The sequence below is a fragment of the Mustela lutreola genome, chromosome 1, assembly GCF_030435805.1.
Source record: "Mustela lutreola isolate mMusLut2 chromosome 1, mMusLut2.pri, whole genome shotgun sequence".
Taxonomy (NCBI): domain Eukaryota; kingdom Metazoa; phylum Chordata; class Mammalia; order Carnivora; family Mustelidae; genus Mustela; species Mustela lutreola.
The window spans coordinates 180,672,273-180,960,630 of NC_081290.1; the positions used below are offsets into that span (position 1 = coordinate 180,672,273).

Sequence of the window (288,358 nt, forward strand, 5' to 3'; positions counted from 1 at the left end):
AGAAAATTCGTCTCTAAGGAGAACCACCAAGATTTAGGGGAAAAATATATGTAATTCAGAAAAAAGCTCCACGCTTGACAGGACCAATCAGCCTAGAAGAAATTTTGAGGAAAAAAACACCTAAACTACTGCAGAAAAAGCCTGCCAGCTTCAATGATTTCGTTTCAGGAATAGTCAGTTACCATTCTAAATAATCTCCTGCAGAATATGGAAATTAAAAAACCAGCACAGGGATCTAGTTGTGAAAATGCATATGTTCCAGACATTGACCTAAATGCTCCGCATGCCTTGTCTTAACCATCAAGTGAATCCTCAAACAAGCACTATTTACTATTCCAATATTTAGATAAACTAGAAAGAGATGGTAAGTTCCAAATTCAATAGGGAAAAAAAAAACCCAACAAACCTGGCATAAGCTTGAAACCAATCTCATTAGAAGTAAACATTTAAATAAAATGTTGACAAACCAAATTTATACTCAGACATCAGTAAGACTGCAAAGCACACAATATTAGAATCATTAATATAAAAACAAAATTCATGGATTTAATAAAAATACTTTAACTGATGTCAGAAGAGCACCTAATTAACAGATATTCCTCATGTAAATTCTTCAAACACTACAAAGAGGGCGCCTGGGTGGCTCAGTGGGTTAAGCCGCTGCCTTCGGCTCAGGTCATGATCTCAGGGTCCTGGGATCGAGTCCCGCATCGGGCTCTCTGCTCAGCGGGGAGCCTGCTTCCGTCTCTCTCTCTCTGCCTGCCTCTCCGACTACTTGTGATTTCTCTCTGTCAAATAAATAAATAAAATCTTTAAAAAAAAAAAAAAAAAAAAAAAAAAAAAAAAACACTACAAAGAAAATGCAACATTGTACTTAACATTCTCATTAAAATGAGGACTAAGACATGGAAGCCCACTTTGATCATTATTTGTTGTATTTGAAGTTCTCATCACCACAGTAAGAAGAAATGAAATTAGAAAATTATTCAGAGAGGATACATACTTAGTAAATAAAAACTAAGCATCAGGGAAACCATTAGCTCTAAAAGAGCTCATTCAGTAAGTGGCTCAAATAAAAAATAAAACCTAAAACAGATTTCCTAGTCATTAACATGGTGTGTTACTGGCACATCTTTAAAATGAGGATCAATGGTACAAACTTCCAGTTATAAAATAAGCAGGTCATGGAGATGAGGAATACAGCAGAGGCAATATGGTTGATGATCCTTTAAGAATGTTTGCTGACCGATGGTGACTACCCTAACCGTGCTGAGCACCAAGTCCCGTGTAGAACTGTTGAACCAGGGGGTTGCACACCTGATACTAACATAACATTGTATGTTAATTATACTTCAATTAAAAAAAAAAGTCGACCACTGGAACAGAGCTGTGTCCAGAAGCAAATTCACACAGACATAGTTTTTCAGTTCATGACAATGGTAACAGTGCAGTGTATTTGGGAAAGTCTTTCTCAAGAATGATGCTGGGTTAATTGGATGATCAATCAAAATACAGAAGGTTGAACAATAAAACTGCTAGAAGAAAAACATGATAAAACATTCAGATATCAGATATCCATCTAAAATAGGACTTGTATCTAGGAGACAGAAAGAAGAGATACACATCAGTAAGAAAAAAGGCAGACAACTCCATACAAAAATTGGCCAAAAGACAGGAACAGATACTCCACAAAAGGAGACCTGTCCTCTAAATGGCCAAATGCATATGAAATGGTGTTCAGTTCTATCAGGAAGAACTAAAGTAAAACTGCATTATGATGCCAACAGACACGGCCAAAATGGCTAAAATGAAAATACCAAGTACTGACAATGATGTAGAACAGACGGAACGCTCCCTACACTGCTGACAGTGGTAGGGTTTGATAAAACCACACTGGACAGTGGAAAAATCTGAATAGGGTTGGAGATCTACAACCCTAAGAGCCAGCAACCCTCCTGAATACATACTCAACTGAGAAGTGTAACACATTCACCCCCAAAAATGTACAAATATATTCACCGTTCTATTTCTATAGCCCCAAACTGAAAATATATGTGCATCAGTTATAAAATGGATTAGCTGTGGTATGATACAACGCGGATAAACACAACAGAAAAATGCACAGCCTGGAAGAGGACAGCCAAACGACATACAAGGGTGGATCTTGCAATGGGGAGCAAAACAAGTCACAGAAGACTGTTCTGCATGAGTACAGTCATACTGTTAAAGAAAAGAAACAAAAAAGCTAAAACTGTGGTAGAAGTCAGGATCATTACTACCCCAGGAGTTAGCGGTTACTAGAGGAAGTAGGAGAGGATTCTACGGTCCTGATAATGTGCTAGTCTCAATCTGGGTCGTGAAGTGGATGTGTATATATGCCAATATAAAGTAATTCAAACTTTTGCAGTTAATGAAAATATTTATTCAAACCTAACTGTAGTACAGTATCAAGTTGAGTTAAATAAACATTACGTGTATGATATGTAGTTCCTTAGGAATAGACCACCGCCAGATCACAGAAATTTTTAACAAGACATATTTCTGCAGTAAGGTTTAGCAATTACCACGTGATTTCCACACTGAGAAATAAAAGTAGGATGGATTTAAGTTTTTTAAAGGCCCAGTATTAAAAAAAGGCTGAGGGAAATGACCCTTTAACATATACACCTGTAGAAAAACTCCTTGATATACTGATATTTAATCAAACAGAAAGCACTTAAGAGAATATACTTTAATCTAGGCACAATCGGTCAGATATTAATGGTAATTTCTGTTCTCATTTAAAGGTTTAAACCAGTTTTTCAACTTGACTGATGTGTGTGAGTCTGATACAGAGAAGGCACCTCTTTCATTCTCCTTAAGGACTTTTTGAGTAACTCTTTACAACCTCTTAGGGGGCACAGAGACAGTACACTATATCTAAGTACAGATATAGTTACTTAACACAGCCCATTTTAGGAGAAACTAAATTAAAATATAAAACTATGATTTCTCTTTTTACATCTTTTGATGGACATGGCTTTCTAAAAGGATACCAGAAGATAAACCTCCACACAAGCTTTAACATAGAATACAAGATTTAAATTAAATGTGCACTGGTCACTCTTACGTACTAAGTTCTATGAATTAGTGCAATTCTTCAAATCCCCAGTATATGGGAAAAAGTATACACATACCAAGATATCTCTACTACATGAACTTTGTATGGCTCAACAGTCTAAACATTTAAAGTTCTGTAAAAGATCTTAAAAGTTATAAACAAATAGAACACTCAAAAATGGTTTACAAAATTCTCTTTAAAACAAAGAGACCAGAATGACCAGGAGAAACACTTTCAAGTGTAAAATTTCAGGAATATAATCTTTACTGCAATTATAAGAAAGGGTAATATTCACTCTGGGAAAAACCTAAATTGTTCATTTATGATCACTCCACCAACTGAGGTTGTTATCTCCTTTGTACTACTCTGTGGCTGTCTTTAAATGTCTTGTACGACAGTTACTGAAGGCAATTTTATAAAGAAAAGCATCATTTTTCCCCCACACACAAAATGAGAAACTACTCCAGATGAAAGCGCCTCAGGGATCACAAGAAGTAAAAAAACACAATGTAAGAACACTAGATTGATTTAACCTCTATTTCAACAAGATTTATACAATATTTACAATACGTAATTGTCAGAGCTATACAGTTTTGCAGATTGGCTTTACTTACATTTCTGCAAATTTTTTTTCCAAAATAAAAAATATCCCAGGTAAATCTATTTACAAACTAGGAAGCTGCTTCAGAAACAGCATGATTCAGATATAAAGTGAAATTTCAGTACAAGGAAAGTGCAGGTCATGCTTTTAGGTTCTGTCAGTATCTCATTCCCTACACTCATAGTTTAAGGGATACGAGTTTTAAACAGCTAATGTTCTTTTATGTTCAGAATATTTACTCATCATAATGCAATGATAACAAAAATTTGTCCACATCCATTCCAGCTGGAAATGAACTGGGTAGCTTCTTTTTCTGTCAAAAAAAAGGGGGGGGGGAGAAAAAGGAAAAGAAATAAAAAAAGAAAAGAAAGAAAAGAAAAAAAAAAGAAAAAATAAACCTAAGTTAACATATTGAACTCAAACAAGGCCAAAAAACTTTTACTTAGAACCTCGTATCAGGTTCTACCTATACTACTAAAATTTCGCTAAAATTTTTAGTTCGTTGGAATTTTAATTATACAGAGAAGTAGCAACACATTTTATAAATCCAGAGTTAATAAATTCTACTTCAGTGGTACTTTAACATTAGTTTAAGCAAAACACTTTAAACAAATTCAGAGTTTGTGAATGCTGAGACAAGACAGGCCATGCTTTCTATGAGGGTGTCAGTCTCACCAAACCACAGTGAGTCTCAGAAGCTCTCCTCACTACAAGTAACAGGTACTGTTCCGGCCCCAGGCGTCTTAGGAACGCTATGTTTACTCCGTCCAGCCTCATGTAAGATGCATGTGGTAGCCTCAGGTCAAGCGATGCAGCTGAGCCCCAGAGGCTCCGGGCTTAACCATGATCACAGAACCAGTAAGCAGGAGATGCGGGGTTCAAACCCAGGTTTGGGTGGCATCAAAGCCACAGATCTTTCCCGGGTACTGGACGTGCCATAAGACATGTTAAACACCTTTCTTTTATTCAGTTTACTTACTAAGTGGCTAAATAGGTTTAGGAAAAATGAGTTTTGGTTTTCAAAGCTATCCCTGCACTGCCTTCCTACAGATAACCATGCCCAAAGGAAAAAAACAGGTAACTTTAGCTTTTACACTGCTCCAACATATTAATGTCTCTACGAGCCAACGGAAGAGATGGCAGGACACTGAAAAACCCCCAAGAGGTAGGAGTTGCAAAACTGTTTTTTACTTTAATTCCACACACAGCAGTGGCTTCCCAATCTTTCATGGCTTCTGTCATTCTCCCAAAACACTTGGGTCCTACCATGACAGAAACAAAAACCTCCTTTCCCCAAGGCAATGCCTTAGCACAGCCAAGGTGATTATTTTGCAAATGCTTCATTTCCCCTAGACAAATTCTGCGTCCCACACTGGCTGAGACACTCTGCTACGGAATAATTCTGTCAGTCAAGACTCAAAGCCGTCTTGACCGGAGGGTCCGGTCAGGTAGCTGCGGCAAAAATGCTGAGATCTCTAACGTGAGCACTGAAGGAAGGGCAAAGGTGTGGTTTTGAAATTAAGACTTTCAAACTTGCCTTTATTTTCTTCTTTTTCATTGGGAGTGATGAATTCGCAAGACTTTTACTGGAAGCCCGAGAGGTTCGTTCATGCTCGTCCAATTCCTCCATTTTCCGCTTTTTTGCGGTGCTCCTGGAGGAGGCTCGGAACTGCTGGGTGTTGTCTTTGAGGGGCGTTGTGGAGGCGGTCCTGGCGACGGCCGCTCGGGAGAGAATCATGAGCGTGTGCGCGGCCATGCTAACGCTGTTCTCGCTCCCGGTCTCACTGGCGGGGCTGCAGGCAGGCAGGTCTGGGGTGACAGGGGGGACCATCACCTTGGCTGTGCTACTAGAGGGGACCTTGATACCATCTCTCGGTTCTTCTTTAGGTCTGTCCCCCGCCCCCGCGCCAGGCGTCCGGGGCCCAGGCCCATCAGAGCTCTCGGGGAGCTTCGTGACGGGGCTGGGCCACTGGCCATCCGGCAGCACGTCTGTGGTAGGTTTGCTCGGGGCGTTCATCACAGAACTGGCACATTTAGTCTGTTCTTGTTTTGGATCCTTCACAGGTGCCCCTACTGAAAAGGCATTTTTACTATTTGAGGATGTGCCTTGTTTTTTGGTTAGTTCTTGCAGTGAAGCTATGGTTTTCTCATTCCGTAAACCCCCATTTTGCTGTCCATTTGACAGTTTTGAAGTTTCTGGATTTTTCTGCCTTTCGACATCACTGCATAATTCATTCTCCTTATTAGCTGTCGCTTTATGGAAAGATTCAAGTACAATTTCTGTCGGTGAAGCTTTCTTTTCTAACTGGGTTTCTTTTATGGCGGTATGTCGGCTATTGGCAGTTTCTGATTTGGATAAAATCTTAGGCAAAGGAGGCCTCTCTCTCTCTCTTTTGAGAGCATTATTAGAAGGGGGTTTTAAGGTGGAGGACACAAGGGGTGACTCAAGATTAGGAAATGAAATGTCATTCCTTTCTTTGTTTTGGGACGCCACCTTATGGTTCGTGCCCTGTGTATTTGCCACAGGAGAAGTGATGCCGTCAAAACACAGCACACGTCTGTGGCTCTCAAACGGTTTGCTAGTTGGAACTATGCTCTCTAATGAAAAGGGAACTGTGATTTCTTCCAATTTTTTCCCAAGATCTGTGGCCATATTCTTGTCAGACACTTCAGTTCTGCAAAGTGAAGAAATACATTTTAAGCAATATAAAGAAATCCTTGTCAGACACTTTAGTTCTGCAGATATATAAATATTTTTGGCAACATAAAGACATCCTGTTTGTTTTTAAACTAAGCATTCAAAGAGTCCATGATGGAAACTACTTTTATGCTTACCTTTGCGCATGACATCCAATTAAATGACTAGATGAATCCACCAAATTATTTACCTGCTTTCCTGGAATTATAAATGAAATAATTAGAAAAGAAAAACACTCCCAAGAGAAAGGGTACATTACTCTGAATGAAAATGGAACAAGCCAAGTATCACACGCATCATGAGAAAAATTTTAAACGACAACTAATGTACAAATGAAGTACTCTCACCTGCTGGGCTTAAAAAGCAACTTCTAATTATTACTTTTTTTTTTTTTAAGATTTTATTGATTTATTTGACAGACAGAGATCACAGAGAAGCAGGCAGAGAGAGAGGAGGAAGCAGGCTCCCCGCTGAGCAGAGAGACTGATGCGGGGCTGGATCCCAGGACCCTGGGATCATGACCTGAGCTGAAGGCAGAGGCTTTAACCCACTGAGCCACCCAGCCACCCCTCTAATTATTACTTTTTAAGATTTTATTTATTTGAGAGAGAGAGAGATAGCACAAGCAGGGGGAGCAGGAGAGGGAGAAGCAGGCTCCCCACTTCTTAGGTCCAGAAAGCTAAAGAAAGTAATATATTATGCCTATTTTGAAATCGTGCCCATTTGATCATCATGTCTGCATGCCTAAGTCAGGAAAAGCACCAGCTCTGGAGTTTTAATAGCCGTATTTTAATTTCTAGGGACTTAAGAATTTCTTTGGGAGAGCAGCAAGATAACCAAGCTGGCACAGGTAAGATTGTGAAGGACCTTGTGCATCATGCAAAAAGTTTCAGAGAGCGCCCTTAAGACTTTTAAATAGGGAAGAGACAAAACAGACTTGTGCTTTAGAAAGTCACTCTGGCAGTAGTATAGAAGACGGACGGACGAGAGAAGAAAGAAAACTGCCACCTGAAATCCTCCTCAGGCAGCTGCAAATACTCCAGGTAAGAGACAAAGGCCTTGGAGACAGCCATGGGCACTCACACAGATAGGAAGGGTTAAACAGGACTGAATGAGAACATTAACCGAGGGGGAGAAAAGCAGGCTGAGGAGGTCTTTGAGGAAGAAGTGGGACTGAGATGTGTAGAATTTGAAGGTCCGGAGTAGGGTGGAGTCACGAAGGCAGGCGTGCAGTAACTCAGTGGTGGGTCCAGAAACCACCACTATGTCGACTGCCAGAGGGAGGTAAGGTCAGAGCAGAAAACCTCCAGAGCCACTGGGGATCTCAGCTTAAACAGTTTTAGTGGAAACATGAGAGAAGACAATAACGTGGATGAAGAAAGAATGGCAGACAGGAGAAGGCAGGGATGGAGGGCTGGCAGGTGAGACAAACCCCCGGAACCGCACAGAGACAGAAGGATCCAAACAAGACAGATGCCGGCTCCAGAGAAGACAGAAGACGCAGGCAGACCGGAGAAGACGCAGGCGCTGACCGGAGAAAGGAGAGCACCGGTCCTGTGAGAGAGACAGGAACGGGAGGAAGCTGAACAAGGACACACCCGGTGGGAGCGATGTGAGAAAACGGAGCTCACTACTTACTGCTCCGGTGGGAGAGAAGATCACTGGCCCAGAGTGAGGAGCGGGGGGACTGCGTAGGTAGGAGAAGAGCTGCGGGAGTTCGGAAGAGTTCGAAGGGGAAAGGGAAAGATAGACAGGAAGACGCCGGAAATGACTGCTAAGCAGCAGTGAGAGTGAGGCAGTTTTAAGTGGTAGTGAAGAGCCTTGCTTCCAAAGCAATCTGAGAGGCCAAGGTACAAAGGCAGAGGGTGATGTTTGGACAGATCCGGGGCTGGAAGGCACCTTCTACTGAAGAATGTGCAGCTGAAGGTGTTTCAGAGTCCTGGGAAGGGCGGGTGAGGTGGCGGGCTGTGGGTCTAGCCTGGTCGGGGAAGGAAGGGAACCCAGGACAGAGGTTCAGGGCAAAGAGGAGCCTTCACTTGCTGAAGAGTCACTGTACGGGAATCCAGAGTGTTCAGAGATAGGTTACCCGCCTTTACAACCACACAGGGCTAGTAAGAAGGGAAGTATTTAAAGGTGAAGCTATAGGAGAGGTTAGGTGACATGAAGATCAAGATTCAGAAATGGAAAGTGTCCAAGAGTGCTGAGGGCTGGGGGAGTGGGTAGGTTGACGACGTGGGCATTTTGTCACCCACGAAGATGGAGAAGTCGGAGGCAGAGTCTGATGCAACCTCTCAATGAAGATCTGCTATTTCATACGTAGTGTCTTTTGTTGAACAGAAACCTTTAATTCTGGAGCAGTCATGCCTTTTTTTTATTTTTATTTTTTTTTTAAGATTTTATTTATTTATCTGACAGAAAAGATCACAAGTAGGCAGAGAGGCAGAGAGAGAGAGGGGGAAGCAGGATCCCTACCAAGCAGAGAGCCTGATGCAGGGCTCGATCCCAGGATTCTGGGATCATGACCTGAGCCGAAGGCAGAGGCTTTAACCCACTGAGCCACCCAGGCACCCCTGGAGCAGTCATGCTCTTAACTTTTTCCACATGTAATTATGTATCTTTTTCTTTTTTTTTTTTTTAAAAGGAATCCTTTTATCCTTGTGTCCCCAAGACATTATCTTACATTTCTTTTACTGTTTAACTGTATTGCTTTATATTTTTAGGTCTTTAATTATCTTGGAGTTCACCTTTGTGTATGGTATGAGGAAGGTATCTGATTTTTTCCTTATAAATATATAATAGCTAATAAATTTATTAAACTATCCTTCCCGTCCTTTGTGACTTCTGATGCTATATCCACCACATTCAAGTTCTCATAAGTACATGGTCTCTGAATTCTTTTTTGTTCCATTTGCCTTTTAGCTTAGATTACTTAAAAAAAAAAAAAAAGGAAAAAACAAAGCAAAAAAAAAAAAAGCTTGAAGCAAAGGTTAGAAATCACCTGTTAGGAACAAAACAGGCATTCAGAAAAATACTGTGGTGCTGCCGGAAACAAATGAGTATACGGACATTAATGAACTTAAAAATGTACCTGTACAAGGCTTGTTCTTTAGTCCCTGAGTCTTCTGTGATTTTGGAGGGATGGAGATTTGAGGGATACTTCTACTGCATACAGGTGCTGCCAAAGGCATATGAAGGAGCTAGAAGAGAAGCAGCCATGAGTGATAGATCCTATGTTTGAAAAGCATCACTGCACCATTTTCAGTTCAGAGATCCTACCTGCTGGGGAGGAGCAGAAAAGGTATTTCCATTCTGTCCAACCACCGATACAGGGATCATTCCCACCATTCCTTGGAGTACCGGTTGGACAGGAGAAGCAATTATGATGGCAGATCCTTAAAAAAAAATTCTCAATAAGATTCTCTCTCAAACAAAAGACTCCAAAGTACCTACTAATTTATTTAAATAAATTCCTAAAATTATAATCCCCTCACCTTAGGATCTACTGTCCTTAAAAAACTTTAGGAACAAGAGCAAGGGTAACAAATTAAGAAAAAGTTAATCTGAGTATTAAAGTAATCTTACTATATTTGGTCAAGGTAAACAGTCTAAGCATTAGACGTCACAGTCAGGGGCCCACCGTTATATGTTGATTCTTCTAGATACAATAGTGAAAGTGATTAGAAATGTGATGGTGACAGTTTCAAGTTTGAATCGTACCACAAAATTAGGGTCTCAACTGAATGTTAACGGCCCAAGACCTGCTCAGAAGGCGAATCTGTCACCTCAGTGGTACTGGTCAAAAAGGGTCCAGAGAAATTTACCAAGAATCAAAACCAAGAGGGGAAATGACAATGCTTATCTGGTCCTTAGAAGTCAACACTACAGTCCGTGGCTCTCCTAGTTCATCCTTGTCCCCTAAATCAAACTCTTCATTATATTCATTACTTGCTCCCGTCGGGTGCTCACTTTCAGGAACACGCACGTAAGTCTCTCAACCACACCTACACTTGACAACTTCCACTCTTCACCCCAACCCCGACTTCTTTTCTCTGAGCTTCGCTGAAGTCCCAGTCTCTACTCATTCTGACCTCTCTTTTATGTCATTTTAAGCAGCACTCCAAACAGATCCATCAGGCTTCCTAATTGTGTGCATTTATTCAAGTTTTATTATATGCCTACAATATTAAAAAGAGGGGGAAAGGAGCTTGGGAACCAATATGGAAGGAAAGGCAGAGGAATGTGTCATCAGCTCCATCTTCCAGGACCACTGAAACCAAGGATTCCCTAACTTACTGTAGATACAAAAGAAGGCATGACTGAACTAATTAGGGAGAGAAAAGAGGGGGCATAATCACAAATTCCAGTCTTTTCTCACACTACCCATCCATGATTTAACTCCTCCTAGTCAATAAATGCACATCCAAGAGAAATTACACCCCATTCCAGAGAAATGAACTTCAATGTGTTCTTAAAGTTACCTTGTGAAAAGCTGGGTGACACAGTCTGGTTGACAGCGAACACACTGTTGGACCTCGGGGGCGTCTGTAACTGGGGCAGGGGAAGCGGAGTAGTCACAGGGGCAGAATTCCCAGGCAACACCACTACATTAGACTGACTTACAGTTGTTCCTAAGGCTGTTGGATCAGTGACACAGGTAGCTATGAGAATGTTATTTGAATTGCCAAACGTCGTGCTCGTAGCCGGCATCAACTGTATGTACCCGCTGTCCTTGGACACACACGGTGTGATGTTGGACGAAAAGGCAACGCTGCTTTCATTCTGAGCGCCGTTTCCGGCAGAGTCCTCAGGCTTGAGAGCCAAAAGGCTCTGCTCCACTGGCACGGAATCCGCTAGTCTTTCAGCAGACGGGACAGCGCCTGCAGTTTCTTCTGAAGACAAGCATTTAACTAGCTCTGCGTTTTTGGCAGGAGACTTGGCAGGAGAGGACAGGATGATCGTCGGCAAGTTCTCCCCGCTGATACTAGAAACAGCACTGTTCAGTTCCGTATCTGAGGAAACAAATGGGTCGTCACTAATGATAATTTTGAGAGAGACGATATTTGATGCATCTATGTCTGCTGAATTGTCCCCAGCAGATTTGTCACTAGTATTCTGGGACTCAGGGTGAGAAACTCCCACTGAAGAACACAGAGGTTCTGAGGGCAGAGACTGCTTCCCTTCCACAGCATTACCTTCTGGAGCAATGAGTGCAACCTCCCCACAGTTCCCACCGTCGCCTAAAGTGAGAAAAATACTATCTCCATCTTCTTTTAAAGATGAACGCTCCTGGGACTGGACAGTGACTTTCTCAGACTTGGAGGGCTGAGTTTCACGTTTTTCTGTATGATTTAACTCAGGGGCCGATGACTCCTCAGATGGCTGTTTAACTGAAGACACTGAATCTTCAAGACGAATGTCTAACTGCTCGGATACCTTTAAACCGGAACTTTCAGCGGACACAGGTAGGATTTTACTCTGAAGTGAAGAGCTGTCTTGGCAGTCTGCACGTTGTGCCATACCAGGCAAGCCGCCGTGGATCTCGGTTTTATTCTGGTGCATTTCTCTAGGGTCTGGTGACTTAGAACCAGGGAGATGAGTTTTAAGTCTTGCTGTGTTGTTAGAGTTTTCACAAAACTGACTTGTTTTACATGTCTTTACAGTTAATGGGATATTTTGGGATAAAAGCTGAGAACTCTTCCCAGAGAGCATTAAGTTTTCAGAGTGAGTCTCAGCGCCGAGGGAAACGAACGACGTCACTGGCAGAGTGGACGCATCAGGCTGCGAGGGAGGCTCACGCGGGGCATCCGACAGCAGGACATTCTTCCCGACCTCCATCGCCACGGCGGCGTCAGTGGGCAGCGGATGGGCGTAGAATTCGGCACAGCGCTGATTACATTCAGCATCCGCATTTACTCTTTGGTTAAAGTCATTCAAATGAGGCACAGACTCAAAGGTAATATCAAGGTTACACTTGTGTCCATTAGGTCCGACCGATTTAAATGCCTTCTTCTGGACACTGGAGCCCGCCTGTGGGAAGTGCTCCTGGGCTTCCGGGCGAAGCTCCGCGTGGCCACTGCTCTTCAGAGAGGCAGAGGGGTCTTCGCTTTGGTAGGATGCGCAAAATGGGGGCGGTCCAGACTGATCACCTGCAAAACAGAAGGATGGCAGAAATGGTGAGCATGTCCCGTTTACTCCTGTTTTGACAAGAAAGTAATTCATCTTTGATAGCTTGGTAAGCAGAAGTCGGAAAAGCCGCATCTCACAATTTCCGAGTATCAAAAAACTTACAGGTACTTTCATTTTTTAATTTTTTTAAACTTACTGATGTCTTCTTAAACAAGGGCCAAACTGTTTTTCAAACCTCTTAGAAAACAAATGATGCAAAGAAGGAAAAAGTATATAGGTTTAAGAACATGTAATGCTTATTAGTAGGTAAAAAACTGGCCCCACATGTAGGTTTTTTTTTTTTAAATAGCTGACTTTTCAACTTGTACCATGTCTATTGACCTTACTTTATCTGATATATTCAAGGTGAAATGGGCCAAGCACATTTTGTATGATCAACATTTGATATTATCGCGTCCTATTTGCAATCTTCAACACCCACTTACTAAAAATCATCAACCACATGATTAGTGGTGGGATATAAAGATGAATGACCTAGTCTCTGCCTTTGGGGAGATCAGTCTAGTAAGGGAAGCAGACACAGAAAGAGATGATAAAACATGTAAAAACCGTAATAGTACAGGAGCGAAAGGTACCTCTTTGTGCCTAACCGATGTGACTGTTATAAAGGCGCTATTATAAGAGGAGATTTGAAAAAGAAAAGAGCTGTGATCATTGGAATAAGAAAGGACGTTTAAGGAAGTAACATAGCACTGACATGCTGTGTCATAGAGCATCACAGTGTAGGACAGAGAAATTAACAATAACTATGAAAAACAGAGGAAAAAAGTCTGGAAAAATGTCTGTCACCTATGATTCTGTCAATGTGACACTCGTAATCCTACTGTGGAGAGATGGGGAGAAATTACATCCAGGCCACGTCAGTTTCAGTGAAGTGGTAAGACTTCAAGAGAATGAGATTTTGAGTTTCACTCTGTGCGCAGTAAAGCGCTTAAGTGCAGCACGATCTTCCACGCAAAGTAACGCTGTCATCCAGTTTAAGAATTAGAGGACTGGGCTGCAGTGTAGGCAGAGAATTCAAAATGGGAATGTAATCTGAGATATTATGTGAAACTTGGAAGCCATCAGGTTTTCTTGGTAGTTGGAGGCATTTAAGAAGACAGAGCAGAAAAGATTATTTTGACACAACTTGTTAACAGAACTGATGAAGGTGATACTAAAAAGGCACAGAGTTCGGCACGTGTGAGATACAAGGACAATGGTATCTTTTAGAAAAAGAGATGGAGGGTTTAGTGTTGGGAAGGGAGATGAAGCGAGGTTTTCATCCTGCTGGCAGTGTTCTGTTTTTTGATTTGGGAGATGATTATACAGGGTATTTGTTTGGCTATAATTCAGTGAGATACACATATCTTTATTGTGCACTTCTCTATAAGTGTTATGTTTTACAAAATTAAAATAATTGTAATGGAGGTAAGATGGTCCCATTCACTGCCTTCCCTCAGTCAATAAGTAGTTACTGTGGGTCATTTATGTGCCCCATTGGTATTCCACTGCTACCTCACTGGTCCTGGAGGCAGAAATGTAAAAAACTGACTCCATAGACACGTCGGAATAAGACTGAAAATCTGATCAAATCCATACTGCAAGACGATCCCTACAGTGTTTCCTTGACATGAGTGACAGGGATACTGAGCAGTCAGCTGAACTTGCTCACCAGCTGAGTACTAACACTGCACACTAACTGTACAAAGAAGGGATTTGAATTTATGCCACCAAAAAATGTTTAGGGGCTCCTGGGTGGCTCAGTGGGTTAAGCCGCTGCCTTCGGCTCAGGTCATGATCTCAGGGTCCTGGGATTGAGCCCCGCATCGGATTCTCTGCTCAGCAGGGAGCCTGCTTCCCCCCACTCTCTCTGCCTGCCTCTCTGCCTACTTGTGATCTCTGTCTGTCAAATAAATAAATAAAATCTTAAAAAAAAAATTGTTTAATGTTTTAGATTTCTGTCAAACTGGACCACACTATTAATACTAAATTGTGGATATCAAGAACCTATCGCATCACTGAAGAATGAGTACTAAAATTCACCCTTATTCAAATTGCTCAAAGGCTTGGAATTTTTTCTTTAATGAAAAGAAAAAACTTAAAACAACACAAAACAAAAAACAGGGGTACTTGGGTGGCTCAGTTGGTTAAGTGTCTGCCTTCAGCTCAGGCCATGATTCCGGAGTCCCAGGATGGAGCGCCACATTGGGCTCCCTGCTCAGCGGGGAGTCTGCTCCTCCCTCTCCCTCTCCCCCTGCTCATGCTCTCATTCTCTTTCATGCTCTCAAATAAATAAAATCTTAAAAAAAAACAAAACAAAACAAAAAAACAAACAAACAAAAAAAACACAAACTTTATGTGGCAATTTGAACAACTTCCAAAATAAACAGTATTTTCTGCCTTTGAAATTTTGAGACTGATATTAGGATTTAGATAGAAGATATTAACAAAACCACATTCTTACCAGATTGTTCTGTATCAAAAGAACCTTTAACTGCTAGATTAGTTTCATCTGCTAAGACTACACTTGGATTGGTTTCCAGATGCTGACTGGAAATGCCTTGTGATATATTTTTATTATTCTTTGATTTACCTGTTAAAAAGGGAACAGGGAAAAAAAATTAGTTAAATGATCAGAATAAAAATAAGCATCGGTTAATGCAGCCTGAGGGTGATTAAGCAAATGTTAAACTTTTATGTTAAAATTATGGTCTTCTGGATGTTTTTAACATGTTGGCTTGTATATCATTGGCAAAAACAAAGATTTTTCCAACTGACCAGAGGTTCTTAAACTTCAGCCTATAGGAGAATCATCTGGAGAATCCATGAACTTGCCCTTTTAACATGTTCTCAGATGATGTTATATGCTGGTTTGGAGACTACACTTAGAGAACCACTGCACAAGATCATAAAATTGAGGGCAATGCCAATCTCTTGTATCCCTTTAGTATTATCCAATTGTGTTTAGTGTAATGTATGTGTAGTAGTTGACCTCAACCTATTTCTGTTGACTGGCAATAATGCCAACAAAAAATACAAAATGTTCTCCATTTTTTACAGCTAAAGTTTATGGAAAAAATAACTCCCACCCCACTTTCATAGCCGTGTGTTTGCTTTGATGAAAATAGGACTTTTTTTCAGATACTCTGGGAACGTTGCTTTAGTCTGGTTAAGGGACCAAAGAAATTGGAACTTTTTTCTTCTAACTGCCCTGGGATGGTCTCCTTACCATAGTCAAAGAGGTCGAAGAGTGCTTGAAATGCTGGATCGGACTCTGTTTGTTCCAGGATATCCTGTATTGCTTCCTCAGACATATGGATTTCACTCTGACAAAAAAAAAAGAGTGGTCCTGACTGAATTAGTATGTAGTGTAACACCGGCAAAATACCTAGAGGGCATATGACAGCTTTCATTTTTTATGAATTACTTCCTGCCACGAAAATTTCTTCGGATTTTAAAACTAGGGTCCTTTGAAACAAATAAAAACAACACTAAAAAGTAGAAAGTGAATGTTCCCTAATTCTACTTCCTAGAGTTAACTGCTTTGGTGGATATATTCCCCCAAATTAAAAGAAAATGAACATAGGAACTATAATTATGTGTGTATGTATAACTTCAGTACAGTCACACTATAAATTGTTTTTAAACAATTTAAATTTTAAATTTTAAATATGTATATCCTTAGTGCTGGATGTCAAGACATCCAGCACTAAGTTTACGGTGTGCAGTGTGATACCGTGACCTACATATGCTAAGAAATGATGACCACAATCAGTTTAGTTAACACCTATCATCTCATGCAGCTACAAAAACAAGAAATTTTTTTTATTTCCTTGTGAGAACTCTTAGGACCTACTCTCTTAACAATTTTCAAATATACCATACAGTGGTGTTAACTAGTCATCATGCTGTACATTACAGCCCAATACTTACTTAACTTTTAGCTAGAAGTCTCTGTTTTTGACCACCTTCATCCAATATCCCCATCCTTCAATGTTCTATCTCTGGTAACTACAAACCTGGCTTATTTTCCTATCAGCTTGGGTGACCTCTACATAAAGCTCGCCCCTGTTATCTATCTGCTTTGGTCTTTTAATCTTTAAATATTTTGCTCATTTACTTATCAGAGAGAGAGAGCAAGAGAGCGGCGAGCGCGCGCTCAAGGGGGCACAAGCAGGGGGAGTGACAGGCAAGGGGAGAAGCCAGACACAAGGCTCAATCCTAGGACCCTGGGAATGACCTGAGCCGAAGGCAGATGCTTCACCAACTGAGGCATCTGGGTGCCCCTAGTCTGTTCACATTTAAAAATGGCACATCAAAAGCTACCTGCAAACTCTTTGCCAATGGAGGGGGTTTGTCAATTACCATCTACACAGCAGAATTATCTTGCGGGACCATCTGTATTTTTAGTTTTTTTTCTTTTGATCAAGTGACATTTTGCTGGGCGAGTGTTTGTGGAGACAGTGTAAAACGCGGACAAGATTTAGAGGTTAACTACGACTTCCTCAATTTTGCACCCCATTTCCTGCTTGCAGCTGTCTCTACATTTGCTTTCAGAGCTACTGGTACTGAGCCTTATTCTTGTGGGCTTTTAAAATTGCCCTATACTGTCTCTTCTAATAGCAGGGTACAACACTAAATGTCTAATCCACTATCTATTTAAAAGAAATGAACCCCTTTGTAACAGGCTTTTTGTTTGCTAACTATGCCACTTTTAATCAGTTCCCAATGTTGGACATTACATAATACCACAGTGAAAATCTTTATCCAGGGATGTTATTTTTTTCTGTGGTAAATTCTTACTCATGCCAATTACTGAATCCACTGATAAATAGTCAAAGGATATACATATTTAAAATTTTGAGAACTGTTACCGAGTAGTCTTCCACAGACATTGCTAAGAATTCCTGTTCTGTGTAACAATGTGCAAGCTCTTACCAATAATGGGTAATACCAATTTTTAAGCATCATCATGCTATTAAATAAAAGTAATCTGTTCTCTCTTTTTTTAAAAATTTTTTTATTTTTTTAAAGATTTTTTTTTTTTTTATTTATTTACTTGAGAGAGAGACAGTGAGAGAGAGCATGAACGAGGAGAAGGTCAGAGAGAGAAGCAGACTCCCCATGGAGCTGGGAGTCCGATGCGGGACTCGATCCCGGGACTCCAGGATCATGACCTGAGCCGAAGGCAGTCGTCCAACCAACTGAGCCACCCAGGCGTCCCAGTAATCTGTTCTCTTAATTCGTATTTATTACTGAGCTGAATATATTTCCATATTTACTGGACATTTCAACTTTTTTGGGAAGTCAATATGATTCAAACAGAATGAAAGTGAACATGTTCTAAAACCACCAGTCAGGGACACCTGGGTGGCTCAGCTGATTGAGTATTTGACTCCTGATCTTGAGGTTGTGGGATTAAGCCCTCCCAGGCTCTGCACTGAGCATGGAGCCAGCTTGGGATTCTCTCTTTCCTTCTGCTCCCTGCTCCCCCACCCTGACTGGCTTACACACACTCTCTCTCTCTCTCACTCAAAAACAAACAAAACAGGGGCACCTGGGTGACTCAGTTGTTAAGCATCTGACTTCAGCTCATGTCATGATTCCAGGGTCCTGGCATCGAGCCCTGTGTCTGGCTCCCTGCTCAGCAGGAAGCCTGCTTTTCCCTCTCCCACTCCCCCTGCCTGTATTCCCTTTCTTGCTGTCAAATAAATAAAATTTTAAAAACAACTGAACAAAACCAAAACCAGCCCCCCTGCCAAAACCAACAAAAAACTTCCCAAAACAAACAAAAAACCCTAATGTGCAACCAAGGGGTAAAGGGTGCGCCCTACCCAAGGGCAGTCCGTAAAAATGTGCTGAAATTTCTCAACTTTACCAGCTATCAGGGTAAAACACAACCACCACCTGTGTTTCCTGTAAAAGTTGGGGTAAACAGATTTATGGATACTTCACACAAGAATGACATAGATTCTGAGCGAAAGCCTGGAGTAGTATGCCAGTAATGTAGCTCAGTAAAAATGTTTAATCCATTTCCATCAATTTTACATGAAGATAAAGTTTAAAAAAAATACAAAAAAGAAAGATGGAATAAAAAGCAGAAGTAGTAAATCTTTTCAGCTAAAACATTAGATTTCACAGAAGTTACAGTACTTTCTAGCTAGGGTCTTCATTTACTCTTATTCTAATAGTTGCGAGATTCAAAATTCTCAGTTTTCGTTATTTGTAAAACATCCCACAATGCTGTATTCTTCAAGACTGGCAAGGCATACATTTGAATCCCATGAGACAGAAAACTCATAGAAGCAAAGAGTTAAAGTGGAACTTTCATGACGTGATAAAAACTTGGGAGTTTTTATAAAAATGCCCATAAAATGAGAAGAAAAAGTTGTTTGAAGTTAAAGAGCCAGTTTATTTTGATTATAGGAGCCGTCTAGGAGCCTAAACAACTATTTCTATATCCAGGAAGCTGAAAATTTACAGTAATGTAAATAATTTTGGGAACACAATATTACCAAATTATGAAATGGTGGACACAGTCTTATAAAAGTTAATGTTGGGCGCCTGAGTGGCTCAGTCATTAGGCGTCTGCCTCCGGCTCAGGTCCTGATCCCAGGGTCCTGGATGGAGTCCTGCATCGGGCCCCCTGCTCAGTGGGAAGCCTGTCTCTTCCTCTCTCACTTCCCCTGCTTGTGTTCCCTTTCTCACTGTCTGTCAAATAAATAAAATCTTAAAAAAAAAAAGTTAATGTTGACAAAATGTAGCTTTCTATTAAGTCACTTTATTCTCAACTTTAAAGATTAGGATCAAAAGAACCCTGAAATGAATGTTCCAAAGCTAAATGCACATCAATCTTCTAAATATTTTTAAAACTCAAGGTATAACTTACATAAATAAAATGCACACATCTTAAGTCCACAGCAATTGTTTTTTAAAAGATTTTATTTATTTGACAGACAGAGATCACAATTAGGCGGGGCAGGATTGGGGGAAGCAGGCTCCCCACTGAGCAGAGAGCCCAATGCAGGCCTTGATCCCAAGACCCTGGCATCATGACCTGAGCCCAAGGCAGAGGCTTAACCCACTGAGCCCCCCAGGCGCCCCAAGTCCATAGCAATTTTAAGGACCGTGTAACCACAGTGTGAAGTGGGGCAACTGGCTGTCTCAGTTGGTGGAAATGTGCTACTCTTGATTTTGGGGTTGAGTTCGAGCCCTTTGATAGCTGTAGAGATTACTTAAAAATAAAATCTTAAAAAAAAAAAAAAAAAAAAAAGTAAAACATGTTTATCGCCCAAGAAAATCACACATCCAACAAAAGAAGAAAAAAAAAATCACACATCTACACACACCATCCCTCCCCCCCTTTTTAGAGAATTAATCCTTCGGCAAATTACTACCCTCACCTCACTCAGTCAACAATTTCTGATTTCTATCAGCATAAATTTGTGTTGCCTGTTTTATAATGTTATACAAACAGAGGCACACTATATAAACACATTCTTTTTTAGTCTATCTTTGATCAACATATGTTCGAGGTTCAACCGCATTGTTATGTGTATTAGTTGCTTGGTTCTTTGCATTGTTCACCAGTACTCTGCGACTGCCAAAATCTGTTTATTCCTTTTTTGTTGATGGATATCCGGATTTGGTGTTTGTCTATTAGGAACAATGCTGTTACAAATATTCTTGTAGCTGTCTTTCTTATAAACATATGTGAACATATTTATTTCTTTTGGGTAAAATCCCAATAATTGCCAGATCGTAGGGAAAGTGTACAGGTGTACACATAACTTTGTTAACTATCAGTTTTCAGAACAGGTGTACCATTTCAGAAGTTCCTATCAGCAATTTTTCAGGGTTCCAGTTGTTTCATATCCTTGTCAACATCTGGTATTGTCAGATCGTTAACTTTCAGCCACTGTAGTGAATGTGAAACAGTATCTCACTGTATTCTTAGCTTTCAATTCCCAAATGACAAATAACATTTTTTCATGGGCTTGGTGGTCATTCCTCTATCTTCTTTTGTCTGGTCCAGTCTTTTACCCTTTTATTAGAATGGGTGGCTTAGCTTTTTACTATTGATTCGTGGGAGCTCCTTCTGTACTTTGGGTAAAAATTTTTGTATTATGAGTATTTTCTCCAAGTTGTTGGTGGTTTGACTTTTAATTTTTTGTTAATGATGATTTTAACAAGCAAGTATTTTAAGTTTTAAGAAAGCTTTTTTTTTTTTTTTTTTAAACAGTGATTTGTGTAACTTAAGAACTCTTACCTACTCCAAGGTCACAAAGACTTGTAAATACTTTTAAAATTCCACCTTACCTATTTATACAACTGGCTTACTACTTCTCAATGAATCTGATGTTTTTACTCCTCAGTGGGGCAATTTCTTTTGCTGTTCTTTTAAAAAGTTATTTAAATCTGAATTTTTAACTTTTCCCAAATGTGAAATACTAGAAAGCAAAAGCAGAGGGTTGTGTCTTCTCTTTTCTATAATTTCTCATAGTATTTAACACAGTGCTTTGATTATGGAAGTATCTGATGTTTGTGGAGAAAATATAAACAAGCAATTAAAGACTGTAAAAATTCAGAATAGGGTGTATTCATCTGTTAAACATTAAGACAGGAGAAGTTTTTAAAAAGAAGTACTGGTAGATATTTTAAAGTCGCTTTAAAAAGTTTGTCATATTTTGTTAAATTTACTGAACTGAAATTCACTATGGGAAAAAATTTTTTTTAAGTATTCTGAAGGAATAGACCAAAAACCAAAAAATTAAAATAATAATAATAAAAAAATTCAGTGGTTTTACCTAGAATTCACCTGAAAGCAAATCTGCTACAGTGAATTCACCTGGTGGGCATGGCAACAAGAATGGGTCACACCGTCCAAGAGTCCGAGTCAAAGGATGTGTCGCCATCACAAACTCGGCTGTTCTTGAGGAAGGTTGTGTGCACACAAACAAATCTTTTTTTTTTTTTAAACACATGAACAAATATTAAAGATAAATTGTGAAATTCTTCCTTTACCAGCTGATGCTCTTCCATCTTCACTATCCCTGAGTAGCAACAGTGACTGTGGTCCCATCTTCCTTCTCTTGGCAGTAAACGTCACACAATTTATTCATTTAGTTAGTAACCTTTCTTTTTTAAAGTGTCTTGTTCATTTTACTTGGATTCATTATATATCTTTAACATTTAATTTCATCGTTTCCTCACATTATTATACAGTCTGTAGCAATGTAAAAGAAATGCAATTTATACTTATGTTGTACCGTATTGTTGCTAGCTGCCCACAAACATATCCCCCGCTCATGTTGTATGGCTAAAGTGTTTTACTGGTATATGGAAGAATTAGTGATAGTAGATGGGTTAGAGATGTCTTATAATTTTTACCATTTAAATATATAATTTATACTGATTATTGGAGAATAATACATTTTCAAGAACAGATTACATTTATATTTGGATAATGAAGGAAATCTCTATCTAAAATTATTATCTTAAATAATCTCATACATCTGTTGGCAATTTCTTTTTTTTTGGTTAAGATTTTATTATTACTTTTTTAAAGTAATCTCTATACCCAACATGGAGCTCGAACTTATAGCCCCAAGATCAAGAGGCGCATGCTATACTGACTGAGCCAGGCATGCGCTTCTTGGCAATGGTTTTGAAATAAAACCAAAATACCATCAGTTTTAACTACGAGTATATGCACTACACACACACCCCCTAACCTATACCTGGAGTCCCAGGAGTTCGTCAATTGAAGTCTCTGGTTCCGCAGGGTTGCTCTCTGTTTGCTTGGGCATTTGTGCAATATTGTTGTCGCTGTAATACAGAAAGGAAAATTTTAACCAGTCTCTCAAAATTAGGTGAAAACGATTAGGCATCATCAACACACACACAGCTTACCTTGTCAAAAATTTATTAATGTTTTCTGCAAGCTTTTCTTGAAGAGATTTGTTACTTAGTATTTTTTCTCGTGCATTTTCAATAACCATTTGCTGGAAAAGAAAATCAATATTAGTAAAAGAATAGGGGAGAGCTTCTAGTGAACAGACGCTAGTTTTAACAAATCTAGGTGGAAATTCAGAAGTTACAGTGGGTGGCTACCATTGTATTCATGCTCGAATACTACACTTCACAAGTGTTTTCACAGATCCTTCACCAACTCTTCCTTCACGGATTACAAAACACAGCTCCAAACCCAAACTTTTCATACAAGGTTTTTAAAAAGCTGATGCTAGTAAAATGCCCTATTATGTTGCATAATCCAGCATCCACAATGTATTTACAGGTCCCTAAACTGCTTCTTACTTGGTACATCTGCACACGCTACCTATTCTAAATGGACGGTCTCCTCCTCATACATTTTACTACTCTCTATCCCAAGGCAATTACCCTGCAGTTTTACAGAAATACTGTAACACACAAATGCTACACACACACACACACACACACACACACACATAAATACCAATATTTTAAAACTTAGGAATATCTCAGACTGCAAAGCTTGGTAAGGTCACTTACTTTTTCTACTGCAAATGCATTTGGATCCTGGAAATTCCTTATCGTTGAATGAGGCCCAGATAAAGTGTTACTTTTCCTCTGAGATTCACTGAAACACATTTCAGAGCTTGTCTTTTAAATAGTATAAAAAACAGATTCAATGATAATTATATATATAGATATAAATCTTAAGATCATGGAAGAACAGGTATTTTCCCTCTTTGTGGTAACAACAAAGCTTTGGCTAGAGTAGAAAACCATTCTACGCTTGTATTAACAAGAAATAAATCTCAAGTCCAGCTTCACCACTTACTATGTGGTCTGTAGCAAGGTAAGTGTTTTTTTGGTTTTTTAAAAGATTTTATGTATTTATTTGACAGAGAGAGAGACCACAAGCATGGGGAGCAGCAGGTAGAAGGAAAGGGAGAAGCAGGTTCCCTGAAGAGCAGGAAGCCCAGTTCTGACTATTTGACCTACTTTACAACAGGGTAAGATCAACTGCATTATTGGGTTTATTAAAGAATTGAATAAAACGAAGTATATGTAAAAACTATTAAAAAAATATTTTTTTGAAATAGAGAGGAGAGAGAATCTTTTTTTTTTGGCAGTTTACTATAATTGTTAATATCTTTCTTGGCAATTTTTAAAAATTTAAATTCAATTAATTAACATATTATATATTATTAGTTTCAGATGAAGAATTTGGTGACTCAGTCTTAAATAACACCCAGAGCTCATTACATCATGTGCTCTCCTTAAGGCCTGTCACCCAGATACTCCATCTCCCCACCCACATCCCTTCCAACAACCCTCAGTTTGTTTCCTAGGATTAAGAGTCTCTTATGGTTGGGGCGCCTGGGTGGCTCAGTGGGTTGAGCCTCTGCCTTCGGCTTGGGTCATGATCTCAGGGTCTGGATCGAAACCCGCATCGGGCTATCTGCTTGGCGAGGAGCCTGTTTCCTCCTCTCTCAATCTCTGCCTGCCTCTCTGCCTACTTGTGGTCTCTCTCTCTCTCTCTCTCTCTCTCTCTGTCAAATAAATAAATAAATAATCTTAAAAAAAAAAAAAAAGTCTCTTATGGTTTGTCTCAGTCTCTGATTTCATCTTGTTTTATTATTCCCTCCCTTCCCCTATGATTCTGTTTTGTTTCTTAAATCCAACATAAGACTGAGATCATATGAAAATTATCTTTCTGATTGATTTACTTCCCTTAGCAGAGAGAATCATAAGCAGGCTCCAAACCCAGCACAGGGCCCGACATGGGTCTCGATCTCATGACCCTGCAATCACTACCTGAGCTGAAATCAAGAGTCCGACACTTAATCAACTAAGCTACCCAGGTGCCCCTGTGTACAGACTTTATAAAAAAGCCAAGGTTTTTATAAAGGTTAGATACTGTCATAGTTGTTTGATTATTAAAACAATAAAGGCTGAGGCAGCCTTGAATGAGAGACAACCAATTTTAAAAACTCTAACAAAAATATCCATGGCATGGCAGTTTTAAGAAATCAGAAAAAGCATTTAAAAACTATTATCTCTCTTTTCTGAAATACCCTTCAAACAAAGACACATAGATTAAACCAGAAAGAACTCTGCTCTCTAAGACTCCCTGAAAAAATTTCTGACTTTAAGACTTGAAATATGTGTTTGTGGAAATGCTAGTATTATTCCTATTTATTTAAAAAATAACAATCATTTAAAAAAATCTGAGATACTACCAATTTTAAGACATATTTTTATCTACTATTACAAAAAACCACTTCCAATGAAAGAGTAATAAGCCACTGATTAGAAGATACAACCTGATTTTAGGGAAGTTAAAATATGAAAAAAAAAAAATGCATTTAAGAATGGATATAATATAAACAGCCTGAGGAGCTGAATCCATTCCTGTTCCTTTATTCATAACGTAAATATGGTGGTGTAATTCTTTAATTTTAGTGGTTATCAGAAACTCATCCTTTCAAAATGCATTTACCTTTTGCGTCTAGCCGGAGACATGACTGTGGTCTGCGTTTTCTTTTCCTGAGGAGTAGGAATGATATTTAAAGCCTCTCCAGCTGTATTTCAAGAAAACAAAGCATTAAGTCAAGGACACAGAACAGTTTTCTAAGTGTGAATTAATGGAATAAGAAGCATTACAAAATGACTATTATTTTTTATTAAACTAAGCATATACTGAATGCTTTACTATGTGCTAGGCACTGTAAAATAAGATGAGTAAAATACACTATGACTTCAAGTTTCATACAGTACGGGTACAGGACAGTCTCAATAAAAAATAACGTGGAAGGACAGAGGAACTGCTTCGTGTACACTACAGTGTGTGTATACTAAGTGCTTTGACCCAGAGGTGTAAACAAGGTTGGAGGAAAGATGCAATTGAGGAAGGACGTAACTGATGGTGAAAAATTTTAGCTGCACAGAAGAGAAAGAAGACTGGTCTAAGAATTCTGTAAGAGAGCTGGCTCCTGAATTTTTATCCCAACGCTGTTATTAACTAGCTTTTGCTCCTTCCTATCATGCGTTTTCAATAGTTTCAAGTATACAACAATCAAGACACACTGCTTGGTGTCTAAGTTCATGCCTAGCTCTCAGCTTCACAGAAATCGGAGGGATTTGCAATATGCAGAGATGGGGGCGTACTGGAGGAACATTCCTCACTACAGAACAGACTGGCATGAACAAAGTTATGGAGGTCAGATGTACTGTGTGTTCCTTTAAAATCAAACAGAACAAGAGTCTTTTCTATCCTGCGATTAGAAGAGAAATAAGAATCCTAGATTAAAATGTCTCATTAAGTATAGCAATATGCTTACTTGAAGGCAAACCTACCCAAAGTGTGTTCTACTTTCAGGCTTGTCTTTTTTTTTCCTATAATTTTATAAAATGAGTATAGAAGTGCAGCATATCATCGATTCATATGATCGGATTAAAAACAAAATTTCAGAGAAGAAAATTTAAACTTACTGGCAGCTGTGTCTTGTGACTGTGAATGGTTGACCACTAGAAAATTGGACCTCAAAGGCGCTGCAATCTGGCCAGCTGGCCGGATAACCTGCACAGCTGCTGGAGGAGGAGGAGGAGGAGGAGGAGGAGGAGGAGGAGGCGGGGGAGGAGCAGTAGCGCACTGTCCTGAAAGATACGCTAAAGTCAGCAACTCTGAATTCATGGGAGCTGCTTGAGCCGCAAGCCTTCTCTGTCGTTTGATTTCTGCAATTCCACTTCTTGTTCGGACTGAAACACATGAGTATTTAATATGTTAACTGTCAGAGTACTCTGGGCAATTTTAACAAGTCTATGTAATACTCCTATTATTTAACATGTGAAATCTACAGATTAGGGAAAAAAAAAAAAAACCCTTAAAAGTATCAACTAAGTTTATGATAAAATTACATAATTTCCTGTGAAACAAACTGAAGTGAGTACAGCTGCCCCGTGTACAGCACAGGGGTTAAGAGCACCGACTCTGTACTTTTGAGAATGCAACTTAGGACTCCCCCGAAACCTAAGAGCCTACTGTTGAACAGAAGCCGTGCCAATAACCAACAGCTGACTAACACATATTTGGCACATTATATTGTGTTCTTATAATAAAGCAATGTAGAGAAAACAAAATGTTAATAAAATCATAGGAAGGGAAAATACATTACACTCCTGTATTTACAAAAAAAAGTATGAATAACTAGACCCACGCCGTTCAAAGCACTGTGGTTTGAGAGTCATCTGTACACACAAACTTTATAAATCTATGAGTGTATTTCTTCTGCAATAATTCATACTGATAATACTTCTACAAATTAAGAAACAAACCTATGAAGTGAGAATTAAGAAGATGTGAATAAATAAGAACCAATGAGAAAAAATAGAGAGTATTTCAAATGCTTATTTCTGCAATAAATGAAAACACTTCCTTTTATGATAGTAACTGTACTTAGAAGAGCAATAGTTTAAACAAAATAGATACTTAGCACAAATGTACTGTTTATTTTTTTTTAAAAATTTGACAGAGAGATCACCAGTAGGCAGAGAGGAAGGTAGAGAGAGAGGGGGAAGCAGGTTCCCCTCTGACAGAGAGCCCCATGCAGGGCTTCATCCCAGGACCTGAGTTCATGACCTGAGCCGAAGGCAGAGGCTTAACCCACTAAGCCACCCAGGTGCCCCCCCACAACCAAAATGTACCGTTAATGAAAATGTCCATTTGACAGTTTAAGTTTGAATAATTCTGAACGTTATTTATAGTTCAAAATTGAATACCAACCTCTCTGATTAGCAACAAACCCTGGGGAACTTTGCATGCTCCTAACAAATAAAACAAAATAGTTAGACATTAAAAAATTTCTGCTGCCAAGACATACTCTAATTTAGTAACAGTCAGACCTGAATAAACAGAATGAAAAGGTAATAGATCTCTCTCAGACAAAAAAGACAAGCTTATTTTTTTGAGGGGTGACCAAATCTTACTTGCTTTAGAAGTGGCATGTAAGTACTCACGCACATCTGACTTTAGCCATCAAGCTTCTATTCAGTGCAGTATGCATTGGAGAGCTTTAACATCCCATTAAGGATTTGACTTGACTTTAGGAAGTAAATGTATTTAAGAAAGCTATGTATAAAATTTTATAGTTATTACTTTTACCACTAGAGATATCTTCCCAGAGAAATTGATTTCACATAGGACTCTATAAATACTTCAAAATCCCTAAGTTAATTTATTAAATTTATCAAATTTATTACTATAAAACTATTCTATCCAGCCTCTAATAAGAGAGAAAAGCAAACATACAGCTCACAATATAAGGTGATTCTCCCTTTATAATGGTTACCCAATCACAGACACTACTATCTTCCTGGGAAATCTGATGAGTCTCTACCAATAGGAACAACAAAACTTACCAAACTGATTAAGCATTTTTTTTACAGAAAAGATTTCTTATTTGAGAGACAGAAAGAAAGAAAAGCAGACTCCTAGCTGAGCAGAGAGAGCTTGATGTGCGCTTGATCCCAGGACCCTGAGATCATGACCTTGAGCCAAAGGCAGATGCTTAACCGACTAAGCCACCCAGCTGTCCCTGAATAAGCATTTTTAAGAAGCACCAATCAACCTGGAGAATAACTCGCTAAGAGCCTTTTATTTTTATGTAGTATCTTGTCAATAAGATATCTCAGTAACTTATAAATATTTACAGGTATTAATTAAATTTTGAATGTCTTTTTTTAGAAACTTTTTAAAAAAAATATTTATTTACTTGACAGGGAGAGAGATCACAAGTAGGAAGAGCGGCAGGCAGAGAGAGGTGGGGGGAAGCAGTTTCTCTGATGCGGGGCTCAATCCCAGGACCCTGGGATCATGACCTGAGCCGAAGGCAGAGGCTTTAACCCACTGAGCCATCCAGGTACCTCTGAATGTCTTTTTAAAAATTTTTCTAAAAATTTTTATTTATTTATTCAGAGAGAGAGACTGAGCAGGGGGAGAGGCAGAACGGAGAGAATCTCAAAATCTCCCTGTTGAGGCGGGAGGCCAAACCCCTGCCCTTGAGATCATAATCTGAGCAGCAATCAAAAGCTGGATGCTTAACTGACGGAACCAACCAGGTGCCCCAGATTATCAATGTTTTTGAAGATTATTTGAAAGAGAAGAAATGAGTTGAAAAGGGGGGAAAAAGGTAAGACTATCAAATAAGATGTAGTACAAAGCTGAACAGAAAGCATTTGGAGTCATTTTAGCAGTTTAAACTGAGAAAGGAAATTGAGGAGGGTGTGTGTGTGTGTGTTAAAGATTTATTTTACAGAGAGAAAGGGAGCAAGAGCAGGAGGCACAGAGGGACAGTTCCAAGCAGATTCCCTGCTGAGTGCAGAGCCCTGAGTGGGGCTTGATCTCACAACCTGAGCTGAAACCAAGGGCTGGATGCTCAACCGACGAAGCCATCCAGGTGCCCAGAGAACCTGCTGAATTTATGTCCGGTATTCACTGGTAGCTCTGGGAGAAAGGGTAGAAAGTTCCAGTTTTTATACTAGATTCTAAAGTTAAATAAGAGATGTTATAACTGATACCAGTAAGGACTGGCATCCAAGGACGCCAAAACTGGAATTCCAAGGCCATGACCTAGGTAAACGGTGGGCACTGCTACCATGAGGAAATTCTCAATTAAAGATTCAAAAAGTAGAATTATTATTCAAGCTTGTTTCTTTATAGGGCATGAACCAATGAGGCATGAATTCAACACATCAATTCTTTGCATGAGTAATGAAGATAAAACTATGTGAGGGAATTCACACAAGACTGGCATTAGATTTGTATTCTAGCCAGAGATCTGCCTCTAACTTGCTATGGGAACCTGGAAATGTCATTAAACATCTGTAAATCTCAATTTCTTTCTCTCTCTTTTTTTTTTTTTAAGATTATTTATTTATTTATTTGACAGAGATCAGAAGTAGGCAGAGAGGCAGGCAGAGAGAGAGAGGGGGGAAGCGGGGTCCCTGCTAAGCAGAGAGCCCCATATGGGGCTCAATCTCAGGACCCTGAAATCACGACCTGAACTGAAAGGCAGAGGCTTAACCCACTGAACCACCCAGGTGCCCACCTCCCCCCACTTTTTAAAGACTTATTTATTTGCTAGAGAACGAGCAAGTGGGAGTACAAACAGGGGTAGCAGCAAGCAGAGGGAGAAGCAGAGTAAGCAGCCTGATTCGGGACTTGATCCCAGGACCCCGGCATCATGACCTGAGCTGATGGCAGCCACTTAACCAAATGAGCCACCCAGATGTACCTCAATGTCCTGATTTCTAAAGATTTTATTCAAGTAGGCATTTTATGGCAAATTATTCCAATAAAAACCAAATGAATATCAATAATCTCTAGGGTAAATTTTAAAATTAGATCAGTATCACAGAAATGCACTGTGTGGGTCATAAGAAGATTTAAACCTGAATAGCTTCCTACATGTGTTTGTGTTCCAAAATCATGCATGTTCTGATAAGCTTACTATACAGGCTTTTTATTACCTGATCTGAGAAAGTGTATGGTCTAACTTCTTCCATAGAGATGACATAATTGCTGGGACATCATTTGATGTTTCTAGATCATAAGAAGAAAAGTTTCTTAATTTCACCCCTTGATTTAGACACAAAATGAACAAAGAAAACAAACTTTTCTTTCAGCTGTTGACATGTTGGAAACTAAGAAATAAGCCTCTTTTGTAATATAACCTGCAAAGCTATAAATGAGATTGCCTTCTTTTCTTAAGCCATTGAGTATCAGATGCAATAGGAGTGGAAATGGAAATTTCTAAAGCCTCTGAAGTTTTTATAGATTAACTTTATACCGTCTTTGTATTAAAAAAAAAAAGAATTTTTTTTAATGATTTTTAAGTAATCTCTGCTTTCAACATGGGGTTCAATCTCACATCCCTGAGATCGAGTACAGCATGCTCTACCAACTGTGCCAGTCAGGTGCCACCCCAAAAAGACAAACTACCTTAAATACATTATATTTGACCTCATGTTTTATTTTAAAGTTAATAATCTGATTTATAATAAATACCATAAAGTTTATGCAAACTCCTTGGACTATGGAAATTATTTTGTTACAACCTATGTTTTTATGTCCATATCACTGTGACTGCTCAGCAACCACTTAATGAAAGCCCCACCAGTTACTATTTTTAGGAGTTACAGGTAAAATTCCTGGGAATGGATTCATTTTTTTAGGATAGGCTCTAAAAGCCCACAGTGATAGGAAACTTCTAGAATATTTAAAATCCTTACCATATACCTTTGAAAAAACTCAAACCAGAGAAAGCTACCCAACAAAAAAATGGGACTAAACCTTTGTATTCCAGTAGCATATTCTTTTTATTGTTGTGATCTTGGAAAAGTTATATGGCTTCTCCAATTCTCAGTTTTCTGACACTTAAAAATGATCTTAATAATCAACCTGTAACTGGGTTATTTTAAGGACTAAAGTAAAACTAAGGAAAGCATATAGCACAAAACTGTCTAGAGACAAAAACTCAATAAATAAATAGATAAGCATCTTTCCTTTTTTTCAGTGTTATTATTTTATGGTTAATTCTTTTTTTTAAAGTTGTCAATTATAAAATTTATCAGTATTAGAGAATAAAATAATTTTAACTTTTTCCCTAAAACATTAACTTTGGCAAGTATTATTTTACATTTTGGTAACTATAAACCAGAATTTTATGACTGGTTCCTGTGTTGAGATTTAGACTACCAAGACCTTAAAATTAAAAATTTGACTTGAAATTCTGTAATACACAGCAATGCCTGTTCACCAGTTTAGATATCTAGACTTATGAGTTTTATTTTTTAAGAAAATTACTTTGTTATATTTGTTAGCATTCAGATTTTTGCCACACATTTATCAATCAATATCAACTCAAACTAATTAAATATTTCCCAGCAAAACTTATCTCATCACAACTAAGACAAGCTTTCTTTTGGCTATTATAAGAAGCATTAATAGCCTTTAAAATTTATTTCTAATTAAAACAATTAGAGAAATACTGTATAAAATAGAAAAGAATCCCTGACCCTCAGTTCTTACCTTTTGCTTTCATAGCTACATATTCATTCAGAATTGTTGTCAAGTTTTTTCCAAACAAGGACTGAAAAGAAAAAGATCAAGCATTACAAAAATTGTGCAATACTACTCATAATTTCTTACCATGAAACATTCACTGTATAAAGTTATAAAAGATCTGGATTTTTTGATGAAGAAAAGATTAAGGTAAGAACAGGTTATCAAGGGGCGCCTGGGTGGCTCAGTGGGTTAAGCCGCTGCCTTCGGCTCAGGTCATGATCTCAGGGTCCTGGGATTGAGCCCCACATCGGGCTCTCTGCTCAGCAAGGAGCCTGCTTCCTCCTCTCTCTCTGCCTGCCTCTCTGCCTGCTTGTCATCTCTCTCTGTCAAATAAATAAATAAAATTAAAAAAAAAAAAAAAAAAAAAAAAAAAAAAAGAACAGGTTATCAAAAATGAAGAGTCACTTAACTTAGGGGTTGCATGAAATCCACAAGTCAAGAATCTTGCCTGTGTGAATAGGACACTATGACTATGTTTCATTAGCTAAAATAATCCAAAGGCAGAAAAGCAGTTTTCAGCTGCAGGGTAGGGATCCAGTCTTATAGCTCTTAATTTATCTTTAAAAAAAAAAAAGTATTTATTTGACAGAGAGACAGCAAGAGAGGGATCACAAGCAGAGGGAGTGGGAGAGGGAGAAGTAGGCTTCCCGCCAAGCAGGGAGCTCGATTCATGGCTCCATCCCAGGACCCTGGGATCATGACCTAAGCCGAAGGCAGATGTTTAACAACTGAGCCATCCAGGTGCCCCCATATAACTCTTTAAAAATGGTAAGGACCCACCCCTAATTTGCCCTCCCTACCCTGAAAGCCATGTGAACCTGCCAAAAAACAAAGTGAAAAAAATCGCTGAGCCTAAGAGTTCTCAAGGATCGGCACCTTCCTATTTTCACCTCCATTGTCTCTGAAACTCATTTCCTGTTTCTCCTACTACTGAAGCGCAGGTTTTTATTAACTTAAATCTAAGGCCATAAGAATCTGGAAGGCTTACTTTCACACATAAAAGTGGAGAGGTTAATTCTTAATTCGCAGAGTCATTTGTTGTGAAGAATAAGGATAGATGAAACATGTCTAAGACAATGTCTACCATAGGACAGGGAACCAGTTTCCTTTTCTTTCCTGAAGATTTCTACTTTGTTGTTTCTTAACTAAAGCCTGAAACATCTGGCGATTTGCTTAATGCTAACTTGGTCATTATGCCTTAATTGTAGTAGCTAATAATTTGTGAACAACTGGTATTGTGTCTCTCAAAATTCAGGTAAGGACACAGTGGAGAAAGTGACCATCTACTAAGCCGGGAAGACAGTCATCACCAGGAACTGAATTGGGGCATTTTGATCTCAGACTTCCCAGCCTCCAGAACTGGGAGAAGATACAGGGGCCAGGTGTGCATGTAGCTACTGGGGGGCCACCACAGCTGGGCCCTCACAGCAGGAAGAGCTACACAACCCCATAGACATGTTCATCCATGTAAACAAACACACCTATGTCTCTGTATAGATTTGTACAAATACATAGATCGTATTTCTTACTTATTATATTTATATATAGATTTGTACAGATACCAAATATGGCATCACAGTGATATCTCTATGATTAACTACAATATGACTATGATTCAATACCACAGGTTTTGTTCTTAGGCTTATCTTTATCTTCTTCCTCCCAGAGAGTCCTGGCTCCAGTTATATACAATAAGTTTCACTTATTTGCTGAAAATGGCTAATTTAGAGGAACTCAGAGGAATTTATTTAAGATTCATTCATGCTGTTGTGTCAATCAACAGTGTGTTGTTTTCTATTGCTTAGTAGTATTTGCTTCTATGGCTGTACCATAGTTTATCCCCTTATTGGCTGAAGGACAGTGTGGTTTTCTTTTTGGTTTTTGACCATCACAGATGAACATTAGTGTGCAGATTTTTATGTGAACGTATTTTTCAATTCACCTGGGTGTACGAGTGCTGGGTAACATGGGGAATGTATGTTTACCTTTATAAACAATTATCAATCTGTTTTCCAAAGTGGTGGTAATGGTTTTATGTTCTCATCAGCCACGAATGTGAGTTCCTGCTGCTTTGCATCCTTACTGCCAAGTATCTGACAGTTTTTAAAATTGTGTTTTATTTATTTTTTTAAAGATTTTATTGTTTGACAGAGATCTCAAGTAGGCAGAAAGGCAAGCAGAGAGAGAGAGAGAGAGAGAGAGAGAGGAGGAAGCAGGCTCCCTGCCAAGCAGAGAGCCTGATGCGGGACTCGATCCCAGGACACTGACCTGAGATAATGATGTGAGCCGAAGGCAGAGGCTTATCCAACTGAGCCACCCAGGCACCCTAAAATTGTGTTTTAAATTAGCCATTCTAATAGATATACATTGGTATCTCCTTAGAGTATTCATTTGTATTTATTCCAGTAACAAATGATTTGGAGCATTTTTTCCTTTTGTGGAAGTTTTTTCCCATAAGCTTATGGCCATCTTCAGATTTCTTGTCCATTAATTTCATTAAAAAAAAAATGTAGCAGTTTTTGAAGATATTCTGGATATAAATCCTTTATCACATGTATGATAATGTAAATATTTTCTTCTAGCCTGTGGCTTGTCATTCTTGGAACAGTCTATTGTAGGGCAAAATTTTTAAATTTCTACGAAGTCTAATTTACCAATTTATCCTTCTATTGTCAGTGCTTTTGGTGTCACATCTAAAACTCATCACCAAACCCAAGTTCACACAAATTTTTTCCTGTGTTTTCTCCAAAAAATCTTATAGTTCTACATTGTACCTCTGGTCTATCTTTATTTTGGTTAATCTTTGTATGCGGTATGTGTAGAGGACCTTTTTTTGAATCTAGATGTCTACTTGTTCTATTTCCACTTGCTGATAAAATTAGTCTTTCTCCAGTGAATTGCCTTTGCACTTTTGTCAAAATCAGTTTTGTTTGTATCTACATTGGGATCTATTCTGTTCCACTGATCTAAGTGCCTGCCTCACCTTCCTCTAATGCCACTCAATCTTGATTACCAGAGGTTTGTTTTTTTAAAGATTATTTATTTGACAGGGAGAGAGAGAGAAAGAGAGACTGTGAGAGAGGGAACACAAGCGGGAGAAGGAACACAAGAAGCAGGCATCCCACTAAGAAGGGGGCCTGATGCAGGGCTTGATCCCAGGACCCTGGGATCATGACCTAAGCCAAAGGCAGACGCTTAACGACTGAGACACCCAGGCGCCCCATGATCACCAGAGATTTTAAGTCTTACAATTAAGTAATGGGGGTCTTCCAACCCATCCTTTTTAAAAATTATCTGGGCTCTTTTAGTTCCTTTGCTTTTCCATATAAAATTTAGAATCACAGCTTGTTGCTATCTATAAAAATGCTTGTGGAGATTTTGATTGTAATGGATATATAGATCAAAATGGGGAGAACTGACACCTTAAATGAACACAGTATGTTTGATATTCTTCATCAGTTTTGTTCAGGTTTCCTCCATGGATAAGCAGGTTGTCTGTGACAACGGAAATGAATCTAAGGAGACATGTTCAAAGTAAGTTAACAAAACACTATGTCAAATAATGTAGCTCCAAAATATGTCCATTATATTCCAAATGATGCTCTGTTGGTCTAGTGATATTCTAAAAAGGGGACAATAAGATAACAAAACAGTTGTTTTTTATTTGTCTAAGTAAACAACCAGACATAGGAAAAAGTTGGGTTGCTACAAGATACCATAGAGCAGGTGGCTTAAATAACAGGCATTTCTTATTCTGGAGACTGGTGAGTTTCAAATCAAGGTGCTGGTCAATCTGGTTCCTGGTGAGGGCCAACTTCCTGGCTTCTAGACATCTCCCTTCTTGCTGTGTGCTCACACGGGATCCCCTCTGTCTCTTCAAGGAGAAAGATCCCTTTCTTCCAATTCTTGTAAAGGCAATAATAACTTCATAAGGGGCCTAACCTCATGACCTAATCTAAACCTAATTAATTTTCAAAGGCCCCACCTCTCAATACCACCACAGTGGTATAACAACATCAGTGGTTAGGGTTTCAACATGAATTTTGGAGGGACACAACTGTATAATCAACAGCACACAAAAAACAAATGAGCCCCAAGACAAGCAGTAGTGGAACTAATTAGAACTGAGAGTGCTGGGGTTCCTGGGTGGCTCAATTGGTTAGGCATCTGCCTTTGGCTCAGGTCATGAACCTGGCGTCCTGGGATCAAGCCCCATATTGGGCTCTCCCCTGCTTATGCTGCCTCTCTTTGTCAAATAAATAACATCTTAAAAAAAAAAAAAGAAAGAAAAAGAAAAAGAAAAAAGAAATGAGAGTATTATTTTTAAAAAAGGTTTTATTTATTCTCTTGACAGACAGCATGCGTGCACCAGAGAACACAAGTGGGGGAAATGGCAGAGGGAGAAGCAGGCTCCTCACCGAGCAGGGAGCCTGACGTGGGGCTCTATCCCAGAACCCTGAAATCGCAACTTGAGCCAAAAGGAGACGTTTAACTGACTGAGCCACGCAGGTGCCCTGAGAGGGTCATTTTGAAACTGATTCGGAGAAGCCAAGTTTTGGCATAAATGTGTGAAAAGAAGAGCTGCCGCCTTTAGATCTCTCTAGCCACGCATGAATACTATCAAATCTCTACCAATTTTGATACTACCAATGAGCTGATGTTAAGACTGGTGTTTAAAGTGTCTCATTTTGGTCAATGAGGAAATATTTCCCTTCAGGAACAAAGCACTCACCAGTAAGCAGGCTGGGATAAAACCTTCATCTGTACAATGTTCCGCATATTCTTTTAAATTTGAACTTTCCAAAATAAAAGTCTGGCAGGTAGAAGTGAGGTTTTCCTGTTGTAAGTAACCTAAATGAGAAACAGAAGGTCAGGTAATTCCAGTAATTTCTGTACTTTCACCAAAAGGCCACAGAAATGCAGTTTCATATCAGAAATGGAACCTTGGGTGGAACGTGCTGGGTTTCTGCAGCCTTGCCCAGTGCCACTAGTTTGTGCTGCAGGACAAAGTAGTCTTTTTTTTTTTTTTTTAAGATTTTATTTATTTATTTGACACAGAGAAACTAAAAATATGCAGTATTTGATCAAGTAAATTAATGCACAGTAATGCTTGCAAGCGAATCTATAAGTAATGATAAGTAACAGGAAAACTAATAAAGAAATCATCAACGTTCTTCTACCCCATAACCTCTATACTGACCAGGCTGGCAAACACTTATAAAAGTAAGTTTCTGGATAATCACAAAACTATATTCTCCCAACGTTGCTATTTACTTGTTCATTTCACTTAACTGCCTAATGGTTTAAGAGAAAAATGAACAAAAGATCTGCTTTGAAGGAAAGGAAAGAAAGGCACTCCTTTGATTTTTTAATTTATGCGTTTAGGAATCAAAACACTATTTCAATAAAACTTGAGCATTTACATCTAACTGACATTTACAGAACAATCAGCACGCGGTACCTGCACATCATGAATGCTTCATCTGACTTGACTAGCAGCCTATCCTTGGTTCTTTTGTTTCTTAGCATTATTGGTGTTTACCTAAATCCACAACTCAAAACAGTAGCATAGTACAGCAAGAACATTTGACCTGGTATCGGAAGGCCAGGTTCTTATTCTATTTGATTAAAATAAAAACTGTAATTTGGGGCAAAAAAAAAAAAAATTGCACATATCTTCCAGGATTAAGGTGCTTCATGTGTAAAGCATCACACTTGCCTCGACTTGTGGATCAAATCTGGTGAAATTACTCCCTTGTGTAAAGCCCTGCAACCATTTCCCATAGCACTCAGTTTTAATTTCTAAATTCTGAGCAGCTTCAGCTGGAATGACAACAAAAGGACTTCTAAAAATCCTCTCCTCCATAAAAGCAATGAGAACACTGGCACAAATTATTTAAAAAAGGAAAACTTTTACAGAACTCGGAAAATAACCAAAGTCTTAGAAGCATTTGAGAAAAACAGAAGATCAGACAGGGCTGGAATTTTTCCAAAGACCCATTCCCATTCCCAGACACTGTCATAATTTGATCTGTGGGAAAATTATCGGAAAACCTCCACTTGCATGGCTGGTCTTTGAACTGAATCAGAATTTACCCTGTACAAAGAAACTTCTTTAAGATGTTTTCTTAAAACTATCAGCAGGAATTTGCTTACTACTACAGCTGCCTGTGACGAAGAGCGGGACAAACAAGCTACACACACACAGAGCTGGGGTAGGAGCAGTCCACAGCAGACTCTCAAGAGCCAGGATATACTCACGGGCTATTAGAAGGGCGTGCGCAAGCCGTGTACGTACTCAGAAGAGATCTGACAAGACCCTAAGCCCTCACCTCTGGCTGACCAATACAGCTGAGTGAGCAGGAAGTAAGGCTAAAACAGAGTTGTCAACTGCTCAGCTGAATGGTGAAGCATGCCTAAACATACACACCAGCCCTTGAGGAAACAGTGGGAGACTCAGGGACTCCAAGCAATTAAAGAAAATAACTGGGAGCTGCTGGGGGCTCAGTCAGTTAAGCATCTGCCTTTGGCTCAAGTCATGATCCAGGTTCCTGGGATCCAGCCCCGAATGTGGCTTCCTGCTCAGTGGAGAGCCTGCTTCTCCCTCTCTCTTTGTTGGTCCCCATGCTTGTGCTTTCTCTCTGTCAAATAAATAAAATCTTAAAAAAAAAAAAAAAAAAAAAAAACCAAAACAAAACAAAAAAACAAAGTCCAATCATAGAATATAAACTCAAAAGACTATCGATTCTACATACTTAGTTCAGGCAGCAGTTCACAGCAACTGCTAAAACAACAGTAAAGAGCCCTAACAAACATGGGAGAGGCAGGAGAATCTTATTACAAGAGTGTCACATTGTATTACTTAAAATGTCTAATTTCCAGCAAAAAAATTCAGAGATATGCAGAGAAACAAGAAAGTATGTTTCATATACAGGGCAAAAATAAAAGCAGTCAATAAAAATCATCCCTAAGGAAGCCAAGAGTTAAAATTTTAAATCAGCTATTTCATATTTTAAATATTTATTTAAAAGAAAAGAAAGAGGAAGAGAAAGAGAGAGGAAGAGAAAGAAAAAGAGGAAAAAAAAAAGAGAGAGAGAGAAAGAGAAAGGAAGGAAGGAAGGAAGGGAGGGAGAGAAACATTAGTGCACACCGCACTGAGTGCAGAGCCTGAAGCTGGGCTCAACCTCTGAGATCGCCACCTGAGGGGAAACCAAGAGTCAGATGCTTAACCCTGCCTCACCTGGGTGTCCCCCAGATCAGCTTTTTTTTCTTTTTAAAAATTTTATTTATTTATTTGTCAGAGAGAGAGAGAAAGAGCGAGTGAGCACAAACAGGGAGAGCAGCAGGCAGGGGGAGAAGCAGGCTCCCTGCTTAAACTGACTGAGCCACCCAGGCATCCCCAAAATCAGCTGTTTTACGTAAGCTCAGAGGACTAAAGAAAACTATTTCTAAATATCTAAAGAAAGCTGTGAGAGCAATGTTTCATCAAAAAGAAGAAAAACACAAATTTTACAAAAAAACAAATAGAAATTCTAGAGTTGAAAAGTAAAACAACTGGGGTGCCTGGGTGGCTCAGTGGGTTAAAGCCTTTGCCTTCAGCTCAGGTCTGATCTCAGGGTCCTGGGATTGGGCCCCATGTCGGGCTCTCTGCTCCACGGGGAGCCTGCTTCCTCCCCTCTCTCCCTACTTGTGATTTCTCTCTCTCTGTCAAATAAATAAAATCTAAAAAAAAAAAAAAAAAAAGAAAAGAAAAGAAAAGAAAAGCAAAACAACTAAAATGACAAATTCCCTAGAGGTGGACTCAAAAGCAGATGTGAAGAGGCAGATGAAAGAATTAGTGAACCTGAACACAGATCAAATGAGAGTATCTAGCATAAGGAATAAAAACAAAAAAGTATCAGAAAAAATTAACACACTTTGAGATGTGTGGAACACCATCAGTTATGCTGACATAAGCATAATCAAAGTCCAAGAAAAGAGACAGAAAAAGGCAGAAGGAATATTTGAAGAAATAATATCCAAATAAGGAACATCCAAAATTTTAGAAAACACATTAATTTATTTATCCAGGAAGTTCAATAAATTCCAAGTAGGATACACTGAAAGAGATCCATACCTAGACACCTCATAATGAAACTGCTAAAAGACAAAGAGAATTTGCACAGCAGAGAGAAACAGCTCATGGCATCACAAGTGATCTTCAGTAAGTTTAACAGCTTTTTTCTCATTAGACACCACGGAGGCCATAGGCAGGGAGATGAGGCAAAGTGCTAACAACAACAAAAACTCAACCAAGACCAACAAAACCCCTTCAAAATGGAGACATTATACTATTCTTACATTAAAAATACAAAATGAAACAAAACCCAGAGACATTGTTGCTAGCCAACTTGCCCTTTAAGAAATACTAAAGGGAGTTCTTTAACTTAAAATCAAAGGACACTAGACATTGAAACAAATCCATGTTAAAAAAAAAAACACTAATAAAGGTAACTGTATAGGTAAATATAAAACAGTGTAAGTTACTTTTTGTTTGTAACTCCCCTCTGCTTTAAATGACAACTGTATAGAATAGTTAAATATAAATGTGGATTGGTAATCATAATGATGAAGATATAATTTATATGTCCTTAAAAGCAAAAAGAAGAGAGAAGAGAAAGGAGTTACACAGGAGTGAAGTTTTTATATACTATTTAAATTAAGTTGGTATTAATCCAAACAAGACTATTTTAAGTTACTTGTAACCTCCGAGCAATCACTAAAAAAATAACTCAAAAATAAAAAATATAAAGGAAACAACAATTGTGGGGGCACCTGGATAGCTCAGTTGGTTAAATGTTGGTTAAATGTTCAACTTTTGTTTTTGGCTAAGATCATGATCTTGGGAGCCTGGAACAGAGCTCCACACAGGACTCTGGGCTCAGTGGGGAGTCTGCTTTAGGGTTCTCTCTCTCTCCCTCTGCCCCCTCCCTGCTCACATGCATGTGCTCTCTAAAATAAAAATTAAGGGAAAAAAAAAAAGGAAAAATAACAACAGAATTAAAATGGTAAATTGGATTTAACACACAATAAAGGCCGTAATAGAAGAGTAACAGAACAAGTAAACATAAAATATAAATAGACTACAAGCAACAGAATGGCAGGCAAAATCCTTACCTTAACAGTAATTACATTAAATGATAATGGTTTAAATAATAAAAAATTACAGACTTATAGAATGAATAAAAAATATGATTCAAGTACATGCTCTTGACAATACAATTTACATTCAAACACACAAATAGTTTGAAAATAAAAGGATGGAAAAAGATGTACCATTCATATAGTAACTAATTAGGAGCTGGAGAGGCTATACCAGTATCAGAAAAATTAAGATAAATATTGTTAGTAGAGACAAAAAATAATGATAAAACATTCAATCAATCAAAAAGGTAACAATTACAAGCACTATGCATGTAAAACCAAGGTTCCAAAAAACATGAAGCTGATTAACAGAAGTGGAATAGGAACTAGAAAATTCACCAATAAAAGTTACAGACTTACTTTCAGTAATAGACTAGAGAGCTCAATAAGTAAACAGAAGGTTTGAACACTATAAACCAACCAGACCTAACAGACATGTATAGTGTACTCCACCCAACAACAGCAAAATATACATTCTTCTTAAGTGCACATGGACATCCTCCAGGATGAACCACACATTAGGACATAAAGTCTCAATAAACTTAAAAAGAAATTATATAGAGTATGCTCTCTGACCACTAAAGACTAAAATTAGAAATCAGTAATAAGGGGGTGCCTGGGTGGCTCAGTCGTTAAGCATCAGCCTCCGGCGCGGGTTATGATCCCAGATCCTGGGATGGGTCCCTTGTCTGGCTCCCTGCTCATTGGGAAGCTTGCTTCTCCCTCTCCCACTCCCCCTCATTGTGTCCCCCCCAGTCGTCTCTTTCTGTCAAATAACAAAACAAAAACAAAACCAGTAATAAGAAATTCACAAATATGCGGAAATTAAACACTCTCCTAAAAAAATCAAAGGATCAAAGAAGAAAACAAAAGGAAGGTAGAAAATATTTTGAGATAAACAAAAACACATATTAAAACATACAGGATGCAGCTATAGAAGTGCTTAGTGGTATATTTATATTGTAAATACATTTATTTCAAAGATGAAAGATCTCAAACCAATAACGCACCCTTCCATTTTCTAAACTAGAAGGGCAAATTAAACCCAAAAGAAAGAAGAAAAAAGTTATCAGAGAAGAAAAATGAGAGAATTTAAATATAGAGAAAAGTCTATGAAACAAAAAGTTGATTCTCTGAAAAGAACAACAGAAATCGACAAATCTTTAGAGAGTCTGACAAAGGAAAAAAAAAAAAAAGACTCAAATTCCGAAGTTCAGGAATGAAAGAGGGGACATTACTATCAACCTTACAGAAGTAAATTACATTATAAATGGATACTATAAACAGTTGTGTGCCAACAATTCAGAAAGCTCAGGTGAAACAAATATTTGTTAGACAAGACATGAACTAAATCAACTCAAGAATATACAGAAAATCTGAATAGACTTAGAACAAGTACAGATTGGGCTGTAATAAATACTCTTTTCATAAAGAAAGGCCTAGGATCAAATGGCCTTAGTGGTGAATTCTATCAAATGTTGAAAGAAGTTCACCAATTCTTAAAAAAAAAAAAAAAAGAGAGAAAGAAGCCACCTCATTTCAATCGCTGATACTATTAATAATTTGATACTAAAACCAAAGACATCGCAAGAAAACCACAAACCAGTATCCCTTATGAAAAAGCAAATGTAGTAATTTTTAACAAAATACTAATGAACTAAATCTATTAACATTTGAAAATGATAATACACCATGACCAAGTGCAACTGTGTCAAAAATGCAAGGCTGGTTCACTAAAACAAAAAGAAATCAATGATTACATTGATTTATTACAGTGAACTGAGTAAAGTTGCCCGAATACATTGTATTAGCAGAATAAAAGACAAAACTATGTTATTATCTCAACACACATAGAAAAAAATCATGTCACAAAATCCAACACCTTTTCATGATAAAAAATGAGACTATAAGGAAATTTCTTCAACCTGATAAAGGCATTTATGAAAATCTCACAGCTTACTTAATATTCCAAGGTTTAAGAGTCAAAGCTTTGCCCACAGGATCAGGGACAAGACCATGTCTGCTCTTACAATTTCTATGCAACACTCTACTAGAAGTTCTAGTTTAGCAATTAGGAAATAAACTAAAGTAAAAAGCATCCACCCTGGAAAGGGAAAAAAACCCCAACGTCCTCATTTGCAGATAACATGAAATCCTAAATAGAAAATTCTAAGGAATCCATGTACACACAGAAAAACTATTAAAGTCAATAAATGACATCAATAAGGCTTCAGGATATGAGATGACTTTGCAAAAATCGGCTGCATCTCTATATACTTACAACGAACAATCCAAAAATGAAATTTAAAAAAACCAATTTCATTGACAACAGAATCAAAAAGAATATTTAGGATTAAGTTTAACAAAAGGAGTGTATGATCCTACTAAAACCTAGAAATATTACTAAAAGATATTAAAGAAGACTAAATAAATGGATAAACCTCTCTTGATTATGTATTAGAAGAGTTAATGTTATTCAGTTGTCAATATTAGATTCGACACAATTCCTATCAAAATCTTAGATGCCTTTTGAGCAGAGATTAACTGATCCTAACTATCATAGGGAATAACAAGGGACCCAGAGTAGTTAAAACAATCTTGAAAATGAAATCTTACACCTACCCACTTCAAAACATACTACAAAGCAATGGCAACCAATGGCGGTACTAGCATAAAGGATAGACATATGGATCAATGGGACAAAATTAACATTCCAGACATTTACAGTCAATTGATTTTCAAAAACAGTGCCAAATCAGCTCAATGGGGGAAATACTAGTCTTTTCAACAACTGGTGCTGGGAGAACTGGATACTCACATGCAAAACAATGACATTGGACCAAAATAATTAAATTATACCTCATACCAAATATAAAAATTAACTAAAAATAGATTAAATGTACAAAGGTAGGAGCAAAAACTCTTAAAGTCTTAGAACAAAACATGGGTGTAAATCTGATTATGTAGGATTAGGTAATGGTTTCTTAGGACATCTAAAGAACAAGCAACCAAAGAAAAATTAGATAAATTGAAGTTCATCAAAAGTAAAAACATTTGTGCTTTCAAGGATACTACGTAGGAAGTGAAAAGACTGATGGAAAGGTGCCTGGGTGGTTCAGTCAGTTAGGCATCTGCCTTCAGTTCAGGTCCTGGGATCATGCCCTGTATCAGGCTCCCTCTCAGTGGGGAGCTTGCTTCTCCTGCTTCTCCCTCTCCTCCCTTCTCATACTCACTGCCCATCTCTGTCGTTGTCTCAGTCTCTCTCTCTCAAATAAACAAAATCTTAAAAAAAAAAAAAAAAAGACAAGACGATGGACAAAATGGAAGAAAATATTCCCAAGTCATCTATCTGATAGGAGCCAGAATCCAGAATACATAAAGAACAAATCAATAAGCATTTAAGAAGAGGCTCAACTTCTTTGGTAAATAGGAAGATGTAACATCAAAACCACAATGAAATGGATCAATTCGTACCCACTAGGACAACCAGAATTAAGAAAGTACTGGCAAAGATCTGATGAAACTAGAAATCTCATACGTTGCTGATAGGAATATAAAATGATGCAAAATCATTCAAAAAATCACCTGGGAAGTTCTCCAAAATATTAAATACAGAATTACCACATGACCAAGTGATGCTACTCTTAGGTACATATCTAAGCGAACTGAAACAGTATGTCTACACAAGACTTGTACATGAAATGTTCATAGCATTTTTCTTAATAGCCAAAAAGTGGAAACCACCACGCAAAAAAAAAAAAAAAAAAAAAAAAAAAAAGGGCAAAAAGTGGAAACAACCCAAATGTCCATCAATGAATGGACAAAATGTGGACTGTCCATATAGTGGAACATTATTAAGCCATGAAAAGGAAGTAACTACTTCAACTTGGTACAACACAGATGAATCTTGCAAACAAATTTTTATAAGTCAGATCAGAAGGTCACAAATTGTAGAATTCCATTTACATGAAATGTCCAGAATAGGGGAATCCACAGAAACAAAAAGTAAATTAGCAGTTGCCAGAATTTGGGCAAAGGGGGCAAATGGGAAACAGGTCTGGGGTTTCTTTTGAGGATGATGGAAATGTTCTGGAATTAACACTGTGGTGATGGTTGCAAAACACTGTGAATACACTGCCTATTGTGTAAATATAGTGAAAATCAGTGAATTTTACAACTTGTGAGATGTGAATTGCATCTCAATGAAAAAATGTAATCCTAAATTCTTCACGTTATACGAAGCTCTACCTGTTTTGCATCCTAATTTCTTCTCTAGCCTTTTCTCATACCATTCCGTCTCTCCCAGACTAACTGGTCTTTACATTCTGCAAATTCACGTATGCTCTGGTATCAAGACCTTCGTATACTCCATTCCCATTGCTTCAGCTGCTTATTATCTTAACCTAGCTAATTCCAACTCATTCCTCAGGTCTAGGGTTAACTACCACTCCTTCAGAGATTTTTTTTTTTGCATCCTCTCAGTATGTGTCATATGCCTCTTACCAGATACTAGATTCCCTTAGACCTACCATTGTAGTAGACTTAGCTTAAGGCTGATACAATACTCCAGTATTTAACTACTAAAGCAATCATTTAGGTCTCTTGTCTTTAAAATTATATGGTTCTACTCTTTTTCACATGGAACTGTATCTTTAACCAGGTCCTCCACATCAAAAAACTACTTAGAGTGCCCATGGAGTCATTATATACGGAGATTATCAAATGAAAGGGCAAGAAAATTGTCATTCCATTTTAGGAAATACCCTAGCTGAGATCCGGGAACCAACTCACCACTTTCTACTTATAGTTGATGAATCAGTTTTCCAATAGCTTGCTCACTAATGCTACAGAGAGAAATATACAAACAAAAAACCAAAGATACTGTCCTTTGGAATAGGGGAAGACATTTAGAAACCATAATATACCTTTTATCTCATATACTATTACTCCAGTATCCCCATCACTGATGAGGTGACATCATCTCAAATATGAAATTAGATCAAAGATAGATTGCTATTTTCCCTCTTTTTATTTTTCACAAATAACCCAATATAAACAATTATAATTCTACAGCCGGCTGAGAATAAATCATTTTTATGATGGTTTACTTTCTAACAGTTACATTATTTGGAATAAGTCAGCTGCTACTAAGATTTCACCAATACAGAAATTTATAATGTATATGAACCACTGGAGTCACTTTGGAAACAGGGCAGCTGGAGTTTTTTTTTTCTACAGGTTTCAAAATTTAAAATGAAGATAAACAATTTCTTTTCATGGGAGAGTTTCAAAAGGACTAAGCACCCCAGAAGTATTCATAATCACTTGAGACTTCTAACAGGTGGTGGTATGAAATCAAATTCCTAATGTGGATTTTTCTGTAGACTAAACATTCTCAAAAATAAGACAGAACTAAAGGGATGCATTTGGTACAGAATAGGGAAGGAAACAAAGAGAAGATCACCCTTTTAATGCATAAATCACAGATGTGTATGCAATATATGAACAGTGTATTTGTGATATTAAAGTATCATATGGGGGATCAGGGGGAAAATCCTAAAATACTCCTTAAGGGTGTAACAATAAAATAAGGTTGAGAAACTGCTCTAGGCAGAACGTAGACAGAATGAGCCTTTCTCAGAAAAAATATAGTCATTAGTGCTAGCTACCCTGGCCTAGGATTATCACATACCAAGCAGTTTATGACTTATCGTAAGACATTATACTTGAGTACACACTTGAGAAAAGGTTTTGTTAAGAAACTGGATTACTTCTATAAAGTGTTTAAAAATTATAATGCATCTTAAAACAGTAATATCTAAGTATTTATCTTCTGCTCTTAAAAAACATGCCCAACTGTGGGCAATCTAGAGATCCCATTTTAGATTAGACTTGATGTGTTTTGCTTTACTTTTAGAAAAATAAAACAAAGAGCTAAAGTTAATAAACCAACAGTGGAGACAAAATGAAATACTAAAAATAATCCAGAAGAATGCAGGAAAAAAAAGAGCAAGAAACAAAAGGGACAAATAGAAAACATGGCAAGATAATAAATTCATTTTTTTAAAAAATTAAGCCTATGCCCAACGAGGGGCCTGAACTCATGAACCCAAGATCACGAGTCCCATACTTTACCAATTGAACCAGACAGGCACCCCGAGATAGTAGATTTAAACCTAATTTAGCAACCCTACTTTAGTATTTACTCAAATGAAACATGTCCACACAAAAACTTATAAGCAAGGTTGTAAACATTTTATAAGTTTATATAAAACCCAAACCAAACCAAATATCCATCAAGTGGTGAATACATGAATAAAATATATACATACAATAAAATAGAGCAAAAAGAAAAAAAAAAAAAAGAGAAGTGGGTAAGATGGATTTAATAAGAAGCTTTCCTTGAGTGGGGTATGTTAAAAACAGAACAAGTTCCTGAATAAATGGACAAAAGAATAAATGAATGGAAAAATGAAATGAATAAAAATCAATGATCAACGACAGTCTTCCTTCAGTATTCCTCAGCATTTGAAGGAAAAGCAGTTTACAGCACATACGTAACTTCTTGGACCTTGGTTTCCACCATTTTATCAGAGCAAGCAACTGCTACTTTTCTGAGTAGATTAAGAGAAGATTAAGAAGTGAAAAAAAGATTTAATATCTTTGGTCTATAATCATAGAAAGAGCAGTTTGTAAAGCTATGATGCACGTATGCGGGGGTATGGGTAGCTAAATCCTGGAAATTCAGGCAGAATGGCTTATTTTATTCTGCAGCATCAGGTTATGAGAGGAAAAAGAGACTTCAGCATTCTCCACATGATCCATTTTCCAAGGGCAGAGCTGATGATGTGCTTGTATAGTCAACTTACGCATTTCCCCCAACTCTTCTATTAGACGTGACCATAGGATTAAGTTTATATTCAAAGTGTTCCTAGGGACTTTGCTAGTTCCTTTTGGCTTCTACTCACACTTAACAGAGATTATTAGAATTAGTATTTGTGATTTCACAGTTTTAAATATTTATAGATGCTTAATTCTTAGATACTTCTGACTCTGCAACAGATTAAACCCCAAGTATAAACATTACTTTCAGGGCTTTTATTTTGTTCTGATAGTAAAAAGTATCAGAGGAACATGCCTTAAACCTGATTTCTAAATGAGATACCCTCTAGCAATCGAAATTGCTCATATGATTGTTATATATAAAGTACGCTTTACCCCCGGGACTGTGTTCTAGGAGAAAATTAAAACCTAGCTGTCCACATCAAAGCCCATTAAGTTATTAGGTGGCCCTTCAGTAGGTGAGCTTCATTCTCTTGCTGGGCTGCAGGGCACTGCAGGGCACTGCAGGGCACTGGCACTAAGAGACATTAACAAGCACCTCTGCAAGCAGATTTATTTAAGAATCACAAAATTTAGATCTGAAATGGACCTTGGGCTTTCTCAATTTGCAGAAGAGGAAACAGAAGACACTAAATGGTTTTTCAAGGATCTACAGGTGGTTACATGAAAAGGAGAAAACCCCAAATCCCCAGAGCATTCTGAAATTACACAGCCCAAGTGGTCCTGAAGGTGGGGTGAATTATTCTAGACTAACTGATTTGGATGGTGAATTAGAATACCATCCAGGATGATGATCGCTTTAAATTTAAAAAAAAAAAATTCTTCAGGGGCACCTGGCTGGCTCAGTCGGTAGAGTATGAAACTCTTGATCGGAGGGTTTTAAGATGGAGTCCCACATTGGGCATACAAATTACTTAAAGATAAATTCTTTAACACACACAAATATACACACAAATTTTTTAAAAAACAAAACAAAAAACATGCGTAATTTTGGGCAATCTAGAGTTCCCATTTTATTATTTCTTAAATATTTATTTATCTGAGAGCGCAAGAGCAGAGTTGGGGGGGGTGCAGAGGGAGAGGGGTATATAATCTCCAGAAAAGTCCATGTAGAGCTCCACATGGGGCTCGATCTCTTGACCCAGAAATCATGACCTGGGCCAAAACCAAGAGTCAGATGTGTAAATGACTGTCCCGACCAGGGACAACCTCTTTTTTATAATTTATTTCTTAAGTACACTCTGTGCCCAACACGGAGCCCAATGCGCAGCTCAAACTCACAACTCCGAGATCAAGACCTGAGCTGAGATCAAAAGTCAGATGCTTAGCTGACTGAACCACCCAAATACCCCTAGAGTTCCTATTTTGGATTAGACTTGATGTAATCTGTTTTACTTTTGTCTTACAAGCTCCAAAACAACGCTGTAAATTATTGAGTACTTCAATATTAACTATATATATAGCCACTTATTTACTTGTAAAAATCTTACTTATCATTGTTAAATACTTGATTGTAATCAATTCTCTATCATAATAACAGGGGAAAGTTTTAGGTCTAAATTATTCCAAACCTCAAATGTTACTATGAAAATACAAAAGAGGGAGCAATGATCTCTTACTAGAATACAAATAATTACTCTTCAATTAACGTCAATGATCTTTTTTTTCTCCTAAAAACACCTTTAGAATAAAATAACTATCCTTTGTGTAAACTTAGTGAGATGTACAAATAGGTAAGAAAGCATTCCTGAGTTTCCTTTTTTCTTAATATTGTCCTCTGCCTGCTTTTCAGTGGAGGTAGAAATGAGTAGCAAGTTAAACAGACTGAAGGGGAAATATAACTGGAAAAGAGAAGGAAAGATAAAACTACATCTAGAGTATTCAAATTTTAGAAACTGAGATGCCAAGAGTGTGCCTTCTCTTCTTCCTATTTACGGATAGGGAAACCTAAAGAGAGGTGACTGATGAAGAAAGCAAGAGATATCAAATTCCCCTACCTGAAATACCTCCTTTACATGTTATAGTTTCCCAGAAGATTTTGATTACTTAAAAATGTAAGCAATTCTTGGGAAGACTAAACCTGCAGCGCCTTATATTACTAGATCCACAAATAACAAAGTTTCTGTCTATAAAGAAGTTACCTAAATGGACCCAGAAGATACATATGCAAGTAACTGTAATAAAAGCAAAGGTGGTAAGACAATAGGACTTATTTTATGGGAGGAGAGGGGCTTGAGAAAATATTACCAATTTGGGGGAAATTGTGAATGTTATAAAGAAGAGGTGAGTCTTAAAGGATGGTTGGGGAATCCCCAAAAAGCCAATGAAAAGTATACATGGAGAACATGTTTGGGGAATGTGCACTGTTTGGAGAAAGCATAATATATGTGATGGAGAACAGCTGGAGATACCACTGATAAGACAGAATGGGTAAGGATCCAAAAAAGCTGTAAATGTCATCAATGATATATTTTTATGAGTAAATAATAAAGATAATCTGGATAAGAGAAAACAGTAACAATCTAATGACATATTCAGTAGGTAAAAAAGAAATGCTATGATCACAGCTGCAATTCTGTAGATACTTACTAAATGTTTATAACATCTTAGATACATAGAGGTGAATAGGATCAGTGGCTCTTGACCTTTCAGGTGTGTCAGTTCTGATTCTGTTTGTCTTCAAATCTCTTCCCGCTCTCTCCTGCTCTGAGCTATGTGATAGGAAACCTGACCCCACTCAGGCAATGTTTCCTAGGCTCCACATCAGCTGGCTTCTGGCTGTGTTCAAACAATGGGAAACACTGGTGGAAGACTGGAGGGCAGCTGAAAGAAGCCATGTAGTTTCCCCCCCATTCCCTCTTGGCCTTAGTAGATTCTCCTCTGTGACTACTGTTCCCTCACCAGAAAAGCTTACCTTTCATCTTCCAGAGGAAGAACCCAGCCTCTGGACTGCTTCATTTCTCTTAGGCCTCCTGATTATCAAAGTGGCTTCCTGCTGTTGTTACTCTCTGAGCAGGCGCACATAAGCTGCTCGTCTTCTTAGTTTTTCTATCACCATTCCCTCATTAAATCCCTCCATGTTAAATACTCAGATTGGTTTCAGTTTTCCTGAATGGGTTCTGACTCACACAGAAAAAAACAAACCTATTTAGAAATCCAAGAAATGTTCTGGCCCCTTCACTCATCAAAATGCCCCAACTGACATAAACCTTTACTGTTTTGGGGGCTTCCAAGAATTTTCAAAGCCTGCCTTATTAATCCCAGATCAAGAAAACTGAGGTCAAAAGTTAAGTTTAAGTTTGGGAAGATGAAATTCTACAGGGAGATGATGATGATGATGGTTACAGAAAGATGTGAATGTACTTAAGACCATGGGACTGTACACTTAAAAATGGCTAAAATGTTGCATATATTTATGTCATGTTTATTTCACAAAAATAAGTAAACAAGCAATGATAGCACAGGATGAGGGTTTCACAGAAGTGAAGTACAATGCTGCTGAAGCACTTAAGGAGACACTAATAGCTACACCTGCTAGAGAAGGTTCCAGAGACTGGATTTTATCTGGAGAAACTCCAAGCAGTTAGTATGCCTGGAGCACGGGGCAGACACTGAAAGGTTGAGATCAAGCAGGAGAAGCAGGCAGGATCAATTCCTCGGAGCACGAAGCACGTTGTACAACATACAGAGAAAACCGAAGTGGAGTCCCAAGTGTAATAAGCAACACTTTTATTTTGGCCTGTACAGTATTTACAGAAGAGAGACAATGGCTGGATATAGCTGAGAAGCAGAGGCTGGTTACATGTAGTGAAGTTCAAACCAGCATGGGATGTTGCAGAATCTGATTTGTAAAAGGGTGACTTGGGAGCATTAGGTAGAATGTGTGGTGAGGTCTAGGTAAAGCATTCTGGGGTTTGTGGGTGTGGGAGGAGAACATGCCTGAGGGTAAAGAAACCTAATTATGTGAACTCTAAGAGGAACTATTTCTCTATTCTTACCATTTAGCAGTGTCCATACTAAGCACCCAGAGATTTCTTTAAAGAACATTATAAGGAGTCAACACAAAGAGGTGAAGACAGACAGGGGTACTTAAAGAAGAATCATGACAAAATAATGAAATTGTTACAATTTTAAACCTCTTAGTTTTGGAATTCTAGATCTGTGTGCTGATATGAGCTTCCGCACATAATACTGAGGAAGAATGAGTGTGGGGAGATTCTTTTTTTGGATCAGACATTCTTTTGCACAACTTGAAATTTTGATAACTACACAGTATTTTCCTTTAGAATACATCTAGTATGAATGCTTTAGGCAGATTTTTTTTTAACAGCAAAGTCAATAGCAAAACTATATCAGAAGCCATGACAGAACCCAAAGAAGGGACAAGGGGGGGCTATATTAAGTAGGATTGGTGGCAATTAAAATGGAATGTGAATGACAAAGAATTTTTAGGGTAAGAAAATGAATTTGGAATTTCTATACATTAAAAAAAGCAGGAGTCAAGCAGAGCAGCTGGTTTGTGGAGAATACAATTTGGCGTGAATTATTCCACGTAGAAAACCATATTGCTTTAAGATCAGTTGTTCTTAACTGGGGATGATTTTCCCTCCAGAAAACATAGGGGCAATATCTGGAGACAGTTCTTATACTGTCCTAAGTGGGCAGGGGTGAGGGGGGGGGGGTCTTACTGGCATTTAGTCCATAGATATCAGGGATGCTGCTAAATATCTCATAATGCCCAGGACAGCTCCCCACAATAAATACTTACCCAGACCCAAATGTCAATAGGGCTAGGGTGAGAAAACCTGTTAAAGACTATCCTTACTGACGGGGCGCCTATGTGGCTCAGTTGGTTGAGCAACTGCCTTCGGCTCAGGTCATGATCCTGGACTTCCAGGATCGAATCCCATATTGAACTCCCAGCTCCTTGGGGAGTCTGCTTCTCCTTCTGACCTCCTCCTTACTCATGCTCTCTCTCACTCATACTCCCTCAAATAAATAAATAAATAAATAAGTCTTTAAAAAAAAAAAAAAAAAAAGACTATCCTTACTGAAACTGGAGTGGATTACCAAATTGCTAAAACTCAAAAATCCTTAAACTGTATGCCTGGAGGAAACGCCAATGTTACCTTGAACAGTGTGAAAATCTACTTTAAATTGGTTTCCATATAATCCTAGTAAATGTAACAATTACAAAACAGCCAGCTTTTTCTCACAGAGACAGATGGAAGTTAACTATTGATAATTGAGTTCTGATAAAGCGTGCAGATGATTAACCACACATTAATAAACTTAATTAAAACTAAGTCATTAGTTTCTCCCAAAACGGGGCCGTACAACCGTTACCCGCTCCTGTTTCCTGCAAAATGTGCTCACCAAAAGCCAGTTTTCCGGACAGCTCTGAGTATTTAAAAAATTAAGACAAACGGGATTTTTCTAACAATAGGGTAACGACAGTAATTACTGCGGACACCACGGGGAAGTTTCATCAGACAGGTTTACCATTTACTTTCAGGGCTGTGGCGTACGAGGACTGCAAACCATTGCTGGCTCAGGCTCTGAGCTTCCTAGGGCTCTTGCTCCCAGCAGCGCGACCCTCTGGATTTTTCCCGGGGACACACAACCCGTTTCCCCACACAGACAATAAGCCCCGACAACAGGCCATTGACACCAACCGTCCTCAAATGGAGGAAAAACGAACCAGGAGCACTAGCCCACTTTCAACTGGAAGGCATTTTCCTCCGTGAAATTTCTGACCGGAGGAAGACGAGGAATTGCTGTTTTACAACATGCCGCTGGCATTTCAGACGCCCTACGCTGGACCACTCAATGCGGGGAGGGAGAGCGAGGAGTGGCCGGGGAAGATCACCCCCGCTCGCCCCCAAATTCGCGGTTGGAGGGGCGAGAAGGACATCGCGAAGATCTCTCGACGAGACCGGCTGGCTTGGGGACATCCTCGTGTTCCCTAATCGGGTCCCAGCTCTGACAAGTCTCCTTCCGGGGGTCCCAACGAGGCGTGCAGGCCTGGCTCCCCCTCCGAACTCCGGGCCTCAGGTGTTCCGCCCCGCGCTTCTCCCCGGCCCTCCCCTCGCCACGCAGCCTCCGGGGAGCACAGCAGCCGCACACAAAGAGGCTTACGCTACCCGAGCGCCCGGCTCAAGGGGAACCGCCGCAGATCTCGAGCTGCAGGCGGGGAGGCAGAGCCCCAGAGCTTCCCCACCCTAGGGAGAACCTTTGGCCCCAGAGGTCGCTCCGTCCCGCTCAGCCGGGTCCACTACCCGTCCCTCCCGCGACCGCGCTTACCCAGTACCAGCCGCGCTATGTCCGAGGGTAACAACATGACCGAAGCCGCAGCAGGAACCGCCACAGGAGACAAGATTCAGGTAAAAGCCAACACAGCGACAGCCCCTGCGCCGCATCTCCCGGTTCCAGTGGCGGCACTGAACCCGCGGCAATTTGTCCCGCCTCTTTCGCCTCGCGTCCGCCAATCGCTTCCGCCGGAGAAAGAAAGGCGCCGAAATAAAACCCGCCTCGGTTCCCGTCGGATCTGTCGTCACTTCCGTCCTCCTATTCGGAGGGGTGGGGCTGAAGGCGGCGGGGAGGTAGGATGCAGGTGCCGCTGCTGGAGCCAGGGGGCGGGCGGCGAACGCAAGGTCGCACACCATTGGCGGGCAACGCGCACGCGCGTTTGTTCGGACGAGCGAAGTGTTTTGAGGCAAGCCAGCGCTGGAAGCGCAAAACGGGTGGGGGTCGGCGCGCATGAGCAGATGGTACCCGCTCCCGGTTGACCCCGACTATTTCCTCGGGAGACCCGGGCTGCGTGTCCACGCTGCGTTTGAACCGGAAGTGGGAATCGTGGGTGTCCACCTGGCTGGAACCGCAGGGGCTGCTGTGGGGAGGCGAGTGGAGCCGGGACCGAGGCTGCAGCTGCCGCTGCTGTCGGAAATTCCACTTTGGCGGTGCGAGTGCACCGTTAGGGGGAGCGTGAAGAGCGGGCAGCGGCTTCTGCGTCGGGGACTGCTGGGGTGTCCGAGCCCCTCTGTGCCAGGCCCCCGACGGCCGGTCTCACCCGCTGCTCTGGGGCGGACTTTCCCTGCTCGCAGCACTCTCTCCCGCCCTCTCTCCGAGGCCCTCGCGGATTTAGCCTCGAGCCTTCCTCCAGGTGCTGGTCGCACGCTCCTGCCCGTCCCCTTTCCTCCGCCGCCGTACGGCCCAGGTGTAGCTAGAGGTCTTGACTAACAATGTCCCCCCCCCTTTTCTTGATTAGTTTTAAACCACAAGCATCTGCTGAGGCTTAAACTAGAGTGACGTGGTGGAGAGCACGGACTCAAGAATTTCGTTGCTGGACCTGGAATTTTGGCAGATATGTGGGTGACCGCACTGTCCTGTCTCCCATGTGATAATCCTTGCCGGTGGTGAGCCCTCAAGAGCGTTCGCTGCTGTTTTTATCAGGTACCTAGAAGTAAAGGGGCTCTTAGAGCTCAGGGCGATCATTGAGGGAGAACCGTGATCATAGAGGAGCTAACGAGGTGGGAGCCTTCCAGACAGACCGGGAAATGTATGTAAAAACACAAAGCGTGAGAGGTGTCAGAAGCTCAGGAGTGAGGTCTGGCGTTGAATGAAATAGATGCGGGCATTTTCAGCATGTTGAGGTCTTAGGGATGGATGAGATCACACTGGGAGAACCTCGGGTGGGAAGTGGGGAGATAGAGATAGTCTTGCAGGTGTGAATGGAAGAGGAACCATCTGAAGAGAGACTTAGGAAACAGGGGAAGGGAAGAATCTGTGATATTTATTGAGCATTTGTTGTGTTCCAGGCACTGTGTTAAATCCGTACGTGAATCTTTAACAGTAACTTTGAGGGAGGTAGTATTGCTTTTCATTTTATCGGTGACAGATTGAGCTTTAGAGAGATTAGCTACTGTGTCCAAGGTTATACAGTCTGTAAGGGGCAGGGGCAGGATTTGAACCAGCACAGTCTAATAAGAGAGTCCACACTGTTACACCAGAAGAAAATGGCATGCCACAGGCAGAATTCCATACAGGAAGATGTGATGTAGGCATCGTTGTCAGATTCTGCAAAGGAATCTGCTTGATTGAGATCTAAAAAGGAAGGTCGGACTTCCCACTTCAGAGACTGTTGTTCAGGAAGTATGTATGGTTTGAGGAGCATGTTGGTAGAGGGGCTTAATTCTAGGTTAATGTATTGAGTTCAACCGTGTCTGTTGACTCTCTTACTCTAGCTGACTATTCGTCAATTCCTTTGGTTTTCTTTCAATTCCTCCAACACACCATGCACTTTTTCATCTTAGGACCTTTTGGAGGTACTAGTCTCCTTCCCTGAAATATTGGTCCTCTTCCCTTTTTCTGTGATTGGCACCAGTTCAGGTCCTGGCTTTGTTGTGACCTCTGCTGAGATGTTCCCTGGAAGCTTATCAGAAGTGATCCTCTCCATTGTTGGTGTATATTTTCCTCTTTTGAGTTTTATATCATATTTTGGAATTAGGCATTGATTTTTCACTGTACTTGTTTATTGTCACTCTCCCCCACTAGTTATGACTCCACAAGGGAAGGATTTGTGTCTGTTTAATTCATTGTGTCTGGCTACCCCTAACATAGTACCTCAAACAGGTAGTGGCCCTGTAAATATTGTTGCATGGATCCGTGAAAGAACGTTTCCTGACTGAGCTGTTTTGTTTTCTTCAAAGTAATCAATCTTTGAGAAACAGAAGAGAGGAACACAGAAGGAGAAGAATAAAAAACCACAGCTTAAAAAAAAAAAAAAAATTGAGGGCAGCATCTTCCTGGAAGTGTCACATGGTCAGTAAGCTTGCATTTTTTATTATATTATAAATAACATCTTCAGTATATTTAGGAATAAACATGCCTACATTTATGGTTTTTTGGGTATGGATCTTGTTAAGGTGTTTTTGGTTATGATCCCAGTTTTATTTTCCTTACTGACTCAATCAAGAGGGTTTTAAACCACGATTGAGTATGAAGGGGAGAGAGTCCTAATAAGAAGGAATGGAAAATAAAAATCATAATCCTTTTTCTCAAGACGTTTACAATCACATGGCAAACTCTTGGGTAAATAACAACCTTTAATCTACAGAGTTAGGGAGGTTGTAACGGGATAAAAGAGTCACAACAGCCAATGAGTAAAAATGAAGAAGCGAATTAGAGCTACCTACCAACGAAATTGGTTGGCTTCTTAGGTAGTGTGCTCTCAGAGTATTTAAGGAGAGTGTTTAAATATTTTTATAGGAGGGATTTCTTCCTTTGTAAGAAGATTGGACATGGTCTTTCAGTTCCAATTTTAAGACTGAATTAAATAACAGCAAAGAAACATACTTGGTCTTTAAAGAATGAGTGGCGTTTATATGAATGGATGGGGGAAGGACTCCCCTTCTTTTTCCTCTTGAGATATGTCAAGGACAAAAAAAGTTTTTTGTTTGTTTGTAAATACTTGTAGTTCAACAAAAACGAAGCTTTCTTGTAAGAAGAGTCAGAAATAATGACACAAAATGCTTTTCTTAGGTCTTTTTTTGAAAGGTTATCAAAGGAAGGTTTGATTATGTCAGAAACCTAAAAGGAGGTAGGCTACAGCAATGGCATTAAGGTATAGTAAAGTGTAGTTGATTTTTGGCACTATAGTATTTAATTCCCTTTTGAAACAGCAGCATAATTGCACTTGAATTTTTATGTTTTAAACGAGAACCGTAAAGCCAGCTGAGACTTAGTGCTAGGGAAGGCTTACTAGCTCTGGTAACCTCCTGCATAGCAATTCAAAAGCATAAGCAATTCAGCTTTTGGCTTAGTAAATGATGTATTTTGTTACTCCATGTAAGAGTTAAATAGTTAAGAGTTAAATAGTGCAGCTGGTCAATCCTTAAATCAGCTGGTCATCCTTAAGAACAGGTCAGTCAGCTGTTAAATCCTTAAATCCCCTTTTCCTTTTTTTTCTTTTTAAATTTTTGAATTTATTTTATTTTATTTTTTTAAAGATTTATTTATTTATTTGACAGACAGAGATCACAAGTAGGCAGAGAGGCAGGCGGAGAGAGAGATTGGAGGAAGCAGGCTCCCCGCTGAGCAGAGAGCCGGCATGGGGCTCAATCCCCACCACCCTGGGATCATGACCTAAGCCTAAGGCAGAGGCTTTAACCTACTGAGCCACTGAGGCGCCCCAGATTTTTGAATTTATTTTAGAGAGAGTGTGCATGCATTCTGAGTGGGGAGTGGGGAGAAGGAAGGAGATAGATAGAATCAGAAATAGACTCCACGCTGAGCCCTGAGCCAGTCATCGCAGAGGCTTTGGTCTCACCACCTCTAGTTCATGCCTGAGCTGAAAACAAGAGTCAGACGTACTTAGCTGACAGACCCCCAGGCATCCCTTTCTTTTCCTTACACCTTTTTTTTTAAAGTTTTTACTTATTTACTTGACAGAGTGAGAGTGAGAGAGACAGAGAGGGAACACAAGCAGTGGGAGCAGCAGAGGGAGAGCGAGAAGCAGGCTTCTGGTTGAGTAGGGAGCCCAATGTGGGGCTTGATCTTAGGACCCTGGGACCATGACCTGAGCGGAAGGCAGAGGCTTAATGACTGAACCACCCAGGTGCCCCTCTTTTCCTTATTCTTGACCAGGCTGTCTTCTGTTGGTCTTCTACATTTTAATTGAATTATCATGTTTCTTAGAAAAGATCTCAGAAAAGTAAATTTATGTGTTTCCCGTTTTTATCCTGCTATTGCAAACTAGTACCCATTTGCATGTTGAAGCTTTGGTTTGATATATTCTAAGAAAATCTCATTTGAATGTGGAAACATTAAGAAAAATAATTTTATGGTTACAGTATGCATGTAATTGTACAGTGATCTGACTGTTAATACCACAATCTGAAATAATTTTGCATTTACGTGTTGTTTTTTTTTTTTACAGTGATGTGCTTTCTGAAATTCTGAACCATGAGTTTAGCACTTAATGATCTGCTTATTTGCTGCCGTCAATTAGAACATGATAGAGCTACAGAACGAAGGGTAGTAAATTACTGAAACTTAATCTTTTCTTGAAGTTAGTGTGTGATTGGCAACCCATTACTGTGTTCTTTTTCATTTTCAGAAAGAAGTTGAGAAATTTAAGCGCCTGATTCGGGATCCTGAAACTGTTCAACATTTAGATCGACATTCAGATTCCAAACAAAGCAAATACTTGAATTGGGATGCTGTTTTTCGGTACTCCATTTTTTTTACTGTCTTTATTTTCCTCTTTCATTTTTTTTTTTTTTTCCTTTTAAGATTTTATTTATTTGACAGAGATCACAAGTAGGCAGCGGGGCAGGCAGAGAGAGAAGGGGAAGCAGGCTCCCTGGTGAGCAGAGAGCCGGATGTGGGGCTTGATCCCAGGACCCCAGGATCATGACCTGAGCTGAAGGCAGAGGCTTTAACCCACTGAGCTACCTAGGCGCCCCTCTTTCATTCTTATTTGTTGTGATATTTTTGTGTATGTAGATCTTACTTATCTTTGCTTTCTGTATACTGTTGTGCCTTGCATGTAAAGTTGGTGCTTAATATTTGTCTGAAACATGATTTTTAAAGGATGTTCCTATAGAAAAAGTTACAGTTTTTAAGACATTTGTTCAATGAAACTTCTTAGATCTCACTCAAGATTAAAGAGGATTCCTTTCATATTAGTTCATTCAAGACTTTATTTTAGAAGAAGACTTTATTTCAAATTGGAGAATAAATTAAGTTATAAGTGCCTTATTATTACTTTTACACCTTTAAATATTCCTCTGAATAATTGCTACATATTAAATTGTAATTAAGAAAACAATTACAGAATAATTTCTGTAGGAATGCAGTTAAAAACATCTGGCTTTGGAAAGACAATTGATTGCTGGACTGGAGTGCCAAATAGAATTGATGCCTTTTTTACACTGAGACATAATTTTCAACTCTGAAGTCCGTTTGTAACTAGGAATAGGTTGTAGAACTTGGGAAAAATGAATAAAATATTTTAAACTAATGTAGAATAGTGGGAAGCTCGAAATAACATTTTCAGCCAAGGGGAAAGTATATTTATTTGTTCTCAAGTGTTTAGAACTTTTGTTTTTACCACTTACTTGGTATTGGATGGACTTACAGATTTCAGTGCAGATAACATAAAATAATGCATGTTTCTTTTCTCTGGTTACTTAGTTCATTTCAAATACCACAAAAATGGTTCCTACCTAAAGATGAGTATTATTTTGCATAAGAAAATCAGGTAGGTCCAGTAGGCACCTGGCACTTCCAACAAATCAGGAATATCTTCTAGGCAGACTTCATTCAAAAGGTAGAAACATTGCCACCTACCTGGGAAAGGTTTGGGTTGTGTACAAAATAACAAGTAAGAGAGAAAGGAGAGCTCAGTAGCATTGTAAGCTTTTAATAATAAAATGAAAAAACAAGTAGTAAAGTAACAGAAAATCATGGAGGTTGCAGTTTAGAACTTTGTGGAACACACTTTAAATTGGTATTGAGCATTGAAAGAGAAAATGATTTTTTTAGCCGGTACACTGATGGCCGTGTGGTGGCTTCAGAGATTCTCTTTGTGATGGCGTAAAGGGTTTTTCCACACTGCTGTAATAATTCAAGCATTTAATAATTCTGAATTCTGAATTTAATAATTCTGAAATTTCACTTTGTTTTCCTGGAGATTTTTACAGAAATATGTTCAGAAAGAAACAGAATGTCTGAGAACAGCGAAACCAAGTGTGTCAGCCTCAACACAAGCCACTAGGCAGAAAAAGATGCAAGAAATCAGTAGTTTGGTCAAGTACTTCATCAAATGTGCAAATAAAAGTAAGTGCTGTTATTTATTATCAATAGCTGGTTTCAAAGGTCACTCTTGCATCATTTTGGTCGGAATATGGAGCGGTAAACGTTTAGTGCTAACTCTAATTTGGGGTACATGTAATGGTTTTTAATATATGATCAGTTCAAATATTTGGAGGAATTTATGCAAGCATAGAGTGATAGTCTCCACGTTGGAAGGATTAAAAATTAGTATTCCAACTGCCCATTCTTCTTGGATCCCCTCTATTTGTTCCTAGCACTTAGGTAGCCCTAGTGATGGGACATACCTTTTAAGCTTTTTTTCCCTATCTTTGAATAGCCTTAATTAGTGGTGAAACCTGTCTCCCTTTTTTATTGCTTCTCCCTTTTGAGATAATATAGAAAAATCCTGATTAATTTTTTCAGAATGATATCTTTTGAGATGCCCGAAGTTAGCTTTGACATTTCCTTTCAGTCGTTGTCTCTAACCTAAACAGAGTACTTTATTCAGCTTATTTGACCCTAGTTTTTGTGTCACTCGCTTCTGAATTTTCTTCAGTTTAATTATATCTCAAAGTGTAGGACTTAATAATAGCCATATTCTGATTGGTACAGAGTGGAGCAGGACTTGTATATCTTTTATTTTGTACTTTTACTAATTCATTTTGAGATTACATTAGCTTTTTTTTTTAAGATTTTTATTTATTTATTTGACAGAGACTGATCACAAGTAGGCAGAGAGGCAGGCAGAGAGAGAGAGAAAGGGAAGCAGGCTCCCTGCTGAGCAGAGAGCCCGATGTGGGACCCGATCCCAGGACCCTGAGATCATGACCTGAGCCAAAGGCAGCGATTTAACTCACTGAGCCACCCAGGTGCACTTACATTAGCTTTCTTGGCAATCAGAACCCACTATGCCCAGTATTGATTAAATAAAAAAATGACCAGTGGTTTTTTGCTCCTCATGAGCCATGTATTTCCCACTTTGAATGGGGGCCATGGTTGTCTTTTCAAGAGTTGATATTTTTGACCCAAAGTGCCAGATAGCAATAGGCCTATGTAAGGAAAGGGGCCTCTTACAATGTTGAAACCTAGAAGTAGAAATGTTTGCTTAGGGACTCTTGGGCTCAGACTTTGTTACTGTTCACACACAAAGATGTGGCTTTTTGATTCCAGGTTTAGTTTGGGAATCAGAAAAGCCATTGAATCACTATTTTGGGCACCCGGAAGTACTGTAACACCGTATGGTAACTATACTGGCATTGAAGTGAAAGACTTAATAAGATAAAAAGAATGAGAAAAGCCCAATGTCGGTAAACATTATTAAGTAGAAGGATATAGATGGCTCGTGAATACTGTCTCGGAATGGTGGTATGAGATTTAAGTCTAAAAAGCAGTGGTTTAGCAGAAGTTTGGTTTTCCAGCTCTGAGGTGGCAGTTTGTGTGGATCGTGGCAAGCCTGTGACAAGGACTCCAGCACATGCAGAGGAAAGCTACACAGAAATATTGTGCACCGGCTTTTGCCCTGAATGATAGCCCTGCATTTATTAAAATTTGTTCCCTTGGCTGCTAACATTGGGTTAACCTATTTTAATTTGTACTTATAGAGTTACTGAGAGAAAGATATCTGGGCCCATTTTTGCCCACTAGAAAAGTTTGCAGGGTATAATTTCGCTTTACAATGAAAAAACCTTCAGTCACAAAATTAACAGTATTGGAAAATACACTTGGAAAATGTGTGAAAGTATCACTTGTTGGGTTACAGGAATAAGTAGATGAAATTATCAGAAAGATTATTTAAATGGTTGAAAGTCTGTGTTTTTATTTGAGGCTTCCTTTTCTTTCTAGTTTGACTTTATTTAAGTTAAGCATCTTTATTCTCTGAACAAAACCAGAGCATTACTGTTATGTCTTCTCACTTTGTGTTTTTCAAAGAGTTGGGGAGTTGATGGGAATTGAAACACATGTCCAGACTTAGCATTGGTATTCAAGGTCTTATGAATGAGGCAGAGATTCGAAAAGGAGAGTGGGGAAGGGAGCAATAAGCACCTGTCATTCATTCATTCTTTTATGTAGTTGATTGTCTGCTCTGCACGTCATGTGGGCGGGGCGTGGAGGATAGATTTTACCCAGCTTGGTAAAATGCGAAGTTTTATGAGGGTCCTTAAATTCTCCTTAGTCAACTTAGTTGTCCTTTGGAGGTGGGTTTCCTCAGAAAAAGAACTTCAGTGTAATTCTTGAAACCTTTCTCAAATTTGGTGGAGGAAGGAAATTTGTTGAGATTAAGGCCCCAGGGAAATATGATTTCATCATGACATGAATTTATGTAGTTAATAAATGTTTATCAAGCAAATATTATTTAGGACAGTTACCGGGCTGTGTTGCCATATAGAGATGAAGTAATTCCTTAGGGATGTTATCATATAGTAGATGTTACAGTTAAGAGATGGTTACAGGACTGTAAGAGGGAGGGGCCGCAGGGTGTCACAGTAGAGGAACTTGTGATCGTGCAATTCATCACTGGTGCAGTGCCTGAGAGTGTGGTATAAACCAAGTAAAAATGATAAACAGTTGTGTCAGTATTTATTTACTGTAGTTTGATAAGAAAATGCTAAACTCCTCATAAGAAAGTGCTAAATTAGAATATAATCAGATATATATATATATGACTTGTGGTCTGTTCATAGCTTATAACAAAAAGTTATATGCCATTTTGAGATTGTTAATATTGAGGGCACCTGGGTGGCTCAGTGGATTAAGCCGCTGCCTTCGGCTCAGGTCATGATCTCAGGGTCTTGGGATCAAGTCCCACATTGGGCTCTCTGCTCAGCAGAGAGTCTGCTTCCCTCTCTCTCTCTTTCTCTTTCTGCCTGCTTCTCTGCCTACTTGTGATTTCTCTCTGTCAAATAAATAAATAAAAATCTTTTTTTTTTTTTAAAGATTTTATTTATTTATCAGAGAGAGGGGGTAGAGAGCGAGCACAGGCAGACAGAATGGCAGGCAGAGGCAGAGAGAGAAGCAGGCTCCCTGCTGAGCAAGGAGCCCGATGCGGGACTCGATCCCAGGACACTGGGATCATGACCTGAGCCGAAGGCAGCTGCTTAACCAACTGAGCCACCCAGGCATCCCTAAATAAATAAAAATCTTAAAAAAAAAAAAAAAAAGATTGTTAATATTGAAATATAGTAAAATATTAGCTGTGACATCAATGTGATTTACTGAAAATAAGAAGCAAACAGTTTTTAAATGTCATTTTGTTGCATTCAAAAATATGCCCATTAATACTGAAATTTTGGGAGGCCAGGGGGCTTGGGTGGCTCAGTGGGTTAAGCCTCTGCCTTGGGCTCAGGTCATGATCTCAGGGTCCTGGGATCAAGCCCCGCATTGGGCTCTCTGCTCACCTGGGAGCCTGCTTCCCCCTCCCTCTCTGCCTACTTGTGATCTCTCTCTGTCTGTCAAAAAAATAAATAAAATTAACTTTAGGATCTCTAATAGTTAGGACTCTTAATTTTAGGACCTCTAATAAATAAAACTGAAAACAATAGAGCCTTACATATTTATATGCCACAAATGCTTTTGTACAATATGAAAGTAACTTGGTTTTCAAAGCCCAATATTCTCCTTACAATCTTTTTTTTTTTTTTTTTAAAGATTATTTATTTATTTGAGAGAAAGAGTGCATAGGTTGGGGGCAAAGGGAGAGGGTCAAGCAGACTCCCTGCTGAGCAGGACCCCAGGATCATAACCTGAGCTGAAAGCAGGTGCTTAAGTGACAGCCACCCAGGCGCCCCATCCTTCTTACAATCTTTGGTTATTCTAATGAGTTAATTCTTCGTAAAAGGTACCAAGAAACTGGATCATTTTAGGTCTAGTGCCAGAAACTGTGAATTATTAAGGATGGGGCAGATGATTGTTTTTGCTATATATTCCTATAGGGATCAGCAGACTTCTTTTGTAAAGTGACCAGTCGATGTTTTTGACTTTATAGGCTATACAGTTTCTGTGTCAGTTAGTCAGCTCTGCTGTTGTAGCATGAAAGTAGTATGTAAATGAATGGTCATGGCTGTGACCCAGGAAAATTTTAGTTCTCAAAACAGGCAGCTAGGAGCATTTTGCTCACAGGCCCCAGTTTGCTAATTCCTGCTCTGTGACAAAGAGATTAGTTCATAGTAATATCCCATATGGAATCATTCATATAGCTGCAATTCCAAGTGTTCCTGTGTTTCTTAAGATTTATATGTTTTTATTTGTTTATTTTTCAATAGGAGCACCCAGACTGAAATGTCAAGAACTCTTGAATTATATCATGGATACAGTGAAAGATTCATCTAATGGTTCCGTTTATGGAGCAGATTGTAGCAACATTCTGCTCAAGGACATTCTCTCAGTGAGGAAATACTGGTGTGAAATATCTCAGCAACAGTGGCTAGGTATGTTTTGAAGTTTATTTGTAAATTTTTTTCTGTGAAATGAAATGTCACCAAAAGATCGGTCAGAATCTTGATCCCCCAGGTGACCTTGCAGTTTAACAGTATCTTAGTAAAATTAAATACTTACAGAATCCAGCCCTTAGTTTTCTTTATTATGAACTTCCTAAGTGATTGTCTCTATGAGAACTGGAACATCACAGTTGAAAGAAGCCATCCCTGTCCTCGAGTCCTTCATAGGCCAGTGGCAGAAAAATCAAGTGAACCAAAAATTACAGTGCACCATAACATAGATATGTTTGGGCGCAGTGAGTTCCCAGATAAGTGACACCTAAACCTCACCATGATTAAAAGAAAAAGAAGAAAATCTAGAAAGAGCGGTGTCATGAAAGCGAAAGCAGCAGAGTTTCAGGCTGGAAGGGATATGACGTTTTAAGTGTGGTAGAAATGCTAAAACACAAAAGCATGCATTGGATTAGGCAGTTAGCAGGTCATTTGTAAGGTAAAAAATAGTAAAAAGGATCTATAGGGCCCAGGGACTGCAACATAAGTAGAGTGGGTGTTGGAGGAATCTAGTGTTTTCGATTTCTAGGTGAAAAGTTCTGAGAGACCAAAAAGGAAGGAAGTTGTGATCAGAGACAAACATTTGAGTTTATGAATTTCAGAGGTGGAGCCTTTCTCTGAGTGGGTTCAGTGGGTTTGGCTTTAATGAAGTGACTCGAAGCCATATGTCCAAGTCTTTTAATACAACCACCACTGAAAATCTAGAAACTCTGTGTTTTTCGTGGAAAGTATTTAAGATAAATTTTGCCAATTAAATGAAAAGACATTTGTCTGTATTGTTTATTGTGAATTTCTCATATCAAAAAAGACACGTGTGGATGGTAAAACTGTGACCTTATCAGTGCCCTGCACTATATTCTAATGTTCCCATATGAATGAAAGCCTTTTTAGCTTTGAGTGTTCATTTCTGAGGTGTCATCTCAGGCCTTTGTTCTTGTTCCGAGCATGAGGGAGGCTGCGTCCCAAACTTGATCCTCAAAACAAGTTTAAGAGAATAGGTTAGTGATATCCAGGATGCTCGGACACGTTTCTCACCACTGTGGTCCATCCTAAGTATTCAGGAGGTTTGCGTAGTTTAGATTAGTACTTCTAACCACGGGTCTCACTGAAACAAAGAGAATCCTTGCTGTAGTCTCCTTACTGTGTCTGACCTGTTTTCTGAAATCCTCTCTATTTTTGAGCATATTACTGTCATCTCTCATAATTTGGCCTTTTGGTTGAATTATTTTTCTAGTTAGCTCCCTTCTCTCAAACTTCACTCCCCACAGAGGACTATACTCAAGAAGTGGAGTTTATGTTCACAATATATCTTTGGTAGAGGTGTTAATGGAACCCACAGTTAGAGATAAGGTAGTCTAGAGGGAGAGTTTGGAGTGAGATGAGAAGATGCCCTGAGGCCAAGCCAGCATTTTCAGATCAATTTGGGATTAGCTTATTGATTCCTACAAAAAGCTCTGCTGAAATTTTTGTGGGGCTGGATCCCAGGACCCTGGGATCAGGACCTGAGCTGAAGGCAGAGGCTTTAACCTACTGAGTCACCCAGGCACCCCGAATTTTGGTGGGGATTGCACTGAATGTATTGAACAATTAAGAAAGTGTCCTGAAGCAAAGACTCACAGCAGCCATACTCTCTAGTTTTGAAGGGGAAAAACACTTCATTGATATTATAAAAATCTAATAGAAACAGAAGAAAAGGAAAATCTACACATAGATGAGGGCTATAGTAAGCAGTAAGGATGAATAAGACATTTACGTCAGATTGGGTACATACAGCATCCAGCCCCGTCAGCTGGGAAAGCCCCGGCTGGAGTCTTGATTGCGAGGCCTGGACGGACCATCCTCCCCGTTGGGGGAGACTATACCCCATAAAGGCGGTATAGGGCGGTAGGGCAGAGACAAGGTTTGGAGTTAGACGTTTGTTTGTGTGCAGTTTGGAGCTAGTCAAATTCCTGAATCATCATGTCTTTACACATCAAGGAGCCTGGTCTAGGTGAGTTTGCCTCCCCTCCGGGATTCTACTGGGGGGGGGGTGTGGGGGGGGGGTGGAACAGCCCAGTCTGGAGCTGGAGGGCATGGAAGGCAAAGTTTATAGCTCTTGGTGTCCAGACCAGAAAGGCCACTTCTGACCTGGAGGCCAGCTCCCACGTTACTTATGCAGCACAAATCTCACCAGCGACATTCTTCAGCTGCCTGCATGCATGGAGGTAGGGGTGGTTGGTCACGCAGGACCCATCGCAGGAACCTCCATCCATACAAGATAGGAAGAACAGCCCTCGTGACCACATGGAGTCTGCCAGTCTGTGAACATGATACCTCTCTTTATTTGTTTAGTTTTTTTGTTTTTTGTTTTTTACTTAAAGAAATCAGTGTTTTATGATTCTTAGCATACAGAATTTATGTATTTTTATTAGACTTATATTGCAGTAGTTTGTAAGTTGTGTAGTTTAAAAGATTTCAATTTCCATATTCATTGCTATCATACAGGTGGTTTTTGTGTCATTAATGTTGTGTCCTGGGACCTTGCTAAAATCACTTATTAAATCTAGGAGCACCATGGGATTTTCTCTTTAGATAGCCATATATTTGCATTTTTTCCCCCTCATGTGACTTTCACCTATTTTTTTTCTACTCTATTATATTGGCAGGGATCTTCAGAATGATTCATTTAAATGGTGAAATGTACATCCCATAAAATTTACCATTTTAACCCTTTCTAAGTATAGAGTTCAGTGGCATTAAGTGTGTCCACATCGTTGTGCAACCATCACCTTCCATTTGCAGTCCTCGGTCATCTTCCCAAACTGAAACACTGTCCTCAATAAACAACACCCCCTCCCCCCTCCACCCCCTTCCCACAGCCCTTGACAAGCATTCTGCTTTCTGTATCTGTGAGTTTGACTCTTCCGGCTAACTCCAGTGACGGAAGTCGTAAAGGTCTTTGTCCTGTGAATGCGTTACTGTGCTCATTTCCCCTTTGTCTTCAGTGTTCATCCACGGGGTGGCACGCCTCAGGGTCTACTTCCTTTCTAAGACTGAGTTGCGCTTATGTACTGCATTTGGACATTCCTCTGTCACTGGACACTTGAGTGGTTTCTGCCTTTTGGGTATTATGAGTAATGAGTGCTGTTATGAACCGGTGTGTTCAGATAGCTCTTTGTGTCCTTTCAGTTCTTTTGGGTATTTATCCAGAGGTGGAATCGCTGCATCATGGGCTAATTCTGTTTAATGTGTTGAGGACCAACAAACTATTTTCCACAAGGTCTGCATCCCTTTACCCGTTCTACAGACGGAGCAGCAGTCACAGGTGTTCGGTTTCTCCAGGTCCTTACCAACGCTTACTCTTTTTCTTGTGTTGGTATCAGCCATCCTGATGTGAGTGTGTGTGAAGTGGTATCTCATTGGGGTTTTGATTTGCATTTCCGTTAATGACTAGGGATGTTGGGTTTTTCGTATGCTAATTGGCCATTTGTATATCATCTTTTAAAAGGTATTGACATCTTTTGCCCAGGTGTGTGGTTTTTTTTTTTAAGATTTTATTTATTTATCTGACACACAGAGATCACAAGTAGGCAGAGAGGCAGGCGGGGGGGGGGGGGGTGCGGGGAGGCTCCCTGCTGAGCAGAGAGCCTGATGCAGGGCTGGATCCCAGGACTCTGAGATCATGATGCGAGCCGAAGGCAGAGGCTTTAACCCACTGAGCCACCCAGGCGCCCCTTTGCCCAGTTTTTAATTGGGTTATTTTGTTGTGGTTGAAATGTAGGAGTTCCTTATAATTTCTGTATATTAACCCCTTATCAGATAAATGGTTTGCATTTTCTTGCATTTCATGGGTAGCCTTTAATTCTGATGTTTGTGTCCTTTGATATATAAAAGTTTTATTTTTTTAAATTTTTTTTTTTTTTAAAGATTTTATTTATTTGAGAGAGAGAGCACAAGGAGGGCAGAGGGAGAAACAAACTCCTTGCTGAGCAGGGAGCCCAATGCAGGGCTGGATCCCAGGACCCAGGATCATGAGCTGAGCTGAAGGCAGACACTTAACTGACTGAGCCACTCAGGCGTGCAAAAGTTTTATTTTGATGAGTATAAGTAATCTATATATTTTTTGGTTGCCTTTGCCTTTGGTGTCATTTCCAGGAGATCATTGACAAATCTAACATCATAAAACTTTTCCTCCATGTTTTCTTCTAGGAATTTTGTAGTTTTTCCTCCAGTATAATTTTGAATAGGAGTAGTGAGAACACACCTTGTTCTGTTCTTGGTTTTAGGGGGAAGCATTCATTGTTTAGCCATTAAGCATGATATTAGCTCTCAGTATGGGTTGACAACTTTCCGTTCAATTTCTAGTTGCTCATTGTTTTTATCTTGCGTGGATATTGAATTTTGTTAAATTTCTTTCTTCATCTGTTGAGATAATCCTATGAGTTTTTCTTTAGTTTCTTGATAGGATGAATTACACTGATGAATTTTTTTTTAAAAGTTTTTTAAAAAGATTTATTCATTTGAGAGAGAGACAGAGCACGAGCAGCCGTGAGAGGCAGAAGCAGACTCCCCGCTGACCTGGGAGCCTGAGATGGGGCTTGATCCCAGGACCCCAGGATCATGCCCTGAGCCAAAGGCAGACGCTTAAACTGAGGCATTCAGGGGCCCCTACACTGATGAATTTTTCATAGGTTAAGTCAACCTTGTGTTCCTGGGATATACTCCACTAGGGCATGATGTATATCCTTTTTTCATATTACTGGATGGATTTGTTTTAGTTGTTGAAAGTTTTTAGCTATGAATTCAGTTTCTTTTTTTTTTTTTTTAAAGATTTTATTTATTTATTTGACAGATAGAGATCACAAGTAGGCAGAGAGGCAGGTAGAGAGAGGGGGGGGGGATGCAGGCTCCCTGCTGAGCAGAGAGCCCAATGCGGGGCTTGATCCCAAGACCCTGAGATCATGACCTGAGCCGAAGGCAGAGGCTTTAACCCACTGAGCCACCCAGGTGCCCCTGAATTCAGTTTCTATAATAGATACAGGAATATTTACTTTATTCCTTTTTCAGTTAGCTTTGGTAATTTGGTTAAGAATTTGTACATTTTAAGGCACCTGGGTGGCTTAGTGGGCTAGGCCTCTGCCTTCAGTTTAGGTCGTGATCTCAGGGTCCTGGGATCAAGCCCCACATCGGGCTCCCTGGTCAGTGGGGAACCTGCTCCCCCACCCCCTCCCCTGCCTCTCTGCCTACTTGTGATCTCTGTCAAATAAATAAATAAAATCTTAAAAAAAAGAAAGAATTTGTACATTTTAGCTAAGCTGTTGATGTAGGAGCATAAAGTTCTCAGATGTTGTTGCCTTTTTATCCTTTTAATGTATGTATCCTCTAGTATTACCTCTTTCATTGTTCATTTCTCATTATTCTTTTCTTCTGTTTACTTTGAGTTTAATTTGTTCTCTCATTTCTTAAGATAGAAGCTTAGGTCATATGTGCATTTAATACCATGAATTTTTCTCTAAACTGCTTTGTTGTATCTCTCACACATTTTGACAAAGTTGTATTTTCATTTTTCTTCAGTTTAACATATGTCCCAGTTTTTCTTGACTGTTCTTTAACTTCTGGATTATTCGGAAGTGTGTAATTTAATTTCCAGTTGTTTGGGTAATTTCCTATTTTGTTTTCCCTTTTTATAGTTTTCAGTCTAAATATATTAGGGTCAGAGAACATACTTTTTATCATCTAAGTTATTTACAATTGTTATAATTTCTTCTGTGACCCAGGATAAGGTCTGACTTGGTGAGTATTCTGCATCCATTTGAAGAGAGTGTATATTTGCTCTTGGGTGAATTATTCTGGACATGGCAGTAGAGCCTGTTGGTTGATGATGTTCAGTTCTGTAAGACTAATGTGAAACCCGAGTGGCAGGTGAAGAAAAGTATTAGCAAATACAGCACTTTCAAAAGCTTTGGTTGTACAGGGAAGGGAAAAAGGGATCCTGTTAAAGATGGGAGTGATTGGAGTATATGTAAACGAAATGGGAAGGAGTCCATGGAGAAACAGTGGTTGGATACACAAGAAAATGGACTGTGTTTTTAAAAAATTAATTAATTATTATTATTTATTTTTAGAGAGAGCAGTTGTGCACAGGAATGGGGTGGGGGATTGGGGAGCAAAGGGATAAGGAGAGAGAATCCCAGACAGGCTCCACACCCAGTGTGGAACCCAACACAGGGCTCGATCCCACCATCCTGAGGTTGTGACCTGAGCTGAAATCAAGAGTCAGATGCTTAATTAGCTGAGCCACCCAGGTGCCCCTCTGTGTTTTCTGAGAATAAGTGTTTCCAAAGTAAGCCCTAGGATTGTCCCAAGGAGGAAGATAGTTTTCCTAATAAGGTAGGAAGGAAGAAATACTGAAAACCTTTAGTGTCTTTCCTGTACAACTAGGATAAAATAAGGACTCCTTTTCGAGGCCTTGGAAGCACTGGGTAATTCTTCTGCTTATCTGTCAGGCCATAACTACAAGCCACCCCCATCCTGCATATGTTTGTGTTCTAGCTACAGTGGCTTTTATTCAGATTCTCTAACCTGGTGGTTTCCAGACATTTTCTTAAAAACAGGCTTTATCTTTTTAGAGCAGTTTCAGATTCATAGCAGAATTGAGCAGAAGTAGGGAGTTACCATAAACCGCCCGTCACACATGCATAGCTGCTTCTGCTGTCAACATCCTGCACCAAAGTGGCACATTTGTTTCAGGCAGTGACCCTGCGCCAACAGCTCATCCCACCCAAAGCTCAGAGTTGACATTAGGATCAGTCTTGGTGTTGTACGTTCTGTAGATTTTGACAAACGTACAACAACATGTATTTACCATTATAGCATCAACTGGAAAAGCGCCATTGCCCTGGAAGTCCTCTGTGTGCTGCCTGTTCTTCCTTCCCCTCCTACAGATCCCTAGCAACCAGTGATCTTTTTGCCGTCTCTAATTCTGCCTTTTGCAGAATGTCGTTTAGTTGGCATCACACAGTATGTAGTCTTCCCACTTGGGCCTCTTTTGCTTGGTAATATGTGTTTATGGTTCCTCCATGTTTTTCTGTGGCCTGATAGCTGATTTCTTTTTAGCACCAAATAATATTTCATTGCATGCACCACAGTTTGATTATCTACTCACTTACTGAAGGATGTCTTGATTGCTTCCAAATTTTGGCAATTATGAATAAAGCTGCTGTACACATCCATGTGCAGATAAAGTTTTTAGCTCATTTGGGTAAATAAAAAGAAGTGTGATTGCTGAATCAATCATATGGTAACAGTATGTTTAGTTTGGTAAGAAGCTGCCAAAGCTATCTTCCAAACTGGCCATTGTTGATTTATATATTAAATTATCAGTAAAGCTTGATTTTTTTAAAAAAAGATTTTACTTATTTATTTGACAGAGATCACAAGTAGGCAAGAGAGAGAGAGGGGGAAGCAGGCTCCCTGCTGAGCAGAGAGCCCGATGTGGGGCTCGATCCCAGGTCCCTGGCATCATGACCTGAGCTGAAGGCAGAGGCTTTAACCCACTGAGCCACCCATATGCGCCAGCTTGATTATTTAAGAAAGATTTATTTATGAGAGAGAGAGAGAAGGAGAGCGCAAGCATGCTTACGTGCTCATGTTCACAAGACGGGGAGAGGCAGAGGGGAAGGGAAAAACAGATCCTGGGCTGAGCACGGAGCCCAGTGCAGGGTTTGATCCCAAGAACCGAAGATCATGACCTGAAATGAACCAAGGCAGAGGCTAAACTGACAAAGCCACCCAGGGCAACCCCTAAAGGTTGATATTTATTTGTAATTAATTTTTTTTTTTTATAATTTTTTTATTTTTTATAAACATATATTTTTATCCCCAGGGGTACAGGTCTGTGAATCACCAGGTTTACACACTTCACAGCACTCACCAAATTGTAATTAATTTTAATTTTAAAAAATAAGGGTTCTAGTATTTCCTTCTGACACTGCTGTGGATCATCTCATGCTCTCTTTATTTTGGGAGTGCAAGGCCTTTCTCCCCTTGTGGCATTTGTCCTTTTCTTGGCAGAGGCTCCCCTTTGTATGGCTGCTTTCTTCTCCCCCTGCAGGTCTTGGCTTAAATGTCACTGCCGTTTTCTGATTGCCCTTCCTAAATTTGTTCTCTTTATTTGTACCATAGTGCCCTTTGTCCTTCGTAGTACTTTTGTGAAAATCAGTACTTTTGTGAAAGTCTCAGTTCATGGGTCAAAGAAAAAGTCTCAAAGGAAATCAAAGTAAGCTTGGAATTGGATGAAAATAAAAAAATACAACATGTCAAAAATTGTAGAATGCAGCTAAAGTTATGTTCAGAGGGTAATTTATGGCACTAACTGCCTATATTACAAAAGAGGGAAAAATATCAAATCAGTAATCTTAGTTTCCATCTCAAGAAACTGGAGAAACAAAACCAAAAACTTGGAAGCAAGCAGAAGAGCAGGAATCACTGAAATTGAAAACAGAAAAACAGAAGAGAACGTTTAATGAAACAAAGCTGATTCTTTGAAAATATCAGTGAAATCCAAAACTGCTAGTAAAAGTGACTAAGAACACAAATTGCTGAGAGTAGGGAGGAAATGGATATAATTGCCATCCTACAGGTATTAGAGGAGTATTAAGAGCACACCTCGAACAACCCTGTGCACGTCGACTTGACTGCTGAATTTACACGGGCCAGCTGCTTAGAACCACTCCTTGTCAGGACTCCCCCGATATGAAATGGGTACTTGAATAGTTCTGTAGCTATTAAAGAAATTGAATCCACGATTTAAAACCTTTCATAAAAGAAGTTGGGAACAGGACAAGGATGTCTGCTCTCGCTACTCCTGTTCAGCACTGTACTGCAATCTCTAGCCAGGGCAGCTCAGCCAGGAGCAGAGCATCCAGGTTGGAAAGAAGAAAGGAAACTGTTCCTATTTGTAGGTAGCATGATTGTCTATCTATAAAGTCCTAAGGAAGCTATAGTTAATTGAGTGTTATTAACTCCAGAAGCTCTTTTTATTATCATGTTCCTTCACTGTCCTTTGAGCTTTTTTGTTGTTGAGCTCATGGAGGAAATGAATTCACCTGCAAGCATGTCCTACAGCCTCTTTTTATTTTTTAATTAGTTGAACCTCTACGCTTCTGCAACTTTCACTGACTGTCTTATGCCAGTTCTTTTAACCACTTACTAGGATAGTATGTGGGATTCTGTGAGACTTGGGATCACTTCCCCCAACTAACAAAAGGCCTAAAGCTTGAGCTTTAGTTGAAGATAGTTGACATTCTCATTTTCCCTCTCTGCTCCTATCAGGTAATAAGAGGAAAATGCTCGGGGGCGCCTGGGTGGCTCAGTCAGTTAAAGCCTCTGCCTTCGGCTCAGGTAATGATCCCAGGGTTCGGGGATCAAGCCCTGCGGCAGGCTCTCTGCTCGACAGGGAGCCTGCTCCCCCGCCTGCCTCTTTGCCTACTTCTGATCTCTGTCAAATAAATAAATAAAATCTTAAAAAAAATTTTTTAAAAAGGGAAATGATCAAGATAACCATTCCTTTTTTTTTTTTTTTAAGGTTTTATTTACTAGAGAGTGTGCCCGTGCATGTGCACACACTAGTTGGGGGGTTGGGGAGCCAGAGGACAGGGAGGGGGCAAGCAGATGTCCCACACACAGCAGAGCCTGACACAGGACTTGATCCCAGGACCCTGAGATCGTAACCTGAGCTGAAGTCAGATGCCTCACCGACTGAGCCATCCAGGTCGTCCTCCTCCAGTTCCCATTTTCTTGTTTCCACATTTCTGTGTGTTAACTCAGTTTTTAACCATTTAGGTATTGTAATGACAGAAATTTGGGAAGCACTGATGCAGAGTTGTATAAATTAATGTCAGCTACGATAGGAATCGTTTGAATAATCATTTTCTTTACAATAATATTTGAGGTATTTATATTATTCTTTTGTGTTTGAATCTGATTTTAAATTATCTCTGCAGAATTATGTGATACATACAATTAAAAAGGAAGATACCATAGGTGTTACTCTCACTCATTTTTACCAGCCATGGACTCTATTTATATGGGGAGCAAATCCTGCATTAGCAGCTTTGGTTTTAGCTCCTGGTTCTGGGAGACGATTCTCAGTGCATCTCACCTTTTCTGCATACTTATGAGTGACTCTGACTGCTTTATTCCTGACTTTTTTAAAGTACATGTGTATAGTGAACCTTGGAAGGTGGAGATGGTGACAGAGATGATGGCTTCCTCAGAGCCAAGGACAGGTTTGCTCGCTGCCTGTGTGTCGCAGAAAGCTCGAGGGTTCTCTCACTGTTTGCACGTGTGTCACCTGTCTTTTCATGTCACCTTGGGGATTGAGGAATTTATGCAGAAAGGAAGGTACTCAGTCAGGAATAGTTTGTCTTCTGACAGCATCCGTGAAACTGGCATTCTGATCCCTTAGCTTACAAGTAGAGTAAAATCTCAGCCCCTTGACAGCATTCTTGATACATTTTACACTCGTTATTAATCAGACCGCCTCAAGACAAAGCAGTGGCCTGTGTGCTGTCCCATGCTCTGTTAGACCTAAAGGAAGGGACACAGATAGAAGTCAAGCAGCTTGTCTGAGGGCTGGCTGCACATAGTCTCTGGCCAAAAGTTGTTCCTCTCTTGAAGGCATTTTATGTAAAATAAAGTTCAATATGGATGTGATACTTTTACCATATTAAATGTAAATTAAGGGACGCCTGGGTGGCCCAGTCGGTTAAGCGGCTGCCTTCAGCTCAGGTCATGACCCCAGGGTCCTGGAATCGAGTCCCCCATCGGGCTCCTTGCTCAGTGGGGAGCCTGCTTCTCTGCCTCTGCTTGCCTCTCAGCCTGCTTGTGCTCTCTCTCTTTCCCTCTCTGACAAATAAAGTCTTAAAAAATAAAAATAGAAAATAAATGTAAATTAGTATGATTTTAAATCTTTTTCTCTAGATGGGATTACTGAAATTTATTTATTTAAAAAGATTTATTTACTTAGCGAGCAGGTGGGGCAGAGGAGGCAGGAGGAGGGAGAGAACCTCAAGCAGACTCCCCGCTGTGTGCGAACCCAGGACCCCAAGATCATGACCTCAGCTGAAGCCAAGAGTTGGATGCTTAACTGACTGAGCCACCCAGCTGGCCTGGAATATTGAAATTTAAATTAAATAAAGACTTTTAAGATAAACGCTTTGATAGTTCCTTTTTAATAATTTTTTTTTTTTTTTAAGAATTGTTCTCTGTGTACTTCAGTCTGTACCTTAAACCTGCACAAGACATTAATAGAGTTTTAGTGGCTAGAATAATTCATGCTGTGACCAGAGGATGCTGTTCGCAAACTGATGGATTAAATTCCAAATTTTTGGATTTCTTTTCCAAAGCTATTCAACATGCAAGGTAATCTAATCTCTTTTTGTTTTGCTTTGTATTGAAAACCCGTTTGATTTTCCTGTAAGACCATGTGTTCGCTCCAGTAACTAAAAATGTTACCAACTGAAAAAACAAAACAAAGCTGGCTCATTATAGTAGAATTAGTGGATTCCCAAAGAAAGTGTCAGCTGTACGCTTCCTGAATATCCAAAGGCAGACGGAACATGAAAACCACGTTCGTAAGTGGAAGACCAGTATTGCTTATCTAGGGACAGGAAAAGCCAAATGTCCTTTTTTTTTTTTTTTTTTTTTTAAAGATTTATTTATTTATTTATTTATTTGACAGACAGAGACCACAAGTAGACAGAGAGGCAGTCAGAGAGAGGAGGAAGCAGGCTCCCTGCTGAGCAGAGAGCCCGATGCGGGACTCGATCCCAGGACCCTGAGATCATGACCTGAGCCGAAGGCAGCGGCTTAACCCACTGAGCCACCCAGGCGCCCCCAAATGTCCTTTTAAGTAGTTTCATTTCCTCCATTTTTGAAAATAGATGTACTAAGAAAAAATAAAATGGGAACAGACTTTGGGAGTGTCAGTATCTGACATTTGTGTGACATTATCCAGTCCGTCCTGTGAAGCGTTGTATAAATGGTGGTGTTAGAAATCCGTTTCCTCTCATTTTGCAGTGTTTCAGCAGCAGGGAGCGAGTAGGGAGGATGCCTCAGCACCAGAGAAGAGCTGTTTTGTTTGTTCTGTTGCTCAGATTTTTTTTGTTTCTGAGTCATTCTGGAACTAAGGCTACTGTTACTTGAAGATGAGATTTTTTTTTTTTTCCAGCATGCAACTTCATAACTGCCTTCAGTTTTCATTTTTCTGCCCTGTTACACCAAGCTGAGTCTGTTTATTTTCTGTGACAGACAGGAAAAGAGCTCTGCAGGTCTGAATCACATCTTAGCAGCATTTGTTATCTTCCTCAAGACACTGGCTGCTAACTTTCGAATACGAGTGTGTCAATTAGGAGATGAAATTCTTCCTACCTTGCTTTATATTTGGACTCAACATAGACTTAATGATTCCTTAAAAGAAGTAATTATTGAATTATTTCAACTGCAAATATATGTGCATCATCCAAAGGGAGCGAAAACTCAAGAAAAAGGTATAAAAGTTTTTGCTGTTTTGAATTTGCTTCTTCATTAAAACACAGAGGCTTAAGTATTAAATTTTCTATTTCGTAGGAGGTTATGACCTTCCTCTGGATTGTTGTACTTGGTTAATGTTATTAGTCTTGAAGGTGCTTCTCACACTTTTTTTTTTAAGAATTTGAAGCTGTGGTAACAAATCCTGCCCTGCCTTACCATGTGTTTAGTACCTTTGTAAGTATTGTGAGGAACACAGACAAATGGGAGATGCTGATCCTTTGGCAGCTGTTGACGTGGCAATAATTAGGTGCCGGAAGGGATGACCCAGACTGGAGTATGAGTGAGTTTGGAGAAGACAGGGTCTTGTGTCTGCATACTGCTCTTATTAGAAGGTAAAAGAGATAAATGTGGACTGCGAACAGCGAGACTAATCAATTCCTCAGGAAGATGTGTCCATACTGCCTTAAACCTCACACTCAATCCAGGCCGCCATTTTTTCTGGAAAACCAGAAATGGTTTTTTTCTGGGAAACCAGAAATGAGTGACTTCTCCTCCTTTGATACCATTCCATCTGTCTCTCACCAAGAGAGTGTTGCTTGATAACAGATAGTGCATATTTGAAAGTGGTTGAGAGAGTAGATCTTAAAAGTACTCATCACAAAGAAAAAACTTTTTTTGTAACTACGTACGGTATATTAACTATGTAAGGCATTGTGGTCATTTCGCAGTGTGTACAGATACCAAATAATTATGTTGTACCTCCAAAATTAATGTTGTATGTCAGTTATACCTCAATTAAAAATAATCTTTAAAAAATCTTAGATGGTGTAGCTTCACTTAGTGACAGGAATTTTATTGGGTGGAACTGGAACTGCGTGGGTTCCCTCAGGCTCTTACTCTGTTTACCTTTGTGCCTGCACTAGCCTTTGGACAGATTGATCATGGCCAGTGTAAGGCCCTTGTTAGGAAATCAAACTCCATTGAGAAATAGCTAAAATGGTGGAAAACTGTGAGAGCCAATTTTTTTTTTCCCCCAAAGTCACTGTCTATGTTTAATGGGCTCTTTACCAATGTGAAGTTAGATGTATTTGTAGCCCATGAAACCACTGTTAAGTCAAAGAATGGTGGATTTTCTTAGGGTTTCCTCTTTCACACAGGATAAAGATGAGACTTATCCAGGAGATGACACTGTGTTTAGGGTTTTGGTTCACTGTGTATTTAGGATGAATTGGAAGTTGGTAGGATGATGAAGTCTGCCAGAAACACTCATGTGGTTTTAGGCTATACTAATAGATGTTATGGTTTGTGTGGGAAGTAATAGCTCCTTTGTTACCTACACTGGTCCGATCACAGTGGGCGTATCCTGTCCACCAGATTTCGTAGAGTCGCCATTTCAAGAGGGACAGGGTACTGGAGTGTGTTTAGGTACAGACAACTAGAATGAGGAGAAGTCTGGGCAACATGTCATTTGTACACTAAAGAAGCTAAGAATGTTTTTCTCTTAATGATAAACAGAGAACTTCCTCCTCATACAAATGATGGGACATATTGTATTTGTCTCAGGGGAGAAAAGAAATTAGGTTTTGATTGGGATTTTGATGGAGCTGAATAGAGAAAGTTAGATCAGAGTATAGAAGAATTTTACAACAAATAGCTGAGTGTGAGCCAGACAGTGGTACAAAGTCGGGCCTGCCAGGATATTGTCTGAAGAGGCCCGAGTACAGAATGGATGGCTGGACCGGTTTCCACCTTAACAGCTGAATGGTTCTGTGGGAGTTGGCAGTGCAAATGGAGTGTAGACGTAAACTGTATTTTTAATTTTTTGAATTCCAGGTGCTTATGAATCAAGTAAATGGAGAAGTATCCTATATAACTTATATGATCTGCTAATTAACGAGATAAATCATATAGGAAGCAGAGGGAAGTATTCTTCAGGCTCTCGTAATGCTGCTGTCAAGGAAAACTTGATTGAGTTAATGGCAGATATTTGTCACCAGGTACAGTAGGTCTTGTCACATTTTGAAATTTTCTATTAGTTTCCCTTTTACTGGGTTTTTAAAATGTGTGTTCTGATAAAAAGCCTTGTAAAATTACTTTGTATATGTAACTATTCCTTTCAAAACTCCGAATTTGGAATTGCTGTTCTGATTGAATAATTATTTTGCACATAAGAACGTAATGAAAACTAGTGATGAACTTTTTTTTCATGCTTTTTTAAATTTAAGATTTTACTTATTTGTCCGAGAGAGAGAAAGCAGGTGCGCACATAGCAGGGGGAGCAGGGGGCAGAGGGAGAAGCAGACTCCTCACTGAGCAAAGATCCTGATGCAGGACTCCGTCCCAGGACCCTGGGATCATGACCTTACCCGAAGGCAGATGCTTAATGGACTGAGCCACCCAGGCATCCCCAAATCCCTTTTTTTTTTTAAAAAATCAAAAGAAATTTTAAATTTAATCCCATTGAAAACAGATTTTTGCTTTACTTTTAGATGTCTTGGTACAAATGTTTCTGGGCAATAGAACTAATAACTTACTTGGTAATATCTGTTTTCGAGAGAGCTACTACAATCACGCAAAATATGTGTTACTGTGTTACGTGTATGTATTTCTTTAACTTATTACTCTTGCTCTGTGACTTCCCTGTGACTTCATTTGAGGAGGAATTTTTTTCCTTCAAAGTATTAGAAAACAGAATCTGTATATAAAGAAAAAAGATTTTCTTTTTGTTATCTTACAGATTTTTAATGAAGATACTAGATCTCTGGAGATTTCTCAGTCTTATACTACCACCCAAAGAGAATGTAATGATTACAGTGCGCCTTGCAAAAAGAAGAAAATAGAATTAGGCTGGGAAGTAATAAAAGATCATCTTCAGAAGTCACAGAGTGATTTTGATCTTGTGCCTTGGTAAAATGTTACTGTTTTCTCTTCCAGTGTCATTTTAGTCTCATTTAGCTTTTCTCATAAGCCCTGCAGTAGAACGGCCTGGCCATAACTAGGTCCATTGTCCAGTTGAAACCAGTCCCTGGTGAAGGGGAAGGTGCTTGCCAGGACCTCTGTTGATCAACCACAGAGGCTCGTGCTGGAGCCTGGGCCTGAGGGCCGCCTCACCGAAGCAGCTCGCCTTCGCAGGGAAGACGGGAGGACGGCTGCCCAGCAGGCGTGGAATGCGCTGAGCTGTGTGTCTCCACACAGAGATTTTAGCATGAAGAAATTGAAGATGGCATTCAGAGGTCACAGAATAATTTGGACCTTGTGCCATAGTAAAAGGTTGCCTTTTTAAAGAATTTACTGTGTATAGCATACACAGTTATTCAAATGATTAAATGAATTGTGGAGTTCTATGATATCACACAATATTAGGTCTGGTAGGAATCTTTAGAAAATGTCCAGCTCAGCCTGTTTGGTTTACCAAAAGGAAAAACAGGGAAAGGCTAAGCAGCTTGTCCAGGGACAGTCCGAAGTTTGTAGATGACAGTCAAACTCGTGTGATCTATGCCTTGATTTTTACCGTGGTGATGTCATATTTAAATAAACTGAGTCGTGAGGGGGAAGCATCTTGATTTAGATACTTGTTGCGTAAGTTCATGTTTCTTTTTTTTTTTTTTTAAGGTTTTATTTATTTATTTGACAGAGATCACAGTAGGCAGAGAGGCAGGCAGAGAGAGAGAGAGAGAGGAGGAAGCAGGCTCCCTGCTGAGCAGAGAGCCCGATGTGGGGCTCAATCCCAGGACCCTGAGATCATGACCTGAGCCGAAGGCAGCGGCTTAACCCACTGAGCCACCCCGGTGCCCTAAGTTCGTGTTTCTTTTACGTGGTGGAGGGATCCCTGTTTCAGAGTCTTCCAATTTTTCCACTTAGTCCGGGGTTAGTTACTGAATACGTGCTGTGTGCCAAGCATTAGGTAGGCATTCACGGATGAATAAGGGAAAGCTCCTCTTCGGGAGTAGTTCACATTCTAGAAAACTCATAGCAGATATTTACTGAATTAACTGAATGTCTAGGAAAAGCAGTTGTTTGGTTTTTTGTCTGTTTTCTTGATTTGGAGCAATCTTACTGGTGGCTGAAGAGCAAGGATGGAAATGACAACTACAAGTAGAAAAATCTAATTTACTTTAGTCTTGTTTTTAAGTAGGCTCCATGCCCAGTATGGGGCTTGAACTCATGATTCTGAGATCAGGAGTCACATGCTCTACCAACCTAGCCAGCCACGTGCCCCTAAGTTCGTTATTCCTCAAAGTTTTTATATAAGGGACGTAAGACAACTCACCTGCTTAGCCAGAGAATTATCATTCTTCCTGACACTCTAGGAAGCAGGGACGAAGAAATGTTCAAAGCCAGTGTATTTTGAGAGCAGTATGGAAAATAATGATGGCGATACTCTAGGATATTATTAAGAGTGCTGTGTCCATATGTTTGTTTTCGTTTAGTTTGTTCATGGAATTGAATAATTTTAATTTCAATTATCCTCTTATTTTATCTAGGTTACAGATTACAACCCAGTTAATATCAAAATATCCTTCAAGTTTACCTAACTATGAGCTGTCACCATTACTGATGATACTGTACCAGCTTCTACCTCAACATCGACACGGGGAGCGCACACCATATGTGTTACGATGCCTTACGGAAGTTGCATTGTGTCAAGGCAAGAAATCAAACCTGGAAGGCTCGCAGAAGTCAGATTTGTTGAAATTCTGGATTAAAATTTGGTCTCTTACCTTTCGTGGTATAAGTTCTGAGCAGATACAAGCTGAAAACTTTGGTTTACTTGGAGCTATAATTCAAGGCAGTTTAATTGAGGTTGATAGAGAATTCTGGAAGTTATTTACTGGGTCAGCCTGCAGACCGTCACAGTAAGTTGACTATGTATTTGTAAGAGATGTATGTATAGACATAAATACTTTTCTCGTTCCAGTTTTAAAGTTTGTAACTTGAGTTAGCAATATGATATATTTGATTTTAGATGTTTTTGTTGTTTGTCCAAGGAGTTTTTAATAAGTAAATAAATGTAAATGTAGTTTCAAGTGTAGAGAGTTCATTAAGACCAATTTTAAAGAATTAGGTGTTTAAATTTCTTTTATCTTTAATTGCATATTAAGTACATACTATTCAATATCCATAATTTTTTTTTTAGTAGTGCAACAGACAGTTATAATAAGAGATAGTTCTTCTCAAATGTAATCAGACTTCTCACAATTTTTTGTGTTCATTCAGTCAGTAGACATTCCCTCTGTACTTAGATGTGTTGGGCATCATCTTAAGCGTTAGTAGCAGCTCGATGGTAAATACGGTAGACAAGGTCTTTCTACCTAAAAGAGCTTATTTTTTAGCAAAGAGGATGGTTAACAAATTTGGAATGAGTTCAGAGCTTGGAGTTAGGACCTGCAGTGACACAGGGACACTGAATCCAGAAACTCAATCTGCTATAGAACAAGATGTTCGAATCCTTCTAAGGGACTCGTAGGAAGTCAGGAAGCATATCTTGAAAACTCATGCAAAAGAGCGGAAGCCTCAGGCTGAAAGTTTTACTCACGGAGAGACTTTGGATGCCCTGGAGATTCAAGTTGTCCTTGAGGAAGCTGGTAACACTTAAAGTTGGAAGTGAACTGGTAACGCTTAAAATGGATGCATTGCTGGTTTTCCTGCTGGAATAACATGGACGAGTCTCCTCCTGCAGTGATTCTCTCCCCTTCTTGACTCTCCCGCTCTGTCCCTCAAGGGTGTCAAACACGTTGTTAGTCTTCTTCACACTCAGTCTACTTTTGGTTATTCTCATGATGCCACCTATGGCAAATCGTCGACTCACAGCAGCTGTGTTAGAGAATATAAAGACCTTCTAGGATTGGGAAAAGAAAAGAGCTGATTTTTAACAGTAGCCGTCCTTTGCTTTGTTGTAGTCCTGCAGTCTGCTGCCTGACTCTGGCGATGGCCATCTGTGGGGTTCCAGAAACTGTAAAAACGGGAGTGGAGCAGAGTATATGTGAAGTAAATAGAAGTTGTTCTTTAAAGGAACTGATAATGAGATGGCTCTTACTCTGTCAGTTAGAGGATGACTTGGAAGACAGGACAGAGCTGCCACCGGTTCTTCACAGGTAACGAGCTCATTAGCGTACGGCCGCTCTTTGTGTCCTACGTACTCGCCATTTTCTGAATGGAGGTGGCTTGTTCTTTCTCAGAGCTCACCCCAGATGCTAACAGGACCTTTGTTTTCACGCCGTTCTGCGTCTCTGCTCGGATCTCGTTTCTGTTCTTTTACTTTGTTCTTATCTCCGCTGAGACGGTGAGAGTAAGGGGGATGTGCCTGGATAATAGGAATTCCAATTCTTTGAGCACTTCTGTGTTCCTTGTGATTTTCTGTGACTGGTTTTGTTTGAACATATCTCTGATGCAGACATATCCTGGAATCATGATGAGAGTATATTCTCGGTGACAGGTGTTCAGTTAATGGGGGGAGGACTCTGGAGACAAACAGAATGAGGCTTAAACACCAGGAGGGGGGAGCAGCTGGTCTTTGTAACCTTTCCACAGCTGGTAGGCGGGACTGAAGGACATAGGACAGACCTTTGGATCCTAGTGCTTTTCTTTTCTTTCTTTCTTTCTTTTTTTTTTTTTTTAAAGATTATTTATTTATTTATTTATTTATTCGGCAGTGTGACAGTGAGAGAGGGAATACAAGAGGGGGAGTAAGAGAGTGAGAAGCAGGCTTCCCTCTGAGCAGGGGGCCCGATGCAGAGCTTGATCTCAGGACCCTGGGGTCACGACCCGAGCCGAAGGCAGATGCTCAACCACTGAGCCAGCCAGGCGCCCCGGATCCTAGTGCTTTTGCTTTAATTTCTAACTTACTTATTTTAGAAATGATTTTTAAAAATTGGACAAGCCTGCTGCCAGAAAGTATTGAAAGTAGTAGTGACATAAAGTGTCTGCTTCTTAATTCTTGTTTTAGATGTTAAATAATTCAGTACAGATGAAAGAAATTTTAATTTTGGATCCAGGTTTTAGAGGTCAGGATTACAGCCAGACATGATGTGTAGGTTTGAAGAATGCTTTACATGGCTTTTGGTCTTCTAAGTGAAGATTTTTTTTTTTCTTTGTAGTAATTTTCCTCATCTTGCAGTAGAGAAAATTCTTGTGAGTCTCACTGTGAAAAACTGTAAAGCTGCAATGAATTTTCTCCAAAGAGTGCCAGAATGGTATGTTACCTAATAGAGTTCTGTGTTGTTTTAAGTTACGGCTTTAATTACAAAGGTAATAATTTCAGCAGAGCAGTAGCTACATCTCAAAAATTGGGGAAATAAGTTGATCAATTTATTTTTTATTTTCTTAAAGGTTTTATTTATTTATTTGACAGAGAGAATGAGAGAGGGAACACAAGCAGGGGGAGTGGGAGAGGGAGAAGTAGGCTTCCTGCTGAGCAGGGAGCCTGATGTAGGGCTTGAGCCCAGGACCCTGGGATCATGACCTGAGCTGAAAGCAGACACTTAACTGAGCCACCCAGGCGCCCCTAAGTTGATCAGTTTTAAAAAACATCATAACTATTAGCCTATTAGGGAAAAGCTTTTTTTAATTCAGTGACAATAACCTGTAGCTGTGATTTTTGATCCAGTTGACGGTCTTTTCATTCTCTGTAGCAGAGCTTGTGACATTTGCCATTGGAAGGTATGATGGTGATGGAAGTTTAGCAATGAATTCTTTAAAGATGTGATCCATTTTTGTATGTCCAGTAAAATCTGTTAACTCTAAAACTAATGGTTAATGGAGGATAGGAAAAGTAAAAATAAATCTAAAGATCTCATTTTAGTTGATTGATTCAAGAGGCTTGTGTTTATCGTTGTGGTTGAAAATGACTCACTGGCATGAAGATTCCTAATCTCCCTGGAGAGGGGAGAGGATGAAAAACTCCTTCATTTCGGAGAAATCAACAGGCAAAAAGGAAAATATTTTCAGATAATGTTTATCTTAGTGTTTATGCTTGGTATTATTAATGTTTTCTTTCTTAATACTTTCTGAATTTGCCTGGAGATTGTGACCTGTATATTTTCATCCATCTATTAATAAAATTTGCTACCGCATAATGAAATTTGGTGCAGGTAGGTATCAATTCCAGGAAGAGAAGCATTTAAAAGGATAATCCATGAACTCTGTATAAGCAGTGTGTGAATAACAGAGGCACAAAATTAACATGTTCGTTTGTAACATATTGGTGCTGTATGGAGGTGAAGCAGTTGGTCATTCAGTAATAAATTTAAGATCTTACTTTTTTGAAGTGAACAACACCAAAAAGTTCAAGAAGAGCCTTCATTCTCAGAAGTTGAAGAATTGTTTCTCCAAACAACTTTTGACAAGATGGATTTTTTAACCATTGTGAAAGAATGTGCTCTAGAAAAGCACCAGGCCACCGTAGGCTTTTCTGTCCACCAAAACCTCAAGGAGTCACTGGATCACTATCTCCTGGGATTATCAGAACAGCTTTTAAATAACTACTCGCCTGAGGTGAGACCTTCCGAAGAACTAAGGCCTGTCTTTGGCTCAACTTTGGTGGACGGTTAGGAAGGAGAAATGGGCGGGAAGGGCCCTAAGGATGACGAGAGGTTTGATTAAAAAAACAAAGTGACAATGTATACAAATGTGTACGAATAGGGAAAACTGAGCGTGAAAGAAGGAAAACCCAAGAAGAATAATTTGTATTTCTTTGGTACCGGGAATTCTAGTAGACATTGAATGAATAGGATTCCTTGTGTACGTTAGTGGAGAGTAATAATGGTTTTGAGCATAGGGAGGCGATGATGAGAAAGAACATCTACATACAGAGGAGGGAGGTGTTAGAATGACAGGAAAGGACATCATTTAAACTGCTCTGATAGATTTGGGTAACACTTGAAGAAGTGGGTAATAAAATGTAATAGAGGAACTGGCAGGTTCCTCTAGAGGAACTAGTAATTTCTCATAAATCATTTCCTTTGCCTTCTTAAGATCACAAATTCTCTTTGTGTGTGCTGTTCTCTTGCCAAAACTCTCTTTTGACATGAAGTTAATGTCTTTCTGCTTATTTCTTCTTTTTTTTAAAATCTGCTTATTTCTGTCTGTTCAATTCATCCATGTGTCAAAATCCTGCTAAAACCATTCTTAGATAATCTAAGCCATGGTAATTGATCTTTTAATTTTCATAGTACTTAATTTCATAGTACTTATTTCTTTTTAAAGTGAGACTTAACAGCTTCCTTGTACTGTGGTTATTTGTATGTTTTACACACAAATGTCTCAAATGTCTCAAACTCGTTGAGGGGCATATATATTTTTATTAATCTTTGTGTCTTTCACAAAGCCTTATAATATGGTAAATGATTAAATATTTGTTGACTAAAATAAAATCTGCAAGTTACTCAGTGGAGTGAATTCAGTAGTCAAAGATGATGACCCAGAGAACCGGAGAAGAGACAGAATGCCTTATCCTTAGTTACCGGCATTCTCCCACATCACAGTTGTAACCATTTTGTAACACAGTCTTCTGTGTTTTCCCCTAAAATGCCATTTCCTACTGGATAGGAACAAAGCAGTCTGAACATCTTTTCTGTATAGCTGTTAGAAATTTGTAAATAATTTTATAAAATTGGCTATGTGGTATCTACTTGGAAAAATTTGTGCTGGTTTCTGGAGTCTAAAAAGCTGAATAAGTCAAGGTTCTTATCCTGCAGAAGAGTTCAGAATGTCATTTGAATATATCTTTATGTAAATCTGATTTCTGCCCATGTTCTAAGAGTTACTGACTTTTATCTGTCTACCATTTTTTTCTTCTTTCCTTTCTTAACAAATGTTAAGGGTCTATGTGTGTGGTCCTCTGTGCCACTTTAGGAGGAGACAGATACTTAACCTGGCCATTAAGAAGTACTTCTCTTTTTCCTGAGAATCCTAGTTACCACTCTGCAGGGGTCTCTTTGTTCGTAGAGATAATCAGAATCATGCCACTATTCACTCCAATAGCTAAACTTGTTTCTTAATAGGTACATAAATTTTTTCTTACAAATGATAACCGTGCACTACTCAATTATTTATGAAATGAGTATTTTTTTATTTTTTGTTTTACTATAAGACTGCAAATGCAGAAACGCTTATCAGGTGTTCGAGTCTTCTGGTGGGTGTTCTTGGATGCTACTGTTACGTGGGAGTAGTAGCTGAAGAGGAAGCGTATAGATCAGAACTGTTCCAGAAAGCCAAGGTATGAAAATTTATTCTAGTCAAGTTTTGGATAAATTTGAAGGAATATATTCCTGGGAGAACTGGTATACTTGCTTGGAAAAAGAAAATTTTTATATAGGTTAACTCTTTTTTATTTATGCCACCTGAGAGAAACGGTACTGTCCTTAACACTTGCAGTTACTATAAGCCAACTATGAATAGAATAATTGAAATCATACACATTAAATTTAATCTTATTAACAAAAATACTGATTTTTATGGGTACTTTTAAAAAAGTTTTTCCTGTGGGATGCCTGGGTGGCTCAGTCGGTTGGGCATCTGCCTTTGGCTTAGGTCTTGATCTCCAGGTTTTGGAATCAACTCGCAAGTTGGGCTCCTTGCTCAGCAGGGAGTCTGCTTTTCTCCCTCTTCCTCTATCCCTCTCCCTGCTTATGCTCTCTCTCTCACTCTCAAATAAATAAATAAATAAAATGTCAAAAAAAAATTTTTCCCCCGTGATCGTTTTAAACAATCCTTGTTGAGTTTCATATAGGTAGGTTCTAAGTGTGAAACTTTCATCTTTGTGTACTCTTCAGTCAGTGGTATGATTGGTAAGGATAACTGGGTGTAAGATAATTTAAAAAAATTGCTACCATGATTTTTAATTACATTATATAACCAAATATAACCCCTTTTTTTTTTTTAAGATTTTATTTATTTGTCAGAGAGACAGAAAGAAAGAATGGGGGAAGGGGAGGAGCAGAGGGGGAAGCAGGCTGAGGAGTAAGCCTGCTTAGTCCTAAGCAAGGAGCCTGATGCAGGACTCAATCTCAGGACCTCGATCATGAACTGAGCTGAAGGCAGACAATTAGCAGGCTCAGGTGCCTAGGCGTCCCAACCAAATACAACTTCTAGAAACACTTAATTTTACTTCTTAAGTAAAACTTTGAAAAGCAGTCACAAAACTGTAATTTTAACTGGAGTTTGGGTTTTTCCTTCTTTTCTTAATAGTCTCTAATGCAGTGTGCAGGAGAAAGTATCACTCTGTTAAAAAATAAGACCTACGAGGAAGCTAGGGTTGCTTCCCTGAGGAATGTGATGACTCTCTGTACTGGTTGCTTGTGCAACTGTACCAAGGTACGATGTGCTTATGTGACTGGTCAGTCTGGGAGGTAGTACCTGGTGGGTTGGTTGGTGGTGTAACTGGGATTTGGGTTTATACACTGATTGAAAGTTAGAGTGAGTGCTAAATAGAAGTAGCAACTGAAGGAAAAAAGAAGCACAGGTCATCTGAGTTTCTCATGGAATAAGTTCAGCATTTCAGAAGGTTTCGGAGGTTATTTTACCGCTTTTAGGCACAACTACATGGGCGATTCTTTTATTGCCCACATTATTATTCATTTCATAAAAACTTGTTGACTGCTGGCTGTGTGATGTGCATACCACTATGACTGGGCTAGCAAGCACCATGAAGCCATTCCTCTCTTCTGCCCGGACAGTCTTCTGTAACACTCAGTAGAAAGTGCTACTCTGTGGAATCTTCATTTTGATTGAGAACAAGCCTCAGGTGTAGCTGAACCAGCCCAGAATGTTGGTAAATCGTTGGAAAAAACATTTTTGGAAGCTGATGATAACTGCATGGCTGTATAATGGTATTACCAGCATATACTTTTGATTTTGTAATGTGTTTTTCTTTTTTTTTCTTAAACTAAAAAAAAAAAAAAGGTATTTTTCTGTGTGTGTATTTTTTTGTTTTTGTTTTTGTTTTATGAATGGGAAAGGAGAGACATGGAAGAATGAACTCTAACTTACATTATTACTTAATGTTTAAGGTCAGTAGTTGGTATTTTACTTTAATGCTTATACACAATTTAATGGACTATAGTTATTACTTTAAAAAAAGAGGTTAGTGTTGTTAATGCAGTTTATGTGTTGACCCTAATAGTAACCTGTTTATTTATGCTTCTTAAAGATAGAGAATTTCCAGTGTAAAAAAAAAAAATCTATATTTCATTTAAGTTAGAGAAAATATTATCTGTCAAGGATAACTTTCTATTGTTTTGTTTGCTTTGTTTTTTTTGTCTTAATTACAGCCCAGTCCAAATAAAATTGCATCTAGATTTTTCCTACGATTGTTGACATCAAAGCTCATGAATGATATTGCAGATATCTGTAGAAGTTTGGTGAGTATGTTTGTTTTACCACCCTATTTCCTTGATTCTGAGATTTTTTTCATAGGTACCTCTCTTCAGTAGGGATACATCTCACAAAATGTGGCATCTTGTATATTTTTTAAAATATGGAAATTAAAGTTAACTTGGCTTTAGGGAGGAACATACTGTTTGCTTCTTAAGGTCGGTGCATTGCATACCGCTCAGCTTTTAATTTCTCAGTAATGAAAATAGGTTGAACGATTAGAAACTAATCATCCAGGCTCATACTTACTTCTGTCTAACACGGTAGCAAAATTCAAAATAATCATCTGTCCTTAAAAATAAAAACAAAAGAGACCCCTGGGTGGCTTAATCATTGAGCATCTGACTCTTGGTTCCAGCTCAGTTCATGATGTCAGCATTGTGAGATGGAACCTAGTGTCGGGCTCTGTTCTCCGTGTGGCACCTGCTTAAGATTGTCTCTCTCTCTCTGCTCCTCCCCAGCACCCCCTGCACCCCAGCTTGTACACTCTCTTGTGCTCTTCTGATAAAAATAAAAATAAAAATAAAAACAATATTACCAGATAAGCAACATAATTTCATCATGGTATTTTTTTTTTCCTATACAAATAGATTTAAGCTACACGTACTTTTTTGTATGGAACAGTGCCTGGCACATGCAGTAGATACTTAAATATATGTTAAATTAAAAAAATATTCTGTAACTTGGTTCTTTTCACTTAATAATAAATCTTGGTCATTTTTCCATGTTGCTGTATGCTACCATTGTCTTTACCTTTTTTTAATAGTAGCTTTGTATTTCATTATTGGGAATAGTATATTTGTATTTTTAGCCTATCTGACCTTAAGATTGGAAGTGGTTTCTATTTTTCTGTTATTGTTAGAGTTTTTGTAGTAAAGATTCTAGTACTTTTGTCGATTTGTATTTGTGCATATGAGGGGTATAGAATAAATTCTAGCAGTGGAATTTTTTGTTCAAAAGGAATGTGAATTTTACTTTTTTTTTTTTTTAAAGATTTTATTTATTTATTTGACAGAGAGAGATCACAAGTAGGCAGAGAGGCAGGCAGAGAGAGAGAGAGGAGGAAACAGGCTCCCTGCTGAGCAGAGAGCCCGATGCGGGACTCGATCCCAGGACCCTGAGATCATGACCTGAGCCGAAGGCAGCGGCTTAACTCACTGAGCCACCCAGGCGCCCTGAATTTTACTTTTTGATGGATATTGTCACTTTCCTCCAAAATAGTCATACCAATTTATTCTTCTCCCCATATGCTCATTAATTTGGGGAATTAAAATCCTTAATATAGGAAATTATTTGGGAGCTCCTAGGTGGCTCAGTTGGTTAAGCAGCCAACTCTTGGTTTTGACTCAGGTTGTGATTGCACGTTCCTGGCACGCCCGGCAGGGAGTCTGCTGGGGCATCCTCTCCCTGCCTCTCCCCTGCTCGAGCGTACTCTGTCCTTCTCCCTTTCTCTCTCTTACATAAAACTTTAAAAAATTATCTTAAAAGTTTGTATAGTATTATTATAGACATATTACAGTTTATCCGTTTTTCATTGTTGGGCACTTAATAGAAATGCTGCAGTGTTCATACACCTGAATCTGAATTGTTTGAATAGATGAATTTTAACTACGTCATACTTTTGAAAGAAGCCAATTGAACATCTTTCTTTTCCTTCTTTGAAGGCGTCCTTGATCAGAAAGCCCCTAGACTTGGGAGAAGTAGAATCCATGGAGGACGATCCTGATGAGAATCTGATGGAGGTGGAGGACCAGTCGTCCATGAATCTGTTCACTGACGCCCCTGCCGGCGGCACTAGTGATGCGGCTGTGTCTGGAGACAGCCAGAGCGCCTTCGGTAAATACGCGTTTACTGCTTGGGGCTTTCACTTCTCTGCGTGGATTGGGCATTGTAGAAGGCCTTGTACATACCAACTTTATGCTCATTTTATTTTCCGTGATGTAGTCTGTTAGGTGTGTTCCCTTCTGTGTAGTTTAGATTGCTCTAATTATTAATTGAATTTTACTGTTTTCTTCTTCATGGGAGGAATTTAAACTATTTACAAAAGAAACAGATCTATGTGGTGGATTATTTGGAAAACAGAAAGCAGGAGAGTGAGAAGACCCATACAGCCATCACTCTTAACCTTTTCCCATTATAATCAGCGTCAGTGTTCAAATACTTTCTTATACCTCATTCAGCAGTTATAAGCATTTTTTATTAAGCTATTTGTATTGATAATTGTCCTTCTTGATGGCTTCATAATATTCCACTTAAACATATATATCATAATTCAGTTGACCATTTTTTCTTGTCAGAAATTTAGATTCCTTTTTTTTAATTTATTTTTTATTTATTTTCAGCGTAACGGTATTCATTATTTTTGCACCACACCCAGTGCTCCATGCAATCCATGCCCTCTGTAATACCCACCACCTGGTACCTGATCTCCCACCCCCCGCCCCTTCAAAACCCTCAGATTGTTTTTCAGAGTCCATAGTCTCTCATGGTTCACCTCCCCTTCCAATTTACCCCAACTCCCTTCTCCTCTCCATCTCCCCTTGTCCTCCATGATATTTGTTATGCTCCATAAATGAGTGAAACCATATGATAATTGACTCTCTCTGCTTGACTTATTTCACTCAGCATAATCTCTTCCAGTCCCATCCATGTTGCTACAAAAGTTGGGTATTCATCCTTTCTGATGGAGGCATAATACTCCATAGTGTATATGGACCACATCTTCCTTATCCATTCGTCCGTTGAAGGGCATTTAGATTCCTTTTTCTCTAATTACCAATATTGCAATGAATTTGTCTGTGTAGATTTTCTCATAGATTATTTCTGGATGACAGAATCCTAGGGTAACTTTCCATGAAGAATTTTGAAGCTGTTAGTATGTAATCTATTTCACCATAATCTTGCTTTCCATATACTTTTCTTTTTCCCCCCCATAGGCAGGAAGATATTTTTTTTTTTTTTAAGATTTTTTTATTTATTTATTTGACAGAGAGAGATCACAAGCAGACAGAGAGGCAGGCAGAGAGAGAGAGAGAGGAGGAAGCAGGCTCCTGCTGAGCAGAGAGCCCGATGCGGGACTCGATCCCAGGACCCTGAGATCATGACCTGAGCTGAAGGCAGCGGCTTAACCCACTGAGCCACCCAGGCGCCCGGCAGGAAGATATTTGAGCTAATGTTCAATATATGTGTTTGCTGTATCCCTCTCTTAGTTTTAATAAGTGCTTTTTATTTTCAGGTGCCATGAATCCTTTAGCTGAAGAACATCTGTCAAAGCAAGATCTACTTTTTTTAGACATGCTCAAGTTCTTGTGTGTGTGTACAACTACTGCTCAGACCGGAACTGTGTCATTTAGAGCAGCCGACATTCGGAGGAAATTGTTGATGTTAGTGGATACTAGCATGCTAGACCCTGCTAAATCTCTCCACCTACGCATGGTGAGTTAAGGGAAAGAGACACATCTTCAGTTATCTCTTTTGTTGCTGGATACATGTAACAGACTGACATGTTATAATCATGTAGTACCTTTGATGGCTTGAAATTACTTCCTCGAAGCATGAGTCTGATGCTAGTTATGAAATACACTTTTTGTGTAATGTACTGTGAAAAAATTTTAAGTGGATCCTTAAATGTTAAAACTTCATGGACTCTGGATAGATTTACTATCTTTGGGCATAAATAATTATTATAAGTTATTTAGAATTAGGCTAAGAACCACAGACTCTAATGTAAAAATAATATATAACCTTGTAGTTGAACTCTGAATCTTGGCCTTGACCTTAGTTTATTTGCTTTAAAGTTTGTTTTTGCTGTAAGTATTTTGTTTCTTCACAAATTTTTTTAAAATTCCAGTTTGCTAATATACACTTTAAATATTTTTTGATATAATTTCAAAGTGACAGTAAAGTTTCAGTACAATAGGAATTCTCCTGTTCCCTTCATACACTTGCACAGTTAACATTTTGCCAAATTTGCCTTTTCATTTTCTCTTTCTGAGTGTGTGCATGCTCTCTCTCTCTCTCTCTGTCTCAGGCACACACACAAACACACAGACACACACATACGTCTTCTGAACCATTTTGAGATTAATTTGCTGATGTGATGCCCCTTATTCTTCAGTGTATGTGCTAAAAACAGTGTCCTCTCCTACATAAGTACAGTCTAATTGGGAAACTAACATTGTAGCATTGCGATTAGCTGTGAAGTCTGTTCAGTCTCTTTGAACCTGGAGCACTTCCTTAGTTTCTCCTCTTTTCTGACCTTCATATTTTTAAATAGTACAACCAACTCGCCCTCTAGGAGCCCTCACTTCAGGTTTGTCTATTTCCGGTAATTAGATTTAGATTTAGGTTTTGGTGAGAATGTCAGAAAAGGAATCCCTCTCCTGCCCTACTCCCAACAGTCTGTCTGTCTTTCAACTGATAGATGAAACTTCCAGCTCCAGTCCAACATTGTAGAATTTGTTTTCTTCTCTTTCCATATTTGTAGCTCCGTTTTCCAGCAGTAAGAAAGCTGGCTTCCCACTTAACTTCAATACAGTTACTTTTTTACTCAGAATTCTTTTATGTAACTTTTACCCCCTGACTGTGTAGGCCATCGTCCCCTTCGCCCCAGCACCAGTGAACTCTGAGGGAGAGCCTCTGGCTCAGTGGGTGTGCAGGGCGAGTCCACGGGCACGTCCCCAGGCCCGGCAACTTGGCAAATGTGCCTGTGTTTCCTCAGCCCTGGGAAACACGCCAGGGCTTGATTAGAACTTCTTCAGTCAGGTGGGTTAAGTCCCTGGTGGAATCCCTTGTCATGTTCCTGTGGAGGTGAACAGACTGGTTGATCTCCACACCCAGCAAAGATGCTTGGTTGAGCCCTATTTGTTTCCCTGGTTTTGACCCTGGCAAACTAGTCAAGTCTCCAGCCCTGGCCAGTGAGGAGGGCTATGTGCTTTTCTTGAAGCTTTGGTGCTTAAAATCAGTTGAAGACACTCAGAAACATCACATGTTGACTCTCAAGGCAAGTATTTAAAATGGTCCAGGTTAGTCTTCTTTTATAATATCTAAGGAATAAGAAACCTTTTTCTACATACAGATGGTGGGAAACAATGTCTTCTCTTTTCTTACTATAGCTAGAAAGGGATTTGGCAGCTCTCAGAAACCTTCTGCCTGCTTGCACTTACCGTGATTTTTACCTGATGGTTGCTGCGTGCTTCTTGGTGTCCACAGTAGTATGGGGAACCCTACACAGTTGCTTGATAAGAGGGTAACTCAGGGTATTTATGACTTTTTCACCACCCACCATTATCTCTGCTGTCCAAAATTCATTCCTGTAACTGTTTTTACCATTGAAATCTCATCCCCAGGCATAACAATAGTTTCAGATTCTTGCTCAGGATCTTAACCCCAACCCCAACAGTGAAAACAACTACCTACCTAAGGAATTCCGCAATAAATGCTAGACAGTTACATTCATTTTCTTTAGTCCTCACAGGAAGCTGGCCGGGTACATGCTGTATCCACATTTTATAGGTGAGAGTCCAAAGGCTCAGGTGACAAGGCCAGTTTTTTAACCACACAAGTAACAGGCTGGAGTGCCAGCATTTGAATCCAGCTCTGTTTAACTTCAGACTTTTTTTTTTTTTACCATCTTGCCTCCTTTAGAAATTCGGTGGTCTTTTTTTGTATGCAGGTGTGTATGTGTGCCTGTGTTGATGAATTTATGGTTTTATATATATACTTAAGCGAATGATTTATGAAAAAAATAATTTTTTCACCTTCTAATTATCTTAGTATCTAGTGCTTTTAAAGGAGCTTCCTGGAGAAGAATATCCTTTGCCAATGGAAGAGGTTGTTGAACTTCTAAAACCACTCTCGTAAGAAATTAAAACCATGTATTATGTTCACTTTAAATTTATAAATGAACTGCTATGTTCTGTTATACTCACAAAGGTAAACTTTCTCTGCTGCAGCAACGTGTGTTCTTTCTATCGCCGTGACCAAGATGTTTGTAGAACAGTTTTAAACCACTTAGTTCCTGTAGTGAGGAACCTGTGTCAAGGCGATATGGACGCTGAAAACACAAGGGATGCTCAAGGGCAGTTGCTAACAGTGATTGGAGCATTCTGGTAGGTGCGGAGCAGTGTGCGGAGTTCTTAATTCTCTTTTGCTACTCTGGATACAATTGCCAACTTTGCGTTTCTACCTTAGTGATGTAGGCTAATGTTAAATGTAACTATATGCAACCTTTGACAATAGTAGAATGTAGCTTCTGTCTCCCTCAGCTGCTTGAAGAACTAGCGAACACATTGGTTGTGTCTCTCTCTGGGTGTTTTTTGTGTGTAGTCACAGTGTGACGTATCCTGATGATACTGACAGAGGGGCACATATGTATAATTTAGAACCCTCAGACCCAACAGATCGATAAGGCCTTCTGAACTGATATAGAATATGGTTTTAAAATCTTTGTTATAAGGACAGAACTTTGCAGGGGCTCCTGGGTGGCTCAGTGGGTTAAGCCTCTGCCTTCCGCTCAGGTCATGATCTTAGGGTCCTGGGATCAAGCCCTCCCACCGGGTCCCCTGCTCAGTGGGGAGCCTGCTTCCCCTCTCTGTCTGCCTGCTTTTCTGCCCATTTGTGATCTCTCTCTTTCTCTGTCAAATAAGTAACTAAAAAAAAACTTTAAAAAAACCACAGAACTTTACAAATGTTTTCCTTTTAAAACAAGTTCATAACATGGTTTGCTGAAGTATGATAGCCCCTAGAGGAGGCATAATCATATAAAACAAATAATACACATTAAAATGAACTTTTTTTTAAGATTTTATTTATTTGTTTGCCAGAATGAGCAAAAGAGAGCATGGGCTGGAGGAGAGGGAGAAATAGACGCCCTGTTGAGCAGGGAGTGCAACACAGGTGCCATCCCAGGATGACCTGAGCTGGAGGCAGATGCTTAACTGACTGAGCCACCAGGCGCCCCTGAGATGAACTCATTTTCAACCTAACTTCTTTTATGAAAGTTAAGAATATTGACTGGTATATGCCACATGATGAGAATTAAATTTAGTATGGAAAGAGATTTTGGAAGAATAAGAATAATTAGAAGTTAGAAAAAGTGTAATACTCAATGATTTATTTGTTTTTTACACTGTGCTTTTACTGGAATAATTATTTGACCTTGAAACACTTAACTTTATTTCAGGCACCTGGCAAAGGAGGGGAAATGCACATTCTCTGTAAGAATGGCACTAGTAAAGTGCCTTAAAACTTTGCTTGAGGTGAGTTAGTCTATGTTAATTATTAGTAAGGTCTCCACTGAAATTTCTAAAGTAGCCTTTGTTTCTTTTTGTCAGCCAGTGATTTTTCTCTTATTATTTTATTTGACACCATTTGTTTGACACCATTTGTTCTTTTCCCATAGACCGATCCTTACTCAAAATGGGCTGTTCTTAATGTAATGGGAAAAGACTTTCCTGTAAACGAAGTATTTCCACATTTTCTCTCTGATCGTCATCATCACGTTAGCATGTTGGCTGCTGAGTCCGTCAACAGGTAATGGGGCCTGTCTTCCCGCAGTTCTGGGACGCTGCAGGTGGTAGGGTTGTGTAGCCAGGAAGAGGCCTGCGTTCGCTGAGAATACACTGTCCGCCTGGCAGTGATGCTTTCCCTTAGTTCTGACAGTCCCATCCCCTGGACAACCCTACTGCCTAGAGTTTGTAAATGAAAAGAGGCTTTGAGAGAGTAGGTAACTTGCTCGGTGCCGTCCAGCCAGTAAGTGGTGGAGCCGAATAAGGTGTGTCGGCTCTCACTTACGGGGCGGATGGACTGTTTGGATAGGGCTGTGATTTTACAGGAGTTTGTAAAATGAAAATGAGCACTTTTCCCCATGTGCTAATTACAATCAGATTCATGTGAGTGAATGTATAGTTAGGCGTTGGAGTAAGCCTGTCATAGAGACCTGTTTAAATGTTCGAGTCCTTGCAGAAGCAGTGTTAATTTCCCAGGACTGCATGTTTCTCAGGTGGTCTGGGTGATTTATAAGATCTAAATTCTGCGCTATCTCTGCCTTTCCCAGCTTATGCTCCTTATACGTAAAGTACCTCTCGCCTTTTTCTCAGTAGCATGTATGACCACTTGAAGGTGTTATATTTTAGGGGCGCCTGGGTGGCTCAGTGGGTTAAGCCTCTGCCTTCTGCTCGGGTCTTGATCTCAGGGTCCTGGAATCGAACCCCACATCGGGTTTTCTGCTCAGCGGGGAGCCTGCTTCCTCCTCTCTCTCTCTGCTGCCTCTCTGCCTACTTGTGATCTCTGTCAAATAAGTAAATAAAATCTTAAAAAAAAAAAAAGAATGAAATGTTATATTTTAAATATAACACATCTGGCTTAAATAGAAGCTGCTAGAAGGCATTGGTTTTTTTATCTGTTTCGTTCATTGCTGTATACTCAGCACCAAAAACAGTAATGACGTGGTTGGTGTTCAGTAATTTATAAAATAAATGAATGTTTGAAAAAGGAATTTATGCTTCAGAAAACACCAAAACTGAAAATCATTTGGGTAACTACTATTTGGTTGTAAGTAATCCATAATTAATGCTTGCTAAAAAGAAGTTCCCCAGCAGGCACGTAAATGTATATGTTAGTTATGTGTGCACAGTGTGTGTGTGCACAGTAGTCAGATGTGTGCACAGTCTGAGTATGCTGATGGTAGTGTTTTCCCAAATTAATCATGTCTAATCCCTCTGGTATGGGATGCTTTTCAGGACTTGCTTTTTAAGTGCAAGTAGCTCATGAATGTGAGCTTTTCTTCAGTCCTTACAAGATGGAAGATAAACACAGAAGCTAAAGATCTGGGGGTGTGGAGAACCATAAGTTAAATGTAAGAAAACAGTGCAGTGTGGCTTTGGAAAACCTCTTGGAAGATTTAAAAAATGTATACATTCAAGAATGGCATAATATAACATCCGTTGGGACTTTTTTGGGTTTTTTTTGTTTGTTTGTTTGGTTGGTTATTGCTGATATTTAATATTGGGCTATTTTAAGAGATGTTAGAGAAACTGGAGCAATCAGAGGAGCAGCAAAAAGTGTAAAAACGGACGCCTGGGTGGCTCAGTTGGTTAAGCGGCTGCCTTCGGTTCAGCTCGTGATCCCAGAGTCCTTGGATCAAGTCCTGCATTGGGCTCCTTGCTTGGCGGGGAGCCTGCCTCTCCCTCTGCTTGTGATCTCTCTCTTTCTGTCAAATAGATTAATAAGATCTTTAAAAAAAAGTGTAAAGGCTTTGGTTACTAAAAAAGCAGAAGGGATAAAATTGAGCAGAGTTGTTCTTAAATATGATAGGATATTATGCAGAGAGCACTGATCAGCTTTTTTCCATCACATGAAGAAATTAAATAGATCATCAAGGCATAAAGCTATCCACTTTGCAGGATAAAAATCACTTTTTTTTTTTTTTTTAAGTGGACTGCATGCTGGGCATGGACCCCAGCACAGGACTTGTAAGATCTGAGATCTAGATCTGAGCTGAGATCAAGAGTTGGACATTTAATCAACGGAGCCACCCAGGTGCCCCAGGATAAGATCACTTTTTAAAAATTAGAGCATGGGGACAGGAGCCGAAGGCTTGGTGTTTGATCAGAGGATAATTTTTCTTTATAGGCTAGTTTGAATTTAGGACTGTTCAAGTTTGGGCAATATGCTAAAAGATTTTTTTTTTTTTTAAGATTTTATCTATTTATTTGACAGGGAGAGAAATCACAAGCAGGCAGAGAGGCAGGCAAAGAGAGGGGGAAAGCAGGCTCCTTGCTGAGCAGAGAGCCTGATGATGCGGGGCTCGATCCCAGGACCCTGAGATGATGACCTGAGCTGAAGGCAGAGGCTTAACCCACTGAGCCACCCAGGTGCCTCAAGCTAATAGATTTTTTTGAGATCCTTCCAGTTCTAGGAGAAAATGGAGTATATTTTAAAGACCTGACATTAACCAGTGGATATAAACCTGTTTAAATGGGATTAGATTTCAAAGGTTTTTAAAAAGAAGGCCCAGTATACTATTATATCTTACAATGTGATTTATTTGTGTCCCATGACATGCTTTAGAAAATAATGTTTAAGGTAAAAAATTATTTCACTTTTTGCTTTTTTTTTTTTTAAGGTTATTCCAGGATATGAAACACAGAGGCTCGTCCACATTATTGAAAGCACTTCCTTTGAAGCTTCAGCAAACAGCTTTTGAAAATGCGTATTTGAAAGCTCTGGAAGGAATGCGAGAAGTGGTAATTTTAGCAATGCATAAGTGCTCTTATCATATACTTCTTATGTCATCTGTTACTTTACCAGTGTGGCCTAGGGCAGTGTGCATCCACCAGTTTACTAAAACAACTGTGCAACTTAATTGAAATTGGTTGGAATTGATCCAATAATGGCAATATCTTTGGTTCAACTTATATGTACTATTTTTTTGTGGGAAAAAAAAGATTTACTGGATTTTTATGGGAGTACAAATGGCTTTCTTATTTTATTAAAAAATTTTTTTTAAATTGAAGTAGGGCTAACCTACAATGTTGTATTCATTTTGAGTGTGTAACATAGTAATTCTGTAAATTACTAGTGTCCGTCTTAAGTATAGTCACCATATAGCATTATCACAGTATTATTGTGTATATTCTCTGTGCTGTGTTTTTCATTTCTGTGACTTATTTTATAGATGGAAGTTTGTACCTATTCATCTCCAGTCACTGTTTCACCCATCCCCCCACCCACCAGCCCTCTGACAACCACCAGTTCTCTGTATTTAAGAGTCTGATTTTTTGTTTTATTTTGTAGATTCCACATTAAGTGAAATCATATGGTGTTTGTCTTCTTTTTAACTTACTTCACTTAGCATTATACCCTCTAGATCCATCCGTGTTGTTGCAGATGTCAGGATCTCCCCCGCCCCATGGCTGAGTAATCCCCGTCTCTCACACACACCTGCACACACACCCACCCACCCGCCACATCTTTATCCGTTCATTTGTCAGTGGACACTTGGGTTTACGTCCATCACTGGGATATTGTAAATACTGCATAGGCGTGCATTTATCTTTCAAATTAGTGGTTTTTTTCTTCAGTAAGGTTCCAGTAGTGAAATTTTGGGGTCATAAGGGATTCCCATTTTCAATTTTTGGAGGAACCACTACACTGTGTTCCCCAGTAACTGCCCCGGTCTGCGTGCCCACCAGCTGTGCCTGAGGCTTGCCTTGCTCCCACGACCTCCCCACACCTGTTCTTTCTCGTCTTCCTCGTACCGGCCATTCTGACAGCTGTCAGGTGATGATCGCTCACTCTGGTTTGGGTCTGCGTTTCACTGATGCTGATGTGTCTGTTGGCCATCTGTATGTTTTTGGGAAAATGTCTGTTTAGGTCCTCTGCCTATTCTTTAATTGAATTGTTTCTGTGTGGAGTTGTAGAAGTTTTTTTACAGTAAATATTTTGGTTGTTAACTCCTTATCAGATGTATCATTTGCCAGTATCTTCTTTCATTCAGTAGGTTGCCTCTGAGTTTTGTTAATGGTTTCCTTTGGTGTGCAAAAGCTTTTCATTTTGGTGGAGTCCCAGTGCTTTACTTTTGCTTTAGTTTTCTTTGCCTTAATAGACACATTCAGAAAAATGTTGCTAAGGTCATTGTCCAAGAAGTAACTGCCTGTGTTTTCTTTTAGGAATTTTATGATTTCAGGTCTCACATTTAGATCTTTTTTTTTTTTTAAGATTTTATTTATTTATTAGAGAGAGAAAACACAAGCGAGGGAAGCGGCAGAGGGAAAAGGAGAAGCAGACTCCCCGATGATTAGGGTGCCAACGTAGACTCCCTTCCAGGACCCCGGGATCATGACCTGGGCTGAAGGCAGATGGTTAACAGACTGAGCCACCCAGGCGCCCCTCTCCTTTAGTTCTAACATCCATTTTGAGTTTTTTTGTGTATGGTATAAGAAAGTGGTCCAGCTTTATTTTTTGGCAGGTTGCTGTCCAGTTTTCCCAGCACCATTTATCGAAGATACTATTTGTTTTCCATTGTATATTCTTGCTTGCTTTGTGGTAGGCTAATTGACCATGTAAGTGTGGGTGTATTTTTGGCCTCTTTTTTCTGTTCCATTGATCTCTGTGTCTTTCTTGTATGCCAGTTCATGCTGTTTCGGTTACTGTCGCTGTGTAGTGTATCTTGAAATCTGGGATTGTGATACCTCTAGTTTTGTTCTTTTTCAAGACTGCTTTGGCTACTTGGGCTCTTTTCTGGCCCCATACAAATTTTATAAGGTCTTTTATTCTATTTCTGTGAAAAACGCTATTGGTATTTTCATAGGAATTGCATTAAATCTGTAGATTGCTTTGAATAGAATGGCCACTTTAACAATACTCTTCTGATCTGAGGCACAATACATATTTCCATTGTTCTGTGCCGTCTTCAGTTTCTTTCATCAGAGTGTAGGACTTTCTCCTCGTTGGTTAAACTTGCTCCTAAGTTTTTCATTCTTTATGGTACAATAGTGAATGGCATTGTTTTCTTAATTTCTCTTGCTGCTCCTTCGTTATTAGTGTATGAAAGTGTAACAGAGGGCCGCTGGGTGGCTCAGTTGGTTAGGGCTGCTTTTGGTTCAGGTTGTGATCTTGATGTCCTGGGATCGTTGCCCCACATTGGGCTCCCTGCTCAGCGGAGAGTTTGCTTCTATTTCTGCCTTCGACTCCCTCTGCTTGTGCTGTCTGTGTGTCAAATAAATAAAATCTTTAAGAAAGAGTGCAACAGATTTCTGTGTATAAATTTTGTATCCTGCAACAGTATGCTGAATTCATTTATGAGTTCTAATAGTTTGAGTTCTAATAGTTTTTAGATGGAATTGTTAGGATTTTCTATGTGTAGTATCATGTCATTTGTAACTAGTGACAGTTTCATTTTCTCCATAGCAATTTGGATGCCTTTTACTTCTTGTCTGTTGGCTGAAGCTAGGACTTCCAGTACTGTGTTGAATAAAAATGTCAAGAATAGACATCCTTTACTTGTTCCTGATCTTAGAGGAAATGTTCTTTTTTATTCACCATTGAATATAATCTCAGCAGGGGGTTTTTCGTAGATGGCCTTCATTATGTGGAGGTTTGTTCCTTCAAAGTTTTCTTTGTTTAGAGTGTTTATCATGAAAGATGTTGTATTTTGTCAAATTTTTTTTGCATCTATTGAGGAGACCATAGATTCTTGTTCTCCCTCTTGTTAATGTGACATATTATGTTGATTGATTTGTGAATATTGAATCATCCATGTATCCCTGGGATAAATCCCCTTAATTTCAGTGAATGGTCTTTTTTGATGTTTTATTGAATTCATTTTGGTATTATTTTGTTGAGGATTTTTGCATCTGTGTTCTTCTGGGATATTGGCCGGTTTTTTTGTTTTTGTTCTTTTTTTAAAAAAAAAGTTTTATTTATTTGTCAGAGAGAGCACAAGCAGGTAAAGTGGCAAGCAGAGGCAGAGAGAAGCAGGCTCCTCGCTGAGCAATGTGCCCGATGTGGTACTCGATCCCAGTACCCTGGGATCATGATCTGAGCCAAAGGCAGACACTTAACCAACTGAGCCACCCAGGTGTCCTATTGGCAGTTTTTTGATTACTGATTCAGTTTCCTTACTAGAAACCTGTCCAAAAATTATGTTTCTTCCTGAATCATTTTTGGGATTGCCTGTTTCTAGAAATTTATCCATTTGTTCTAGGTTGTCCAATTTATTCTCATATAATTTTTCATAGTATCCTCCTATAATCCTTTGTCTTTCTGTGGTGTTGGTTGTTACTTTTCCTCTTTCATTTCTGATTTTATTTGAGTGTTCTTTTTTTTTTTTCCCTTGATGAGTCTGACTAAATAAAGATTTATCAATTTTGTTGATATTTTCAAAGAACCAGTCCTTGGTTTCATAGGTCTTTTCTGTTTTGGGGGGGTTTTTTTTAGTCTTTTATTCATTTCCTCTCTAGTCTTTATTTCCTTCCTTCTACCAATTTGGCCCTTTGTTCTTTTTCCAGTTCCATTTGGTGTAAAGTTAGGTTGCCTATTTGAAACTTTGGTTGTTTTCTTGAGGTATGCTATACACTTCCCTCTTAGAACTGCTTTTGCTATGTCCCAAAGATTTTGAACTATCTGTGTTTCCATTTTTGTTTCCATATATTAATTTTCCTCTTTGATTTCTTCACTTACCCATTGGTAGTTCAGTGGCATGTTGTTTAGCTTCTGTGTGTTTGTGTTATTGTCTTTTTTTTTTTTTTAATTTATACTTCCGTGGTTGGAAAAGTTTGATATGACTTCAGTCTTCTTAAAATAGCTTTTTAAAAAATAAGATCTGATTAGAGGCTAATTTGGAGAATAGGGAGTGGTAGGACGAAGTGGATTTTAAAAAGTGTTCTAATAGGGAAGATTAAATTATGTTGGTCTTTTTTAGTGAACCTTATGATTTCAATATTTCTTAGAATATTTTTTTAAAAGATTTTTATTTATTTGAGAGAGACTGTGTGCCCACATGCACAAGTGGGAGTGGGTGCGTGGGGGCAGAGGGAGAGGGAGAATCCCAAGAAGACACCCCACTGAGCACAAGTTGAGTTGGAGCTTGATCTCACATCTGTGAAGTCATGACCTGAGCCTAAACTATGAGTGGGATGCTCAACCGACTGAGCCACCCAGATACCCTTAGAATGATAATTCTCTTTAGTAGCGTAATTACCTACAGTTTGTTAACCCATCTTCACTCCTCCCCTCTGATAACCATCAGGTTGCCCTTCTTGTAGGTTCTTTCTTGTTTTTCTTTATTGCTTTATACTTTACTGTGATGCTTGTGAATTCTTTGCATAAGATCTTATCAAAAACAGCTATTCCTCTACAACAACTTTGATATTTTCTCAGATCTCTGGCTGGCCTTGACTCCATCGCTGTGAGATTTAACAGTGGTCAGTGGCTGCTTATTAAATGTTATAATGGGTGAATAGATTTTAGACTGATAGTCTTCTTTGCAATGTTTGTATATTTACATTATATTATTATTTTTGAAATTCTTTTCAAGTCCCACAGAGCTGAGAACCCTGAACTTTTGGATGAGATCTGTAACAGAAAATCTGTTTTACTGATGACGATAGCTGTGATTTTATGCTGTAGCCCAGTCTGTGAAAAACAGGCTTTGTTTGCACTGTGTAAGTCTGTGAAAGAAAACGGATTAGAACCTCACCTCGTTAAAAAGGTACATGTAGATGAATATTTTTTATTATCCTCCTTGTGTGACTTTTAAATAATTTAAAAAGTTAAAGCTTACTTTAAAGTGGCACTTGTTAAAGACTTGGAGACGATTTTATTTTTTAGATTGGGAATATTGGAAAGTAGTTAACTCTTTAAATAGTGTTTGTTTATTTGGATGCATTATCATTTTTTCTGTTAAGCATTTCACAAAGTATTCATTGAACTAGCAGGGATGAACGACATCTCTTCCCAGACCATGCCCTCTGGAGTTGCGTTTATTGAGGAAAACACATGGAGAAAACGAGCAGTAGCAGGTGTTTTGCCTGATAGATTCTGGGTTACAACCTTGGGATCTAGCATGGCCAGAATTCAGAGCAGGGAGCGGGGAAACCCCTAAGGTGTGCGACTGGGGAAGGAGCACTTGGGTCCAGTCATGTAGTTAGCACCAGTACGGTATTTTGGAATGCCCGCCTCTGCCCTAGTCTAGCACCTCAGAGTTCATGGTTTGGAAAGTTCCAGACCTTTCCATTGTAGGTGTTTGTGTGATGAACCCAATGATAGATCAGTGGCCTGATTTCCATGGAACTGGCTGGTAGGCCAACCTGTAGGTCCTTAGTCTCACGCAAGCTAATCTATCACCTCTCAGCATTAAAACAAAAAGTTTTTTTTTTTTTTAAGTATACCGCTACACTACCTAATTATTATTATTTTTTTAAGATTTACTTATCTTAGAGAGGGAGCAGGGGAGGAGTAGAAGGAGAGGGAGAAGAGAATCCCAAGGAAAACCCCCCCCTCCCGCCCTTCCACCCTGAATGCAGAGCCTGACACGGGCTCCATCTCAGAACTCTGATCATGACCTGAGCCAAAATCAAGAGTCGGACACTTAACCGACTGAGCCACCCAGGCGCCCCTCCACTACCTGATATTATAAGTGGATTATAGTGGTTGGATTTTTCTCCTTTAGATCTAGGACTGAGAAGAACTATTATTTTCCTTTAGGCCTTCCTTTGAAAGATAATCAAAGGTTGAACATAGCAATATATTTTTTCCATTTTTATTCATTTAACATGTACTAAGTGGTTGCCGTGTGCTATGCTCAGTGCTAATTATATTAAATACGTGTTTCTCATTTAGTCTCTCTGAAGCCCAGGTACTGTTATTATCCCCATCTCCTAGATGAGGAAATCAGGCTATAGAATGCTTGAATGATTGCTTCAAAGTTAAACTGTAAATAGAAGATTTAAGTGATTTATTTTTCATTGTTTTCTTAAAGCATTGACTTTTCTGATCTGTGCAGGTTTTAGAGAAAGTTTCTGAAACATTTGGATATAGACGTTTGGAAGACTTCATGGCTTCTCATTTGGATTATCTGGTTTTGGAATGGCTGAATCTTCAAGATACTGAACATAGTTTATATTCTTTTCCTTTTATTTTACTAAATTATACAAATGTTGAGGATTTCTATAGGTAGGTCTACCTATGGCACACATGAAATATGTTCATTTTTAAATGTGATGGAAATGTTTGGCAGCCCCTCTCCCCCACCTTACACACACGCACGTTCATACACCCACACACCCCTTCATGTGCACATACACACACATGGAGTTGGAAGGCTTGTAGTATGAGAAGCAGGGCTGCTTGTTTGAATCGACATGTGTAGAAGGGAATCACTAGACTTAGGGTCTGGTCCGAGCTGTGTGAGTTCGGGCAAGCCATGCAAGTACCCCCTCGGCCTTCGTTTTTCCATCTGCACAAGGGAATTACAAGGTCTTGAAGGGTTCTTTCAGCTTCAGTGTTTGATAATCTTCCCTATGACAAATCAAAGATAAATTGTTTCTCCTTGCTACTGCTTGGCTATGGACCATTTTGTCATTATTTTTATTAGATTTAAAGTTTAATGTAAAAGTACTTATTTTGCTAATTCTTAACTCTTGAGAAGAAAATTTTGAAAATGAAGAGGATTGGAACAACTAAAGAATAGTGTTTGGGTATCAGGAAAATAGTTCGTAATTATTCAGTGGCCGTTCTTTCATTTTAGCAATAACAGAATTTACATTAATAGTTTGAATTTGTAAATTTCTTTACATTTCATTTTACATAAACGAAGTAATTTTGCATCAGTCAGTTATGCAAAAGAAATAAATATAGTTCACAGATTTTTTTGCTCATAGAATTAGGGTGGTATAGTCTCAGATCTGTTTCTTATATTTGATTATTTAGAATTTATTTAACTTCATTTCTCCATTTATAGAATTAGAGTAAGAATGCTTAGTGATCTAGATAAGGGGGCATGCTCATGGTTACTAAGTAAAGGATTTTTTTTATTTTAAGAGCTATGTTACAAAATTTGACAAAAGCTATGTATAACATATACTTTAAAATTTTATATTTTCAGATCATGTTACAAGGTTTTGATCCCACATCTGGTGATTAGAAGTCGTTTTGATGAGGTTAAGTCCATTGCTAACCAAATTGAGGAGGATTGGAAAAGCCTTCTAGCACATTGCTTTCCAAAGATTCTTGTAAATATTCTTCCTTACTTTGCCTACGAGGGTCTAGGAGACAGTGGGATGGCACAGCAGAGAGAGACCGCTGCCAAAGTGTATGATACCCTTAAAGATGAAAACGTCCTAGGAAAACAGGTATGACTTCGCTTTTACCTACTAATCCTCTAATTTTTCCCTCCTTCCTTCCTTCCTTCCTTTCGTAGGCTCCAGGTCCAACCTGGGGCCTGAACTCCTGATCCCTAGATCACATGCTCTGTGATGTGGGTCACATGCTCTGCCAACTGAGTCATGCAGGCTCCCTGTCCTTATCATAACCTAACTCATTGGAGATATAACTTCACAGTTTTAACACTTTTCATCATTTATGCAGTAAAATTTAAAGTGTAGTAATTCCTATCTAGGATAGGCAATCTGTGAATTTTTTTATTTGCTCTTTAAAAATATTATTTATTTGGGGCGCCTGGGTGGCTCAGCGGGTTAAAGCCTCTGCCTTCAGCCCAGGTCATGATCCCAGGATCCTGGGATCGAGCCCCCCCATCGGGCTATCTGCTCAGTGCAGAGCCTGCTTCTCTCTCTCTCTCTCTCTCTGCCTGCCTCTCTGCCTACTTGTGTTCTCTGTCAAATAAATAAATAAAATCTTAAAAATATATATATATATTTATTTATTGCTTCTTTTGATTGGCTTTTTTTTTTTTTAAAGATTTTATTTATTTACTTGACAGAGATCACAAGTAGGCAAATAGGCAGGCAGAAAGAGAAAGAGGAGGAAGCAGGCTCCCAGCTGAGTGGAGAGCCCTCGGGACTTGATCCCAGGACCCTGAGATCATGACCTGAGTGAAGACAGAGGCTTAACCCACTGAGCCACCCAGGCGCCCTTGATTGGCTTTTTAAATGAAGTATTTTTAATCAGAAATTTTAAAACTTTGGATTATTTTTATTGATTTTTTCCTTTTAAAAAATGTCTTGGGCACCTGGGTGGCTCAGTGGGTTAAGCCGCTGCCTTCGGCTCAGGTCATGATCTCAGAGTACTGGGATCGAGTCCCGCATTGGGCTCTCTGCTCAGCAGAGAGCCTGCTTCCCTCTCTCTCTCTCTGCCTGCCTCTCCATCTACTTGTGATTTCTCTCTGTCAAATAAATAAATAAAATCTTAAAAAAAAAAAATGTCTTAATTACTTACGGGGGTGAGAAGAGCTGCTGGCCTGGGATTGTGAGGAGCAAGTGACTTATATATTTTGGAGTTGGGGGAAGTAAAGACAAAGTGAAATTCCAAAAGGATTTTCATATACTAAAGAAGAGTGACAGGAATGGGGGAGGCCTGGCTATTGTCAAGCTAAGGTTGTTTTTCCTTTTAGCAAGGCACTCATGATAAGACAGTTGGGAGTTTCTTGGAGGAATTTTAAACTGTGTATCTCAAGTATTTGTCATTGGGCTACAGGACATTTAGTTTTATCTGTATTTCCTTCTGCCTTTGTTTCCCACATCATTTCCCCCTGAACAGTTTTGACCTTTAAAATCTTTAGGATAGCTGAGGGTGGAAGGTCTTATCTTTTATAACTTATTCCTGCTGCTGAATCAGGGTGTAGAGATGTCCCTACCTGTGGGTCAACATTGGTCAGGTGGGGATTTTTTTTTTTTAAAGATTTTATTTATTTATTTGGAAGAGAGTACATGATCAGGGGAGGGACAGAGGGAGAAAGAGAATCTTAAGTAGACACCCTGCTGAGTAAAGAGTCCGATGTGGGGCTCGATCTCACGGCCCTGAGATCATGACTCTCTTGAGCTGATGTCAAGAGCCCAATGCATAACTAACTCAGCCACCCAGATGCCCCAAGTGGGGAATTTATATGTCGGAGTTACAAAAGGCAGAGGCAGCTAATCCAAGCTAGACAACATATAGCTGAACCTCCTTGAGTAGAAAGGATTGTCTTGTCAGCTGGAAGTTATGGCAGGGAAGGAACCTTGGCACCAGCAATGGCAACAAAATAAGGTTAATATTATTATGAGAAAGAGAAGCCTGAACAAAAAAGACCTTTGATAGCTGGCCGTAATTGTCTTGCAGTCCTGGAGCTTTAACCAATCACTAAAGGAAAGAGAGAGATCATTTAAAGCATTAATTTCACTCAGTCCTCTTAGATTTTGGGGAAATCTGGAATACATACACCACATTCTGTTTTTATGTTAGTACTTGTTTCACCTTCTGCAGCAGTGAAAAGATCTTAATGCTGTTTTGGAGGTTATTTAAAGCCTTAATGGCTTAGCAAGCAATTTCATTTTGTAAGCAATTACGTAATTAATAAGAGGCACCTTTATAGAAGCAAAAAAAATACAGTTTAATGGGTAGAGCAAATTATAAACCCTGTGTTGAGTCTTGTGTGTTTAAAATCTAATATTTACAAAGCTCTTGTTGAAACACTTTTTCCTCTATAACAACCTTCATTTTTAATCAGAGATAGCCAAATGAAGACTAATTCGATTGTTAAGTTCCATTTTAACAAAATTGTCCTAATAATTTACATAAGCAAGAATAGGGATAGATCATATAGATCTTTTAGAATCTGCTTTCCTGGAACTTTTTATAAGGAGTCTTGACTGAACTTTTAGTAGCCTCTGTAGGCCAGAAGCCGGGCAAAGTGCTTGCCATCAGACATTCCTGCGATACCTGTAGTTTTGGGCAAATTCCTCTTCTCGAGTTTCCCGAGGCTTCCTGAGGTTCTTGCTTATGCCAGGGAGTGACATTCTCTACTCCGCTGGTAAGGCTGCTGGGAACTCTGTAAACAAGGGATCAGGCCAACCCTTCCAGCGGGCTTTGTTAACTTCATGCTTCATAAAGCCGACCTTGGTTCCCTTAAAGCTTTATGGTCATATCTGAGTCTGTGCATGTCTCTCAAATATGGCATTCCAGTCCAAGCTGTGGTAAAATAACCAGTATTTCCAGGGGTGTTTTGTTGCGAGGAGAATAGATTCTTCTTGAACTTGTGTAAATGACTGTGATTGCTCTGTAAGAAGGAAAGCTCACTGAGAGTTTCAGAATTTCAGAGGGTTCAGGTGGAAAGAAAAGTTAAATGCTTCAGTTTCTTCACAAACAAATATCACATTTCTATAAGTCGTAGGTATCTTAAGGGAAAGATTCTTCCGTCTGGTAGAGTAAACATTAGAGAACCAGCAATGTTTCTTTGTTGTTTTTTTAAAGGTTTTATGTATTTGAGAGAGAGAAGAGTGAACGCGCCCCGATGGGGTGGGAGAGAGGGAGAAGCAGACTCCTGCTGACTGGGACCTGAGCCAAGGGCAGCTGCTTACCCACTGAGGCGCCCAGGCGTCCAGGAACCAGCAGTGTTTCACACAAGAATTACAGAAACCATCCACATTACTAAGTCTTGTTTAGTTTGAATTCAGCTTTTTAGTTAGTTTGGAAATTCTACCCATTTTAGTTCTAAGATCTTAAAGGTATCAAAAAATCTGTTTTGGCAAAAGCCCTTTTTATGAATCTCTTTAAAGATGAGACGTGTCACAATAGAATAAGAAGGACTATGAATGAGAAAAGACTCCAAAATAAACATGGTTAAAGATCTGATGAGAGGTTACAGTGCAGCTGGCAAGGACATCTGGTTATTTGTGTGAAACATAACACTAACATATTAAAACTTATTAAAACGTATTAAATGTACGTTTAACATATTGAAACTTCAGGAATTACATACGTTCTCTAGAATAGTTTTAGCATTTACCCAGACATAACCAAAGGCTTGTCATGGTGTGTTTGGCAGTGCTTCCGGAGAAACTTACCATACCAAATACAAAGGCCTAATGAGTCAGAGACTTCATTTACAATTTAAATCCCGAGAAGTTTGTTAAAAAACCTTAGAAAGTTATAAAATATATGCTTGAATAGTGGATTACAAATCATTACAAAGCTTAAAACATAATTATTTATTTAACCAAGATGACAAATATGTAGGGTTATATAGTTATTAGCAAAACTTAGCTCCTTTAATATTTAGAAGCTTTAAGGAAGTGACCAAAGACTTGATAAAGAGAAAACGTAGAAACCAGTTCTCTGGGCAGACAAAAGAAAAAAACCTTTCTTTACATTTTCTTCTCAGGTGCAAACCAGCAATTGAAAACTGTCTCTGAACAGAGAGAAAAGCAAAATTTCAATGTTACATCAATATACTTTTAATGTCCATTCATTTCAACTTTAGTCCTGACCACATATAAAATTCTTTTCCAAAAATTTCCCCTCATAAACCTTTTACAGCTTTTTCTCTCTTTAAAAAAAAAAAAATTATTTATTTATTTGACAGAGATCACAAGTAGGCAGAGAGAGAGAGAAGGAACCAGGCTCCCTGCGGAGCAGAGACCCAGATGTGGGGCTCCATCCGAGGACCCTGGGATCATGACCTGAGATGAAGGTGGAGGATTTAATCCACTGAGCCACCAGGGCACCCCCCACCTTTTTCATTCAAAGTTTTTTCCCTTATTTCCATTAGTCTTAATCACACTTAGAAGAATTTTAACTTTTCAAAAACTTGGTCCCAGTGAAAACTACATTAGAATCCAGTTGTGAATGTCATGCCGGAATTCTTTAGGTGGCAGACTTATGAATCTGTTAAACACCAGAGCATGTTTTCAAACACTCAAATGTTCTTTGCTTCTCTGCAATAAGAAGCCAAAAACACAAACCTACCTTCAGTAGTCAGTGCTTTCCCATCTTACTTCATTTGAGAAAGACCTAAATGGCCAATGAATTCAGTGCCGTTTAAAGGCTTAGTTTATCAAAAACTGTCTTAACGATATCCCACAAAAACAGAGACAGAAAATTAATCATCATTTCAAGTCATTCTTTTGCTAAAAAATTACAGCAGAGTTAAAAATGAGCTTATTTGACCTTTTACAAACCTAGATTTTTTAAAATGTTCATATTTAATGCTGATAACTCTAAAAACATGTCTATTTTAATGAAACCAACGAACTTAAATTATCCTAAATACCGGATATATTCCACCTGTGTCCACTTGAAAGTCACTCAGTTTGTTCTCCGTAAAATTTATTTTAATTGGCAGTAATAAATAAGTGCAAACCGGATGTTAAATTTCAGCCAGTACTGAACAGCGTGTAGGAAGTGTTCCTCTTTACTTTTCAAGAAGTATGATCTCGAGGTCCCATACCCCACTCTTGCTTTTTCCCATGAGACTGAGTATATGTAATATACTTACAAATCATGTTCATTGTTTGTCTACTCTGCTATATGTACTCTGAAGGTAGGATTTTTTACTTTTTTCTGTTTTGCTGGTATATCCTGGCTACTTAGTATGTAGTGGATACTCATTTGATAAAAGATGGAGTCAAGTAAAAAAGGTTCTATGACAACTTCTGTTTGTTTTGTAGTAATTTAGATACATCCAAAATTATTTGAGGGAACTTAAAACACAAACTTTTCTTTTTAAAGTAAAAGAAGATTGGTTATTCTCAAGGTGGTTTTTTTTTTTCTTTTAATGTAAATAAGGATGACTAACCAGGGTTGGCTAATGTTAAAATTACAATTGGCTAAACTTCAGGAGACTTTTTTTTGTTTGCCCAGTTACTGTATTGAACCAAGAAATGGAACATGGAGTTTCTCACTTGCCTCGGTTGGACCACTGCCAGTCGGAGCTAGATCTAAGTCCGTATGGAGGCAAATGAGCTCCTTCTCAAAAGAGGGTTGAAACAGAACGTTGGTGCTTCAAAGGTTATGGAATTTATGAAAGACCCTGCTTTTATCCCTCCCAGCCATCTCCCTGTTTCTAAGCAGGCATAATCTTACTACTTTTCTAAAATGTACTCAAACTAGGGGCCCCTGGGTGGCTCAGTTGGTTGAGTGCCTGCCTTCGGCTCAGGTCATAATCCCCACGTCCTGGGAATGAGTCCTACGTTAGGCTCCCTGGTCAATGGGGAGCCTGCTTCTCCCTTTGCCTGCTGCTCCCCCTGCTTGTGCGTGCTCTTTCTCTGTCTGGCAAATAAATAAATAAAATCTTTAAAAATAAAATGTTTAAAACAATAAATGTATTCAAAGTAAAAGATAGCAATTTGCAGAATCTGAGTAAGTCAAGGAGGGGAAAATAATTACACTGAGGCCTGATTGAAACATCAGTGTTAAGAATGGAGAGAGGTAAACTTGAAACTTGTTAAAGACCTAAATTACTGTTACTCAGTTCCAGTTGGCATTAAGTTGTTAAGTTTGCTTTTTCTTTGGTTCTCTAATATACACTTTGTCCAAATCAATCTTCTAGATTCTTTCTTCCGTGCATAAGTGTTGGTACAACTATTATTAGTCTCTGAGCCTCTAAAATTTGTCAGTTGTCAAAAGCCTGAGATATTAACAGTTACCAACATTGGTGGGCTGTACCTAGACACCTGCGTAATTTATATGTCCCCTAGCTAAACATTACAGGTCTTGCTTATTGTAGAATGGTACAAAACTCATGAAGCCACTTTCCGTTCTGTGTGTAAGGAAATTCGTTAATGTTTCCTCCAATATGAAACACAGGCAGCCAGTTTGTCCTTCCTTATCCCAGATATGCTTTGAAGCGAGGCTGCATTCTTAAAAGGGCTGCAGCCTTGGAAAGGCTGGCCTGAGTGATGCATGGGCCTGAGGGAAGGGCTAGGATCTTTACATTCCATTCTTTCTTGTCCCGTTTTAAACCATTTCTGTTGTGAGGCAGCATGTATGCACATCTCCTCATCTACTTGTGCACCCAGTGAATCAGACATTTACTGCGATTCCTTACTTGGAGAGCTAACAAATCCACCTGTAAGTCTCCACGATCGTTGTTCATTTGGGTGAGCTATAGTGCAGCGGACCCATTCCTTACACTGAATGTCTGTCGTCTGTGAGGCCCGGGGTAACAGGAGCTGGATCCATGACGGGCCTGCTCCTGTCTGGGAGGGTTTCTGTCTACTCTTCTTGACGGGGGGTGTGGGGAGCAGCCAGCCTCAGAATTGGGGATATCAGCCAAGTAGAAATCTGGGGAAAAGTCATGCAGGGAAGGCACTAGGAATTCTTACTAGTCAATCATTCCAAAGCAAGATGGATTTTCTGAGTAAATCAAGGGTAAAATGCAGTTTGAGAAGCAGTGTAGGTCAGTGGGGAATTTGGTTGGCAGGAAAATCACTAGGTTGAGGAATTCAGTGCTACACCTGAAGCCTTAATCAGTTAAAATGATTCTTTAAAATTATTTCTTACTTTATTTGAGAGAAAAAGTGAGAGAATGAGTGAGAGAGAGCACAAGCAGGGGGAGCAGCAGAGGGAGAGAGAAGTAGGCTCCCTGTTGAGCAGGGAGCCCAGTGTGGGTCTTGATCCCAGGACCCTGAGTTCATGACCTGAGCTGAAGGCAGAGGCTTAACCCACTGAGCCACCCCAGCGCCCCTGATTCTTAAAATTAAACAAGAGTCAGATTAAGGGAGTCTTGTTGGATATGATTTCCTTACCTTCCTCTCAGGCTGCAGGCCGGTTGCACACAGAAGGAGTTAGCTCTTGCACATCTTACATCTTTGGTTATTTATTTCCTTTTTTAGTCCTGGATTAATTTTGGAAGTGATGCAATAACGTTAGTCCCTCAAACTGTCTTAAAAGGTCACAGACGTGAAAACTTAAATGTTATTTTAATTTTGTATCCTTACAGATTGATCATTTATTTCTTAGTAATTTACCAGAGATTGTGGTGGAGTTACTGATGACGTTACACGAACCGGCAACTTCTGGTGCCAGCCAGAGCACGGACCTCTGTGACTTTTCAGGGTATGGGTATTTTAAACTTAGAGAGTTGGCTGCAGTTTCAGAATTTCTTTGGGAAGTTGATTGGTTGACGCCTTCAGATGTCTCTTTCAGTTTTTAGGCGTGTACTGTGTTTCCTGTGTAAGCTACTTGAGAGCACCCTGTATTCAGTACGTGCTTTACTGTGCTAGCTGTACAAAAGAGTAGTAGTATCTACTAAAGTGATTTCACTTGATAATTTCACTTCATATAAAGAGTGTCTGATCGCCAGTCTCACAATATTAATATGGTTATAGCAGTATCTTAGAGCTTTAATTCAGAGCTAAAGTGATACCAAGGCACAGGTGTAGAACTGCCATTAACTTCACTGAAGATTTCTTAAATCATTTAAGATTAAGTCATGGAGGGTAAAAGTATTAGGATATTCTGACTGATAATGTATAGAATGTGATAAGTCATTTGTGATTTTAGTAAAAGCCTAGTGTTTCAGTAGGAAAATAATTTTAGAACCTGGGGTTATTATAATCTCAGTTTTCTTTCTGAAACTTCACTGGTTTCTGAAACTTCAACAGAATCTTTTTTTTTTTTTAAACAACTTTGTTCTGAATATGATGACTGCTTTTTTTCCTATAACTTGTAGGGATTTGGATCCTGCCCCTAATCCACCTCATTTTCCATCACATGTGATTAAAGCAACATTTGCCTATATCAGCAACTGCCATAAAACCAAGCTGAAAAGCATTTTAGAAATTCTTTCCAAAAGCCCTGTAAGTATACATTAATATTATAATAACTGATGAGAGAGTTTTTTCTTTTTCAGCTAGAAAATCTGTGTAAATACACCTTAAAAGAAAAAAAAAATAGAAAACTTGTCTGAATAAATCAAGAACACTCATTTATAAGTTTATATCTTGGTATTTTACTTGTCAGTATTTTTATTTTTTTATTTTTTAAAGATTTTATTTGTTTATTTGACAGACAGAGGTCACAAGTAGACAGAGAGGCAGGCAGAGAGAGAGAGAGGGAAGCAGACTCCCCGCTGAGCAGAGAGCCCGATGCGGGACTTGATCCCAGGACCCTGAGATCATGACCTGAGCCGAAGGCAGCGGCTTAACCCACTGAGCCACCCAGGCGCCCCTTACTTGTCAGTATTAATTGAAATATGTTGCATATGAAGCGTGAATCTCAGGATACTTTAGTCATACATTGACTTAGGGAGTATATATTTTTGAAAAGTACTGTTTGCTCTCTGAAAACTAGGCAAATTGACAACAGTTTAAGGTACTATTTCTTAATGTGGTATTTGCCTTCAATATCAAACCAAAACAGAATTTTGTAATATATTTTGAATAGAAAATATATTTATTATAGTTGAGTATACATGATTAGATAAGTTTTTTTATCAATTGTGTCTTTATTTTCTAGGATTCCTATCAGAAAATTCTTCTAGCCATTTGTGAGCAAGCTGCTGAGACAAATAATGTTTATAAAAAGCACAGAATTCTTAAAATATATCACCTGTTTGTTACTTTATTACTGAAAGATATTAAAAGTGCCTTAGGAGGAGCTTGGGCCTTTGTTCTTCGAGATGTTATCTATACTTTGATTCATTATATCAACAAAAGGTACTTAATATATTTAGACCAATATATAAGTTGTTTTCTCTACCTTATCTTAATTGAAATATTATAGTTTCAAGAGGTAGAAGCGGGAGTATTGCTTGCTTAATTTTGGTTTGTAATATAGATATACACCCAATATTTTTTAAAAATTACATTACCTGTCCCTAGAAATATTCAGTACTAAGGGTCTTCAACATTTTAAAATAAACGAATTTTGAGTGGCTTGATATATATTTGTCACTGCAGCAGTTCTGGTCCCCAATTCCTATATGTGGGGAAGATGGTGTTTCTCACACACAACATGCAAGGAACCCTCCAGACACCAGCTGGGTGTCCTACATTTCAGCTCCTAATAGTTGCTTAGTGTCAGAGCCCACAACTGACGGCTCAGTCCTGAGAGACTGCCGGCCCCTCCTTTCAGATACCAGCTGTGCTTCTGACCAGCCAGCTCTCTGCTGCAGGTTCCAGGGACCCTCCTCCTTGAGTCCGGTTCATTTGCTAAACTCAGAAAATTCTCAGAACTCAGGAAACCTGTTTACTGACCGAATTACCAGTTTATTATAAAAGGGTGTGGCTCAGGCACAGCTGGATGAAGAGATGTATCACGGAAGGGGGTGGAGCTTCCCTGCGCTCTCCAGGGGGCACCGCTGTCCCCACATCTGCATGTGTTCACCGATCTGGAAGCTCCCAAAGCTGGTCCTTGTGGGTTTTTATGGAGGCCTTGTGGCAGAGACACGATGGATTGCAGCGCTGGCTAGTGGGTATTGACACAGCCTTCATCCCCACTCCCCTCCGCAGAGATCAGGGGAGTGGGACCAAGAATTCCAATCCTCTGATCACAAGGTGGATCGAGGCAACCAGCCCCCGTCCTCAGGTGACCTAGATGCTTTCAGAAGTTAGAGACGCTCTTCTTGCCCTCATCCCTGGTGTTCCTGGAGTTTTAGGAGCTTTGTGCTGGAAGCAGGGATGAAGAGCAAATATGTATTTCTTACTATATATCACAATATCACAGTTAATGTAGAGTTGGGGTATATGTTCAGTTTAAGCATCTTTATTCTTTTAAATTAATTTTGATGATATTTCTATTATTTATTTTCTGATTAGTACATAACATTGCCTTCAAATGTGAATTCTTCAGAGCAGACAAAGATTATCCTTTTCCATTTTGTTTTGTCATACTTTTCTTAATATCCTTATCTAGCTCTTACTATATGATTTGCAAATATAGTCTGGATAGTGAATCAGCATATGTGATTTGCAAGTAGTTTATTTCATTCTGTATATTGTCTTTTCACTTCCCTGATAATTTTCTTTTGTTGCAAAATTTTTTTTAATTTTTTTTTAAAAGATTTATTTATTTGACAGAGAGGAAGGACACAAGGAGACAGAGAGGCAGGCAGAGAGAGAGGGGGAAGCAGGTTCCCTGCTGAGCAGAGAGCCCGATGTGGGGCTCCATCCCAGGACCCTGAGACCATGACCTGAGCTGAAGGCAGAGGCTTAACCCACTGAGCAACCCACATGCCCCCCAAATTTTTAATTTTGATGGACTCTGATTTATGTTTTTTTTTTGTTTGTTTTTCAAGCTTTTGATGTCTTAAGAATCCATTGTCAAATCCAAGTTCATAAAGATCTACCACTATGCTTTATTCTAAGAGTTTTCTAGTTTTAGCTTTTATATTTGCATTGTTGATCCGTTTTAATTTTTACATATGGTATGCAGTAGGGGTTCAGCTTCATTCTTAAGATCTAGTTGTTCTAGTACCATTTGTTGAAGAGATTGTTCTTTTCCTGTTGAATGAACTTGTCGTGTTTTCTTTTCCCTGTTGAATGAACATGTCAAAATTCATTTGGCCATTGATGTGTGGATTTATCTATGGATTCTCAAATTTGTACCCTTGGTTTGCCCTTATGCCCCTAACACACTGTTTTGATTACTGTGGCTTCATATTAAGTTTTGAAATCTGGAAGTGGGTATCCTCCAATTTTGTTCTTCTTTTTCAAGATTGTTTTGGCTATTTCGGGTGCTTTGCAAATGCCCTATGAATTTAATGACCAGCTTTTCCATTTATGCAAAAAAGACTATTGCAATTTTGAATGAAATTGCATCGAGTGTGTGATCATTTGGATAGTATTGATATCTCAACAATTTGTCTTCTAATCCATGAAGATGGGACGTCTTTCCATTTATTTGGACTTGTTTAATTTCTTCTATCCTTGCTTTTACAGTTTTCAGTGTACAAGAGTTTTGTATTTTTGGTTAAATTTCTTCCCAGGTATTTAATTCTTTCAAGTGCTATTGTAAATGGAATTACTTTCTTAGTTTCCATTTTAGATTGTTATTGCTGATGTACAGAACTAAAACTTATTTTTGTGTGCTATTCTCATGACTTGCGATTTGGCTGATTTATTTGTTACTAGTAGATTTCTTGTGGATTCTTTGGGAATTTGTATGTGTATAGTATCGTGTCATCTATGAATATACTTTTAATTCTTTTTTTCTGATTTTGATGCCTTTTAATTCTTGTCTAATTACTTTGGCTGGAAGTTCAATAGTGTTGAGTAGCAGGGATGAAAGTGGGGATCTTTATCTTGTTCCTGATTTTAGTGGGAAAGCTTCCATTCTCTCAACATTGATTATGTTGGCCTGTGGGTTTTTCATAAATTATCTTTATTGTGTTGGATAAATTCCTATCCATGTCTTTCTGCCTGTTTTTATTGGGAAAGGAGATTGAGTTTTGTCAAGTGCCTTTGCTGTGTTTATTGAAATGATCATGTATTTTTCTTCATTTTATTAATGTGGTGTTATTACATGGATTGATTTTCTTCTCTTGACTCACTCTTGTGTTCCTGGGTAAATCCTACTTGCTCATGGTATATAATACTTTTAATAAGCTCTTACATTCAGCTTGCTTGTACTTTTTTTAAGAGTTTTAAATCTGTATTCCTTTTTTTAAAAGATGCTATTTATTTATTTGGCAGAAAGAGAGTGCACACACAAGTACAGGGAGCTGCAGAAAGGGAGAGGAGGTAGGCTCCCCACTGCATAGGGAGCCCAGATGTGGGGCTGGATCTTAGAAGTCTGGGATCATGACCTGAGCTGAAGGCAGATGCTTAACCAATTGAGTCATCCAGGCGTCCCTTAATCTATATGCCTAGGGGACATTGAGAATTAAGATTTTCCCGTGGTATATTTATTTTCCTTGGTATTAGAGAATTTCTGGCCTCCTGGAGTGAGTTAGGAAGTGTTCCCTACTATTCTGTTTCATGGAAAAGTTTGAGACACTGCTCTTAATTTTTAAGCATGTGTTTTGGTAGGGTTTTTCTAGTCTCCACACCACCCTGCCAGTCTTCTTTTATAATGTAGGTGGTTACTGCTCCATATTTTCCTCTCAGAGGTGCCTTGGCTGTGTTCCATAAATTTGGGTATGCTGTGCTTCTGTTTTCATTTGTCTTTAAGCTCTTTTAGCATATTTAAAACAGGTTTTTGAAGTCTTCGTCTAGTAATTCCGCTCTCTGAGCTTCCTCGGGACTGTTCTGGCCCGTGTATCTTATTTTTTAAAATGGGCCATCCTTTCCTACTTTCCTGTTTCTTCGTATGCAGTGTGATTTGTGTTGAAATAGTGGATTTTTTTACCTTAAAAATATCCTTAATTAAAAATTTGTTACATTGGTTTCACGTGTATAATGTAATAATTCAACAGCTTTATACATAACTCATGTAAGCATCCTCTTAATCCTTTATCTGTTTCCCCCGTCCCCCCCACCCACTTCCCCTTTGGCAGACACCAGTTCTCTGTGGTTCAGAGTTTGTCTTTTCATTTGTTCTGTTTCTCAGATTGCACATACCAGTGAAATCATGTGGTATTTGTCTTTCACTTATTTCATTTAGCAGAATACCTTCTAGGTTCATCCGTGCTTTTGCAAATAGCATGATCTCATTGTTTTTTTATGGCTGAATAGTAGTCTACTGTGTGTGTGTGTGTGAGTGTGTATGTATGTGTGTGTGTTTATCTTGTTTACATATTCATCCATCGCTGGACACGTGGGCTGCTTCTGTACCGTGGCCACTCTAAAAAATGCTGCTGTAAACATAGGGATTTACATGTCCGTTTGAATTGTTTTCATCATCTTTGGGTAAATACCCAGTAATGGAATTATTGGATCATATGATTATTCTATTTTTAACTTTCTTTGAGGACCCTCCAGACCATTCTTCATAGTGGCTGCACCAGCTGGCATTCCCACCAACAGTGCCCGAGGGTTCCCCTTTCTCCACATCCTGGCCAACACCTGTTGTTGCTTGTCTTTGTGATACTCGTCATTTTGATGGAGTGAGGTGATATCTCACTGTGCTTTTGATTTGCATTTCCCTGATGATGAGTGATGTTGGGCATCTTTTCATCTTTTCATGTGTTTTGGGGGCATTTGTTTGGGGAAAATGTCTATTCAAGTACTCTGCCCATTTCTTAGATTATTTTTTTAATTGTTGAGTTGTATAAATTCTTTATATATTTTGGATATTAACCCTTGTCACAGGTGTCATTTGAAGATATCTTGTATCTTGCCTAGTTGTTTTGTTGATGGTTTCCTTTGCTGTGCAAAAGCTTTTTACTTTGATATAGTCCCAATGATTGTGTGTGTGTGTGTGTGTGTGTGTGTGTGTTGTTTGTTTGTTTTGTCTTTTGGGAGTTTTATGCTTTTCCCTTGCCTGAGGAGGCATATCTAGAAAAATGTTTCTTTGGTTGATATCAAAGGAATTACTGTCTGTGTTTTCTTCTAGGAATTCTGTGGTTTCAGGTTTCACATTAAGGTTTAATGCATTTTTTTTTTCTCAAAGATTTTATTTATTTATTTGACAGACAGAGATCACAAGTAGGCAGAGAGGCAGGCAGAGAGAGAGAGGAGGAAGCAGGCTCCCCGCCGAGCAGAGAGCCCGTCGTGGGGCTCGATCCCAGGATCCTGGAACCATGACCTGAGCCGAAGGTAGAGGCCCCAGTCCACTGAGCCATCCAGGCATCCCAAGGTTTAATGCATTTTGAGTTTATTTTTGTATATGTTGTAAGGCAGTGGTTTAGTTTCGTTGTTGCCGTGTAGCCGTCCACATCTCCCAGCACCGTTAGTTGACTTTCTTTTCTTTGTTGTATGGTCTTGTCTCCTTTGTCATAGATTATTGGACCATATAAGTGTGGATTTATTTCTGGGCTCTCTGTTTTGTCCTAAAAACTGCATATTTTACTTTTATTATGTAGCTGGGGAAATCAGATTTTCCCCTTCCTCACGGTTTGACTTTTTTTTTAATCGTTAAAGGCTGTGGTGGTCCATTGGTTGGGTGAGTGTGCTCCTGTTTGTGCAGAGTCCGTGTTCCTTGCCACGTGTGGCTGCTGAAGACTGTCCTTAACTATTCAGGGAGTATTTTGATGGGGATTTCCTTGAATGCCAGGAGTGAATGAGTGAAAGAGAGAATGAGAATCTTTCCTATTTTTGCAGACTGGCTCTGTGTTAGGACTCTCCTTCAACACTTAGGCAGGTTTGCACTGAACATAGGGGTTAGCCTAGAGTGGAAGTTTATGGTCTTCTCAGGGGATATTTGGGCAAGTATCTTACCCTGAGCATTTGTGTGTGGCTTTCTAAATTTCCCAGATATATGTGTGATTTTGTTGTATGTCTCAGCAGTAACTTTTTGCTTCTCACAGCTGTGGGTAGTTGGCAAGTTTTGTGGTGTTTTCAAGCAATGCTCATGGCTTTTCCAGCCTGGAGAGATCCAAGTTAGACAAATCAGAGCTTAGCCCCTTATGTTAGTTGGTAGCTCCCAGATTGGTTTAGAACAGATGTCAATAATTTGCAAATGTGGTCTGCTATGCTCCCTCCAGAACAAAGAGCCAGGACCCCATATTGGGAATGGGGACCATGGGTTTCATGGCAACTGCCAAGCTTTGGAGGGAGTAATGGGGCAAAGACAAGTAAAACCACAGTTTTCTTACAGTTTTTAAGTTGCCCCCCACCCCCCCCTGCTTTTTAATTCAGCATTTGCTTGATTGCTGTAAGCCTTAGAATGTTCTACAGAGTTCTGACTGTTTTTCAGTACCTCTTAGGAGGGGAGCTGGGAGCTATCTACCCCATCATGTTGCTGATGTCACTTTTCTTTTTGGCTTATAAACTTTATTAAGAATTAGATACAGGGGCACCTGGGTGGCTCAGTGGGTTAAGCCTCTGCCTCCGGTCCTGATCTCAGGGTCCTGGGATCGAGCCCTGCGTCCGGCTCTCTGCTCAGCGGGGAGCCCATTTCCCCTCTCTGCCTGCTTCTCTGCCTGCTTATGATCTCTGTCTGTCGAATAAATAAAATAAAATCTTAAAAAAAAAAAGAATTAGATACAAAAGTGACTTTTATGTCTGGCCACTTCAGAATTCAAGCTGCTGAAGAAAAATGACTTCTTCATGAGGTTCTGTTCAAGTAGTTTCCTAGAACTCACTACTTTCCTCCCTGTGCCAGGCCTTCTCGTTTCATGGATGTGTCGTTACGGAGCTTCTCCCTGTGCTGTGACCTGCTAAGCCGGGTTTGCCACACGGCAGTAACTTCCTGTAAGGACGCTCTAGAGAATCATCTTCACGTGATTGTTGGTACACTCATCCCCCTTGTGGATGGTCACATGGAGGTGCAGGAACAGGTACTGCCCCCGATCCTCTTCTCGAGATACGGGAAATAACCTTGGTACAGACTGTTCTTGAAAGGAGCTGAATGTTTTATGTTTACTCGGTGTAATTAGTCATTTCAGTGAAAATATTCTTGGAAAAATGGTTAGAAAAACATTTTCAGTGAATTAATATTCATAATCCTTTAATTACAGAGCACTTAGTAATTTTGATCTCACAAATAGCCTAGGAGTGTCTGTTTTCTGTTGAAGTGTAGAGGTGACACCAACCAGGGACAGCAGTCGACATCACTGTGATGGTGCAGGAGGTATTATGTCTACAGAATGTTCCAGTGGTACTGGCACTTTTCTGTCCCACTGCCCATTCTGTAGCAGCACCTTACACACTTGCTCAGTCATTTGAAAGCCCAGGGACAGTCACATGTGGTACTGTAGAAGTAATTAGAACATTATCTGAGCTGGGTCAGTAGAGTTTTTATTATTTAATACAGTAGGTTTGGTTGTTTGACTTTAAAATACAATTAAATCATTTTTCCATTTTGATTTTTTTTTCTTCTTTAAATTATGTTTAGGTATTGGACTTGTTGAAATACTTAGTGATAGATAACAAGGATAATGAAAACCTCTATATGACAATTAAACTTCTAGATCCTTTCCCTGACCACGATGTCTTTAAGGATTTGCGCATTACTCAGCAGAAAATTAAATACAGTAAAGGACCCTTTTCACTTTTGGAGGTAATAATTATTCCGCCATCTTACTATTTTGTGTTAGGGTAGAGAGCAGTACTTTTTGAAAACTTCCAATTCTCTAAAAGTAAAAAACTGAATCTTTTTAAAAAATTGTGTTTAAAAAAATAAGATTTGCCCCCCTTTCAACAAATAAAAAGCTGAATCTTAATATATCCTCCTGTATAGCAGTAAAATTATAACTATCAAGGTTTCTTGGTTAAGATCTGAAATTAAATAATGAAGGAATCTGTTCTAAAATATGCTTGATTTTCATATACATCTGATCTATTAGTATCTTAAAATTACCGTCTGATCTTTTGAGGGACAACTTAATGTTTGAATTAGAGATGATATTTGACTTTTCAAGGGGTTTTTCCAGTTTTAATCTTACTTTAATCTTTATAAACTTGAAAATTTATGTTTGCGTGTAATTTTTGGTATAAAAGTTATAATTTTAATACCGTATGCTATATTTGATTATATATCAATATGACAATATAGTTAAATGTACTAAGATATAAAACTAGAGTTATAGTACTAAATGAGTAGAAATACAAGCTTTTCCTTTGGAGGATGCTATTACAATCTTAAAATCTTAAGTATGTTATCATGAGAGAGCCCATTAAAATTTAAGTGATTATAACATTGGCAGATTTGCAGTGGAAGAAGGCATTTATTTCTACCCTTGTGGCATTAATAGTGATATGAATCAGTGTCTGTAAAAGACATGTACTAATGTTTTTCTCTGAGTTTTATTTGATAGACGTCATCCATGTCCAAAAAGCACATTACATTTTTAACTAATTTTCTGTTTTAGGAAATAAATCATTTTCTCTCTGTGAGTGTTTACGATGCACTTCCTTTGACAAGGCTGGAAGGACTCAAGGATCTCCGCAGACAGCTAGCTCAGCACAAGGACCAGATGGTGGACCTCATGAGAGCATCTCAGGGTACAGATGTTAATGACGCGGGTTATTTGTGCATCTTTCTTTTGGAGAGAGTCTTTTATAAATTCTTACTCTTTGTTTAATTGGCATGGGCTGACCTTAGACTCTCATCATGTAGTTCATCATGATGAGACAAAAAGAGATTGTGAGTGATCTCCTCACCTTGAATTAACCCTATTTTATCCATCCGCTACACCTCTGCCAGAATGGTTTCTCTAAACCCATACACAATCATATTACTCTACTGCTTGAAACATTTTTAACCACTTCCCTAGTGCCTGAAAGAAACATTTGAATTCCTTAGGGCCAGGCATATGGGGAATCTGTGGGTATTGCTCCAATGTGTCCCACTCTAAGTCTCCTGTGTGTGTGCATACATATAACATGGATGTGTGTGTGTGTGTGTGTGCGCGCTTTTCTACAGACACACATTTGTATATGTTATTAGTTTTTTTTTTCTTAAAACATTTTTATGTTACTTTGATTTGAGTTTATGTTATTTTAGTATTATACTTAGGGGAAACTTTTTCTATTATGTTTTGATTTTCAATTTTTACCCATTAATTTCCTATTTCCATGGTGGTTTTTTTCTCCCAGTAGTTTTATTTATTTTTTTTTATTTATTTTTTTTTTTCTCCCAGTAGTTTTAAAAACTGATTTTGGTCTGGATCATAGGAGCTCAGAGTTTATAGTGCTTTTGTTCTGAGATGCATGTGTGTGTAAAAGATGATCACCTCTTTCTTTTGTTCTTATGTGTTTGGGTAATTCATTGGTCCAGACCTGTCTTGTCCAAAATAGCCATTAGCTGTTTTTAGATATTTAAATTTCAGTGAATTAAAGTTCAGTAAAATTTAAAATTGAGTTTCATTATTGTACTAGCACATGTCAGGTTCTCAGGAGTAATGACGCTCGTGGCTGTTGTTGGACAGAGCACATTATAGAACGTTTCTATCGTTGTGGAAAGTTCTGTTGGACATTGCTGGTCTAGACTGAATCTAGGGTTTAAAGACCAGAGTGTGCTTCCAAGTTTCTTGCCGGTCAATGTTGAATGATTTTCGTATTTCTAACTCTTAGTGATTTTGCTAAGGTATTGGCTGATTGGCGCAGCTTCTCTTTCTCTGTCTGCCAGATACTGCTTTGCTGTCACTGCCAAGGTTCTGTTTTACAAGGAAGTTCAGATATAGTCACATTGTGTTTTTTGACCAGCTCATGTTTTAAAACCATGTTTTTTAAAAATTTTTATGAAAGTTTTCATGTCAGATAATTTAATCTATAAATGTAAGGAAACATGTTTTCTCCATTGTAGTTGAAACCATTTTTTTCTAAACTGCTCCTAGGTAACCCGCAGGAGGGCATCATGGTGAAGCTCATTGTCAGCTTGTTGCAGTTATGCCGGATGGCTGTGAACCACACTGGGGAGCGGGAGGTTTTAGGTAAATCATTTGGCTAATTGAGTTTTTATGTTGGAGTTGTCATCTCTGTTTTCAAATTCAGTAAAAGCTTGTCAATTTGGGATAATAGGGCACCGTGAGGAGCTAGCTGAGTTTTATTTCTGTTTAGTTGAAGTGTTCCTAAGCAGTTCTTCTTTCCTGTTTTCCTTCCTTAAACATTTGCATAAAGTGAAAATTAGTGATTTACACATGTGCATCCCTGTTCACTTAAAAACATCTTATAAATTTAGAAGAAGTCACAAATAAGTATTTGTAGTATTAGGTTGCAAATAAATTGACTTCTGATATATTTTATAAATATAACTGACCAGTACTAACGGATCTTTTTTATAGGGCAGAGTAAGAACAAGCATTTGGAGGGCTAGGTGAATTAAACGCAGATAGGAAAACCACATCTGGGCCCTTTCCTACCACGATTTGGGGGGTGTCCTAGTGTCAGGTAAATAGTCACCGCACATCCCACCTAGAAGAGGTGTTTAGACTTGGTGAGCACTGGATGAAGGCACCCAGACGTTGTCATCACGACGGTGCTTCAAATAAGAGAAACGGAGGAGTAAAAGGTCCTTCACAGATTCTCCTTTCTTCCAGTGGAGTCTTTCTTGTCTTCTCGGTGGGAGCCTAATAACTGGAGGACTTCTTTATTTTTTAAGTTTTTTTACTGAAATACACTTTGCATGCAGAAAAGTATGCAGATAGCAGTATGTACCTTGGAAGTTTTCACAGGCAGAAAGTATCTGTGCATGTAGCACCCAGATCGAAAAGCTCGAAACAAGAGCCTTACCAGCACCCTGGAAGTTTCCTCTGAACAAGGAATTCACATGTCTGTCTGTAGTTTAACTGTTTCTAGGGACAGACCTGATTTGCTCCATGAGCCCGGAGAGGCTTTCCTGTGTAGTTGGTCATTCTTAGCAGTGAGAGACCAAAAGTTTTCACCCCCAGGTCAGGAAGCAGACAGGTTGCCTGCTTTCAGCAGTGCTGGTCCACGTCGTCCTGGAGGTTCTAGCCAGAGCAGTGGAACGAGAAGAAAGAAAAAGCATCCAGAATGGAAAAAAAGAAATAAAACTGTCTGTAGTCACAGATGACATGATGCTATATCTAGAAAATCCCAGAGAATCTACAAGAAACCTACTGTAATAAAGCTAATAAATGAATTTGACACAATGGCAGGATATAGGATCCACACACAAAATTTAGTTGTGTTTCTATACACCCTCAGTGAACAATCTAGAAAGAAAATTTCATTCTGTTTATAATTCTGTTTATAATAATATCTAGGAGAATCCACTTCTTGGGGATAAGTTCAATCAGGGAAGTGAAAGCCTAGTACTCTGTTTGTCAGAAGTGAGTCACCAAGTACACCCCACACTCGGGGTGAGGAACTAGGGCTCCGCCTTTTGAAAGGAGAGCTATCAAAAAATTGGGGTATTTTAATTAAATTCCCTCACAGCTGGGAACGAGCATTAGGGTGTTCTCTGTCTTCATCTGGGTAGTGACAACACAGGTGGAAAAAAATGTGTATGTGAATTTTCACTGAACTGAGTATTTAAGATTTCTGTACTTTAAATACCTCAAAAATGTTTTAACAGCTTTAAAGTCTGTTGATGAGTTCACACAGTAGCTGTCTTTAGACTTTCATCCTTTACTATCTGTATTCTGTTACTAATTTTATAGGGGAAAATATCTTTTGCCTGTATGGATATATAAAGAAAATGCTACAATATATAGTAGCTTCTTTAATCTATACAGAGTCTTTGAGAAACCACTTAAATCTTGAAGGATGATGAAACATGGTATTTTTGAAATTAGAAAACTTGTTTTTATGGGAGATCTTTAGTAACAACTGTACTGAAAAGGAATTTCTAAATCTAGAGGCTGTTGGGAGCTGCCTGGGAGAAGTGGGTCCTGTTGATTTCTCCACGATAGCTATACAGCATAGTAGAGATACATCTTCTACCAAGGCCTCCGAGTTATTTGTAGATAAAGAACTTCAGTGGACCTTCATAACGCTGACCTACCTGAACAACACGCTCATAGAAGATTGGTGAGTATGGGATGACCCCGTATATCTGCTCGCATCTACTTCATCTGATACTCAGGGAGATTGATACTTTACCAAAATTAACATCTCTTGAAACCAAAACATTCTCCTTCAAGTTGCCATAATCCCTGAAGCCCTGCTGTGTACCAGGCACTGGCTTCACGGACGAGCATACCAGACAAGGTCCATGTTGAATTCTAGTGACAGTAGACTGGACAAACAATAAGAAAATGCCAGGTGGTTCGATACAGCACATCAAAAATAGGAGAATTGCAAAAGCAGATGTTTTGGGCACTTGTCAAAGGCACTGTGCTCATTGAGAATATTTTGATCCTTTAAAAATAAGTCCTAGAGAGGAAGCATAACTCCAGAAATCTTAAGGTAATCAGACAGGGTTTTCTTTTGCCCATTTTAATTGTTTATGCAAATAAAATTGCTGCAGATTCTATCCTCATTTCTGTTTGGTGCTGTGAGATTGCTTCTGTTTGTATTCCTTTGCGGCCCTCCCCTCCTGCAGTGATAAATAACTCAGGTTTACTGAAAGAATATTAAAAATTTTTGATAATTTTGGCATTGTTGCTGTAGAATTTTAACTACCAAGTTTTTTTTTTTTTCTTTTTTAAGATTTTATTTGGGAGGGAGAGAAGGAGAGGACACAAGCAGGGAGGGGCAGAGGGAGAGGGAGAAGCAGACTCCACATTGAGCAGGGAGCCTGATACGGGGCTCGATCCCAGGACCTTGAGATCATAACCTGAGCTGAAGACAGAAGATAACCCACTGAGCTACCCAGTTGCCCCTTAACTTTTTATTTAGAGATGTAAGATTTCCTAAGTAAAAACTGCCTGACACAGTTGACCTTTACACTTTCTAGTTGAATGCCACAGGTTTCAACTGCCTGGGTCCATTTATATGTGGACTTTTTTCACTAAATACAGTATAGTATATAAATGTATCTTCTCTCTTATATTCTCAAAATATTCTCTTTTATATTCTTCAAAACATTTTCTTTTCTCTAGATTATTTTGTTGTAAAAGTACAGTATGTAACACATTTATAAATCTATGTTAATTGACTGTGTTACCTATATGTCTTCCTGTCAACAGCAGGCTATTAGTGGTTAAGTTTTGGGGGAGTTAGGATTTAAATACAGATTTTGACTGTGTGGAGATCAGTGCTCCTAACTCTTTCAAGGGTCAACCTGTAAAATAAATTTAAAATTTTAGATTTAAAATTTTTTGAAGGTTGTTTCACATTTATCAGTAGTTGATATACTTAGTAAGCATCTGAATTATGTTTTCCAGTGTCAAAGTACGATCAGCTGCTGTTACCTGTTTGAAAAGCATTTTAGCTACAAAGACTGGACATAGTTTCTGGGAGATTTACAAGATGACACCTGATCCGATGCTGATCTATCTACAGCCTTTTAGAACATCCAAAAAAAAGGTCTCTCAAATAATAAATATTTATTGAATACCCAAACAGTTCTCTTTGCTGTGGGATATGAATATCAAGTTGCCTAAATAGTATTATACTAACATTTAACTTTTCTTAGAAGTAATTCCAGCTGTATTTGAATCCAGCGGATTTGTGTTTTTAATTATAGCAGTGTGGAAAAGTTGGGATAGAAAGGTCAGCTTATGACTGACTTGGGATATAGGAGGCGTTCTTAACGATAGGCCTTTCGTCTTAGGAGTAGAAAACCCTTACACTGATGCCAAGAAATCCACTGATGCTGGTGTGGTTTGTAGGTATTGTGCAACAAGCAAGTGTATATTTCTGTAGGAAGTTAAAGTATCACAGCTGCCTAGTGAAATACAAGGTGACCTGTAGATTCTCCCTTTTTCCACTTTAATATCATAACCACGTTTGACTGAAAGGACTCTGAATGATATATAAGAACTCTTGCTTCTCTTTCAGTCTAAGTGTTTGTCTTTAATAGTTTCTTTTCCTAAAGCTGTTGGGAGATAAACAGTAGAATTTTCACCAAATTAACTTTGGGACATATACCCACTGTAGTAATAGTCTTTTTAATATATCATAAGTATAATTTTGGTCTTAGTGAAATTTGTGGTAATATAAACTATTAATAAAACCAGTAACATAATCTGTAAAACACTGTAGTTTTAACATTTTGAAGTCAGTTCTCTGTGGTAGACTTGAAGCAGTTTTGTCCATGAGACCAGTGAGGCAGAGAGTTTGTGATGTATGTCTTATACTACTAGTGAGCTGCGATTAGATCTCAAGTATCCTACTGCATAGACCAGTAATTCTTTATCATACCACTTGGCCTTCCATATGAACATAAATGTATTTTAATTTTGAGTTATCCGGTGCCTCCAGAATTATTTTTAACTATATTTAGTTTGGTTTAGAAACAGATTTATGCCTAGATACTTGTTCTGCATGGAAAAGAGAAAACATATTTCTAATTACTCTACTTACATGTTTTGACTGTTTTCTTTCTAGTTTTTGGAAGTGCCCAGACTAGACAAAGAAAATCCTTTAGAAGGCCTGGATGATATGAGCCTGTGGATTCCTCAAAGTGAAAACCATGACATTTGGATAAAGAGGCTGACTTGTGCTTTTTTGGATAGTGGAGGCACAAAAAGTGAAATCCTTCAATTATTAAAGCCAATGTGTGAAGTAAGGAAATTAATGAGTCTGCCTTAATCGCTTTCTACCTGTGCTTTTTGTATTTGAGCCTTTTCATAGTTTCCTTTGGTTGTGCCATTCCATTGGGCTTCCGAGTCCGTATTTATGGCCTCTCTTTCTAAAAAGAGTATGTGTGGGGGGCGGTCATGCAAGTCATCTCCAGGAAGCATCTGTGCTCAGCTGTTGGGAGTCCATCAAACAGAGCATCTTCATGTCGTTGGAGCTCTGTGTGGTCAGGTTCAGCTGTGGCAGAGCTACGTACCAGATGAGCTCTAAAGGGTGCATCGTTTGTTACTAACAATAGTTACAATACTGATGATTGTAAATTACTTATAGTAACCAAAAGTCTGCTTTTTTAAAATTTTTTTTTAAGGTTGTTGTCATTTACTTTCCCTAGTATACTTTCTTGAGTAAAGAAAAGAGATAGGGTAGCAGTTAACATTGCTTTTTAATTTTTATTTATTTATTTATTTATTTATTTGAAAGATTTATTTATTTATTAGAGAGAGAGAGTGAGCAGGCACTCTCTTTCTCACCTTTCCCACTCTAGAGAAGGAGAGAATTCTAGGCAGATGCCGTGCTAAATGTGGAACCTGATGCGGGGTTCTATCTCGTGACCCCGAGCTCACGACCTGAGCCAAAACCAAGGGTTGGATGCTTACCTTACTGAACCACCCAGGCGCTCCTGCTTTTTTATTTTTGAAGGTCTAATACAGTTTGTTTCAGTAGAGTAAAGGCTTATGCCAAATCAAACACAAAATTTACACGCTTTTATCAAGTATGCCATCTAAAGCAGTCTGGTATCATGATGCTCTAAGATTTTAATGCTAATATAATTTATATGGTCCCATTAAGCATGATTCGGTGATAGTTTGAAAACAAAATATCTGACTAGTTCAAACATCTACCAGTTAAAAGTAACAAACTGATAGACAGTGGTGTGGATGGAACTGGAGGGTATTAATGCTGAGCGATATAAGCCAGTCAGAGAAAGATAAATAGCATATGATTTCACTCATTTGTGGAATTTAAGAAACAAAACAGATGAATGTAGGGGAAGGGAGGAAAAGAGAGGGAAACAAACCGTAAGAGACTGTTCGCGGCAATGAACAGACAGAAGGCTGACAGAAGGAGGTGAGTGGGGGATGGGCATTAAGGAGGACTTGAGGGCACTTGTGATGAGCCCTGGGTGTTGTATGTAAGCGATGAATCACTGAATTCCACTCCTGAAACCAATTTTACCATGTATGTTAACTAATTAGAATTCAAGTAAAAACTTGAAATAAGAAACCAAAACGGATAGTGGAGAGTATTTTGTTTGATAAAGTGCCTTCATTGAAAGCAGTTTAAAAAGCAATCTTTGCTTCTACAGAAGAAGTGCTGGCAGTGAATAAATTATCACACCCCGCATTACTACACTGCACTTGTACTGAGTCCGCTCAGTGATAGCCTTGACACACACACACAGAGCATTTCCCTTTAGTGAACATGGCCAAGGGTTTTTTATAAAGTTCTGACTTTGCGCCACAAGATAAAATGTTCCAGATACACATATACACAACACCCCAATTCCAAATTCCTTCAGTTCTTTATTTCTAAAACTGCCGTTTTTATTTGTCTTTATTTTAAAAAGAAAGTGTGCATTTGGTAGTCTGTCGTCTGTCCTGTGAGTGTGGTATGTGATGAATACATGAAGAGAGTACCGTGACGAAGATAAGGTTGCAGAGTATTTTAGTGTACCACAAGGATTAAAGTGCTTTTCTACACTTGGGAGTGTGTCACAGATAAGTACCCAAATTGTATACTCAAATAGGAGCTTATTAAAATAATAAACACTTGAGTAGAAGAAGAGTCAGGAGGACTTTTCACTGAGTGTAGAAAATGTACAAAAATCAGATTTTCAGCTTTTCTCTTAAACTTTGATTCTCCATTTTCCTTTATATCAAATTAGAAAACTGTTATTAGTAACACTTTCCAACTCTGAAATTTTATTTGCAGTCATGATGTAATAATTTCATTTGTAAACATCATCCTGTTTCTTTATGTGCGTGTGACCCAGACTGGCAACGGACAGTTGTGTAATGAACACCTTCGTTTCACGTCGACACTGTAGGTTACTTTGATTTTTCTTGAGCCCTGCCTGGTACATGCATTTTGTATGTGTTTTAGAGATACATTGAGTTCATGACAGATTTGTCTATCGTTTTTCTTTTAAGTCTGAGATGCCAGGAACGGAATGAAAATGTTAAGCGAAATAGATTATTTTCATGCGGACTGTTGATGCCACATGTTTGTATGTTCCAGGTGAAAACCGACTTTTGTCAGACTGTGCTTCCATACTTGATTCATGATATTTTACTCCAAGATACAGATGAATCATGGAGAAACCTGCTTTCTGCACACATTCAGGGATTTTTCACGAACTGTTTCAGATACTCCTCACCAACGAGCCGGTCCACGACCCCTGCAAATTTGGATTCAGGTATTCGGTTAAATTTCTAGCATTTATATGGTTAACTTCTCAGTTCTAGAGAAAGATTTTGTCTGAATCCCTTCAGGATGCTGTATTGGCTTAATTTTGTAACCTCTGAGTATTTATTTTCTTATCATCTGGAGCACGGAGATGAAAGTTGTGATCCATTTTCCATGAGACAATGTGTGTAAAGCACCTGGGTTAGCACTCGATGTAGAATACGTCACCAGGGAATTTTGGCTTCTGATAGCGGAGCTGCTCACTGAGCGTTCCATGTGTGTCAGGCCCTGTGCTCGGCACTGGCACCCCAGATATGGAGAAGACCGCCTGCATCCTCGCAGTGGGAAAAGCATACAAATAAATGCAAGCAAATATTCTGGATCCTGTACTGGAAGAGAGGTTGAAATTTTTTGGTAAAGATCTGGCCAACTCATCTTTTTAAAATAACCCTTTGTATTACAGAATATTTGTTGTGGAAAATAATAGAGAAATTAGCATAAATTTAAAAATTAAGTTGCCTGTAAATCCTATGATCTAGGATCACTGTGGTTAATATTTGGTATACTTCCTTGGATTTTTTTTTTAACAATAGCAACAACAGAAAAACCCCAAAACAAAACAACCCTCCCCCAGAAAAAAACAAAATAGATTATACTTTGTTGACTTACATAACTGAATTTCTTTTTATGTTTCATACTATTTCCCACAGTAGGAACGTATAGCAGGAGAACTGCCATGAGGAGAGGAATAGTGTGTCGTGTGTATACAGAATACATCTACGCGTACTGGAGGCTCGCTGGGGGTCCGTTTTTCAAACCTAAAATTAAAGGGAAAAAATTCACAAATCTAGAATGTGAACTTATAGTCTTTAATATGTGTTAGTAACATATTTTATGTGCACACATGAAACCAGGTACAGATTCACTTAGTGTACGTGAGACCAGGACACTTCTCGGACAATTGTTGATTTGTGTGTTTCACGGCAGCCAACTTGCTCTTCCCCAGTCTCGGCTGTGGTTCCTGTCACTTCGGCATAGGTTGTGACCATGTGATTCTCCAGTCTTCCTTTCTGTACTGCTGAAACCTCTGCTTGACATGACCGCAATGTCTGGTCGACCTCAGTTTGCTCTGTTCTGTGTTTTACGAGTTCTTCTCCATTAACAGCACTTACCCGTCTCTCAGGTGAAATAATAAAATTTTTAAACATAGACATGGAAGCTCCTTCTGTGTTCTGGTAGATTACAAGTTGGTCTTGTAAATGATCCACAATATGCTTATGGGAATTTTCTTTAGATTATCAAAATGAAATTCATGAAATGAAAATTCTCATACAGACTTTTGCAAACTAAACTGTATCTCCTGTCCTTAATTTCGGAAATATGGTGTACGTAGTTCAATTACTGGTAAACATTTAAACTTTAAATATTAAGATAATATTAAAGTCATATTAAAAACACTTTTTATTACTAAAGTAATATGATCAGTCACCGCCTACGATGACCTGACAGCTCGTTATGAACATGGCCAAGACTTTTTTCATGCTTACCATATATACATACATATTTATGCTGTCACCATTCATAGGTAAAAATAGCCTGTTTTATTTTACTTCTACGTAAAGTGCCGTATCTATATGGCTGTAAAAGGAAATTTAAATTTCATGTGTGAAATTCTGTGGTTTAAAAGGAAGATAGATCCCGATTGCTGTTAGATTAAATGGTTTATCTTTTGTGATGTCTGTCCCTTTCCTGCCTTCCCTTGAATGTCTCCTGTGCATCCCAGACTCGCTTCTCAAAGTAAACTTACCCTCTTCATCCCCTTCCCTTGGCCTGCTTCTCTCATGTCTTCAGTGAGTGGCACTCCATTGCCCAAGCCCGAGAACCTCTCTCCCATGTCCATGTGGTGGCCAGATCCTGCATGTTCTCTGTGGTAAAGAATGTGAGTGTCTGTTCCTCACTTGGCCCAGTGTCCCTACTGCCTTCCAGCTCTGGGGTTCGGCACAGGTGGTACTGTTCCAGTAAATTCTTGTTGGCCGTCTCAGGAGTGTAACTGGTGCCTGGAACACTGTCACTCTTCTGTCACTGTCCCCATGAAACTTTTATTCAGATCAGGTTCTTTTCGATAGGCCTCTCTATGCCGTCCCCCTGTTTGGTGCTAGCCCTTGGCACACTGTGGTCTCGGGTTTGGTGTGCACAGCAGTAGGCTGTCGTGTTCGGGATTGTATCCTGAGCACCCAGTACAAATATAATTAAATTCTCAGTTTTACTAAGCACAGTAGGTTTTTTTTGTTGTTGTTTTTTTAGAGATTTTATTTATTAGGGAGAGAAAGATAGAGCATGAGCAGGGGAGGGGCAAAGGGAGAGGGAGAAGCGGGTTTCCCACGGACCAGGTTGCTGAACACGGGGCTCGATCCCAGGACCCTGGGATCATGACCTGAGCCGAAGGAAGGCACTTCAGCAACTGAGCCACCTGGGTGTCCCTAAGCACAGTAGTTTGTTTCAAAAATAAGAAATGCCATTAAATTCTGCTTCTCCATTCATATTTATTAAGAACCAGTTTTGTGCCAGGTTCTGCACGTCCTACCAGACGCACGAGGGAGGAGTGTGCGTAAGCAGGTCTGTCCGGGACTAAAGGGAGCGCTCGTTCCTTTTCAGAGCCCGAGCACCTGTTCCGATGCTGTGTGGATAAAAAGTCACAGAGGACAATGCTTGCTGTTGTGGACTACATGAGGAGACAGAAGAGGTAACAAAGTCAATATTGCTGCTTGAGTTTGGGGATTTAGCAGTGTTAATTTTAATTTTAAAATTAAATTTTAAATTTTGCTGGTTGAATTTTACCATGATTATTTTAGGTGCTGCTGCTGTAAGGTGCCGTATTTAATTTGTGTGATGCTTGGATCTTCCTGAAATAATCCATATTCAGGGTGACACTTTGGTTAAGACAATATCAGGAACTGGATAAGATAAAGTTTCTTTACTGTGAGTCACGGGTCTCAAAATGCGTGGTTCTGTATTCTGTGCTGTGGCGGTATTGATTTTCTTGATGGTGATAAATGGTTCTATCGTACAGTATCTTGTTCCTCTTAGTCCTCATGAGAGTTTTAACAGTGAGTGTAGGGGTTGCCAGAGGTCACGGTCAGATTGACCCCTACTGCTCCTGCGTTGACCAGAGTTGCGAGGAAACAGTGTAGGAGACTGGTAACTGGGGAGGTAGAATTGGTGGCTTGTGGTGCGCAGGCCGACTGGTGGCAGTGGTTGACAAAGCGTGGGAAGGAGAGGCAGAAGGAAACTGAAAAATCCCCGCACGCCTTTATGTCTTGTCCCCCTCTTCCATCCTGCTCCGTTCCTGGAAGCGCTGGGTCTTTCGGCGTCTTGGCTGCCAGTTAGAAGGTTACTGATTCACTTTCTTGTCCTGTACCAGACCCTCTTCTGGGAAAGCCCGAAAAGAGCTTTAACTGCAGCTGGAGCCTCTGTTTCCTCGGTGTGGGGAAGCCTCTCACCTTGGAATCGTCCGGTGTGGAATTCTCTTAGAGGTGGAGTGGTCTTGCCCTGGGCAGGCCCCGGAGAGCGTAGAGGTTCTTCTACTTCAGTTCTCGTTCTGAAGAGGCCTCGAGGAAGAGCTGGAGAGAAAGTGAATAGAACAAAGCATGTAAAGACCCGAGTTCAAGTCCGAGTCCCGGACTTAGGAGCTGTGTGATCTCTGAAATGCAGGTTCCGCGGTCGCTGTAGTTAAGTGTCAGCTCCTGACCCGTCAGCCCGTGAGCATTTTCGAATCTCTGCGGCGACTGCTGGTGACGTGTGCTGTCTCCAGGCTTTACCACTGAGGAAACTGAGGCTCAGGAAGTGAGGTTGCTACAGATGCTACAGCTTGCGGTGGGGGGCCCGGCTGGATTTTAACCAGTCTGTGCCCCCTCCACAACCAGCGCCCTTAGCCACTCTCTGTCGCGTCTCATGTGTCATGATGGTTTTGGAAGAGGTGTTATCTCTGGTCCTTTCCAGTCCTGACCTACTGTTAGCATAGCAGATGGTGGTTTGGTAACTTGGGACATGAACTGCACTAGGAGAAACACATAATCGTGTCTTAGCAGAAACAGTCCTTGCATCCAGTCGCGCACTAGAAAAGCTGTGTGTAGGTGCTGCTCGCCATGCTGGGCGGCCCGTGCTTAGCCTGTGGTCTGTGGTTGCCTTGATGGAGCGCAAACGTGAACCCCACATCTGTACGATCTGATGACCCATCGCCTTCATGGCGGGTGCTCTTCGAAGGGTCAGAGTTCGGGCTCTTCATGCTGAGAGTGGGCCGGCTGTATGTTGGGGGGCGGCACGCGAGCATCATTTTTTTTTTTTTTAAGATTTTATTTATTTATTTGACAGAGAGAGATCACAAGTAGGCAGAGAGGCAGGCAGAAAGAAGAGGAAGCAGGCTCCCCACTGAGCAGAGAGCCCGATGTGGGACTCGATCCCAGGACCCTGAGATCATGACCTGAGCCGAAGGCAGCAGCCTAACCCACTGAGCCACCCAGGCGCCCCGCGAGCATCATTTTCTTTTTCACCAGAGATCGATTGCACTGTATTCTAGACGAGCATGCTTTTCTCTTGATTTTGAAGGTGAAGAAAGGGACCTAACTGCATGTTACGTTTTTCTTTAGACCCTCCTTGGGAACAGTTTTCGATGATGCCTTCTGGCTGGAGTTGAATTATCTAGAGGTTGCCAAGGTCGCTCAGTCTTGTGCTGCTCACTTTACAGCATTGCTCTACGCAGAAATCTACGCAGATAAGAAAAGCATGGAAGACCAAGACAGAAGGTAATGGGATTCAGACCTTTGGCTTTTTAAATTTGTGTTGACATGGTTTCGGGCCACTGTAAGTATAGTTTGTTTTACTCCTGCTTCTCCATTTAAATGACATCTTAGAAGTTGTCTGTCTTTTAAAGTGAAATGATAACATTTTAAAAGAAAGAAAAGGGGTGGGGCGCCTGGGTGGCTCAGTGGGTTAAGCCTCTGCCTTCAGCTCGGGTCATGATCCCAGAGTCCTGGGATGGAGCCCCACATCAGGCTCTCTGCTTGGTGGGGATCCTGCTTCCTCCTCTTTCTCTGCCTGCCTCTCTGTCTACTTGTGATCTCCCTGTCACATAAATAAATAAAATCTTTAAAAAAAAAAAAAAGAAGAAGTAAAAGGGGTGTTTATTAGATAAGACTTGTAGAAATTTTCCAGATAGCAAGCTCCTGGGGGACAAAGACCACAGTTACGTCTCTGTATATTCCCCACAGCAGGTAGCATCGGGAACTTAATACAAGTGATCACAGACAGTTTTCACATGATTGAGTGATTCCCCAATTTCAGTGAAATTAATTTTACCCCTAATACCTCAGCTTATTCAAAATCCGTTTTACTTGCTGATTATAAAGTAATGTAACGGATTTCTTTCTGTTTCTAAATCACTTTAATTACTTTGCTATCCACCTGGATTTCTACTGATTTAATTAGCTTTTCCTCTGAGTTCAAACTCTTCTAAGAGTCGAACAGGTGTTTCCTAGATCATAGTGGAAAAGGAAAAACAGCAAGGGTAAAGAGTGGAAAACGTGCACTGTATCATCCCAGCAACCCTCGGATTTATTCATCTGACGTGGCCTAGTGTTTATTTTTGTTGTCAGCCTCGATTTCCAACCACAGAACCATTCATATTACAGAATCGAAGAAGCCTAGGTGTACAACGTTGCTGCGTTTCTCATGCTTGCGACTTAGAGTTTCTGCTTTGGGTTGTCCTTAGGCTGGAAGTACTGTGGGTCTTAGACTGTGGAAAACCAGGAGCCAGAATTCAGATCCTACTCCAAACATCAGTCAGTGTGCCTGGACTGATTTCTTAACTCTATGGCTTGGTCTTTAGTTTCTATTTTTCAACTGAAAACAAAAATCGATATGTAGATACTGTGCATAACATGGGATTGATGTGTTCACCATCATTGTAGACTGTGTATAAAGACAATTCTGTCTTCAGAATTGAAGATGAGTATGTGAAATGGGTTATTGCTTATTCTTAGAGACTTAAAATCTGAGTCAGGGTCTGCTAGGAATTCTGATCTGAACATGTTTCAGTATCCTGGTTTCACAGAGTATTTCTTACTAATCAGGAGGGAATAACTGAACTCTTTGATGGGTATAAATAAAATCACCTGAATTGGTAGGCAGGTGATTGTATAGAATTTGACACATTTTTGAAAAATTGCTTATTTAATAAGCAGGAAGGCCTGGAGTTTTATTTTGGTTAACTTTAAAGATTTTATTTATTTATTTATTTGACAGAGAGATCAAGTAGGCAGAGAGGCAGACAGAGAGAGACAGGGAAGCAGGCTCCCTGCAAGACTCGATCCAAGGCCCTGAGATCATGACCTGAGCTGAAGGCAGAGGCTTTAACCCATTGAGCCACCCAGGCCGCCCCTATTTTGGTTAACTTTAGGAACGAGTCCTTGACCATAAGGCTTGCTGTCTGCTTTACCAGTTTGGTTTTGACTTTTTCCCTCCAGGTGCCTGATGGCAAAGGGAGAGCAGACAGAGAGATGAGCTTGATGGAGGGCAGGGAATGCTAGTTTTCTTCAGTGACTCGGAGAGGTGCCCTGCAGTTGGATTTGTTAACTTGCTCTTGAGCACAAATGAAATTTCCAAGTTAGTGTCCGTAGTTATTTCAGAGAGAAATCCAAAACTCCCTCATTCTGATCTAGAGCAGAGGCCTTAGCTCCTGGCCTCAGTGGTTTCAGTGTTTCTGGTCCAGTGGGGCATTGACTGCCAGGGAGGGTTACAGCCTTGGGCTGACCAAGTCATCACCTGCAGGACTGTCTCCCCAGTTTCCAGATTTCTCCTCTGAAACCTGACTCTCTCTCCATGACTTGCTAGTGAAGAAACTCCGTAGTGTCTGGATAGAAAGGTCGGGGGTTATCAGTGTGCTTCCATCCCTCGGTGCTCTGTGCCCCTCCAGGGGCTCTGTGTTCCTCGTTTTTACAGATGTTGTTTTTATCAGATGAGTATGAACCCATAAATATACTTTAGTTTTCCTCATTTTTGAGCTTTATGATGAATTATATGTGGACTTTTCTACAACTTGTTTTTCTGCTCAGTATTTTTGTGAGCTTTATGCGTGTGTGGCTGTGGTTCATTCATCACTGCCGCTTCGTGTTCCTCGCAAGGACACAGCACGGTTCGTTGGCCTGTTCCCCGGTTAATGATCTGTGTCTCAGTGTGAAATTATTGCGTTGCCGGGTATGCAGAATTTCAGCCTTAAAAGCATAATGCCAAATTATTTTTAATGTCATTATACCAATTTAAATCCTTCTTGGAAATGTAGTTCAGGGGGGAGGAGGTGAGTAGAAAGCCTTACATTTAAGGAAGGGGCCGAACAGGAGTACTAGAGGTACTACAGGTACTGCCACTTTTAAGATTTATTTTATACTCTGGATTATTCTTGTCATAAACAGTTCAGGGGTGACATGATTTCTGAGTTGAAATCACTTATGGGACTGAGTGTCTTATATATAAATGCATGGTTTACAGCTCAGGCCTTGGACTCCACAAATTCAGGTTTTCATCCTGTGCTTAGTTTTATAATCTTAGGGGTAGAGGGATCCCACTGATGCCCTGCTTTCTCAACACCTGATATCATCAGACTTCCTAATTTTTGCCAGTTTATTAGGTGGTAAGTAGTGTCTCATTGTGGTCTTAATTTGTGTGCCCATGATTATTAAGGAGGTTGAACTTCAGGTAAAACCACTGATAGAACATTTAGGAAGTGGGGAGCATCTGTTTTGAAACAGGCCAGGCTCTGTAAATAAGTGTATTTTGGTATCTGGCCTCCCCATATATCAGACTGTCATTAAAATTTGATTCTCCTTCAAAATATTAATGCTCACAATTGTGTAAGTTATATTGAATTTTAAAGTGTAAATGTTTCACTATGTTTTATCTATGACCTTGGTTAATTTTTCCCATCCAAGTCTATACTGTCTTTATTAACAAGCTTCAAAGTAGTATATTCTCATTTAAAAAAATGCTCTTGTTACAAACAGAAGTCTTACGTTTGAAGAAGCAAGCCAGAGTACAGCTATTTCTAGTTTGAGTGAAAAAAGTAAAGAAGAAACTGGAATACGTTTACAGGTAAATATTATAGAGACCTTATTTGCGATACTATTTATTTTATAGTTTGGATAATTATTTTGTTGCGGAGATTATAGAGATGTCATTTGATTTTCAAACAGATGTTACTTTTTGGACCGAGTGTCATGTGCATAAGTTCCTGGTCTGAAGGTTGGGCCTTGGAGTAGCAGAGAGACTTGAGTTCTCATTCTGACTCAGCCACTTTGTTGTAAAATCTTGCACAAAATTACTTACCTCTCCAACCTTGAGTTCCTTTCTCTGAAAGTTGAGATAAAAACCACCTGTCTCGCAGGGTGAATTTATACCATGTATTTTCTGCCACAGTAGCCTGTTCATTTTCTTTGTAGCGTTTAACATTTATAGTCATATATTCATTTGTTTCCTTCTTTAGTGTATGTCACACCTCAGGGCAGATGGCTTCTTCTATAAATCTCTTAATGTCTGAATTTCTTTAGTGTGCTCATTCCTCTGAAGTGACAGTTTGGTCTTTCGACTTTGCTTAAAGCCCTGGTTGTCTCTCCTACTTCTGCTTATAGCTTGCCTCCTGCTTCTGGAAGAAAACGGGACAGGGAGATGACGTCCCACCATCAGACGTAGAAATCTCCCTGCGTCTGCTTCATCGTTAATGTTTTCTCTTGTTAGAGATACGCCTTCCCCTTCTGGTCAAGACGGTCCTTCCTGTGCTTCATTTTCTATGAACTCTTTCTCAGAGGATTTATTCTTTACTGTGCTGTGCTCCCTCTGAATGTGCCTAAACATCTTCACAGTCCTATTAACTATTAAAATCACTTCCCTTCAGGGGCGCCTGGCTGGCTCAGTCGCTAGAGCAGGAGCCTTTTGATCTCGGGTCATGGGTTCATGTCCCATGTTGGGTGTGGAGCCTGTTTAAGAAAAAATAAAATAATTTCCCTCTATTTCATCCTTTCTGGCCTCCCTTCCATAACAGCTGGCTGGACATTGTGGAGGACCTGTATGTCGTTGCTGTCTCTCGTTTTTCCCTTTCTAGGCTCCTGCCTGAAGCAGCACTTGCTAATCCCACACCCCCCAGAACCTCACGTGACTAGACCGGGATGGGGGGTCACCGCCACCCCCGCCATGTCCTGGGAACACTTAGAACCCTCAGGCACGGCTTGTGTGACGTGTGCGCCCTCTGCTGGCGGATCCCATTCTCCCTTCTCTTTTCCCTTGGTCTTTTTTTTATAGTCTTATCCTCTTTTACTGAGTTTTTAAAGTATTTTCTATGTGTTCAGGCCCTGTGCAGGGCTTGGGTACTGAATGAACAACAGCAAGGGCTCAATTTCATGTTCATGATTATCAACAGTTTAATTAGAATTATAAGTGTAGAGTTAGGCCAGTGTCAGTGAATTTGTATGTAGTAAATTACTTCCCAGAGCAAGCATGAGGCACTTGAAGTGCTTGACTGGTTTTCTATGCAAAAGTTTCTGACTCTTTCATTTTTCTCCTTTTTCTTAAGCAGGTTCCACGCCCAGCATGGAGCCCAGTGCCGGGCTTGAACTCATGCTACTGAGATCAAGACCTGAGCTGAGACCGAGAGTTGCATGCTTAACCCACCGAGCCACCCAGGCAACCCCAGTTTTTTATTGTTTTCTGTTCTCATTTTTATTTTACTGAGATGGTTTTAAACCATCAATTTTGTGCAAACTTAACAACAGAGATTTGAGTCAGTAAGCCATTTCTTTATCCATACCACATTTTACCAATTTTAACATAATGCAAATTTGAGGTTTTTGTTTTTCAGAGAAAAATTCATGACATTTATTTTTACTACATTCAAGTTTTCAAGAGTCAGACTTCGCAGACATCATTATCCCTAGCACAGTTTTAGCAGTTGATAGGATTATTTGGTTTTGTTTTCTTTTTTTTTTTTTTTAAATTCAGGGTCTTTTGTCAATCCTTACAAATTTTAGGGTTGTTCTACTGTGTGAAAAATGCTGTAGTATTTTGACAAGTATTGCATATAACAGTTTTGTTTTAAGATTTTATTTTTAAGTAATTTCTATACCCATTGTAGGGCTCAAACTCACTACCCTGAGATCAAGAGTCACATGCTCCTCTGACTAAATCAACCAGGCACCCCATTTGTTTTTGTTCTATGATTATTTTTGTATGCGTTAAAAACCTGGTATTGGGATTGATTTCTTTTTTAATTCATGAAATTGTGAGCGGTTTTCTTCAGCTAGTCAGTCATTCTGTTATTTGGAGTCAGTTTGTTGTGTTGCTGGTTCAAAACTTTATATTTCAGGGGCACCTGTGTGGCTCCATGGGCTAAAGCCTCTGCCTTCGGCTCAGGTCGTGATCCCAGGGTCCTGGAATCAAGCCCCACATCGGGCTCTCTGCTGGGCAGGGAAACTGCTTCTCCCTTTCTCTCTGCCTGCCTCTCTGCCTGCTTGTGATCTCTGTCTGTCAAATAAATGCAATCTTAAAAAAAAAAATAGCTTTATATTTCAGGGGTGCCTGGGTGACTCAGTTGGTTAAGCGGCTGCCTTTGGCTCAGGTCATGATCCCGGAGTCCCAGGATCGAGTTCCGCATCGGGCTCCCAACTCCATGAGGAGTCTGCTTCTCCCTCTGACCTTCCCTCTCATGCTCTCTCTCACTCTCACTCTTTCTCTCTCAAATTAATAAATAAAATCTTTAAAAAAAAAACTTTATATTTCAGTATCCCTGCCTTTTGTAACATAACATTTACTACTTTTATAACATAACATTTAGAGTTGGGAGATACATGTTGGTACTGGTAAAAGTTACACTTTGCTAAATTTATAAAGTGACGTTTTTCCTTCTCTGATGTTTGTTGCTGCCTTGTTTTTAGGATCTGCTCTTAGAAATCTACAGAAGTATAGGAGAGCCCGATAGCCTGTATGGCTGTGGCGGAGGGAAGGTCTTGCAGCCCCTCACTAGGTAACCGCATGTTTCTAGATGATGCTGTTGTCATTCTGTCTGTGAAGGACTTCAGTGCACGTGGAACTCAAAGGGATTTTGCAAATCTCATTGCAGACTACGCACATACGAGCATGAAGCAATGTGGGGGAAGGCCCTGGTGACCTATGACCTCGAGACGGCCATCTCATCCTCAACCCGCCAGGCGGGGATAATTCAGGTGAGCTGCTGCCTGCCCCGGAGCAGCACTGCCGGCCTTGTGCTGAGCTGCTTTCAGTCCGAGCAGACGCACAAGAGCCGGGAATGTCCTTGCTCACAGTGGGCTGAAAACCCCGCGGGACACGCGGCTGAATCGGTCAGGTCACTGACCTCAGGGAGAGTGTGGATTTGGTGATGGTGGTCTTGCCAGCTGCCAGCAGAAGACATTTCCTCATGGGGTCCAGTGCGCCACACGGGGCCGTGTCTCCCAGAAGCCGTTCCTTGGGGTCTGGGTCACCTGTGCTACTGGCTGACGTCCTGTAGCTGTTCTTGCATCACAAAGCCGAGGCTTGGGAGCGCCCTCTGCGCCTCGGGGGGAACTTACTAAGCAGGATTGCGGGATTTTCACTGATGTGTTGTGAAAGCTACTTTTTGTGTTTGCTATTTTTTATTTTTCTAGTTCTGTTGAGTACTGAGCTTTTTTTTTTTTTTTTTTTTTTAAATACTCTCCTGCTCAGGCCTTGCAAAATCTGGGACTCTGCCATATTCTTTCCATCTATTTGAAAGGACTAGATCGTGAGAACAAGGAGTGGTGCGCGGAGCTCCAGGAACTCCACTACCAGGCAGCGTGGAGGAACATGCAGTGGGACCACGGCCTCGCCGTCAGGTGAGGGGAGCTCGGGTGCTGTGTGCTGCGCTTTCTTGAGCCCCGCCCAGCACGCCGCTGCTCGTGTCACTCAGTATCACGGGGGTTGTGTGCTTTCCCAGCCGTGGACATGCCTGCATGGCTCCGGGAGGACAGCAGGAAGCAGAGACTGTGCGGGGAGTGGATTTCAGCCTCTTAGGGCAGCTCCACTCCCCGCCAGAGATAGATGCTTGGAAATAGAAATCTATAACGTATTTCTCGCGAGAGTTTCTGTCTGTCCATCCAAAGAAAACTACTGTCCTTTCCCTTCCCACACCCTGGTGCAGACTCTTGGGTTAGCCAGCACTTCCGCGGGATGGTTCCCAGAAGTCTGCTTACCTGTACTGACAGAATGTTTCCTTCTATAAAAACTGCTAACCCAGGAGCACGGGAAGATGCTGTTTATAACCTGCATCGTGATAGCACTGGTTTTTCCGACTGGAAAGCCAAACACCTAATTCAATAAAAGATTTCGCTTTTATCTAAAAAGTTTTCTGGTGACATAAATGCCGAAAAAAATGAGATCATATGAATTATATGTTGAATTGCCTTCATTGAAAAAAATTTTATTAACTGAGGTGTTTTTCCAATTTCAAACTATTAGATTGCTGTAACATTAGAGAAACGCTTTCATATTTTTACAGCCTTTTACCGGCGGAGCGTATTCTCGCTTCCCTCGGTAAACCACCACAGACTGTTCTTCCCATGGCCGGCGCATTCCGGGCATGTCAGCTTTCTCTGGGTGCTTCCTGTTGGCCAAGCTGTTCCTGCTCGGGGCCTTACGTGCATCTTGTTTTTCTCCCTGTCCCACGTGTATGGTGTCTTGTCATTCAGATTCTCGTTTAACAAGGCCACATCTCACACTTGTGCTGACCACCTGTCCAGAGTAGCCACCCGGATGTCCCAGTAACCAGTTTTAATTCGCCACATGTCCCTCGTCACTGTCCAATATTTTTTCATTTATTGTCCATCTTCTCCAGACCACAGCATGAACTCCATGAGAATGACGGCCCTATGTGACTTGTCTACTCATGGATCCCTTGACTCTGGAATGTGGTGCCAAGTGCCTGGCACACAGTTGGTGTTCACAGAGTCAGTGCATGAGAATGTAGCATAGTTAGAACCAGCCAAAATAGCTGAGAAATTACTCTTTTCTGCTTGAATAATTTAAATGATCTACAAAATTCTTTGTATTTCTTGCCAAAATTCCTAGAAATGCATTTTTTTAAGTGGAGAAGTCTTAATCTTAGTTGTCAGATTTTTTTAAGTGAACTATTTATACATGTATATTTTAGGATTCTTTGTTTATAATTACATTTTTTCCTTTTATGTTTTAATTATCTCACAGCAAAGGACTAGAAGGACCCAGTTACCACGAATCTCTGTACAATGCTCTGCAGTCTCTGAGAGATAGAGAATTCTCCACATTTTACGAAAGTCTCAGATATGCCAGGTATTACAAAATGAGTTACTGTATTTTAACGTTTAGTGTCATGGCTCTTTTTTGAAAACTTGATGAATAATTTCAGTGTGAGGACTTGCACTGGTGAAGGGATAAAGGACTTGGTGGGTTTGGTCTGATTGTTTGTCATTCTCGTACTCCTCTTGGAAACCACATTCCCTATGTAATAAATTGTGCCAGTCAGCACTGACCCTCGAGCAGTGCGGACAGGGGAGGCGAAATCCTGTGACTAAGAACTTCTTAGCTCCTGTAAGTCTGAGAAATAAGTACTCAGATCTGTTCTCTCTTCTGCAGGAAGGTTTTCGTAGGAACTCTGGGTGTGCCTATCCTAATAGTTGTCTTCCGTATGTTACAAAGGTGTTCTCTGTGTTTCAGATGTTTTATATTAGAGATTTCTTTTATGCTTATTTGTCAAATAGATATATAGTACTAATTGACCTTTTTTTTGGTTTTAGATGTAGCAGCATGCTTATAGGTTAGGTACTTAAATCAGTTGTTACATTATTTTTTTATATATATATATAAAATACCTTTTTATTTTTTCATATGGTTCAGATCTGTTCTTTTCTTTAAAAAATTTAAATTCTCTTTGGGACCAGGTCAGCTCTTTATGCAGACCCCTCAAGAACGTCTTGTTGATTCCCACCTCTCTCTCTGCTTCCTGGACCTCTGTGTCCTGATAGTTTTAATCTTGTCTCCTCTAGTAGCTGTGTGGCATTTACCTCTTAGCATAGTGTTCTTGCTGTAAAGTAGTAACTCATGGTCAGGACTTACGGATACTTGGGCTTGTTATGAGGCACAGATGAGATCATGCCCAAGAAGGTACTTAAGTGTAACAGACTAAACACATGTAATACACTGGTTTTTATTTAACAGTAGTTAGTGACCTATTAAATCCTGTATTTTACTACAGAAATATTTGCTACCATTTCAGTGCATATTATGTGCTAGCCATTTTGTTAGGCTCTTTCTGTACATGTTCTCTAAGCTTCAAAGTAATTCTGAAAGTGGAAAAAACATAGGAACCCTGTAACAGGGCCTGGGTTAGCGGCCAGAAGTGGGAGATCCAGGGTGAACTCTTGGTCCGAGCGATGACTCTGTGCCCACCGCATTGTGCCAGTGGCACTTGTGAATGTCAGGAGCATCTGGTCACCAGCAAAGCCAGTGAGAACTTTTAACGAGCAGATATGAGCTTCCATCTTTCTGAAAATCTCTTAGTGTCCTGTGTGTCTTGTGTTTTCCCCCTCCAGGGTGAAAGAAGTAGAAGAGCTGTGCAAGGGGGGCCTTGAGTCTGTGTACTCCCTCTACCCCACACTCAGCAGGCTGCAGGCCATTGGCGAGCTCGAGAACATTGGGGAGCTGTTCTCCAGGTAATGTGGTTTGGACGACTTCAAAACAAACCCTCCAGTGCAGTTCTGCTGTTTTCTCTCTGCAGTGACTTACAAAATAAGAAAAGAGGCTATCAGTAGGTTCGTTTCTTTTATCACGATATAAGTTGATGAGCCTCGTGAGCTGTGTTATTAAAAGAAGTGTTTTGAAAAATATTTACTGTAAAAATACAAGTTTTTGAAATTTAGCCTCATTGTGCTTTCTTCTTCACAGCTCTTGCCCTCTTGTACCCCACATAAAGTTGTTTTTTTCCTCATTTTTTTTTTGCCAGAGAGCATGGTACGCCATTCTGCTGTAATCCTATGTTGGATGAGTGTCGTTCTAGCTCTCCTCTGCCATGCTGTCCTAGAAGCTTCCGAAAGCCGCTTTCATTTCCTAGTCCTTCCCTTGTCGTCTTCTTCCTGTCCCTGCTTCCTCTCGATTCCTGTCAGTGCAGGGGTTCTGCAGGATTGGACAGTACTGCTTCATGTGGACTTTTCATGTAAACTAGTCTTGGAGTATGCATTTTTTCTTCTTTAATAAACCATATTTGCCAGGTGCCAGCATTTCTCTCTCTGAATTGTGATTTAACAACTATAATCATGCATAGAGTCATCCCCTGTGCCTAGTTGGACACAGTAGAAATTAATGAGTTCACTTCGTTTCCTTGCTGACGTGTCTGCATTTGCCACAGGGAGTGCTGGAGCAGGACTGGGGGTGTAGGCATTCTGTGTGACAGGCCTGATGAATGTCTTCTCTTTTCAGAAGAATATATACTTAGAAGTGCTGCCTTTTCTGAGGTATTTTTAAGAAAATCACTAGAAATGTTCATCATCTATAGCCCCCATGCTGACCATCAGAGAGCTGATGCGTATGGAGCCTTCTAAACTTCAGTCCTTTTGAACCATTTTGAATTTCTAATGTACTTAACAGTAGGGATTTTGTTTTCTTCCTTTCTCTTGCTTACATGAATTCTGTGACTGTGCTCACAGGTCAGGCACGGATAGGCAACCTTCTGAAGTGTACACTAAGTGGCGGAAACACTCCCAGCTCCTCAAAGACAGTGACTTCAGTTTTCAGGAGCCCATCATGGCTCTCCGCACGGTCATTTTGGAGATCCTCATGGAAAAGGAAATGGAGAATTCCCAGAGAGACTGTTTCAGGGATATTCTCACCAAGCACCTTGTAGAATTCTCCGTACTAGCCCGAACTGTCAAGAACACTCAGGTAATAGGATTTCAAAACCATGTCATCTCACCCCATGGCCTTTCCTTTTGCGACAGAATATAGAAAGTACAAGTAAAACAGAAATGTCATTGAGAAACAGATTGCTATAAAAATACTGTTTAGCATAATTTCCCATTTCGGTATCAAACCTTCTCTGGGTCTGTTTCCTGGTTCTAAGATGACAAGATGTAGCTTACTACATTGATAACAGTTCACTGATTGTATATAGTGTGTGTATACACACATATATGTACGTACATATGCTTGTATGCTTCTATGTACTAAAGAGAAAAAACAGGCCCATATGGGGCTGGAGGAGGCAGGTGAAGATGTGCTTGAGCTGGTCCTGACAGATGTCGTCAGTGGGTGGTGGTTACGGCTCTCCTGATTATTACTCGTGCTCATAGTAGTAACAGTAAAAGTAGTAATTCTTGTCTGTTCTTTTCATTTCAGCTCCCTGAAAGGGCAATATTTCAAATTAAACAATATAATCCAGCTCGTTGTGGAGTCTCTGAGTGGCAGCTGGAGGAAGCCCAAGTATTTTGGGCAAAAAAGGAGCAGAGTCTCGCCCTGAGTATTCTCAAGCAGATGATCAAGAAGCTGGATGCCAGCTGTGCAGAGGTTCACTTTTTTTTTAATTGGCTGAATGAATTCCTGTTACAAAAGAGTGACTGCTTTAAAATATTTTTAAGAAGTCCACTGTGAAGTTACTCGTCCATGAACAAGAAACTGTAAAAAGGAGCCTGGAAAATTAGTGTTTGTTAAAGCAGTCTAGAAAATACTCGTTTTTTTTCTATTTGCAGGAATTCTGCCAGTCCATCTTGTGGTAGATTCATTTGATTTATCCCAATGTTAAACTGTTTTTATTTATTTATTTTTAACTTCATGTGAAATTGGAGAAGGATGCGTAGGAAACAAACATGAAAGAGCTACTATAAGTTAGAAACAAATAGGAGAGGAAATGCATGAGAACAGAAGTTAAAAGAGGAGCAAGTTGGAATGATTGTCAGTCTGCCTGCTGGGGAAGTACAATGGTTGATAATTTCTGTAACTTGTCAGTCCACCTGCTTAGGAAATACAATGGCTGATAGTGTCCTACTACTGGCTACTGAAAACTCGTTAGCTTCTGGAGCTTTCCCTCACCGGTGGTGTTGCACTCAGTGGATTAGGACAATGACAGGACTCTTTTCACAGGGTTCCTGAGCCTTGAACCTCTGGAAATGAAACATAGCCTTTGTAGAGTGCCTGGTGTATACAAGTGTTCAGTAATCGTGAGTTGCTTCAGAAGTAGCAATAATAATAAATAGTAGGAGAAGATTATTTCATAAAACTGACCTATTTGTCATTATTAAAATTATTATATGGTGAAAGCAGATGAGGAAAAATATCTTTATCCTGCTTTTTCACCTACATGGAAGATATTTTCGTATATTGTGCTGGTGAATTGCATTTTAAGATTTTGCTTTCTGTATACAGAATGATCCCGACCTAAGACTTATATATGCAGAATGTCTGAGGGTGTGCGGCACCTGGTTAGCGGAAACTTGCCTGGAGAACCCTGCGGTCATCATGCAGACCTACCTGGAGAAGGTCAGCCCTCCTAGAGGCCCTGGAGAGCTGTTCAGTATGAATACACTTGATCTTTTCATCACGGCCTTCATTTTTTGGCTATATGGCTGTTGTAGCTCTGTGTAATTTTTTTTTTTTTTTTAAGATTTTATTTATTTATTTGACAGACAGAGATCACAAGTAGGCAGAGAGGCAGGCAGAGAGAGAGAGGAGGAAGCAGGCTCCCTGCGGAGAAGAGAGCCCGATGCGGGACTCGATCCCAGGACCCTGAGATCATGACCTGAGCTGAAGGCAGCGGCTTAACCCACTGAGCCACCCAGGCGCCCAACTCTGTGTAATTTTTAAAGCAGAATGAAGTGCAGTGCTCTGAAAAAGAAGGACACTGTCTGTCTTCCCTCTGCCCCCACCTCCCGCTACTCTCAGCCAGCTGTTTCTGGTCATTTCTCATTTATCTACAAAAAGAGCTGATTAAGGAATATCCACGGCAGTCTTTAATTCCTTTGTCATCTCAGCTGCCTCCAAGTAGGACTTGTACTTCTGTAGTCCATCCCCTTTCAGCCTTCCTGTTGCTCCTTAATTGCTTCCGTTTAATTAATTTTGGAAATAACTAGTGTAGCATGGAAATCATTATATGACTGTCTTTAAATTTTATGGAGCCCTGTGTTTTTATTCAGTTCTTTAAAATATTAGCTGTTTGGGTTATTTCTGCACCATCAAGGCTATTTGAAAATTTAAAATAGTGTACTTCATATATTTTAGCTTATCCATTTATATATATATATGTGTGTGTGTGTATATATATATATATATATATAAATGGATAAGCTAAAATATCCATTTTAATGGATATTTTGAAAATATATATTCAATTTATATATATATATATAAATTGAATTTAGTGCAGTATTTCTTTGAGTCTTTGGATGCATTTAGTATCTCTGTAATATAAATGGATTGTGTTTTCTTCAAGGCAGTGGAAGTTGCTAGAAATTACGACGGAGAAAGCAGTGATGAGCTTAGAAATGGAAAGATGAAAGCATTTCTCTCATTGGCACGGTTCTCGGACACTCAGTACCAGAGAATTGAAAACTACATGAAATCATCAGAGTTTGAAAACAAGCAGGCTCTTCTGAAAAGGGCCAAAGAGGAAGTGGGCCTTCTCAGGGAACATAAAATCCAGACCAACAGGTAATGAGATGTCCACCAGTGGAAGTGATGAGATAGATGTACAGAACCAGAGCGTGAATCATAGTCTTTGATTCTAGACATCGTAGAGTATAGGGCTTTTTGTTTTGTTGGTATCATAGTTACAAAGAGATAGGTGTTCAATTTAAATACCGAAGAGTTGTCTCTTCCAATGTAGTCAAACCCTTCTTCAGACCTGCCTTTAAAGGTCTGGTATACGATAGGGAAAGTAGAGAAGGGGGTTAAGCAGGCAGCTCAGGTAGGGTCCCTTTGTCCCCAGTTGCCTAGAGTGGCTTTTGAATTGCACAGACTTACTTCCGGATATTAAAAGTAGTTTTAGAATTTTGATTTTTCTCCAGGGATGGATACCTGACTGTTCATTTGTGTTGTATTTCATGTATGACTTTGTAGTTCTGTACCATTTGACGGGTTTTGCGTTTTCTTTTAATTATCCAATGCAAGATACACAGTAAAGGTCCAGCGGGAGCTGGAGCTGGATGAGTGCGCGCTCCGTGCCCTGAAAGAGGACCGTAAGCGCTTCTTATGTAAAGCGGTTGAAAATTACATCAGTTGCTTACTGAGTGGAGAAGGACATGATATGTGGATATTCCGTCTTTGTTCTCTCTGGCTTGAAAATTCCGGAGTTTCTGACGTCAACGGCATGATGAAGGCACGTGTTCTCTTTTAAACCCAGTATTCTAGCCTGTGTTGCATAAGCTTAGACATAAGCCCAGCAGTGTCAGAGATTTCGTATAATCTTTGTATCCCTGGAATTTGGTTTGATGCTCTACTCATAGGTACTCGTTGAGCTCCAGTGATGCAGGTTTCTGCAGAGATGAGAGCATCTAGTTCATTCTTTGCCTATTCTTTCTCAGTTACTGCTGGGAAGTGCCAGGATGCCAGACCGGGAGAGCTGGAAGGAAGTTAAAGATGAGGTGGCCACAGGCAGGTTTTTCCTCCTGCTTTATCGTTTCTGAGATTTTTTAAGTAAATTACTTTTATAAATGAAAAATAAAGTTTAAGGAAAACGTTAAGGCAGTAGTATTTCAAAAGTTTTCATGTAAAAACTTTAGATTTTATTGAGGATACCTAATATTAAAGTTGTGCTTACCAGATCTCATTGGCAACCAACTTGAAGCTTACAAATAAAATGTTTCTCCTGGATGAAAAGAATGCTAAGACTCTTAATAGATACAAGCGGTCTCTGCTGCTGGTGCTCATTAAATCCTGTTAGTTTTAGTGTACAAGGCACAAGTTCCTTCAGTGTATCACACACCTCCTTCTCTGTCGTCAAGATCACAATAGCCATCAGATCCACATTTCTCTTCCTTAGATTCACTGGAATGAAATCCCTGCAAGTGTTCTAGTTCTGAATACAATTTAATTTAGGATCAAATGTTGTGTCTTACCAGTGAATCAATCTAGAATACCCATCAGGAAGACTAAGATGAATGTCAAGGGAAAAAATGTAATTAGTGAAGTTCTTTGAACAACAAGAAGATCATGGTGCTAGTAGCATTATTTTAGAAAAATTTACTTGCTTAGATGCAAGACTTTTTAAAATGCATGTTTCTTAAGGCTTTTTTTTTTTTAATGATAGACTGATGGAATGAAGATTCCGTCATACAAATTTTTGCCTCTTATGTACCAGTTGGCTGCTAGAATGGGGACCAAAATGATGGGAGGCCTTGGATTTCACGAAGTCCTCAATAATGTAAGTAAACTTGAAAATCAAAACACAGCTGCTTTTCTTTCATTTTTTATATATTACTGTTCCACTCTAGGATATGAAAACACAAAAAAGATTCTAGTCATTCATATTTATTTTGTTGTAAAAGGGCAGGAATAAAAATTCCCTTTTGTCTTATCTCACTCCACGTAAGTTACTCCATTTCTTTGTCATTTCTCCCCATTTCTCTGTCTCACATACACGCACTCAGCCCACGGTGGCATCTGGTGGAAAAGCACATATCCGTAATGCCGAACAAAAGGAAAAATGTTACGGGTTTTCTGATTTTGTTTGATTGGTTGGTTGCATCAATCTAACAGTCCTTTGTTCTTTGACAGCTTATCTCTCGAATTTCAATGGATCACCCCCATCACACTTTGTTTATTATATTGGCCTTAGCAAATGCAAACAAGGATGAATTTTTGACCAAACCAGAGGCAGCAAGAAGGAACAGAATAATAAAAAATGCACCTAAACAAAGCTCTCCACTCGATGAGGTATTTGGGTCAATCATATATACCTTTTGGAATTGCGGCGTCCAGACCTTCCCACAGCAATCCTTTCTTAAGTCTCAGGGATTCTCTGGCCGTATTCGGTTTGTTATTGTGCCGCCTAACACTGGCTCAGAATTCCTGAATATTCTCCTGGTATAGTACATACCAGTATTTTTTTTCCTCACAGCATTGAGCAAAGAGAAAATAATTTCAAAATACACCCAAGTCCTTTACTGTTGATATTATTCCACCTTTGATGTATTTCATTCACAAGGTGACTCTTCTGTTTCTGAGTGACTATAGTCTTTCCAGTGTTTAGTGCATGAATTCTGCTTCTCCTTTTGTTGTAATGGAAAAATATAAGTGTTGGGTATTTCTTTCTGTAATGTTGTTTTGTTTTTTCTTTTCTGAATAGGATCGAACCGAGGCTGCAAACAGAATAATACACACTATCCGAAGTAGGAGACCTCAGATGGTCAGAAGTGTTGAGGCACTCTGTGATGCTTACATCATATTAGCAAACTTAGATGCCGCTCAGTGGAAGACTCAGAGAAGTAGGTGTTTGAAAGAATTACAGCTGTTTTCATGCTATGGTTTTCTCTGGACGGGTATACTAAGAACGGAGCCTAATATGTAATCTCTCTAAATTTACCTACATAACGTTCATTACAGACATGAAGGTCCTTAATGATTACAGTTCCCACATGGTCCAGAGCTGAATTTTTCTCCAGTAGCTTCAGCAACCCCTAGTCCCTTACCATTTAATATCTTCTGTTACCTGATAATATGTGACTGTACTGAATTAATCATTTGATCTCTCCAGGTCATCTCCTGGTACAAATACTTGTCACAGATAATTACTTGCATAGAGGCAAATCCATTAAAATAACTGAATAACTGACAGTTTTCAGGGTCAGAGGTTTCTTAAAATATTGTTTCTCACAGTGCCCTAGGTCTTACAAATGAGAAGCCTTTACCATTTCCTCTGTGAGCGTTAGAATGCCATGCGTGTAATCTGTCACTCTTTTGTCTCTGTTCAAATAATTATAAACTGCTGTGATATTTGGTTATGTGTATACATTCAAGTTTCTCTCCCCATTTTTTAACAGTTGTATTCCCTTTTCTGTTCAGAATCAGGTCTTTGCGTTTAAGTTCTTCACACTTGAAAATAAGGCTGAGAATTCTCATAGTATTCCTCTAAGCAAACAAAGCATATTAATCATCACATCCTTTGCTTACATTTAATAGTAATATGGTGGGAGTACATTATCTGTGTGCCATGAAGGCTGTTGTGTAATTGCCTTAAGGCACTCAGCCAGGACGGTCAGCTGGGTTCTGGCCTAATGACTAATGCCGGGTACCTGCAGAGTCATGGGTAAGCCATGTCAGCTGTGGTCCTGCTCTGGCCCTGCCCTACATCATGTCCCAAGCCCTAGGTCTTCATTTCTGGATCAGGGCCAGAACCGCAGATTAGCCACAGGTCGGGGTCTGTGGCTTCGGCGGGATTCTTCTGCTTTACCTTCAGAGCTGTTCCTCAGTGCCTTTTGTCACCAAAACCTCTTTATTTTAAATACAGAAGGCATAAATATCCCAGCAGACCAGCCAATTACTAAACTGAAGAATTTAGAAGACGTTGTTGTTCCAACTATGGAAATTAAGGTAATTTACTATTAACTGTCTTGATTTTTTTAATTGAACTAAATTCTTCTCCATTAGGTTAACTACTTGACATCAAAGTGGTTAAGACTGGGACTTTCATGTTTCGTCCTATAGTTTCTTTACAGACTCCCTTTATCTAAGCCTGAAAATACTCAACGGGTTCTTCTGCTTTCTTTTCTTTTGCCTTCAGTTTTACACCTTCCAGCTTCCTTGTGAAGAAGGTTTGTAGACTGTTACCTTCAGTGGCCAAAAGAAGAAAATGTTCTATGTGCTTTTGCCAAGATTAATTTTTAACTGGTCAAGAAAGTCCCTAAATGCTTTATATTTTGAAGTCTCTGTTAGAATGTATTGACGATCATGTATTATGCTATTAAGTAGTACAGTACACGTTACAGTATTAAATTAACTGTAATATGCATGATACTTTAGCTACCTTGTGCCGATCTTTTATTGCTAGAAATACCAAGTTGGCAGTGATGTATGTAACAGAGGTGATAGTTTAGTAACGGACTGTTAACTACAGAGAACACATGGTGACCAGAGGGGAGGTGGGCGGGGGATGGGGATGAAGAAGGGCACTTGTCTCATGCGCACCGGTGACGTATGCAAGTGCTGAATCCGTATCTTGTGCACCTGAAACTAACAATAACTCTAACTGGAATTAAAATAAAAACAAAAATTTTTTAAAAGGATCATTTGACTACATTCTTAGTATATGTGTTATTTGATTGGAAAGGTAGGTAGCTGAGTATTTCCTGAAAATGCCACAGTTAGCAGCATTTCAGCCTAGAGTAGCACTCTCCACACTTCCCTAAAAATTTACCTTACTATGTTATTATGAGACATTTACTGTTTCTCAGAGGACTTAACCTTGACAAAGTCCGCCGTGAGACCCGAGAACAGGTTGAATCTTCAGTAGCTTTTTGGCAACACTCTTGTAACACTGTGCACCCCAGGGTTAGTGAGAGATGCCTTGAAAGGTGACTTGTGTAACTTCCCAGCCTTTCCGGTGTTGAATTGTGTTTCTTTCATTTGAACAGGAAGCAGATTACCACTTGAGCTCTTAACCCACAGCATGTTGTCGTTCATTCCTCTGTTTTCATATTTAAATTGTCATTTATAATTCATTTTCCTTTAAAAGCACATAGTGTACCTGACCTGTTCTTTCATTTATATGCTTCATTAGGTGGACCCCACCGGAGAATACAGAAATCTGGTGACTATAGAGTCATTTAAAGCAGAATTTCGTTTAGCAGGAGGTTTAAATTTACCTAAAATAATAGACTGTCTGGGCTCTGACGGCAAGGAAAGGAGACAGCTCGTCAAGGTGAGACTCCCCTCCGGTCGGGCAGTCCATAGTAGCGTAGTGACAGAAGTCAGAACTGCAGTTGACATTTACTTCCTGCTTTGCATCCTTATTTTTCTTCTCAAAATCTGCAAGTGAGTAAAACTTACACAATATAAATAAGCATTATTTTCTAGAAGCAGATTGCTTTTCCTAAATTTTGTGTGTCTCTGAAAGGTCAGCATTGTAACAGCTGACTGCAGCAAATGAACACTTTGGACATGTACAGATATGATGAGGTTATCAGTCCGCTTGCTTGTTATGGAAAAACCGTTTAGGTGACTTGCTTCTTTTCTTGAAGAGTTCAAGTTGAAGGGATCTTGAGTGTGGCACTGTGCCAGCGGCTAGTAAATCTGTCCGGGAGGGGCCGGCATTCCTCCCTCACTCAGCTCCCAAATTCTCCTGGCTTGCTGGGAGGTCGTGGAGGGGGACAGTAGTACCTCATGCCTTCCAGTGGAGGAGTCCCAGGTAGCCTAATTCCAGAAGCAGCAAGGGGGGGCATTTTTCTAAACTGGTCTGCCTCCCTAGTGTTACAGCTTACTCTAAATGAAAGACCAGCATTAGGTCTTAGTCATGTAAGAGACTGTGAAGAGGAGGACGGGTGCTCACGTAGATTTCTGAGCGCCCTCTTGTCCTCGTGTGGCTCTCTGTGTGATTTGATCATAAAATGGACTGTGCCCAGTTGTTCGTGCTCTGATTACTCTGAAGGGCCGTGACGACCTGAGACAGGATGCGGTCATGCAGCAGGTTTTCCAGATGTGTAACACGTTATTGCAGAGGAACACGGAGACCCGGAAGAGGAAACTGACCATCTGCACATACAAGGTGACGGCTTCACGCTGCTGCCCCTTCAGCAAGAGCCTAGAAAAGATGCCATTAGCCAGACAAGGGCTCAGCCAGTGTTTTCTGAGAGAGCAAACATTTTAGACTTTTTGGGCTACGCAAGGTCTCTGTGGCATGGTCACTAGAAAAATACACATTGTGGTTGGTGGCTTGGGAGTCTTGGTCCTTTTGCCTTTTGGCCGTCTGCCGTGATAGTCACGAAACCCTGCTTTTTCCTTAAGTTAGTTGAAGTCTTTTGTCAGGTCACATACAGCATTTGGAAGGGCTGGTTCCTGACAAGACGAGTGGGTTCTGTAGAGGTCTAAGAGCTGTCTCAGGCTCAGCAAGTTTAAAGTAGAACTTTCGGTGAGTAGCTGCACCTCCAGAATGACCGCTCTTCACAGACCAGCGAACGGCACTGCCTTCACCCAGTTGCTCGGTCCAAAGTCAGGAGGCGGTCTGTCTTCTCCTTTTTATTACTATTGGAAATTTCAAACATACATAATATAAAAGTACATAGAATAATGAAATGAACTGCCTTGTACTGGCACCCGGTTTCAGTCGTGATCAGCTCAGGATAATTTGTTTCATTCTACTTCCACCTACTTCCTTCCCTTCAATATTATGTTGAAACACAATGTCCTGTCATTTCATCTGTAAACATTTATTTCAGTGTGTAGTTATAGAACATTTTTTTAAAAAAAAACTAAACAGAACCACAATACTGTCATCACTCCTAAAAGAGTAGTAATTCCTAAATATCATGTAGAAATATCAGCATCATTTTAAACTCCTCTCTCCCTTTCTCTCCTTCCTTTCTCTCTCTCTCTCCCCTGCTCAGATCTCACACCTGTCCCACTAGCCAGTCCTTACCAGCCTGCTTTCCCTCGAGTCCCTGGTACTGCCTCTGCCCTTCCCGCCCTGCAGTCCCGTCTCTTCTGTCGAGTCTCGCCATCCCCTTCTTCCCTGGCCCCGCCAAAGGTCCTTTACTCACGGAAGCTGGGATGGTCCATTTAAAAGAGTCTGAGACAGAATCAATCTGTCCATTTCCTGTTCTGGACTCCAGATGAGTTCACTTAGCCCTGAGTGAAGGGATTGGCCTTTGCTCGTCTCTTCGCAGCTCCATCCGCTGCTCCCCGCCCCCTCCTGTCCGCCTGCGCAGGCTCTGTCTTCTCACCTCGGCGCAGCTGCTCTGCCTGCTGTGGCTGACATCTGCCGGTTTGGGGTCACATCAGGGCTTCTCTTCTCCTCTCGTCCTGGAATGCTCGTCCCCCAGACCCTGTACAGAGGTTTCTCTCCATGTCACCTACTCAGCGAGGCCTTCTCTGACCCTGCCTCTCTTAGTCACTTTTTAAAATGCCTCTGTTGTTCTGTTAAACACATAATAGACTCTCCGCAAACACAGTTAATAAATTAGTGAAAGGCGTTAATACACCAGACAGGTCAGCACATATGAGTATGTTAAAATAAAAAATTGATGGAATGAAAGATTCTATAAAGACAAGTGTCCAACTAAGAAAAATGACTTTAATAATAATAACAAAGGATTGCTACAATATTAATAATAGTAAGGGATGTATAAATAGCTGTCACCAGCCAGTTGTAGAGAGGCTAACATGGCCGTAGGAAAATGGGTGTAGAATACAGATAGCTCAGGAAGAAAATATTAAATTTGACTCCGCCTTACTGGGCATCTGAAAATAGAAATCAAAGCCACAGTGAGATACTGTTGCCCGCCTCTCAGATCAGCACAGTACTGGGTGTAGAGACAGGCACAACCACTTTGGGTAGTTCTTTGGCGATACCTGGTTAACGAAACAGGAGACGCACATGCCGTGGCCCAGGGGTTCAGTTCCTGGTCTGCATCTGTGCCCACGCGGTGGTGTTCTTACACGGTCTGCGGTTGCTGAAGCAAATGATCTAGGGTTACAGGTACTGATGCAGCTGAGGGTAAAGTAGTGTTGGGCAAAAAACAAATTGCAGAAGCCTTCATGGAGTATAATAGTCTTTTATTTAAAGCTTAGAACTATCTCTGTATATACTGCTTTGAAATAAAAATATACCAAAAAATACATGAACATGAACGATAAGCAAGTTAGCAGTCCTCTTGCTGGTGGGAAAGGGCAGGAGGCCGGGGAGGGGCACGCAGGGGAGCTTCATCTCCTTGCGGCAAATGTGAGAAAATCTTAAATTTCATAAAGCTGTTTAGTGGGTAACGGGGTATTTGTTTATATCATTTTCTGTACTTTGTGTATGTTTATATATGTCATAAGTTTTTATATTTCCAGTAAAATTGCTAATTTTATGTTCAGGAATATATTTCCTCTTCGTGTAGCTAATAAGACTCTAAAGCAAGAATACGTATACTTTTAATTATCAAAGTATATATATATTTTTTTAAGATTTATTTATTTGACAGAGCGCAAGTAGGCAGAGAGGCAGACAGAGAGAGGGGGGGAAGCAGGCTCCCCACTGAGCAGAGAGCCTGATGTGGGGCTCGATCCCAGGACCCTGAGAGCATGACCTGAGCCGAAGGCAGAGGCTTAACCTACTGAACCACCTAGGCGCCCTCAAAGTATATTAGTATTAAGGTTATATTCAGTATTTTCCAAAGTGAAATCTTCAGATTGTTTGATATTAAAAGTATGAGGGGTGCCCAGGTGGCTCAGTTAGTTAAGAATCTGCCTTCAGCTAGGGTGCCGATTGATCCCAGGGTCCTGGGATCGAGCCCCGCATCGGGCTCCCTGTTCAGTGGGGAGCCTGCTTCTTCCTCTCCCTCTCCCCTGGCTTGTGCTCAGTCTCTGACAAGTAAATAAAATCTTAAAAAGAGAGAGAATGAGGAAAGCAGGTAATTCCTGTGCTAAATGGCGTGAACTGTGGCTCAGTCACAGATGCTGCTGAAAGACCTAGTCAGCAGGAGTCACAGGGACTGAGAGCAGGTCCTAGGAGTGTCAGCCGCAGGCTAGAACATCTGATTTTTGGAGCTTGAGTGTATTTTCCATTGCTTACCTCCAAGGAGTTCTGTCTCCTCTGGACAGAATCAGGGATACACCCGAAAGAACTCTTTTCCATGGACTGGCAGTTGAGTGGCGGTTACCTGCTCTTCAGGACCCTTCCCATACTCAGAAGGCATCTCCTCTGTGATGCAGGTGGTTCCGCTGTCCCAGCGAAGCGGCGTTCTCGAGTGGTGCACGGGGACTGTCCCCATCGGCGAGTTCCTTGTCAACAACGAGAACGGTGCTCATAAGAGATACAGGCCGAAGGACTTAAGCGCCGTTCACTGCCAGAAGAAGATGATGGTGAGTGACCCTCGCGAGGAGCGAGGTTGTGGGCCGGTGCGCCGCAGCTGACCCTCTCCCGCGTCAGAGCACACGGTGTCTCCCTGGCGTCCGGCGCTGATCCTAAGGGAGAAGGCCGGCCGCCAGCACGAAGTGTGTGTGAGCGACACAGGGAGGTCTGTAAGCTCTGTAAAGTGCCAGCCCTTGTCTGATGAGTGATTGGGCATCCGGTGGAATGCTAGTTTGCCTCCAGTGTGGGGTAAGTGGATTCTTAACAAAACACTAACTAAAACCAAAAAACAGATAATAATTTTTATATAAAACTGATGGACCTTTTAAGACATTGGCCACATCACACTAGCCTCGTGGCCTGACGTTCACCCGGCCTGTCACGGTATGGATGGTATGGACAGGACGTGTCCTTTCTCTGGACACTGCATGCTCATTACCCCATTTTAAAATGAGAGGCAGTTCAGAAATTGGACTTGCCCAGGTCAAGGAGCTAATGGTGGAGCAAGGATTTGAATCTTGTCTGTCCAACCCTAAAATGCGTTACTTTTCCTTTTACTGTGTTTTGTGATATGCAATTTTTAAACTGGGCGGCAGAGTGCCATCATGTAATGGACGGCGGTCCCGCGTACCATGCAGGCCCGGGGAGGAAGTGCTTCGTTCCCCTTGTGACGGGCAGGAGCGGAGTCAGATTCGGAAAGCTTCGGAGGGGAGTGGCCTTTGAGCCGAGATGACTGAGTTGGTTTTCTAAGCAGAAGGCACGCGCAGGCAAAGGGAAGGAGGCCTGCACAGGCAGATAGCTGAGGCCTCGGTTTTGAGAAGGAGATCAGTGAGACTAAAGCAGTAGTTGTTACTCAAAAAACGGAGGGTTGCTTCATGAAATGCTAAGAACTTGGTACTTTATCTTGGAAGCAGTAGAGAACCCTCGAGAAGGACAGCTATACCAGAGTTGCATTTTAGAGAAAGAACTCTTGAGCCCTGTGGGCTACATTTTTGAGAAGCTGACTAGAGGCACGACACGGGGGCCGTGAATGCAGACGAGCAGCAGTAGGAACGGGGAGTAGGGGTGCCTACAGAAATAGTGGGGAGGCAGGACTGATGGGGTTCGGTTACTGATTAGAAGTGGGGTTGGGGGAAAAGTCATCCGTGGTGCCCAGTGTTTGGGTGATGGGGGCTGGATGGAGGGCGTCTACGGTGTAGAAGACAGAAGTGGCTGAGGTTCCCTGAGGAGGAGAAGGGAAGAAGTCATTGGGGTTTGGCAGTGACCTGGGTGATGATGCTGAGGGGGCGGTGGGAGACGCAGGGCAGGCCGCAGTGTCAGGAAGGCAGCTTGGCCGGAGATGCAGCTGGGGGCGGCGGGCACAGGGAGACGCTGGAGGACAGATCTGAGGCGCGTCATCCATTCTGGCTTCCCTGTCTCCTCTTGCGCCCCTGGGGCTCTGTGACCTCAGACCATCAGGAGGTCTAGAGCCGGTTCTCCCTGTTCTGTGTTTGCTTCCGCATGGATAACAGAATCACTCCAGTGCGAAATGCATGAAAACAAACAACAGTCCCCACTGGTGTGTCTCCTTCCAGGAAGATTCACACTTGAGCCCTGAAGGGCTTACACCTTGTCACTGTCCCTGACCAGACCGCTGGCTGCTGGGTAGACACCACCTTGTTCATCTCTTTGTTGCCTCCGCATCCGTGGAGCTGTTTTCAATCCAAAAACTCTCATGGACATTAAAAGTAGTTAAACACAATATTGAGAACATTTTGTATTTGATCTTTTTAAAGGATGTGCAAAAGAAGTCTTTTGAAGAGAAATATAAAACGTTCATGGATGTCTGCCAAAAATTTCAGCCGGTTTTCCGTTACTTCTGCATGGAAAAATTCCTCGACCCAGCCGTTTGGTTCGAGAAGCGACTGGCCTACACTCGCAGCGTGGCCACTTCCTCTATCGGTAAATGCTCCGTTCCGCCATGTCGCTGGCCGCTTTCTCAGTCACGGGGGGACGGTACCCAGGGAGCCCGTCAGCCAGGCCGCCCTCATCTTTCCACTGTCCTGCTTCTCCTCCGTCCCGGTTCTCAGCTTGTAACTCACCCTCCCGAGCTTCTGCAGGAAAGATTTCTCCTAATCCGGAGAGAGAAGACTGGCTCTTCTTTGTTCAGTAGTGAATATGGCGTATTTCCAATCTTCCCTCAATAGATTATTTTCTGAGATCACCTTTGGGAAATAATAAAACCCATGATAACTATATTTAACTTACCTCCTTTAACACTTGTTCTTTTGCACAGAATTCTGTTATCACTAAGTGACTGAATCTATTTTTTTAATTACTTTTCAGTGTTCCAGAAATCATTGTTTATGCACCACACCCAGTGCTCCATGCAATCCGTGCCCTCGATAATACCCACCACCAGGCCCCCCCAACCTTCCAACTCCCTCCCCTCCAAAACCCTCAGATCCTCAGAGTCCACAGTCTCTCATGCTTCGTCTCCCCTTCTAATGTTCCACAATTCACTTTTCCTTTCCTTCTCCCAGTGTCCTCCATGTTATTCCTTATGCTCCACAAATAAGCGAAATCATATTTAATCTATTTAATAGAATTTTATGTTTGGATTAGAAATCATGATATATATTCAAATACACAGTGCACACTACCTATTTTGGCCTTTTTTTAATTAGTAAGAGAATGGCACAGCTAGACGGGGCAGTTAACAAAAGCCTAGAGTATGAAAACTAATGTTGAATACCAGATATCTTCTAATCTATTAAATTTTAACTAATAACTAAGAAAGACCATCCCTCTATCATTTAGGCAGGGCCCAGGAAGACAGGGCCGTAGTCAGTCTCTGTACTGACCAAGTTCTAGGTCATTACAGAACCCTCTGCTGGGCCACAGTGAGAATCACTGATCTGATTCAGCTGATTCAGTTTGTAAAAAAGAAAGGAGACCCAGTTCAGGACCGCGCCAGCCGGGCGCATGGGCGTCCTCATGCTGTTTTTCATTAGGTCACAAGCGTTCGGGCATGCCATCATCTATCTTCAAAACAGAAATGCAGTTTTCCCTGGACATAAGCCTGTTGAAATGAATTAATGATTAATTTGTGTTAAATTTAAAAGTATAGTCAAAATATTTGAGGGGATATAATGCCTTGCTAAATAATGGGTCTCAACTTGAACCACACTAATTTTCAAGGGATGACTATTTTTAAATGTATGCTTTTTTAGCACATCACCTAGAATTTGTAAAATGCAGTGTTAATGAAAACAGCTAACAAGATGCGATTAAGTCAAAGTGGTAGGTTATGTGCATATTCTGCTTGAAGCAGGCCAGAAGCCGACACTACTTAAGAGTCATGTTGTCAGTGGTAGCAGTAGAAATTATGGATGGATGTGTTCTAGAAATAGATGATCCCAGTGATTTCAGGTTGGTTTCTTTTTTTTTTTTCCCAGTTGGTTACATACTTGGACTTGGTGATCGACATGTACAGAATATCTTGATCAATGAGCAGTCTGCAGAGCTTGTACATATAGATTTGGGTGAGTAACAGAAGATCAGAAATGCATCTTTATTCTGTTTATTAAATATTTAGTCATAGAAATGATATCTGCCCCCAGGATGCTACAAGTGTGAGGGAGACAGACCAAAGTAATAAGTGTTTAAAAACAAAAACACACAAACACATGCTGGAGGGAATAGCTAACTCTGTTGAGATAATGAGTGGAACTTATTACAACAGGCGATATTTAAGCCAGGTCTTAGAAGAAAGGAAAGAAATCCAGACAGGAGAGAGCAAATCCAAAACGGGGACTCGTGGGGACGTAACCTGTAGGAGCGGTGAGGCGTCAGAGATGGCCAGAATTGAGTAGCTGGAGGGGTAGCTTGGTATTAGACTGTAAAAAACCAGGCTCAGGGTTTCAACTTTAACCTGTGAGACAAGGGGAAGTAAAAGAAGATTTACTGAAGGAGGACATGATCCTCCTTCAGTAAATTTAATTTATTCCTGGAGAAATAACTTGGGGAGCAATACTGGGAGTGCTGAGACATGTTCGGGGCTCGTATCCTAGTTAAGACAATAGAGGACTCAGACGAAAGCTATGGAGGTCAGGAGTCCGGCTGGGGCGCGTTTTTGCTGTAACCTGCAGCGGGGACGTTAGATGTTGGCTACGGTGGGAGAAGGGAAGCCGGGATAACCGACGTTTCTAGTGAAGGAACGTGGCAGGTTTTGTGGAGGAGGAGAAAGCGGGGAGTTCACTTTTGCATCTTGTTTTTAGGTTTTTTTTTACAGAATTTATTTATTTATTTATTTATTTATTTATTTTAAAGATTTTATTTATTTGACAGACAGAGATCACAAGTAGGCAGAGAGGCAGGCAGAGAGAGAGGAGGAAGCGGGCTCCCTGCTGAGCAGAGAGCCTGATGAGGGACTCAATCCCAGGACCCTGAGACCATGACCTGAGCCGAAGGCAGAGGCTTAACCCACTGAGCCACCTGGCACTGTTTTTAGGTATTAATAGGACTTCCAGGTATAATGGGCGTTTAATACTTAGAGAAAGCAAAGGGCTTGAGCATAATGATAGAGCTGAGAACCTTCTGCTAGTAGATGTCATTTGAGGTCACTGGTCTTGAGGAGGTTCTGATCTTCTGTATCATCCTCGATAAAGAAGACTGAGGACAGAAACCTAAGGAATGCCAGCTTTGAAAAGCCTGAGTCAAAAAAAATTCCTGACTTGAGGAATAACAAACAAGTCATGGGAAAGAGAAGGCAGGGGTATCTTGGAAGGCGACGAGGAGCGGGGGTCGGCAGGGGGACGGGAAGTTTCCATGAAGGAAGAAGTGCTCAGACTACAGGTTAGGTAAGGTGAGCACTGAAAACAGGCCTTTGAATTGAACAGTTAACCAGTGCTCACGGCTTAGGAAGTAATTTGGATAGAATGGAAGAGTGAGGGGCGCCTCAGTGGCTCAATAGATTAAGGCCTCTGCCTTCGGCTCAGGTCATGATCCCGGGATCGAGCCCTGCATCAGGCTCTCTGCCCTGCAGGGAGCCTGCTTCCCTCTCTCTCTCTGCCTGCCTCTGCCTATTTGTGATCTCTGTCAAATAAATAAAAAAAAATACTTTAAAAAAATGGGAGAGTGAGATTGCAGGAAGGTAAGGACTGAACAGGAGTTAGGAGGTGCAGCTGTCCACAGGAGGTCTAGAAGGACGGTAGAGGCATTCGCTGCAGAGATGAGAGACATGCTTCAGCCTTTTTTTTGTTTTTTTAGGTGTCTTTGTTGTTGTTGTTCATTTGCTTTTCTAAGAGGAGAGCGGAGTGAACATGTTCTATATTGATATGTTCTGTACTGAAAAGCTAGAGGAGAGAGACGGAGATCCTGAAATAGCGAGGAGTTCTGCGGCATATGGGGGTGCAGTCGGCTTTACACGGGAGGCACATGAGCTTTTCTCCTGAGAGGAGGAAAGGCTTGAGCTAGAGGGGAGAGAATGGGAGGGAAACAACATTTCCTCCTCTGTTTTCACTGAGCAAATGAAAGCATGCTTGCTGGCTGGGCGTCGGAGGGAGGGTAATTGGCCTTGTAAAAACAGTACGGGGCAAACGGGGCTCTATGGAGGGGAGACCCGAGCTGAGTGGAGATGGGGAACAGACGGCGCGCTGGCGCTCGCCTACCGCGAGGAGCCTGGTTTGCTGCGGAGCAAGTTGAGTCTTCACGTGCGTCCTTCTAGCCTCCCTGGTGTGTCCGTGGTAGCTGCAGATGTGAGGCAGCAGTGAATGGACTAGGAAAGGAAGGGATCTCGCTGAGTTTAAAGTCTCTCTTAAAGATTTTTTTTCTTATTTATTTGACAGAGACACAGTGAGACAGGGGGAGTGGGAGAGGGAGAAGCAGGCTTCCTGCAGAGCAGGGAGCCCAGTGCAGGCCTTGATCCCAGGACCCTGGGATCATGACCTGAGCCGAAGGCAGACACTTAACGACTGAACCACCCAGGCACCCCGACAGACTCTTTAATAAGGGGGTAGAAGAGATTTCAGTTAGAATGTGGAATTTAAGATTTCAAAGAAGGTGTGGTATTAGGAAGTTAAAGAGTTCTGTTTTGTAGCACATGGAAGTCGCTGCTGAGAGAGTAAGATAGCGTTCCGTTAGAATAGAGGAGATGACATATATTACATGGTTTTTCCCTAGAATGAATTCAGTTATACGAAGTCACAAGAGTAATGACCGCTGGAGGCACAGAGTGGGTGGGAGGGACGTAGGCGAGTGTGACAGATCTTGGTGGTGATGGGAATATTCTGGACTTTGCCTGGATCAGTGTCCCTGTCCTGCCTGTGATACTGTAATGCATGGTTTTGCAAGATTGGGGAAAAATGAATAAAAGGTATAAAGGGAATTTTCTATTTTGTATATAGTATCTTATGAATGCATATCAATCTATAGTTATCTCAGAATAAAAAGTTTCATTTAATAAAAAATTTTAATATATAACTATATGCATGTATACTTAAATACATAGAAATTAGGATTATAGGCATATTTTGCACTTCAAATCCTCATCACATTTCATTTTAAGAAATCACCCTTTAATCTAGAATTTCCCTATGTCTAGAAGTAGTTATGCTTTTTAAATTTGAGGTGCCTAACAGTGCCCCAGCAGAAGGAGAAAAACCACCATGAGTTCGGGTCCTATGCAGTCTCGGGCAGGTGATCTGGGGCCTTTGCGCAGCTCGCAGGCCCCAAGGGAGGGCAGTCGGTTTGCTCCGGAACCTGACCGTGCTCTACTGTTTACTTTAGGAGTTGCTTTTGAGCAGGGGAAGATCCTCCCGACTCCTGAAACGGTTCCTTTCAGACTCACCAGAGATATTGTGGACGGGATGGGCATTACTGGTGTTGAAGGAGTCTTTAGAAGGTAAGTGTCTAAAACAGATGGTATTTCATGTCAGCATTATTCAGATTATCGATTTCCATAGATTCTAGGGTTCACTGCTAAGTCACCTTCCTTCCTCAGGCCATCTGGGACTTCACCCCGCATCCCATACAGAGCTGTCCTTCCTTGCCCGCTCTGGAAGCAGCTTGCCTCCACCATTCATGCCTCTGTCAGCTGCTCAGAGCTCCTCAGGCGCCCACTGCTGGGCAGATAAGCTCTGCTCCAGGAGCATATGCTGGCTCAGTTCCTGCTGAAAGCACTTCGTAGGTCCCTGTCTTTTCCCAGGATTGGTCCATGTGCTCAGCTTTTACTAGAGTAGATTCTAGTCATGTGAACTAACAGTGGTCAGTGACCGAAAGCCATGTTTCATAGTAGTACTGTGTGTAATTTTAAAGCTTAGCTTACATTCACATAAATCATTACATTCCTTTCAAAAACATTTACTGAAAACCCAGTCTGCCTAATGTCGTGCTCTTTGATATTAATTTGGGAATCATTAACAAGAACAGTGTCGGCCCAGTATACACGAATAACAAGGATGAAGAGATGTTGGAAACACTGGTGTGTAACAAAATCCATTTTTGTAATGTGTTTGTAGATGCTGCGAGAAAACCATGGAGGTCATGAGAAGCTCTCAGGAAACCCTGCTGACCATAGTGGAGGTAAAGTAAAAGGAAATCTTGAATATTTTAAATCTTTTAAAAATTTTTAACTTACTGGGGCACCTGGGTGGCTCAGTGGGTTGAGCCTCTGCCTTTGGCTTAGGTCATGATCTCGGGGTCCTGGGATCGAGCCCCGCATCGGGCTCTCTGCTCAGCAGGGAGCCTGCTTCCCCCTCACTAGGCCTACTTGTGATCTCTCTTTCCATCATATAAAAAAAAATTTTTTTAAAGATTTTATTTATTTAACTTATTTATTTGAGAAAGAGAGAGCAAGCACAAGCAGGGAGGAGGGCCAGAGGGAGATGGAGAAGCAGGCTCCCCACTGAGCAGGGAGCCTAATGCGAGGCTCCTTCCCAGGACCCCAGGATCACAGCCCGAGCTGAAGGGGGCTGCCTTACTGACTGAACTACCCAGCCACCCTGAAATCTTTATTTCTCTGCTGTTAGACTGTGTATCTTGTTAGGATGTCACTGATTTGAGGATCGGTGCTTTATGTTAATGTGGTGGGATGACGCCAGGAAGCAGGAGGGAGTGGGGTGTGCATATCAGGAAATAGTGGTTCAGAAATGCCTCCAGTCCTTCCAGGTTTTGGGGCATGTTACAGCATCGTAACTCATCTCTAGTATTTAATTCATAAACCGGGCAGGGACAGTTGTGTCTTCACTCTGTCCTGTGGCATAACTTGCTTTCAGAATGGTTTCCGTTGGGTTTTGGAGAGAAATCATTAAATTATATCGCCTTTACCCCAGCCCAGGTTCAGAATGTGTAATCACTGCCTCGTGTTGATCAGGAAGAAAGAAAAGGAAGTGATGCAGATTTCTAGTGCTTAATGGCATTAGCTCTACCCCAGAGAGAATTCTGTCCCTTAAAGCAATGACTCACCATGCTGGTGTGTGGGGCAAGAGATCAGGTGTTTCCTGCACAGGGAAACGTGGGCGGCGGAACACAGGGCTGACCTCACTTACAGTATCAGTGCTTATCCTCTAACCCCTGGTGCTCGGCGGGCTGTACTTGAGTATTACCTGCACAGCTCTTAAAAAATACTCACAAAAATACTCATTCAAAAAATACTCATTCAAACCATACTTCCAGGGGTAGGGCAGGGACATTTGTGTTTTTTGTTTTGTTTTGTTTTTGTTTTTGTTTTTGTTTTTTTTAAAGATTTTATTTATTTGACAGATCACAAGCAGGCAGAGAGGCAGACAGAGAGAGAATGAGAAGCAGGCTCCCCGCCGAGCAGAGAGCCCGATGCGGGGCTCGATCCCAGGACCCTGAGATCATGACCCGAGCCGAAGGCAGCGGCTCAACCCACTGAGCCACCCAGGCGCCCCACATTTGTGTTTTTTTAAAAGCTTTTGCTATCCACTGGGTGGAGGCCAGGGATGCTGCTAACCATCCTATCACACACAGGACAGCCCCCTGTAGTAGAAATAGTAGCCAAAAATGTTAGTAGTGCTGGCACTAAGAAACCCTGCTCTAGCTTAATCAGTCTGTAGTCCTTTATTGTTTTCATTCAGCTTCTGTTTTGATAGTAAGATTCAAATCATTTTTTGAAGTACTCTGGTTCTTACTTGAATTTAAAATTCACAAATATGACTCCTAACAGAGCCCCTAGTGTTTGAAATAATTTGTGTTGTTTCTCTACTGAAACCCAAGATGGCCATATAGGCTCCTTGTAGTACTAGAAGCCTCCATCCTTTTCATTATTTGATTAATAAAATGTACCTCCCTGTGGGTTCAAACCTAAGCCATCATCACCTTCATATAGACTGCTGCTATAAGCAGAAGACATCACACACAAACCTAACGGTAACCACAAATCAAAAACCGGTAATAGACATGCAAAAAGAAAGAAATCCAAGCATATCATTAAACTAACAACCATGAAAGAGAGACAGAAAAGGATCAGAGAAAAACTACAAAACCACCACAAAACAAGTAACAAAATGGCAATAAATATCTATTAGTAATTACTTTGAATGTGAATGGACTAAAAGCTTCAATCAAAAGTCACAGGATGACAGAATGGATAAAAAAAAAAAACAAGACCCATCTATATGCTACCTACAAGAGACTAACTGCAGACCTAAAGGCACCTGCAGATTCAAAGTGAGGGGATGAAGAACCATCTTCATGCTAATGAATGTCAAAAGAAAGGGGAAGTAGCAATATTTATATTGGACAAAATAGACTTTAAAACAATGACTGTAAAAACAGACAAAGAAGAACACGGTATAATAATAAAGGGGACAGAGGGCGCCTGGGTGGCTCAGTCAATTAAGCGTCTGCCTTCAGCTCAGGTTATGATCTCCATGTCCCAGGATTGAGCCCCATATCAGGCTCCCCGCTCCATGGGGAGTCTGCTTCTCCCTCTCCCTCTGGTTCTCCTCCTCCTCTGTGTCTCAAATAAATAAAATCTAAAAAAAATAATGATAATAATAAAGGGGACAATCCAGGATGAAGGTATACAAAATTGTAAATATTTATGCACCCAGCATGGGAGTAACCAAATACATAAGACAGTTAATAAGAAACGTAAAGGAACTAATGAATAGTAATACAATAGCAGGGGATTTTAACACCCCTCTTACATTTATGGACCAACCTTTGAAACAAGATCAACAAGGAAACAGTGGCTTTGAATGACCAGCTAGATCAGATGGACTTAACAGATATATTCAGAACATTCCACCCTAAAATAGCAGAATCCACATTATTTTCAAGTCACATGGAACATTCTCCAGAACAGATCACATATTAGGCCATAAAACAAGTCTCAACAAATTAAAAAAGAATGAGGTTATACCATGCATCTTTTCTGACCACAATGCTAAGAAACTGTAAGTCAACCACAAGAAAAAAATCTGGAAAGGCCATAAATACATGGAGATTATGTAACATGCTACTTAAACAATGAATGGGTCAACCAAAGAAATCAAAAAGTACATGAAAACACAATGGTAAAAAATCTTGTGATCAGCAAAAGCATTTCTCAGCGGAAGCTTATAGCAATACAGGCCTACCTCAAGAAGCAAGAAAAATCCCAAACAACCTAACCTGAACACCTAAAAGAGTTAGAAAACGTACAAACAAAACCCATACCAGTAGAAGGAAAGAAATAATAAAAAGTAGAGCAGAAATACATGAAATAGAAGCTTAAAAAAATAAAGATAAGTGAAACCAGGAGTCGGTTCCTTGAAAAGATCAACAAAATGGATAAACCTCTAGCAAGACTCATCAAAAGAAAAAAGAGAAAGGACTCAAAATCACAAATAAAGGAGAAATAACCCAGAAACACAATTATAAGAATATTACGAAAAACTATGCCAACAAATTAGACAACCTGGAAGAAATGGGTAAATTCCTAGAAGCACCTACCAAAACTGAAGCAGGAAGAAGTAAAAAATTTGGACTGATTACCAGCAAGAAATTGTTGGGAGTTTTTGATGACTGATTCAAATAAAACTCCAGGACCAGATGGCTTCTCAAGGGAATTCTCCCAAACATGTAAAAAAGAATTAATACCTGTTCTCGAACTATTTCAAAAAATAGGAAAGAAAGGAAAACTTCCAGAGTCCTTGTATGAGGCCAGTATCACCCTGACACCAAAACCTGATGAACATAAAAAAAAAAAAAAAAAAAAAGAGAGAGAACTACAGGCCAATATCCCAGATGAACATAGAGGCAGAAACCTTCAACAGAATATTAGCAAACTGAATCCATCCAGCATTACATTAAAAAAATCACTCACCATGTGGTCAAGTGGGATTGATTCCTGGTATGCAAGAGTAGTTCAGTATTGCAAATCAATCAAAGTGAGACGTTGATAAGAGAAAGGGTAAAAATCTTATTATAATTTCAGTAGACACAGAAAAAAGCATTTCACAGAGTATAATATCCATTCATGATGAAATCCCTCAGCAAAGTAGTTTAGAGGGAACAGACCCAACATCATAAAGGCCTGATATGAAAACCCACAGCAAACATCATCCTCAATAGGGAGAAACAGAGCTTTCCCTCTACAGTCGAACTAGACGAGGATGCCCACTCTCACCACTTGTATTCAACATAGTCCTGGAAGTCCTAGCCACAGCAGTCAGACAACAGAACGAAAAGCATCCAACTTTGTAAGGAAGAAGTAAACTTTCACTGTTTGCAGATGACAGGATACCAAAAACAGAAAACCCAAAAGATTCTACCAAAAACTAGTAGAGCTGATAAATGAATTCAGTGAAGTTGCAGAACAGAGTCAGTGTGCAGAAATCTGCAGGTGAGCAGACGTTCCACTTTGTGCTTCCACCGTTTTTGTGTTTTTTCGGTACTTCCGTAGGCTGGGGCCATGTTTCATTCTAGGCCATGTCCTGCACCAGCAGTACCAAAATCTGCCTGCTGTTTCAGCTGTTCCGGGCAACCGCCAGGGACACGAAAAACTGGGGGCAGTGACTTAAAATATATGCACTTTGTGCCAAGTTCCAGTGTTACCATGTGACGTGGCTTTAGAGTTGAGAGATCCAGACCAGATTCACCCACAAAAGGGACCTTGGGTTGGGAGGAGCCTTCAATAGAGTATACCCTTTGTTTTCGCCAGTGGAATTTAGAACTCATTGAGAGAAGAAGAAAAAGCCTTAAGAATAGAAATCCAAATGTTAGCTTTATTGCTGGTAAAATGATGGGTGAAATGGCCTAGGCCTAGGCTCGCTGCCGCCGGCCATGTGGTCAGTGGTCAGCTCCCACAGCTGACCTCTCAGTTGGCATAGCCTACCCTTGTGCAGGACCCTAGTGGTGAAAAGGGGGAGAGAAGGAAAGGACTATTTCAACTCAAAAGAGTTGAAAAGAGCTCAGGAATTCCTAGTCAGGAAACTGAAGGTCAAGGGATGTCCCCAGCCCCACTCAAGGAGGGGAATGGATTCGGAAAGGGAGAAGCATCCCAGAGCATTATGCTAGCCCAGTGTCCTCCACAAGCAAACAAAGTACCTCGTTGGGTTAAACCCCCAGTCACCTACCATTCGACCAGCCCGTGCTATTTTATCACCCTGGTTCCTCTGTCATCGGAAAGCATAGCGGTCTTCTGATACATTCTGTCCAGGTTCTCCTCTACGACCCCCTGTTTGACTGGACCATGAACCCGCTGAAGGCTCTGTATTTACAGCAGAGGCCGGAGGACGACACTGAGCTGCAGTCCACTCCCGCCGGAGAGGACCAGGAATGCAAACGCAATCTCAGGTGAGCCGTCTGTTACCAGCGAGGGCCTGCTGGCCTTCCTGTCCCCAAGGCCCGTGACCTGTCTCACCTCACCACAACCTGTATGTTTGTCCTTAGTGACACTGACCAGAGTTTCAACAAAGTAGCGGAACGCGTCCTGATGAGACTGCAAGAGAAACTGAAAGGAGTGGAGGAAGGAACGGTGCTCAGTGTCGGGGGCCAGGTGAACCTGCTCATACAGCAAGCCATGGACCCCAAAAATCTCAGCCGGCTCTTCCCAGGATGGAAAGCTTGGGTGTGAGCTAGCATATGAATTTCCTTTCCGCTCAATCTTTCCAAATTATACTGTGGCTTTCATTTTTAACCCAACCAACAGACTCTGAATAGGTCTTAATATTTAACCAAGCGAACTATTTACTGTGTTTTTAAAAAAATGTTTAATACTTGACTCAGTCACATAAAGAGGAGTTGAAAGTCTCAAGGAAAATCTCCTCTCTCAAATTTTAGAAATAAGTGGCATTCCTGCTCTACTTCTAGGCTAAGCATTTGTTTTTTCTTCTCAAGTACATGCCTGTATTGTTCAGTAAAATCCCTGATAGAGGCTTTAGCCAAAAATGGAAGCAGCTGGAGGGCGGAGCATCACTGACAGTGTTTGCTCAAATACAGAAACTGCTGGACTGAGGTAGCTTTTAATTAACACTTTTTTCAGATATTGTATATGAATGATAAATTATTTGATACTCATTTATAAAAGGAAGAAAAAAACTTTAAAATTGTAACCATCTATATTTCATGGTAAAGCCACATTAAAAATAGACAGTGTTGAAAGCAAGTTAGTACTTAAGAAATATGTCTGGATTTTCAGTTGGAAGATCACCCATTGTTACTGAATAATGAAGCTGTTACATTACAGAGAACACATTTCTAAGACATAGTATGGTTTCTCTTCTTAAAAATGTATATTGGGTCTTTTCATTCTGTTCTTTTAAACCCTTCTGTGCTTTCTCTCTGATGACTTTATATCTCTTCTAGTTTATAAATTCTCTCGTCAGCTGTGTATAATCTTTTTAGATTATTCACATGTTTCTTTTTTCAAAAATGATTTTTCATTTCAGGGTGCCTTCCTGCATGGCTCAGTTGGGTAAGCGTCTGCCTTTGGCTCAGGTCATGATCCTGGGGTCCTGGGATGGAGCCCCACATTAGGCTCCTCCCTCTCCCCCCGCTCATGGTTTCTCTCTTAAGAGAGAAATAAATTCTTCTTAAAAAATTGTTTTTCTAAGAGCCCCTACATTATATCAAATTCCTATTGTTTGTATCTGTCAAATCTTTTATTTGGTGAAATGTTTATCCATGTATTTTGTAATTTTGGAGGGTGAGCTTCAACCAAGGCTTTCTCTGTGGAAATCTTGAGTGACCTGGGTTAAGAATTCATTCCGGAGAAGTTTTCTGGAGAACTCTTCTTAAAATTATTGTTTTGCATTTCAAATTATAAACCTATCCTGGTATATCTTTTTCTTGTACACTGCCTAAATGAAGATTTGGTATGTGCAGGAAGTTTTATTACTATAGTAAATCAGGGGATTGTAATAAACAAAGTCTTTAAGAAAGCCTTGAAATCTTTGTAGATGGAATAAGAAATTACTAGTTAGATGACAATACAGGTATATGAATTTGTACCTGATTCTTGTTAGTTGATGTATGCAATTCTATAACATTAATCTTCTCATCAGCCTGGAGGTATGCCGTAAGTTTCCTGTCCTATTTCCAAATATTCTTAATAATAGTTTTGAAAAGTTGGCCAAATTTGCAGATAACAAATCTAGGAGGAATAGCTAATCACAGGTGATAGAATTAAAGATTTTGACAGGAACATGGTCTAGAAATGGATAGTTTTTTAAAGTATTAATTACTCAATGTGTTGTAAGCTAGGTGCCCCCATACCTTCTCTGTAGCATATCACGGCACGTTAGGTTATTCCAGCTTGCAGCTGGAGGAAGTGAAGTTTAGAGAAATGAGTAACTTGTCCAAGACCAGAATATAGTACACTGAAGGTACACGGGTAATAAGGAAAAGAATCTAGGCTTCACCAGTCAGTTCAGTGCGAACCAAGTACAGCAGCTACCAGATAGGCTAATACATCGTAGACCGAGAACAGTGTTGTCTGGATTCAGGGAGATCATCGCCCTGACACCTCTCTCTGCTGGTCATCCCACCGCACGGTGTCTTCTTCCAGTACACATTTAGAAAATATAGGCACTTAGAAATGCTGATGATTTAAATATTCTATAAAGGAAGTCAAAGCAGAGAGGGAAAAAGTCTGGATTTCTTATTTGCAATAGGCAGTTCTTTAAAAAAGTAAGAAAGTATACGGACTTGAAATATAGAAAAATGTGCCATTTCAAATATTTTTTTGCACTTTAATGAAATTGTATATTTTCTGTAGGTTTATTTTAGTACCATCAAATGTATTTCTTTACTACACTCTTACCAGAATCTGGTTCCACTATTCCCTGTTTTTGAATAAATAATTGTAAAAGAAAATATGTGCTAAGACTCATTTATTTGATTCGGATGTTTGAATGTTGTGAGTGTTGTGTGTGCCCGGCCCAGGCTGGTTCCCAGGAAGGCAGCAGTGAGCACGGCAGGGCAGTCGACCCTTGAAGAGTCTGCAGTTTGGGGCAGACCCGCCACTTCCAGGCATGTGTCAGCTGCGAAGCTGCCACCCACAACCAGCCCAGGGGGCTGCGTCTCAGTCTAACCTGCCTGCTGGTCTCGCTTACCTGCCCCATCACATAAAGGCAAATAGATAGATGTTCCTTGTTTGGGCCCAGAGAGTGATCTAGTTCACATTTCTAAAGTCTGAAAGATACCTTCTGGGATATGACAGATACAAAGGTCCTGATATTCTGAATGTGAAGTAAACATTACAGAATATTTATCATTTCTTAAATAAATTCAGTCCTTCAGAGTATCAGGCTCTTATTTCTGTAAAAATGAATTTTGCATAAATACCATTGAGTCAGATTTTTATAAAATTTAGATTCAGAATTTGGTGAGGAGGGAGAAAATCTTATACACTGAAAATTATTTCCTAAAAAATTCTGTAACTTGCCCATGAGGTACAGCATGCATAAGATTTCTAATGCAGCAATATGTAAAAAGGTGTACTTTGTGCACTTAGGCACAGTTCGTAATTATAAAGCAGTGTTTCTCGGGGGTGATTTTGCTTCCTGACTCCGCACCCTCACAGAAGACATTTCACAGTGTCTGAAGGGATTTTTTGCTGTCACTCCCATGGGGAGAGCATGGGACACTAACACACAGTATTGAAAGTGAAGGTCAGTGTTTCCAAACTGGCACAGAAACGTGTAGGAGAGAAATGCTCATGATTTTCCTTGGCTCTTGCCATGTGGTAAGTGTGTGTGCACCGCTTGTCTTCAAATAAAGTGTGGCTCAGCATTTTTTAACTGTGGTAAAATATGCATAACTTGACCAGCCTTGACTAGTTTCTTAAGTGTACAGCTCAGTAGTGCTAAGTGCATTCAGTGTCGTGCAGCTCGTCCCCCGTGCCCTTCCCCCTGCACAACGGAAACCGTACGACCAGTCCACAACTCCCCAGTAAACCTCCCCTGTGGGTGGCCTTGGCAACCACTGTTCTAATTTCTGTTCCTAGCTACCTCCTATGAGTAAAATCATACAATATTTGTGTTTTTGTGACTAGCTTATTTCATGAACATAATGACCTTAAGTTTCATTCATCTATGTCAGAATTTCCTTCCTTTTTCAAGACTGAATATTCCATTGTATGTATATACCATTTCTTTTACCCATTTATCCATCAATGGACACGTGGGTTGCTTTCCCTTTTGGCTATTATGAATAATGCTATGAATATGGCTGTACAAACCTCTCTTAATATACCAAAAGTGGGACTTCTGGATCCTGTGGTAATTAAATATTTTTTTGAGGAACTATCATACTACTTTCCATAGCAGCTACACCATTTTACGTGCTTATCACCAGTGTACAAGGGCTCCAATATCCACATCTTCATCAACACCTCGTTTGTTTTTGTTTTTATAGTAGCCATCCTAATGGGTATGGCTGAGTCATTCTTAGAAGTAATAGAAGTACTGTATACTTTATACAAATCCGATGAGGGCCATTGCAAGAACTAACAAGTTCTATGCAGGAATACAAGCAGAAACCCTAGCCCTAACCCAGCAGAAGTCAGGGGTTTTATTATATGCAGAGGACTCAACTACCAATTACCAGGCACATACCCTAACACCTAACTCTAACCCCTAAATTTAACTCGAACACGAACCCTTACACTCTGGAGAAGTCTCAACTGCAAAACACCAGGCACACACACCGACTCTAACCCTAGACCTGAAGACAGTGGCTTCCTGAGCGCACAATAAGAAGAGCTGAGAAGCAGCCTAGTTATCCTGGAGAAGAGCCCAAACATTTAAGTATCGGTAGTATTTCTTAAAATGGTTGGGAAGGTAGAGGTCAAAAGGACCAACTGAATATGTATTTAAAGAGTAGTTAGAGCCCCACATCCCTCCTTGCCTCAGTGGATGGCTGCTACATTTATTCTCGTGCCAGCAGAAGTCTGGGATTTTATTCTCTGGAGAGATCTCTGAAATGCAGGATACCAGGTACATAACCTAATCCCTCACCCTACTCCTAACACTAACCATAACCCTAACTCTCAGGAGAGATCTCTAAACTGCAAAATACCAGGTACATACCCTAACTCTGACCCTAGAGCTGAGAGAGTAAGTTTTATTTTTTTTAATTTTTTTTTAAAGATTTTTAAATTTATTTGTCAGGAAGAGAGAGGGAGAGAGAGCGAGCACAGGCAGACAGAATGGCAGGCAGAGGCAGAGGGAGAAGCAAACTCCCTGCGGAGCAAGGAGCCCGATGTGGGACTTGATCCCAGGACGCTGGGATCATGACCTGAGCCTAAGGCAGCCGCTTAACCAACTGAGCCACCCAGGCGTCCCGAGAAAGTAAGTTTTAGAAGCAAAATATATTCTCCAACTCAACAATTTTGAAACCAGATTCTGAGTACTGTTGTTAGCTTTGCTAGTAGATTTTAATATTAGCTTACTTGAAAACTACCCTAAATGTTCCTTGGTGGTATATACAGTGTTTGAATATTCACTGCAGACTTATAAATCTTTGTAAATAATGCTGAACTTAATATTTTTTAAAAGACTTACTTATTTTAGACAGAGTGGACAAACACGAGCGAGAGAGGGGCAGATGGAGAAGGGAGAGAGAGAATCTTAAGCAGACTCCATGCTGAGTGTGGGGCCTGATACGTGGCTCGATTTCACAACCCCGATATGACCTAAGCCGAAATCAAGAGTCAGATAATTAACGAACTGAGCCACATAGCTGCCCCTAAACTTAATATTTTTAAAAAAACTTTTTTAAGGTGTGCATGGTTATAAGAGTTGTAAATATTTTAAGAGAAAAATGGGTAATCAGTCAACTGGTTACAAATTTAAGGGTAAACCCAACATGGAAAGTGGATTTCATATGCCTCTCAAACATATTCATCACATGAAACACAATGAAAATAACCCTGATGAATCAATGCCTTCTACTTCTAAGGAAGAAGTAACACCAGTGCTACTCAAATTACCTTTATATCAAAAACTACAAAAGTTAACAAGGAAACCGAAGACCAATATCATGAACACGGGGCACAGATTAGTAAATCAATTACATCAATATGAGGGGAAAAAAAAAAAAAAAGACTGTACATCATGACCAAATCACATTATTCCAGAAATACCAGGGTGGCTTAGTATTTGAAAATCAAGGTTAATGAACTAACAAAGAAAAACCAGATGATCATGTCAATAGATGCAGAAAAAATATGTGACAAAATTCAACATTTGTGATAATTCATCAAATTAGGAACAAAAGGAACTTTTCAACTTAATAAAGGCCATCTATGGAAAACACAGCTTGTGTCACACTTAACGGTGAAAGACTAAATGTTTTCTCCCTAAGAGGAGGAACAAGGTAAGGATGCTGCTCTTACTAGTTCTGTTCAATAATGTACTGGAGTTTGTACCCATGCAGTAGAGCAAAAAAAAGAAAGAAAAGACAGTTTAAAAGGAAATACAATGATCTTCCATTTACAGATGACATGATTATCTATGTAGAAAATCCTCAAGATTCTATATATTAAAAAGTCTAGTGAGTTTAACAAGATCACATGATAAAGGTCATTATACAAAACATCAACAATATTTCTGTATACCAGTGTCAGTGTCCAGACTAGGCCCAAGATGGAGTCACTTATTCTACATCCCACATCAGCAAACCAAAACATCCCAGTTTCTATGCTCAGCAATCCCAGAAAAGGAATGCCCAGACCAACCAACTAGCATTTGCTTCCTCAGCCTAAGTTACTTAACCAAGGTCCAAGTCTTCCCTTTTCTCCATATGAAAAGTAATCCTATTTTAACCAATTAAGTGCCCAGTGTAACTTCCTTGCTCCTGCTCACCTTGGTCTATGAAATCTCTTGCTTTGTAAGAAGCTCCTTTATATTTTCTAGACTGGATGCATCCCAATTCATCAATTGCTAAATGAAAGTCAATTATATCAGGAAATAAAATATCTGTAAAACTTTCCTATACCACCAGTAATGAACAGTTTGAAAAGGAAATTAAAAAACAATAATTAAAATTTAAAAACCATTCTCAAAAACATGAAATAGCTGGGCATAATTTTAATAAAATATGTGAAGTACCTGTATGCTGAAATTTATAAAACATTAATGAGAAAACAAAGGCCTGAATATATACAGAGAGAGGTACTGTGTTCATGGATTGGGAGACTCAGTATTGTTAAGATAGCAATTCTCCCTGAATGGATACATGCATGGGATCAATGCAATCCTATCAAAATGCAAGCAAGCTTTTTTTCTCTCTTTTTTCTTTTGGAGCTTAAAATCTATGTAGAAATGCAAAGGAAATAAAAAGCGTAAACAATTTTAGAAAGGAAAACAACAAAACAAAACCTGTTGAAAGACTTAAAGCCATAGTAACAAATACAGGTGGCATTGTCATAAAGATGAGACACACAGATTAATAGAGCAGGATAAGGAATCTGGGAACAGGCCCTCGTATATGACTAAGTGATTTCTAGCAAAGTCTTCAAGGTAATTTAATTGGGAAAGGATAGTATTTACAAAACAAAACCCCCAAAACAAAAAACATATCCATATGCATCCCTCTCCCCTCCCAAATTTCAAATCTTCTCTCCCACTATATACAAAAGATTTCATAGAGGAGTCCCTAAAGCACTGGCCATAAAAGGAAAACAATGGTAATCTGGGCTTCATTAAAATGAAAACCTTTTTCTCCTTAAAAGACATTAGGAGAATGAAAACACCATCCTTGCCTGCCAAGCCAGTATCAGATAAAGGATTTGCTTTTAGAACATATCTTTTGAAACCTTTTAACCCAATAAGGAAATAAACGATCTAATTTGAAATTGGCAAGACCTTAAAAACCACCTTACCGAGAAAAACATCCGATTGGGAAATAAGCACATTAAAGACCCTCACATCTTAAGTCATTCAGGAAATGCAAAAACTAAAATCACAATGAGATGCCTTCAGTATACATGCACTAGATACTTAAATTAAAACATCTGACAACACAAAACAACAAAATATGAGTGGAACAACCCAAACTTGTTCTTTGCTGATAGAAATACAAAATGGTACAGGCACTTTAAAAAACTGATTCTTGAGTTTAACAGGAGGGAGGATGGCCAAGTAGGAGGATCTGGACTCCACTCATTCCACAGACACACCAAGGTAACAGCTGTATGTATTGCAACTAACTCTGAGAATGACCCAAGGACGGGCACAACAGGTTTATTAAAGCTAATCTGGGACAGACTGCCACACCGAAAAAGGAAGGAGTGATGGAGAAAAGGGTGGGAACCACCCCCCACCCTAAGCAATTAACAAAAAACAGGAGGGACATCACACGCAAGGACAGGTGGGGAATCAGCCCCCACACTGGGCATCCCTGGCAATGGGAACCTGCGATGAGGAAGATGAGCTCCCATGATACCTGGCTTGAAAACCAGTGGAGCTTAACTCTGGTAAGTTTAAAAATCAGTGGATCTCAACTTCAGAAGTTTTAAATATCAGCAGGCTTCACGGTGGGAGAGTGTGAGGGCAACAAGGAACAGTCCTTACCCTTAAAGAGCCAACATCTAATTAACTCTGCCCAAGACACAGCACAGCAGCAGCAATTTGAAAAGTGCCTAAGACATACATGAAGGAGAACATGTGCCAAAGGGGCAGGGATCTGTAGACTTCTCCAGGAACAAAAATGCTTATGGGTGTCATTCTAATCTCCTTCCCCAGCCTAGGTAGCCAGAAGCTTGTAGGCGCCAACACTAACATTCTCTACCTGGCTTACAAAGTATGCCCTGCCTCTGTGCGTCCCCCTGCAGACCTACCCCACCCTGTCTACGCAGAGCAGCTTTGGCTCCACCACACCCTGCAGGCAGCCATGGCCGGGACCAGCATCACTCCAAAGTGACCCCTGCCTTGGACAGTAAAGCAGATAACCACACAGACCAGTGTGCCCCCTGTTACAGCAGCCTGGCTCCTTGGCCGGGTGTGAAGGGAGCAAGCCCTGACCCCCAGTGCACCTGCAGCTGTGACAGAGGCAAACTGCAGACAGCCGGCTGACTGCTGGCTCCACACAGCAGTGAACCTCTGGTGATCACAGGTGGGCCTCCCAACAACACTGGAAGCAAATGCTGCCCGGTGTACCCACAGCAGGCAAAGTGGGTCATGGCAGCAGGCTGGGCTAAAGGCAACTGTGCTTCAGCCATAATGGGAAGGTGCATGCGGCCCACACAGGGGACACCGCTGAAGCACCTAATCCTGGTGACTCTAGGAGATTATACTTTAATGCACCACAAAACCTCTTCTACACAAGGTCACCCCCTCCAAGATCAGAGGACACACCTGACGTAGAAACAAATACAGAGTCAGAAAAAATGAGGAGACAGAGAAATAGGTCCCAAATGAAAAAACAAGTCAGAATATCAGTAAAGCAGCTCAATGAAACAGAGAGAAGCAATATCTCTGATAAAGAATTCAAAGTACTGGTCACACAGATATTTGTTGGACTTGAGAAAAGAGTGAATGAGCTGAAGAATTTTTAACAGAAATGAAAGATACACTAGAGGGAATTAATAGTAGATTAGAGGATGCAGAAGAATAGATCAGCAATCTGGAAGACAAGAGAAAGGAAAGAAAACAAGCTGAGCAGCAAAAGAAAAAGGAATAATAAAAAAAGAGACTAGGTTAGGGGAATTCTGGACATCATCAGGCATAATAACATTCACATTATAGGGATCCCAGAAGGAGAAATGAGAGAAGGGGACAAAAAGTTATTTGAAGAGATAATAGCTGAAAACTTTCCTAATAATTAGTGGAAGGAAACAGACATCCAAATCCAGGAGGCACAGAAAGCCCCGAAAACAACCCAAGGAGGTCCACACCAGGACACATAATAATTAAAATGGAATAAAATAATGATAAAGAGAGACTCTTGAAAGCAGCAAGAGAAAAAGAGAACAATTATCTACAAGAGAAATCCCAAAAGGCTCGCTGCTGATGCTTCAGCAGACACTCCGCAGGCCAGAAGCAAGTGGCATGATGTATTTGCAGTGCTGAAAGGAAAAGAACCTACAACCACGAAAACCCTAAGGTTATCCTTCAGAACCAAAGGAGAAATAATGCGTTTCCCCCAAAAAGCAAAGTAAAAATAAGTTCATCACATTAAACTACCCTTATAAGAAATGTTAATAAGAATTCTCTACATGAAAAGCAAAGGCTGTAACTAGAAGAAAATTATGAAAGGGAAAATGTTAGGGGGACAAGAATGTGGGGAAGCAGGAGGAGGTGCCTTTTCAACCTGTACCCTAAAGTGAGCTGACTACCTACCAAAGAACTCCGATCACCCATGAAATCAGCCTGAGATCAGAATTATACACGTCTGGATCGCTACAGGGGCAGAAGACACCAGTGGGTAGGTAAAGCGGAGTGGGAACTGCGGCGACTGATATCGGAAGATAAACTAAAGGGGGAGGGAGCCACCAGACGCGACCGGTTGGAAAGGAATACCCCAATAAGAGCGAGAGTGCCCTGCGTCTGGGGACCAGCATTAACTTGGAGACTGGTTGAAAGCGCTCCAAAAGAGCAAAGGATTGCGGGGGGGGGGGGGGGGGGCGGGATTGTGGGGTGGCTAGCGACAGGGGCTTAAGTCCCCGTCCCAGGACAGCCTCCCCTGGCGCTGAGCCAGAGAGAGTGCTGCGGGAGAAACCAGGTCTTGGTCCCTGAGCCGTCAGCTCGCCCGAGAATGCGTGGGGTCCAGCTCCTGTGAGGGGCTTGGAGGAACGCCAGAGGGCAGAACAAGCGGGCCCTGCTACAGAGCCTGAGATGCGCACGCCCCTCATGCTCCCCTGAGAGAGGTGCGTGCAAGCTGGGTGCTCTTAGACCCAGAGGCACCAGGTACTCCCAGCCCGGGCCAGCAGCAAAATCTCAGTGTGCAACTGCTGCTTGGAAACTCTCTGGTGATCTGGAGCTCCCAGACAGCCCTGGATGCCGTGGTTTTGGGTACAAGCAGAAGATCCTGCATCCCCAGGGACCGCGACTCGGAACCTGCTCTGCCAGCGGCCAAGGGGACATTTATATGGGCTCTGCTACACCCACAGAAGAACAGACTGAGGCTTCTCTCTGAGAGAGAGGTCAGGGTGCAGTTTGCTTTCCTCTAAACCTACAAAAACCATCAAAAATGGTCAAGGTGAGAGGGGGAGGAAAAAAAAAAAAGTGAAAAAAACCTCCAGAGAACAAAAGCCTGAAAAAACGGGTTTCCTCAGAGCCCACCCCCTTGAGGGAGACGGGAGGACTTAACTCTGGGAACACCATTGACTGAAAACCCACTTGGCAGGCCCCTCCCCCAGAAAACCAACCAGGAAAGAAAAAACAAAACAAAAAAAAGACTACAAGAGAACCACCAACACTACTTCATAGGGCAACTCTTATTTTTAATTTGTTCCCACTATTCTGGCTCTTTTTTTTATATATAGATAATTTTTTGACCTATTTACCATCACAGCGAGCTGTCCAGTACATCAAATTCCATAATAATCTTCTAACCTGAACTTTTTGATGCATACACCTGTGTTTCTCTTTTGCATTTCTATTTTTTTGAATTTTTTAAAAATTTTAGTTTAGTCTAGTTTATTCCTTTTTTATTTTTATTTTCTAATATTCATATAGAGTTAAACTTAAAAGTAATCCCCTTTCCCCAATCAATACTACCCCTATAGGTAAACCAATTTTGAATCCCCCTTTATCCTAGGAAAGTTGAGTCCTTTAACAAAGATATCAAGACACATCCAGGAAGGATCAAAACAACGCTCCTCGCCCACACTGAGAATTTATAACCACGCTCCCATCTTTTTCTTCCACCACTGTTTCTGTGTTTTTGTGTTTGTCCTGATAGTATATAAATCTTACACTTGGGGTTCTTTTCGACGAGGTTCTTCCTTTATTTGCATATATATATATATTTTCTCTTGTATATACTTTTATCAGTCTTTTTGTTTGTCTGTTTTTGTTTGTATACCTCATAAATCTTACCTTGGGGCCCATTTGGGCTGAACCTTCTCTTTCATCTTCCCTTTCTTTCCTGTCTCTCTCTTTTTTTTCCTTTTTCTTTTCTTTTTTCTCTCATTTGGGTGGGGAATCCTGATTGCTCAGAAGTGTTCCTGGGTGTACCCTGACTGCACTATGGTCGATACATCCAGCTACATCTTACAGAAGAAAAATACAAAGGATGGACCTTCCGCAACAGAGCTAATGGCTATCAACATAGACAATATGTCAGAAAGAGAATTCAGGCTAACAATTATCCAGGCAATAGCTAGGTTGGAGAAAGCCATGGATGACCAAACGGAATTGATTAGGGCCGAGCTGAAAGTGACCAGACAGGATGTTCACAATGTTAGGGCAGAGCTAAAAACTACCAAGGCTGAGGTTCACAATGCTCTCAATGAGTTCCAATCTAATCTAAATTCTCTCAAAGCTAGGGTAACTGAGACAGAAAAAGAATTAGTGATCTGGAGGACAAACAGAGAGAAAGGATCAAGAGGAAGCCTGGAACAAATAGCTTAGAAACCACAAAAACAGAATCAGGGAAATAAATGATGCCATGAAACGTTCCAACGTCAGAATTATTGGAATCCCTGAAGGGGAGGAGAAAGAAAGAAGTCTAGAAGATATAGTGGAACAAGTTCTTCATGAAAATTTTCCCAATCTCGCGAATGGAACCAGCGTTCATGTACTAGAGGCTGAACGGTCTCCACCCAAGATTATAGATTCCAGAAAAACATCAAGACACCTGATAGTCAAATTGAGGAATCATAATTGTAGGTATAATCTCTTGAAAGCTTCTACGACAAAGAGGCTCCTTACTTACAGAGGAAAGCCCATCAGAATAACGTCAGACCTGTCCACAGAGACCCGGCAAGCCAGAAAGGGCTGGCAAGATATACTCAGGGCATTAAATGAGAAGACATGCAGCCAAGAATACTTTATCCAGCAAGACTGACATTCAAAATGGATGGAGAGATAAAGAGTTTCCAAGACCGGCAAGGCTTAAAAGACTATGCAACCACCAAGCCAACACTGCAGGAAATATTAAGAGGGGTTCTATAAAAGAGGGAAAATCCTAAGAATAGCATTGAACAGAAATATAGAGACAATCTACAGAAAGAAAGACTTCAAAGGTAACACGATGTCAATAAAAATGTATCTATCAATAATCACTCTCAATGTGAATGGCCTAAATGCACCCATAAAATGGCACAGGGTTGCAGATTGGATAAAACGATAGGACCCATCCATATGTTGTCTACAAGAGACCCATTTTGAACCTAAAGATACACCCAGATTGAAAGTGAAGGGATGGAGAAGAATCTTTCATGTCAATGGACCTCAAAAGAAGGCTGGGGTAGCGATTCTCATATCAGATAAATTAGATTTTAAACTAAAGACTTTAGTCAGAGAAACAGAAGGACACTACATAATCCTTAAAGGGACTCTCCATCAAGATGATTTAACAATTGTAAATATCTATGCCCCCAATATGGGAGCAGCCAATTACATAAGAAAACTGTTAATCAAGATAAAGAGTCATATTGATATGAATACATTAATAGTAGGAGATCTTAACACAACTCTCTCAGAAATAGACAGATCATCGAAGCAGAAAATCAATAAAGAAACAAGAGCATTGAATGACACATTGGACCAGATAGACCTCATAGATATATACAGAACATTCCACCCTAAAACGACAGAATACTCATTCTTCTCAAGTGCACACGGAACCTTCTCCAGAATAGACCACATACTGGGTCAGAAATCAGGACTCAACCGATACCAAAAGACTGAGATTATTCCCTGCATATTCTCAGATCACAGTGCTTTGAAACTGGAGCTCAATCACAAGGAAAAGTTCAGAAGGAACTCAAACACCTGGAAGCTAAAGACCACCTTGCTTAAGAATGCTTGGATCAACCAGGAGATCAAAGAAGAACTGAAACAATTCATGGAAACCAGTGAGAATGAAGACACTTTGGAACAAAATTTATGGGATACAGCAATGTCGGTCCTAGGGGGAAATACATAGCCATCCAAGCCTCCCTCAAAAAAATTGAAAAATCCAGAACACAGCAGCTGTCTCTACACCTTAAAGAACTGGAGAATCAACAACAAATCAAACCAACTCCACACATAAGAAGGGAAATAATCAAGATTAGAGCTGAGATCAATGAGGTAGAAACCAGAGATACAGTAGAACATATCAATGAAGCTAGAAGCTGGTTTTTTGAAAGAATCAATAAGATCGATAAACCATTGGCCACACTAATCCAAAAGAAAAGAGAGAAAGCCCAAATTAGTAAAATTATGAATGAAAAGGGAGAGATCACAACTAACACCAAGGAAGTAGAAACAATCATCAGAAGTTATTATCAACGGTTATATGCCAATAAGCTTAGCAACCTAGATGAAACGGATGCATTCCTGGAAAACTATAATCTCCCAAAATTGAACCAGGAAGAAATCGACAACCTGAATAGACCGATATCTAGTAACGAGATTGAAGCAGTGATCAAAAACCTCCCAAAAAACAAGAGCCCAGGACCTGACGGATTCCCTGGGGAATTCTACCAAACTTTCAAAGAAGAAATAACACCTATTCTCCTGAAGCTGTTTCAAAAAACTGAAGCAGAAGGAAAACTTCCAGACTCTATCTATGACGCCAGCATTACCCTGATCCCCAAACCAGGCAAAGACCCTTCCAAAAAGGATAATTTCAGACCAATATCACTGATGAATATGGATGCTAAGATTCTCAACAAGATCCTAGCAAACAGGATCCAACAGCACATTAAAAAGATTATCCACCATGACCAGGTGGGATTCATCCCTGGGCTACAAGGATGGTTCAACATTCGCAAATCAATCAATGTGATAGAACAAATTAATAAGAACAGAGAGAAGAACCACATGGTCCTGTCAATTGATGCAGAAGAAGCATTTGACAAAACCCAGCATCTGTTCCTGATTAAAACGCTTCAAAGTTGGGGCCCCTGGGTGGCTCAGTGGGTTAAAGCCTCTGCTTTATGCTCAGGTCATGATCCCAGGGACCTGGGATTGAGCCCCGCATCGGTCTCTCTGCTCGGCAGGGAGCCTGCTTCCTCCTCTCTCTCTGCCTGCCTCTCTGCCTACTTGTGATCTCTGTCTGCCAAATAAATAAATAAAATCTTAAAAAAAAAAAAAAACGCTTCAAAGTATAGGGATAGAGGGAACATTCCTGAGCTTCATAAAATCTATCTATGAAAGACCCACAACAAATATCATCCTCAATGGGAAAAAGCTTGCAGCCTTCCCTTTGAGATCAGGAACACAACAAGGATGCCCACTCCCACCACTCTTGTTCAACATAGTATTAGAAGTCCTAGCAACAGCAATCAGACAACAAAGAGAAATAAAAGGTATCCAAATTGGCAATGAAGAAGTCAAACTCTCTCTCTTTGCAGATGACCTGATTCTTTATATGGAAAACCCAAAAGACTCCACCTCCAAACTACTAGAACTCATACAGCAATTCAGTAACATGGCAGGATACAAAGTCAATGCACAGAAATCAGTGGCTCTCTTATACACTAAAAATGAAAATACAGGAAGGGAAATTAGAGAATCGATTCCATTTATTATAGCACCATAAACCATAAGATACCTGGGAATAAACCTAACCAAAGAGGTAAAGGATCTGTTCTCGAGGAACTACAGGACACTCATGAAAGAAATTGATTTAGACACAAAAAGATGGAAGACCATTCCATGCTCTTGGATCGGAAGAATAAACATTGGTAAAATGTCTATACTGCCTAGAGCAATCTATACTTTTAATGCCACTCCGATCAAAATTCCACCGGTATTCTTCAAAGAGGTGGAGCAACTAATCCTAAAATTTGTATGGAATCAGAAGAGACCCCGAATCGCTAAGGAAATGTTGAAAAACAAAAATAAAGCTGTGGGCCTCATGTTACCTGATTTCAAGCTTTACTACAAAGCTGTGATCACCAAGACAGCATGGTACTGGCATAAAAACAGACACATAGACCAGTGGAACAGAGTAGAGAGCCCAGATATGGACCCTCAACTCTATGGTCAAATAATCTTCAACAAAACAGGAAAAAATATACAGTGGAAAAAAGGCAGTCTCTTCAATAAATGGTGCTGGGAAAACTGGGCAGCTATATGTAGAAGAATGAAACTCGACCATTCTCTTACACCATACACAAAGATAAGCTCGAAATGGATAAAAGATCTCAACATGAGACAGGAATCCATCAGAATCCTAGAGGAGAACATACGCAGTAATCTATTCCATATCAGCCACAGCAACTTCTTTCAAGATATGTTTCCAAAGGCAAAGGAAACAAAAGCCAAAATAAACTTCTGGGACTTCATCAAAATCAAAAACTTCTGCACAGCAAAGGAAACAGTCAAGAAAACAAAGAGGCAACTCACGGAATGGGAGAAGATATTTGCAAATGACAGTACAGACAAGGTTGATATCCAGGATCTATAAAGAACTTCTCAAACTCAACACACACAAAACAGATAATCATATCAAAAAATGGGCAGAAGATATGAACAGACACTTCTCCAATGAAGACATACAAATGGCTATCAGACACATGAAAAAATGTTCATCATCACTAGCCATCAGGGAGATTCAAATTAAAACCACATTGAGATATTACCTTACACCAGTTAGAATGGCCAAAATTAGCAAGAGAGGAAACATGTGTTGGAGGAGAAGTGGAGAAAGGGGAACCCTCTTACACTGTTGGTGGGAATGCAAGTTGGTGCAGCCTCTTTGGAGAACAGTGTGGAGATTCCTCAAGAAATTAAAAATAGAACATCCCTATGACCCTGCAATTGTACTACTGGCTATTTACCCCAAAGATACAGATGTAGTGAAAAGAAGGGCCATCTGTACCCCAATGTTTATAGCAGCAACGGCCACAGTCGCCAAACTGTGGAAAGAACCAAGATGCCCTTCAGTGGACGGATGGATAAGGACGATGTGGTCCATATACACTATGGAGTATTGTGCCTCCATCAGAAAGGATGAATACCCAACTTTTGTAGCAACATGGATGGGACTGGAGGAGATTATGCTGAGTGAAATAAGCAGAGAGAGTCAATTATCATATGGTTTCACTTATTTGTGAAGCATAACAAATAGCATCATGGACATGAGGAGTTAAAAGGGAGTTGGGGGAAATTAGAAGGGGAGGTGAACCATGAGAGACTATGGACTCTGAAAAACAATCTAAGGGGTTTTAAGTGGTGGGGGGGTGGGAGGTTGGGGGAACCAAGTGGTGGGTATTAGAGATGACTGCACGCGAAGTAACCGCTTGAGCTAAAGCCGACCCTAGTGGTGGGTATTAGAGAGGGCACGGATTGCATGGAGCACTGGGTGTGGTACAAAAACAATGAATACTGTTATGCTGAAAATTAAAAATAAATTAAAAACAAAAACAAAACCAGATTCAGGGTGCCTGGGTGGCTCAATCAGTTGAATATCCAGCTCTCGGTTTTTGTTCAAGTCATGTGTGGTTTCCATGTTTAGCGGGAGAGGGGGTTTGTGCTTTGGGATTCTCTCCCTCCTCTTACTTGTGCATGCTTATGTGCATGGGTGTGCTCTCTCTCAAAAATAAATAAATAAATAAATAAATAAATAAATAAATAAAATTAAATTTTTAAAAAAATGTTACAGGTAAAAATCAAACATACAGTAATGATAGATTGATCACTCATATAGCCAGTATGGAGGCTGAAAACAATCAGTAAAATCAATTCTGTCTACAAAAATTAATCAAGGGATATAGAAAATTAAAACATGTAAACTATGGCTTCATAGACATAAAACATGGAGGAAGGAATAAAAATTGAGCACTTTAACAGTGTGTTTGAACTTAAGTGACCATCAACTTAATATAGACTGCTATGCACATAGGATGTTATATACAAAACTAATGGTGGGGCGCCTGGGTGGCTCAGTGGTTTAAAGACCTTGCCTTCGGCTCAGATCATGATCCCAGGGTCCTGGGATCGAGCCCCGCATCTGGCTCTCTGCTCAGCGGGGAGCCTGCTTCCTCCTCTCTCTCTCTCTGCCTGCCTCTCTGCATACTTGTAATCTGTCTCTCAGTCAAATAAATAAATAAAATCTTTAAAAAAAAAAAACTAATGGTAACCACAAATCAAAAAACTATAATATATACACAAAACAGAGTTATCAAAGCATATACTATAGAACCATCAAACCACATGGGAAGCAAGCAAAAGAATAAGAAACAGAGAACTACAAAAATAAAACAATCAAAAAACAAACTACAAAACATAAAAAACAAAACTACAAAACATAAAACAATCAACAAAATGCACTAAGTATGTATCTATCAATAATTACTTTAAATGTAGGGGCACTGGGTGGCTCAGTCAGCTAAGCATCTGCCTTTGGCTCAGGTCATGATCCTAAGGGCCTGGGACTGAGCCTCGAATTGGCCTCCCTGCTCAGCAGGGAATCTGCTTCTCCCTCTGACTCTCCCCCTGCTTATATTCCCTCTCTCTCTCTCTGTCAAATAAACAGTCTGGGGGGGGGGGTTGCTTTAAATGTAAATGAGCTAAATGCTCCAATCAAAAGACAGAGGGTGGCAGAATGGATAAAAAACAAGGCGCCCTCCCCTCCAAAAGAAGACCTATCTACATACTGCCTATAAGACATCACTTCAAACCTCAAGATACATACAGACTGAAAGGAAAGGCATGGACAAAGTTATTCTATGCAAATAGAAGTGGAACAAAAACTGGCTTAACAATACACTAGAGAAGATAAATTTTAAAACAAAGACTTTAACAAGAGATAAAGGAGGGCATTACAAGGCGCCTGGGTGGCTCAGTGGGTTAAAGCCTCTGCCTTCTGCTCAGCTCAGATCCCAGAGTCCTGGGATCAAGCCCCACATCGGGCTCCCTGCTCAGCAGGGAGCTGCTTCTATTCCTCTCTCTGCCTACTTGTGATCTCTGTCAAATAAATAAATAAAATCTTAAAAAAAAAATAAGGGCATTACATAATGATAAAGGGATCAATCCAACAAGATTATATAACTATAAATATCCATGTACCCAACACAGAAGCACCTAAATACATAAAGCAAATAGTAGACCAAAAGAGACAGTAATATTAGAGTACTTAAAAACCCAATTAAATCAAGAAATAGATCATCTAGACAGAAATATCAACAAAGAAACTGTGGCTTTAAGTAACACATTAGACCAAATGGATCTAACAGACGTGTACAGAACATTCCATCCAAACACAGCACAATACACATTCTTTTCAAGTGCATATGAAACGTTCTCTAAGATCACGTTAGGCCACAAAACAAGTCTCAATAAATTTGAGAATATGAAATCATATCAAGCATCTTTTCTGACCACAGTGGAATGAAACTAGAAATCAATTACAAGAAAAAAAATTGGAAAAAATACAAAGACATGGAGGCTAAACAACATGCTACTAAACAACCAATGGGTCAACAAAGAAATCAACAGGAAATAAAATGACACAAATGAAAATGAAATCACAATGGTCCAAAACCTTTGAGACAGAGCAAAAACAGTTCTAAGTGGGAAGTTTATTTTTTTTAATTATTTATTTGACAGAGATCACAAGTAGGTGGGGAGGCAGGCAGAGAGAGAGAGAGGAGGAAGCAGGCTCCCTGCTGAGCAGAGAGCCTGAGACCCTGAGATCATGACCCAAGCTGAAGGCAGAGGCTTAACCCACTGAGCCACCCAGGTGCACCTAAGTGGGAAGTTTATAATGATACAGGCATAACACAAGAAACAAGAAAAATTATCAAACAACCTAACCTTACACCTAAAGGAACTAAAGAAAAGAAGAATAAACTAAGCCCAAAGCTAGTAGAAGGAAAACAAGAAGATTAGAGTGAAAATAAATAAAATAGAGATTAAAAGAACAAGAGAGGGGCACCTGGGTGGCTGAGCTGGTTAAGCATCCAACTCTTGGTTTCAGCTCTGCTCATGATCTCAAGGGTCATGAGATCGAGCCCAGTGTTGGACCCCACACTCAGCATGGAGTCTGCTAGAGATTCTTGCCCTCCCTCACTGCCCCATCCTTGTATGCACGTGTGCGTGCATGTACATGTGCACACACACACACTCTTTCTCTCTCTCAAATAAATTTTTAAAATCTTTTTAAAAATAAGTAAAAGAATAGAAAGGACCAATGAAATTAAGAGCTGACTCTGTGAAAAGATAAACAAAATTATCAAATCTCAGTGAGAAGTCTAAAATGAAAAATGAAGGAGGAAAAATAATAACTGACACATCAAGAGAACATCATGGAAAATTATACACCAACAAACTGGACAACCTAGGACAATCTAAAAGAAATGATTAAATTCTTAGAAACACAACGTTCTGATCTAAATTAGAAAGAAACAGAAAATCTGATCAAATCATTACCAGTAATTAAACTGAATCAGTAAACAAAAAATTCCCAACAAATAAAAGTCTTAAATTAGATGACTTCATAGATGAATTCTACAAAACATTAAAGAAGGGTTAGTATTTATTCTTCTCAAATTACTCCAAAAAAAGACAGAGAGGAAAACTTCCAAGTTCATTTTAGGAGGCCAGCATTACCTTGATCCCAGAACCAGACAAAGATGCTTCAAAAAAGAAAACTATAGGCCAGTATTTCTGATGAATGTGTAAGCAGAAATCCTCATCTGAACATTAGTAAACTGAATCCAACAAAACAAAAGATTCATTCATCACAATCAAATAGGATTTGTTCTAGGGATACAAGGGTAGTTCAATATTCACAAAGCCATCAATGTGATACATTAACAAGAGAAAGGACAAAAACCACATTATCCCCTCAAAAGATACAGGTAAAGCATTTGGCAAAATACCACCTCTTTCATGATAAAACTCTCAATGACACAGGTATAGTGGGAATATACAGCTAACATCATACTTGATGGTGAAAAATGGAACTTTTCTTCCAGGCTCAGGAAAAAGACAAGTATGTCCACTCTCACCACCTGCCTTCAACATAGCACTGGGAAGTCCTAGCTGTAGCAACCAGACAGGAAAAAGAAATAAAAGGCATCAAAACTGTAAGGAAGGGGCGCCTGGGTGGCTCAGTGGGTTAAGCCTCTGCCTTCAGCTCAGGTCATGGTCTCAGGGTCCTATATGAGGCTCTCTGCTCAGCAGGGAGCCTGCTTCCTCCTCTCTCTCTCTCTCTGCCTGTCTCTCTGCCTACTTGTGATCTCTGTCTGCCAAATAAATATATAAAATCTTAAAAAAAAAAAAAACTGTGAGGAAGAAGTTAAACTATCACTATTTGTAGAGGAATGATACTACATATAGAAAACCTGAAAGACTCCACCAAAAAGCTATTAGAATAACTCATAAATGAATTCAGTAAACTTACAGGATATAAAATTAACATACAGAAATGTGTTGTGTTTCTATGCACTAATAACAAAGAACCAGACTACCCAGAGCAATCAGCAGATTTAATGCAATCTCTATCAAAATACCAACAGCATTTTCCCACAAAACTAGAACATGTAATCCTAAAATTTGTATGGAACCCGAAAGACCCTGAATAGCCAAAGTAATCCTGAAAAAGAACTAAGCTGGACGTGTAACAATCCCAGACTCCAAAATATACTACAAAGGTGCAGAAACAGAACAGCACGGAAATGGCACAAAAACAAACACATAGGTCAATGGAACAGGACAGACAGCCCAGAAATAAACCCATGGCTATACGGACAATTAAATGACAAAGGAATAAGAATATACAACAGGGAAAAGACATTTACTGCGATAAATGGTGCTGGAGAAACTGGACGTCTATATGCAAAAGAATGATACGACTGTGTTTCTACACCATACACAAAAATAAGCTCAAATGGATTATAGACCTTTATGTGAGACCTGAAACTATAATATTCCTAGAAGAAAACATAGGTAGTAATCTCTTAGACATCAGCGTTAGCAATGTATTTATGGATAGGTCTTCTCAGCCAAAGGAAACAAAATCAAGAATTAACTACTAGGATTACAGCAAAATAAAAAGCAAAGCAATGGAAACCATCAACAGAACAAAAAGGCAAATCTACTGGATGGAAGAATGTATTTACAAATGATATGATAAAGGATTAATACCCAAAATATATGAAGAACTTATACAACCCAACACCAAAAAACCCCAAATAATCTGATTTTTAAATGGACACAAGACCTGAAAGACATTTTTCCAAAGACATACAGATGGCTAACAAACATATAAAATGATGTTCAACATTACTAATCATCAGGGAAATGTCAATCAAAACCATGAGATACCACCTTACACATATCAGAATGTTTAGGATCAAAAAGGTAAGAAATAATGTGTTGACAAGGATGTGCAGAAAAGGGAACTCTTGTGCATTCTTAGTGAGAGTTTCAACTGGTACAGACACTGTAGGAAACAGTATGACAGTTTCTCAAATAATTAAAAATAGAATCATCATATGATCCAGTAATTGTACTACTATTTACTCAAAACAAGAACATTAATTTTAAAAGTTATATGCACCTCTATTTTTTAAAAGATTTTATTTTATTTGAGGGAGAGAACATGCAAATGCGAGAGCACAAGCAGGGGGAGCAACAGAGGCAGGGGAAGAAGCAGAACCCCCACTGAGCAGGGAGCCTGATGTAGGGCTTGACCTCAGGACCCTGAGATAATGACCTGAGCTGAAGGCAGCTGCTTACCTGACTGAGCCAGCAGGTGCCTAAACCCCTGTGTTTATAGCAGCATTATCTATAATAACAAAATGTGATAAACAGACACATACTAATATTACTTGGGCATAAAAAAGACTGACTTTTGGGGCGCCTGGGTGGCTCAGTGGGTTAAAGCCTCTGCCTTCAGTTCAGGTCATGATCCCAGAGTCCTGGAATCAAGTCCCACATTGGTCTCTCTGCTCAGCAGGGAGCCTGCTTCCCTTCCTCTCTCTCTGCTTGCCTCTCTGCCTACTTGCGATCTCTGTCTGTCAAATAAATAGATTTTTTAAAAAAAATCTTAAAAAAAAAAAGACTAACTTTTGTGTCAACATAGAAGGATGTTGAGAGAATTATGCTAAGTGCAATAAATCAAAGACAAAAACTATATGATTTCATTTATATGAGGTATCTAAAAACTGTAAAGCAAACAAAAAAACAAAAGTTTAAATACAGAGAACAAACGGGTGGTGGCCCAAGGACAGGTGAATGGGGGGTTGGTTAAAATACATGAGGCGGGGAATGCCTGGGTGGCTCAGTGGGTTAAAATCTCTGCCTTTGACTCAGGTCATGATCCCAGGGTCCTGTGATCAAGCCCCATGTCGGGCTCTCTGCTCCTCTGGGAGCCTGCTTCCTCCTCTCTCCCTCTCTGCCTGCCTCTCTGCCTACTTGTGATCTCTGTCTGTCAAATAAATAAATAAAATCTTTTAAACAAACAAACAAAAAATACATGAAGGGGATTAAGGGGTACAGACTTCCAGTTATTAAATAACTCAAGGAGATGGAAAGTACAGCATAGGAAATATAGTTAATGATCTCATAAAATAATATTGTATGGTGACTATAGTTATCATAGTGAGCATTGGGCATAGAACTGTCAAATGAGTATCTTGTGTTCCTGAAACCAATATAACACTGTATGTCAATTATATGTCAGTTATACATTTCTAATTTTAAAATACATTTATATTTTACATTTTATTTTATATAAATATTAAAAAAGAAAAAAAACAGGTTCTTAATAAATTATAGTTTGCCTTAGCTATCACCCTTCCAGGTATTTCCCAAGGGAAATGAAAATATATGTACCCACAAAGACTCACACATGAATGTTCAACGCAGCTTCATTCATAATGATCCCAAACCGGAAACAACCAAATGTCCATCAATTGGTGAAACCCAAACTGTGGGATAGCCATATAACGGAATATTAGTCACTAAAAAAGGAATGAACTATGGATATAAGTGACAAGAAGGATGAATCTCAAAAGCATTATGCTAAATGAAAGAAGCGAACCAAAAAAAGACTACCGATGGAATCATTCGTTTATATGACGTTCTAGCAAAGGAAGAACTGTACGGATTCAAAGGAGATCAGTGGTTTCCAGGGGCTTAGGGGGAGGTGAGTGGACTGACTGCAGGGATGCACAATTTGGGGGTGATGGAAATGCTTTATGTCTTGAATGTTATATTTACATGAATGTATACATTTGTCTAAACTCCAGCGGAACACTCAATATGGGAAATTCTACCTCAAAAAATTAGATCACAATAAATCTGATTTTTTTCTTAAATATAGAGTAGATCCTCTGAATGCTGGTTTTTGTTTTTGTTTTTGTTTCAGTACTCAAGGATCCAAGCCTCTATCTATCAGTTGGATTATAGACAGATTTGTAAAGATACAGTGTGGAAAGTGGGATGATGAGTAGTAGGAAAGGTTGCTTCTGGGAACACAGAGTAATTTAGACTTGGAGGATGTGGGAGACCCAGCAGGTACCTCCACTCCTTTACTCCTCTCCTGTGGAAGCTGAAAGACAGATTTTGCTTTCTAGCTTCTTTAGCTAAGGGTGCCCCTGTGACCCAGTTTCATGTCAAGGATGCCTTAGGTGAAAAGGGCTGGGGTTTCTGGTAGGGCTTTGGCTTTCCTGACAATAGGAGACCTTATCACATTGTCCCATTCCCTTTTTTTAAGTGGGAAAAGAGCTCTGCCTGACATGAATGCACAAATAAAGAATGCTTGAGGTAAAGAGGAAAATCAATCTGAAGATTTTTTTGCACCTAAAAGTATTTATTTAAATGGGATTGTTAGAATACAAGGAGTAATTTCTACATTTTTCATGACCATTGGATTCAGTCTGATGTCCTACTTCTCTTTAGGCTTCCTTACTTAATTGAGCTATATAGATTCTGTGCCAAAAAAATGCAAGTCATCCCGGACAGAATAAACTCTCTCTTGACTATAACCAATAGAATCCGGGCTTGAAGGACTATAGCTCAGAAAAGCAGAGTACTTCATTTTTATATTCCATAAGTAGAATCAGGTGTTAGTCTAGTAGAATTTGACTTTTTATAAATATTTCCATCTAAATTATCTTCTGGTGTTCCCATTTTCTCCTCTGATATATCTGCATAGTCAAATCTTTTTTTCCATGGTTGCTCAAGTGTGTAACCTAAAGAGAAATGACAAACGTTTAGAAGGATGTCAGAGATGACAAGGTGTAGACTCATTCAATATGTCTCTATCTCCCAGACCAGGTCTCTTTCACAGTGTTTCTCACCACTCTTAGAGCAGATACCTCTGTATCTGACTTAGCCAGAAATGTCTCAAATTTCCCAGTTCGTCTACTTCCAACAACATTATTGTCCATCTCTATAACAGACTCTGCAGGGTCTGGGTGTGAGGTTCGATCTACTACTAAGTAGCGGTATAATTTGGGGCAGGTTACTTAACCTCATCTGTAAAATGGGAATAGCAATAGCACATACGTAGCTCAAAATTTCTACGAGAATTAAGTGTGAGGGTGCATGTAAAGAATACAACAGTTAGTTGGGCATCGGCTTGTGTTCCACAATTAACTAGTAGCTGATAAATGAAGAGAAGCCTGTTCTGTCCCTAGAGCTAGAAGTTTCTTATTGTCTCTGGATTTGATTTCCTTGTGCTTCTTGGAGAAAGGGCACACAGTCTCCCCTCTTCTTCCATGCCAACTGCTTCAGTGTGTCACCTTCCACTGACCACACTGACAGGGCAAGTCCCCCCTACTTAAAATAATTTTCACTTGATTTTATGCTCCTTCCAATTGCCATGTTATAACTTTCCTTCTTTTCACCGTAAACTCTGTTAACTCAGTATTTATATTCTCTGCTTCAATTTCTTATTTGTCATTCCTCGATATTCTTTGATCCACCACTGAGAACCTCCAGGTGCTACAGGTTGGGGATTCATATCAAACAAATCCCTGCTGTCAAGTGAAGGTAGTTACCAAACACTGTTCTCTAGAAGGCCATGGACTGATTAAACCCCTCAAGTGGAAACCACAGAGCATTTCTGAGGACCAGGCAAGAAGCTGGTGCTGCAGGGTGTGGGGGAGGGGCAGAGTGGGACATGAGCAGGGAGGAAGGCGAGCCAGGGCCAGAAGGCCATGACAAAGTAACGACTGCATTCCAAGCACAGTGGGAAAGTATGAAACAGCAGAGGTGCTCATCGTTAGGAGTGAGGTTTCTAAAGCCAGCCTGCCTCTGTTCCAATCCTCACCCTCACAGGAACTGACTGTGTGCCCTGAGCAAGTAACTTCGTACCTTGCTTATCTGTAAAATGAACCTTGTCTCGTTGAGCTGTTATGAAAATTAAATGAGTTAATTTTATAAAGCACTTTAAGACAGCACTTCCACATAGTCACTGCTAAAGAAGAGTTGGCTAAATAAACGAGTTAACTGTACTGACTTAAATCTGTAAAAGATCACTATTGTGTGTGTGGGCCGCGCCCCGGGTGATTGTCAGTTTGGAGGCCGTTGGTTGGTGGCCGTGAGTTGGGAATATGTAGGTTAAGATGAATGACAAACTAACATTTACAGAGCACGTACGTGTGCCAGGCACTATTCTAACTCTTCACACGTGTTATCTCTCATTACGTCACAACAACCGATGAGGTAGGTACTGCTGCTTTTCTCATTTTACAGATGAGGAAACTTGAGTCAGTAACTTCCCCAGTACCACACAGACATCAAATGGCAGAACCAAAAATCAGAACCAGGCAGTCTGAATCACCATTCCACAAATGTAACCTACTGCCTCTCGCTGATAATCACAGGACAGAACCCATACACTCAGATTATACAATACCCACAATTAGGCTTGAGCTATGTTAGAATTCCTGATATTTCTAGGACATGAGAATATGCTTCCTCAATAGGCTATCACTTTCAGCTTCTCAGCACTGTGGACCACTGGCAGGACAAGTGGCACAGAACTTAAAAAATATTTCTAATGTTAAAAAAAAATTTTTTTTAAGTAGGCTCCATGCCCAATGTGGGGCTTGAACTCTTGACCTCGAGATCAAGAGTCACACACTCTAACAACTGAGCCAGGCAGGCACCCCTATTTCTAACATTTTGAGGTATTTGCTTTGCCAAGTGAAGTCTGCTCATTAAAAATAATTACCACAAGAGCAGCAACTTTTCAAAAGGAGGATTTGTTTTTTTGAACCATTTTATCCAACATAAATAAAATGAAAATTTTCTTCTATTCCCAAATAATAAGCTTACATGTAAAGGTAAAAAGGACCTAGCAAATTCATCTCCATCTATATACTGTGCAAGGTGCTGAGATGTAGGTGCTTAAAAATGTGTGTGTGTGTGTGTGTGTGTGTGTGTGGAATGTGTCATTCTGTTCACAAGAATTCCCCATAAAAGTATTGCTAAAAATCACCTACTTTTGAAGTTATCTGAAGAGTTGCTTGTAGCAATTTCCTTCCAGTTGGCAATATACCTAAGCACATTATATGGGCATTCATTAAATTAAATTGGTGTATTAGTAATAAATAGATCTCTTAGTACTTGTTATATTACTTCTAAAATTTCACTTTCTCTATGAAATATTGGATTGATAGTGACAAATGCACAGGTTCAAATGTTTAATTCTCATGACTGTTTCATCTCTATCTACCCCCCCTGTATGTAAGACAACCCCTAAAACAAGGTGTTGGAGGAAGAATAAAAATGGTGCATCTACTCTCCACCATAGCCATGCCCTCTGATCTCCCTCCAGCACAATCTTCTCATTCTATCCTGTTCCACTCCTGCAACGTCCTGTCTCATATTAAGATCTCAGTTAACTGAGAAAAGTACCAAAAGAAAATTCTCTGGGAGGAAAAAAGTCAGGGGAAAAGAACAACAAAAAACTTTCTCCTTGGTTCTGGATTGTCAGACTTACGGTCTCTGTCATGTCAGCGGAAATCTAAAGTGTGTGCTTTATGATCTTATTAGAGTAAGGGTGCTATCTTTGCCATGTCTGGTGAATATAAGAAATTACGTTAAAGTCAAGCACAATTTTTGGGCTGCCACCTCTCTTCCCTAAACAGAGAGATTGAATTAGGGAGACAAAGGCAGCCCAAGAAGACGTAGATAGGGAAGGATAAGGCACAATGAGCTACAGAGATGAGGTAGAGCTTTAAAGAGGCAGGTGTCCTGTGACTTATCCTATTTCATTCCTTTTCCTAAGCCTCTGAAATCAGGTAAGGAGTTGGTTGCACCCAAAAAATCAAGTACTGAGGAGGTTCCAACAGTTGCTGACAAGGGACCTGGCAGAGAAAAAAATGAGAATTCTGAATTATGTAATTCAGAAAAACGCTGTGATTTTTTCAAGAATTTATGTATTCCTTTTGAATTGTTTTTATACTTTTGTTGACTATGTGTTTGTCTGTTTTGTTATAGGAAAGTATATACTATCCAACAGTAGTTAATTGTAACAAAGCATTGTGTCTAAATTGGCTCCTTCTTGTCACCACTACCTATTGCTGCTCCAAGAACTTTGTTGTACGATCTTCACCAGGATGCCGCTGAGTCATTGCCACATGAAAAGATGCAGGAAAACAGCAGGCAGTGTAACCCCTCCAGGATCTTTTAGCAGACAATTCAATCTGGCTTCATTTTAAATTTAGGTGAATTCTGTCTTCAGTGGTCACTCTCCTCAGAGGAGAACTATGATGTGTTGGATGTCCATTATCCTGCTTCCTTGGATTTATATACCAGAAAGTTCTCATTCCACTTTCAAGAAACCAAGATAAAGAGCCTCCAAACAATTGTTTGCTAAGACCTGACAGTCTGGGGCACGAACATATACTGTATTTAAGGCTGATCACTAACCCTGCTCTACCTGAGATTAGGACGTGTATTTAGTTGCATAAGATTTTTCTCTCGTCATGTACATACCAGCTGTAACCAAGAAAAAAATCAAAGTTTTACAAACAGAATCAATAATCTAATGAGAGTATTACCATGCTGATCGGTCTTTCTCACTGAGATACTTTTGGAAATTTTTACAGAATAAAGTGTATGTGGAATCTATAGTGAACCCCTCAAAAGTATAAATTTAACACCTTAATGGCCCAGGAAAACTCCCTGACCAGAGAAGCCAAAAACCATGTCTTAGATATCAAAAGAGCAGCTTCAGATATAAAACTACCCATAATACACAAAGGCAAAGAGCTCTCACCAACAGGATGCCCAGAATATCAGAAGACTAAGATAACCCAGCATCTGACCACTGAACAAGTTATGTCAAAATTCACTTGCAGTTTGAAAAATATGAAGATTCCGGAAGAGGAACAACCATCTTGATAGAGAATATAACCCTGAAACCCACCAGGATAAATGCCGGCAAGCAGGCAGAGTAGCCATCATGTGGGTGATTTAATCATGACAACACAAGGACTGTTTTACATTCTAAGTGCCTATAGCGACGTATCTCTGGATACTGCAGAAGGGCAACAGTACTCCTCAGTAACCTTGAGTCCTAGAATTAAGTTGACTCTATTTATTCTTCAACACAGTAACAATATTGTTCTCAGATGATACTGCTGCAACCAGAAGATGTCCATGATGGTCTCCAGTGGAGTGTCCATCTGTCACACTAGGGGCTAGCACACAACGTTTCTGGGAAGAAATTGATTTGTATCACTGAACATCAATATTCAACACATTTATGTCATTCTAATGGTCTGACTATTGAAATGTGTCCACTGATTTCCACTGTCAATTTTATTGAAGGGAAAAATGTCAGACGCTGAACTTCTTAACAAACAATGTGTTATCAAGACAACTACAAATATCTAGATGACTATGAAGGTCTAACAGAGAGTACAAAGTGGAGACCATAAAAACACTGTGAAAATGGTGCTTATACCTAACTCCTGCCATTAGTAGGGGAAGGTGTTTGCAAGTTTGGTCTTCCCTGAGATAATCAGTAGCCTGAGTTCGGTAATGTTACTGAATTATTCCAAATAATCATGCCGGATTCCTTTGAAAACTTGTTGTCCAGGATTCCACAGAAAAAGTTAGAACAGATGAATACCACTAAAGAAAACAAACCACAAAGGGAGAAAGCAAGAGAAAAAGAACAGAAAAGAACTAGAAAAACAACCAGGAAAAAATTAGCAAAATGGCAATAAATGCACAGCTATCAATAATTACTTCAAATGTAAATCAGCTAATACTCCAATCAAAAGATAGAGGGTGACAGAATGGATAAAAAAACAAGAACCATCTATATTCTGTTTAAAAGAGATCACTTCAAAATAAAGACACATACAGCCTGCTGGTGAAGGCATGGAGTAATGCAAATGGAAGTCGAGAAAAAGCCAGAGTAGCAGTATTTATATCAGACAAAACAGGCTTTAAAACAAAGACAGTAGCCAGAGACAAAGAATGGCATTACATAATGATGAAGGGATCAATCCTTCAGGAGGATAAAACAATTGCAAATATCTCTGCACACAACAAAGAAGCATCTGGCAAATGTTAACAGATATTAAGGGAGAAACAGACACTTATACAATTATACTAGGGGATTTTAACTCTGCATCTGTGTCAATGGACAGATTACCCAGATAGGAAATCAATAAGAAAACAGTGGCTTTGAACAACATATTAGATCAGATGAATCTAACAGATTTATACAGAAAATTCCATCCAAACACAGCAGAATACATATTTGAGTGTAGATGGAATATTCTCTAAGACAGATCACCTTAGGCCAAAAAAACAGGCCAGAAAATAAATCTCAATAAATTTAAGACTGAAATCATATCAAGCATCTTTTCTGACCACATCAGTATGCAACTAGAAATCAATTACCAAAACCCCCACCAAAACAACAACAAAAAAATTCACAAACACATGGAGGCTAAACAATATGCTACTTAATAACCAATGGGTCCACAAAGAAATCAAAGAAGAAATAAAAAAATATGGAGATGGGGTGTGGGTGGTTCAGCCAATAAGCATTTCCCTTTGGCTCAGGTCCTGATCCCAGGGTCCTGGGATGGAGCCCACATCAGCCTCCCTGCTCAGCAGGAGGCCTGTTTCTCCCTCTCACACTCACCCTGCTTGTGTTCCTTCTCTCATTATCTCTCTATCAAATAAATAAATAAAATCTTTAAAAAAAAAATAGAGATAAATAAAAATGATTCCACAACAGTCCAGAATCAATGCAATGCAAAAGCAGTTCTAAGAGGGAAAGTTTGTAATGATACGTACCAAACTCAAGAAACAAGAAAAATCTTAAATAACCCAAACTTACACATAAGGAACTTAAAAAAAAAAATTAGTCTGAAGCTAGTAGAAGGGAAAAAATAAGGATAAGAGAGGAAATAAATTACATAGAGACTAAAAGAACAATAGAAAGGCTCCATAAAAGCAAGAGGTGGCTTTTTGAAAAAAAAATCAATAAAATTGATAAATCTTTAGCCAGTCTCATAAAAAAAAAAAAAAAAAAAAAAAAGAATGAAATTAGAAACAAAACTGGAGAAATTACAACTGACACCAAAGAAATACAAAAGATTATATACCAACAAATTGGACACCTGAGAAGAAATGAATAAATTCCTAGAAACACATGAGCTTCTAAAACTGATGAAGAAATACAAAAAATTGAACAGGTCAATCACTCTTAATGAAACTGAATCAGTATTCAAAAAAACCCCAACAAAAATCCAGGATCAGGGGCACCAGGGTGGCTCAGTGGGTTAAAGCCTCTGCCTTTGGCTTGGGTCATGATCCCAGGGTCCTGGGATTAGCCCACAGCAGGCTCTCTGCTCAGCAGGGAGCCTGCTTACCCTCCTCTCTCTCTGCCTGCCTCTCTGCCTACTTGTGATTTCTCTCAAATAAATAAATAAAATCTTAAAAAAAAAAATCCATGATCAGATGGCTTCACAAATGAATTCTACCAAACATTTAAACTACAAGATATCTAGAAATAAACATAACCAAAGAAGTAAAGGATCTGTACTCTGAAAACTATAGTACACCTGTGAGAGAAATTGAGGAAGACACAAAGAAATGGAAAAACATTCCATGCTCATGTATTGGAAGAACAAATATTGCTAAAATGTCTATGTTACCCAAAGCAATCAACACGTTCAATGCAATTGAATTAAAATATTAAAATACCATCAACATTTTTCATAGAGCTGGACAAACAATTCTAAAATTTGTATGGAACCAGAGAAGACCCTGAATAGTCAAAGGAATGTTGAAAAAGAAAACCAAAACTGGGGCATACCAATTCCAGATGTCAAGCTGTATACAAAGCTCTCATCATCATGATAATATAGTGAGGCAACAAAAACAGAACATCGATCACTGAAACAGAACAGAGAACCCAAAAATCGACCCTCAACTCTATGGTCAACTAATCTTCAAAAAGGCAGGAAAGAACATCCAGTGAAGAAAAGACATTCTCTTTAACAAATGGTATTGGGAAAAGTGGACAGCCACATGCAGAAGGGTGAAACTGGACCACTTTCTTATACCATACCAAAATAGCTCAAAATGGATGAAACACCTAAATGTGAGACAGGAATCCATTAAAAGTGTAGAGGAGAACACAGACAGCAACCTCTTTGACCTCGGCCACAGCAACTTCTTGCTAGACATGTCTCCAAAGATAAGAGAAGCAAAAGCAAAAATGCTATTGGAACTTCAAGATAAAAAGCTTTGCACAGCAAAGGTTAACAGTCAACAAAACTAAAAGGCAACCTATGGAAGATATTTGCAAATGGCGGAACAGATAAAGGGCTAGTATCCAAGATCTATAAAGAGTTTATGAAACTCCACACCCCAAAAAAACAAAAGTCCAGTCAAGAAATGAGCAGATGACGTGAACAGATATTTCTCCAAAGAAGACATCCAAATGGCCAGGAGACACATGAAGAAATGCTCCACATCACTCCTCCTCAAGGAACTACAAAAATAAAAACTACAATGAGATACCATCGCACACCAGTCAAAATGGCTAACAACTCAGGAAACGACAGATGTTGGCAAGGATGTAGAGAAAGAGGAAGGAACCCTCTTATACTCTTGGTGATAAAGTAAACTGGTATAGTCACTCTGTAAAACAACATGGAGGTTTCTCAAAAAGTTACAAATAGAGCTACCCTGTGACCTAGCAATTGCACTATTGCACTACTAGGTATTTATCCAAAGGATACAACCATAGTGATTTGAAGGGACACATGAACCCCAATGTTTATAGCAGCAAAGTCCATAGTAGCCAAAATACGGAAAGAGCCCAGATGACCATTGACATATGAATGGATAACAAAAATATAGTGTGTGTGTGTCCACACACACACACACACACACACACACACACACACACACAGGAATATTACTCAGCTATGGAAAAGAACAAAAATTGCCATTTGCAATGACATGGATAGAACTAGAAGGTATTATTCTAAGCAAAGTCAGTCAGAGAAAGACAAATACCATATGATTTTACTCATATGTGGAATTTAAGAAAACAGATGAACACAGGGGAAGGGAAAGAAAAATAAAATAAGATGAAAACAGAGAGGGACACAAACCATAAGAGACTCTTAACAAACTGAGGACTGGAACAAACTGGAATGAACTGAGGGTTGCTGGAGGGGAGGTGGGTGGGGGGATGAGTTTTTTTTTTTTTTAAGATTTTATTTATTTATTTGACAGACAGAGATCACAAGTAGGCAGAGAGGCAGGCAGAGAGAGAGAGAGGAGGAAACAGGCTCTCCACGGAGCAGACAGCCCTATGCGGGGCTCGATCCCAGGAACCTGGGATCATGACCTGAGCCAAAGGCAGAGGCTTTAACCCACTGAGCCACCCAGGCACCCTGGGGGATGGGGTATTAATTAAGGAGGTCACTTGAAGTAATGAGTACTGGGTGTTATATGCAACTGCTGAATCACTAAACTGTACCTCTGAAACTAACAATGCAGTGTGTGTTAATTAAATTGAATTTAAATTAAAACATTTAAAAAGTAAAGAAAGAAGATTTAATACTGATTCTTCTCAAACTGTTCCAAAAAACAGAAGAGAAGGGAAAGCTTCCAAATTCATTCCATTAGGTCAGCATTACACTGATGCCAAAACCAGTCAGACACCACAGAAAAACAAAACAAAACAAAACTATGTGCCAATTTATCTGATGACACAGGTGCAAAAATCCTCAACAAAATATTAACACACTGAAGGCAATAATATTAAGAGGATCATTCACCACAATCGAGTGGAATTTAGTCCAGGGATGCAAGGGTGACTCAATATTTGCAAAACAATCAATGTGATACATCATGCTAACACTAAGAAGGAGGAAAACCATATGATCCTCTCAATAGATGGTAAAAATGCATTTGACAAAATACAATGTTGTTCATGATAAAAACTCTAAGCAAAGTAGGTTTAGAGGGAACACACCTCAATATAATAAAGCCTATATATGAAAAACACATAGCTAACAATGGTGAAAACTGAGCTTTTCTTATAAAATCAGGAACAAAGTAATAATGTTCACTCTCACCACTTTTATTCAACACAGTACTGGAAGCCCTAGCCACAGCTATCGGACAAGAAATAAAAAGCATCTAAATTGGTAAGGAAAAAGTAAAACTGTCATTATTTGCATTTGACATGATACTACATATAGAAAGCCTGAAAGACTCCCCTGAAAAGCTATCAGAACTTGTAAGTGAGGTGCCTGGGTGGCTTAATCAGTTAGGCATCTGACTCTTTTTTTTTTTTTTTTTTTAAGATTTATCTAAGATTTATCCTGTGCAAGCAAGCACACACAGGAGCATGAGCACGAGCACGCGTGCAGGGAAAGGGACAGAAAATGGTGCTTATACCTAACTTCTGCCATTAGTAGGGGAAGGTGTTTGCAAGTTTGGTCTTCCCTGAGATAATCAGTAGCCTGAGTTCAGTTATGTTACTGAAATATTCCAAATAATCATGCTGGATTCCTTTGAAAACTTGTTGTCCAGGATTCCACAGAAAAAGTTAGAACAGATGAATACCACTAAAGAAAACAAACCACAAAGGGAGAAAGCAAGAGAAAAAGAACAGAAAAGAACTACAAAAACAACTAGGAAAAAATTAGCTCCCTGCAGGGAGCCAGACATAGGGCTCAATCTCAGGACCCCAGGATCATGACCTGAACTGAATGCAAACGTTTAACCAACTGGGCCACCCGGGGGCCCCTCAGCATCTGACTCATGATCTCAGGGGTCATGAGCTTGAGCTTCATGTTGGGCTCCATACTCAGGAGCCTAGAAAAAAGGGGAAAAAAAGAATCTGTACTCGAGGAACTACAGAACACTCATGAATGAAATTGAAGACCACACAAAAAGATGGAAGACCATTCCATGCTCTTGAATCGGTAGAATAAACATTGTTAAAATGTCTATACTGCCTAGAGCAATCTATACTTTTAATGCCACTCCGATCAAAATTCCACTGGTATTTTTCAAAGAGCTGGCGCAAATAATCCTAAAATTTGTATGGAATCAGAAGAGACCCCGAATTGCTAAGGAAATGTTGAAAAAGAAAAACAAAACTGATGGCACCATATTAGCTGATTTCAAGCTTTACTACAAAGCTGTGATCACCAAGACAGAATGGTATTGGCATAAAAAAAGACACATAGACCAGTGGAACAGAGTAGAGAACCCAGATATGGACCTTCAACTCTATGGTCAAATAATCTTCGACAAAGCAGGAAAAAATATACAGTGGCAAAAAGACAGTCTCTTCAATAAATGGTGCTGGGAAATTGGACAGGTATAGGTAGAAGAACGAAACTCGACCATTCTCTTACACCATACACAAAGATAAACTCGAAATGGATAAAAGACCTCAACATGAGAATCAGAATCCTAGAGGAGAACATAGACAGTAACCTCTTCGATATCAGCCACAGCAACTTCTTTCAAGATATGTCTCCAAAGGCAAAGGAAACAAAAGGAAAAATGAACTTTTGGGACTTCATCAAGATCAAAAGCTTCTGCACAGCAAAAGAAACAGTCAACAAAACAAAGAGGCAACCCATGGAATGGGAGAAGATATTTGCAAATGACAGTACAGACAAAAAGCTGATATCCAGGATCTATAAAGAACTTCTCAAACTCAACACACACAAAACAGATAATCATGTCAAAAAATGGGCAGAAGACATGAACAGACACTTCTCCAATGAAGACATACAAATGGCTAACAGACACATAAAAAAATATTCATCATCACTAGCCATCAGGGAGATTCAAATTAAAACCACATTGAAATACCACCTTAGACCAGTTAGAATGGCCAAAATCAGAAAGACAGGAAACAACGTGTGTTAGAGAGGATGTGGAGAAAGGGGAACCCTCTTACACTGTTGGTGGGAATGCAAGTTGGTACAGCCACTTTGAAGAACAGTGTGGAGATTCCTTAAGTAGTGCAATTGCACTACTGGGTATTTACCCCAAAGGTACAGATGTAGTGAAAAGAAGGGCAATCTGTACCCCAATGTTTATAGCAGCAATGGCCACAGTCACCAAACTGGAAAGAACCAAGATGCCCTTCAGTGGACGAATGGATAAGGAAGATGTGGTCCATATACACTATGGAGTATTATGCCTCCATCAGAAAGGATGAATTCTCAACTTTTGTATCAACATGGATGGGACAGAAGAGATTATACTGATTATACTGAGTGAAATAAGTCAAGCATAGAGAGTCAATTATCATATGGTTTCACTTATTTGTGGGGCATAAGGAATAATACGGAGGACATGGGGAGATGGAGAGGAGAAGGGAGTTGAGGGAAACTGGAAGGGGAGGTTAACCATGAGAGACTATGGACTCTGAAAAACAACCTGAGGGTCTTGAAGAGGGTGGGGGTGGGAGGTAGGGGGAGCCAGGTGGTGGGTATTATGGAGGGCACATATGGCATGGAGCACTGGGTGTGGTGCATAAACAATGAATTCTGTAATGCTGAAAAGAAATTAATAAAAAAAAAGAATTCATAAATGAACTTAGGAGAATTGCAATATTCCAATATTAATATACAGAGATCTATCACATTTCTACACACTGATGACAAAGTAGCAAAAAGAGAAATTAAGAAAACAATCCCATGTTCAATTGCACCCAAAAGAGTAAAATATCTGGGTATAAACCTAATAAATGAGGTGAAAAACCCATACTCTGGCAACTGTAAGATACTGATCAAAGAAATTGAACACAACACAAATGGAAAGATATACCACATTTGCACATTGGTTTTTATAAGATTTTTTTTAAAGATTTATTTACTTATTTATTTCACAAAGAGAGAGATCACAAGTAGGCAGAGAAGCAGGGAGAAGCAGGCTCCCTGCTGAGCACAGAGCCCAATGCAGGGTTCGATCCCAGAACCCTGAGACCATGACCTGAGCTGAAGGCAGAGGGTTAACCCTCTGAGCCACCCAGGTGCCCCATTGGTTTTTAAATGTTAAAGTGTTCGCACTACCCAAAGCAATCTATAGATATAACATAATCCCTATTGAAATACCAAAAGCATTTTTCACAGAACTAGAACAAACAATCATAAAATTAGAATGGAACCACAAAAGACCCCAAATAGCCAAAGCAATCTCAAGAAAGAAGAATAAAAGCTGGAGGTATCATAATCCTAGAATTCAAAATACACTACGAAGTTATAGTAATTAAAACAGTATGGCACTGGCATGAAAACAGACACATAGGTCAATGGAATGGAGTACAGAGCCAGAAATAAACCCATACATATATGGCTAATTAATCTAGAACAAAGGAGGCAAGAATATATAATAAAGATATTTTCTTCAATAAATGGAGTTGGGAAAACTTGACAGCCACATGCAAAAAGAATGAAACTGAACCACTTCTTCAAACCACACACAAAAATAAACTCAAAATGATTATAGACCTAAATGTGAGACCTAAAACTAGAAATATCCTAGAAAGAAAATGTATGCAATAATTTCTTGATGGTGGTCTTGGCAACATTTTTCTAGCTATGTCTCCTCAGGCAAAGAAAACAATACCAAAAATAAATTACTGGGACTATACCAAATAAAAAGCTTTTACATAGCAAAGTAAACTATGAACAAAATGAAAAGGCAACCTACTAAATGGGAGATATTTACAGATAAAATATCCAATGAGGGGTTAATATCCAAAATATATAAAGAACTTATACAACTCAACTCGCGCGCGCACACACACACACACACACACACACCCCCAGTTAAAAATGGGTGGGAGATATGAATGCACATTTCTCTTAAGAAGACATGCAGATGGGCAACAGACACATGAAAAGATGCTCAACTTCACTCATCAGGGAAATGCAAATGAAAACCATAATGAGATATCACCTTATACCTATCAGAATAACTAAAATCAATAAGAGAAGAAATAGTTAAGTGTTGGTGAGGATATGGAGAAAAGGAAACCCTCCTGCACTATTGATGGGAATGAAAACTGGTACAGCCACTGTGGAAACAGTACAGAAAATTAAAAACTTAAATACCATATGATCCAGTAATTCCACTACTGGGTATTTACCAAAAGAAACAAATATACTAATCTGAAAAGATATGTATGTTTATTGCAACATTATTTACAGTAGCCATGATATGGAAGCAACCCAAGTTGCTTCAAGTTGTCTATCAAGTGATGAATGGATAAAGAAGATGTGGTAGACACACACACACACAGTGGAATATTACTTGGCTATAAAAAATGAACTCTTGACATTAGTGGAAATATGGATGGAGATAGAGGGTATAATGCTAGGTGAAATAAGTCAGACAGAGAAAGACAAATACCAAAGAATTTCACTTTGTTTGGAATCTAAGAACTAGATTTTGTTTCTAAAAAACAAATGAACAAAAAAAACCCAGACTCTAAATATAGAGCACAGATGTTTATCAAAGGGAGATGGGTGGCAGAATGGGTAAAACACATAAAGGGGATTAAAAGATACAAGTCACAGTGATGAGAAGTACAGCACTGGAAATACAGTCGGTAATACACATAGTAAAGTTGTGTGGTGACAGATGGTGACTGTATTTATTATGGTGAACACTGAGCTATACACAGAACTGTTGAATCACTATCTATAGACCTACAACTCATATAACATTGTATGTTAATTATACTTCAATTAAAAAAATACCCAAGTCCAATTTTTTTCTTTTATATCATCTTTTTTATATTCTTCCCTCATATCTTCTTTTTTTCTAGACAAACAATACCCTTTCTTTTTTTCTTTTTTTTAAGACTACGTTTGTGGGCCCAAGATTCGAAGCAGAGGTGGGAACATCAGAAACACACACGGGGCCTGCCTTTGCTCCCCAGGAAAAGCAGAAAGCATTTACTCATCAAAGTTCAGGGCATTTGTCCAGTTCAGCACTTCATCCACTTCCCATTCCATCACTGAATCTAGTCCACCGCTTTCGACAGCTCTCATGAGCCCCTTGGTTGCTGTGTGAATTAAATCTAGAGTTCTACGATTTGTTGACTTAGCCTCTAGGTTTCCTGCATAGTACCTAAACGGGGAAAGGAAGGGAGAAATCGATTTTGTGAAACCGGTCATTACTAGTAGATGCAGTTAATAGATATATTGTTGCTGTGAAGCCATTTACATATTAAACCACGTTTTTACCCGATTTAACTTAAATACATCCAAACCAATTCTATGTGAGGAGATGTTTTGGGGGGAAAAAAGAAAAAAGAAAGGGAAAGAAAGCAACTGAATCAACCATGTTACCCATAAAGCCTCATTTCAAAACCACCCCTCAGTACACTGCACTGCTATGATAACAATGAAAATACAACTAAATCACTGAATCACAAAATTAGAGTCAAAGGATCCTGGAGATCAGATGAGTAGCCCTCTCGTCTTTCAGGAGAGATATTAAGTCCTGGAAGACAAGGTCATGTGGCTAAGGGCTGGGAATGGCTGGGAAAGTGGAGGGGAACGGGAAAGAGAGGGAGAGTCAAAGGGAGGAGAGATGGTAACACCCTCTTTTGTGTCAGGTACTTTTCATACATTATCTTGTTTAATTCTAAAAAGACGCAACCCTCTGTGACAGCTGTTTTTACTCCCATTTTATGGGTGAACAAATGGGGAGGTGAAGAAGTTAAGACATTGCTCAGGATCATGTAAGCAGTAAACAGATGTCAGAGCCCGTATTCAAATGGGACTCCAAGCTGAGACTTCTTCGGTGGCACTGTTCTGCCTCATGTCCTGTCTCATGCATCAGTGCGTGCATCTACCGCACGTGAGCTGAGTGAGTAGAGACAAGTCAGCAGTCTTTACCAAGAATATTGGAAAATAGCATTTTTCCTTTGGTTTTTCGTTTTATGATCTATACTGGCATTCCGTTTTTAAAGTTAACCTATGCTGAAACTGTTTTCATTTATTAAATCAACACAGAGCAGGAAGCAGCACAGTGGTCATGTAGGGCTAGGTAGGGCTCTAATATCCAGCCATCTGGCCTTGAGTCTTGCTTCTGTGATTTATTTACTAGCTCTATGACCTTTCCAAATAACCTAGTCTTCTTGGGCTTCAGATTACCTTAAAATGGTAATCATCATATCCTCTTCTCAGCATTCCAGAAGGATTTAGAAGTGTGAATCTTTATAAAGCATTCCAAACTATGACTGGCACATTGGAAACATTCAATAAAAGAAGGCTTACAAATTCCTGGATGGTAAGGGGTCTGACAGTAACAAGGTATGTCTCTGCCTTCATGAAGTTTCTAACTTTTTCAAATAGTTAATGATCCATGAGAGCTACTCTCATAGAAGGAGAAACATGCCTCTTAGTTTATATTAGCTAGCAAGAGCACAAATTTTAAGAAAGTATGATTTCACAATTTTTCTATAGTTTTTCAATCACTTCCTCATGTAATAAATATTTATCGACTGTCCACCATTTGCAAAGCATTGTGTGCAGAGGTGGGATTCCTCCATGGAACTTCAATCCTCTACTCTATATTTCCCGAACATAATAGGCAATCAAAAATATATACACTAAATGAATGAATGATGGTACCCAATGGCCCAGGTTTATTAACAAATGCTGATGCCACAACAAAAAGGTACTTAAAAATCAGAAACTTCTGGAAGGCAGAGGTGAACACATTTTTTATGAGTTCTTTCCTGTTTTACATTCCCAAATATACACTTGTGATTAGATTCAGACACCTGGATGATATTTCTTTTTTCTTTGGCAACAGTGATTTAAAAGTTCAGTTATCTATTTTTGCTCTCATCAAGAATATACAGGAAAAGGATGGATTTTAAAGAGAATTTTAATACTTATTCCAAGAATTTAATTCTGTTTTAAACTTTTTAAATATTAGTCACTATTTATAGTTAAGGGGGCTAGAACAGTAATCAAACAATAATAGGCTAGCAAGTAGGACAGAACTTCAAATATAATAGTAACCAGAAATACAGATCACTTTATAATCATAACTTGTTTTATAAAAAATGGTATTTAAAACAAAAACAATATAAAATTTGGCTTTAGAGGTAATGTTCCAATATATCCATTTTAAAATGATCTCTTATTCTAAGATAGAAAATTTAAAGAGAAAAAAATTATGAAAATGTCTTTCTGAATATACCACCAGGGAGAGAAGTTAAAATGCAAAAGACCTACTAAGAATCAAAGTTTAAACTGGAAAAGAAGTCAAGAAGAGCTAAGATCTGTAGGATCTTAGGAAGGGAATATAAAAAATACACTTTTTTTTTAATTAAGAGAGAGATTAAAAAATACAAAGATTTTGTTTGTTTTGTTCACTGCTGATTCTCAGCAAAGGTCGGTAGAGGATGCCATCAGTGAACAAAGCATACCAAGTAACGTTTCTCCTTCACCCCCTGCAACCTTACATAAAGGAAACATTACAACCACATCCAGCCATAAGGACTGAATGACTGACTTGCTCACTCACTCAATTCATTCAACAAAAAACACGTATTCATTAAGCATCTACTATGTCTACAGCCCTGTGCTGACAAATAGATCAGAGTGCCTGTTCTTCAGGAGCTCAAAGTACAGTGGAAGCAGCAGACCAATATGAGGAGATCTGCAAAAGTGTGACAACGGAGTATTTATAGATCTGTGAAGGCACCTCGAAAAAAAGTGCCAGTGCCTAGCTAAGTCAGGGCAGGCTTCAGAAAGAGATGTTTGAGCCACGTATCAAAAGGTGAAAGCTGGGGCGCCTGGGTGGCTCAGTGGGTTAAAGCCTCTGCCTTCAGCTCAGGTCATGATCTCAGGGTCCTGGGATCGAGCCCCGCATGGAACCCCGCATTGGGCTCTCCGCTCAGCAGGGAGCCTGCTTCCCTTCCTCTCTCTCTCTGCCTGCCTCTCTGCCTACTTGTGATCTCTGTCAAATAAATAAAATCTTTAAAAAGAAAAAAAATGGTGAAAGCCTTGTTGCCATGGAATTGAGCCAGAAAAGAGCAACCTGGGGAGAGAGACTATCATGTGGGATGTAGGGACAGTGAGCCCCTAATATGTTTCAGGTAAGGAGGGGATTTAATCTGTTTTTGAGACATGGCACTAGTGTTTACACAGAGATGGCAAAAGACTGGAGACAGAGGGAGCAAGCAGAAGGACCCTGCCTGTGAAGTAGAGACGAGAGCACTGAGCGCTCCAGTCGGGGAGGGACGGGGACGCTGGACTGGGGAGAGTGTTTGGAAGCAGAACTGATGGGACTTTATGACAGATGACACATGGGAGCTTATGAAAGGTAAGAAGTCAAGGCGAACCCCTACATTTCTGGCTTGGATGACTGGGTACATGATGGTATCCTAACCTGAGGCCAAGAGGAATATGGAATAGAAACAATTTTTATGATGAAGAATATAAGAAATTCAGTGTTACACCAGTTGATTTTGAGATAGAAATGTCCGTGTCATTAGAAATAGAGAGCTCAGTTATGGATGAGGATTGTTTTGAGAATAAACAGAGGAAAGGGAAAAAAAGGATTATTGTCCATGTACATTGGCTTATTACCAGGCGGTCTCCCCACCCCACCCCACCTCATCCCCCTCCCCGCCCCGTGCTATGCCTGGGCTTCAGCAAATCATACTAATGATCCATCAGTGCCACTTCTGGGTGATGGCACACACGGTGCATGTACTTTGTTGTTCTGAGCCTATTACTACACTTCCTGTACTGTCCATGGGCCCCTGGTTAGAGGCAATGTTGAATGGAACAAAATGATGATGGATAAGGCTCTGTAATAAATGGTACTGCTGACCGAAGTGACGCAAGCAGAGAAATCAAACACACATCCAGAATGTTTGTCTATCACTGCGAACACGAAGAGATGCCACCTGACTGTGAAGGGACTAACCACCCTGCCACCAGGTAGCCAGCACGCTGTCAGAGGCAGAGCAACGGCCTTTGCTGTCCAGTCAGCTGAGACTATGGAGTGGGAACGACCGCAGTGAGGAAAAGACCAAGTTTAGGAGTCTGTATGCAGCGTCTATGCCTGCACCCACGACCGCCTTGTGCACGGCTCCACTGGGCAGCCACAGAGGCGGTCAGTGAGACGGACATCCACAGGCTGGGTCATCTCGTCCATCCGAATACTTAGTGCTTTCTGCATCTTGGGCCCTTGGGAGGGCACTCACAAGGACACAAACATACGCTATGCCCATTGTGAGTATACCTGCCCCAGATCCAATCCCAATTTCCCCATTTAATCCCACCCAAGTGCCTAATCAGCGGAGAAGCTCTCAGTTATCGCCCACAGACAATAAGGTTCCTGTCTCAAGATGTTCCTCCTTTATATATGAAGTAGAAAACCGGCTGTGCTCACTGGGAGGACACCCTTTGACCATTCTCTGAGCCTACTTGGGGGCTGTAATGTAGGGACTGTCCATATTTGGATGTTGCCAGAAACCTGTGCTGATCCCTGGTGAATTAGATCTAATATATTCTCCTCTGTTAGCTGGCCGCAGGGGACTCCCCATGAAGCCAAAGGCATGGAGAAGAGCAGTGCCAATGCAGCATAAGCGGGTGTTGAAGGACTCCGGGCCACCTGCTCATACAGCTTACCATACAGCTTACCACTGCCCTCCAGACCGTCTCAGACCCATTCTCTTTTGCACTTCATCTACTTTGTACTGAGATGATGCTGTATCCTCTCAGCTTTACAGTTCACTGGATTAGATAAAACCCAGGTCAGCTCATAATCGCAGAGCACTCCAGTCCTCCTGCCAAGCACCCGGTCTCTCCCTCAGCCCAGTAGCAGAACTGGAACTGATTTTCAAATTTAAAACAGAGGTTGGCAGAAAAGGGCATTACCTTACTCCTAAACCCTCTGTGCTGAGATCCTCTTATTACAAAAAGCCCCATACAGTATTTCACTGTCTATCCAATACTGCTGGGACTGCTTGGCCCTAAAGGCCAAGTGGGAGGACCGTGACCACGCTGTGGACCTGCTACCATGTTCACCATCTTGTCCCACTGGAGCCCAGCAGCCTCACTGGGTTACCATGAAAACAGGCCGGAACAGCACACCCTAATGCGGCACATTTAGCTTCCTAAATCCAGAGATGCCCTGTAAGTGCTGTGTGCCTTCAAGACAGACACACCAAGGTACTGAAACTTGTCTCTCACTTTAGAAAGGATATCCCCAAATGTCCATAAGCTTTAGTCATGTGGCAAACCCTTAGCATTTTGCAAAATTCTCTCTCCCTCTGGTGTGCATTTGTCCTATGAAGTCATCGGGGAGTTATTTCTGCTCACTGCCTCTGATGAGTGTAAGGTCACCAGTGCAAGGACAGGCATGATGGTCTGTGGGAAGGGAGTAGGGAGAACAGCAGGAGAGCAGACACAGCTCTGAGAATAAGAAAGAAAGGCACATCCTCTTCTTTCCATGTAAATGCGAACTGCCTTTCTTTCTGCTTGCTGGCTGGGGTGAGAAAGAACAATAGCAGCATCCCAGGGGCCAGGGGCTGTCCTGACTTGCTGCATTAGAGGAAACGCTTCTGGAAGCTTAGCTGCGACCCCTACCACTTCAGAGTTCCATTATTCCCGGCAAACTAAAGGTACCAATTCCACCACAGCTCTCCCCACTGTCATTTCCGGTCTATAAAAACAGCTACCATGGAGTTCATCCAGAACTCTGCAGCTCCTCTCATGTATTAGTGACTTGATGAAAACTGTCTTCTGGGCCTGGGGTTATAGCTAGTGGGTAGCTGAGTAGACTGCACACGAGAGGAACGAAGACATGCATTCCCGAGACCAGAAATGCTTTTCTCTACAGTACACCAGAGGAGGGCAGGCATTTGCAATGGCAGAGCTTCGGCTGAGTTCAGGCTTTGATTAATCAACCAGACAGACTAACATCATTTCTGTGTCTCAAGCCAACACATTGAATTCATAATCCTAAATGAATGTGATCATTATCAGTAAATTTAACCCAATCATCTTCTGATCTCACAACCTGAAAATCCACTCTCACATGTTTCCAAGGCTCCTATGAAAGGTTGGTAAATTCTTGTAAGCCTTTTGATTAATAAGCAATCTGCTCCTGGACTAGACCTTGACCTCTGTGTCCGGGCTGTTCTGAGACAGAACTCTCTCCGTGGGCTGGAGGCAACGTGCGATGTTCGTGGGAGAATGCTGAGGAGAAGCAACATGGGCACATGCAGCAACTATGCCAGGTGCAGGGGCTGGAACGCTTTTATGCAGAAAAGGCCTGGGCCCCACAGAACAGGCAGGAAGAATTTCCACCACCAAGAGGGGAGTTTTAAGTTCAAAGTTCTCAGCCTTGTCCATGCCTGCCCATCTGTCTCCCTCCCAGGTCTCTGGGTTCCACTTCCTCACCACTCGTGCCCTTACCTTAGTGCCCAGGACCTGAGAGCATTAAGCACTTGCTTGCATGTAGGCACTGTAACCCTACGACCCTTACAACTGGTTCCTGGGCTGCCCCCAACTCACCCTGCAGGTACAAGAGATGAAGAACTACTTTATCAAGGTCTTCTGAATGTCTGCATATATTCTTATAAAAATCAATGGATGGACGGATAAAGAAAATGTGATACACACAGAAGAATATTATCCAGCCATAAAAAAATGAAATCTGGCCATTTGTAATAACACAAATGGAGCTGGAGAGCATTATCTAAGTGAAGCAAGTCAGACAGAGAAAGATAAAATACCCTACGATCTCACTTACATATGGAAACTAAAAATACACAAGCTCACAGATAAATAGAATAAATAATAAATAAATAGAATAGACTGGTGACTGTCAAAGGTTGGGGGGTGGACAAAATGGGTGGGGGGGTCACAAAAGTTTTTATAACTTTACTGAGGTATAGCTGATGTACAGTAACACACATCTTTAAACAGAACATGAAGAGTTTTGACTTAAGTATACACCTGTGACTCCATCACTATAGTAAAAAATGAACATTTCCATCGCCCCCCAAAGTTCCTTGTGTCCCTTTCTCATCCTTTCCTCCCTTCACTCCCCCAAACCCCTATCTCCAGACAACCACTGACAACTACTCACATATATATACATGAGTAGTTATATATATACATACATATACATATATACATACATCTATGTATGTATATATATCTCGCTAATGGTTTCTTCCTGTCTCTGGCTTGTCTTTTTTTTCCTCAAGATTTTATTCAAATTCCAGTTAGCTAATATACATGTAGCTTGTCTTTTTTTTTTTTTAAAGTGTCTTTCAGGGGCACCTGGGTGGCTCAGTGGGTTAAGCCTCTGCCTTCGGCTCAGGTCATGATCCCAGGGTCCTGGGATCGAGCCCCACATTGGGCTTTCTGCTCTGCAGGGAGCCTGCTTCCTCCTCTCTCTGCCTGCCTCTCTGCCTACTTGTGATCTCTGTCAGATAAATAAAGAAAAAATCTTTAAAAAAAAAAAAGTGTCTTTCAGAGAGCAAAAGCTTTTAACTTTGATGAAGTGTAATTTGACAACTTTTTTATATGTCATGCCTTCTGTGTCCTACATAAGAAATTTTTGCCAGAACTAAGGTGACTAAGATTTTCTCCTTTGACTACTTGTAGGTATTTTATGACCTTAGCTTTTATATTAAGATCTGTGATCTCTTTTGAGATATAAAATTTTACATATATGGTGTGAGAGATAAGGGTCAACGTTCATTTTTCTGTATTTAAATATCCAATCCATTGAAAAGAACATCATTTTCCAATTACATTGCCTTAGCACCTGTGTTAAAACTCATCAGTGTACATGTGTATCCATTTTTCTCAACTCTTGATTCTATTAACCTATGTGTACATTTATGCTGATAATACCATGTCTTGAGTATAGTAGCTTTGGAGTAAGTCTTGGAATCGAGTAGTATAAATTCTCCAAATTTATGTTTCCAAAATTGCTCTTGGCTAAACTAGTTCCTATGCATTTCCATAAAAATTTTCAAATCAACTTGCCAATTTCCCCCAAAATCCTGCTGTAACATTTTTATTGTGACTGAACTGAATGTACAAATCAATTCGGAGACAATGGACATGTTAACATTATGGAGTCTTCTGATCCATGACCACCTTGTATCTCATGAATATCTGTGAATTTTACATAATTTGGGATCCTGGAGTTTTTGTATTACTTTACATATCTGGGGGATTTGTTCTGTGTATGAAGTAAATTTGTAAACAATTTGATGTTTTCGCTTGCTATTAACATTTGTTAGACATGTACAGAATAACTTTTAGTGCAATCCATACACGTCAGGGTCTTAGGGCAAAAAGAAGGGTTAAGAAGGGTACAGAGTGGATCTAGAGGGCCAAATAAAAGTTATTTAGTATATAAGAGTAAATGTTTATTTTCATATCTGATATTCCAATAGACTGTAATTTCCTTGAGGTCAAAGACAACATGTCTTTCCCCATTTATATCCTAGAGATTAACAGTATCTCACACATAGCACACATTTGTTAAATGTTTGCTTTCTATGCATTTTTAAAAACAGAACTGTAATCTTACATTTTCTTTGAAAAATAGCATGTAGTCATTTTAATAGTGATAGCATTTTTTAAAAGAACTTAAAATAGTATGTATTTAGTAAGTCTAACTATTTCATTAACTTTTCAACTTACATTTTCCTCATCCATTCTATCTTTCTAATTTTTCTTTTCTTTTCCACATCTTGCCTTCTCTTCAGTTTAGAGAAATGGAATTCAATTTCTTTTTCTTCTCCTACCTCTGCATTTTCAGTAGACATCCAAAACTATTGAGGAAATGAAAAATGAGTAACACAAAGTGCTGAGATACTGATTGGGAGGTTATCTGGTTACAGACAAGAATTTCTGTGAGTTCAGTAGGAATATGTCAAGGTAGAAACACAGGAGTGAATACACCCCTTTTAAGGTACTTCTTATATACCATGGGTGAGTGGCACATTGCACTTTCAGAGACACATGTTATAGAAAGACTAACAAAGCACTCATATCTTGAGGTACTTAAGAACTATTGGTTGAACAGATAAATGCATAGACATACTCCAGTACTCTTTTTGTTTTTCATAACAGACCTTACCTACTATTCGTGCTGTTGACTTCTGAAGACTCTAATTCTCAAGGAGTACAGGCACCCTTCAAGAACAGTCTCATCATTATGCTCCAAAACTTTGTGGTTTCCCCGTGTGACCTGCTATCCTAACCGGTTGCCTGTTTTCTTACTTTGAATTCATGTCCTTTTCTTTACCACATACACAGTAAAGAAAAAGGAGGAAAGTTTGCTATCCCCTGTAACACTGTGTATCTGTCCCTCTTAAAGCACAGACTTACAGCACTGTACTGAAATATTCTTTTCACTTGACTCTCTCCTAAATTAAAAAGAAAAAACACTTGAGGGGAGAGACTATTTTATCTACCATTGTATCCCTAGCATCGAGTACAATGCCTGACACACAGTTGGTATGCAGTAAGGTTTGTTGAATGAATGTATGAACTCACACTTTGATCATTTTCACTTTTTAGTATACTTAATATAAAATACTATATATTTAGTATAATTAATATATCAATTCTATAATCTGCATACCAGAGACTAAGGACCTGAGTGAAGATATGAGCCCAAAGAGACATCTAGAACTATAGAACCTGATTAACCTGCAAAATGTAAGCTTACAAACATCCTTAGAATCTCCACAGAAATGACAAATGAACCTGGGTTCCTTTGGAAAAGTCACTACATCAAAACCATGTACAGTTAAAATCATTCCATTCAGATAATGAGGACATATTAAAGTTCCAAACACTATGACGACCCAAATTATTTCCCACTAGTCCCTGCTGTTACAAGCTCTATAAGAGAAAACATTATCTTTTTCTCAAGAATTCCCAGCTCTAGTCCAAGGATTAATTAATATAGATTCAACAACATTTTCAAATTTGCTTTGTTATCTGGGTCTAAAGATGACCCAGATCAAAGCTTATTACTAAAAGCAGAAGTAAAGAAAAAAAAGATACACTGCTGATCTTGAAGTATTATTAGTAACCTGGTAGTTAATGTCATCACTTTTTATCAAATTATCAAAATTTATTGTTTTAAAATTAATTTTCAAGAAGACAAATGAGTTTCTAAATATGTAAGAGTCAAAATTATTAATATTTCTCTTTTCTTACTGTATCGGTGACAGGCCTCCAGCCATTGTTTTCTACACGACGATACCAGCCACTATGATTCTCTTCCTGAAGATCATCACTTTTAATATGAGATGTATATTTTGCTGGAAGTTTTGTATAATTTCTAGGGCTATTAGCACACAGATCTTCAATATGTCTATGAGTGAAAATTTTATAGTATATATCAGGTGGAAATTTAACCTGTATATGGAGAAGTTCAAAAGACCATTGTAATCTAATTACCAAAAAATGGTTTACATTTTTAAAATTACATCTTTTAAATTTCACATAAATATGCTTTAAAACTACCAAATAAGAATTCATCCATACTTACACCACCTAATCGGAATCGTACATGAACGCCAGCAGCAGCATCTAGAAGCTCTGCCTATAAAAAAATGTATTACTCTTCAACACTGTATATATTAGTTCTCTACTTCTGACTCTATCATGTTAAAATAGTTGCTGAACATATATTTATGAAATAGATCAGATAAACCTCAAATAATTATTTTTAAATTAAAAAATATTTTAAGATTTAATTTCTTACAGCATCCAATAAATAAAACATCTTCCATGAAAACTGGAAAAATGATACCAAATTGTGTTTATTTTCTGTGCAACATTTAAGTATAAAAACCAACTGATATGTTATTCACAAGACAGAAATTTTACATAAGTCCTCAAATACATGATTTACATATTAAATATTACTTTATTGGTAAATTCAAGGAAAAAATTATGGTTGGCTAATTTAACACCAAATGACCTTTCCTAACTAACTTTTGTTAGGTCAAAAATACATGTTTAAATTTTATAAGAATTGTATATAACTGGTCTTCTAAATTTTAGTGCCCTATACCAAATGCAAAGTAGAGAAAACAATTTTGGGTACTCAATCAGAAGACAATTTGATCTTACCTCCTGATAATATTAAGTTAGATGAGAAAATACATATTATCCTAAATCATTCATGTAAAGCCTGAAAAACCACATGAAGTTTTGCACAATTTTCTCCTGAGTAAAGAATGTATATACACATGTATACATATAAAGGATCACAATTCAAACATGAAAAATACATTTTACAACAGGATCTAAAACTTTTATTTATAAAATTCATAAAATTTATGCAGGTGATGCTTGAACAACATGGGTTTGAAGTATGCAGGTCAACTTATATGAAGATCTTCTTTTTTTTTTTTTTTTAAGATTTTATTTATTTGACAGAAAGAGATCACAAGTAGGCAGAGAGGGAGAGAGAGAGAGGGAGGTGGAAGCAGGCTCCCCGCCTAGCAGGGTGCCCGATGCGGAACTCAATCCCAGGACACTGAGATCATGACCTGAGCTGAAGGCAAAGGCTTAACCCACAGAGCCACCCAGGCAGCCCTATATGAAGATCTTCTATAGTACAGTACTGTAAAAGTAATTTCTCCTCCTTAAGATTTTCTTGACATGTTACTTTAGCTTACTTGAATTAAGAATAAAGTATGTAATACGTATAACACATAAAATATGTGTTAAATGACTACTTATGTTATTAGTAAGGCTTCTGGTCAACACTGTTATTTGTAGTTGACTTTTTGGAGAGTCACAAGTTACATATGGACTTTCCACTGCATGGCAGGGTTGGAGGGGGGGTCACTATCCCATCTCAACATTGTTCAAGGGTCCACTGTATATAATTTTTAAATGAAATTCACTATATATATACTTTTATCTCCACTAAAGTAGGCAAATCCTAAGTGTATAGCTTCATGGATTTTTTTTTCTTTCCTCTTTTAGTCAGTTAGGGTGAAAGGATTATCATGTCAATCTAATCAGAAATTAAAGTGGGTCAAGCATGGATTATAGTTTTAGTAATTCATATCTGGTCTGTCCATTTCTAGTTTTTCCCTATTTCTCAGAGGTGGTCCTGGCAAGTCTCTATCTACTCAACTACTAAAGCCTATGGGAAATCCAGGTGTACTTTTGGGAAGATTTGAGTTTACTTCTTTATCCTTCTACCATTTACAAACTCAGATGGGGATGAGAACTGGCTGGGTATTTGAGGCACTTCCCTTCCTTTTAGCATGACTTTGTCTCCTAACCTCATTGGAAATTTTATTTAGTGGAATAGTGTTATTTAAAGTGGACTTACACTAGTTGTAAATATTCACAGAAAACTCTAGGGAAACCAAAAATTAGTAAAAAAGAGTTATACTTGATATACTGAAAGAAAATAGAATCATATAAAATGCTCACTTAAAGCCAGAGAAGGCAGAAAAAGAATATGAAAAAAGAAAGAACAAGGGCAAGAAATTCATTGCTTTCCATTGCTGAAAACATTAACAAATATGTTAGACATCAATCACTATATTAAATATCAATGGTGTAAATATACAAGTGAAAGGCAGAGACTATAAACATAGATTAAAAAAATAAGATCTAACTGTATGTTGTCTATAAAAAATATTTTAAATATAAAGACACAGGTTAAAAGCAAAGTTATGGAGAAACATAACATATTCACTAACACCAACTAAATGAAAACTGAACAGCTATATTAATTTCAGAAAAAGCTGAATTCAGAGCAAGGAAAATTCTTAGTGATAAAGAGGATTAAATGATGATAAAGTGGCCAATTCTCTTTTAAGATATAACAATTCCTAAAGTATTTATGCCTAACAAGAGAATATCCAAACATGTAAGGCACTATAAAAACTGGAGAAATCCACTATTATAGTTGGAGAATTTCAACACCTCTCTATTAGTAACTGACATATTCAGTAGACAGAAAAATCATTAAATTCATTATGAAACTGAACACTTGTTGTAATCACCTAGACCTGACATTCTAAAACACATTATTCAACAATAGCAAATATACACTCTTCTCAAGCTCATATGGAACATTTACTGAGATAGAACATGTTATGAACCATAAAACACAGCTTAACAACTATAAAATAATAGAAATTATACAAAGCATGCTCTCAGATGCCAATGGAATTAAATTAGAAATCAGGAACAGAAGGATAGCTGAAAAGTCCAGAACTTGGAAATTCAACAGTACACCCTTAGTTACAAATAGATCAAATAAGAAGTCTCAAGAGAGGGCGCCTGGGTGGCTCAGTGGGTTAAGCCGCTGCCTTCGGCTCAGGTCATGATCCCAGAGTCCTGGGATCGAGTCCCGCATCGGGCTCTCTGCTCAGCAGGGAGCCTGCTTCCCTCTCTCTCTCTCTCTCTCTGCCTGCCTCTCTGTCTACTTGTAATCTCTGTCTGTCAAATAAACAAATAAAAAAATTAAAAAAAAAAAAAAAGAAGAAGTCTCAAGAGAAATTTACAAATATTTCGACCTAAGGGAAAATGAAAATACATCTTATCAAAATTCATGACATGCAGAGGCAATGGTGCTCAGAGGAAAATTTATAACATTGAAAACAAGAAAGACCTGAAATCAATATTCGAGACTTCCATCTTAAGACTCTAGGAAAATAAATTAAATCAAAAGTAAGCAAAAGAAAAGAAATAATAAAAGCTAAAGCAGAAATCAGTGAAATCAAAATAGGAAACCAATATGGAAAATAAAAGAAATTAAAAGCTAGTTCTTTGAAAAGATCAATAAAATCAGTAAGCTTCTGACAAGGAAAACGAAGAAGAAAAAAGAGAGAGGGAAGACACAAATGACTAATATCAGAAAAGAGGGGCTATCACTACTGATTCCAGGGATGCTAAAAGGATAATTAACAAATATTAAGAAAAACTCTATGCCTACAAATTTGATAGCCTATATGAAATGGTTCAAATCCCTGAAAGATAAAACCTGACAAAACTCACACAAGCAGATACAGAAAATCTGAATAGACCTATTAAAGAAACTGAATCAATGATAAACCTTTCAAAAAAGAAAGCACCAAGCTTCAATGGGTTCAGTCATGAATACTACCATTTAAGAAAAGAATTGTACCAATTCTCTGAAATCTATTCCAGAAAACAGAAGGAAAGGGTATACTCCTTAACACATTCTATGAGGCCAGCATTATCCTAATACCCAAACCAGAGGGAGACATCACAAGAAAGGAAAATTTCAGACCATTATCTCTCATGAACATAGATGCAAAAATCCTCAAGAAAATATTAGCAAGTCAAATTCAACAAAGGAATTATATACCACGAGCAAGTGGGATTCATTCCAGGTATGCAAGGTCGTTATCAAATTACAAAAGGCTAAAGAAGAAAAATCGTATGATCATATCAACAATGCAGAAAAAGTATTTGATAAAATTCAATACCAATTCATGATAAAAATTCTGACAAACTAGGAATAGAGACAAGCTTCCTCAACTTGACAAAGGGTATCAACAATAAACACACCTATTATATTTATTGGTGAGAAACTGCATGCTTTCCTGCTAAGAGCAGGAACAAGGCAAAGATGTCCCTTCACCCCTTCTATTCAACATCATATTGGAAGTCATAGCTAATTCAATAAGAAAAAGAAATAAAAGGTATACACGTTGAAATAGAAAAAAATCTGTCTTTGTTCACAGATAACATAAGTGCCTATATTAAAAATTCCAATGAATCAATGAAGAAATTCCTGGCACAAAAAAGCAACTATCATAATGTTGGGGGATACTACATTAACATGCAAAAGCCAACTGCTCTCTTATATACCAGCAACAAACAACTGGAATTTGAAATTCAAAAAACAATGCCACTTATATTAACAACAAAAAATGAAATATGCAGGTATAAATCTAACAAAATATATGAAAATCTATATGAAGGAAACTACACTGTAATAAAAGAAGACCTATTTTTTTTTTTAAGATTTATTTGAGAAAGAGAGAGAGAGAACATGTTGGTGAGGGCAGAGGGAGAAGCAGACCCCTGTGGAGCAGAAAGCTCAACCCCAGAACCCTGGGATCATGACCTGAGTGAAAGGAAGATGCTTAACTGAGCCACCGAGGTGCCCATAAAAGAAGACTTAAATGAAAGGAGAGATATTCAATGTATCTGGATAGAATGATTCAATACTGTCAAGGTGCCCACTCTTCTATAGAGTAAATGCAATCTCAATCAAAATCCCAAGTTATTTGGTAGATATGGACAAACTGATTCTTAAGTTTATACAAGAAAGAGACCTAGAATAATGAACACAATGTTGAATAACCAACATAATATTGCCATTTGCATAATATTTCAGGAGAATAACAAAATTGGTGGACCCAACTTTACACTTGACCTTAGCCAAAAGGCCAAGAAGTGATGGTGGACCCAACTTTAAAACTTACTATGAAGCTGTACTAATCAAGTGTGGTATTAGCAAAAGCAAAGAGAACAGATCAGTGGAACAGAGAGACATTCTGTAAATAGCCCCACATAAATACAGTCAACTTGTCTTTGACAAAAGACCAAAGCCAATTCAACAGGAAAAGGATAGTTTTTAACAGTGCTGGAAAAACTGGACATCCACAAGCAAAAGTTTAATTCCAATTCCAGTTAGTTAACATACAGTGTAATATTAGATTCAGTTGTAAAATTTAGTGATTCAACATTTCTTTAATTTCCTGTTTTGACCCATTCATGACTTAGTAGTGTGTTGTTTAAATTCCATGTATTTGTGGTCGTTTCATTTTCCTTGTGGCTGACTTCTAGTTTCATGGCATTATGATCAGAAAAGGTGTGTGGCATGACTTCAATCTTTCTGTATTTGTTGATGCCTGTTTTGTGACCTAAAATGTGATCCACTCTGGAGAATGTCCCATGTGCACTTGAGAAAAATATATATTCTGCTATTTTAGGATGGAATGTTCTGAATATATCCGTTAGGTTCATCTGGTCCAGTTGGTCATTCAAAGCTATTGTTTCCCTGTTTATTTTCTTTTTAGATGATTTGTCCATTGATGTACATGGGGTGTTAATGTTCTCTACTATTACCTGCTACACTATCAATGAGTTCCTTTATGTTTGTTACTGTTTCATATATTGGGTGCTCCCATGTTGGGGGCATAAATATTTACAATTGTTTTTCTTCCTGGATTATCCCCTTTATTAGGATATAGTGTCCTTCTTTTACCTCCAGTTAGTCTTTGTTCTAAAGTCTATTTGATATAAATATTGCTCCTCCCTCTTTCTTTTGACACCCATTTGCACAATAGATGTTTCTCCATCCTCTCACTTTCAATCTGCAGACATCATTAGGTTTGAAATGAATCTCTTGTATACAGCAAGAAGATAGGTCTTATTTGAACCATTCTGACACACACACAGCCATTTTATTATTTGTTTTGTGGTTGTTTTTGGAAATTTTCTCTGATCCTTTTTATCTTCCTCTCATGTTTTGCTGATTTTCTTCAGTAAGATATTTTATTTCTTTCTCTATCTTTATATTATTTGGATGTTTACTAGTGGTTTTCAATACATGGTTACAATTAGATTCATATATAACTTCTTCTTAGACAGCAACCTATATTAAGTTGGTGGCCACTTAAATTGGAACCCATTCGTTTCCCCTCTCCCTCCTACATTTTAGGTATATGTTATTATATTTTATATCCTTTTTATGTGAGTTCTTTGATTTTTTTACAGAAATACTAATTTTTACTGCTTTTGTGTTTCCTGCCTTTATACCAGCACTTTTGGTCTCCATTTTCCACTCAAAGAATTGCTTTAATATTTCTTGCAGTGGTAATGAACTCCACTGGTTTTTGTTTGTCTGAAAAACTCTTCATCTCTCATTCTATTCTGAATGAAAGCCTTGCTGCATCGAGTATTCTTGGCTGCAGATTCTTCCCATTAAGCACTTTGAATATATCACGCCACTCTCTTCTCGCTTGCCGCGTTTCTGTTGAAAAATCTCCTGCTATCCTTGTGCGTTTTCCTTTATTTCCTTTATAAGAAGTTAAGGATTTCTTTTGTCTTGCTGTTTTTTAAGTTTTTTCCTTATTATATTTTGCAAATTAATTATAATATGTCTTGGTATTGGCCTGTTTTTGTTGATTTTGATGTGAGTTCTCTGTGCCTCCTATATCTGGATGTCTGTTTCCTTCTCCGTATTAGGGAAGTTTTCAGCTATTATTTTTTCAAATAAATGTTCTGCCCCCTTTCTCTCTTGTTCCTTTTGTATTCCAATAATACAAATGTTATTATGTTTATTGGAGTCATTCAGTTCCCTGAGTCTATTCTCATGTTGCATAATTGTCCTCTCTTGTTCAACTTTATTGCTCTCATTACTTTGTCTTCTAGGTCATTAATTCATTCCTCTGCTTCTTCCAGCTTACTGTTCATTGAATCAAGTGCGTTTCTAATCTTGTGCATTGCACTCTTCATCTTGGATTCTTTTTTAACTCTTTTATCTGTGGTAAAGGTCTCACTGATGTCTTAAATTATTTTTTCAAGCCTAGGGAGTATCCTTATGATCATTTCTTTAAATTCTCCATCAAGCATGTTACTTATATCTGTTTTAGTTAGATCTTTGGCAGTGGCCTTACCTTGTTCCTTCATTTGGGGTAAGTTCCTCTGTCTTCACATTTTGTCTAAGTCTCTGCCTTGTTCACTGTGTTAGAAAGGCCAGTAATGTCTCCTGCTCCTAAAAGTAATGGCCTTATGAAGAAGAGGCTCTATAGTATCCAGGGTCTGGTACTCCAGGGAATATCTCCAGTGTGTGTTTTCTGCATTCTGCTATCATGTCCTCTGCTCTGTCCTTTAGGCCAGAGGCTCCCCTTGCTTGCTATGGGAAGGGTTTGGTTCCTGGCCTGAATGTGGAGAGTTTTAACTAGGTGTGCTCTAGTCTGCTTCTGAAATGAGATTCATTATCACCTCCACCAGAACTGAAGCCCTGCAAAACTCTCTGGTAGGAAGACATTGTATGAGCAGGAAAAGGAGTTTGTGCTGGTCTTTTTGGGGAGAGGTCCACCACACTGGGACTGAGACAAGTGTGACTGAGAAGGACAGCTCCACCAGGGCCAGAGGGTGAGGGGTGGTGTAGGACTTGGTGTATGCAAGTTAGGCAGCCAGTATCAGTGCTGCACTACTTCCCAAAGGTGGCTCTGTGTTTATGCTGAGGGGCAGGGTTAGGAAATGGTGTTGGCCAGCTCCTTTGTTCCCAGAGAGGTATCTCTGTGAATGCTGCCTCTTAGGGACACACTCTGAGAAGACCAAATAATCAGCCCTTGAGTGCCCTAGGTGTTCTTAAAATTGCTGTTTCCGGGGTGCCTGAGTGGCTCAATGGGTTAAAGCCTCTGCCTTCGGCTCGGGTCATGATCCCAGGGTTCTGGGATCAAGCCCCGCATTGGGCTCTCTGCTCAGTGGGGAGCCTGCTTTCTCCTCTCTCTGCCTACTTGTGATCTCTGTCTGTCAAATACATAAATAAAATCTTAAAAAAAAAAAAAAAAAAAGATTGCTGTTTCCAAGCTGTCTGCGCCTGGGTTGTCTGCCTGCCTTTTCTCCAGGAGTAGCAGTGCCTTCCAGGTTCTACCCCAGTCAAGCCTGCTGACCTTTAAAACTTCAGACTTCAAGCCCTGGTGGTTACAGGAACCCATAAAATTCAGTCTCTCTCATTTTCCAAGCCAATAGCTTTGGGGAAACATTTTTCTTGTGTGTTCCCCTGTATGCTCCTGCCCTTCTCCATGACCACGGCTCACGTCATAGCACTCGTGAACTATTTTTCCTCTAAACTGTATCTCTGCACTTCCTACCTTCTTCAATGTGGCTTCTCTTCCTTTAGTTGTGGAATTTGTTATGTTGCTCTTCAGGTCAATCTCTAGGGTATTGAGGATGTTTTGATAGTCATCTACTTTTATTGGTGGGATGAGATGAGCCTAGGGTCCTCCTACTCCATTGCCATCTTCCTGCTCTCTCAAGACTCTTAAATACAGATAACAAACTGGTAGTTTCCAGAGGGGAGATGTGTGAAGGGATGAGTGAAATAGATGAAGGGGATTAAGAGGTACAACTTCTAGTTTTAAAATAAATTAAGTCATGGAGATGAAAACTATAGCATAGGGAACGCAGTAACACTGCAATGACATAGTATGGTGACTACACTACACTTATCTTGATGAGCACTGACTAATATATAAAATTGTGGAATCAATACATTGTAAATTTGAAAGTAATGTAACAGTGTATGTTAATTATACTTCAATAAATACAATTAAGAGGGAAGAAAGAAAGAAAGTGCATAGGCAGAAAATAAAGAGAAATTATAATAGATCATTAAAGAATCATTATAAAGATCATTAAAGAATATTATCAATAATTCTAGTAAATAAACTTGAAAATTTAAGTGAAACAGGCAACTTCCAGAAAAGTACAACTTATCAAATGTAGCACAAAAATAAATATAAGATAGGAATAGATCTATAACTATAAACTAATTCTGTAATTTAGAATCTTTCCACCAAGTAAACTTCTGGCTTCCCTGGTAAATCCTTCCATTTACAGAAGAAAGAACACACAATACGAGAAGGAACATTTCTCAGCTTGTGCTACTATGTCAGCTAAACGTGATACCAAAATCTGACAGAAACAATAGAAGAAAGTAAATTACATGGTCTGCCTGAATGTAGGTACAAAAATTTAAGCCAAGTACTAGCAAACTAAGTTCAGTGATATTTGAAAAAGATAAGACATTTTGACCAAAATGTGTATATTCCAGAAATGCTAAGTAGTTTAACATTCAAGTAAAATAATAATATCTCAATAAGAGCAGAGAAATGTCATAAAATTTAACATCCATTTTTTGGATTGGGGGAAAAACTTGTTTTCGCTCAAAGAGAGAAGAGAACTTCCTTTTTTTTTTTTTTTAAGATTTTATTTGTTTATTTGACAGAGATCACAAGTAGACAGAGAGGCAGGCAGAGACAGAGAGAGGGAAGCAGGCTCCCTGCTGAGCAGAGAGCCTGATGAGGGACTCAATCCCAGGACCCTGAGATCATGACCTGAGCCGAAGGCAGCAGATTAACCCACTGAGCCACCCAGGAGCCCAAGGGAACTTTCTAATAAAAGTTTTCTACACAAAAACCTATAGCATACTCTAAACTTGATGGATTGTTGAGCCCTCTCCTTTTGAAATCATGAATGGCAGTGGTTACCACTTGTATTCACCAATTTACTGAAGGCTCTAGTTAATGTGGAAGTATGAGAAAAATAAATAAATTGTATATTTGGAAAGGGAAAAAATAAACTCATTATTTGAATTTGGCATGCTTGTTCCTGTAGAAAATCCAAAAGAATCTATGCACTAATTATTGGAATTAATAAATGAGGGAGCAAAGTTGCTGAAACAAAGCTAAGAAACAAACAAAAATTACTTGTCTTCCTATGTATTTGCAACAGAAATCAGTAAAAAAATTTTTGTTTTAAAGATTTATTTATTTTAGCGAGAGTATTCATGAGTGGGAGGAGGGGCAGAGACAAAGAACCTTGAAGCAGACTCTCCACAGAGCATGGAGCCTGACGATGAAGTGGAGCTCAACCCCATTAACCATTAGATCATGACCTGAGCCGAAACCAAGAGTGGGATGCTCAAGCAACTGAGTCACTTACGTGCCCCGAAGTTAGTAAAAATTTTCTAATTACTATTTAAAAAGAGCTTGAAAAAGCAAGGTCTAAATCTAAGAAAGAATGTGCAAATTCTCTACACAGAAAACTATAAAGCATTGTTGAGAGAAATTATAAAACAACTAAATAATGTTAAGGATTGGGATTTCCAGAAGAAGATACTGAAAAGACATTTGGGTGCTACATGTTAATAAGGGATCAACACCTAGAAAAGAAGAGGAAGAATGTGTTTGAGTTACTATGCAGGGCGATCCAAGCCTGTGGCTTCTAGAGTGAATATTGCCAAACTGGACTACCTCAGGTCAGACTTTATGCCCCCTTCCCTACTCTACCCTACACTGCTTGGTTACTGGATATGAACTACCCTGGAAATACCTGACTGACCTTGAGGCAGTTCTCCCCAGATAAGGTAGAAACAAGATGCTCGGAGCTGGAGGCTCTCTGCTGATCACAGTCCCTGGGACTGAACTGGGTACTAACTCCTTTTAAGAGGAATCTGGGCAGTATCTCACCATGTTTCCTACAAATGTTCATGGACTGGAGCTCTCAAAAGAGTTGAGAAGTCCATTTTCCTCAAACTGATATAAATATTCAATACAATCCCACTTCTAAAATATTTTTTAAAACATTTTTTAAAATTTTGTTAGGGGCACCTGGGTGGCTCAGTCAGTTAGGCATCTGACTCTCCATTTTGGCTCTGGTCATGATCTCAGGGTTGTGAGATTGTACCCCACATCAGGCTCCACAATGGGCATGAAGTCTGCTTAAGATTTTCTCTCTCTCCCTCTGCCCCTCTCCTGCCACTCTTTCTCTCTAAAAAAATAAAATAAAATAGTGTCAAATACACACAACACAAATTTACCATTAGTGCATCTGATACATTCACAACATTGTTTAGCCACTGTCTATTTCCAGGATATTTTTTTTACACCAAAGGAAACCCCATACCCACATACCCATTAAGCAGTCACTCCCCATTTCCCCATTCTCTCCCTCCCTGGCCAGGACATGACAATCACTAATTGATTTTTTAATATACTCTATATTTATTCAGACACCCTGTATGTTCATCCTCAGTCTTGTCCTTCCCAGGCTCTGGGTCTGCCTGTTCTTGACCTGTCTGGCAGCCCCTGTATCTTGTCTGTGGGCAGGGAGCTGGCCCAGCCCTGGGGGTGCCTGGCGGTGAGGAGAAACAAAGGCAAGCCTCTGTGCAGGTCCCTAAAGCAACTGCCAGAGAGGTCAAAGTCCACAACAACAATTTTTGAGAATAAGATCTCTAGTTGACCCCTTGGCCCTAGAAAGCCACACCAAGAATGTAAATGTTTGTCTCCGTAGCTACCAACAAGCTGAGGCAGGAGGCCTGCTGGGTGGGTGAACACAAACACGACAACGCTTCCTCGTGAATTTAGCAGCCTTTTTCTTCATGAAGCACGCTCCTAGTCGCCCGATGTTTCCTTTATTGGATTCCGGAATTCCAATAAAGGTGATTCTAACAGTTACTCGAAGAGCTCCCTAGTCCACTATTTTCCCGATGGTGGAGGATTTTATGTGTATAAACTGACAACTTAATTCTAAAATTTACATGGAAATACAAAGCACCAACAAAAGCTTGTAAGTGTCTTTTTGAAGAATTACAAAATGGGAGTACTCTTTTACCATAAAAACTTGTTTTAAACATATACTAATACAAACCTATAATAATTATGACAAGGGTCGAAAATAGACCATGGAAGAGAATAGAAAAAGCATCAACAGACCCATCCAAAAATAGTTACTCAATTTATGATAAAAATGGCACGGAGAGCAGTAAAGAAAGGACTATGATTTTAAAAAATAGTGTTTCTGGGGCGCCTGGGTGGCTCAGTGGGTTAAGCCTCTGCCTTAGGCTCAGGTCATGGACTCAGGGTCCTGGAATGGAGCTGGGCATCAAGCTCTCTGCTCAGCAGGGTGCTGGCTCCCCCCTCCAACTTGTGATCTCTGTCAAATAAATAAATAAAATCTTTAAAAAAAAAAGTGTTTCATCATTTGGATATATATAGGGAAGAATATGAAAGTGACTTCTACTTCATACTGTACACAAAATATCAACCCCACATGTACTGCTGATCTAAATATGAAAAGGCAAATTGGTAAAGTTTATATATAATATAGGAAAATACTTTTATGACTTCAGGATTAGTGTAGTTTATAAAAAGCACCAACCATATACAAAAAGGTTGATAATTTAAACTACTTTAAAATTAAGAACTCTGGGGGTGCCTGGGTGGCTCAGTGGTTTAGGCCTCTGCCTTTGGCTCAGGTCATGATCTCAGGGTCCTGGGATCGAGCCCCACATTGGGCTCTCTGCTCAGCAGGGAGCCTGCTTCCCTCTCTGCCTGCCTCTCTGCCTACTTGTGATCTCTATCAAATAAATTAAAAAAATATTTTAAAAAAAAATTAAGAACTCTGTTCACCAAAACACTGTTCACCACAATAATGAAGTCTTGTTTCAAAATATTAACCTAGGGATTGGGGAAAGAGGGAGGAAATGTAGATGAGGCAGGACTGGCTATAAATTGCTAATTGTTGAAGTTAGGGGATGGGTACCTGTGGTTTATTACTTTACTCTTTCTACTTCTCTATATGTTTGATAATTTTCACGATAAAAAAAAAAAAGGAGGGAAGACCGTAAAAGTGACAAGTCAAATCACAGAATGAAAAATGTCATGTGCAGCACAGAAAACCAACAAAGGGTTTGTATGAAGAACACATAAAGAACTGCTTAAAGCCTGGAAGAGTGAGAGACAATATACACATAAAAGACATGAAAAAAAAAATGTCAGGAGCTCAGCTGACCTGGAAGAACCATTGTTGAGGCGTCGGGTGTCAGAAGAGCCAATGAAGGAAACAAGCAAAAAGGGAAAGAAAGCTTTTAATCACTTACTGTAGTGGTAATACCTAAGAGTTGGAGCCCTGAACAGCAGAGGTGGAACAATTCCCCCTGGTCCATCCCCGCCCCCCGCCCCCCTGCCCTGCAGTGTTAAGAATGAGGCAGAGCAGTACAGACATGGGGTTCCCCTCACTGCTGAGGGAGTCCTGACTTTCAATAGGCTCCAGCACTTGTATGGACCCCGAGGTGTGAATGGGTGGGGAGGGGAGTAGGAAGGAGAGTGTGCGTGGACTCACTCAGAGTGGGACGGCACAGGGCCCTGAACACCTCAGCCCAAAGCCTCAGACAGAGAACGAAGAAGGCAGGCGCTGGGACCAAAACTTTAAGTATGTCTAAATGGAGGACTGTTCTTAAAAAAGTTTATAATATTAAGCATTGGTAAGGATGCAGAGCACCAAGAATTCCAAAAGACTGATGATGGTTAATACAAATTGTACAGTCACTTTGGAAAAGAATTTGAAATTCCATTTCTGGGTGGGGCAGAAATCTGTGCCGCGTGCACAGGACAGATAAATAAAACTATTCCCAAAAGCAGTCTTTGTAGCAGACTCAAACTGGAAAAGCATTAGAAATGTCAATCAACTGTAGAATGAATAAACAGTAGTACATTCATAAAATTAAATAACCATCATTATTTTTTAGAAAATGAATAGAATTGAGCGACACAAACACAAGGTTGAATGATAAGATAGGGAAGCGCACCAGAGGATTCTATTCACACGTGGTTCAAGAATAGCGAAGACTGGAAAACAACAACAACAAAGCTTCAACCCAACCTAGTGGTTGCCTTTTGGGAGCAGGGAGTTGGCCGCGACGTGCAGAGGTGTGCAGAGTGCCACAAGCCAGGGGTCTGTCTCACACTCTGATCTGGGTGATCGCTACATGGGGGATTGGGATGACCCACCGAGCTGCACATTTGTGTTTCATGAACTTTTCCATGTGTGGGTCACACTTCAAGAAAAAGTTTTTAAAAAGAAACACAGACATATTTATAGAGTACTCACACATTTTGAAGGGAAAAAACAGATGCCGCAAGAATAAATACCATCCTCACCTCTTTAGGATCAATATATTTCACTATCTGACGTGGCTCCCCTTGTCTTCTGATATCAATCAGTCCTTTATAGTGTTGGAATACAGCAACATTCTAGAGGTTCAAGCACATAAGATTCTATTGTCAAAACTGGATTTTCTACCTCTAATTAAAGCTTTGTGTCTAACTAGGGCAAAATAAGTAAAAACCGTAAAAGTAGACTTTATATATATAAACTAGATTGCTTTGGCAAGCTAGGCAATACCGGTTTTATTCTCACAAAGAGTTTTACCCTTAATTGTGGAACTACATTAGCAACTATAAATCAAATACCCAGGATGTTGGTGGAGTCACTTCGATGCAGCCAGAGTAAACCGGGAGAAAGACAAAACAGCCTGCTGGTTAAGAACAAGGAGTCTAGCACAGTATTATCTGGGTTCCCATCAACCATGTAACCGTGGACAAACTGCTTAGCTTGTCTACTCAGTTTCTCAGCTGAATGACCAGAATGACAGTGGGTATCTGATACAGCTATGGTGAAGAATTGATGAGTTAATATTTGTAAAGTTTCTAGAACAACTTCTGGCACAAGAAAGCACTAAATAATTACTATCTTACTATCATTACAGAACCTCGTTCCTATACAGTTCCTGATCCTGACTTACAAACCCGATCTGCTATTCATGTTAGCACAATATTTAGGCAGACTACTCCAAACAATTCTTCTATCTCAGAAAACTATTTCTTTGATGACATTCTCCTTATGTCCTATGCTCCCCCAAACCCTCAGTAACTCTTGGTAAACGTCTGCCCTGCCCCACTATGCTCATGGCACCTCAGATCAGTTCTAAGAGAAGTAACCCACACCACCAGTATGGCAATGTGAAGCCCCATGGCAACTGCCTGTGGAAATAGTGCAGCTCACATCAGAACATAACTACCCACAAGGAAGACACCTGCTGTGCCCATCTGCCTGTCTGGCTGGCATGGAAGGAAAAGAACCTGTATGCTGGTGAACGAAGAAGCTGGGTGGGACAACAGTGAAACCTGGTCCAACGTGTCCTATAAGCTGTAAAGTGCCACTTTTTCTGTTCAAATGATTTTAATTATTGGAATGCACAATTTTTAATATGCAAATAAAAGCTTTAAAACCTGGGGGGAACCCCCAGTAGAGTAGATCAATGAAATCAGGAGCTGGTTCCTTGAAAAGAGCAACAAAATTGATAAACCTTTAGCCAGATTCATAAAAAAGAAAGAAAAAGAGAGAAAGAAAGAAAGAAAAAAAGGAAGGTAAGAAGGAAGGGAAGGAAGGAAGGAATAAAGAGAAGGAGAGAGAGAAGATTCAAAACAAAGTCAGAAATGAAAGAGGAGAAATAACAGCTTACACCATAGAAATACAAAGGATTTTAAGAGAGTATTGTGAAAAAACTATATGCCAACAAATTGGACAACCTAGGAGAAATGGAGAAATTCTTAGAAACATATATGCTCCCAAAACTGAAACAAGAAGAAACAAAAAATGTAAACAGACTGATAACCAGCAAAGAAATTGAATCAGTAATCAAAAACTCCCAAAAAACAAAAGTCTGGGGCCAGATGGTTTCATGGCAAATTCTACCAAATTTAAAAAAGAGTTAATACCTATTTTTCTTAAACTATTCCAAAAAGAAGAGAAAAGAAAACTTCCAAATTCATTCTATGAGGCCAGCATTACCTTGATATCAAGACCAGACACATATTGCTGAAAAAGAGAACTGTAGGCTAATATCTCTGACAAACACAGATGCAAATACCCTCAACAAAATATTAGCAAACTCAGTCCAAGTATAAATTAAAAAAATAATTCATGAAGATTAAGTGGGATTTATTCCTGGGTTGCAAAGGTGATTCAACATTAAAAAATTATTGTGAAACATCACATCAACAAGAGAAAGGATAAAAACATGATCATTTCAGGGGCACCTCAGTGGCTCAGTTCGTTAAGCATCCCTTGATTTCAGCTCAGGTCATGATCTCAGGGTTGTGAAATCAAGCCCTATGTTGGGCTCCATGCTAAGCATGGAGCCTGCTTAAGATTCTCTCTTTCCCTCTCCCTCTAGCCCTCCCTTTTCTCAAAAAAAAAAAAAAAAAAAAAAAAAAAAAAAAAAAAAAAAAAGGCCTCAGAGAGATCCCTGATCCCTCCCATTACATGAGGTCATGGCAAGAAGACAACTGTTCACCTATGAACTAGAAAGCAGATCCTTACCAGACACCAAATCTGCTGGTGCCATGATTTTAGACTTTCCAGAATCCAGAACTGTAAGAAATAGATTTCTGTTATTTATAATCTACCCAGTCTATTGTACTTTGTGATAGCAGCCCAAATGGATTAACACAGCTACCAAAGATGTGAATAGAATGATTAACTAATTTGATCTAAATATGTCAGTATACATTTTTTCCTCATGTTCACATTTCCAAATTACATTTGGAACATTTCCAAAAATAAACTTTTTCTAGGTCAGGCAAGTTTCCACAAATTTCAGGTTATTGAAATCATATAAATAACTGACTTCAGTGGAATGAAATCTGAAAACCAATAACAGAAAGGTAATTAGAAAACTCCTAAATATTTGGTAATTAAGCAACATACTTTTCAAAAAAATCCTTTATTTATCTGAGAGAGAAAGCACAAGCAAGGGGAGGGGGAGAGAGAGAAGCAGTCTTCCCACTTAACAAGGAGCCCAATGTGGGGCTCTATCCCAGGACCCTGAGATCATGACTTGAGCCAAAGGCAATGACTTAACCCACTGAGCCACCCAGGAACCCATAAACAACACACTTCTAAATAACTCACAGGTCAGGATGCCTGGCTGGCTCATTTGGTAGAGCATGCACTCTTGATCTTGGGGTGATGAGTTTGAGCCCCATGTTCGGTGAAGGATTACTTAAATATAAAATTCTTAAAATCAATCAATCATGGATCAAAAAAAATCACAATGGAAATTATAAAATATTTTAAACTGAAATGTAATAAATATATGACATATCAAAACCTGTGAGATATATCTAAGGGAATGCTCAGGGAGAACGTAATAGCTTTAAATACGTATATTATTAAAAAAGAATAAATGGGGGCGCCTGGCTGGCTCAGTGAGTTTGAGCCTCTGCCTTTGGCTCAGGGTCCTGGAATTGAGCCCCGCATCGGGCTCTCTGCTTAGCGGGGAGTCTGCTTCCCTCTCTCTCTGCCGGTCTCTCTGCCTACTTGAGATCACTGTCTGTCAAATAAATAAATAAATAATCTTTAAAAAAAAAAAAAGAATAAATGTGTAAAATCTAAGATCTAATGTTCCCTCTCAATAAGTGTGAAGCAGAACAGCAAATCAAATTCCCTCAAAAAATGAAGGAAAACACAATAAAGTTCATCAATTAATGAAATGTAGAGTTAAAACAGAAAGCCAAGAAAGCCAAAACCAGATTTTTTTCTTTTAATAAAGACTAAGACAGATATAGAAAAATAAAGAGAAAAACACATACAAGCAATATCATCCCAGATCTTATAGACATTAAAAGTATAGTGAGAGGAGACTGTAAACAATTTTAGGCAAATAAATTTGACAATTTTAAGAAAATGGACAGATTCCTTGAAAAGAAACACCAAAATGGGCATAAGAAGAAATACAGTTTTGAATAGTCCTGTATTATTAAAGAAATGGAATCCCTAATTAGAAATTTTTCATAAAGAAAACTTCTACATACAATATTTTGCCAACGTATTCTCCTCTTTATAGAAAAAACAGCATTAATCACACAAATTCTTTCTGATAATATAACAGAAGTATTTCCCAATTTATTAGGCCAGCATAATCTTGATATCAACAGCTGAGAAGGATATGACAAAAAAGAAAAATTACATTCATGAGCAAATATGCAAAAATCCTAAATGAAGTTGATGAAAGAAATTTTCTATTTTTAATGCCTATGGGTCCTGTTCCTGGACTTCAGGGCAGGCTACACCTTAACATTTAGCAAGGTCAAAGTAACTAGGCAAAACTTCAAAGCATGGATTCTATTTCTTCCCTGAGTACACACTGTATATCTGCTTTGTTAAAGAAAATAAACAGAAAGGAACGTTCTGAACATGAAAGAGAAAGAAGAAACTTCCCTGATTCCGCTAAAACTGAAGTCTAAGCCCTGCATATACAGGAAACTTAAGGTCTGCAATTTCCTAAAATGTTCTTTGTCTAATAATTTGTAACTCTTTATGTAACTCTTTATGTATAAAATGAATAAAATCTTACACCAAATGTTCTCCCTTATCAAAGCGCTCTCTTTGTGAAGATTGTATCCAGGACAGCTGTTCTAACTTGGGCTTGAATGAAACTCTTTTTTCCTAGAAATTCTAACAGATTTGTTCATTTGTGTCAATAACATTTATCAGATTAAATCCAGGATATATCAAAAGGGTAATAAAACATCAGTGAAGTAGAATTTTTTCCAGGAATGCAAGGCTGGTTTAACATTTGGATATCAATCAATGAAATTCACCACATAAAAAGAATGAAGAAAACAGACCAAATGATCATACAGTAAACACAGCAAAAGCATTTGATAAAATTCAACACCTAGAGTTTTCATAACAAAAATAAAAAGCAAACTAGGAATAAAGTTAAATTCCCCAAACTGATGTTAAGTTTTTACAAAAAAACTACAAGTAACATCTTAACTAATGGTGGAATATTACATGCTTCTGTGTTCAACAAAAGGGCAAGAATGTCCATAATTGCTGCCTCTATTCCATCTTGCACTGGAGGGTCTAATCAGTGCAAAAACGAAACAAAAGGTATAAAGTTTGCAAAGAAAAAAGTAAAAGTTATCATCCAAGGATGACATACTTAAGTGGAAAATCCAAAGGAATCTATAAAAAAGCAATCAGAAATAAGTGCATATTAGGTCAGCAGGCAAAAATAAACTACATTTTATAAACTAGAAATGAACAATCAGAAAATAGAATTTAAAAATAATACCACTTACAGTGGTGTCAAGAAATGTCAAATACCCAGAAGTAAAATGAAAGATGTTTAAAACTTCTACACTGCAAACTACAAAACATCCCGGAGGAAAAAAAATTTTTTTTGAAGATTTTTATTTATTTGTCAGAGAGAGAAAGAGAGAGAGAGAAAGAGCAGCAGGCAGAGGGAGAAGCAGATTTCCCACTAAGCAGGGAGCCCAATGCAGGACTTGATCCCATGACTCCAGGATCATGACCTGAGTGGAAAGCAGACACTTAACCAATTAAGCCACCCAGGCTTAATTTATTTATCTAATAAATAAAGATATGTACCATGTTCATGAAAACTCAGTGTAGAAAAATTCAGTTTTCTCCCAAACTGATCTACTGATTCAATTTAATTCTAATTATATAATCTCCATAATGATTTTTTAAAAAATTAATGAATTGATTCTATAATCTACATGGAAATGCAAAAGCCCTAGAATAGCTATGACAATCATGAAGAACATCAAAGTTGGAGGACTGTACTGCCATATACCCATACTTCTGATAAAGCTACAGTTACCCAGACAGTGTGGTATTGACTCAAATAAAGACAAATAGACCAACACAACTGAGCAGAGACTATAGAAACACTTCACATATATGATTACATGATTTAAACAAAGGCACCACTGTGATTTACTATGGAAAGGATGGCATTTTCAGTAAAGGTACTTAATCATTTGGTTATCTATAAAGACAAAAATGAACTTTGTCTATACCTCTCATCATACACAAGCATTAATTTGAGATGGATATTGGATCTCAATCTATAACTAAAGCAACTAAGCCTCTAGGAAAAAAACAAAAACAAAAAAGAAGGATATCTTCTGGCTTCAGGTTACATAAACAATCCCCTCAGATTTATTTCAAATATTTGACATGTAATACAGTGCTGGGTAAGTCGGGTGTCCACCTTGGGATCTCATTCCCCACTGGGGAAAGGAAAGGCCCAGTGGGCTCCTTAGGGCTGCCTTGTGCCAAGTGATGTGATCAAAGTGAAAACCCTCCTCTTATCTTTCTAATGTGGTCCTTGTCTCTCTGGTCCTTGGCTCTGGGATTTTCATAAGAATGCTTTCTACGGATAGTGGCTAGTTGGTCTCCTTATGAGGCAACTGAAATTGAGAATGTCACCTCTTTAGGCAAATATTTTTTTTAAAAAGATTTATTTACTTATTTTAGATAGAGAAGGACAGCACGAAGAAGGGAGGGCAGAGGGAGAGAGCGCATCTCAAGCTGTCTGCACTTATGGAGCCCGAAGTGAGGCTTGATTTCATTACATGGAAATCATGACCTAAGCCGAAATCAAGAGTTGGACACTTAACTGAAAGCTGCCCAGGTGCCCCTAGGCAAATATTTCTTAAACAGGGCTCAGAAAACACTAACCATAAAGAACAAGTGATAAATCGGATTTAATGAAAACTCAAGACTTCTCATTATCAAAAAACACCTTTAAGAATGAAATGAGGCCAGTCTGAAGAAAATATCTGCAACACATGTATTCAATAAAGGACTTCTGTTCAGGATATCGGAGAGACTCCTCCAAGTGAATATTGGCAGTGTAATAGTAGATGTGATGGGATTTGTGGATTTGAAGATTGGGGGGACAGGTTAAAAAGAGGGGGGTAGGGATATTTATATCCTCACCATATATAATAAGAAGTCACATCATGTTATGTTAGCATGATGGAACAAGAAACAAAGGCTTAAATATCCTTTAAAGAAAGAAGGTAACAATAAAAACAAGAAAAAAGAAGGTAACGGATAGAGGAACTAAAAAAATAATCCCACATGACACTGTGTAAGGGATAAGCAAGATAAGCTCTCAATTTTCTTTGCAGAAAGTCAACAGGTCACTTTGGTAAATAAAAGATAATTATCCAAGCATATTATGCAGAAACACAGAAATTACTACTACAGATCTAAAACAAAAAAATGGTTAAAAGTGGTTGCCTTTAGGATATGAGGGTAGAGAAGACTAGGAGGGGCTAAAAGAAGTGCTTTTATTTCTAAGTTCTTCTACACTATTTTACTTAAAAATACATTATTTTGATCTAAAATATGCAAATATTGGGGCGCCTGGGTGGCTCAGTGGGTTAAAATATTCAAATGTGAGAAAACGCCTTCATTTACATTAGTTTGACTCTGCAGATTATTCATTTATAGGGCCCTGTAATATGTTAAAATGACTCTTCCTTATTTAGAAGTCATCCTCTAAACCATCTGAAACAGAATGATTCTAGACTTAAGATCAAATGTGTTCTCTTTGAATCTCAAAACTTTTAAAATTATCCTTATATTTGAACCATGGCTTCCATGGTTAGCTTTTTTTCAGTTTCTAAACACTTTTCAAACGTAACTGTGCAGTCATACCTTCTGTTGCAGGAGGTACCATTTTATCTCCAAATATACCCCCTTAGCTATTCAACATACTGATCTTATCTAAACTGATCACCATTTTTATTTCCTTCATTTTTCCTTTCTCATTCTCTTTCTCTCTCTCTCTTTTTTTTTTTTTTACATCATTTAATGTAAATGTTGAAAGCAAAGGGTAGTACACAAATCCATAAGTATACTAAAAACTATTGAACTGTACACTTTCAACAGCTGAACCTTATGACATATAAATTATACTATAATCAAGTTTCAAAAAAATGAAATAAACTCACAAGGTAACACTTCCAGGCCTTCTGAATGACTCTGGCAGCTTCATCCCTCTCTGTAAGTTCTGACTCCTCTTCCCATGGCATTTGAAAGACCTAACAGAAGCAAAAAAACCGTATGCTCAAAATTTTTTTATGAACTCCATTATGAAACTCATTAGAACTCAAGAAAAACAGAAGATTAATAAAGGAAATAATACAGATGATATTTGGTATCAAAATAATTTTATAAAAATTATTACCTACTTTTAATTTTATGTATTTTATAAAAATTGTTACCTACTATTGATTGCCTATATGTTCCAATTTCTCTTTTCTAATTTAAACAACAATCTTGCATAGCAGATTTTGCCAATTTGCTTGTGTTAGAGATGAGGAGACTGCACTTCAAGGCCAAAGGTCAAATAGTGATTGACTAAGCCAGTATTAAACTCAGGTCATTTTTCTCTTGAAATCCATGACCTTTTATGTCCTCATTCAATGACTTCATTTTTTTAAGATTTATTTGACAGAGAAAGAGAGAGAGAGAGAAAGCACAAGCAGGCAGAGAAGCAGAGGGAAAGGGAGAAGCAGGCTAAGAAAGGAGCCCAACATGGGGCTTGATCCCAGGATCATGTCCTGAGGCAAAGGCAGATGCTTAGCCAACTGAGCCACCCAGGTGCCCCCCAAAAAGCTTTTCTTAATCAACATGCACAGTTTCATTCCAAATTCATCCAGGCTTCTAACCTAGAATTACAAATGCTATAGAATTTTTCTTACTGTGTAACTCGTAAATGTGTTGACAAGTTAATAAATCATACATTAAATTGTCAGAAAAAGAGATGAAGCCTGACCACTAAGAAGCAAAACAAAACCACTAGTTCTATCCATAGTTTTTATCAATACTGTGAAGAAGTAAGTAATGGGAGAAGTCAGAAAATCATAGCTTATGAGTCCTTAAAGAAGTTGCAGCAGACAGAGGATTCCAGAAAGTGGAATAGGAAGTGCCAGGAATCTCTTTCCCCACCTAGACAACTACACTGGCAGAATTTAACTATTTAACTATTTTGGAACTCTGGAAGCTACTGAAGGCTTGGAAGGCTTGGGGGGTAAACTGGTTAACTCCGGTCAATATTGGCTCTTAGCCCAGTCCTAGCTATCCACTCCCTCACCTCAGCCCCAGCAGCAGCAGCTGTGTACATATTCCTGGAACAACTTGCACACAGATTGTGGGAGTGGGGGTGGAGAGAAAGGACTCTGTCCAGGAAATATAGGAGATCTGTGTTGGGGTTGTTGGTTGCTGCTTCTGATCACAGAGGTGCAGACAAACAGGAGGGCAGTCATTGGTGCTGTATGTCCACCCTCCACCATTGTTGCAAGCCCTTCCCATCTACCAACTTCCAGGGAATTTAAAGGGTTTTTCCTTCCTGCTATGTTGTTCCCCTTCCTCCCTTTGGAAGGCAGGCATTCAAAACTAGGACATTCAAAAATAACTAAATATATGGAGAATATTAGAAAGTGACCAGTCATTCCAGGGAAAGGCACAGACTCAGAAAACTGAGAAGATCTTAGGTTTAAAATTCAGGCTGATTCTTTTTTTTTTTTTTTTTTTTAAAGGTTTTTATTTTTATTTTTATTTATTTTTTTTTTAAAGATTTTATTTATTTATTTGACAGACAGAGATCACAAGTAGGCAGAGAGGCAGGCAGAGAGAGAGAGGAGGAAGCAGGCTCCCTGCTGAGCAGAGAGCCCGATGCGGGACTCGATCCCAGGACCCTGAGATCATGACCTGAGCCGAAGGCAGCAGCTTAACCCACTGAGCCACCCAGGCGCCCGAAGTTTTTTTTTTTTTTTAATTTATTTATTTGTCAGAGAGCGAGCGAGAGCAAGCACAGGCAGACAGAGTGGAAGGCAGAGTCAGAGGGAGAAGCAGGCTCTCTGCGGAGCAAGGAGCCCGACGTGGGACTCGATCCCAGGATGCTGGGATCATGACCTGAGCCGAAGGAAGCTGCCTAACCAACTGAGCCACCCAGGCGTCCCTTCAGGCTGATTCTTGTCTGATCCTTGTAAGCTGCAGAAAGAGACTATAGCAATTTAAAAAAATAATAAAAATACCACACACAGTAAACTCTGAGGAAAGGAAAGAAAGCTGATTTCCAGAGTTCTTGTATTATTAAATTTGAATTTCCAGCTTTCAACAACAACAACAACAAAAACAAGGCATATAAAGAAACACGAAATGATGGCTCATTCTAGGAAAAAAATAAATCAAAAGAAACTCAACCTGAAAAAGACCTGATGGCAGGTCTACTAGACAAAGACCTTAAAGCAACTGTCTTAAAGATGCTCAAAAAATTAAAGGAAGACATGGAGAAAGTCAAGAAATGATGCATAAAATGGAAATATCAAGACAGAGATGAAACCTAAAAAGAGACTCTGAAGCTGAAAAGTAGAATAACTGAAAGCAACAATTTATTAATGGAAATCAAAGGCACAGTTGAACAGGTAGAAGAAACAATCAGCAAACCTGAAAATAAACCAAAGGAAACTGTCAAGTCTGAAAAATAGAAAAAAAGATTGAATGAAAGTGAATAGAACCCAAGAGACCTATGGCACCGCAGTAAGGAGATCAACATGCACATTGTGGGAGTCCCAGAAGGAGATGAGGAAAACAAAGGGAAAGAGAAGGTATCTCAAGAAATAATGGCTGAAAAATGCCAAATTTGATGAAATATATGAATATCAACATCCCAGAACCTCAACAGACTCCAAGTAAGATCAATGCAAAGATATATCCACAACAAGACACATTATAATTAAACTCTTGAAAGTGAAAGATAAACTATTGAAAACAGCAAGAGATAAGTGATTCATCACATAGAAGGAATTTTTAATACATTAACAGATTTCTCATCAGAAACTTTGGAGGCCAGAAGGCAGTGGGTTAATATATTCAAAATGTTTAACAACAAAAGTGTAACCCAAGAATCCTGCATCTAGCAAAACTGTCCTTTGAGAATAAGAGAGAAATGAAGACATTCCCAGGTGAACAAAAGCTCTAAGAGTTCACAGCTATGAGACTTGTCTTGCAAGAAATGTTCAAGAGAATGCTGCAGGGAAAAATGAAAGGACACTTGACAGTAACTCAAAGTTATATGAAGAAATAGAAATTCCAGTAAATGTAAATACACAGGTAGTTATAGAAGCTAATATTATAACTATAATTTGTAACTATTTTTTTTACAAAATTTAATAGAACAGTATTTTTAAAAAATTATTATTCTAAAAACTAGTATTATTGTAACTTTGGTTTGTAATTCCACATACTGTTTAATTTAAAAGACAAATAATTAAACTATTAGATTTTGTTTTGGGGCACACAATGCATAAAGATGTAATCTGTAACATCAACAATTGAAAGGAGTTGCGATGGAGCTATAAAAGAGGAGTTTTCTATGTTAATGAATCCACAATGGAGGGTTATAACTTTAGGATGTTAAATGTAATCCCCATGGTAACCACAAAGGAAACAGCTATAGAGTATACACAAAGGGAAATGAGAAATGAATTTAAATGTTTTGCCAAAAAAAAAAATCAACTAAACACAAAAGAAGATAGTAATGCAGGAAATGATTAAAAAGTTATGAGGCAGGGACATCTGGGTGACTCAGTTGGTTTAGTGTCTGCCTGCAGCGTAGGTCACGATCACTGGGTCCTGGGTTCACATTCCACTTCAAGCTCCCTGCTTAGGCTGCTTCTCCCTCTGCCTGCCGCTCCTCCTGCTAGTGCTCACTCATTCTCTGTCTCTGACAAGTAAGTACATAAAATCTTTTTTAAAAAGTTACAAAGCATAGGGGCGCCTGGGTGGCTCAGTGGGTTAAGCCTCTGCCTTTGGCTCAGTCATGATCCCAGGGTCCTGGGATTGAGCCCCGCATTGGACTCTGCGCAGCGGGGAGCCTGCCTCTGCCTACTTGTGATCTCTGTCTGTCAAATAAACAAAATATTAAAAAAAGTTACAAAGCATAGAGAAAACAAATAGCAAAGACAGAAGTAAGGCCCTTCTTATCACTAATTACTTTAAATGTAAGTGGTTTAAACTCTCCAATCAAAATACAGAGATTTGCAGCATGAATAAAAACACAAAATCCAACTATATGCTATGTAAAATCGACTCACATTAGATTCAAAGACACAAACAGACTGAAAGTGAAAAGATGGAAAAAGCTATTCCATGCAAATGGTAACCAAAAGAAAGGAGTGATGGCTATCTTAACATCAGACAAAACAGACTTTAAATCAAAAAAGTTTAAAATAGACAAAGGACATTTTGCATTAACAAAAGGTTCAATGAAGTAAGAAAATATAACAAACATTTATGCATCTAATAATAGACCAGCAAAAATATATGAAGCAAAAAATGACAGAATCGAAGGGAGGAATAGACATATATATGCCATAGACATATATAGCTTTACTATAATAGTTGTAAATTTCAATATCTCATTCTCAACAATAGATAGAATAACCAGACAGAAATAAATAAGGAAACAGAGGACCTGAACAACACAATATATCCATTTGATCAAACAAATATAGAATATTCTTCTCAAGTGCACAAGGGACACTTTCCAGGACAGACTATATATTAGGCCACAAATTTATGTCTTTTTTTTTAAGATTTTATTTATTTATTTGACAGAGATCACAAGTAGGTAGAGAGGCAGGCAGAGAGAGAGAGAGGAAGCAGGTTCCCTGCAGAGCAGAGAGCCCGATGCAGCGTTCGATCCCAGGACCCTGGGATCATGACCGGAGCTGAAGGCAGAGGCTTTAACCCACTGAGCCACCCAGGCGCCCCCTCAAATTTATGTCTTAATGTATTCTGAGAGATAGTTATCATACAAAGTATCTTATCAAAGTACAATAGAATGAAGTTAGGAACCAACAAGTAAATTTACACATTTGTGGAAATAAAACTGTGGATCAAAGAAGAAATTACACAGGAAATTAGGAAAATGAAAACTAAAACTCAACATATCAAAACTTACAGAAAGTAGTAAAAGCAATGTTAAGAGGGAAACTTAGAACTATACACAAATTAAACAAGAAAGATCTCAAATCAGTATCTAACTACAACTTACAGAACTAGTAAAGGAACAAAAAACTAAACCCAGAGCTAGGAGAAGATTAGAACAGACATAAAAGAAATAGAGAACCGAAAAACAATAGAGTAAATCAATGAAACCAAAATTGATTCTTTGAAAAGATCACTCAAGAGACAAATCTTTAGTTCGAAGGATAGAGAAAAAAATTACTTTTGGTAATTTAGAAATGAGATGAAGATATTACTACTGGTTCTACAGTACTATGAACAATGAATCATAATTTATAGTCATGTTTGATAACCTGATGAAACTGACAAACTCCTAAAAACACAAAACCTACCAAGACTAAAACACAAAGAAATAGAACATCTGATTAAACCTATAACTAGAATAAGGAGATAGAATCAGATCAAAAATCTCCCAACAAATAAATCAGATAAAAAATATCCCAACTAAAAATGCCCTAAACTTGACTCCACTGTGAATTCTAACAAACATTTAAGGAACTAATACCAATCCTTCTCAACTTTTCCAAAAAACTGAAGGGAAGAGAACACCTTGATTCTATGAGGCCGGCATTACCCTGATACCAAAGCCAGACAAAGACACTGTAAGAAAACTACACATCAACATTCCTATTAACATCGATGCAAAAATCCTCAACAAAATATTAGCAAACCAAACTTGGCAGCATGTAAGTGAATTACACACAATGAACAAATTGGTTTTATTCCTGGAATGCAAGGGTGATTAAATATACAAATACTGATCAATGTAATACACCACATTAACAGAGTAAAAGAAAAAGCCCACATGATTATCTCCACTGCAAACAAAACAAAACAAAAAACCCCACCATTTGACAAAATTGAACATCCTTTCATGAAAACCCTTAACAAACTAGAAATAAAAGGAAAATGCCTCAACGTAATAAAAACTATGTATGAAAATCCCATAGTGAACTTGATATTCAGTGGTGAAAGACTGAAATTTTGCCTCTGACATCCAGAACAGGGCAAGGTAGTTTACTTTTACTGGCTCTGTTCAGCATTGTACCGGAAGTTCTAGCCAGAGAAATAAGGCAAGAAAAACAAATAAATGGGACTCAAGTGGGAAAGGAAGAAGTAAAATCATCTCTATTCTGGATAATATGATTTTAAATATAGAAAACCTAATTATTCCAGAAAAAAACTTTTAGAATTAAAAAACAAACTCAACAAAGTAGCAGGGTATGAAGCCACCACATGAAAATTAGTTGCATTTCTCTACAATAACAATGAACAGTCTGAAATAGTAATTACAAAAATAATTATATATATATAAGCATCAACTAGAATAAAATACTTAGGAATTACTTTCATCAAGTGAAAGATTTGTACAATGAAAACTACAAAAAAATGAAATTAAAGAGACGTAAATAAATGAAAATGCCATTCCATGTTCATAGATCGGAAGACTTAATATTTTTTAAGATGTCAATACCACCTAAAATGATCTACAGTTTGAATGCAATCCCTAACAAAATTCCAATGACATTTTTTTCCAGAAATACAAAAGCCCACTTCAAAGTTTATATGGAATCTCCAGAGACCCAGAATAGCCAAAACAACTTTGATAAAGAAAGATCAGTGATGTTGAGTAAAATAAGTCAAGGAGAGAGAGAGAGTCAATTATCATACGGTTTCACTCACCTCTGGAGCATAGGAAGTAATATGGGGGACATTAGGAGAAGGAAAGGAAAAGTGAATTGAGGGAAGTTGGAGTGGGAGATGAACCACGAAAGACTGTGGACTCTCAGAAACAAACTGAGGGTTTTGGAGGGGAGTGGTAGGGGGTTGGGTGAGCCTGGTGGTGGGAATTAAGGAGGGCATGGATTTCATGGAGCACTGGGTGTGGTGCATAAACACTGAATCTTGGAACACTGAAAAAATTAAATTAAATTAAAAATAAAAAAGAAGCTGAAGGACTCACACTTCCAATGTCAAAACTTACTATACAGCCACAGCACTCAAAACAGCGTGGCATTGGCATAAAGACAAACACACAGACTAACTGAATAAACATTTCAGAAATAAACCCTTACATATACATGCCCAATGATTTTTGACAGGTGCCAAGACCATTCAATGGGCAAAGAATAATCTTCTCAAGAGTGTTGAGAAAATTGGATATACACATGCAAAAGAATGAAGAAAGACTCTTTTCTAGCACTACATACAAAAATTAACTCAAAATAGATCAAATTATTGACTATAAGATCTAAAACCATAAAATGCGTAGAAGAAAACAAGTCAAAAGTTTTACAGCGTTGATTTGGTGATGACTTCTTGGCTATGACACTGAAGGAGTAAGCAACAAAAGTGAAAATAGCAAATGAGACTTCATGATAAAATAAAATTCAATAGACACTAGCAAAATAAAAAAGCAAGTCACAGAGTAGGAGAAAATATTTACAAGTAATGTATCTGAAAAGGGGTTTACCTCCAGAACAGAGAACTCCCTAAACTCAACAAAAACCAAACAACCTGATTTTAATAATGGACAATATGTATGTTTCTCCAAATAATATATACAAACAGCCAATAATCAGACAAAACATGTTCTACATCACTACTTATTAAGGAAATACACATCAAAATTATAATGAGATACCACCTCATACCCATTAGAATGGTTACTATATTTAAAAAAATGGAAAAGAAGAAATGTTGGCAAAGATGTGGACTAATTGGCAGTTTTGTGCACTGTGATGGTAAGAATATAAAATGGTAAAACCACTATGGAAAAGGATATGGCAATTCCTAAAAGAACTAAAAATAAAAATACTGTATGAATTAGCACTTTCATTTCTAGGTGTGTATGAAAAAGAATGAAAGTACGATCTCAAAGAGAAATTTGTATACCCAAGTTCTAGCAGCATTATTCCCAATAGCTAAACATAAAAGCAGCCCAAGTGTCCATTAATGGATGAATAAACAAACTGTGATACATACAATAGAATATTATTCAGTCATTGAAAGAACGGAAATCTTACATACACTACAACATGGATAACCCTTGAGGATATTATGCTAATTGAAATAAACTAGTCAGACAAATACTATATGATTTTACCTATATGAGGTAGTTATAGTAGTCAAAATCATAGAGATGGAAAGCAGAATGGTGGTTGCCAGTGTCATGGTGGGGGTACAGGGTGGTTATGGTTTAATGGGTATGGGGCTTCAGTTCTACAAGATTAAAAGAGTTATGGAGGTTGATGGTGGTGATGGCTGCACAACATTATGAATGTATTTAATACCAATGAACTGTATGCTCACGAGTGGTTAAGATGGTTAATATTGCTTTTTGCGTGTTTTACCATACATAAAAAATTTGTAGGAAGTTCAATTTTTATACTGATTAAGCATTTGTTATCTTAAAAAAGGATGTCATTCAAAATTGAATGATTGATGAGGTCAAATAATGAAACTGTTCCAATATTGCTCCAGTGTTATCAGAAAAGTGTACTGCAAGAATTTTGTTTCTCTAGGTTATATAAATTATGTACAACAATTCTGTTTGTTGTCAGTATACATAAGGAGAGGAAATACAAGTTATACATAACTTTGTAAGTAACCCACTGTTTTCAAAGGTTTTTGTACACGGAACTATAAGAAGGAAGACTACTGAACTAAGAGGGCCCATGTGGTTCAGTTTTAGCTCACATTGCTACTTATTGTAACCTTAGACAAAGGGTTCAACATCTTTAGCCTTCAGTTTCATTAGCTGTAAAATAAAGCACTGCAATAAATTAACTGCAAAGGCACTTTCAGTGTCACAATTCTGTAAGGTTACATTATAAAGAACACAATGTTCCAATAATTTAAAAAAAGTGGGTGGGGGGCGGGGTCCTGCACGGAACACAGGGAGAACCATGGGTTTTACTTAATCTCTGTTACTATACTTCCCAGTGTAACTAATGTTATTCATTACATTTATAGCAATATGGTTCTGAGATGCTTTACCATAGTCCAAACTAAGTGAATAAATTGTGCTCAACTTAAAAATCCTGAACTGTTATTTCAAAATGTGAAATGTATAATTCCCAAATCCCTTAAGTAATGAAATATATAACAGACATTGACTAATACGTTCATTTAATTTAGAGAGACAAAGACCAAAGAGAAAAATTCTCTACAGGATATGCCATTAATAGGAAGAATTAAAGAAAAAATGTTTTGTTATTTTTTTGTTTATTTTAGGCTTAAAATTAATGTTTTCTTCCTAACTGTATATATTGTTGAGTTTTAAAAATTAACATTTTTAATAGGGAGACAGTGTCTATCAAAACTATCAAATAGTTTTAATAATATAGGAGGCATGGGGATATAGGTTAAATCTGTGGGTCTGAAGTGAGACACATGGGGGGTTAAATCTTTTTTTTTTTTTTTTTTAAGATTGTACTTATTTGAGAGACAATAAGAGAGAGAAAGCAAGTGGTGGGGGGAGGGTCAAGGGGAGAAGGAGACTCCCTGTTGAGTGTGGGAGCTTGATGCAGGGCTTAATCCCAGGACCCCAGGGCTTAATCCGAGGACTCTGGGATTATGACCTGAGTTGAAGGCAGATGCTTAACCACTGAGCCACAGAGGTGCAATATGGGGGTTTAAATCTTTAAAAAATTCTACCTCATACTTCACTGAGTGATTTTGTGTAAGTTATTTAACTTATTCCAGCCTCAGTTCCTCATTTGTGAAATACAGGGACTCATAGTATCTATATCTCACAGAATTAGGATTAAATTAGGTACTATAGGAGAAGCATTTAGGACTGTAACTACTCAATAAATTGTAACTCTTTTTAAGTTTTGTTAGTCACCATACAGTATATCACTAGCTATTGATGTAGTGTTCCATGATTCAGTGGGTACTAAGGAGGGCATGTATTGCACGGAGCACGGGGTGTGGGGCATAAACAATGAATGCTGGAACACTGAAAAGAAATAAAGTGGAAAAAAATAGGCACTATCCATGGGCATTACTCTGATTTAAAAACCGATGTAACTGAACATTTATTCTCACAATTTACAGATAACTGATAGTAAGGAATGATATTTGGGGCTTAAAATATTTGCTAATTTGTGTCAAAGGATAGTATTTTGAGGTACTCTTTTTGGCTAGCAGGTAAAAAAGAAATGAAGTATAGTTTATCTGTGTATTTCTTTTTTTTTTTTTTTTAAGATTTTATTTATTTGACAGAAAGAGATCACAAGTCGGCAGAGAAGGGGAAGCAGGCTCCCTGCTGAGCAGAGAGCCTGATGCGGGCCTCAATCCCAGGACCCTGAGATCATGACCTAAACTGAAGGCAGAGGCTTAACCCACTGAGCCACCCAAGTGCCCCAGTTTATCTGTGTATTTCAAGACACTTCAGGAAAATAAAGCCTTTTCTTTATAAATAGCGTGATGATCAACTTTAATAATTTTTAAGGACACTGTCCCTATATCTATCATTTTAAAAAATACACTTAACTTTGCCATCTGTGATTTACTGTCCCTTTTTAAAATTACACCAACATTTTGGGACACCTGGGTGGCTCAGTGGGTTAAGCCACTGCCTTCGGCTCAGGTCATGATCCCAGGCTCCTTGCTTGGCAGGGAGCCTGCTTCTCTCTCCACCTCTGCCTGCCACTCTGCCTGCTTGTGTTGTGTGTGTGTGTCTCTCTCTCTGATAGATAAATAAATAAATAAATAAATAAATAATTAACATCTTATAAAAATTACACCAAAATTTCAACTTTGAAATGTGAGAAAAAATAGAAAAATAATTATACTGAAATTTGAAGTGTGGTGGTCACCCTGATTCATTACTCATGTTTTCCTATTCATGTTCTTTTCCACTGGTCAAAACACAGAATATAGTTATTTGGTTATTGACAAATAACCACAGAATCAGGGCAATACCTAAATGGCATTAGAAGAATGTGTAAATATTATTCTTTAATATCTCCTTACTGTTTAAAATCCAAAATTTAAAAAAACAAATAAAATAAAATAAAAAATTTTTCATACTACTGTCTAGATTTAGTTACTTTAAAAGTTATTATATAAATGACACATATACATTCTTATAGTAAAAATTTCAAATATAGAATAAAAGTTAAAATCCATCTCCATTTCTTGTAGACTAGTGTGCTCTTCAAAGTTGTCTTTATCCATTAATAGATGTGTAACTCTTCCAGATCTTTTCTTATATATTTAAAATTTACATGTATATATACATGTACACCCATGTATATGTATATACACCCACCCACTCCACACAGGTTTGTTTCATTGATGTGATGAAACTATACATGTTTTCTGCTTTCTTTACTTATCAGTATGTTAAAGTAACTCTGTCAAATAAATAAATAAAATCTTAAAAAAAATAAAAATTAGTTTGTCATCAGCAGGACAACTCACTGCAGGCTTGACCCAAAGATCAGAAGCAGTAGAACTCAAGGGGTCAGGATGGGTCTTCTGTAGGTGGATCTCTAAGAGTTGTGCTACTCTCTGTGTTCACAGACCTATGTCAGTCTCTGAATTGCGTGATACCAGATGAAATAAAGAAATTGAGAGTAGTCAAAGTTTTGCAGCAATTTGACCCCGCTGTGGTATACTAACACACCATCAGTGGGCTTACAGTTTGCATAGTACATCTTTGTTATTTTTTTTTTTTTTTAAAGATTTTATTTATTTATTTGACAGAGAGATCACAAGTAGGCAGAGAGGCAGGCAGAGAGAGAGAGAGGGGAAGGAAGCAGGCTTCCCGCTGAGCAGAGAGCCCGATGCGGGACTCGATCCCAAGACCCTGAGATCATGACCTGAGCCGAAGGCAGCGGCTTAACCCACTGAGCCACCCAGGCGCCCACATCTTTGTTATTTGTATTCTTTTCTCTAGCAACTCACTTTTATTTTACAAAAGTATAATTCTGAAGGGGGACAAAAGGAAACAAACTAAGCTTGCTCTGGCTCATCCATGAATAATTATACAATCATAACTATGTAAATATTAGTATTAACCCTACCAGTATGTGCATTAGTACAGTAATGCCCTGTGATTATATGCTCTATGATAATATCACCCATGATGATATGAATTTGGATATAAAATGTTTGCTGACTACCTTCTGTCTCCAAAGTAGACTGACCTTGGATATTCAGTTACTTTGGATTAACTCAACATTGTATTGTATGCAACTAAATTTCTGATCCTACCTAGTATTATGGCAGGATTTCTCTGTTGTGGTTTTAATTAGGAAGATGAGGGGAAGAGGATGAGTGTAAGTATGTATGTGTGTTGTGGCACTTTGGTATAAGAGGCCTGTATTATAGAAAGATATCAGACAATAACTACATCTAAAAGAAATCAAGAACAAGCAGAATAATAAGCTATCTGAAATATGGAAGCAAATATTTAATATTTAAAGAAAAGGGGGGGGCTGCCTGCTTTGGTTGGTAGATCATGCAACTCTTAATCTCAGGATGGTGAGTCTGAGCCCCACATTGAGCGTGGAGCCTACTAAAAATTAAAAATACGATAAAATAAAACAAAACATGGAGGTAAAAACAAAAAAATGCATGTGCAATAAAGAAAAGAAGATAAAACAGAATAGTGGGACAAAGAATGATCAGAGCTAGGTTAGCATAAGCAGTCAGGGAAGGCGTCTCTACTGAGAAGACATTCGTTTTCAAGATGCAAAGACCCAACTACAGGAGAGTTGTAGAATTCTATTCCCAGGCACAGGGAATAGAAGATAAAAATGCTCTGAGATAAGAAGCTTGGTGTGCTCAAGCAGCTGAAAGAAAGCAGGGTTGTTACAGCTGAAAGAACAAGCAGAAGTGTCCGGGGAGAAAAGGTCAAAGAAGTGGGCAGGAGTCATACAATAATTATACAGGAAATTGACTACAAACTTCTGGTTTGGATGCTGTACCACAGTTGGCTTATATTAGCTCAGTGGAACCAAAATGTAAATTTAAGAATTTTGTAAGGTGGTTTTTAAACACAGTGATTACTAAAAATCATTTAAGCTTATAATCAAATAAAATAAAGGTAACAAATACTCAAAATTTAACACCTACTAATTATTTTACTATTTTAGGGGATCATAATACACCACCTTAAAATATGTCAGTTTGGCACAAGGACTGTTTTCAGCTAAAAGCAATTTGGAAAGAACAAATAGAGGAAAACCTTTCTACCTCCCCATTTGCCTAAAAGTGGGACACAAATTTCCCTTTTTGAAGGTGTTTTGTCTCTCCTTTACTGTACCAACAGGAGAAAAGTAGTATCACCAGAAATAAAAAGTCAGCACTGAGATGGGTGTTTACAAACAAACCTTAATAAAATAAACCTTACCTTTACTAATTTCCCTATAAATTTACCTTCCCACAATTTACCACCCTTTGTTAAAGTGGTATATAAAACCCTGGACCTAAACTCCTCTGTGGGTTTAAAATTTTTTTTTATATATTTATTTATTTTGAAAGAGTGTGAGCCAACAAGCAGGGGAGGGGACGTGCCAGAGGCAGAGGGTGAGGGGGAGAGAAAATCTCAAGCAGGACCCATGTGAGCCCAATGTGGGACTTGATGGATCTCACGATGCTGAGATCATGACCTGAGCTGAAATCAACAATCAACAGACGCTGAATCGACTGAGCCACCCAGGTGCCCCTGGGTTTTAAATTCCTTTTCTGTGAGACCCCCATGTGCATGTGAAACTAAAGTATTATAAGCAAATAAAATTTGTTTACCTCTTCTCTGGTTAATTAGTCTTGTCAGTTTAACTTGCGGGTCCCAATTACAAAACCTAGGATTGTAAAAGTTTCTTTCTTCCCTACACTCCATTTTACTACGATTTCTTGAGGTTATTCATGTTCACTGCAGTGGCACTGCTGATAACTGCGGCTGCAATCTCTGCTGTAAGGCTGTCCTGTATATCGCAGGATGTTTAGCAGAATCCCTGGACTCTGTCCACTAGATGCCGATAGCACAGCTGGGACAACCAAAAATGTCCCCCGACAGTGCCAAATACCCCTTGGGGAGCAAAATCACCTGTGGTCGAGAACTACTGGCCTATATGAGCTACCTACAGGTATAGGTCTGGTGGAAATAATATATTATGGTGCACTAGGGCACGTTTCTTCCCAATACCTGGGGTCATTTTGGTATCATGAAATTCGGCATGGCCAGGGTATTTCCATCACAAAAACTGACAAACACTACAAATCAGGTCTCGATATGCTGTTTTGCCAGTTGGTGAAAATGGTAGAGGACACTGCATTCATCAACGTGTCGTGGGTCACCACTGCATTACGGATAGCACAAAATCCTGACACAGTATCTTCAACAGTATATTCAACCTTACTGATTCAGAAACGAGTCCCTCACATCACTGACCCGTGAGGGTACCCCGCATATCCCAAGAATGTGCTCAGTTCTGTCAAAGGTACACGGAGGGTCAAGTAAATGGACATAAAGAACAAGATTTGGCCAGATACAGTCGCTGGGAAGTGCTTTTAAGTACTGTTTATAGTGGAGTAGTCAAGAAGAAAGCCGGGTATAGGTTAAGGAGGTGGCCAAGTGGGGACAGTTAGTACAAGAACATCTGCTTAGAAGCTGAGACACAGAGCGGCTGGCGGGCAGGCATGGACTCCAGGGGTGATCTTTTTTAAATATGCGAGACATTAAAGCATATTAAGATGTTGTTAGGTATGATCCCGGAGCGAGGGAGAAATCAAAGGTGACTGAGAGGCACTAATTGAAGAGTGGACGTCTTTTGAGTAGGTTTAAGAGAACACAGTCCGGAGAAGAGAGCCAGCAGGGACAGCTGGTGGCCTGCGACCGACGGCAATACCGGTTTCACAGGGTTATAACGAGGCTCTAAACTAACCGACGGGAAAACCCCGCTTCATTTGCAGACACTTAAAAAGCACGACCGAATGACACCGCTCGTGTAACGGAGGAATTGACTACATCCAGGTTCCACCTGCAGATTCAGAAGAGGGAGACTTTCTATCTCAACTCGCCGGTAATTTCTATTTTAATAGATGAAGACTCCAAGGACCTTATCTTCACGAGAAAAAGCCCCCAAGGTCCGTCTCTGACTTCTCGGTACCACTACTTTAAAAGCTGGGCAAGAGTATTTAAGCTGATTTGCTGGGATCAGAACCTACACTTCCTCCTCTGTTTTGGTGAACCCACCAAAGGGTTTCCTGACTTTTTTTTTTTAATCAGTTCGGTCATTTCGCTCTTCCTTTTTCCCTTGTAGTCCTTCATCCTGAGGGCGGAGGAGGGCAAACCACCACTAACGTACTGCTTGAAAGAACGCTTTTCCCTTTTCTAGCTCCAAACAACGCAATGAAACGACAGGAAACCGTGTCAGGGGTCGAACCGGAAATAAAAAGTCCAGAAAAAAAAAAAAAAGTATGGTGGGTTAACAAGTTATTTTGCCCTTGGCCTCAAGGGGGAGAATCCAGGTCTCTAGAGGGTGCGAAGAGCGGGGGCCGGGAGGTGGCGGAACGAGCAGGGAGCGCGTCCAGCCCCAGCAAGGGGGTCAGAGGGGATGGAGGCCGGCGGGGGTGGGGAGGCGGCGACCTCAGGGACGCCGAACGTTTTTAAGGGGTGGGCTGGGGAGCAGAACTCAAGGGCAGGGGGCCTGTAGGGCTCTGGAGAAGGGTAGGATCAGACCAGGCGCCACAAAGGCGGGCGGAACTGCTGTGGTACTGACGAGAGGGAGGGGACACCGTTCCCTTCACCTGTCAATCGCCGCGCTCCCGAGCTCCGCGGGACTCCTCGGTTACACAGCAGACGGAAATGACGCGCTCGACTTCCATTCTCAACTCCTCGAGGCCCCCGCCCTAGCACCGCCCCAGCACCGCCCCTTAATAACGCCATTTGGCCACGCCCCCCGTACCGCCCCCTGGGCCCCGCCTTTCCCCAGCCTGACGTCACTGTCTCCAGGGGGATGCAAAACAAAAAAATCCGTGATAGTTAAACCTGTGAGCTCTCACTGCGATCGTTAATGGCTTTGAGGCAAAGATTTCGAAAGGGAAACCAAAGTGAATTTCTGCGAATTGGGGCTAAACTTACTGCAAAGTCTGGTCACTTCCTCCAAGGGGTTTAAAGTTGTGGGAGAAATACACAAAATCTTTCATATTTAAGTACTTTATTCATTTGTGAATCAGAAAACGGATCCTTTTATCGATTTGGCAGCTAGTGCTCAGGATCAATGAATAAGTGACAGGTGATTGTAGTCTAATGCTATTTCTAAAGTTAAGCTCTTTAGCTGGTGAAGCCTAAACCAGTTTTGTTTTTTTAAATTGAGGTATAATTGACATATACCATACATTAATTTCAGGTGTACAACATAATGATTTAGGACTTGGTTGTATTGCTAAATGATCCCTACAATAAGTCTAGTTAACATCTGTCCCCCTACGTAGTTACAGCTATACCAGCATAATGGCGACCTGAACCAGCGAAGACACTGCACTTCTTGTATTTTTGCCTGAAATAAGAGAAAATAACGGTGTCGAGCCCAAATTTCTTTCTCCCTAATATTAGATTTATACCTACTAGGGACTGAGTGGCAGTGATAGACGTTTTGGTTCATTTTTTCAGGAAGACACAATAAAATTAAAATTAGACCAGTTCAGTTACAGAAATACCAGGGCTATAGGTGGTTACAATCTTTCTTCTCTTTCTTTAAAGATTTATTGTTTATTTATTTGAGAGAGAGAAGGAAAGAGCACCAGTGCAAGCAGGGGGAGGGGCAGAAGGAGAGAGAAAATCTCAAGGCTCCCCACTAAGCATGGAGCCCACTTGGGGCTCAATTTCAGGATCCTGAGCTCAATGACCTAAGCTGAAACCAAGAGTTGAGACTCAATCCACTGAGCCATCCAGGTCCCCTGGTAGTTACAGTCTTTCTTAAAAACAGAAATTATCTTTCTCAAAATTTTATTTAGAAAATTTACTTTATTTAAAAAGTATATATAATATGTCCCATGATATAAAATTCTAGAGAGTAGATTTTAAAAAGCATACTGGAAAATATAAATATCCATTTTCTTACGTATATCTTTTGTGCATTTAGAGTCTTTTCCTAGGTTTACATTTTTCTTTATTTTACAATATGACTCTTACTTGTAGTAAAAACAAATATTATAGACAGGTATACAGCAAAAAGTAATTCCCTTCTATCCATCTCTTTCTCAGATATTATTAAAATCCTTCCAAACTTTCAAGCACACAAATATATTTTTGTTTTTTACATTCATGGTATCACATTATACATGTTGTTCTGTAACTTAATTTTTTCACTGAATACTGTAATGGAAATCTTTCATGATAGTACATATAGAGCTACTTTTAAAAAAATAGTTGTACTGCAGTCCTTTATATATCAATAACTATTTAGCTAGTTCCCGCATGAAAACTATTTAAGGTGCTTCCAATATTTTACTAATAAAAGCAATACAGCAATGAACATGCTGGCAGCTTATTTAGAGAAAAGCACTTATTGTATTTACCTGCATATCTTTACACCCCTCTCTTCCTTTTAAAAGTCAGATTTTTTAAAGGACAAGTGAAGTATTAAAAGCGACTAATGGAATATGTAGATACTGTGTGAGTTCAAAGGGGAAAAAAATCAGGGTTTTAGCAAAACAATTTTATTAAGTTATTTGTGTGAACAAACCAGAAAGCCATGTAAAACTATTTTTTTTAAGAGATTATGTCTGAGCTGGGCAGATGGAAAATTATCTAGATTGACTGCTCACTCCCTGTGGAATTTTTTTTTTTTTAAAGATTTTATTTATTTATTTGACAGAGAGAAATCACAAGTAGATGGAGAGGCAGGCAGGCTCTCCGCTGAGCAGAGAGCCCGATGCGGGACTCGATCCCAGGACTCTGAGTTCATGACCTGAGCCGAAGGCAGCCGCTTAACCCACTGAGCCACCCCAGGCGCCCCCCTGTGGAATTTTTTGAGGACTCCACTTTATTTCTTAAAACCGTCCTTTTCCTGTTCCATGCTCAGAACTATGTGGTGTAGCTCAGTTCACTTTAAACTATCAGGCTTGTTTGGCAGCAGGTGATGGGCATTTTAAAAATTTAAGATGTTTCTAACAAGATGCCATCAGCCACAAGGAAGAACCTGGTTTGGTGGGCAGGAGGGCAAATTTTCTTTCAGTCATTTGTTTTGACAAGCCCCAAACTCCATTTACAATAAATGCAGGACATGGCTTCGTTAGCATATGGTCTTAGGACAGCTGCCCTTTATTTTGTACTCGTGACCTTGTACTTTTGAACAGTTGGTGGGTGTTTCCCTTGAATACTTGGTTTTGATGATACTGTTCTATGCTCTCGTCTAGTTATGCAATTCTGTGTTCTTCTTGACCTCATGAAAGGATATGACAACTATAAAGTGGTTACACTGTTTTTCAGATTAAGTAAATATTTCAATTAGGGGAGTAAATATTTTTAGACTGGGAGTATAGCTAACTCTTGCTTTGGGAGTGTGCTCCTTAGTAGAGTGGATCTTGGATTAGTGGTTTTACAAGGAGTGTGTAATGGATTTCTGGGTTATAAGTCTTAAGTCTTGACCCTGTCCAAAAAAGCAAAGGAAATTTCTAAAGTTTTTCTTGCAGCAATGCACTGAAACAGAGGAGGGGTGCAGTTAGGATGCTTGCCTTTCTTATCCGCTTACTGGTGAATTCCGAAGGTACCAGGCTTCCTACTGCTTCTGGCACCTGTTTTCAAGTGTCCCTTTTAGGATTCAACAAAGTAGTAGAGAGCTCCACCTGACTCTTGTTATCTTCCATCTATTCAACATAGATAATGGGTAGTACCCACAGAATGTTCTCATCTACTAATAATTGTGTTGTCCTCGATGGGTGTGCTACCCTGATAGATTGGGAATTTCTAGTTTATGGCATAATTTCTCCTTAATTTTGTCTCAGGCCTTGATAAAACTTAGCTAAAAACATATGAGTGAATTTTTAAAAATGTGGCCTCCACAGTCTCCCAGCTACCTTCAACAAGGGAGCCATGCTCTTCTTCCTTAATTATCCTTATCAGACCTTCCAAGAGGAGGTTTGCTATTACGGAATGTCCAAAGCAGCTTGTAGGAGGAGAAATTATTCAATAAGAGGGGAGGAACCTGCACCAACATTTTTTCTTCATAGTTGGAAGAGGGAGAGGGAAAAGTGAACAAACTAGGAAATATGGTGGAAATCATTTCACAGGGAATGATTTCTATTCTGGCAAAGCCTCTCTGTCCACAGTGACCCGCAAGTTTTCTGTTTCGAGAAACTGTGATGTTGATGATGGAGGTTTTTACACAACGGAAAATTATATTCAAAGAGACCTGTAACACTTGCTCTCATCTTGCTCTGCCTGTCCACGTGAGTCTCCTCGATTGCATTCACCGCAGCCCGGCCTCTGTCTGAAGGCTTGCCTTCAACCTGTCGCTGGCACTTGCAGGACTGTCGATGGGAGCTGACTTAAAGCTCTTCTCTGGAAGGTCTTTCCCGGAGGCACTGGCACGGGGACACGTTATCATCTGACTGAGGAACGAGCTCCATCCCATCACGTATTTTCGGTTTGCTGGACTGGCGCTCCGCGTATTTCTGAAATGCATGTTGGAAGGCAACTGAAAGATGAGTCCACACTTCATTCCACTGGATTCTCCCTACCCCACCCAACGCCAGTGTTCCTAGCTGCTGTCTATCTTGAGATGAAAACTAAAGGTCTGGTTTATTGGGTCCTGAAGCTGCATTTGAACTTCAGGGGTCCAGGCACTCAGTGTGGTATTTTGAAACCTAACACGGAACCCCAATCCACAGTCTGAGGTGTTCATAGGAAGCCTCCAGGAAAGGGATGTCAAGCCAAGGGTCCCTACTTGAAATAGCCGCACCTCTTGGCATTTATCCTCCCCTCATTAATGAGTAATTACATTTGTTGAACATTCAAATCAACCAAGAGATGATAAGCATCTCAAAATAAAGCTGACGGTCTCACACACTCCTCCCTTCACCCTCATAGTCACACACATTTTGTCAATGGTGACAGACCTGTGTAATGTCCTCTAACTTTAACCACGGACTGAAACATTCCTATAAATTAGACTTTTGATTCAGTGGTTCCATATACATTTAGCTATAGATTCCTGGTGCTGGGCCAAACCCAACAAAGTAAGTGACATGAGCACAGGAACCTAATGAACATTTTAGAGGGAGAAACTCCTACTATTAATATTATAGACAGACTAGCAGAGGGTATACAACTCATTCAAGGGAAAGGCTGCTTTTAGTAAATGGTATAATTTATCATTTTAATTTTTCTATAAGAGAGTGATATCCACAGACATCTGAAGAAATGTGCCTCTTTTTTTCCTGTCCACAGAAAAATAAGTTTAGGTTAAAAACAAAAACATTCTTTGTTTTTTTCTTTTCTTCCTGGCTAGAACATCACCAATTCTTAGATTCCCAATAAACATTTGTACTTCAGTAATTAGGCCTGAGGTGTTACAACCATTATAAATACATTTCATTTTTTTTTTCTACAGCAAGCTAAATACTTGCTGTCCATCCTATACTGTGATAGCAAAAGCATGAATCTCAAGGAGTAAGAAGACCAAGAGGCAGGCTTTTTGAGTGAGCAGAGAGATGTTCATGATTTCTAGTCCAACGCCCTTATTTTCTAGCTAAGGAAAGATCTTTTCTGAGGTTCAGAAAATACCTAAACTAGAAATTCCATAGGGCATCTAATTAAAGATAGCAATGCCCAGCTAAGAGGCGCTTTTAGTCTATATTCATAAGGGCGCTAAGCATTGTTTTTCAAAGTAGTGAGGGGAGCTATGAATATGAAGAACCACAAAAGGCCTTAGCACACTATTCCCATCTTTCCTCGGGCTGGGCTGGTACTCAGCTTCCCCAGAGATCCACCGGCTATTGCTCTGAACCCTTTCAGGATGTGCGGTCCTCAGGCCCAGTATGGCTGCAAGGACACCTGAACCGCAGGCCGGGCCGTGGGGACGAACCTGGAGTACTCCGTAATAGTAGCAGAAGAGCCGGTGTGGCTGCAGCAGCTCCCTCGCGGCCAGCTGCCCTTCTTTTGCAATCTTCCTGGCTTCTCCATCATTTTCCTGAAAGGGTTAAACGCACACACACAATAAAAGAAAAATACTCCTGTGAACCTCCCCACCCCCAAAGAAGGCTACCGTGGAGTATGAAGCAGGACAGAGGTCGGGTTGAATGTGACCAGCACGGGGATGGGGACACGAGGAAAACAACTTCAGAACGAGGCTCTGAGAAATTGACAAGAAATCGACGTTTCTAGCTCCCGTGTTACACCTAAGTGGTCACACATGTTCCGACCCTGGTCCACAGGACCCCCCCCGCGCTGCCATATGCACACCAGACATGCAGTCTTCTCTCTTGTGACTACCCCTCATACTATCCTGGCTACCCAAGAAATTTAGGGCTCATCCCCATCCCCCCCAATCCCATAGCCTCTCTGCTTGATATTAAAATACAATCTGGAATAGAATGAAACCCGAGATGTTATAACGTCTCTTAAAAACTTCATTTTAAGTCAGAGCCCAGAAGTTGTCATTAAACAGTACCTATGAAGGCCTGTCTTGTTGCTATATTCATAAATTCGGTCATTAGAACCCACAGGTTTTCCTTCAGTATCAGGAACGGTCAGTGTTCCTAATATACTTTTTGAAAACAGCTGATATTCTAGCACATTGCCCATTAAAAAAGCCACTGGCAAGCAATCCTGACTCTTTATAAAGGGTCACAAAAATGATTCTGCCTCAGGCACCCAGCTATTTGCATACCTGAATATTGCTTCTCAGAAACTTAGAAACAGAATTAAGTCCTACCAACAGAAGGGTGAATTTTTATTGTTTCATAATAAAACATGACAGCTTTGTCATCTGTTTCTTTAAAAAAAAAAACTCTTATTTTATGTGAAATCTGTGATTCTTGGGATGTTGTGTATACCTTGTATTCATTGTACCTTTTTCCTGACTGGAAAAGAAAAGGGTATCACAATTACCTTCAATGTCTTCTTGTGCATCAAGCACTCTAGTCCTGGGATTTCCAATCTGTCACTTATATTTAGTGTGTTTTTGCTTGTGCACATATACATGAATATTGATTCCTTCAGAAAAACTCATATTCTACATAACACTAGACTTCAAATCTTCTAAAAATCCTCCAAAATGTTGGCTAAAGGGTATTAAAATATCTCTGATGTTGATTCTTTAGATATTTCACGGGAACAAAAATTTCAGAAAATAACATTACTTTTGCTAAATTGTGTCAAGTGAAATTTGGTCATGATGGAACTCATGTAAATAACCCTGGTAAGTCTGTTATTGCCTCAAGAAATTAAAATTGCAGAAAACGTACCTTGGCCCACTTAACTTTCTCTAGTAAATCACTAAGATTTCTTTTAATTGGAACATAATGTTTCCAAGGCGTTAGTGCCATATAGAAATGTTCATAATACATCGAGTCCTGCTTCAAAACCAAGCTGTCACCCAACATGAGGTATGGATATCTGTAAGCCGCCACGGTCCCATCCACATTCACTTGATACTTGTACTAAAAGATTAAAACAAACATAAACAAAGAGAAAAATAGCTATTTGCTTCACTTCTGCTTGTCATCAATGCTATAATACTAAATATAAAGAAATTATTTTCCACGTTCCAACCTCAGTGTTTAAAAGTGTTTTGTTTTTTAAGATTTTATTTATTTATTTGACAGAGAGAGAGAGATAACAACAGGCTCCCCACTGAGCAGAGAGCCTGAAACAGGGCTCTAACCCAGGATCCAGGGTTCACTTCTAGAGTTGACGAGGCAGAAACCTGGAGACATTTAGGGATTCGTGTGATGCTAGCAACACAAGATGTACCCCGTTTGCCCATATGCTGGGTTAATAAGCCTTGCTTTACATTTCAAAATCACTTTTCATGGGAATTAAACCTCACTTGATCATAGCCATGTGAAGCAAGTATTACCATAAGCTCTTTCCTCTTTTCTGTTTTGCAAATGAGAAAATCGTGTGTTCAGATAAATTTATAAACCTCTATTATAAATTATAAATTTATATTTATATATATTATACATTACATATATAATATATATATTATAAATTTATAAACCTCTATTTTCTAATAATTATCAAATCAAATGTTCTTTTCATTATAACCACGCTGAAACGAACAGGAAATACTTGCAGGTTTGGTCATTCATTTTTTTCTCAAGTAATTGGTAGCAAAGAGTTTTCAAACCAGTCAGATTTTGTTACATTGTTCACATCCCTATCCTCATGACAATATTCGAGGAACAAGGCAGGCATCCTGCATGTTTAGGGGTGCAAAGAGATGACGGTTCCACAGTCAGTGACAGAGGAAGGACCACAAACAGGATGTGAACCCCAATTCCAGCTCCAATTTTACTTCTATGGAATTTACACTCTTTCTGTTTACAAAAGGCCTTTAAGATCACTTCATGTAAAAGGTATTTATATTCCCAGTTTATGAAAACAAATACAAAAAAGAGAAAAATGCCAGCCCCCCTGGTTAATCCCTGCACTATATTTTGAGTATTAAATATCGTTCTGGCCTTTTGGTAGACAGAATTCACAAAAACAAAAAGGAAATTACAATGAGTTTTGTAATTCCCCAAGCTTGGAAGGGAGAAAGTAAGAAAGTGTGCTCCAGCTCACAAGACTGGAGAAACGGGCCCACCCAGTGATTCTGTAGAGTTATCACGAGTTTATCACTTCCTACCCATATAGGAAGACATAAATGCATACCTTAAAGAAATCAAAGAAACCTGTCAATTTAGCTTTTCCAAGCTCCTTTTCTTTCTCTTGGAAAAAGAAATATCCTGTAATTCCTGCATCTAGGAGCTCTGGATTTTCCTTGGAGAGCTGTACCAACTGGAGCCTCTCTTCTCGGCTATCTCTACCTCTGAAGAAAGCTTTCTCGGTTTTGTTGATCCAGGAAGGCCCTAGAAGTTTGAAGCCATTAAAAAAAATGTGATATGAATCTGACATTTAAAAAAAACAGTAAGCATTATCATCTGTAATCTACCATGGTCATTTAAGCTATTAATGCTCTTTGATCATCAACCCACCTTCTAAAATAGGATGCTACTTCCAAAAAAAAAAAATATGGGATCAAGTAACTTGCCTGACATATTTTCCAGTTCAGACTTTTAAAAACAGTCCTTTTATGTGCTGTATCCCAGAAAGGCATGCTCCAATTTCACCTATTTTTTTTTTTAGATTTTATTTACTTTTATATAAACTTTATTTATTTATTTATTTTTACAGAGAAAGAGAAAGCACAAGAAGGGTAAGCAGCAGGCAGAGGGAGAGGGATAAGAAGACTCCATGCTGAGCAGGGAGCCTAATGCAGGGCTCGATCCCAAGACCCTGAGATCATGACCGAGCTGAAGGCAGATGCTTAACCGACTGAGCCACCAGATGTCCTTAATTTCTACCCGTGAGAGCTCACTCAAATATTGGACAGTCTGCTGTATGACATTAGGAGATACCCAAAATAACAGTGGGTCAAGCTCAAAGCAAAAGACATTCAGTGACTTGGCCCACTCCCAAAGCACTTCCATGCTTCATGCTTCACAATAAAAAATAAGCTCGGATTTGTTCTTCTACTGGGTGACAGGAACAAACTATGGAACTAAGTAACATCCACATCTTCAATCCCTGGTTGTTCAGAATTTTGAGCACATTGTTTCTGCTTTATTAGACTTTGTCTATTAAGTTGTGAAATGAAAACACATATATAGCCCAACTGTGTGTGTGTGTGTGTGTGTGCGCGCGTGTGAATTTCTTTCCTGGGAGGGAAGTATTCTAGGAGAATTAATTTAAGTCTATTTCTATTACTCTAAAGAGAGATTATTAGTTAACACCTATTACTATTTGAAGGGATAAATCATAAAACAGAAACTGGAGGGGGGTGGTCACTGTCTCTAATATTCAACACGCTTCTCAGAATTCACTGTTCCCAAATAAAAAGTCAGTTTCATTTCATGTTATCTTTAAGTAGTTTACGAAGAGTCTCCGGTGTTACCTTCTAAACGAGTCTACCAAATCACAAACGGCAACAGAGACTGTGAAGAGAGGCAGGGTTTATTCTACTCAGGGAGTCTGGTTTAGTTCAAGAGTGTGTTGTGCACTAAGTGTTAGGCCATCAAAGGGGAGAAGGAAGGAATTCGATTTTGAAGGATCAAGCAAGGCAGAAAGAGGAGAGGGGGAAATTCCTCCCTAGGCGCTGGAGGTAGTAATACCCTAATTATACTGTTACCACAATTCTCTCACGGCTGCATATCATTTTATATTTTTCAAAATGCTCCCTTCACCCAGCAATATAACGGCATTGGAGTCACTATTAAGTGACAATCCTACCAAATACATATTTCTAAATGGTATTTACAAGTGACCAGCTCAGAGGAGACTCAGTTACAGTAGGTTTGGTCATTACCAGCCCAAGCCACATATCTAATTTTTGGATTAGAAGAATCCTACACTGCTCTTTCTTCTTTGTTAGAAAATAAGAACAATGGTCATTTAGATATATACCTTTATTCTCTCTGACTGAACATTCCTTTCTTGCCTCTGTTTTTCCCTCAAGAATAAAGTTTAATTTACCTGTATTTCCCTGAATAGAGAGGAGATCATTGGTGACACCCCTCATTGCTTCGAGCGTGGAGTGGGTGATGTCATACGTTGGAAGGATAATGTCCCGTGAATCCAGGGAGCCACACCATGAAATAATAGGCAAAGGGCCCGGGATTTCATTGACTTGCCGATGCTCCAGAGGCCAATCTCCAAGATTAATATAAAATTCTAAATCGGGGAGAAGGACCTAAATAAACAAAAGAAGAAACATCAGTGCCGGGAAGACCTAAGTTTTAGATACTAAATGCTTCCGTTCTTTGGCTTCTTAAAACATGCCCAATAAAAGTGAACATGTGAAAACAGCAGAATAGAGAAGAATGCCTCTCAGTCACCAGCAGTAGCAGAAAATCGTGGGTGAAGATGGTTCATGGCAAATTCATTTAACCAGGAGTAAGCTCCCGCTGTTCAGAGGTGGCATTTAAAACTGCTTAGTACGGGGGCTCCTGGCTGCCTGTCGGTTAAGTATCTGCATTCAGCTTGGGTCATGATCCCGGGGTGCTAGGACTGAGCCCCAAATTGGGCTCCCTGTCTCCCACTCTCTCTGCCCCACCCCCTGCTTGTTTTCTCTCTCTCTCTCTGTCAAATATAGGAGATCATAACACGCCTCTCTCAGAAATAGATCATCGAAGCAGAAAATCAATAAAGAAACAAGAGCATAGAATGACACATTGGACCAGATGGACCTCATAGATATATACAGAACATTCCACCCTAAAACAACAGACTACTCATTCTTCTCAAGTACACATGGAACCTTCTCCAGAATAGACCACATACTGGGTCACAAATCAGGACTCAACCGATACCAAAAGACTGAGATTATTCCCTGCATATTCTCAGATCACAATGCTTTGAAACTGGAGCTCAATCACAAGGAAAAATTCAGAAGGAACTCAAACACCTGGAAGCTAAAGACCACCTTCCTTAAGAATGCTTGGATCAACCAGGAGATCAAAGAAGAACTGAAACAATTCATGGAAACCAGTGAGAATGAAGACACTTCGGTCAAAAACCTATGGGATACGGCAAAGGCTGTCCTAAGGGGGAAATACATAGCCATCCAAGCCTCCCTCAAAAAAACTGAATAATCCAGAATACACCAGCTGTCTCTACACCTTAAAGAACTGGAGAATCAACAACAAATCAAACCAACTCCACACATAAGGGAAATCTCTCTCTGTCAAATAAATAAAATCTTTTGAAAAAATTGCTTAGTATTGGGGTGCCCAGCTGGCTCAGTTGTTGGAGTGTCCAACTCTTGATGTTGGAGCGTCCAACTCTTGATATGGTTTTGAGCCCTATGTTGGGCATAGAGATTACTTAATAAATTTTTTTAAAAGTATCAAAATTCCTTAGTATTATAGAAGTGGACATAGTATGGAAAGAAAGTGACTTCAAGAACTCTCCCTGCCAGCTGCCTGAGAACTGACAAGGTTAGATCCAAGCCCTTGTTTTCCTCCACTCTCAAACCTCTGCATCACATCTACCTTTGTTTCTGGACTCTGTCACTTATGTCCATCTCCATGGCCAATGCCTTATGTGAGGCCCTTCTCATCTCTTGCCTGGACTTTTGCAGTAGCTTGCTCACTAGGTGTTCTGATACTAGGCTCTCCCCAATCTGATCTGATTTCACCTTCTGCCAAAATTCTTAAAACCGAAATCAATGTTACCATCAAGGTCAACAGAACCTAAAGCCTGCAGGACAAGGTCTAAACTCTGGGGCCAGAAAGCCAGGCCGTGTTATCTTGCTCCACCTGAGCGTGGGCCAATAAGCTTTAGGCTACTCTCTGAAAGTGCCACCCACTCTCATAGGTCATTCCCTTCTCACTTGGAATATTCTTCTCCTACTTATTCACTTGGCAGTCTCCTTTCTTGTCCTTTGAACCCAGACCGATGTCACCTCCTTAATGGCTCACTCTCCTCAGGCAGTTTCACCCCGGAGATTGGCTCTTCTTACAGGCCTATCATGCTGAGGTGCCACTATTTTGTTTCACATCCTACTCTAACTTCCAAATGACAAAAACAAGTCCCACTAGCGTAGGCCACTCTAAGTCCAGAGATGAGTCTCATTTATCTTGGATTTCTTCCCAGCCACTGGGCAAAGAACCTAGAACAAGAAGGAAGGGCAGGGGACATGACGATTCACGCTCTTGCTTATCTACTCTCGTTTGTCAGCTCATTAAAAAGTCTCAAAAAAAGTGACCTCGAGGCTCAACATGTCTGGGAGTCCACAGGAACCTTGGGAGTGCTCCGTAGGAAACTACTTGCCTCAGGTGGGGCCTCAAGTCACTTAATTCAAGGAAAGAGGGATCCATAAAGGGGGGAGAATTTATGAACACTCACGTGGTGGACACATTAGATGCACATGTCCAAGTCTGGAATCCATTTCCATCCTTTGACATTGTTGCTCTAAGAATCCCAAAGTTACAACGAAATAAGTAAATTCCAGCTCACCCTTGAACAATGCAGGGGTTAGAGGTGCTGACACCGCATAGTCTAAAATTTGTGTATAAATCTTGACTCCCCCAAAACTTTACAACTAGTGGCCTACTATTGACTAGAAGCCTTACCAATAACATAAGAGTTGATTAACACATCTTTTATGTTATGTGTATTATATACTGTGTTCTCACAAGATAATCAGCTAGAGAAAAGAAACTGCTCATTCAGAAAATCATAAGGAAGAGAAACACTATTTATGGTACTGTCATGTATTTATAAAAAAATGTTCATGTCTAAGTACACTCATGCAGTTCAAACCTGTGTGGTTTAAGGGTCAACTTTTTATTTTTTTCGGAAGCAATGAATTCATTCCCGTACCTTTCTTGCCAGTGACAGCAAAATCTCATCCGAGAACATTTTGAAGTCTGTGTACTTCCCTAAAGATCTCCGGTAGATGCGGTTATTGAGAATCGTGTAGTGAACAATGGCACCCCTCTCATCCCCAAACCTTTTTGGAACTTCATTCAGCATCTGCTGGAGATTGATGCTGGGGAAGGAAGCAAAATCCTTTGCAATCTGTGGTTCCTTGGTTGGACAAGAAAGAGTTTTCTGCCAGGCCTGAGGATCCCCTTCTGGACACTCACAGTACTCGTGGTACACTGGTCCTAGGGAAGATAAAATACATGTAATGCCATGCTCCATTAACAAACCCCTCTGCAAAGAGGGTTGTTTCTGCCCCGATAGGAACATGGGATGACTTCTTGGTGAGGTCTGAGGTTCTCCAGATGGGAATAATCTGCCCTAAACAAATCCATGGTGAAAGTACTTGTGTCAGAGTCCTGTGCTTCTACTTTGCATCCCCTGATCATTCTTCTAGTATACCATATGCTCTTGTATACGTATCTCGTATATCAGTACCGTATACGGATATAACCCACTCTCAGCCAACAAGCCGATAAAGTCAGTGAGTCATAAATCCCTGGTGGACATAAAACAACTTACCTTTTCACAAGGAAAAAGAGAATGTATTACTTTTCAGGCATTATTACAGAGTAGGTGATGATTTTTTTGTAGACAAGATGGAGGCCTCCTCCCTTGAATCTCTAAAATCACCTCCATCAGCTCATCTCAAAGAAGAAATATGTAACCCAGGGTATCTGGCCATGTAATTTTAATGTATGCAGCTATAAGTATAAAACTTCTTTGAGGACTCATTTTAGAAGGGATTTATACCAATTTTATATCTTTTTTTTAAAGATTTTATTTATTTATTTTACAGAGATCACAAGTAGGCAGAGAGGCAGTCAGAGAGAGGAGGAAGCAGGCTCCTTGCTGAGCAGAGAGCCCGATGTGGGGCTCGATCCCAGAACTCTGGGATCATGACTGAGCCGAAGGCAGAGGCTTTAACCCACTGAGCCACCCAGGTGCCCCACCAATTTTATATCTTACTTCAAGATGTATTTAACTTAATATAAAAATATAAAGATTAATGCAATTTTATAAATATAAAAACTTCAAAGAAATTATTTATGTTTCTTGAGGATTTCTATTAGACCAAGATGAGTAATATGGCCCAATTTACCCTTCTACTTGAAACTACCAAAAAAAGAGACAAAATATACGAAACAGATTTTGAGCCACCGGACATGAGGCAGTGAAAGACACTGAGTCTGAGATATGGGAAACAGATGAGGTGATCCTTATAGTTCATAATCTTACTGCCTTAGGGAGTTTCCAGGTTATGGAGACAGGGGGAGAAATGTAGCCAGAGCCCAGAAAACTCACTGAATTGAGGGGATAGAGCCGGGTGTCCAGGGAGAACAAGTAAGCTGACATTTGCAGGACACATTCCCTGAGAGAACTACACAGATAGAAAACTCCAGAGATCTGTAAAAGGTTCCCCCTCAAGTATTTAGGGTTTCTGAAGAGGCAATATAAGGGAGGAAACTATCCAAGGCAAGGAAAGAAACATCCAGAAAGACTGAAGGCAACACTACCCACTGGTCATACAGGGTTGGGAATAGTACCTGTTCATACCAGGCAGACTGGGAAGCATCCTAATTCCTGGGACTCAGGGTAGAGGAGGCCTGAGTGGTGGGGAATAGCTAGCCCCAGACTAAACATGGTTCGGGTCTTACCTAATGAATTGTAAAAGCAAAATTTGAAAGTTTCAAATTATTTCCAAGTAACTTCACTACATTCCAGAAAAAAAGCTCAAGATGAGAAAGAAAAAAGAGATGAAACATACACTGGATACAATTAATGACAAAGTGAACAATGCAGAAGGAAAGATTAGGGAACTTAATGATAGAAAATACACAAAATGAAGTGGAGGAAAAAAAAGAATTTTAAAAATGAAAAGAGCATCAGTGAGCTGTGGGCTAATCTCAAGCCTGATATAGGGGTCACTGGAATTGTGAGAGGAACTCTAGAGTAGAACAGAAAAAAATATTGATGATATAATGGCCAAATTTTTTCTGGATTTAATGAAAACTATAATCCCAAAGATCTAGGAAGCTCCACAAACCCGAGCACAAGAAACATGAAGGCAACTACATCAGAGCATGTACAATCTGATTGTTCAAACTGACTTGGAGAGAAAACCTTTAGCAGGGCAGAGGAACAAAGTTTTGGAGATCAGCAGATACACTGTTGGAAACAATGCAAGTAGGAGGACAGTAGAACAACATCTTTAAAGTACTAAAAGGAGATAAAACCAATCCTGTTAATCTACAATTCTGTATTTAGTAAAAATGTCTTTAAAAAATGAAAGCAAAATACAGACTCTTTCAGATACTCAAAAGCTGGGAGAACTCATCACCAGTATTCTCGCACTAGAAGAAATGATGATGGAAAGCCTTGAGCAGAAGGCAAATGGTACTAGACAGAAATGTACATCTATATAGAAGAATGGAGAGTGCCAGATGTGTTAACTGCCTGGGTAAATACACAAGATATTCTTGTTTATCATTCAAATTTCTTTAGTTTTCTTTCCCACAAAATTCCAAGGTAAATTGAGCTCCAGGAGGGGTGCCTAGCTGGCTTAGACAGTTCAGCATGTGACTCTTGATCTTGGGGTAGCAAGTTCAAGCCCCATGTCAGGTGCAGAATATGTACAGTTGAGCTCCAGGAGGTATGCATACATGTTCACACTGTTGTACATGAATTCAAGTTCATCCTAAACCATTTTGAAAGGCATAGGGTCTACACATATAAGGCTGGCTCTGGATTGTGTGATATAAGCACTTACCTTTCAAAATATAAGGAGACTGAGCCACATGCTCATCACCATAAAGGACCTCTATCTTCAGCCCTTCACTGGCAGTTTCATACATCCTATATCGCATCAAAAATGTCCCATCATTCCTGTCCAAAGGTTTGGGGACGTGAATCCGGACTAACTCTTTAGGTGAAAGAGATTTGATTACTACTTTGAATAGTGTTTGACCTGAAAGAAAAAAGAAAAAAATATATATATATATATGTATGTATGTATGTAGCTACTATTTCATGGTTATTTTGTCTTACCAATTATTGGATAGGTATCTGTACTCCAAAGTTACTTTTCTCCGTACTATCAAAATAATAACAAAATAATTTTAGTTTGGAAGGTCCTTGAGACCAGGAACCATGTCTGGGTTGTGTCTTGAAACCAAAGGTCTGAGTCAACATTTGATTCATTAGTCTTTCAGTAAAGATTTACTAAATGAACAAAATCAGTTCTTTAGAAAAGCAAGGAAGAGAGGACCTTTTTGCCTCTTTGCTCTTTTCGCCTTCGGGTAGGTTTAAAGCAGCCCAGATAGTTAAAAATCCAAAAACTCTTAGAATGACAGAGCTCCAAGGCTCCTGTAAAATATATACCAGCTCTCTTCGTAATACCTAATACCTAATAACCCTAATAACCCTCATTGCTGAGGAAATTTCCCTTTGGTTAACCCAAATTTCGAGTTATACTTCTAAGACTATTTCCCTAAGTAGAGAGAGATTATAGCTAGTTATTAGACTGTGCCCAAATATCAGACACACACACACATTTCACACACTTTGTAAATACTAGAGTTTACTTCTCTAAGCTTGTTTCCTCAGGTTGGATCGAAAGTTATACTCGAAGAATCTAACACCCTTTCAAACTCCAAAATTCTGTGGGTTTTTTGGAAATTCCAGGGTAAACCATACCTGCTTAGTAAACCCTCCCTTCTCTTTCGGTAGTAAATGAGCTGACTGACTGAGGCTTGGAGAAAGTACTGTTGTGATTAATACTATCACTGGGATCCAGGAATAAATGTGACATCCCTCTTTCCAGAATCCAGTGGATGTATCTGCTGCCCTCAGCGTGGATCTAATCCTCAAGACCTCTGAGAACAAAGATCAGTTGATGTCCTAACTACAGTTCATCACCATATCCAAGGCAAATATTTTATAAAAAGTGATGAATCCTCTGAAATTCAGTCCTGGCAAAAAATAGTGGTGATGGAAGGAGTCTTTGATCTCACTTCTATCATATTATCAAACTAAGCATATTTAATATATATTTTTTAAATTACTGAAAAAAGTTTCTTTCTCCCACGCTTAGTTTCTAAATCTTGTGCATGAAGCTTGTACTCTCTTTTGATCTTCAAGCATTGTATTTTTTTCTTGTGGGTGAGGAGAGGTGTTCTGTGGTATCTTTAATTTTGTAATTGTAATGTAATGTCTGACAACTTGCTATTAAAGAATACATTTAGACATCCTTGAAATAAGTGTGATAAAATTATGAAAGATATCTGCTAAAATCAATGAATTGTAATAAATATAGGGGATGTTGTAAGAAAAAGGTAATAATGTAAAATTATTTAAAATATTAGCCATTTACCTGAAATGCTTACATGAAATACATTGGTTATTGCTTTGTGTTATTTCTCACTTAATTTGAGAAAACACATATACACACTGCAAATCAGGAAGGCAGAGCCTGGGGACCTGGAGGATATACCTATAATTTTCTCCCTAAAGTGGAACCAGTACAGAAAAGTTAAGTGTCTTGGTCAAATAGTCCTGTTCTCCATAAACCTGTGATTGTAAATAAACAAAAACAGATATAAGACAAACATATTAATGATTCTGTGATCATTTTGGAATGAAATGGATTTACAAAAAAAAAACTAGTTCCAAAACGCTTCATTTTTTTTTTAAAGATTTTATTCATTTATTTGACAGAGAGAGATCACAAGCAGGCAGAGAGGCAGGCAGAGAAAGAGAGGGGGAAGCAGTCTCCCTGCTGAGCAGAGAGCCCGACGTGGGGCTCGATCCCAGGACCCTGAGACCATGACCTGAGCCGAAGGCAGAGGGTTAATCCACTGAGCCACCCGGGCACCCCAAAATGCTTCATTATTTTTAAATTCAAAGTACTGGACTAGATCTGTATTGTTTCTTCCAGTTATAAAATTTTCTGTTTCTGAAAGAGCATTTAAGAGCTACATTTCAAAATAAATGTATAAAGCTAAAAAAAAAAAAAAAAAACTAAACTAAAATAGAATCATTGGAAATACATATTGTAAATGTCCAGTAATTTTTATAGGACTCTCATGTCTATGTCATTGTTGGCATGAAATTAATGTTAAAATCAACGCAAAATAACAATTGTGATGACTGAAACAGAAATAAGCAATTTTAACCATATAAAAGAGAAACTGAGAAGAGTGTGATTTGAAAATGCTTCAAACGGAAGGAATGTGAATTCTCATTTGCCCCAAAGGCTGACATAAGGGAATAGACTTGCAATTCAACTTGAATTTTTCTACTTCAATTCAAACCTCTTTAGGAGAGAAAGCTAATGGAATGAGAAAGCAGGGACTAGCTAGATCGAGGAGGTTAGCAGTATCGAAGTCTTGCATCATTAGAATCAGAACTTTTGAAGACTTCAGCAGTGATTATGGGCCAGTCCTGAGCTTGAGATTTTCATTTACATTTTCTACCTTATTTGTTTCCTACAAAAATTTGTTTAATATAGGCACTGTCACCCCCATTTTACAGATCAGGAAACCAAGGCTCCAAGAAGTGACGTAACTTGCTCAAGGTCAACTACATATAAGTAACAGCCAATATTTGAACACAGCTTGAGTCCTTCTTCAAAGCCCATGCTGCGGCCACCTTGTCACGCTGTATCACGTTAGCCTTTCGGTTTGCAGAAGTGAGAGTTGGAGGAATAACCCCTGGCACCATTGGTACCAGAGTCATTGCCTTCCCTGCTGTTCAGAAAGACTCTGAAGGCTCTGCAACTGTAACAAGTGTCAACCCCACACGGCCAAGGGAACTTACCGAGAACTGATGCACGACAACCATATTACGGGAGGTTTCATTAAATGGAAAGAGGATCAGTGTCTCCTCTTGGCTCTGACACTTAACGGCTGTGGGGCCACAGGCAAAACATTTTAGCTTCTCTGAGCCTCAGTGTCTGAGGTGTAAAGTGAAGAGTGTAATATCCAGGCTTCCTACTTAACAAGACAGTCAAGGATGACAAATTAAACAGGGCACAGTTTAAAACGCTGCAGTGCTACAAAAGTAGGAAGTATGATTATTTTATGCAGATGATCACTGCTGATGAAGGTAAAGGAGGACTGAGTTGAGAAGGACTATCTGTATCCAGACATCGTGACGGATTCCAACCACCCTCCCTCCGTCCCTTCTTTTCTTTTCTCCGTGGTACTTACAGAGCACCTCTCTCACGCATGATGTCTCATGCTGACAATATAACAGTATCAGTAGGTTTTGCTTACATTCCTAATAGAAGGAAATACTACATTTAAGTCAGCAGGGAGTAAAAACAAAGGTTGAGATGGCTTCTTTCCCCTATATCCAAGGTCACGGACTGTCTAATTTCTGTCTTCGGACTCCAGTTTGAGATCCCCTGCTTTAGACCATTCAAGGTCACATGCTTGTAACCCAGGTACCTGGAGATACACAGCATAATGATACTCAGATAAATGTGACACTGTTAAATGGGAGTGATAATTATCAAGGGAATCTTGATAAGCCGTGTAAGAAGGTCTATGTCTTGAAAAAAAAATGGCCTTTTTTTTTTTTTCCCCATTTAGTTCTTGGAGAAGGAAAAGCTTTAGGACTTGCAAGTGAATGATGGCAGAAAATGTAAAATACCTGGTTGCATGAGCTTTTCAAAACTACAGAGTAGCCTTTTAATGGAAGCTAAAAATTGAGTAGCATAAGAGGAAATAGGGAGACTCTAAAGGTATGAAATTGAGGTTGTCTGAAAAGATTTGCTGAAAGTCTTTTGTTTTTTATGACTTCTTTTCCTGACCATAAAAACAGTAAGATTACTGTCGGGGGAAATTTTCTTGGGAAAAAAGAAGAGTGAGACAAAAATCTTTATTCTCATGTTAGAACTACCGAGAACACTAATGAGAGGTATAGTTTCCTCTATTTATTATAAAATTATTATAAAATTAAAGTAAAACTATATAATTTCTTTCCTGTTTAGTCCATCCATAACCCAGTTTAAGCATTATTAAATATTTTAAAACATTACTTTAAAGGTAAAACTTAAAGCATATAACAAAAGTGATCATCTTAACCATTTTCAACTGTACAGTTCTGTAGTGTTAAATAAATTCACATTTTCGGGCAACAAATCTCTAAACCTTTTTCACTTTGCAAACCTGAAACTCTACAGCTATTCAACAATTTCCCCTTTCTCTCCTCCATAGGCCCCTGGCAACCACCATTCCACTTTGTTTCTATGAACTTAACTACTTTAGATTAAGTGGAATCTAAAATGTTAACTTTTAATGGGCTGTCAATATGCCATCCCATGAAAGTACCACACCTGATTTAGCAATGACCTCAGAGTTGGCTAGTTAAATTTGTTGTAATAAATGATGACAATGTGGCAAGAATTTCTTGCATAGGAATCTTTGACCATGTTCTGATCATTTTCTCAGGTCAGATACCTAGAAATCAGATTACCAGAAATAAACAGCACCGGCATTGTTTGCAAAGGACATTTTTTTTTTAAAATCACATTTTCTCACTGTTGAAACTTATTTTTTGTACATTAGGTTTGTAAATATTTAAGACACTTGGTACATTTGGAAAACTGCTTTCCAGTAACGTTTTAGGACTTTGCCCTCCCACCAGCAGAGGATGAAGGCCCCTGTCTGAGAGCATCTTCATGCCTTCTTGACAGCTTTGAGTACTGCCACTTAAAAAAAACTTTGCTGATATTTTTTGATTAAGGAATAGAATTTTATTTGAATGTCTAGCTCTTTCATTAATAGTAAGATTAGCAGCATGTCACTTTGGATCATGTCACTTTCTCTTTTCCTGTATAAATTAATTTTTCCTTTGTTCTCCCTTTTCTTTCTAAAGCACCCGCCCATTATAACATTATAAAATTAATTTTACGAAAGAAAGAACACTATAAAGGAGAAAATACACCCCATAGTGGAAGACTTTGAATCTGGGCTTAAGAATTTTTTATTCTGATCCTTAGGGCCCTGGAAAGCCTTTCTAAACCTGAAAAAAAGTTTAGTCATGGCTTCTTGCGGGCGGTGGAAAAGGCGCTGGGCTATTCTGATTGTCTCTTGATAAAACAGGGTGCGCGCTGGCGGGACATCCAGGAGGCAGACATGAGCAGATCGCGACCGGCAACAACTTGAACCCTGCAGGACGAGTCGCAAGGAGGTGCGAAGGGGACGCGGGAGGACGCCGGACACAAGGGCTTCAAAGACAAGACCCACCCTGGGGAGGGAACCGCCGAGAGCCGCGGGGCTTCCCTCGCGCCTGCACCGGGCCTCCGAGAACGCAAAGCCCCCAGCCCCGGCGCGCGCCCGGCGGAGGGCCTGGCTGTGCCGAACCCAGGCCTCAGCCCAGTAATCGGCGCCCGTTCTAGGGTCGATGACTCCGCGGGCGGCCGCTCCCTGCGAGCCGGGACAGCGCGGGAAGACGGGCTCGGGCCCGGACAGCCCGGCCGCCGCGGACGCCAGCGCCGCCCCTGGGCCGCGGAAGGGCCCGCGGAGATCGTTCCACAGACTGCGGCCGCGGCGCCCTCCCCGCTGTGCGTCCCGGGAGGCGGGGGCAGGGGCGGAGGCCAGAGCCGAGTCAGGGCGACGCTCGCTCGGGGACGGACGCCACGCGGGCGGCGGGCGGACTCCCGAGGGGCGCGGGCGCGGCGGGGACAGAACACGCGGGGGTTGGTGCGGGTAGGGCGCGGAGGCGGCGGCTCGGCGCTGTACCTGGGGGCGAGCGAGTGAGGTTCTGGCCCTGCGAGTTCACGGCCTGCAGGTAGAAGTAGCGGACGGGCAGCACGACGCCCGCCCGCAGCCCGGGCCCCCACACCAGGCTCCGCGGCGCGCTCACCGGCGCCTCGGGGGCCCCCGCGGCCACGAGCAGGGCGAGCGGCAGCGGCAGCAGCGCGACCCGCGGGAGGCGGCGCATGGTCGCGGGGCCCGGCGTCCGGCTCGGCGGCGGCGGCGGCGGCGGCGGGGAGGGGCCGGCCCGGGGGGCGGGCTCCGGGGGCGGCTGCTGCAGCCCCGCCGGCCCGCCCCCGCGCTCTCTCGGCCCCAGCGCCTGGCGCCCGGCTGGGGGGACGGCGGAGGGCGCGTCGGGCCGCGGAGACCCGGCGGAGAGCACGGCCCCGGGGCGCGCTCGGTGAGGCCAGGGGCGCGAGCCTGCGTCCACCGCCCCGAGACCTCGCGGGGCTCGGTCCGCACCCCCGGCTGCCGGAGCTGGTGCGCCGTTTGGAGGAAACCGCTGTGAAGGGACACGAACGCGAGGGGGATGGCCGTGGGGCGAGCGAAAGGGCCCCGCAGCGAAGAACGTCCGTGTCCTTCGGGAAGTGCCTTCAGCGCAGGAATTTCACTGGGTCCACGTGGTGCGGAGCCACCGTCATGGCCCCTCTAACAGCTCGCGTCCACGCCGGCACCAGCCGGATCGGCTCCTCTCCGTGGAGCGCCGCTCCCTTCTTCCCAGTCTCCCTCCCCTACATTCTGCTTTCCCCCGTGTGTTTTCGGAGCACCCACCAGCTTAGGCACAAACCTCAGGGCAGCAGTTAGGCACTGCGGTATCAGAAGTCAGGGTGGACAGAGGACTTGCCCTGAGCCTGGCAGGCGGGCGACCTTCTCCCTCTGTCAGGAGGCTCTGGTCCCCTGAATTAACGAGGTGTGACTGGTCTTGGTCACTCCTCAGAAGCTGGAGGTGGGGTCCAGGAAGAGGCTGGCAGGAGTCCTAAAGCCCAGGCAGCCGTGTCTGCCTCCCTCCCCCACCCCCTTGATCTGCATTTGCTAATTATTTTTTCTTCTTTTACCGGCTTATGCTTCCAATCTGTTCAAAGAAAATAAAGCATTCTGCTCAGGCTGGGTGAGCCAGGGCGGCCCCAAAGTACAGAATGGACTCTGGGACTCTGCACCCTCTTCACAGAGCTCCAGCCAGAAATGCCAGAACCAGGCACCTCCTTTCATCTCCCGCCTTTAATTGGGTTACTCAGCATTCTTGCTATGACCACTTTATACTGGGGCAAATTCCTCCCCAGTTCTGTTGGCCTATTTTGGTAATACTGAGCAAAGGTTGTAGGCAGTGTTCTTTGTATTTTGGAAAGAGTTTCAGAAACTGGTGGTTAACCACTGGTAAATTGTAGGGCGAAAGTATAGCATTATTTAGTATTTCACTGATGATTTTTAGTGTGTGGGGCTGTCTGCATGCTTTCAGTAGAAAGCATTGCTGTGCTCTAGCTATGACTTTGAAAAATTGTGTAGAACACATTTTATTCATATTCTTCCCAAATCAAACTTTAAAAATTTCCCAGAGATAATCTGAGGGTTAGCTGGTACAGGACGAAAGTAAAATACGGCCCAATATATTACATCCTATTGCAGTAATGCCAGTATTTTTCTAGAACACATCAAGGAAGCTATATAATTGAATCTGAACCCTGTTTGGCAGTACTGAGTCTGTACCAAACGGTTTTCTTCCTCACTGCCCTCCGTATCTTTAAAATTGTATCTCTTCGGATCAACCAGTGCCTTGACTAGAGTCTTCATCCTAAATCGAATTTCAAATATATATTCAATGCCTGCTATGTTTTAGACATTATACTCGGACTTTAAAACTCTTGTTTTAAAGAAAGACAAAGAGGCTGTGTGGTGGGTGCTAAAATACGGGGGTGGAGAATTTGGCAGATTGGGATTGTTGCCTCTTATAAACTAACAGGTTAGCCTGTTTGAAGGACATACTGTCGAAAGACACAAGACTCCTGGGTCAGAGACAAAGGACTTTATTATTCATTGTCAGGGTTTCCTGTTGGTGTATGTTGGATTCCCCATGTCCCCTGTTATGGGCAGAATTGTGTTTCTCCATAATTCATATGTGGAGGCACTAAGCTCTGTGACCTCAGAATGTGTATTTGGAGATCGAGCCTGTAAAGAGATGATTAAGTGAGAGCAGGCTGTTAGGATGGGCCTCCAACCAATCTAACTGCTATCCTTATTAGAAGAGGAAATTAGTAAACACAGAGAGACACCAGGAATGGTTGGACACAGAATAAAGACCCAGGGAGGGTGTGGGGAAATGGTAGTCCTCTGCAGTCCAAGAGAGGCCTCAGGAGAAACCAAACCTGTCAACATCTTGATCTGGGACATCTACCTTCCAGAACTGTGCGAGAATAAATTCTGTTGTTTAAGCCCCCCAGTTTGTGGTATTTTGTAATGGTGGCCCCAGCAGACATAAATAGCCCACAAGTCTGGTGGGGACAATGCGAAAGTCCATCACAGACGTGTGAAGTGTGTTGCATTATAAGAGAAATGCACCAGATTCAGGGGATTACTGATTCCACAGCAAGGGGAATCAATCCTGCTCTTGGCCAGAGGGGAGATGTGATCTCATCCTTCAAGGTTGCTGGCTACAAATATAGGCCTAGGAAATGGCCTGTGTGGGGCACCTGGCTGGCTCACGAAGTGGAGCGTGGGACTCTTGATCTCAGGTTTGTAAACTCAAGCCCCATGTTGTATAGAGATTACTTAATAAAACCTTCGATTAAAGGGGGATGCACCTGGGTGGCTCAGTGGGTTAAATCCTCTGCCTTCGGCTCAGGTCATGATTCCAGGGTCCTAGGATCAAGCCCCACATCAGGCTGTCTGCTCAGCAGGGAGACTGCTTCCCTCCATTTCTCTCTGCCTGCCTCTCTGCCTATTTGTGATCTAGCTGTCAAATAAATAGATAAAATCTTTAAAAACTTTTTTTTTAAGAAGGGAAAGAAATGGCATGTGTAAACCATGGTCAAGGACTTACATTCTTGGCATGCCCAGCAAAAGTGTTCAAGACCCATGGCTGACTGTTTCTCCCTTAAATATAAGTATGCTTCTCTCTCCCCCCAGGTTGAACATACCATTTATCCCAACTGGGCTCATGTAGCAACGGACATAGCAGCCTCGTATATTTCCTTCTAGATGTACACATGCGTAGGCAGGTTTGTGTTTTTACTCAGTAGTACCTCATGCAAATTCTCCTAAGTCAACTTACATATTTCTACTTTATGATTTTTAGTGGTCGCATAATATCACATACGTGGGTGTTCCGTCATATATCCAGTCCTTTTTTTTTTTTTTTTAAGATTTTATTTGTTTATCAGATAGAGATCACAGTAGGCAGAGAGGCAGGCGGAGAGAGAGGGGAAAGCAGGCTCCCCGCCGAGCAGATAGTCCGATGCAGGACTCAATCCCAGGACCCCAAGATCATGACCTGAGCCGAAGGCAGAGGCTTTAACCCACTGAGCCACCCAGGCGCCCCTATCCAGGCCTTTCCTATAAAGTGTTCACTTTCAGTTTTGGCACCATTGTAGCAATAAAAATTCTTACCCTAAGTCTGTATTTCTGCTGGTGTGATTTCTGGGGAAAATGAATACGTGATTCCGTGTATTGGTTCTCTCCTGAATTGCTGCCTTCCTGGTCATTACAGAGACCGTGTCTCCCATGACAAGTCCAACTCCCTGGCATCATTTGAGAAATTGCTGCTGGAATTTCAACTTAATATCTATTTTGTCAGCCCTGTTAATGCATTTGTGAGCAAACTGGACATGCTTTAATAAGTCCTTTTTTTTTTTTTTTTTTTTTTTAACCTAAGTCCCCTAGAGAGGCTTTTAGTCTACAACTCAAAATCCTGGCTCATGCAATGTATTTTCCATTTTAATACAATACTGTACATATTCAAGATGACAACACTCTCCTGTCCTTGGTAGGGACACAACCTTTTTCTAGATTGGTACAGATCTGTAAATTAATATTGCATGTCTTAATGTTTCAACTGGAAAGAATGGTTTATCTTTTACCAGTGCTACTGGGCAGTGGGTAACACTCCATGTAGCACTTTTCTTCCTCTCACAGAGAAATGCCAACCTTCTTTTCTCCTCTGTCATGCAACCAGATAGACTGATCTTCACGGGTCAGTCGATTGCTTTTGGGTACAAATGAAAGAAGAGAGGAGCAAGTCCCTGTGTTTTTTTGAAACTACATATAGCTGATCTCATTCAAGAACAACCAGAGAGATTTGTGTGAATGTTTTTGGTCCCCCTCTCTGCCACACCTTTTTAGAATTCTTCCTGAAACTTTCACACTTAAAAGTAATCATTTGAGGATGGG

General features: G+C 39.7%; 4 protein-coding genes across 12 annotated transcripts; 1 reads left to right on the forward strand and 3 right to left on the reverse strand.

Annotated features, from left to right (window-relative positions):
* Positions 1-2,399: 2,399 nt before the first annotated feature.
* On the reverse strand, positions 2,400-54,191 carry LOC131835367 (protein NPAT). Of its 3 annotated transcripts, XM_059179706.1 has the most exons (19): positions 54,011-54,191; positions 36,414-36,532; positions 31,646-31,706; positions 30,085-30,157; positions 27,341-27,381; positions 26,050-26,316; positions 25,058-25,139; positions 23,101-23,188; positions 22,480-22,571; positions 22,308-22,395; positions 15,797-15,893; positions 15,032-15,160; positions 11,592-12,545; positions 10,878-11,408; positions 9,676-9,791; positions 9,488-9,596; positions 6,537-6,597; positions 5,239-6,376; positions 2,400-4,014 (listed from the first exon to the last, which is right to left on the reverse strand). In XM_059179706.1, exons 1-19 carry the CDS (start codon positions 54,045-54,047, stop codon positions 3,937-3,939), a joined length of 4,161 nt encoding a protein of 1,386 aa, XP_059035689.1. In that variant the 5' UTR covers positions 54,048-54,191; the 3' UTR covers positions 2,400-3,936. The 3 variants fall into 3 exon arrangements, with proteins under 3 accessions (XP_059035689.1, XP_059035686.1, XP_059035680.1); XM_059179703.1 differs by having other exon boundaries at positions 10,878-12,545; positions 26,050-26,214; XM_059179697.1 differs by having other exon boundaries at positions 10,878-12,545.
* Positions 54,192-54,391: 200 nt separating this feature from the next.
* Positions 54,392-177,303, forward strand: ATM (ATM serine/threonine kinase). Its single transcript, XM_059179712.1, has 65 exons — positions 54,392-54,869; positions 54,975-55,159; positions 56,416-56,527; positions 58,644-58,741; positions 58,824-58,936; positions 60,402-60,547; positions 64,783-64,947; positions 76,245-76,410; positions 77,299-77,537; positions 79,354-79,517; positions 80,258-80,427; positions 82,005-82,376; positions 83,421-83,615; positions 84,618-84,713; positions 85,788-86,013; positions 87,611-87,736; positions 88,708-88,833; positions 89,790-89,879; positions 91,557-91,728; positions 93,128-93,327; positions 95,668-95,750; positions 95,847-96,002; positions 97,076-97,151; positions 97,295-97,425; positions 100,019-100,139; positions 104,933-105,106; positions 106,400-106,569; positions 107,501-107,747; positions 115,271-115,386; positions 116,003-116,129; positions 116,788-116,987; positions 123,475-123,649; positions 124,207-124,371; positions 125,183-125,315; positions 126,650-126,745; positions 128,633-128,804; positions 130,103-130,244; positions 131,268-131,444; positions 133,758-133,935; positions 136,581-136,668; positions 138,572-138,727; positions 141,980-142,067; positions 144,899-144,987; positions 145,084-145,186; positions 145,683-145,831; positions 147,198-147,302; positions 148,562-148,681; positions 149,672-149,906; positions 150,360-150,527; positions 151,383-151,496; positions 152,446-152,663; positions 153,123-153,330; positions 154,261-154,374; positions 154,728-154,886; positions 155,299-155,437; positions 156,460-156,542; positions 157,729-157,869; positions 158,596-158,712; positions 161,859-162,008; positions 163,773-163,938; positions 165,435-165,521; positions 168,766-168,880; positions 169,497-169,560; positions 174,647-174,783; positions 174,880-177,303. The coding sequence occupies exons 4-65, from the start codon at positions 58,670-58,672 to the stop codon at positions 175,061-175,063; spliced, it is 9,174 nt and encodes a 3,057-aa protein (XP_059035695.1). The 5' UTR covers positions 54,392-54,869; positions 54,975-55,159; positions 56,416-56,527; positions 58,644-58,669; the 3' UTR covers positions 175,064-177,303.
* Positions 177,304-199,334: 22,031 nt separating this feature from the next.
* Positions 199,335-262,421, reverse strand: C1H11orf65 (chromosome 1 C11orf65 homolog). Of its 3 annotated transcripts, XM_059179721.1 has the most exons (9): positions 262,328-262,421; positions 246,478-246,567; positions 238,795-238,887; positions 224,595-224,648; positions 224,261-224,461; positions 222,731-222,861; positions 213,984-214,154; positions 201,995-202,050; positions 199,335-199,735 (listed from the first exon to the last, which is right to left on the reverse strand). In XM_059179721.1, exons 2-9 carry the CDS (start codon positions 246,556-246,558, stop codon positions 199,584-199,586), a joined length of 939 nt encoding a protein of 312 aa, XP_059035704.1. In that variant the 5' UTR covers positions 246,559-246,567; positions 262,328-262,421; the 3' UTR covers positions 199,335-199,583. The 3 variants fall into 3 exon arrangements, with proteins under 3 accessions (XP_059035704.1, XP_059035709.1, XP_059035708.1); XM_059179726.1 differs by lacking the exon at positions 238,795-238,887; XM_059179725.1 differs by lacking the exon at positions 224,595-224,648.
* Positions 262,422-263,526: 1,105 nt separating this feature from the next.
* Positions 263,527-284,222, reverse strand: POGLUT3 (protein O-glucosyltransferase 3). 5 transcript variants are annotated; one of them, XM_059179793.1, is made up of 9 exons: positions 283,964-284,099; positions 281,034-281,206; positions 277,987-278,184; positions 275,115-275,401; positions 272,265-272,481; positions 270,405-270,601; positions 268,991-269,185; positions 267,610-267,714; positions 263,527-266,220 (listed from the first exon to the last, which is right to left on the reverse strand). In XM_059179793.1, the coding sequence occupies exons 3-9, from the start codon at positions 278,081-278,083 to the stop codon at positions 265,993-265,995; spliced, it is 1,326 nt and encodes a 441-aa protein (XP_059035776.1). In that variant the 5' UTR covers positions 278,084-278,184; positions 281,034-281,206; positions 283,964-284,099; the 3' UTR covers positions 263,527-265,992. The 5 variants fall into 5 exon arrangements, with proteins under 5 accessions (XP_059035776.1, XP_059035785.1, XP_059035759.1 ...); XM_059179802.1 differs by having other exon boundaries at positions 281,034-281,209; positions 283,964-284,082; XM_059179776.1 differs by lacking the exon at positions 281,034-281,206 and having other exon boundaries at positions 263,527-266,197; positions 283,964-284,222.
* Between the last annotated feature and the right edge of the window lie 4,136 nt (positions 284,223-288,358).

Coding starts and splice junctions, on each gene's coding strand:
- LOC131835367 (XM_059179697.1), bottom strand. CDS start 54,047: ATGTTGTTACCCTCGGACATAGCGCGGCTGGTACTGG. Junction 26,317..27,340: donor GTTTGTTGCTAATCAGAGAG/GTTGGTATTCAA, acceptor CATGTGTTTCAG/TCCGAACAAGAAGTGGAATT. Junction 12,546..15,031: donor TTTTGATACAGAACAATCTG/GTAAGAATGTGG, acceptor TCTGTTTTGCAG/GTGATCAGTCTGGACCGCCC.
- ATM (XM_059179712.1), top strand. CDS start 58,670: ATGAGTTTAGCACTTAATGATCTGCTTATTTGCTGCCGTCAATTAGAA. Junction 145,832..147,197: donor GACCACGGCCTCGCCGTCAG/GTGAGGGGAGCT, acceptor ATTATCTCACAG/CAAAGGACTAGAAGGACCCA. Junction 148,682..149,671: donor ATTGGGGAGCTGTTCTCCAG/GTAATGTGGTTT, acceptor CTGTGCTCACAG/GTCAGGCACGGATAGGCAAC.
- C1H11orf65 (XM_059179721.1), bottom strand. CDS start 246,558: ATGCCATGGGAAGAGGAGTCAGAACTTACAGAGAGGGATGAAGCTGCC. Junction 214,155..222,730: donor ATAGAATGGATGAGGAAAAT/GTAAGTTGAAAA, acceptor TTCCCCGTTTAG/GTACTATGCAGGAAACCTAG. Junction 202,051..213,983: donor AATGCCCTGAACTTTGATGA/GTAAATGCTTTC, acceptor TAATGTGCTTAG/GTATATTGCCAACTGGAAGG.
- POGLUT3 (XM_059179767.1), bottom strand. CDS start 284,165: ATGCGCCGCCTCCCGCGGGTCGCGCTGCTGCCGCTGCCGCTCGCCCTG. Junction 269,186..270,404: donor GTTTCTTTGATTTCTTTAAG/GTATGCATTTAT, acceptor TTAATCTTTTAG/TACAAGTATCAAGTGAATGT. Junction 266,221..267,609: donor ACTATTACGGAGTACTCCAG/GTTCGTCCCCAC, acceptor CTCATCTTTCAG/TTGCCTTCCAACATGCATTT.